General features: G+C 41.9%; 5 protein-coding genes across 18 annotated transcripts; 2 read left to right on the top strand and 3 right to left on the bottom strand.

Annotated features, from left to right (window-relative positions):
• Nucleotides 1-1,552: 1,552 nt before the first annotated feature.
• On the bottom strand, nucleotides 1,553-18,653 carry Zdhhc23 (zDHHC palmitoyltransferase 23). 5 transcript variants are annotated; one of them, XM_075963168.1, is made up of 5 exons: nucleotides 18,434-18,653; nucleotides 17,814-17,991; nucleotides 11,608-12,318; nucleotides 9,865-10,032; nucleotides 1,553-3,788 (listed from the first exon to the last, which is right to left on the bottom strand). In XM_075963168.1, the coding sequence occupies exons 3-5, from the start codon at nucleotides 12,297-12,299 to the stop codon at nucleotides 3,521-3,523; spliced, it is 1,128 nt and encodes a 375-aa protein (XP_075819283.1). In that variant the 5' UTR covers nucleotides 12,300-12,318; nucleotides 17,814-17,991; nucleotides 18,434-18,653; the 3' UTR covers nucleotides 1,553-3,520. The 5 variants fall into 5 exon arrangements, with proteins under 5 accessions (XP_075819283.1, XP_075819273.1, XP_075819265.1 ...); XM_075963158.1 differs by having other exon boundaries at nucleotides 9,865-9,921; nucleotides 17,729-17,991; nucleotides 18,274-18,653; XM_075963150.1 differs by having other exon boundaries at nucleotides 17,729-17,991; nucleotides 18,434-18,652.
• A 475-nt stretch (nucleotides 18,654-19,128) lies between these two features.
• Nucleotides 19,129-97,366, bottom strand: Gramd1c (GRAM domain containing 1C). Of its 3 annotated transcripts, XM_075963317.1 has the most exons (18): nucleotides 97,272-97,366; nucleotides 92,819-92,968; nucleotides 79,870-79,954; nucleotides 68,075-68,178; nucleotides 67,368-67,463; nucleotides 65,336-65,416; nucleotides 49,813-49,931; nucleotides 47,513-47,645; nucleotides 43,846-44,008; nucleotides 36,179-36,316; nucleotides 30,327-30,445; nucleotides 29,125-29,267; nucleotides 27,991-28,094; nucleotides 26,488-26,664; nucleotides 25,317-25,374; nucleotides 22,499-22,609; nucleotides 22,141-22,246; nucleotides 19,129-20,856 (listed from the first exon to the last, which is right to left on the bottom strand). In XM_075963317.1, the coding sequence occupies exons 1-18, from the start codon at nucleotides 97,296-97,298 to the stop codon at nucleotides 20,776-20,778; spliced, it is 1,995 nt and encodes a 664-aa protein (XP_075819432.1). In that variant the 5' UTR covers nucleotides 97,299-97,366; the 3' UTR covers nucleotides 19,129-20,775. The 3 variants fall into 3 exon arrangements, with proteins under 3 accessions (XP_075819432.1, XP_075819447.1, XP_075819439.1); XM_075963324.1 differs by lacking the exons at nucleotides 68,075-68,178; nucleotides 92,819-92,968; nucleotides 97,272-97,366 and having other exon boundaries at nucleotides 20,643-20,856; XM_075963332.1 differs by lacking the exons at nucleotides 65,336-65,416; nucleotides 67,368-67,463; nucleotides 68,075-68,178; ... (1 more) ...; nucleotides 92,819-92,968; nucleotides 97,272-97,366 and adding an exon at nucleotides 53,482-53,782.
• A 13,267-nt stretch (nucleotides 97,367-110,633) lies between these two features.
• On the bottom strand, nucleotides 110,634-161,908 carry Atp6v1a (ATPase H+ transporting V1 subunit A). 6 transcript variants are annotated; one of them, XM_075963202.1, is made up of 17 exons: nucleotides 161,128-161,452; nucleotides 156,412-156,514; nucleotides 140,938-141,039; nucleotides 140,361-140,455; nucleotides 138,016-138,144; nucleotides 135,358-135,572; nucleotides 134,987-135,124; nucleotides 132,320-132,471; nucleotides 129,711-129,873; nucleotides 128,722-128,830; nucleotides 125,920-126,042; nucleotides 125,723-125,837; nucleotides 123,796-123,859; nucleotides 122,484-122,687; nucleotides 116,371-116,465; nucleotides 114,390-114,561; nucleotides 110,634-112,886 (listed from the first exon to the last, which is right to left on the bottom strand). In XM_075963202.1, the coding sequence occupies exons 4-17, from the start codon at nucleotides 140,440-140,442 to the stop codon at nucleotides 112,794-112,796; spliced, it is 1,854 nt and encodes a 617-aa protein (XP_075819317.1). In that variant the 5' UTR covers nucleotides 140,443-140,455; nucleotides 140,938-141,039; nucleotides 156,412-156,514; nucleotides 161,128-161,452; the 3' UTR covers nucleotides 110,634-112,793. The 6 variants fall into 6 exon arrangements, with proteins under 6 accessions (XP_075819317.1, XP_075819353.1, XP_075819343.1 ...); XM_075963238.1 differs by lacking the exon at nucleotides 156,412-156,514 and adding an exon at nucleotides 146,381-146,459 and having other exon boundaries at nucleotides 161,128-161,214; XM_075963228.1 differs by lacking the exon at nucleotides 161,128-161,452 and adding an exon at nucleotides 156,820-156,891.
• A 99-nt stretch (nucleotides 161,909-162,007) lies between these two features.
• Naa50 (N-alpha-acetyltransferase 50, NatE catalytic subunit) lies at nucleotides 162,008-176,482 on the top strand. 2 transcript variants are annotated; one of them, XM_075963251.1, is made up of 5 exons: nucleotides 162,008-162,300; nucleotides 170,621-170,757; nucleotides 171,325-171,444; nucleotides 172,046-172,112; nucleotides 173,524-176,482. In XM_075963251.1, the coding sequence occupies exons 1-5, from the start codon at nucleotides 162,293-162,295 to the stop codon at nucleotides 173,699-173,701; spliced, it is 510 nt and encodes a 169-aa protein (XP_075819366.1). In that variant the 5' UTR covers nucleotides 162,008-162,292; the 3' UTR covers nucleotides 173,702-176,482. The 2 variants fall into 2 exon arrangements, with proteins under 2 accessions (XP_075819366.1, XP_075819373.1); XM_075963258.1 differs by having other exon boundaries at nucleotides 162,161-162,300; nucleotides 170,624-170,757.
• A 9,138-nt stretch (nucleotides 176,483-185,620) lies between these two features.
• Usf3 (upstream transcription factor family member 3) lies at nucleotides 185,621-235,952 on the top strand. Of its 2 annotated transcripts, XM_075963272.1 has the most exons (7): nucleotides 185,621-185,886; nucleotides 204,921-205,038; nucleotides 206,912-206,976; nucleotides 208,514-208,542; nucleotides 211,344-211,426; nucleotides 220,765-220,861; nucleotides 223,742-235,952. In XM_075963272.1, the coding sequence occupies exons 3-7, from the start codon at nucleotides 206,930-206,932 to the stop codon at nucleotides 230,176-230,178; spliced, it is 6,693 nt and encodes a 2,230-aa protein (XP_075819387.1). In that variant the 5' UTR covers nucleotides 185,621-185,886; nucleotides 204,921-205,038; nucleotides 206,912-206,929; the 3' UTR covers nucleotides 230,179-235,952. The 2 variants fall into 2 exon arrangements, with proteins under 2 accessions (XP_075819387.1, XP_075819396.1); XM_075963281.1 differs by lacking the exon at nucleotides 204,921-205,038.
• The last annotated feature ends 3,898 nt before the right edge of the window (nucleotides 235,953-239,850 follow it).

Genomic DNA, 239,850 nt, shown 5'->3' on the forward strand with positions numbered 1-239,850 from the left:
TATGGCTAACAGAAAGTGAAGTCACAGAAGCCCACTCAGCTGGTTTAAAGAGATGGGTGAGTGCACAGAACGTTTCTTCTAAACTTTGAGGGTGAAGCTCTGCGTCTACAGCTTTTTGCTTCTGTCGGTTGAGCTTTCTATAAAAAGCAGATGTCCTACCAAAGGAAGTAAGTCTGTTGGGCAGATATCAGCATTACACAGGCTCTTACTGGCGTTGTGTTTTCTGGCAGTGGAAGGTTCTGGTATACAAAGTTTCCTCTTGCTAAAAATATTAGAAGTATCGAGGACTATTGCATAAGAGAAGTTTTCAGCATCTTCCTTCTAGGTAGACGGCAAGCAATGCGTTCACCAAAGGAAAGCGCCACTCGGAGAGCAGAGGTTTACAATCTCCTAGACAGCCATGTGGCTGAAGAAACAAACAGACAGCACTGTCCCTGAAATACATCTAGGGCTTCATTTTAGTGGAGAATACCAATGCCTACAACAGAATCCCACCAACAAGTGGCAATCATAAGAAAGCTCAAAAGTCTAAGAATATATGCTGATGGGGGAGAGTCTTCTGTTTTGTGTTAATTTCATTGGTTAAATAAAGAGACTGCCTTGGCCCTTTAATAGGACATAAAATTAGGTAGGCAGAGTAAACAGAACAGAATGCTGGGAGAAAGAAGCTGAGTCAAGGTGTTGCCATGATTCTCCTACCGGACACAGACGCAGGTTAAGATCTTCCCTGGTAAGACACCTTGTGGTGTTACAGGGATATTAGAAATGGGTTAGATCGATATGTAAGAGCTAGCCAATAAGAGGCTGGAACTAATGGGCCAGGCAGTGTTTAAAAGAATACAGTTTCCATGTAATTATTTCGGGGCATAAGCTAGCCATGTGGGTGGCTGGGTGCCAGGGATGCAGCCCCGCTGCTCCTATTACTACAATATGCCAAAGCTACCCTGGGGCCTAGCAGAAGATGCTTATAGACAGCCCCTGGTGTAATGTCTCCTAAAAACAAGCCCTTCAGAAGGCTGAGTATGTATTTCCTGCTTCCCCTCTATGAAGCAACAAGGCCAAGGCAAATTTAAGGTCTCACAAATGACCTTTGATCTTTGGGATCCCAGAACAGTATGTGTGTAAAAACCAAACACATCAAGAGGGAGTTTTCCTCATATTAATCTCCCATCTCTGCCAGAAAGACAGCACATTCTGCAGGAACATACAGTCTTTCCTATGTTCCAGCTCAGCATCAGGAGTTAGGAAGAGCAGTCAGGTGTCCACTGTCGGAAAGCGCACAAACCCAGTTCTTCTCTCCTAGACACTTTCAGTAGGGAAGAGTGAATGGGAAGGCTGAAAGATCCACAAAACAAGGATCTTCTCACAGGGTTGACTTCCTGAAACCCTCCCATCAGTTCACCAGGAACTTAAACTCGGGGCTAGAGAGGTGACTCAGCAGTTAGCAGCACAGGCGCTCTTCCGGAGGAGCCAAGTTTAGTTCTCAGCACCCACAGCAGGCAGCTCACAGATGCGTGTAACTCCAGCTCTAAGAGAGCTCTTCTGGCCTTCACACACACACACACACACACACACACACACACACACACACACACACACACACACATAAAAGAAAATCTAAAAAGAAAACCTAAGCATCTTCATTTCATTCCAGTGAGCCAAAGAGCCGAAAATGAGTCCTCCCAACAGCAGGCGGGGAACTGGCCCTTGATGGCAAACTGAGGAAGGCAGTGGTCATCCCCACTCTCCCAGTGACGGGTCTTGCTGCAGCACTCACCATCACATCTACACTGCTGCCGGAAACGAGGCAGGCTACAAATACTGACTATATGATTTCTATAAATGTTGGCAGCAGCCAGACATTCAGAGTTGGCTATATACCTGGCATTCAAGAGACATGAAAACTACCAATTTCTGCCCACATAGACTGTCTGACATTACTACCATCTCTCTTACCTAAAACCCACACAGAAATTAGTTGTATCCAAGCCAACTTTCATTCTAAATGAGTGTCTGACTCTATGCCAGGGACAGGCATCGCTGAAGAAACTGCAAACACCCCCAGGCTCTCTCTGGTGAACCCCAGTAGAATATGGAGTCTAGTGTTGGTTAACAATAGATCTCTGGGGAGAGCAATGACAACCCTGGATGAAAATGTGGCGCCTGTCTTCAGGAGAACCCTGGCTAGTGGTGATCTAAGGGTGGCCCCTGCTGCAAAGGACAGGGCTAATTCAGAGGTGGTGGTATTTCCTCTCAACGCTCACAAGCAGGCACAAAGGGGAAAATGCAGCACTGTTTCCCATCTCTGAGCAACAAGGCCAAGGCAAATTTAAGGTCTCAGAAATTATCTTTGATCTGGGATCCCAGAACAGTACATGTGTAAAAACCAAAGACGTCAAGAAGGAGCAGAAAGACAGCGCGTTCTGCGGGAACACACAGTCTTTCCTACGTTCCAGCTCTGGGAGGGACACAGAGAAGCAGCGCAGCATCGGGAGTTAGGAAGAGCAGTCAGGTGTCCATTGTCAGAAAGCGCACATACCGGTTCTTCTCTCCTAGACACTTTCAGTAGGGAAGGGGGAGCAAGCAGCAATGTGGATGTGGGAAGCTGTCAGTCACCCCAAGAGCTCATGCCAGGCGCATGTTCCCATTGTGTGCTATAAACCTACAGCACTAGATATACACGAACAATAATAAAAAATCAAGCCCTTGATATTAATCAGCCTCCCTAGGCAGGAGGGGGGTAGCATGTTCTCCCAGGACAGTCTCCTCCCGTCCAGCCGCCATCACCCACCAGTGTGCTAGCACCTCACCAGGTGACATGGGAAGGAGGAAAGAAATTAATGTTTGTTAGCATTAGAGTAAATCTAAAATGATCCATCAGCAAACACTCGCCACTTAAACTGCTGCGCACTGCACACAGCGTAGATAGTAAGACGAGATGACCAGCATCGAGCCTCTTGTCACCCCCGGTCCTGAGGACAAGGTCTGTCACTAAGAACTTCTATAACTGTACACACCGATTGTCTTAATAATATTGGCTTCAATGTTCTGATCTACAGGCTGCTTCACGGCCTTCCTCAGATGGCCCTCATGGCTGCTCCAGGAGGTAGCTAGGCAGCAGAGGCCCCCATCAGAGGAACCTGAGACTCGGGAAAGCCGCTCTACCAAGGGGTCATATGGCTCTTAAGAACTGAGAGGAGGACTAGGAACTATCCTATGAACACTCCTCCTCAGATGAATGGGCAGAAACTCCTTCTACTGGCCTGTGCCTGAGTAACGCACATCCCTGGCAGCTTCTGGTGACTGGAAAGGAACGGCTCCACGCCTGCAGCTTCAGTATCAATATCCCTTAAGTTATGAAGTCAGAGGAAATGACCTTTTCTTCAGTCCTGTCTTCAAACCTGAGCACGGCCCTACACGTCTGAGAAGACGGTGATGAAGATGAACCCTTCGTGGATACCGAAGTGTGAAAGGGACAGGACAGAGAAAGGAGTATCCCTCAGGCTGCACGGAAGGCACTTCAGACAATGTCCTCAGCAGGGGCGTGGGCAGTGTGTGCGCCCAGGGTGGAGAACTGGTACCAATTGCGCAGGAAGCCCCTGTTGTACTGGCCTGTGTCCACGATGAGCCCACAGAGGAGCCGGCGGCCCGTCTTCTGCCGAAGGGCCTGCTGGACTTCCCTCTCGGTCACATTGTAGCTGATGTTTATCAACTGGATGAGGAAGATGTAGGCCATGCCCGCAGTGATGATCACGGAGTACCACACACAGGTGAAGGACAGAGCCGAGCTGCGTTGGAGAAGGAAGCCTTTCTGAACATCTGTACTCTTTAGTAAGGACCTGAGCATTTTCTCCTCTGATTAGAGGATATCACAGTAGCTTCAGAATGCCAATGCCCAGTTGAACCTTTTAGATTTTCCTTTGAATTCTTAGTACATAGTTTCCCAGCATGTTATATTTAGCAAAGGCTGTTTCATTATACTTTGTAGCACTTGTTGAATAAATGAGCAATTCCTAAGCTGTGTCTAACTCAGGAGGAAATAGAGGTTCCAGGAGGTCATTACTGCTGTGCTCTAGGAAGTTGGAGAAAGAAATCTAAGAACAGGGCTATGTTCTGTCTACAGTCTAGTGCTAACTGAGTACTACAAGGACAACTCTCAACATTAACAGCCCTTTATGTATATGTAGGAGCCAGGCTGGAGCAATGGCACAGGGTTTCAGAGTGCTTGCTGCGCTTCCAGAAAACATGAGGTCAGTTCCCAGCACCCTAGTAAGTTAGCTCAAACCACCTGTGACTCTGGTTCTAGGGACTTGTATGCCCCCTTCTGGCCTCTGTGAGCAGCCACACATACTTGACATTTGTAAATTAAATAAAAAATTTCAAAAATAAAAAAAGAGCTATAGGAACCTAATATTTCAAACTAAATCACACAGGGTAGGAAAACATCTTCAAGGCTCATTCACAAACTATAGGCTGGGGGCTGTCTCTCAGAATAATCAAAGATCAGGCCATGTTCATTTACACATGCACGGTGAAGAGTTAGCTGGGAAGAAACCACAGACTCTTCATGTGTGAAGCTAAACAGGACCTCACAGATTACAAATCTGAAAGTTCACCATGAGCTGAGGGGACAGCAATCACCACATAAAGTGGGGTGAGACATAATGGTGGGACTGGGCACCTCCTTCACCCCACGAAGCAAACAGACACTTTGCATTACTTCTCACCCTTGTGTTGGCCAAGAATTTCACAGTGACTATCCATATGTCTAAAGTAGAAAGTTACCACAAGGAGAGAGGGCTAATAATCTCTCTAAAATACCTGCAATGTCCAAACCTAGAGTAGGGAGCTCTGATCTCTGCAAAGACTAATGAGAACTAACAACACACAGGGTGTCTGGGTAGCAGAAGCAGAAGCTGCTCTGAGAACAAGGAGTGAGAAGGAAGAAAAGAACCAAACCAGAGGCCATAGAGCGCCCATGCTGAGGGAAGGGGGAAGGAACAAACAGTATGGGCAAGGAGCACCCTTGGTGTGGGGGGATGGAAGTGAGAGGCCTTCATGTGTGCGGGTGGGAGGAGCAGGACAAACATGAGCATGGAAATCTGCACAGTTTATAAATGGGTTCCCCCCTAATGATGCCTGGGGAACCTTGACCTAGAAAACACAGTAATCATGAGTGGTGAACAAACCATGAGAGGTTAGAGAGAAGAGAAAGGTTACAGAGATATGAGCAACTCTCCAAAGGATCCAGCTACAACCTAAGGCACACAGAAACTTCTCAGCTGCGGGAGTTCCTGGTAAAGCCAAAGCCTGTTTGTTTGCCTGTTGAGACAGGGTCTCTCTATGTAGCCCTGGCTGTCTTGGAATGTGATTTGTAGAACAAGCTGTCCTTGAACTCTTGAGATATGCACCTGCTTCAGCCCCCAAGTGCTCGGATTAAAGGTATATGCCATCAATGATGCTTCTGACATCATCCCAGAACACACCCATCACCACTGCACAGCTTTGTGAATCACCTAGAACACACCCATCACCACTGCACAGCTTTGTTGATCACCTAGAACACACCCATCACCACTGCACAGCTCTGTTGATCACCTAGAACACACCCATCACCACTGCACAGCTCTGTTGATCACCTAGAACAAACCCATCACCACTGCACAGCTTTGTGAATCACCTAGAACACACCCATCACCACTGCACAGCTTTGTGAATCACCTAGAACACACCCATCACCACGGCACAGCTCTGTTGATCACCTAGAACACACCCATCACCACTGCACAGCTCTGTTGATCACCTAGAACACACCCATCACCACTGCACAGCTCTGTTGATCACCTAGAACACACCCATCACCACTGCACAGCTTTGTTGATCACCTAGAACACACCCATCACCACTGCACAGCTTTGTGAATCACCTAGAACACACCCATCACCACTGCACAGCTTTGTTGATCACCTAGAACACACCCATCACCACTGCACAGCTCTGTTGATCATCCTAGAACACACCCATCACCACTGCACAGCTTTGTGAATCACCTAGAACACACCCATCACCACTGCACAGCTTTGTTGATCACCTAGAACACACCCATCACCACTGCACAGCTCTGTTGATCACCTAGAACACACCCATCACCACTGCACAGCTTTGTTGATCATCCTAGAACACACCCATCACCACTGCACAGCTTTGTTGATCACCTAGAAAACACCCATCACCACTGCACAGCTCTGTTGATCATCCCAGAACACACCCATCACCACTGCACAGCTCTGTTGATCACCTAGAACACACCCATCACCACTGCACAGCTTTGTTGATCACCTAGAACACACCCATCACCACTGCACAGCTCTGTTGATCACCTAGAACACACCCATCACCACTGCACAGCTTTGTTGATCACCTAGAACACACCCATCCACCACTGCACAGCTTTGTTGATCACCTAGAACACACCCATCACCACTGCACAGCTTTGTGAATCACCTAGAACACACCCATCACCACTGCACAGCTTTGTGAATCACCTAGAACACACCCATCACCACTGCACAGCTTTGTTGATCACCTAGAACACACCCATCACCACTGCACAGCTCTGTTGATCATCCTAGAACACACCCATCACCACTGCACAGCTTTGTGAATCACCTAGAACACACCCATCACCACTGCACAGCTTTGTTGATCACCTAGAACACACCCATCACCACTGCACAGCTCTGTTGATCACCTAGAACACACCCATCACCACTGCACAGCTTTGTTGATCATCCTAGAACACACCCATCACCACTGCACAGCTTTGTGAATCACCTAGAACACACCCATCCACCACTGCACAGCTTTGTTGATCACCTAGAACACACCCATCACCACTGCACAGCTTTGTTGATCACCTAGAACACACCCATCACCACTGCACAACTCTGTTGATCACCTAGAACACACCCATCAACACTGCACAGCTTTGTTGATCACCTAGAACACACCCATCACCACTGCACAACTCTGTTGATCATCCTAGAACACACCCATCAACACTGCACAGCTTTGTTGATCACCTAGAACACGCCCATCACCACTGCACAGCTCTGTTGATCACCTAGAACACACCCATCACCACTGCACAGCTCTGTTGATCACCTAGAACACACCCATCACCACTGCACAACTCTGTTGATCACCTAGAACACACCCATCACCACTGCACAGCTCTGTTGATCACCTAGAACACACCATCACCACTGCACAGCTCTGTTGATCATCCTAGAACACACCCATCACCACTGCACAGCTCTGTTGATCACCTAGAACACACCCATCACCACTGCACAGCTTTGTTGATCACCTAGGACACACCCATCACCACTGCACAGCTTTGTGAATCACCTAGAACACACCCATCACCACTGCACAGCTCTGTTGATCATCCTAGAACACACCCATCACCACTGCACAACTCTGTTTATCACCTAGAACACACCCATCACCACTGCACAGCTTTGTTTATATCATCCCAGAACACACCCATCACCACTGCACAACTCTGTTGATCATCCTAGAACACACCCATCACCACTGCACAGCTCTGTTGATCATCCCAGAACACACCCATCACCACTGCACAGCTCTGTTGATCACCTAGAACACACCCATCACCACTGCACAACTCTGTTGATCACCTAGAACACACCCATCACCACTGCACAGCTTTGTTGATCACCTAGGACACATCCATCACCACTGCACAGCTCTGTTGATCACCTAGGACACACCCATCACCACTTCACAGCTTTGTGAATCACCTAGAACACACCCATCACCACTGCACAGCTCTGTTGATCACCTAGAACACACCCATCACCACTGCACAGCTCTGTTGATCACCTAGAACACACCCATCACCACTGCACAGCTCTGTTGATCACCTAGAACACACCCATCACCACTGCACAGCTTTGTTGATCACCTAGAACACACCCATCACCACGGCACAACTCTGTTGATCACCTAGGACACACCCATCACCACTGCACAGCTTTGTTGATCATCCTAGAACACACCCATCACCACTGCACAGCTGTGTTGATCACCTAGAACACACCCATCACCACTGCACAGCTCTGTTGATCATCCTAGAACACACCCATCACCACTGCACAGCTCTGTTGATCATCCTAGAACACACCCATCACCACTGCACAGCTCTGTTGATCATCCTAGAACACACCCATCACCACTGCACAGCTCTGTTGATCACCTAGAACACACCCATCACCACTGCACAGCTCTGTTGATCACCTAGAACACACCCATCACCACTGCACAGCTTTGTTGATCACCTAGAACACACCCATCACCACGGCACAACTCTGTTGATCACCTAGGACACACCCATCACCACTGCACAGCTTTGTTGATCACCTAGAACACACCCATCACCACTGCACAGCTTTGTTGATCATCCTAGAACACACCCATCACCACTGCACAACTCTGTTGATCACCTAGAACACACCCATCACCACTGCACAGCTCTGTTGATCACCTAGAACACACCCATCACCACTGCACAGCTCTGTTGATCACCTAGAACACACCCATCACCACTGCACAGCTCTGTTGATCATCCTAGAACACACCCATCACCACTGCACAGCTTTGTTGATCATCCTAGAACACACCCATCACCACTGCACAGCTCTGTTGATCACCTAGAACACACCCATCACCACTGCACAGCTCTGTTGATCATCCTAGAACACACCCATCACCACTGCACAGCTCTGTTGATCATCCTAGAACACACCCATCACCACTGCACAGCTCTGTTGATCATCCTAGAACACACCCATCACCACTGCACAGCTTTGTTGATCACCTAGAACACGCCCATCACCACTGCACAGCTCTGTTGATCACCTAGAACACACCCATCACCACTGCACAGCTCTGTTGATCACCTAGAACACACCCATCACCACTGCACAGCTCTGTTGATCACCTAGAACACACCCATCACCACTGCACAGCTTTGTTGATCATCCTAGAACACACCCATCACCACTGCACAGCTCTGTTGATCACCTAGAACACACCCATCACCACTGCACAGCTCTGTTGATCACCTAGAACACACCCATCACCACTGCACAGCTCTGTTGATCATCCTAGAACACACCCATCACCACTGCACAGCTCTGTTGATCACCTAGAACACACCCATCACCACTGCACAGCTCTGTTCATCACCTAGAACACACCCATCACCACTGCACAGCTTTGTGAATCACCTAGAACACACCCATCACCACTGCACAGCTTTGTTGATCACCTAGAACACACCCATCACCACTGCACAGCTCTGTTGATCACCTAGAACACACCCATCACCACTGCACAGCTCTGTTGATCACCTAGAACACACCCATCACCACTGCACAGCTCTGTTGATCACCTAGAACACACCCATCACCACTGCACAGCTTTGTTGATCACCTAGAACACACCCATCACCACTGCACAGCTTTGTGAATCACCTAGAACACACCCATCACCACTGCACAGCTCTGTTGATCACCTAGAACACACCCATCACCACTGCACAGCTTTGTTGATCACCTAGAACACACCCATTACCACTGCACAGCTCTGTTGATCACCTAGAACACACCCATCACCACTGCATAGCTTTGATGGCAATTTTAGGGATGTCCAGCATCTCCAAAGCCTGCCCTATGCTTGACTGAAAACAGCTAACTTAAGAGCAAATAATGGCCTGTTTCTGGCAACAAAAATTTTTCCTCCTCACTGACCCTCTTAACAGAGTGTTCTATAACTTACCTGTAATTTGCGTAAACTCCAGGACAGTAGAAGAGGGCTGTAAAGAGGCTTCTGTCCCTACAAATGGTGTTCAAGGTCAGCGATATCCCATACACCGAAGTGAGCAAGAAGATCAAAAGGGCAAGTATAAATGCTTGATGATTTGATTCTCCAACGCAGCTGTTTATCCTCAAAACAGCAGAGGGGAAAAACACATTTGAAAATGTCTCATATAACCCACACGATATACAAGAAAGCCTTTAAAATAGAGACAGTAGGACGTTCAGTTATGAAACCCTAAGTCATCTTAGGTTTCAGTTTAGGGAAATAAAACCCTGTCTGCTGTGTGACAAAGTCTTATATTCTCTATGGAAAAGTAGAACCATTATCCCTTAGTCTGAAGCCATGACTAATCAAAAAAGCAGAACCCAGCTAGTAAATCTACCCATCTAAAATATAGTGCTTATACACACATAAACATACATACATAGGCACATATGGGTTTTTATGTAGTACTGGGGGTTGAACCTGGTTCACTGTGCATATTAGGCAAATACTCTACCATTGGGCTGTACCCCTAAGCCCTGATCCTAAATATTAATAAGTGAGGTCGATCACCCAGATATGAGGAAAGTTGAGACTAAGCAGTATGAAAACTTTAAAGGTGCAGTCAGAAACATTACACAAAACTGGAAACTGTTCACCGTGCATGAGAGCAACAAAAGGACTCGGTGCAGTTAAAACTGTGCGCAGCATGGAGAACAGGATATTAGGAAGCAGGTTGGGTTAAAAAAAAAAAAAAGGCCCTATGTCATGGCCTCTGTGAAGGCAGGGTACACAGGTCAGCTCTCTTCTGCCCAAGCAGGATGCTCAGTGGCCAGAGGTTTCAGATTCTACAAACGAGGATCTAGAAATGGCCAACACACTTGCATGCACAAGCACCCATTGGGGATAAATGAAAAGTGCATGTGTTAAACTAAAAACAACCCTTTACACCTAAAGACAAGTCCCAGCCAGCTTGAAGGTACAAAACAAAGTCTATCTCCAGGCAGAAAACCAATTAAGGGATATCTGATAAGACCTCAACTACAATGCTGTATGGAAATCCCTGTTTGCAAAAAAATGATTAAGGATGTACAGCCAGAAAACAGTAGTCACCTGGAAACAGGAACCACGTGCGCTCATAGATGAGCATGTACGTGTGTACACTTGCGTGTGGAAACAGAGGTTGATGTTGGTGTCTTCCTCAAACATTCTCCACCATATTATTTGAGTCAGGGTCTCTCATGGAACCAAAAACTTGCTAATCCAGCTAGACGGGATGGCCTGCAAGCCCCAGTGATCTTCCTGCCTCTGCCTTCCCAGTGCTGGGATTGAAAGCACATGGCCTTTGTATTCGGATGCTGAGGGACCCCGGGTCCTCATGCTTGCATAGCAAGGATTCTATGAACTTAGCCATCTCCACAGCCCCTGATAAATTATTCTTCTTTTTTCAATCCACCAAAAAAAAAAAAAAACTGGAAGGAAAAGGGGGAGGGTGGGGAGCCACTCCCAAAGTTTTTCTGCTCATCCCTTCAGGAAATTGAAGGGACTAAATCTGTGAAACTCAGGAACCTGGTGACTAAGCGGGAACATCCTCACAGCCTACAAATATCTACAAGGTGTAAAACTGGGGAAAGAGACGTTTCAGGACAGCACAGAGGAAGAGCAAATATGGGTAGCCTATGAACTTATTTTCAGAGCTTCCAGATTTTTCCAACATACCAGACACAATGATGATCCATTCTCCTTACACAGATGCCACATATCCGGCAATGCCATGCCCGGGCGGGCCGTACTAGCTGACACTTGGCACACCAGTCCTCCTTCACCTTGGCAGGGCTGTCAAGTGCCACCCTGGAGGAGCCCTTAATATCATCCTTCAGCGTGCGGTTGTTGAGGCTCCCTGAGGGATCTGTTCCAGGGAACCCTTTGGTCTTCTCTTGCCCTTTTTTGATCGGGCATTCGATTTGGCTGTTGCTGGGGCATTTGTCACTGCAAGCTGGATTGCTGAGGTAGCCTGGATCCTTCTTGGCTCGGTACAAGGCTAAGAGTATTAGGAATAACCCGAAGGTAAGGAGAGCCAGCTGGGTGGGCCCTACCCGCCCTTTGGGGACCACTTCCCGCAGGAACACATAGTACATGTAACCCAGTGAGAATAGTCCAAGGCTGAGGAAAAACAGTGTCTGCTCTTTCCTTCTGTGAGTGAGGTAGTAGTACCAGAGCGCCAGCACGGGAAGGGAGGTCAGAACCACCACCCCCAGCAGGAAATGCCAGGAAGCCACGTGAAGGAAAACTGGCAAAAGCACGAGTGGAGGGACGATGCTAATATTAACTTTTCTGGCTCCTCTGAGCCAAGGAATTCGGAGGCGATCAGAAATCGTATCTGTGATTCTTTCGCAAGTCTCTGGCCGCATTGATTTACAGGTAAGCCATCTATTCAGAGAGAGCAGAACAATGTGCTTCACAGGGATTTGGTGAATTAAAAACTACAGGGCCCCAGATGTCAAACAGCAGCATAAATGATAGAACAGCAAAAGCCAACATTTCATTCCCTCGCTGCTAAGCCAAGCTTTTCAGATTCAAGTATCATTTATTTTTTTAGAATAGGAAGATAATGTTTATAACTGTAACAACCAGCATTCTTCCTTAAATACACAGGTATATGCACATATTCCACACAAATGTCTAGACCCGAGTGGGTGGGCAGACACTCAAATGAATCTTTTTGTAAAAGTTGACAGTGAAAATTCAAAAAGTATTATGTAAGTGGCAGTGCTCTTCCAATGAACTTGGAAAAGCCCAGGGGACGGACACCAAAGGGGCTTAGCGGAACGGTGTGGTCTGTACTTAGCCTGGTCAGCTGGTAAAGAAGGAAGGCGGTGTTGCAGCCAAGAGAAACGGATGCAGCTCAAAGCCTGCCCTGCGCCCCGGAGGAACCAGGCTGTGACAAACAGGTGGCCACATAAGCAGGGACTAAAAAGAACTGTGTCTGCTGACTCTGCACAGCTAGGCGGGCTGCTGTTTAAATGCTCCACTTTTAAAACCTAATCCTCAACACATGAGCACGAGGTGATGAGGCTGGTGGGCATGGTGGCTCACACCTTTATTTACAGGTGCATGAAGGCCTGAGGCAGGAGGATTACTGATCCAGGCAACTTAAGGTCAGAGTCAACAATACAGTGAGGCCTTCAGGGGGGTGGTCTTGTAAGAGGTGATTTGGTCATGACAGGAGTCCTCATGAATGGGATTAGACCCTTTATAAAGGAGGCCAAAGGAGCCTATTGATTTCACCGCATGAAGACGTGGCACGAACGCACCATGTATGAAGCAGATGGCTTCGTGTCCTAGAGTTTTGTGGAAGGGTAATGGGACTGAATATTGATAGAAACCTCTAATCAAAGTGTCCAGGGTTTCTGCACAGTTTCTCTTGGATGCTTACGTTCATATGAGAGGCTGGGAGGTGGCTCAGTGGGCAAAGCGCTTGCCATACAAACATGAGGACATGGGTTTAGATTCCCGGTACCCGTGTAAAAAGGCAGGTGTGATGGTATATGTTTGTAACCCCAGCACTAAGGAGGTGGACCTCCAGAGCTTACTGGCTATACACTCTATCCAGTCAGTGAGCTCCAGATTCAGTGAAGAAAACTTGTTTCAAAAATTAGGGTGGTGGATCTATAGCATAAGACATCTGACACACCTTCAGCTACACATAAATACATACACAAGCAATAATTAATAATAATAATAATGGTGACTTTAGGGGCTAATAAGGGTAACTTCAGTTGACAAAGTATTTGCATGACAGCAAGAGGGCTGAGTTTGAATTCCCAGCACCCATGTGAAAATCTGGACAAGGGGCTAGCAAGATGACCCAGCGGATAAGGGTGCTTGCCACCATGGCAGATGACTTGAGTTCACTCTCAGGGTCTGATGTGGGATCCTCCTCTGTATGCTGTGAATACCATTGGTTTTGGGCCTGCGATAGGGTAGAACAGAGCTAGGCAGGGAAAACTAAACTGAATGCTGGGAGAAGGCAGAGTTGAGAGAAGCCATGGAGCCACTGCCAGAGACAAACATGCTATAACCTTGCCGGTAAGCCACGAGCCTCATGGTAAAATATAAAATAATGGAAATGGGTTAAATTAAGATGTAAAAGCTAGCCAACAAGAAGTTAGATCTAATAGGCCAGTGATTTAATTAATACAGTTTCTATGGGGTTATTTCGGGAGTCTGGGCAGCCGGGAAAAACACAAGCGACCTCCATACTACAAGGGTCCACAGGGTAGAAGGAGAAAACCAACTCTGGCAGGTTGTCTTCTGACCTATGCATAAAAACCATGGGACATATATGGCTATACAGGCACATACATTATAAAAACAGAGAGGCATGGTTGTGTGAGCTTATATTCCTAGTGCTGCTGGGCAGGCAGCTGCAGACAGGAGATTCCTGGAGATTGCTGGTCAGCTAGTCTGGCCAACTGAGGAAGCCTAGGCTCAGTGAGAGGCACTGTCTGAAAAAATACGGCAGAAAAACAACTCAGAAAGACACCTAATACCAACCACTGTCCACAAGGAGCCCACACGTGTACATCCACATACAACACATGAGACACATACACTGACCTTACAGACATAATGTTTACAACCAGGCAGTGGTGGCACATGCAGAGGCAGGATGATCTCTGTGAGTTCGAGGCCAGCCTGGTCTACAGAGCAAGTTCCAAGATAGCCACGGCTACACAGAGAAACACTGTCTTGGAAATGTCTCAGAAAACCAACAGACAAACAAAACCAAAGCAAAAGACACAATGGAAAACCAAAGGGCAAACAGCACCTCAAGATCTGGAAAGTTCTCAGCCTTCTTGGCTTGTTTATACAATAACAACTGAGGGGGCTGGAAAGATGGCTCAGTGGTTAGGAACACTAACTGCTCTTCTAGAGGACCCTGGTTCAGTTCCCAGCACCCACATGGCAGCTCACAATAACAGCTGGGAAAGCCTGTGTGAAAGAGTCCATCATCAGATGACAATGGCTCAGCCCTGTGCTGTTAATCAAGACAATGGGAGGATGACCCTTAAAGCAGTTGAGACTGCGGTGGTATTCCTATCATAAACTTAGAATGCTTGGGCCTTGAGGGCACCATGGTTTGAGAGCAAGTGGCTCAGAACACCCCTGAAATCTCAGGGCTCACTGGTAGTCACATAAAGTCTCTGCTTCCTACAGTCTGGTGTAGTGTCTTACAGAAACCCCAGGTGTGGTTCCTGAAAAGCCAGGTACAGTGGAGATTGCAGCGGCCACTACTCTCAAGGACACCAATGGTAAACTTGGGTGGCATCGTATGTTCCCAATTCTACAGCCTCACAGAATACAGGAGTTGTGGGGACATGGTTATATGCATGTAAGTGTCAAAGAATATTCCAGAGAGCATCAAGGCCAAGGCTAAGAAGTGCCACAGAGTGGATTCACCCCACAAAGTCCTCACTAGGGTGTTGTCTTGTGTATTCATGGGCCTGGGACCACGGCACAGAACCTCACTAGGCAATGCCTGGTAAAGCTACAGGCTAATAACTGACCAAGACCCCAGAATGGTGGATCTAGCAGCACACCATCCCTGTGCAGGAACAAGACTCTGACCCATGAGAGCTGCGTCGTGAGCTGCACCCTCAGGAGCCCAACTTTCAGATCTGTGTGTCTGGAAGGTAGGGTTATAGTTAAGACTTGTGTTGTTACAAAGAAAAACCCTGTCTCCAAAAAAAACAAACAGAAAAAGACTTGTCATTTGCCCTGTGGGAATGGGACCTGTCCTCCCCTTTTTCTTTCCCATTTCCCATTTCTCATTTTTTTGCCATGGAAATGTCTTTTCAATGAATGTCTCACTATTGTGTTTTCAAAGTACGTAACTGTTATCTCTTCTCTGTTTATGTGTACATGTGTTTTGCCTGCATGTATATATGTGTATCGTGTGTGCCTCGTGACCACTGAGGTCAGAGGAGGTGTTGGATCCCTTGGGACTGGAATTATAGGCAGCTGTAAGCTGTCATGTGGATAGCGGGAATTGAACCTTGGTCCTCTGCAGCAGCAGGAAGTGCTCTTTGCCTCCCTGCCCACAGCCTGTTACCCACAGGCCCGAAGCTGAAGGACACTGTATGAGTTAGAGCCACTCAGACCACTGTCCAGACTTAACATGTCTATGCCGACACTTGCACAATTAAATATTTGAGGCTGTTGGGATGTAAGGAACGTCTTTAGATTGTAAAGGTACTCATTGGTGGGACCAGAGGTAGACTGCTAAGATTTAAATATCTGTGGCCCACTAAAGTTCATTTAGTTCAAACCTAATCCACATCTTATTATAGGATCTTATTAAGAGGTAGGGCTCTTAGGAAGTGATGAAGTCAACAGGGTGGAGCAGGAATGAGATTAACAGCCACACAAAAGAAGATCAAGGCAGGCGGGTCATCCATCCCTTTTGCCATGTGGGGATGTAGCAAGATGATGCCATCTATGAGGAGGAGGGTTCACACCAGATACTAAATCTGCCAGCACCTTTGACCTTGGATTTCTCCACCTCCAGAACTGCAGGCTTCCTCATCTACCATCTGTACCCACTCTGGAGGATTTGGTCGCAGCAGCCTAAGTGGACTAAGACAAGCAAGAACGTTACGGTAGGCTATGCAAAAATAACTTTAGACAGTTCTTTTGAGCAGGTCTAAACCGTAAAGTGAGTGGGAGATGATGACCTGGAGTTACAGAGCAGCAGGGTCAGGGGGAAGCGGGAAGCACAGCTGTCTCCAGGCCTCGAGGGCCAGAAGAGACCAAGAGTCAGCAAAGTTAATGGAGAAGCCACAGCCCTGAGTGACAGTTTCTCCAGCCATTAGTGCAAAGTGCTCTATTTTCTCAGTATGGATTTCAGACTAAGTCTAAAGAAACTATATTTAAGGCTACCTATTTAAAAAGACTATAGAAAAAGACAAGGAACAATTATAAAGAGGTTATGGGCTTAAGAGTGAAGCTTGACAGGAGAGTGCTGTGGTCCCCAGGGAGAGCGTTTTCATGGCTAGACTAACAACCTACAGTGACTCTGTAAGCAAAAGGGGCTGCTTCTGGGAAAAGTGTGTCCCCAACACCCCTCTTCCTCGCACATCATGCTTTCCATAAGTAGACGTTTAAAAATAAAGATTTAGAAAAAAAATGGTGAAAACCAGTTCACTGTCGCTTGATACAAAATGGTTTTCACTAACGCTAAAAAGTCTCCCTCTAGATAGCAAGTTCCATCGATGAGATCCTGGTGAAAGTAAAGGCCAAAGATAAGACAACAGTACAGTCAAGATGGTATTGTTGCTTACATAAAACAGTCCTCTCTGTGGGGCATACATGACCTTTCTCCCTGGAAACAAGGGGTGAACCAAGAGCAGAAAACAATCTTTCAGCCTCCAAGACCCACGTGACCTAGCGGGAATGATGCCTTTCATGGGCTCCACTAAGACCACTGGAAATGTAACAACTTCCTGGATTGTTCATTTAAACTTGCAGTTGGGCTGGTTTGTGCTCTTTATTTAACACATTTAATTTGCCTGCTCTCCCTTGTTCTGCGTGTTCTCCCATGCTCATCCTGTAAGAAGAAAACTGTTCAAGTCCTCGAGAACTGAACTGGACAGCCGTGGACTGCTACCTACCTCATTTTTACAAAATCCTCACACGACATCAAAAACTATTCTCTATTTTCGATCCTTTGGAATAGAACCAAGAGCAAATTCTAGCACTCTGGAAGGCAAACCTGAAAGAATACACGGTACATCTCAACAGCAGCAGTTGGGTCAGCATCTGAAAACTGTATGCTTACCTGTCACAGCCTTCATCGAGGTCTTGACAATCACACAAACAAGCAGCCACGTGGTTCTTTTCCCCGTTTCGATCAATATACTCACAGCAGCACAGGGGCTCCAACTCAGGTTCTTCGGTTTTCTTTTTTTTTACTGGCTTCATCCTGCCCTTCAGTGTTTGCACCTGTCACCATGAGCCATCAGAAGCTCTCAGAAGGCAAAGGTGGCAACAACTCAGCTCACATCCTGTAAACACATCCTCGCTTGTGATTAACGCCAACGCCTGAGCAATAAAAAATGAAAAGAAAGGAGGGGGAGGGGTCCTGTTTCCATCTGGTTTTCCCGACTCCGCGTGGCCTGAAAGGGGGCTCCTTGACTCCTGGGGCTCTGAGTATCTTTACCTCCCTTCCTAGCCCAGAAGCACCTGGGTACCAACCGTTCCCATGGCGACAGCCGACCACGCGGCCCGGGACAGCAGGGCTAGGGCGGCCCAGTTCACCTGCGGGTGCCGGCTGGGTAGAGCCGGGCGGTCCCCACCCCGAGGCTGTGCGCCGTGGAAACTCACCCTCGCAGGTGCAGGCAGCGACGCCTCGGCGCTTCAACCATCCACCCGCCCCGGGCTGCCAGGAGTCCCCGGCAGCTCCGAGGTCTCCGTCCAGCCCGCTCTGAACCAGCGCTCCGAGGGCGTGGGCGGGCCTGGAGAATGACCTTGGCTGAGAAGTTACCTGCCCTCCGACGGAGGCGGGGACCGGGAGGAGGACCGGCTCCTCTGGGCGCGGCTGCGTCGGGGACCCAGCACCGCCGGCTCCGATGTGCAGGGTGGAGTCGCCCACCTGTCTGCACCGCCGGTGTGCGCACGCCGCCTTGCGAGCCAGTCGCCCCCGGCCGCCGCTCCGCAGGTCGGCGCGCGCTTCCGGGTGCCCCGCCCCCGGCGCCGGGATCCCGCCGCCCCGCACGTGCGCCGCCTGCCCACGAGGCCCCTCCCCCGCCGCGCTCCGGGCCACCCCGCACCTGCGCCGGGCCCTCGGGGTGCAGCCGGGCTAAGGGATGGGACCTAGGCATTTGCGCGCTGCGGGAGTTGGCCGGCCACCAGCCGTCCTCCTGCGCCCGCAACAGGCGTTGGGTTCGATCTGCACCGCCGTGTTCTGGGGTGCCACCCCACTAGTCGCCCACCTTCCCTTTAGGCCAGCTGCTGCTCCCAAGTCCTGGCTTATCCAACTTGCTCAGGCTCTTGAGTCCTGCAGGTTGGGTCTGCATTCCAGTCAGGCCTCTCTGGTACTTTTGCTTCAGTAGTGTACATATTTGCAATGAAATTGCCCAGAGAGTCCTCTTTGGGTTTTATAGCTGCACAAATCAGTGAGAACTGTGGGCCTACCTCAGGCTTTCTAGGTTTGGTTTTTAAGCAGAAGCAGAAGAAAAATTACAACTTAGATATTTTGGGTTTTATTGAAGTCAGACTACATAACATTCAGATTTATTAAGTCTGCATACATATTTAGTCTTTTATCTACAAAGTAACGTTGGTAATCCTTGAGGTATATTATAAAGTAGTTTGAGAAAAACCACAAAAAAACATTCACTTCGACGGTTAACATTTTTCTAAATTTAACCATTTCAGATTTCTGATCCAGTCACTCCTGCTCTCAGCGAGAAACTTCATATGTCCTTAACAAAAGCAAACAAAACGAACGGGAGTTACCACTCTGCACCCCCTCCAGGTAGATTAGTTGGGGTTCATCCAGAGAAACCCACTTCCCTCCAGTCCGTATTTTCTTTTTTTTTAACAGGCATCTCAAAAACTGTTGTCAGCAATGCCATTTGACTTTGGTGACATATTGCACTAAAGGTAATGGTTGTTCAAATAATAATATATGTGCCAGGCAGTGGAGGCTCACACCTTTAATCCCAGTACTCGGGAGGCAGAGGCAGGCAGATCTCTGTGAGTTCAAGGCCAGCCTGGTCTACAATAGTGAGTTCTAGGACAGCCAGAGCTGTTGAAAAGCCCTGTCTAATATATATACGAAGAAAGGCCTCTAGAGAACAAAACAATTATGTTCTAGACTTTTCCTAAATCCTGGGGATTGGAGCTGATGTCAGGTCACAATGTCCTGATTTTCACAAACCCCTTGTGCTGAGGCAACTGCCTGAGCAGCTTTCCTGAAATCCCAAGTTTGTGCCTCTCAACTTCAGCCAGAGTGCAAGGACCCCACAGTCTTTATTGTAGCCCAGCGTGTAACTTGCCAACGACACAGCCTACACACATGTGTAGAGAATGAAACTATATAGCAGCTACTGAAAAAGGATGGATTATTTTCAACCAGGTGGGTCACTTCCATCATCGGGCCCTGCTAGGCTGAATCCAAGCATAGTTCATGAATTCATTTGCTCTTTCATGAAATGCCCAGATTTTATCATAATCTTCTGGCTTCTAAAACTAAAAATAGTTCTCGCTGAGGTATCCTACACCTCATCTCTGGTACATATAAGATTTTGTGTGTGTGTGTTCCTTCATTAAGATACAACATGGCCCATGAATCTTTCAGACAACACAGAGTTTCAAAGGGTTTGACCACTGACCCTGCATGCCAAATCAATGAAGAGACTGTAGCATTTAAAGATACAAACTTGGAATGTTTGTGCCTAAAAAAAAAAATGTTTCTGTAGCTTTTTGGGCTCTTAAACTCAGTGATGAACACAACTCACAGACCACTGGGCACACAGGGCCTCTGTGCTAACAGATAAATTTAGAAGGTCAAGTTACAAGCCTCAGCATAGGAAAAAATGCCGCTGTGCCCAGGGTGTCTCCCTTCCCTTTTGTGTCACAGAATCTCAATTCCAAAATATATTTCATGGTTCACTGGAGAAATTCACAGCTTAAAAATATCTATAAGAAGTGAAAAGATAGAGTCTTAAGGCTATTGGAGAGAAACCACTTGGTAAGTGTTATTTAAATAAGGCTTTCCTAGTAGAAATCCAGACATAAAATATCAGAACTGTTCTCGTGACAGTGACAGCCTCCATCCTCGATCCCTTCCAGGTCCAGGTGTCCGATTTCCGCAGCTCGGCGCTAGCTCTCCACAGCCGCCCCAGTCTTGTTCTTGTTTAGTAAATCGAAGGTCTTCTGAAGCATAACGAGTGAGCTCTTCAGCTGCAAACAACATGACCAAAAATTCAGACTGCAATTTTTACTGCTACTTCACTCCAAAGGTTTTTTCTTTATGTTGGTGCTCAAATAGAACTTGACCATCCAGTACCTGATTCTGCTGCATGAACAGGTGCCGGAGGGTCTCGCTGGGTGTATTTGCTCTTACTCTTTTGGCTCTTTTTGGTCTGACTTTTGGGGGGTCCCACCACCCAGCTCCCAAATCCCACACAGAGGCTTAGTCCTAGTTTTGAGTGCCCGGCCTTCGCTTGACTTGTTTCTTACCAGTTTTTCTTAAATTATCCCCGCTACGTTTTGCCTCTGGGCTTTTTCCTTTTCTTCTGTGTATCTTGTTTTCACTGTGACTGCATGGCTGCCTGTATGGGTGAGTGGCCCCTGATGGCCTCCTCCTTCTCCTTGTGCTCTTGTGTCTTTCTTCCCAGGTGTCTCCTCCTATTTATTCTTTGCCTGCCAACCCCGCCTACCCTTTCTCCTGCCTGGCTATCGGCCATTCAGCTCTTTATTGAACCATCAGGTGTTTTAGACAGGTAAAGAATCAGAGCTTCACAGAGTCAAACAAATGCCTCATTAACAAGAGTAACACACCTTAAAATAATTTTCCATAATGAGGGCAGTTCTTTCCAGAAAGTCTGTCTTACTATCTAAAGGGAACGCCTTGGTTTCTTAGAGGTTTCTCAAGGCTCACTGGTCTCTTCACACTCCCCTCAACACCTCGAGCCCTGCGGCTAAGCCATCTAGCATCCTCTCCACAGTCCTAAAACTTCCCTATACCACCGACCCCATAGAAGTTTCCCGAAGTCCCTGTCTCTGAACTCCGGGATCATTATCCTACCTCAGATTTCCATCCTCCTTTTAAAAACAAAAATTGACTTCTCTGATAAAATTAAAAGCAACATGAGACCAAGAAACATATCTTATTCCTTACTGTATTTGCTCATGTGTTTATTCAACAAACCTGGTGTATCTGTTTCATGCTGGACACAATGCTAAGTGTGGAGTGCATAATGCAGAGCCAAGATGTTCCTAGACCTAGCCACGAAGAGCACAGGGGTTCAGCACAGCACGGTTTATAGATGGGGTTATTGAGAAAGAAGGAAAATTTCCCTTCTTTACAAGGCATGGTCATCCACCGAGAGGAAAACATGAGAGAGAAGTGAGAATGATGAGGCGGCAGGGGAGAGTTACTAAGCAACCATAGAGAAGGTCCATCTAAAGACAGCCCAGCTGAGGACCTGCCCATTCACACCCCTGAGGAACAGACAGGCCTACCTGTTCCAACATCACTATGGAATCTTGGAGCACTCCTTTTAAACGGTGAGCCTGATCTTTGTTCTTTTGAATATTTTCTGTTCTTGAGAACCTATCAGCGACTAAACTGGAAGAGAAAAAAAAATTCTAAAAATGATGAAAATAGCTGCTGACCTTATTTATAGAAATTATTGTGTCCCATGGATTGCAAACAAAGCACATCAAACCCTGCCACCACCACAAAAAAATAAAATAAAAAGTAAAATAAAACTAAGCACGTGTGACTATAAGATATAGCAGACCAGAATTCCTAAAATTAAATTTCCGGTGACAAAGAAACAGGTGGCAACAACAGGCAGGGCTGGGGTGGGGAACTTACTTTAAAGATCTCTCTTCGTGGAGGTGAAGCCGGTAGAAGGACTGAGCAGCGTGTTCTATCTTTGACAACTTCAGAAACAGCGTCACGTTCAGCAGAACTAGCAACAGCAAACTGTGCAGAACAAATGACAGCTCGTTAACCCGCACTGAGCTGCACTGCAGGCTGCAGAGGCGGCCGGGCACCCAGGTGGTAGAGGCAGGAGGATCTATTGTGATTCAAGACCACAGACAACCTGGGCTACAAAGCCAGACCCCGCCTCCTCCTCCACCTCCCCAAATGAAGAAAATAAACAATATATATGCCAAAGCTCCCAACTCTATATGATCTAGGTGATTTTCTAGTTATTTAAATCGTCCCCATTTCGTTCTATAAAATAATTATCTTCAAGTATTCCATGGCTATGTAATGGATAGTGGTGGAACTGACTAGAGTGATGAGAACAGCCCTTCAAGAATCTCAGCTCACAGGTCGCCTCTGACCCCCGGCCTCTCTTCTCTGCTGGAACCCAGCCAGTGCTGCGCAGCTACGGGTTTAGAATCTACCAGGTAAGCTTTCAGCGTCTATTTTTGGGTTATGTTGGCTTAAGCAATTACACACCCATAATACTGCATTTTAGAAGTGAAATGAAGATCAATATGCTGCTGATTTTAGGGACATCACAATGTTATCTTTTATTCCCAGTAGAAGCAAAAATGTGCATATATATGTATATATACATATATGCGTGTGTGCTGAATATATATTTGCATATTCAGCAAGTATATATGTATATATATATATATATATATTCAGCAAGACTTTCTTCTTGTTAATCTTGAATAAAGGAAGTACCAGATAAATCCTAATATATATTAATAATGATAAATATAAAATTTTTACATGCAAATGTAATGTTTTGTTTTTAACAGCAGACTTTCAAATTAATACAGACCTCATTACACATGTATATAAACTGGCAAGTAGTATCATATGTATTCACTTGTTTTGTTTTGTTAAAAGATTTATGTACCTCACATTGGACATATTGGGTCTGAGGGTATAGCTCAGTGGTAGAGTAAGTACTTATGTAGCATGAACAGAACCCTGGGTTTGATTCCAGAGAGCACAGAAAATTAAAAAGTATATAGATACATATGGTGTGTGAAAAACTAAAAGTAACAGGAGAATCAAATCTGTGAAATTATCATGGCACTGAAGTGATGTATGTGGACACACATATATACATATTTCCAGATTTGAATATAAATGCATTTTTCTACAAAGTAATATAATGGTATTTGTCATTCAAAACTAAACTGATTTAATTAGAATCTGAAAACCTTTCCTAAAACTCAAACGGAAATCTGAGAGCAGTGATGTATGCAGGGTATCCCAGCATAAAGGAGGCTGAGGCAGGAGGATCACGAGATAGTTCAAGGGTAGCCTAGACTTCATAGTAACAAAAAACACACTAATGAGGATAACAAAGTATTTCCTGCTTGTTCTGAGATCTGTAGTAAGGAAAACAGCTAAGAGCCTCATTCCAAAATTATCACCCAGTCTGTCACTGGTCAGAACCATTTATACCATCAAGGGGACTCCCCCAAGGTCCCCATGCAGCCATGTACAATTAGAGTTCTTAGGTGTGACTTCATGGGTAGGTTCCTATAGTGTATCCCAAAGTTCTGACTAATTGCCTAATAATATTTTTCATGCTGTGATGCTTAGATCATTCATATGTAGGGTGTGTGCTTTAAGGCTCATCACCAGCTGCTCGTCCAGGGGTTTGGTGTCCAGCACCCACATGGCTGCTCACAATTCTCTGTAACTCCAGGCCCAGGGAATCCAGCACCTTCTTCTGGCCTCCTTAGTTACCAGGCATACATGTGATGCACAGAAGGACACGCAGGCAAATACCCATACACATAAACATAAACTTTAAAAAATTGTTAAATGTTTTAAAAACTCCTGGTCACTATTCAAAGTCTACTGAATAGGCCTTTGAAATTAGGGCTGAAAATCTGCATTTTATCCCACTCCTAACTAATCCCTATTCATATAAACATGGGGACCACTGACCTAGTTAAGCAAAGTAGAAGGATTTTATGGGAATATGACCAACATGTATTTTCTTTAAATTTATGGAACTTCCCATAAAAACCCACAGAGTCCATAGAAATGAGTCAAAATGTTTTTCTTAAAAATGCTTAGTGTATATTTTATATTCCCTTAAATTTTACAATTCTAAAAATCATACATCAAAAGCTATCACACCCAAACCTGTCAGACTGTTTCTATGAGTCAGCAAAAGTCAATAGTGACCATTTCTACCCAGCAAAACACAACAAATGCAGGAGCTGTTGAGATGACACAGTGGTTAAGGACACTGACTGCTCTGTCGAGCACCAGGGTTTCGTTCCCAGCACCCACAGAACAGCTCACAACCGGCTGTAGCTCCAGCTCCAAGGGATCCATGCCCTCTTCTGCCCTCCAAAGGCACTGCACACACAGACACAGAGGGAAAGTACTAATAGACACGAAATAAGAATAAATCCTAAAAAAGAAAAGAGAGAGAGAGAGAGAGAGAGAGAAATGCCAATTCTTTCGGAAACTATTTAAAAACAAACAGAGATATAAACCAAGAATGGGCTAGAGAGATGGCTAGAGGGAAGAGCGCTGCCTGCTCTTCCAGAGTTCAATTCCCAGCAACCACGTGGTGGCTCACAACCATCTGTAATGAGGTCTGGTGCCCTCTTCTGACTGCAGACATGCATGCAGGCAGAACACTGTATATATAATAAAAAATGTTAAAAACCAAGTAAGTACAATGAATACTCACCAAATGCTCATCACCACAATCAGAGCGGTGTCACAGCTGTCCACGGTCTTCCTCTTTCCTGTAGGTGAAAGTGGGAGTGAGAACTGTGAACACTGCTGAAAGTTAATAATCATCCAAAATCAACCTGAAAAAAATATGTCATTTAGGGTGAAGTCTCTGCACTTTTTATTTTTTAGACTCATGATACCCTGGGTAAAATGTGAAACAAACCTAAAAGGAGATAAGCCATGGCAGTTCTTCAAATTTGAAACATGTTACAAATTAATTTACTATGAAATTAAATAATACATAGCACATGATGTAATGCTAAGAATATTGAGCTTATCTAATATATAACGTTATTCTCCTTTAAAAAAAGTGACCAATCACTGTGACCCAAAAATTTATGTTTCAAAATTAAAAAGCTGTTGATCTTAATCAGTGATTGGACATAGTTACACAAAGTTAAAAGTCTAATGGGGACATGGTAATGTAAGGGGAACAGAGGGGCTGACAGCTTTAGGGCTGTGGAGGGAATAAAGTATAGGGAAAAGTCTGCGAAAACGAAAATCACGTTCCACCTCTGCAGTTTGCCTAGGCTAGCCCCGACGGTACACTCAGAGCTAAACATCAGGTATCTGTACACGTTAAGCAGGAAATAAACAAGTAAGCTGCCCAGAGCTTGGATTTAGTGACTCATTGGTGACAGTAGCCAGCTGGACAGCACAGACAGCTGAAGGGACAGCTCTAAGCAGCCCCAACCAACTGCTGTTGTGAAGGGATCTGGTACAGTGCCATCAGACTTGAGATTTTATTTAAATATCCTTTTTTTTTCCTTCCTTTTTGAGGCAGCATTTCAGTATGTAATTCTGGCTGCCCTGGAACTCACGAGGTAGACCAGCTGGCCTCAAACTCACCGAGATCTGCCTGCCTCCGTCTGAGTGCTGGAACTAAAGGCATGTACCAGTACAGTCAGCCTGAAACTTTTAAATGCTCTGTGGACCAAACAAAATACTCTACTGGCCACATGCCTGCCATGTCCCAACTCTTCCTTTAGGCTTCTACGTAGCCGCCACTAAGAAACTCAGAGTATATTAAATATTATCCAAAAGGAGAGCAAGGTAGACTTCCTTAAATGACATTCTTCGTGAACAAGAGACACCTCGTGCATCCTGAGGCTAAAATCTTTTACCTGTAACATCCCCTTTGGCCTCGAAGCCCACATCTATAGAAGAACGCTGGGAGGGCAGCTTAGGAACTGTTTCTGCCGTTCGATTCAAGGTCCGCCTTCTCCGTCGTAGGCTACTGAGTTTTCCAGGGTCTTCGATGGATTGATTTAACACAGACTCTTCCATTAATAAATCTGATTCTAAGGTGAAAATTTTAAAACAATAGGATAAGGAGGAAGCCTTCTCAGCTGTAAGACCTAGGCTGTGCGTGTGTGTGTGTGTGTGTGTCCACGCATGGGTGCATGCACAGGTTTGCTTGTTTGAGCCTTGATAATCTTTTCTAATCATATGTTAGGTTTTACAGACTAGATTCAAACTTTATTCTTAATTAAAAGCTTTGGAGACTACAATGACCCTATAATGAGGCTTCATTATTCTAGGAAGAATGTTTATCAATAAATGATGGGATCATCAGTGGAAACTCACTAGTGCTATATTAAATATTAACATAATGGCTTCAGTTATGGAAACAACAGCTCCACATACTTCCATGAGGTCATTAGAAAGCGTTCCAAAATAGAGCCCAGTGTTTCCTAACCCTAAAGCGAAGAGAAACATGTAGACGTTCTAAGGTTTGCAAAGGAACATTCTGGCAAGGGGATCTTCAAACAACCTAAAAAATCCCAATTTTTTTTGTCATTTATTTCAACCCTTTCCTCTCTCAGTTTTTCATCCAAATCTCATTATCCAATAGCCAAGCTCATGTTTAAGCTTCATTTTCTCTGTTGCTGATGAGAAGTTTAATAATGAAACAGTCAAAGGGAAAAGAGCTGGAGGACAAATGACCAACAAAATAAACCATGCAGCCTAAGTCGCTCAAGCTGATTGGCCTCAGCTTTTCCTTCAGTAAAATTAATTATGTTCACATATGTGCGGTGTTCCCTCATGGATTTATTAAGAATACCCCAGCACAACAGCACATTGCTTCTCACGGTCATCTACCAGTACCCCCTCCACCAAATCCATAGGAACAGAGTGCCATTGCCAAGTGGGCCTACATAAGCCCAGGAAAGCTGCGGCCAAGAAGGCAGGTGTGGGCCCGGGGCTCTGCAGACGTGAGAGAGGGTGAGCGACTCCATAACCAATTTTGTAATCCCAAACTGTGGTCAGCCTCCTGCCTCCTTGCAAAGGCAAGCAGTGTGTGATCTTGAAGAAGTCACTTAACCCTACTTTGATTTCCTCTGTAGTCAAATGGGAAACACCAATCATAGCTACACCTCACAGGGCTTCTGTGAATATGAAATGCTCACACTATGATGTAAAATTTAATTCTGTGGCGGGCATAAAACAAGCATTAAATAAGCATGGTTAGCAATAATAACTGAGATTTTAAAACCTCAATATTGACAGAGCAAGTGAGGAGCGGAAGCCACTTCCGTGAGCATCATTCCAGCCTTGTCACCTGGACCCTCCGTGTCCTAAACACGTGACCTGGACACAAACAGATGCAGCAAAACTTTACAGACCGAGCTGTTTGAAGTAGCTCTCCAGCGAACTCCAGGAATTCTTCTCAATTAAAGACTTGATAATGCCCCATGGTTGTTTCCTGTATCTCACGTCTGTGGAAACTCTAGTAGGATGAGAAGAGACAGACTTTAGCCAGCAGAAGAGACCAGGTGAGTTCAGGGGAGTATGGCCATAGGCTACTTTAGCTATCCCACTGCAACAAAACGTAAGGTTACATTCTGTGGAAAGCCAAAAGAATGAAATGTCATTACTATTATAAAATAAAAATTTGTTCTTCTTTTAAAACCATTGTGAGCTGCTACTAACCTCATCAAATTATAATATTTTACCCTCACCAAAATAGCAATGAAAGCTTCAATAAATGCTAAGAAATTAAGTTGGCAGTAATGGCATATGCCTTTAATCCCAGCACTTGAGAGGAAGAGGCAGGTGGATCTCTATGAGTTTGAGACCAGCCAAGTCTATAGAGCAAGTTCCAGGACAGCCAGGGCTACACAGAGAAACTCTGCCTTGAAACACAAAAATGAAGGAAGGAAGGAAGGAAGGAAGGAAGGAAGGAAGGAAGGAAGGAAGGAAGGAAGGAAGGAAGGAAGGAAGGAGAGAGGGGGGAGAGAGAGAGGGGGGAGAGAGAAGGAGAGAGGGAAAGGGGGAGGAAGAGAGAACTAAATAAATTTCTAAATGCCTGGGAGGGGTCATCAGATCTCTTGATCACACACTAGCTGAAAGTAGTTCTATTCCTTAACTCCGAGCAAAGCCTGTGACGGCCACCGCTCTTCAAGGCCGCAGCATTCTTTACTGCCCACTGCAGCTGAGTCCCTTACTGCTCACCACACCTTCCCGTGGAACTCCTGGCCCCTGTGACCCTTAGACTTGGTCATGTGACTTGTTGTGGCCAGTTCTATGGCTTTTTCTTCCTGTGGCAACTGAAGAACTCTTGTTCTAGACTGTGCAGCCCCAGAATCTCAAAGCCTTTATCAGTTTCAGTCTTAGTGAGGACTTCTACCCTTCTGATCACTGCTGGACATGTAAATTAGGCAAGAAGTAAAGTTTTGTTGTGCTTGACTAAGAATTCAAGGCTAATGTTATGCATCATACTGTGGACTACTTTAAAACATACACTTGCGATTGCTCACCTCAGCCTGCATCTCTGCTTTGCAGATCGGACGATACAGTATCTATTCAGTGTATAGAAGTAGTCGTGGTAGGGAACGTCATGTGTCAGGACTTCTGAATCTACTAAATAAAATTGTGCTTCCCGGCTTTCCTTATACAGTGTCTGCCGAAATAAGATGCAAATGCCTATTTTCAATATTTTTATGTTCTCAGCTATTTAGAACAAATATACTGAAGTTCCTTCATCAAAAATCTTAATGACAAGCTAGCACTGAATGAGAAATAAGTTGCAGAGTCTTCCTGTGTTTATTGGCTATAATGAATTTTAAGTTAAAATTAAATTGACAATTCAAAATCAATTGAATAATGCAAGAGCCACAACTCCTACATTCTCTGAAGTTTAACAGAACCAAATGTCAACAGGGGGGTGGAGGGGGTAGGGGGGAATAAATGATGCAACTAGACCAAACATCACTTTCCCTGAACAGGACATGGGGAGCTGTCAGGTGAACCTTTCTCATTTTAACAGCCTTCCACCTGTCCTTGAAGGAGGAAAGACTGACTGCTAAACTTATGGAAGATTCTCCTATGCCGAAAGACTGATCTCTTCATATCTCTGACAATCTCTTAAAATGGTATGTAAGACAGGAAGTCACATTCTCTTTGCCCCGATGGAGAAAACTGCAGCAGCACCCCACCTTCAGGAGTTCATGCACTTCATATCACAAGCCTGCTGCTCAGACTGGCCAAACATGCTCTGCTCTGGGCCAGTACCGCACTAGTCCTGAAGAAGACTATGGGCTTGTACTTAGTTTTTAAAACCCCTGTTTTCCCATGCGTCACTGCAGCTACCTAGCTCTTTGGCTTCCTCCCTGACATGATCCTATAAATTAGATTTTAGAAGTGTTTGTTTTAAAATTTTCTATTATGGTCAAGCGGTGGTGGCACACGCCTTTAATCCCAGCCCTTGGGAGGCAGAAGCAGCTGGATCTCTGTAAGTTCATGGCAAGCCTGGCCTACACAGCAAGTTCTAGGCAGGTGGTCTATTTGACCAGGGGTAGGAGGGTGTGCTTTCTAGGCTTTGAAGGCCTTTCTAACCTGTGACAGTTCATTATCCCTGCCAGGTGTTGGGTGAAATTGTCTCATAAACTGTTGCCTGTGACAGGCCACATCTCTCCTGCTGCAGGCATGACCCCTCCAGAACACTGAGAGAGTCACTCACCTGCTTCTCTGTGGCAGTAGTGTATTTCCCCGTAAGTGGATTACTGAGGACTATAGTGTAGGTCATGGTTCTCAGCTGATCGCCTCCAGACTCAACTGTCCAGGGTGTAGATACCACATCTAAACAGAGCAAACAGAGAAACTTTAAGATGAACCCAGGGTGCAGTTGGAGAATTATATAAACGTTTACAAGCAGAATCTGTCCAAGTTTTACAACCACATTAAAAAAGGAAGCATCATACACCCAAGAGTTGACCATTCAGGACATGCTATAAATATAACAGGTTTAGGTGCTGTGGGACAATGGTCTTGTACTTTGTAAAGATTTGTCAGTGTGTTATTTTAATAAAACACTGATTGGCCAGTAGCCAGGCAGAAAGTATAGATGGGGCAACCAGAACAGGAGAATTCTGGGAAGAGGAAAGGTTCAGTCTGCAGTTGTTACGCAGACACAGAGGAAGCAAGATGAGAAGGCCTCGCTGATAAAAGGTACCAAGCCACATGGCTAACACAGACAAGAATTATGGGCTAACTTAAGATGTAAAAATTAGTTAATAAAAAGCCTGAGCTAATAGGCCAACCAGTTTTAATTAATGTAGAACTCTGTGTGTTTCTTTGGGACTGAATGGCTTGGGACTGGGCAGGACAGAAACCTCTGTCAACATTTAGGCATCATTCATTCAAAAACATATGTACACTAAAGCAAAAAAAAACTAGCCTACAATTCACAATCCCAGAGAACCTAGACAACAATGAGGACACTAAGAGAGAAATACATAAATCTAATCTACATGGGAAGTAGAAAAAGACAAGATCTCCTGAGTAAATTGGGAGCATGGGAACCATGGCAGAGAGTTGAAAGGGGAGGGGAGCAGAGAAAAATGTATAGCTAAATAAAATCAATAATTAAAAAGAAGCCATTTCTTCTTAAAAAATGTATACTTAATTTCAAAGAACTTTTCCAGATTATCTGGTCATATATAAGCCTACTCCAAGAAAACACAAATAATCTACTGCTAATCAGAAATAGGATCAGCAGTGATCATTGAATCCTGTTATTGAAAGTCCATACTATTGAAATAAAGCAACCATCAAGATCTATTTTCCCATGCTTGTTACACTTGGATCTTTAGCATGCTACCAACAACGCCTACTGAATCATTATTTGCCAGAATATCCTCTGATAAGCATCATATTGGAAAAGACAGTCCTCAATACTAAAGTTCTTTATCAGATAAAACATCAAGAATGAAATTTTGGGCTGGATAGATGGCTCAGAGGTTAAGAACACTGACAGTTCTTCCAGAGGTCCTGAGCTCAATTCCCAACAACCATATGGTGGCTCACAACCACCTATGATGAGATCTGTTGCCCCCTTCTGGTGTGCAGTCAAACATGCAGACAGAACACTGTATGAATAATAAATAAATGAATAAATAAATCTTGAAAAAAGGGAATGAAATTATAAGAAAAGAACAACAGACAAAAGGATACATTGTGTCATTTTTATGGAGCTAATGTAAAAATGAAAAAGACAGAAATTGCTGAATACTTTAAGAATCATTTGTTTTTGATAAACACAAACAATTTAAATTGGTGAAACTTCACACCCATCAGGGTGGCTATTATGTAATACTAGATTAAGGAGTGTTGATGACTCTGCGGCACAGCAGTCTCTATGCACTGCTAGGAGGACTGTAAAATGGTACAGTTATAAAATGCAGAATGTCTGAGCCTCAAAAATATAATAAAGTTACCCTTGGATGTAACAATCTGCCTCTAGACAACTAATATACAGAGAGCAGAGTTCAAAGTGAGGACTCAAGTAGGTATCTGCATATTACTGGCCAGAGCAGTGTTTCTTTCAGAGTAGCTAACAGTTATAAACACAGAGTGTCACTAATGGATGAATGCACACACAGAATATGGTATTATATATGCATACATGGATATAATTCTGCCTTTAAAAGAGGTGGGATTCTGCTACATGTCCCTTATGGATGGATGGATTTGAAGACATAATGTTATGTGTAAAACTTCTCAGTAAAAGGCAAATGTTAGAGACTTTCATTTATATGAAGTAGCCTGAGTTAAATTCATAACTATAAAAGATGGAATGGGGTTCCTTAGGAACTAGGGAGGGACAAATGGAGAGCTGTTGTTTATAGGTTCAGAGTTTCTATTTGGGTTGACGGCAAAAGTCTGGAGCTGAATTGGTGATGGTCACACAATGAATGTACGGAACACCTCTGAACTGTGTGTTGAGAAACAGCAAGCTTCATATCATGTGTGTTTCCCCACAACTTTAAAATCTGAGCCCAGCTAAGGTAAATATGGATGTTATTATACCAGTCATGCAGCTTCTCTGAAGGTTTACATGTATCTAAATGAAAAATATTTTAAATTGACTTTTTAATTAGAATGATGCTATGCAACTGTAAATAGAAATCAAAGAGACTGCCAATTTAAAAGTTTCTTATTAAAATAAATTAGATCTATGGGGCTGGTGAAATGGCTCAGGAGATATTTTATTTTTTCGCCATGATAAAATACCATGACCCAAAGTCCCCAATAACATACTTCCTCCACCAAGAAGACTATACCACCTAAAATTCTACAGCCTCTGCAAACAGCGCCACCAACTGGAGACCTGGTATTCAAATGCCAGTGTGGGGCATTTCTCATTCAAACCATTATAACAGGTAAAGGTACTTGACATCAACCCTGCTAATCCAAGTTTGATTTTCTGAACCCCCGTGGTAGAAAAAGAAAACTGTCTCTCTCTCTCTCACACACACACACATACACACACACACACACACACACACACACACACACACACAGGAACTAGCACGCACACGTATGCATGCACATTGTGAAAAACTAGAAGAAAAAGAAAGAAAGACAACTTTAATTACCAGGTAGAAAGTTCTAAGAATAACTATGGATTTTAGTGACAAGCAAATTATCGGCCGGGCAGTGGTGGCACACGCCTTTAATCCCAGCACTCGGGAGGCAGAGGCAGGCGGATCTCTGTGAGTTCGAGACCAGCCTGTTCTACAAGAGCTAGTTCCAGGACAGGCTCCAAAGCCACAGAGAAACCCTATCTCGAAAAACCAAAAAAAAAAAAAAAAGCAAATTATCCTTTGGAGAAAAGCCTCTTGACTCATTCCAGGACTACCCTGTAGTGTGCCTATAACTGCCAGACTTTGAGGAAGCTGGAAGCCTTTGATCCCAAAGCTATTCATGACACCAGAGAGTGGACATAGTCATCCATGATGAAGCCAGATAGGCACTAGACAACAAAGTTGTGCTTCAAGAAGCAAACTCCGCTCCATACCGTCTCTACTGACCAGCGGTGCTTCCTGGACATAAAGAGGACAGCATCCCAGCAACAACCATTGCTTAGCAACTACGGGATGAACCATTCCTGACTCTTCACAAGTATCAAGTCCTCCAGATAGAAGTGAATAGTAAAGTACAAAATGGATTCAAAAGAGATACAGTTAAGTTAAATATGAGCCACTGGGCAGAGGATGACGTACACCTCCGAAACATTCCATGTTTTTAATGGAAAATAGAAAATATATTCTCAAAGTCATGAAACACAGGATATAATCACAAAGTTCCATATCAACAGAATCCCTTTGCTACTCTACTGTGGAGAAGAGCATTCATTTTTGGTCCTGGATTCGCTATCATTGATCTTACCTATGAATATATACTTGTGCTTTTGTGGATGATTCAAATAACCTAATGGTTAACAAAAATCCTTAGGTTATAGAATTGATTCACTGACCATGTCAAATGGCTTACCTTGTAAAAATGTCTGCTGCTATGGTGTTCTAATTTTATATGGTTGACTTGTAGCATTAAAAAAATATTTGGAACAATTGATATAAATTCATTTTTAAACTTACTATAAACTTGTTTGACCTATTTAATGAAGAAGAACTTTTATCACACGAGCAGTGAAATTCTCCTAAGAGTGTTATCAGCTCTATAAAACTGTTATATCATAAGCTATTATATCATTATTTATAAACTATAAAACATCATATCATAGGTACTGTGATCAAAGGGCACAGCTCCATCATTTTCACATAGGAAGCACACAGAGACACTAGTACTCCAACTAAGATGTGAAACTTCTTATCTGCATCTGAAAGCAGCCTTCCCAGGCTTTACCCATCTACCCCTCATCACAGGAACCATGAGCACACTGACTTCCATGTCTCGGTCAAGCAATTACACATCATGCACGCTTTACATCTAGTTTCTTTTGCTTAACACTGTGTCTGTGAGGCCCACTCATAGTTGTAGGTGGGGGTTCTGTGGGAACCCAAATGTGAGCCTATTCCACCTTGTCTGAAGGTCAAAAAGTTTGGGCTTTTTACAGCTCTTTCAAAGTTGTTGACAAGTGTGGCTACAAAACAAGAAATACCGACCTGGGCTGTGGTCACTTGCTGTTCTGGAGATTAAGATGGTAGATCTGCTCCACCCTGACCAAAAGTCAGAGAATTCAAGCATGCTTCTGCTCCTTCTTTTGAAATGGAGGTTTGACTTAAGGAGTGGCTGCCTGCAGGATGCTTGATGTAAGGTGTGTTCACTATCCTAAACAAAAAATGCTTTGCTCAGGAATTAATGGTCTGATATCTCAAGTATGGAAGCAAGTAACTACTTTGGTTGTCCTTTGTACTATGTTAAAGCAGTCTTTTACCTTCTCCCCACCCCCTTCTGTGTTGGAGTATAAAAGAGTATGATAAATAAATGCAGGCAAGTTTCAGCATTCAGGATCCACTGGGTTGGCCTCCCGGTACTATCTTGTGTCTCTGTGTTTCTTTCCTATCTCTATTCCTCCCTACCTAACATTTCTAATCCTCACACCCCTACCCTGGAACAGACAAACCCTCTTGTGGCTAGGATTGCAGCATAAGTCACCCCAAAAAGGCCTTTCAAGACAGAGTTCACTGTTATTTGCATTAGTATATGGAATTCTTTAATGAAAATTTAATATAATTTTGTCACTCTATTAATGATGGATGTTTGAGATCATAAATGATGTTTCCATAATCCCAGTAATTGTCAAAGCACACACACACAATTCTGATGAGGGTGTACTTCAGATGGAAGGACAGAGACACTACAGGCCGTTTGACCAAGTGATTGCTTCAGTGTATACTCCACATGAATCCAGTTGTCACTGGAACCCTTTCCAATAGGGTCCGACTCCACTGAATGGGTACATTGATGAATAACTGCAATTTTTAAAGGGTATGAATATAACCTTAGTAGCATTTACCTAATTAAACAATTATATTGTTCACATGTGAATTTAACTAAACATTTAAATCATAGTTGAAGAGATGGCAGTTAAGAATAGTTAAGAGTGCCAGATGGTGGTGGTGCACGCCTTTAATCCCAGCACTCTGGAGGCAGAGACAGGCAGATCTCTGTGAGTTTGAGTCCAGCCTGGTCTACAAGAGCTAGTTCCAGGACAGGCTCCAAAGCTACAGAGAAACTCTGTCTCGAAAAACAAAAACAACAGCAACAAAAACAAAAACAGTTAATAACACTGACTGCTCTATCAGAAGACCTGGGTTCAATTCCCAGCACCCACATGGCAGCTTACAACTGTCTGTAACTTCAGTTCCTAGGTACCAACACCCTCACACAGATATACATGTAGGCAAAATACCAATGCATATAAAATAAAGATAAATAAATTATTTTAAAAAAGTAAAATCAACACCTTAAAATCAAAGTGTATCTAATGCCTCCCCACAAAATCAGTCCCAAACCTCTAAGGATAATCCTCCCAAACTCATTGTTAGATAAGAACAGAAGACCAACCTATTATATTTCTAGAAGTAGTGAATCTCTGCATAAAGTGTGAGCTAGTGAAGAGCAGTTCAAACATTCTCTCAGCACTCATGTGAAAAACGCGGTTGATATAAAGTCTTCCTTGAAGATCTTTCTCCGGAATATTTTCTAGAAAAACAAAACACAAACCAGAGGAGAAGAAATTAAGAAAAGACAATTTCAATATTTGAGGGAGAACTGTGTTTTATTTTGGCCTTAATACAAAAAGTTTTTAAATGTGATTATCCTGCTTCAGAATAATAAAAATACTACAAATTGGAAGATATATATGTGCATATTCATATATATAACATAAGCATATGTACATGACTAAATAAGACCACCATCTCCAATTATTAAAATCCAAAATACACAGAAATACTTAACTAGAATAATATTAAACTCCTTCTATAAGATACCATGCATATGAATGTTTAATATGTGATAAAAGAAATAATAATTATCAGAGCCATTTCAAGTCATACCACCAAATACATTCGGTAGATATTAAGTAGCCAGTGATTCTATTTGCTGCGTGCACTAACTCATTGGTCCAATGATCTCACTTTGTTTACCAGACAGGTATCACCATATTCATAGTGTATTCTGTGGAGGCTCGAAAATGTGAGACTATTTCCATGTTGACCAAAAGTCAGGGAGTTGGGACTTACCTCTACTTCCTTCAAGGTTATTGTGCTTCTACCTCAAACAAAGGTCCCACCTAGTAGTTGAACAGGAGTTCTGCTCTCTCAAGATTATTGTCAACAGGAAGAGGTATTTTTGTCGAGGTTGATCCCCAACAGTATTCTCAGTGCTCTACATTACAATGGGAATAACAACTCCTCCTAAAAAAGTATTCACCAAAGCTGAATAATGTCCAGTAGAACAGTACTTGGTCTACCTGGGAACTTGATAGTCAGGTATCTGCTGAAAATTACTGCAGCAAATGAAGTAATGTCTGTTCACCCCTTCTGATGTTCCTATAGCCATCTCTCTGTCAGTGTTCCCATGGTCATCATCTCTCTGTCAGTGTTCCCATGGTCATCTCTATGTAAGTGTTCCTGTGGTCATCTCTATGTTAGTGTTCACGTGCTCATCTCAGTGTTTCCATGGTCATCTCTATGTCAATATTCACATATGTGATCATGTCTATGTCAGTGTTCCCATGGTCACGTCCATGTCAGAAACTGTGCCAACCACCTTCCAGCATGGATTCTTCTCGGCCTTATGCAGTCCTCTGAAAGGACTTCTTCCTCTATGGGGGAGAAAGGTGTGGTGGAGAGACAGCTGTCAAGATATCAAGGTCAGGAATGACTGCTCTGAAATTTGAATCCACTCCAGCACACAAAAAGTGCCCTGTGTTTTATATAGCCAGAAAGAGTCTAACTGAAAAAATTATTTTTAAAAATGGGGAAAAATGGAAAGGAAAAGAGCAGGAATCGAAGCTTGGTGCACAATGAAAATAGTGGAAATACAACACAAAATTTTACTCATCTGAGGACAGTGACTGGTTATTATTTTAAGCCTTACCCTCCACCAATACACAATAAAAAACCATGACAAGAGCTCCAAACATCAAAAAACCAAACTCCAAGGGTTAGCTGTGTGAAGAATCTGTCAATATTAACCTACGGGAACCAGTGTGGTTCAACAAAGACATGGTCTACAAACCAGAAAAGCATCTAAGCTTGCCCCCACCACTATTGTTTGCTCCCTCACTATTGATTTGTGTGTAGAGAATTTACAAACGCCATGTATATATCAATTTATGCTCTTCTTATAAAAACACTATTTATCGGCAGAACAATTCACTGAAATCTCAAAGAGCTCCTTGGGTGTAGAAATCATCCCTGAAATTAGGCAATTTGCTAAAGTTCCATAAGATAGCCTCCCTGCTAGGCTCTTGAGCTTTCACTGACACAGAAGTATTATATGTCCATGATGAAAATAACTCAAATATTCACAAAGGAAGCAAACAAAAATTCAATGGGATTTCTTCAGGAGAGTCCTTCTATACAAGGATCCATCCCAAAATGCTACATTGCACTTAGTTATTTTCTCTCTTTAGCCAGCTCTAATCTCAGGCTCTAATCAAGCCTTCTCAGGATTAGACTTCTTTGCTAAGTCCTTGAATCCTGGAAGAGGCTAGCCAGGTTATTTACATAATGACCTTCAGTCAGGGCTTGCTGGTGTCCTCCCTGAAAACACTAGAGTAGTGGGCTTGGGAAGACTACTGAAAGTGTGAACTGCTCTTGGCTCCTGTGAATAATGCAGTTCTAACAAGGGATGCTAGAAGCAGCTCTGGCTTTTATCTAAGGGGCACATACCTTGGAAAAGACTAATGTGCCTAAGCCTTCTAGATCACCCACATCCCCATTAAAATCTGCTGGGTTGTTTCCTTGTTTGCTTGATGATAGCCATTCTAACTGGGGTGAGACAGAATCTCAATGTAATTATTTTAGGTTAGTTGGCTTTGGAGTGGGGGTGGTGTTTGTGTTTTGTTTGTGTGTTTGTCTGTTTGAGGCAGAGTTTCTTATAGCACAAGCTGGGCTCAAACTTACAGTGGTTGAGGATGACCTTGAACTTCTGACCTTTCGGCCTCTGACTCCCTATTTGTGGGACTGCAGGCCTGTGTCACTGTGCAATGCTGGGACCAAATCCAGGGCTTGGGGGATGTGCTAGGCAAGCCCTCTGGCAAATGAGCTCCGCTCTCTAACCCATCAATGCAGCCTCCGCAAGAGGCGTTGAAGATTTTCACGTGTATTTATTGGCCATTTGTACTTTTTTATTTGAAAAGTTGTTTTGGGTTCATTTATTCATTTATCAACTGAATCGCTTGCTCTCGGGCTATTTAGTTTTTAAATATTTTCTGGATATTAATCGCTGTTGGATACGGAAAAGACGTCTTCCTACTCTGTAAGATGTCTTATCACTCTATTGATTTTCTTTTGCTGTACAAATTTTTTTAAAGTTGAATGCACAGCTAATATTTTCTTTACACCTAGAAACAGTCATTTCTCTCTCTTTTTTTTTTTTTTTTGGTTTTTCGAGACAGGGTTTCTCTTAAGGGGCCTGATTTTATAACTTCGAAAAGTGAGTCTCTTATTCAGAATGAAAACAGAAAGATTACACTTATGTACACTCTTCTGTACAGTATTTTCATGTTTCTCCTAAGCAACATTAGGTTTTAGGTTCTGAATTATGACTGATAAAAGTACAATTTACTATAGCAGTATCAGAAATTAATAATATATTCTGCATGGAAATAAGTACATAAAATAAGTAGTTTCTGCTTTGGGTTACTCATTTATGAGATTCTTTTTTTTTTTTTTTAGACAAGGTTTCTCTGTAGCTTTGGAACCTGTCCTGGAACTAGCTCTTGTAGACCAGGCCAGGCTGGCCTCGAACTCAAGAGACCCGTCTCTCTCTTTGCCTCCCAAGGGCTTGGATTAAAGGCGTGCACCACCACTGCCTGGCTCATTTATGAAATTCTTGACATTTCAATTCCCTCCAAAGAACAATACCAATAATACTGCTGTAGCACAGTAAGTTGACAGGTGGTGTTCTTTAAATGAAGAGAGGACACTGCTTAACTCAGGAGCAGGGACTGGAGAGGTGGTTGCTCTTTCAGAGGATGTCAGTTTGGATCCTAGTATTCACATTGGGTAACTCACAACCAGCTCCAGGAGAACCAAGGACCCCCTACCTCTGTGGACACCAGCAATTGCACACAAAGATAAACACAAATACACATTTTTTACAGTACCAGTTTGAAGGTAGCAGTAGAAATTATTTGGAATGAGGCAGATAAATGCAGGGGAAATACGGTAACCCAAAACTCACAACACATACTGCCAGCTGTTTTGAGAATGTATAGCCATGTCCTACAAAGGTAAGGTTTGAGCTGGGGAGGGCAGACAGATTCTCTCCATGAGACAGTACCGTGATGCTCTGTTTTAATTGGTTTGTCTGGAATGGATGATTCTAGAGAGAATCTCTATGTCAAAATAATCTCGTGTTCTTTCCCCTAAATCACAGCATAAATGTGATACTAAAGGCAGGGCTGGATTTTCTCATTTTTATGTCTGCTCAAAAACAGATCAAAGTGCTCCATTTTAGCCAGCGTGGTGGTGCAGGCATAATCCCAGCACTCAGGATAGGGCAGGCGGGTCCTGGAAGCCCGAGACTAGCCTGAGCTCTGTGACCAGTTTCAGGAGAGCCAGGGCTACACAAAAAGGCAGTGTCAACAAATGATGACAACAAACCTAACCCACGTTTTGTTTAAAGAGAGTTCCACCCAGCCAGCCTCCATCAATGCCCCAACCTCCTGAGTTGGTCTCCTTCATTTGGCCTTCCCCACTTCTCCCCTATTTCATCTCCTGCCAATGCCTCATTACTTTACAACCTGAGAAAAGAGACAAACATAGAGCCATCATCAGGCTCACTTGAAAGATCTGATGAGCCTGAGATCTGAAACCCATCTAGGGAAAACAGTGGGATCACCCAAATTATTACCTAATGATAATCTAGTAGGAAAAAAATCACCCCTACACCTTAAGGACACTTCAGGGAAACACCATGGAAATGCTTGCTGCAGAACCAGGCACTTTCTAAAGAGGCAGCAAAAACAGCGCAGAGTGGCCAGGGCCCATGTGCAGTAACCACACACTATTACCTTCTGTTGTTCCTAGATGGGTGTGCAGCTTTCGAGTTTTAGTGTTGTTTTTCTAGGAACTCAATAACAAAGCGATGTTTCTTAAGAGCAGATTTAATGACAGAGAAAATGATTCCTTGCTTTGTTGTCACTGGCCTGTTTGGCCACTGGGTGCCAGACTAGATCTTCCTAGAGGCCCAAGTTCAGGCAGGCGGGGCATGACTAATCCGTGCCCACACATTCTAAAGCGCAGTGGCACGAGGCCTAGTAAGGCCATGCTACTCATCATTCCTGTCATGCCTACTGTACTGATGACAAAGACCTTCATATTCTCAAGAAAGCCTTCTCATAAAACCTACTGGATAATATGACACACCACAGGTTGTGAGCACGTAGAGTAGGGATCCTGGTTTGCCAGTAAGTTTGCCATAAAACATCTTTTTGTTGTTATTTTATTCTCAACTATTCCCTGCCTCCTTCTTCCTCCTGCCCTACCTCCTGAGCATGCTCTGTGGAAAGAGCAAGAAGGTAGCTTTCCACAGCCAGTTAGAGTGGCCTCACCAGAAGGCAGCTCTGCTGGGCCTGACCTATGACTTTTGCCCTAAGAACTGTAAGGAATTACATTGTTCTCTGAACCACGGGAACAGAAGTATCTGTCATGGCAGCCTATGCTGCCTAATATAATGTGTAAACGTGGAAGGGGCATACCAGGCCGGCTCAGCACATGTCTGTCCTGTCTTATGAAGCCTAGGTACCCTCTGCAGCCCCTGCTGCTCCATGGCTGATCTCCCCTCATCCTCCTTTCCAGCTCGCTCGGCAGCCTTGTTACCTCTGGCACATGTAAGTAGATTAGCCTCTAACTTGGCCACCGTCAGTGTTAATGGTCTCTCTGACTTTTTCTTTGTGTCTTTTCCCAATTTTATTACTGTAGGGATATCAGGAAGGATGCTATTTCTTGAGCCGTGCAACAATATAAAGAATACAATAAAAACACAGCCAGAGAACAACCCATTTGCTACCCAGAAGGCCTTTTTTTCAGTAAAGATTCTGGTTACTCAACATCAGGAGAGTCTAGCTAAATCTATTGGTCTTCTAACACCAAATGGCTTATTTTTCACATTTTATTTATTTATTGTAGGAGGGCACATGGGCCATTGCTCTCTTGTAGGGTCAAAGGACAACCTGCAGGAGTCTGTTTTCTCTTTCATCGTGTGGATTCCAAGGACTGAACTAAGCTTATTTGGTTTAGTGACAAGTCCCTTTGCCCACAGAGCCACATCACTGGCTCCGTTAAGTTATTTTTAAAAACCATGTAGTATATTATTAGCAGTTTACTTTGTAAAAAAAAATTCTACTACAGAATGTTCTTTAAAAGTAATATGAACCAGGTGGTGTTGGCACAAGCCTTTCATCCCAGCATTTGGGAGGCAGAGGCAAGTGGATCTCTGTGATGGCATACAGAACTAGTTCCAGGCCAGCCAGGGCTACACAGAGAACCCTGTCTCAAAAAATAAAGTAAAACAAAATTAAGAATTCAATGGAAATTTATTCTATAGAGACAGTTCAGAAGTAATAATGAGAATGTGATCATGGGTCTGCCTTCAAAGTTATTTTAAAATATTTCTCAAAAATAACTGATACAGATTGAAATAATAATCTTCTAAGTAATCTTTTAAATAAAAAGAATTGCTTCTAGACATTTTATTTCCTACTGGAAGCCACACAGTAATTTAAGTTAATATTCATCTCAGAATATGTACCTGCCACTATGACTACTTGCTTTTAAATACGTGTGTGTGTGTGTGTGTGTGTGTGTGTGTAAGTATAAAGTCAGGCTTGCAGAGCCTTTGTTAAGATGTATGTTTGTTTGAAGCAGGGTGTCACTATGTGCCTGGAACTCATTACGTAGACCAGTCTAGCTTCAAACACACAGAGACTCTCCTGCCTCCACTTCCTAAATTCTGGGATTCAGTTGCACACCACCACATCCAGCAGGTACCCTTTTTTACAAAGAAGAAAGAGAAAGAAGAATTTGGGAAATCCTGGACGCAGTGCTCATTACTTTAAGCCCAGCAGTGGCAGAGGCAGGAGGATCTCTGACTTCAGCAGTACTAAAATGTAAGTTCCAGGCTGTCCGCCCACTACCCAGTGAGAATCTATCTCCAATAACAATTATAATAGTAATAATTTCGGAAGTACTTTAGTTAAGTGAAAAGAACACAGGACTCAAGGTCTTGTCCTCAGTCCAACCTCTGTGAAGTTAACTAGCTATATGTGTTTAAACCAAAACTCTCCGTTTCTTCTTTCTCTGTGGGTATGCAGAGGTAGATTAAACACACAGACAATGGGAACGTCTTACCCCAGTCAGTCTGCAGGAGCGGCATAGAGACTTTCTGTTAACAGATTAGCTTTTCACTGTTACTACTGCATAAAAGTTTAGTGTATGTGTTCATGTATGTTCGTGTGTGTGCACGTTTGCAAGTGTCTGTGAGGTCCAGAAAACAACTTTCTGTGCGGTTCCACGGGAGACATCCACCTTTATTTTTTGAGACAAGGTCTCATCTCTCACTGGGACCTGGAGCTTGCTGAATAGGCTAGGTTGTCTGGCTGGTGAGACCAAGGGTCTGCCTGTCTCCACCTCTTTGTTGTTGGGAGTACAGACCCTCACCACCACGGTCACCAAAGTTGGGTCTGTCTTGTGGACACTGGGGGTTGAACGCAACATTGCTTGCACTGAGATATCTCACTGTGCCCCGACTCACTATTCCCGAGAGCTTGGAATTATAAGCCAATCTAGTGGAGACTTTCAAATTCCAGGCTTTGAGAGAAATGAAGATGGGCCAGACTGACAAGTGGTTCTCCTGTGTTCTCTACACACTCATTCCTTTGCTGGGTCTCTTTAGTGCGAGGCTGCCACAATCAAATTCCCACTCTGCACACACCTAACACAAGGGTAAACATTAGAACACATGCCTGGAATTTTGTTGAGGTTTGAATTCTTTACCTTCATCAACAGAATCTGAAGTGCTGCTTTTGTCCAGAGAAAGGTACTCATTTTTATTCAAGTCCAGCGATTTGGAGGGCACTCTACTTAACCTCTTTCCCGAAGCTAGCGAAGGGCTTTTTTTCAAAGGTTTCTCACTCTGGGGCTCGTCTTTTCCTAATCCCTAAAAGACAAACAATTTGGTTAAAAAATAAAAAAAAAACTTATTTGAAGCTTAGGTCTTACGGTAAGAACTTTAGTATTAAATACTAAGAGTAAAGGCTTGAAATGCTGCTTTTTGAAAAATATTTACAGCACTCTGTTGAGACTGACTGCTACCCTTGACATGTTAGTAGGTAATAAATGTCTTCCTCAAGTGCTCTCAGGCAGTAATGAACGACAGATTTATGAAGAATATCATATAGAAGGAATTCAGAGGAAGTTGGGAGCATTTGAGTGGCTGAAGCAGAGGGAAAGGGGAAAAAAATAAGGAACAATCAGGTCTTTTGGTGGGCAAGGGAGAGAAGCCAAACCCAGCTTGTTTCCTTAGCCGGTGCCCACTTCTCTCCTATCTCTCAAAATCAATCACTAAAATAGAAATGGAAAGAAAATAGAGAGGAGTCACCTAGGAAGCGGGGTGGTGGCGGTGGTGCATGCCTTTAATCCCAGTATTCGGGAGGCAGAGGCAGGAGGATCTCTGTGAGTTCGGGGCCAGCCTGGTCTACAGAGCTAGTTCCAGGACAGGCTCAAAAGCTACAGAAAAACCCTATCTCAAAAAAGAAAAAGAAAAAAAGAAAAAGAAAAAAGAAAAGATAAAGAAGTCACCTAGGAGTATGGTCGGGGAGGAGCGAGGGACTTCATAACAAACTGGTCCTACTATCGAGAGACTAAGAGATAAGAAATTAAAATATATACCAAAATATGAAACATATACTTTTTGGGCATGTTTAATAAGGACATGTCATTTTGATAGTAATTAAATGATAGACATTCAATATAAATGCTAGTGTTGTGTTATCACTCAAATAGAACTAACCATAATTAGTAAAATAAGAATATGTATTAACTATACAGAAAACTTTCTTTTTGGACTGTGTGTACGCAGATGAAAGAGCACACAAAACATATGTCCAGCTCTTTTCCTTTCTGCGCTAGGAGATGCTTACCTAGCACTGAACAGACTCAGCTCCAGGGAGGACACAGGTTTCCACTGGCTATCCGGGAAACTAGGTGGCAAGTGGGACCCAGGACACAATCACTAATGAGTTAGACTACCCTACCCAGAGAACCAGCTCTTCAAGCAGAGAGTACAGCTGAAATCACGAGGGGACTGTTTGGGAGTTCCACAGGAGAAAGCCGTTTGGCCACTCAGCAGAGCCAGGGCCGCTCCACACACGTATTTCTCCTCTGTTAACTAAGTTATACCTCCTATTATAGGATCATAGATACCTGTGTGAAAGGCAAGAAATGTTGGCATTTGTTTCTTTTTTTAATTTTTATTTTATTTATTTATTTATTTATTTTGGTTTTTCGAGACAGGGTTTCTCCGTAGCTTTTGGTTCCTGTCCTGGAACTAGCTCTTGTAGACCAGGCTGGCCTCGAACTCACAGAGATCCGCCTGCCTCTGCCTCCCGAGTGCTGGGATTAAAGGCGTGCGCCACCACCACCCGGCTTTGGTTAATTTTATAATGAGCATGTTTCCACTTGGAAAACAGCTATTTCTGACTTTTGTTATTTTCAATGTATAAAAGTAAAAACAGCAGACAAAGTGAAATACAGACATTTGCTGACCTCTGAGACCCGAGAATCTTACCATCATGCACCTTGGAAAAAAGACCCAGCTTCCAGGGCTTGAAAACCTCTGTCCTGAACATCAACAAGGGTCTACTGCACTCCTACGTTCTGTTCGCTCTGAAGAGAACAGGCAGCTTCTTTTAGGGACAGAACTGGAGGCAAGAACCGGCAGGCTACATATTCCAAGAGGAGCCACAGAAGACAGGGGACGCAGGAAGGACCGAAAGACTAGAGTCCTGAGAACCCTCTCCTCAAAGCTGGACTTTGGCACATGGATCAGGGGACTGCAGGAAGCCCCCAGCTTGTTACCTCCCCTGACTAAGTGTTTCACATGCAAAGATAACTTCCAGAATGGCGTCCCTCTTGCATGAGTAGATCTCTGAGTGTCTATTCCCGGAAACGTTTTATAAAAGTAGGCTGATATAGATGTATCATGAAGGATGCTCTTCTAAAACAAGTGTAGAACTCAAGAGCTTTCCATGTGAATAAATTTTGTGCCAGTATTTTCCCAACAATTTCCCAGAGGAGATGCTAGGTGCACCCTAAGGGAGCTGGGGAAAAAAAAAGAACCATTGTTGACCACATTCAGGCTCATTTAACAAATGCTAGGAACTGTTCTCAGTACCTTCATAGCTACCAATTCATTTTTTTTCTTTTGGGGAAGGGGGTTCTTGAGACAGGGTTTCTTTGTGTAGGTAGCCTTGGCTCTTGTAGAAATAGCTCTGTGGATCAGGCTGGCCTTGAACTCATAGAGATCCACCTGCCTCTACCTCCGAGTGTTGGGATAAAAGGCATGTGCCAGCACCACCCAGCTTCATTTATCATTATTTTAGAAATCCTCTGAGTCTCTACTCTCACTTTATAATTGAGACAACAAACTAAGTTTAAGTTTAATTAGCTTACTTAGTACCACGCCATTAGCAAGTGACAGCAGCAGGTTCTGAGGCCCCAGTGCCTCTCTAAAAACCTGTCACCCAGCTGCAGACCCAAACAAGAAAAGCTGTGTTGAAGCACTCAACGCTTAGAAGATGGTCTCTAAACACCATGTTCTCCACTAAGAAAATGGTTCATCACATAAATAACATGTCTGTGGCAGAAAATGCACAAATGTGCATGGGACACACAGTTATGCCAGGAAAACGAATAAACAAACAAAAAGCATAAGAGATTACTGGCCATTTAAAAAAGACAGGAGCCCTCCGAAGGGGCTGTCACTGGCATATCCAATAACAAGAGCAACAATGAGCCAGGTGGGGTGGCAGTGCCTACAGCCCTAGCTCTGTGGAGAGCAAGGAAGGGGGCTCGCGGATTGACGCCAGTCTAAGGTACATGGCAAGAGCCTGTCTTAAAGAGTCAAAGTAATCGTGACTGCAGGTGATGGAAACTCAAGACAATTTAAAACTAATACACTTAGGGTACTTCCCAGCTAACTGAGAAGCCCAGTCACTAGCTGGACTGCCATCTGCAACGTGCTACCTAAGGAGTTTCTACTAAAAAGGAAAAAGGAAGGGTTCTCTGTGACCCGACCGTGCTCAAAGGTCCATCTCTCCCCATCCAAACCAGACTTTCTCCACCACGTGCGTTCCTTCACCGCGGGGAAGTTCTGCTGGCTACAGATTGCTGTGTCTGGTTGTGTTAACAGTACTACTGTCTTACTCTATGCTGGCAGGGACCTGTGGGTGCTCTGAGCAATGGCCGTCTTTGAAGAACACCACATACTTTCCCACATAACCTCTGCTTCTTAGAAGCATACACGCTTCCTAATATAGAGCAGCAGCCAGACATCCCAAGCTTCCCAACACTTTGAATGCATTGCATGCTTTACTGGCTCTCCTGTTATGATTACCGCATATCAGTCTCGGGTGTAGTTTTTTTGGGAGCAGCATATACTGACCCTTTTAGGCGAGTTTCCATCCAGGGACTCGGTCTCTGAGACTCGGCTAACTGACTCCTGTGGAAAGCCGATGGCCTTGGAGAACTTTTCATCCCTTTCCCCAGAGTCATCCACAATGCTTCTTCCTGGACTTCTGTAGGAAACAGCATTACAGAAGCAGAAGGTCATGTCCAGCCACACAGGCCTTGGTGCTTCTCTCTGAGGTCTTGGCTGGCCTAAATCAACTCAACAAAGAATAGGTTGTCATGCTGGAACCAGCTCCAGTTATGACAAGCGGTCCTCTTAGAGACACCAGCTGACTTTATTCTTGAAAATAAAACATATGCCCCTATGCAAATCCGTACATTTCAGAAACCACTAAAAGTATAATGAAGCACAAAGTAGCCCCAGCCTAGCTGGTCAGTAGCACGTGCTTGTTTAAGGTCAAGTTGTAAAACCAGAGCTTCAAAGGCTTAGGGAAAAAGATGGTTTTGGTACCCGAAGACAGTCTTACAAGTCTGGTCAACAGAACTGCTGAATTCCAGGACAGCCAGGGCTACACAAATCCTATCTCAAAAAACCGACAAAAACACTCCCTGCAAAGACAGTATAGTTAGTTCTAAAGACATCTCAAACAAGGATGCTCAAACAAACCATCTACGGTAGTGAGGATGAGAATGTTTATGGCCCGAGAGTTAACTGGGCTGACAGTCCTCTCATCCCCAAATCTAAACAATACATACATAAAGTCACACTATACTATTCCAAAAGAGAATTAAGTGAAATAAGTAAGCCAGCTCATATATTCTCACCATTGGGGATGGAGAGAAAAAAACAAGGATCCTTGAAATAGCCCTCCATGTGAGTATAGAGATCTCAAAATCTAAGGAGGATGAAAGCAAGAAAAGAGAAAAAGAAAAGAAACAGGGAAAAAATAATGAAACTTAAAAAAAGAATATGGAGAGCTGAGAAAATAAAGGCTTGAAACAGACTTGCTGTTTTCAGAAGAAGAGCAAGCAAGAGGGAACTGGGCATGAGGACCCTGCTGCATGTTCTTAGAAAACAGTAACCAGGAGAAGAGAATACAGGTTTACTGGCGACCTCAAATGTGTGTGAAATACTTGCTCAAAATTCTTATTCTTTCCTGATTCAGAGACTACAAAATTCACAAGTTGACAGAGACTGAAAAACCACTGAATCTAACTGTCTCGTGTTCACAGATGACTAAAATGAGCATCAGAAATGTCCAAAGATCTGCCTGAGATATCTTAGCTATAAACCACAATCCAGATCCCATTGACTACAATCCAAGGTCTCTGCATTAGTAAGCTGATTTTCGACACAGTTTTGATACCCAAGACTAGTAAACTTTATGATGACATCAATGCAATGGGAAAAATTGAACTTTATGGAAAAGTAATAAAATATGCATGTGCAATCATGTGAAAAAAGATTATAAAATATTGATGTAAGTTGAGACGATACAGGTTTGAGCAGCAGAAGAGAAGACTGCCCAGGGAAGGAAAGCATTTGTGCATGTATTAAGACTTTCAACACATCTACATTATCAGATGTGGAGGGCTAGAGACATGGCTCGGCCGTTAACAGCTAGACTCAGAATCAAAACATCAAGAGCTGGTCTTTCTGTCTTGGCTTCTCTCGCTAAGCAGAATGTTTGCTATGAAATTTTAATGTATTACCCTTGGGTTTTTCTTTTATTTTTTATTTTTTTAAATCTTTTTGCTATGGTCTCAATTAACATTGGATACAGCACGTTTTTATTTGTACAGTTTATAAAATTTTCACACTTCTTAATGAATGTATGTCAAAATGATCTTTCCCTACTAATTTCTTTCTCACTCTGTAGCACCACGTGGCCCCTGCATGATCACTGCTCTGTCTCCACGGCACCGTCAGCTCCTTCCACTAATGTGGTCCATATTTACTGAGTGCCAAGCACATGTCACCGCGTTAGCGAGTCCTCAAGGAGAAGTCATGGAACCACCCATCCCTTACACTGCCCTAGTGTCTCCTGGAAGCTCCAAGACCTCACCAGCTCCTACTCCAGATCCTTAATAAAAATGATTTCTAAAATTAAGTCAATCCTAAGAGTCACAGCTTCATCAAAATGCCTTCGTGTCCACTTTTGCTTGCCAATATAACAAATGATTCTCCTCTCTCCCAACTTAAACCTTACTCTGCCAACAAGGCACACTGCACCAAATGATAAATTAATAGAAACTCAGAATTAGAAGAACCTAAAATAATTCCATTTTAATGGTTCATAATGCACCTTGACATTTTAAGTCACCCCACTGTACCTTGGCTGCACATTTTCTTCTATTGATAAGGACAAGTTTTCCATTTCTTCAGCATTTAAGCCCAGCTCCGTGCCATAGTTCTGCCGGAGCAGCTGCCAGAACTCCTGTCTGGTCAGGCTCTAAGATAAGAGAAACATTGCATGGGTATTGGAAAATACAACAGATAACTTAATAGTAATTTAAAGCACAAAGGTCAAAGTAAGGATGGCATGAACATTCAAAGTGTGGCTGTGGTAAATTTTTGGCCTATTTGTCCCCATATTTTCTGTTTTCTATAAAAATAGGTTACGGAGGGTTGGGCATATAGCTTAGTGATACAGAGCTGCGTAGCATCCACAAGGCTCTGAGCTCAATCCCCAGTGCTACAAAAGAAAAGTTAATTGCAGTGGGGTTGCACACCTTTAATCCCAGCACTCAGGGAGGCAGAGACAGGCATATCTCTGTGAGTTCAAGGCCAGTCTGGTCTACAGAGTGAGTTCCAGGATAGCCAGGGCTGTTACACAGAAAAACCTTGTCTTGAAAACAAAACAAAACAAAAAGAAAGAAAAGAAAAGAAAAAGAGATGTTAATTCTGCCCATCTGCTAAGAGTTGCTAGAGGAAAGCTGGAGAGAGGGCTCCATGGATAAGGGCTGCTCTGCTGAAAGACCTGGGTTTGACTCCCAGCTCCCATGTGATGGTTCACAACCGTCTACAACTCCAGTTCCAGGGAACCTTCTGGCCATCTCAGGCAAACAAGTGGTGCACAGGCCTACATGCAGGCAAAAAACTAGTAAGTAAAGAGCTGATACAAGAAATGGATACACAGATATAAACAACGTTCCTCCTGAGATGGCGCTGAACTGTGTTGTCAGGCTTGGGCTCACGCTATTCTCCAGAGCAGTCAGAATGAAAAGGCACATGCCACTTAGAAAATGGTAAAAAAACAGAGTAGTTCCTGGACATGTGAACTAAAATGCTGAAAGTGTTCTTTTTAGAAAAGTTAAGCTATTTATCACTTCTGGCAATTACTTATCTAAAATCCACACAACCTACGATCACCACACAGAGTTCTAGATGTCAACTCAGAATCAAAACTTCCAATTCACCATTGTATCTGCGTATTTTAAGCATTTTTAGAACTCTATACACAAGTGAGCTCTAAATTTTATTTCCCCCAAATAGAAAATGCTATAAAACCATCTTCAGAGTACTAATTTACTTTTAATAAAGTCCAGCTTGCATACAGATGACACCTCAGAGTTAATATCACCAAATACAGCAAAGACGGCTACGTGGATCAGAGTACTAACTGCTCTGTCAGTACTCCAAAGTTCAGACCCTCGCTCTGAATTAGGCAGCTCACAAACATCTGTAATTCTTGCTCCAAAGGGTCTGATCCCCCTTCTGGACTCCCCCCCCACACACACACACTAAAGAAAATTCTATTTTTTTCATTTTTGGATTTTCGAGACAGGGTTTCTCCGTAGCTTTTGGTTCCTGTCCTGGAACTAGCTCTTGTAGACCAGGCTGGCCTCGAACTCACAGAAATCCGCCTGCCTCTGCCTCCTGAGCACTGGGATTAAAGGCGGGCGCCACCACCGCCCGGCTAAAGAAAATTCTTAATCGTGCCAGGCGGTGGTGGCATATGCCTTTATTTTTTTATTTTTTTTATTTTTATTTTTTTGGTTTTTCGAGACAGGGTTTCTCTGTGGTTTTGAAGCCTGTCCTGGAACTAGCTCTTGTAGACCAGGCTGGTCTCGAACTCACAGAGATCCACCTGCCTCTGCCTCCCAAGTGCTGGGATTAAAGGCGTGCGCCACCACCGCCCGGCCCTTGGCACACGCCTTTAATCCCGGCAAAGGCAGAGGCAGGTGATCTCTGTGAGTTCAAGGCCAGCCTGGTCTACAGAATGAGTTCCAGGACAGCTGGATCTACACAGAAAAACCCTGTCTCAAGAAAAACAAAACAAAACAAAACAAAACAAAAAACTTAGTCACCAAGTCTAAAAAGCTCTAAGCTGTATAGCAAAACAAAAACATCATATTCTAGTAACTAACAGACTGGATTCTAGAAGTATTACATTTAATTATATGATTAAGCAAGACAAGAGAAAGCCAGCATGCTACTTGAAGCAACTGTCAACAAGATCTTTCATCCATTCCACAGCTATTTATGGGGAATGAAATGTGTGCTATAATACTAGATTCTAATGGCATAAAAAATCTCCGCATCAAGTACTTCTAATATATGTGACGTGATATAGCGCACCATTAAATAAGACACATATATTCATGTGTTGATGAACTAGTAGACTCAATGGGATAGGGAAAAGAAAAGGAAGAAAATATTACTGAGGATTAGGGTGGCCAGATGATACTCCACAGTGGAGAGGGGGCTTCTGGGTAAGATGAAGGAAAGATGGATGTGGGGAAGGAGAACTGAGAAGAGATGGGGAATAAGGTCTGTTAGAAAGCCAGAAAATCCTCTGTCAGCTGATTGGAGAAACATTTTAAAGCTAGGAGGCAGACTATAAAAGTATTTAACGGGGTCAAATGTATAAATGCCCTGAATGCAGCCCTGAGAGTCCCTACACCAACACCACTTCTGTCCCCTCTTCCAGGACCTTTCCCCCCTGCCAGCAGCTGTGCCTCCGTCCTCCTTTCACTGGCTGAGCTTCATTACATTTCATGGAGCGGGGCTCTTAAGAGGAAAACTGTGCTTTCAACTGCTGTCTGCTGGCCACGAGAACACTTTATAGCAATTCAGATGTCATCATCCACATTTCGAAATGTCAAGAAATATTCACCCAATAACTACAGTAAAGGAGTTGAGCTATGAAACAACAGCAGCCAAAAGATGAGCCTCTTTGTTTGGAGCTAATCATATCAACCCAGAGTGGGAATCTCAGTTTGGCAAACTCTAACTGAAATGACACATCCAGAAAATGGAACATTTATAATGTTAACTATTTACTAGAACCATCTCTTTACTGGATGGAGTCATCTGAAGCAGAATATCCAGGGAAAAAAAGACAAAAGCCCATGAGTGACAGTTAAGGAACTACTGTCCTTGGTCCTAAAGGAACTTGACTTCTACCCCAGAGATTCATGTGTGGACTCTGTCTTCATAGCAATAATTCATACTTTGAATTAACTAAGTCTTCCAAAGACACCATCTTTGAAACAGCATCATAAAGGGTGGTTAGCATTACCAAAAGAAGACAGCACACCTCTGTTCGATGATTAACCTGTCACAAAACTTTTTTTTGAAATAACAGACATTTCTAAAGATAAAAACTAAAGCAAACAACAAATCGATGGCGAACACTCAGCTTCCTAATTGTCAAAGAAATGCAACTTGCAGGTAAAATGCCAAAAACAAAATGCTATTTGAGTTAATTAGCAAGATAATTTCAACATACATTTAGATCCATTATGTATGTATGTAAATACATACTTGGTTAATGGAAAACAAAACAAGATTCATTCAATTCATGGTGTTGTAATTTGGTAGTTTGTTAAAAAGGTCTGTTTTCACAAGGCTGTCCAGCTGTCACGGAAGCGTTGCTATTGACAATCACACTGTTCAAACATGCCCCGTCTCATAGTCGCAACTTTTGCAGTGTTTAGCAGCTGAACCTTGAGGGGGGAAAAAATGACCTAAATGTTACACGCAAGCTGACCACGTACCTGCAAAGGATCGGCTCCGGACTCAGCCTGCAGATACTTGAGCAAAATAAAGATGAACCAGGCAGTAATCGGATAGGACTCAGAGTCAGCAGATCAATTTCTGCCCCAGAAAGCTTTGTATTCTAAGTATTCTGTGAAATCTTTATCCACGGTGGAGCTTCAAAAATTTGATAACAGCTAAGCAAAATCACTACTTCAATTTTCTATTCTGTTAGGAGGCACTTTGCCGTGGAAAAGTCAAGCTGAGTACAGTGGGAAGCCTCAGCTGTTGCTTCCGGTTGTGAGCCCCAGCCCTTTTCCTGGGAGCTGGTCGGAATGTCAGCTCAAGTCACACCTCACTCCACAGGTTCCTAAGCCACGCCTACTAGAAGAGGCTAGGTAAACAGTGTTTTATTAAAGGGACAGTTCCTAATTTCTTCCGTCTGACACACAGATTGGAGAACTGGCTGCAAATGAAAAGATCTCAGGTGTGCTCTAATGGGAAAACCTACTGCAATGTTATTTTAGTCCCACGTGATATCAGTTATGCTAAAACTTCAACTTCCCCATGACAACACTTTTGAATTTAACGCTAGAAAATCATTAATATCTGTTCCTTATTCACTTTCTGACCAGTATTTCCACCATACTCTTGCCTTGACAACTAGCACAGACCCTATGCTCCTGAGTACCACAAGAGGAACGACAGGGAGGAACAGGAAGGATGAGCTATTCAGGTGGAGCACCGAGCCTGTCTTTCGTCACTGACAAGTCTAAGGTGACGTCTTGCTTACTCAATTCTTCCCTTGAAAATATTTCTGGCTTTAGTTCATTCAGAATAATCTCCTGACAGAGTTCTGGTCTATAATAAATAGGACAGAATCTCATCTACCAATTCAAATTTCTCCCAAGAAGAAATGTTTTAAATCGAAAAATCATGATTTGCCCTAATTCCTACCAATTCACTCCCTTAATTTAGTCAAGTGTACAGACAGGCCAAATGTCACTTGATGAACTACAGAGAGCATCTTTTTAGAACACTGGAGTCTTCACCAGAACGGTGCTAAAGCAGCCTACCCACTCACTGCTGTGAGTCTGATGTGCTGGCACATGCCTCTAATTCCAGCATTCGAGAAGCAGAAGCAGGTAGCTCTCCCATTCTGCAGAGAACATGGTGAGTTCCAGGACAGCCAGAGCTACATAATAGAAAGCCCCTATCTAAAAAATAAAATGATTCCACTTCCTTCTGTGAAGGAGGGACACTGGGGGCCAGCTTTCACTGTGAAATTTGGGTGTGTTGTCCTAGGTCCTCATTGGTTGAAACTGTAGGTTTATATACTTCCTCTGCTCACTAAATAACTGTGAGAGAGTTTATCTGTAATTGATAAACATGTACCTCTTTCACTGACTACAAAACTTCTTAGAGAAAACAAACTTACTCGTAAAGAGAACATAACTAAATTTAGTATGCTTAAAGGAGAAAATAGACCCCTATCCCCGCCCCCCCCAAAAGTTGGATGCTTAAGGAAGCCCAGGATACAATGGGTAAGTAGAAGAGGCATGGACATCAAAGAGGTTCAGGGAAATAACAGAGTGAAGAGAAAAATCCAGAAAGACTGACATCCTTCCTCATGGAGAAATAGACGAAGGTGCCAATCACTGCTGAGGAGTAAGATGAGCAGGTGACTAGCAATGTGTGGCGAATGCCAGCATCCGACCGTGGTGCTGAGGAGTAAGATGAGCAGGTGACTAGCAATGTGTGGCGAATACCAGCATCCGACCATGGTGCTGAGGAGTAAGATGAGCAGGTGACTAGCAATGTGTGGCGAATACCAGCATCCGACCATGGTGCTGAGGAGTAAGATGAGCAGGTGACTAGCAATGTGTGGCGAATGCCAGCATCCGACCATGGTGCTGAGGAGTAAGATGAGCAGGTGACTAGCAATGTGTGGCGAATACCAGCATCCGACCATGGTGCTGAGGAGTAAGATGAGCAGGTGACTAGCAATGTGTGGCAAATGCCAGCATCCGACCATGGTGCTGAGGAGTAAGATGAGCAGGTGACTAGCAATGTGTGGCGAATGCCAGCATCCGACTGTGGCGCTGCCTGGCACTCGGGTCACTATGACAAAAGTGTGTGTGCTCTGAGGCTGAAGGAGTAGCCAGGTCATGGAGAGCTCGGTGTGCCAGGCTGAGCCACACGACCACACTGTGAGGCATCGCCTCATGGCTTCATGCAGAAAAGGAATGAAGTTTGAGCTGTGCTCCCAAAAGACACTTTTAAAAGTCTGCTCGACAACCCCAAGGACAGTTTAGAGTGTTAGAAGGAGCCATGTGGGCGAAGGGTAAGGACTTCGATGACAGTAGACATGACTGGAAAAGAAGATGTAAGAAACGAGGATTTGTCCAAGGATTTGTTTGGATGACTGGGCTGAAAATAGGTGAGCAGTTCTGCCAACCAAAAAGGCCGATATAGGAATCCATATTGTCTTAGTTAGGCTTTCTATTGCTGTAAAGAGACACCATTACCATGGCAAATCTTACAAAGGAAAACTTTTAATTGGAGGTGGCTTACAGTTTCCGAGGTTTAGTCCACTCTCACCATGGTGGGACATGGTAGCATGCAGACAGACATGGTGTTGGAGAAGGAGCTCAGAGTTCTACACATTGAGCTGCAGGCAGCAGCAGGAGATGCTATGTGCTACACTGGGCATATGTTGAGCATAAGAGACCTCAAAGCTCACCCCCACAGTGACACACTTCTTCCCAAAGGCCACCCCTCTAATAGCCCCACTCCCTAGGGGACAAGAATTTAAAGCACGAGTCTATGGGGGCCATACCTATTCAACCACCAATGTATAGTTTTACCCTTTAGGCTATCATGTAGCAAATATAATTAAAATTTCAACTTTGCTGGGTTTTTTTTAAATAAGGCAGGTTTAAATGCTGCATTTATAAGATTTAAACTACCAGGAAAGTAACTTAAGTGCCACAGGATCACCTCTGCAGAACTAGGACTGTGACACAGAGAAAACCTGTCTAGAAAAAAATTCCACTCTCAGGGTGCACTTTTGAATTTTTTATCTTTTTGTGTATGATGTGTGTGTTCAGGTGTGTGTGTGTGTGTGTGTGTGTGTGTGTGTGTGTGTACCACTGCATGTATATGGAGGTCAGAAGACAATCTCAGGTGAAACCTTGCCTTATACTCCAGATGAGGCAGGGTCTCTGGTTGCCTGCTGTGTATGCTGGACTATCTGGCCTGTGAGCTTCCAGGAATTCCCTGTCTCCATCTCTTATACTGTGATTGACACTGTGGAATCACAGACCTGTGCTACTGCGTCCTGGACACACAGTTCTGTGTCCTCCCTCAGTGAGCTCTGAGGATCCAACCTCAGGTACTCAGTAAAGAGCAGGAGCAAAGCATTTTATCCACTGATACCTCTCTCCAGCTCAAGCACTCTTAAATTCTAAGGAGAGCTGGCTTCCTGGAGCCCACAGGAAAGCTTGATTATATGTGAATCCTGCCTAACCAGCAGTAATCCTAAATCCAATGACAAAGTTTAAAAGATATAACTGAGTTTTAACAACAAAACCTTTTGATTTTTCACACTTGTTATTGCTGAGAGCCATATGTATATGTTTACACATACATGTGCTCCTGGATTATTAATTCAATTATTTAAATAGTTTCTTTATACATTATTTTTAAAATAAGTTTCTTATAGTTTAAAAATGAACTAAACTCGCTGCTGCCTGTAGATCAGGATGTAAAGTTCTCAGCACCAGGGCCGTGCCTTCCTCTGTGCCGCCATGTTCCGCACCATGATGATGATGGACTAAGCCTCTGAAACTGAGTGTAGTCTTCACTCTTCATCAAGAAAGCTTCTCTTTGCCATAGGTGGGAACCACTACAGAAAACCACAACCAACCAATATGCAAAGTTGTGGAGCCCAGTCCCAACGGCTACATCTACAAAACACTCACATCCAAGGCTCAGGGAACATTGCGGAAGAGGGGGCAGAAAGATCTTAAGAGTCAGAGGATCAGGGCGTTTGTTGTGAGAGGGTGTCTCCTGATAATATAGGAAGCCATACCAGTAAAGTTTCCCTAACACGACAGTCCAAACGCGTGACACCCATGGCCATGCTGAACTGCTACAAGGAGAGCCTATGAGGCCTCAGTCCTACACAAAGAACTACAGGCCACTGAGTAAAACTGAGAGGGGGAGAGGTGGTGGAGCAAGGGAAGAACACATTGGTTGCCCAGTGCCAATGTTTCAGGGTCAACCCTGAAAACATACATACAAGTAATACTCTACGGACTCAACAGGTTTTATATGGGACTTCTAAGTATATGCAAACACATATATGTATACAATAACAACTGATGAATAAGGAAGCCATCCATGGAGGAGAGTGGGGAGGATTCTTGGGAGGACTGGGAGGAAGGGAAGGGAAGGGAGAAATGTTGAAATTAAAGTAAAGGGAGGAAATGAATTAAGTATATACTTAATTTAGGTTGAACCCTGAGGGTTCTGAAACAATTTTTCCCCACCTTTGGCTTTTCCCTTGAACAAAAGGAATTGCAATATTTTATAAATTAGGGATACTTCTTATTTAGACACTAAATCCTTACAACTCTGATAAATTCAGACACTTAGACTGTGCTTATTGAACATCCGATAAATGTCATATTCAGCTTCTTACCCAAGCTGGAATGCTATAGACAGGAAGGACACACGGTTGCTATTGACTCTGACCAAAACGTTGTGCCTGACAGGCGGAGACTGTGTGCAGTAAGTGGAGACGGATGTCACCGGCTGTGTGGTAACACTGAGCTTTGTCACTGAATACATGACAGTGAACAAGATAGACATGGCCTTTGGCCTCTAGGTGTTTACAGCCCAAGCAAGAAGAATGAAAACCAAGAGTTGGAATTGCAGCAGGTATAATAAAGGAGAAACGCAAAATGGAAAGAAAGATGAAGGCTACTTCCGATTTATTTAGGAGACTCAGGATAAGGGATAGGAAATTAGGGAGTACAAGTTGCAGGCAGAGCAGGTTTGAAGACTAGTGCATACTCAAAAAAAGCAGAGCATTTAAGAGAAGATATTGAAACATTTGAGCCATAGCTGGAGAGGTGGGCTGGGCCCAGATTATGCAGTCCCCATGTAAACTTTTGGGGCAATAGTTATTAAACAAGAAGCTAAAATAAGTCCCCATTATCACAAAATAAAATAAAATAAAAAGTAACAAGAAACAAGCCAGTCTCAGGCATGTATTTTAAAAACACCACTTTGGCTGTAGTATTGTTGAGGATTGGACAAACTGTCTGGAAAGGGCCATATAGTAAATGTATGCTTGGTGAGCCATATGGTTTCTCTTGCAAATGCTCAACTCTGCTAGTGCCGTGTGAAAACATAAACAAATGAGAATGGCTGCGTTCCAATAAAACTTTATTTATGGGCACCGAACTCAGAATTTCACATGACTGACAAGTATCAAGAAGTGTTATTCTTTTGTGGTGTGTGTGTGTGTGTGTGTGTGTGTGTGTGTGTGTGTGTGTATTTAGCCATTAAAAATATAAATTAACTGGGCTTGGTGACATTGGGAGGCAAAGGCAGGAAGATTACAAGTTCAAGGCCAATCTGGCCTGCAAGGTGAACCACTGTCTCAAAAATCAAACCAAAAAAGCACACGAGATAGGACTGACTTGCTGGCTCCAGTAAGGGAGATGGGCTGGTTTAAACAGGCAAATGAGCTGACAACGGAGTGGAGAAGAGCCTGGGCCTTATCCCGAGCTATAGCTGCACGATTCCTGACAAAAGCCTGAGAAAGCAAGGACTGTTTCACATCATCTGGCCCCTAAGTCCCAGAAACTCAGTGTGCTGTTTAGACGTGCTAAACAGGGCTAAGTGCAAAGGCTGTAGAAACTGAAATGCTATAAATCACTTCAAAAGCAAGCAAGTTGACACATAAACATGTATCTAGACATTGAAGATCATGAGTTAATATTGGAAATACACCATCCTTTCAGAAGTAGTGTAGTAAGTCTTGAGTTGGAAAAAGAAATACTTCTATTAAAAACATTTTTTCATCTTTCAATGAGATCTCATATATCCCAGGTTGACCTAGAATTTCCTATGTAGCTTTGGAGGACCCCGAACTTCTGATGCCCTCATATACATGTCCCCAGTGCTGGGATTACAGGGACTCAGTACATTGTGCATACCCGGAAACTACTAGCTGAGCTACACCCCAGCTCTACAGACATTCTTTTCAAAGGCACTAGTACGGGTCTAGCTCTTTCACTCTTCTGCAGATTTGACTGGAAAAGTAGATGAAACAAATGCAAAAGCTTGCTGCTTAAAACATAATTAAATAAAAATATTCTTCTATGTCAGGTAAGGTTGATATAGGTATGAATAATTTGCATTGGTGTGGATTTTAAGGTCAATTTTGTTATATGTATATGTATTTCTGATCTTAAATAAGGTGTTGTGATTGTGTAGTTCATTTTTAAAATGTAATGTATAATTAAGAAATATAGGTTGTTGATGGATAATCATAAATAATAGTCAAGTTTGTAGTTATGTTACTTAGATTTTCTAGATATATAGAGATATATTTCAGATAGGCATTCTTCATATCTCTCAAAGGCTACAGAATATGGCATTTAAAATATTTTAATAACTTAGGACTTTTCATGACAATGAGATATATCTGCTCCTGGCGGCACTTCAAGAGGAAGATGGGCATCGAAGAGGATCCTTATGGAGTTTGATAGCCATTTAGGCAAGAAACTGCTCTTGCCTGGACTGATGCATAAACTGGACACAAAGAACCCACAAAGAGAGGACTACTGAACTTGCTTAAAGGTGAGATGGTCTTTCGGGGTTCCGGACTCATGAAAGAGTCTGCGAGACATTCTGCAGGATACAGCAGAAAGTGACTAAACTGTCTTTGGAATTTCCTGCTTGATGAAAATGTCTGCTGGATACTATGGGCCTGTGGGCCAAAGATGGATGCCCCAACGGTACAAAAGAACTTTGGGTGACTGTCCAGGCAGCGAGATGTCTTTGCCATTTATAGAGTTTGAAGTTTCTTAGTTCTTGTTTACTTAGGTAATATTATATCCTTCTGGAGTCTTTGATGGAGTTGAAGAATGGATAGATAGTTATAGTTTTCCATTGTTATGATAAAAGATAAAATAGATATAAATATTGTAACTGTAATTCTTACTTAATAACTATTTTGTTATATGTAATTTTGCTATGTTAAAGTTAAAGCCTTTTTTTGTTTAAACAGAAAAAGGGGAAGTGATGTGGGAGTGTCATATATCAATCTGTTGATTTCATTGGTTAAGCAATAAAGAAACTGCTTGGCTGGCCCTCATAGGTTAAAACATAGGTAGGCGGAGTAAACAGAACAGAAGGCTGGGAGAAAGAAACTGAGTCAAGTCATCGCCATGATTCTCCCACTCCAGACAGACGCAGGTTAAGATCATTCCTGGTAAGCCAGCTCGTGGGCTACAGCAGATTATTAGAAATGGGCTAGTCCAGGTGCGAGAGCTAGCCTAGAAGAGGCTAGATAGAAATGGGCTAAGTGGTGTTTAAAAAATACAGTTTCCGTGTAATTATTTCAGGTAAAGCTAGCCGTGGGGGCGGCCGGGTGCTGGGGACACAGCCCGCCGCTCCAACTACAACATAAGGTGGTGCAAGCCTTTAATCCCAGCAGTCAGGAGGCAGAGGCAGGTGGATCTCTGTGAATTTGAGGCCACCCTGGTCTACATAGTGAGTTCCAGGACAACCAGGTTATGTATTAGACCCTGTCTCAAAACAAGACAAAACCAAAACAAAGAACAAAATCTTTCTTCTAAATCAATTTGCTTTTACAGTTTTCTCATTCAAGAAGTAAACAAAATTTACAAATTTTTATTTAGTACTTTTTGTTTTTGTAGAGTATCACACAAGATCAAAAAATCAAGAGCCAGGTGTCATGGCACACACCTTTATCAGTACTTGGGAGGCAGAGGTAGGAGGGTCTCTGTGAGTTCTAGACCAACCTGGTCTATATAGTGAGTTCCAAGCCAGACAAAGCTATGTAGTAAGTCTCTATGTCAATTAAAAGAAAAAAATCTAACTAATTGTGCCTTTTATCAATTTAAAAACAAAAATAAAAAAACTGAAAGCAAGTTCCAATGTTTAAGTTAGGGGTTCTATTATTGTGATAATGTGAACATGACCAAATCGACCTGGGGAGGAAAGAGTTGATTTCATCTTACAGTCCCTGAGGTCCGTCAGGGAAGAAACTTAACAGAGGAGCCTGGAAGCAGGACCTGAAGCAGAGACCACAGGAACCCTGCTCACTGGCTTGCTCCCACCGGCCTGCTCAGTATACTTTACTATACATCCAAGGACCCACCTGTCCAGAGATGGCACTGTCCCCAGTGTGCTGGGCCTCCAAAATCAATCCCTAATCAAGAAAATCTACCCACGTATTTGCTAGAGAAATGGCTCAGCAGTTAAGAGGACTGGCTGTTCTTACAGAGGACCCAGGTTTAATTCTCAGCACCCATATGGCAGCTCACGCTCATCTGTAACTCCAGTTCCAGGGCATCGGATGGCCTCTGCTGGCCTCTAAGGGCACCCAGGCATGCATGTGGTATACAGACATATGTGCAGGCAAAACACCCATATGCTTAAAATAACATTTTAAAAAGATTTTAGTTAGGACACTTTTAGGTAGTATTTAAAATATAAGTTTCAACATTGTTTCTTGTCTCATTACAGAGCAGAAATGATCCCTATTATTATTAACTAAGAGGTAATGCCTACTTGACATGGCATTACGTGTCTAGTGCCAAAGACAAAGGTTTGACAAACTCAGGTAATATATGAAGATGGTAGTCCTCCACACATGTGAACAAAGAACACAGAAGTCATCATTCACACATACATACACATTCATACATACATACACACATACCTGCATAAGCACACACATAAACAACATGTGCACAATACACAATCAATGTTAAATTTTTAAATGGTGTTTCACTTGTAAGTTCAGTCACTCCAGTCTTAGCGCAGGTTTTGTTTTTGCCTTCTTTCTCTTTCTTTGGTTTGTTGAGACAGGGTCTTCATAACAAACCCCAGGCTGGCCTTGAACTCTCGAATCTCCTGCTCCAGCATCCTCAGTATCAGAATCATAGCCACACACCACTTCCTCATCTCCTCTCCTTTACTCTTGGTAGATCTGGGTAAAGTCTGTTGATTTTTAATTTTTTTCAAGAAAACTTTTCATTCTATATGATTCCAATTTACATTCTCTGTTTCATTCATTTCTGCTGCAGTGCTTATATTTCTTTGATTCTGTTTATATGAAGCTTATTTGCTCTTCTTTTTCTAATTTCCTAAATCCAAAAGGTAGGTTGTTGATTCAAGAACAGCCTTTTAAATATATAACAAGTGTTTACGTTATAATCTCCCCTCTAAATGCTGCTTTAGTGGTGTCCCATGAGATTTAGGGTAGTTTTGTTTTCATTTAGCTTGTGAAAGAGCTTTTTTAAAATTTCCCTTGTGACTTATTCTTTTCCCCAGCGGCTCTTTAGGAATGCTCTACTTAGCTTTCACTTTCTAGTGAACCTCTGGCTCCTAATTCCATCCCACTGTAATCAGAGAATACATTTTGCATTACTTTAATCCTTTTGACTGTATTCAGGCTTGTTTTATAATCTAGTATTATGGTCTGTTCTAGAGAATATCCATATGCCCTTGAGAAAAACGTCTATCTGTTGTCGTTGGATAAAACCTTCCATAGGTATCATTTGGTCCTAATTAGCTTGTAGTGTTCTTCTGTTTACTGGGGAACTCTGTCCAGTTGTTCCCATCATTGGAAGTGGGGGTTATGCACTCAGCTTTTACTGCAAAACTGTTTATCTCTTCCTTCAATTCTGTTCAGTTTTTCTTTATATAACTTAGGGCTCTGTTACTAGGTACTTATGGACTTATAACTTAATGAATTCCAGATAACTTGGCCCATCTGCCAATACACTTGTCTTGTCCACTTCAGTTTTGAAGACGACCTTGCCAGGAATGGCTTGCCAACACTGCTCTCCGTTTGCATGTAATATGATTTCCTTGTTTCACTTTCAGGATATTTGCTCTTTGAATCTATTCTGTCTCAAATACAACATATGGCTGGACTGTATATTTCTTATTCCATCAGTCTTTGGCTCTTGATTGCACTGTCTGGTTCATTTATAGTTATATGTGGATCTCTGTAATATCTAGTCAAAGACCATTTTAGGAAGTGTACTGACCAATTTTATGGCAACTTAACGCAAGCTAGAGTTATCAGAGAGGAGGGAGCCTCAATGGAAAAAAAAATGTCTCCATAAGATCCAGCTGTAGACAAGCTAGTAGGGCATTTTCTTATTTAGTAATCAATGGGGAGAGTGCCCAGTCCATGGTGGGTGGTGCCATCCCTGGGCTGGTGGTCCTGGGTTCTACAAGCAGGTGGAGCAAGCCAGTAAGCAGCACCCCTCCATGGCCTGTGCATCAGTTCTGTCTCCGGGTCCCTGGCCTGCTTGAGTTCCTGTTCTGACTTTCTTTTATACTGAATTGTGATGTGGAAGCACAGCTGAATAAGCCCTTTCCTCCCTTTTCAAGTTGTTTTGGTCATGGTGTTTTAATCACAGCCCTAGAAACCCTAAGATACTAAGTATATTTGTTTATCAAACGTGGGTGTCCCTTTATATTTCCAATATTGGCTTCTTATGTGTTATATATGTATTTATTTTCTAGTTATCATTAATGTTTCTTTTGCTATCTTTTTTTCTTAGCATCATAGGGATTCTAATTAGCACAGTAGCATAACTACTGGAGTGAGGATGGAGCTTAGTGGGACATGCAGGACATGCAGGAGGCTCTGGAGTCAGCCACCACAACCACCACAACTAGGGGGCTAAGAGGTCAGCTCAGAGGGAAAAATACTTGCTGGACAAGCGTGAGAACCAAAGCTTGAATCCCAAACACCGTCATAAAATGCCAGAAATGTCTGCACAACTCCAGCCCTGGGAGATGGAGACAGCTTCTGGGCTTGCCGGCCAGCCAGCCTAACCAGAACAGTGAACTTCTGGAGCAGTGGTAAGATGAAAGTGGCCAAGGAAGACATCAGACTTGCCCTCAGGTCTCTGCGCACAGGTGATCTCCACATGCTCAGATTCATGCACTCACCACAACCCTTTTTAACAAAAACTTGTTCATTTACATTTTTATTACTTTTTTTTAAAATTCAGGTCATCAGGCTTGATGGCAAGTGCTCAGTCCTTAAGTTTTGTAAATTTTCTTCCTTCCTTTCTTTCTTTTCTTTGTATTGGGCGAGGGGTAGGGTCTTTTTGATAGAGTCTCACTATGTAGTTCCGGCTGTCCTGGAAATTGATCTACATACCAGACTGGCCTCAAACTCACAGAAATCTTTTTGCCTCTGTCACCTGAGTGCTAGAATTAAAGGTATGTGCCATCATACCCAACTCTTCAATTATTTTTTTTAATTTAAGAAGTAACTATTGATCTTTTGCTTAAGAGTTTGAATTGTTAGCCAGGCAGTGGTGGCGCACATCCTTTATCCGAGCACTTGGGAGGCAGAGGCAGGTGGATCTCTATGAGTGGAGGCCAGCCTGGTCTACAGAGCTAGGACAGCAGCGCTGTTAACACAGAGAAACCCTGTCTTGAAAAAACAAACAAACATAAAAAGAATTTGAATTTTTGAATTGTCATCAGAATTAGATTCATGCACATAAGAAAGGTTCTGCATAAGGTACACAGCAGCCCTGGCGCCTGCTTACAGCACGCCCTGGAATGAACACTTACCTTGTCTAATAATACATTCTGCCACAACCTAAATATGCTTAGGTAACTTCTGTCTCTGGCACCGAAAGATGTAAAGAAAAACTATGAAGAAAAATGAGACAAATTAAGCAAAATTTAGAGGACACACACATTTGATAAACAAAATACACTTAGTGTCTTAGGTTTTCTATTGTGAACCATGACCAAAGCAACTTGGGGAGGACAGAGTTTGTTGGTTTATGCTTCTATATCACAGGTCTGTCATGAAGGTCTGACCAAAGCCAGCCGCTGACCAAAGCCAGCTGCTGACCAAAGCCGGCCGCTGACCACACTACTGTCACTTACCTTTATGTTAAAAAGTAAATAATCGCTGCATAAATGGTATTTCTTTATAAGCCCTGCCGCACAACAGTAATATAACAAATATAGTTTCAAACACAGCGCTGTTCTTATTTTCTAGGAAGTGAGCTAAAACTAGGCAGCTGTTTATGTTCTTCATAATTTTCTCAAACTCATCTAAATAAGTGTATAGAAAGATGCATGTTTTTATTCTGAACTTTGCAATACGATGCCTCTCAATTGAGTCACATAGAAACTAAGAATACAAGCGGATTGGAGAAATGTACATATTATTGATAAAAATTTTAAGTGTTGAAAAAAGGAGCGGCGGGGCTGCATTCCCAGCACCCTGGCCGCCTGCCCGGCTAGCTCAGTCGGTAGAGCATGAGACTCTTAATCTCAGGGTCGTGGGTTCGAGCCCCACGTTGGGCGCCAAATGTATCGGCGTAAAATAAATGCAATGTAGATATCAAAGAATATTTACCACTTTAATGATAGACTTACAGAACCAAAGTTCCAGCGTAGTACAGGAGGTAGGAAGGAAAAGGGCCAAGCCGCCTCCCCGTGCGCCCATTTATTGGCAGGCTTTTGCCCGAGGCAAATCCCGCCCCCTAAAGGGGCTGTCTTAACCCTACATCTTTTATTCTGAACTTTGCAATACGATGCCTCTCAATTGAGTCACATAGAAACTAAGAATACAAGCAGATTGGAGAAATGTATATATTATTGATAAAAATTTTAAGTTTTGTAATTTTTTTCAAGTGTTAAAAATACTACAAAAATATTGGCTCTCTGCACATAAAACACTCAAATTAAACTCCAAGACTTCGGAAGCTAGAGAAAGCAGTAGAATCTCCACCTGTAATCCTGGGTCTGTTTGCAGCCCTATATATTTCTCTACATTTAGATATCTTTTGTAAAGTCATGTTTAAAGTTGACTTCAACGAGAAAGTGCAGCAAGAGGCATCCTTGAAGGGAGCCTCCCAGTGGGCCATCCCTTCCAGTGGCCATGCCAGTGACCACCTACCTACTACAGAGTGCACGTCTGCAGGGAGGAAGAACACTAGTTCTGTGCTGGAGCGATTAAGGAAATTTCACACAATGATTTGGTAATTAAAGTTTTCACAGACAGATTTTTCAATTCATTAAGCTTAAACCTCTCGGTATATGTTCTTTTTTGAGGGGAGGGGGCATGTCAAGACACGGTTTCTCTGTGAGTCCTGGCTGTCCCAGAACTCACTCTGTAAACCAGCTGGCCTTGAACTCAGAGATCCTTCTGCCTCTGTTCCCAGAGTGCTAGGATTGTAGGCATGGGCCATCATGCCCAGTTATTGATAGATATTCTTTGTAGAGGATACATTCTAGCAATCTCCAGACAGTACTGCACACACAACTTGTGACTTAAAGATTAATACTGTCACTGTGTCCTTTTGGATTTTTTTTTAATTTTAATTAGTACACAAAGAAATGGATTTCATTGTGACATGGTTATAATCATTTTTTGTCTTAGTCACCTCCTATTGTCCTTTCCATCACCCCACTGCCCTCTTTCTCCTCGCAAATAGTAACCGTTTAAACTCACAAGAATCTGTTATTGAACATCCCGTGTCTCCACCAGACACTGTAGCTTCAAGCACTACCAAACTCTGGTGCTTATCAGTGTGAGACCGCTTCTTCCTGTTATTGATGTGACAAAGATAGAGAAATCCCTCACCTTTTCTCCCTCTGTGATGATCTGGATAGCATTTGGGATGAGTCGAGCAGTTTTCTCCTTGGTCATAAAGGTTATATTCTTTAAAGCAATAGAAATCTAAACACACACAAGAAATACTTTTTAAAACTGAAATTCATAGTTTGAAATACCAAGTGTTACATCAATCTAATCCAGGTTTGGCTGAAAGGTTTGCTTTAGGAGTTCTCTCTCTCTCTCTCTCTCTCTCTCTCTCTCTCTCTCTCTCTCTCTCTCTCCTCTCTCTCTCTCTCCCTCTCTCTCTTCCTCTTACACACACACACACACACACACACGTTCTCTATGAAAACCAAGGGCAGCATTCGGACACGCTCCCTTCCGTACTCTGCCATCAGTCCCACGATCTAACATTAGGACGGTGTGAAAGACAGTGGGAGTTCAGGCTCCACATTTAAACCCTGAGAACAATGCAGACAGCCTGTCAAGAAACCATGGTTTTGGCAGTGAATCCCTTCCCACCAAACTGTAGTAAGTACAAATGGGGCTGATGTATTGAAATTAGAAAAATACTTTACACATTTACGCATGTATAAACACATTATACTTACATAAACATAGATACACAAATACATATGATTTTACTTTTGAATCATCCTGCTTTTAAGAATACTGTGTATATTTCTGACTATGCAATTATTTCTATCAACAAATCAAGTGCAAACATATCTTACTGTAGTTTCCCATCTGAAGATGTTGCTATAGAAACACAGCCAGTTTTCTGAAAGGTACAGCCGCCCCTGAAGCAAAATATCCCTCTGAAGGGCACAAGCATAATCTATACAGACAAAAATGAGAAAGTTATTCACAAAAATCTGACAACTGAATAAACGTTATACTACTTCGGCTCGTGGACAGTCATCTCTGTTCACTCGTTCACTTAATCGTTCATTCAATGCTCTGTGCAGTTACTTTGTTTTGCACTAAGCTCACTAGAAATGTTTCTTTTTTTTAATATTTATTTATTTATTATGTGTATAGCATTCCTTCCACGTGTGCCTGCAAGCCAGAAGGGGGCGCCAGGTCTCATTATAAATGGCTGTAAGCCACCATGTGGTTGCTGGGAATTGAACTCAGGACCTCTGGAAGAGCAGTCAGTGCTCTTAACCTCTGAGCCATCTCTCCAGCCCCTAGAAATGTTTCTTACCCTTGTGGAACTTTGTAAATGAAAAGTAGGTGGAATGGTTAATATTGTCCACCTGGTAGAATCTGGAATCACCCAGGAGACAGGCCTCTGGGTGTGCCTGTGGGGGATTGTCTCAGTCAGATTAATTGAAGAAGAAAGGCCCACCCCAATGAATGTGGGCAGTACCGCTCCACAGGCTGGGGTCCCAGACTGCATAAAATGGAGAAAACTCTCTCTTTCTGATGGTTAGTGCAATGTAACAAGCCGCCTCAAATCCTGTGATGGTGACTTCCTCACCCTCACCATCATGGATTATTGAGTCAAAATGAAGCTGTTCTCCTTCCAGTTGCTTTCGTCAGGGCTTCTTACAACAGCCACAGGAAAGCAGTCCCTTGCGGTAGGGAGCCCCTACCTGTAGGGAAGACCGGGGTGGGAGCAGATTGGCCAGTGAGCAGGATCTAAACTGTAGAGACATGATGTTTGTGCTTGCTGGGTTTTGCCAACTCAGCATAAACTGAGTCACCTGGGAGAGGGACCTTTGTCTCTGTCACTCTGGCCTGTGGAAATGTCTGTGGGCATTTCTTGATTCATGATTGAGGTGACAGGTTTAGCTCCCTGTGAGCAGTGGGCAGGTAGTTCTGGGTTGGATAAGAAAGCAAACTGAGCAAGCTATGGGAAGTGTCTAATTTGAACCATAGGGCCAAACTAGTGACAACGCAAGATACGAAGAGTTTCTGTAAGGTGATTATGATAACTGCTACATTTTAAAACTGCAAAGCTATTTTTTTATTTTAAAGTGAAAGTTGTCAGGCACAGTGGTACACACCTTTAATCCTAGCATTCAGAAGGCAGAGGCAGACGGGTCTCTGTGAGTTTAAGGATAGCCTAACACAAGGAATTACACGAGATTCTGCTTCAAACAAAACAAACAAAATTCAACAAAAAAGTTGAATAAGCCTCAAACTATTTAACCTTAGTTGTGTTAAAATTCTAAACAAACACTGAAAACTAAAAACTGAGCAAGGTAGTCAACACCAAACAAAAATTCCCAGTGAATCACGGCGCAGATCTGGTTGCTCACACAGTAGCAGGTGTAGCCCAGTTAGACTGGGTTGAAGGTTGTCTTCACGTTTCATTGCATTGTTATCTTAACCACAGACATTTTTTATCATCCAGTGCTTCTTGGACTTCAGGAATACCTGGTTGACTGATTAACACACAGTGCCAACCCTGCCCCACAGTTCTGATAGGCCTGGAGCACGGTCAAGGGGATTGTGCCAATGCTGTCTGTGGTGCTGGCCTGCTGGCCTTGCTACTAAGTACTAAGTACATTGAAAGCTACATACCTGAAATACTTTAACGGAAGAATATTTGGTATGCATTGACAGACTTTTCGGTAACTTTTAAATGTGACTTCCCTGAAATGTGTGCTATCATGATAAATGGAGACCACAGTAAAACTGCTTCAAATTGTGCTAAAGAAAATAAATAAAGTATAGCAAAGGCATTACATTATATCACACACAAGAGATAAAACATTTTCTTTTAAAAAGCAAAAATTAAACACTTTTTGTACCCCCAACTTAGCTTCTTTTAAATGAGTATCTACTATAAAAATAATCATCATTTCAGGAAGTAAAGGTCTACCTGGTCAGTTATGTTAACAGTCGGATTCACCTCGGAGGGAATAAGAAAATAATGCTTATCAAAGATGGTTGTTGGGGACTTTGTAACTTTATAAATAGTTTGCTAGAAAGCTGTTTGTAATGATGAAGAAATTAACCGAGCTCCTTAGGTCCCTTTGAAACATCTTGCTTCATTTCATCTGCTAGCGGTAACAGGATTGATTACAGAACAGTCAAGTGACTCTGACGACATCTAAAGATTTATTTTAGTAACAACAATAAAATGAATGATATAGAACGAAGCAGTAAGGGAATCCAAGAGTGAGTCAGTATCATACACATTAAATAGTATACAGATATTGGATGGAGGAAGGTCATCTTTCTATCTGTTGTTTCATTGGTTAAGTAATAAAGAAACTGCTTGGCCTCTGATAGGACAGAAAATTAGGTAGGTGGAGTAGACAGAACAGAATGCTGGGAAAAAGAAGCTGAGTCAGGAGTCGCCATGATTCTCCCACCCAACACAGACACAGGTTAAGATCTTCCCTGGTAAGCCACCTTGTGGTGTTACACAGATTATTAGAAATGGGTTGGATCAATATGTAAGAGCTAGCCAATAAGAGGCTGGAACTAATGGGCCAGGCAGTGTTCAAAAGAATATAGTTTCCGTGTAATTATTTCGGGGCATAAGCCATGTGGGCAGCCGGGCGCCGGAACACTGCCCACCTCTCCCACAACAGATATTTAAATAAGCTGAATGTATTCTCTGTCCTACTACTTAGAACTTAGGCACACTGTCCATATGGGAGGTAGCAATTAGGATAATGTGCTTTTTCTTCTTCTTTTCTTCTTCCTTTGCTTTTTCTTGCTTGTTTGTTTTAGAGACAGGGCCTCACTGTGTTTCTCTGGCTGGCCTGAAACTCACAGAGATCTGCCTTCCTATGCCTTCCAAGTGCTCAGACTAAAGAAATGTACTACAATACCCAGGTTATAAAAATAAACAAACAAAAAAAACCCTACAATGTCAGGAAATATAGGGTTCCAAATATTCCATTTTGTTGCAGCGGTCACTAAACACACAGTAATGCAGACCTTACTAGACATAAAAAAAAGATTCCTTAAAACAACACTTTAAAGATTTCTTTTATATTTATTATTTAAATTACAAGAAAGAAAACCCTCTCCTTTTTTATTTTGTTGGCTTTTTACTTGCAACAACTAAAGAGTAAATATAAGTTGAAAAAGAGAAAAAGAAAATGATCTGCTTCTCTCTGGGCAGACAGGGAGATGGACTTTCCTTTGGTTTTTCTTAGAGTATTTTCTTCTTATGACTTGTCAGTTCTTTTCCTGATCCTTGAAGGTGATTTGAATCTTTTCAAAAAGCTAAACAGGCTTCTTGCCAGGTTCACAGCCCAGGGGAAGTTTCTTCCAGGACCCAGGAGTCATCTGGGAAGCCGAAAGCCTAATTTCACTGGCTTCCTGTCACAAAACCACCCGTCCGTCAGAAGATGTGTTTACCCTTCCAGTGGATCTTACCCTCTCGCTGTCCCTGCTGCCTTCCCTAATTACCAGGTAAGGTTGAGATGAATTAAATGTGACACATGGAGCTGTCAACTTGGTTTATTTCGGGACTGGTCATCCTTTCTTCTTTTTTCTCTCTCCTTTCCTCCTTCCCTCCTTCCCTTTCTTCCTTCATTTCATACAGGTTCTCATATAGCCTAGCTAGGCTGACCCCAACTCACTTTGTAGCTAACGATGACCTTGAACCCTAATCCCCTGTCTCCACCCTCCACTGCTGGAACCACAGGACTGTATGACCACACCCAGTTTATCTGGTACTGAGGACAGAACACGTGAGGTGAGCACTCTGCCCACTGAAGGCATCTTCGGCACCCAGCTGTATCTAAACTTTGGAAGCAACTAGTCAGTTCTATCTGCCTGTCTGTGTCTGTGATCTCACACACACCACCTCCTGAGTTTTGTTCTTATTTGTAGGCTTTGCTTTGTTACTGTTGTTGTTTTCAGACAGGGTCTAAGTGGCTCAAGTTGGGGGTGCACTCATTATGTGTCATAGGCCAGCCTGAAACTTGGTGTCCTCTGCCTCCAAATGCTAGACTTGCAGACATACATCACCATGGCTGGCTCACATTTTAGTTTATGTTTAACCAATAACAAATTGCTTTTTAAGAATGTATTCTTCTGCCTTTGTGGAGAGGTATTCTGAATTGGCAACAGATTTTGTACTGAATTATATGTCCTCAATACAACATTATCCTGTTTATACCTCAGTCCTGTTCACCTAGATAATCAGAGCACTCAAGATAAATTTTGGACAATAACATCACCAAAAAAGAAGAATCTCCCAAACAAGTCTTTTAAAGAGTAAAAGTATGCATACCATTACTTAAAAATAAAAAGCAATGCATATAAGTGGTGCAAGTTGGAAGGGATATTACCTAGAGGTGTGTTTATTTCCTTCCCCTTCTACAAACATCTTTTGAGATGACAAAGACAACATTTAATCAATTAAATTTAAGGGAGTGCTGAGGGTGGGATAGGGAGGTACATTAGTGGACTCAAGGATTGTATACAGTTTAAGAAGACAGGAAGCAGATGCCAATGAATAAACCCTCGTATAAAATAAATGGATGAAGCCTGGGTTCCAAAATGGACAAGAGAAGGCTGCATTCTCATTCCCTACCTGTGCACAGAGGTGAGTTTGCAACAGGGACAGGCATGCAGTAACTGACTGACAGGCTCCTGAGGCAGACCTTAGCCACACTCACCTCCTCTCCAAACACTGGCAGCACCAGTCCCCCAGCTTTAATATAAGAGAAACAGAAATGGTGGGACCACACGAAAATGGTGCAGCCTTTGGTGTATGTTAGTGTCACAGCGTAGAAGTCTCCTTTCAACAAGCAAGAATGGGAGGATGGTGTCATTCACAGGCCGCATGTTCAAGGCTCAGTTCCCAGCCTGCGGCACTACTTAGAGGTGACAGAACCCATAAACTGGGGGGGGTCTATTGGGAGGAAATTGGGTCACTGTGATGTGGCGGCTTCATCCACTACCCCACTACACAGACCCTGCAATAATTAACTGCTTCAATACAAGCCCCAAAGCAATGACGACATGGACCATGGATAAGAACATCTGAAACCAGGAGTTAAAGTTAATTCTTCCATTCTCTTCCAAGTTGATTATCTTGGTGTTTTGTCACTGGATAGAGGGTGGCTGTGAGACAGGTCAATCAGCATGCCTCTTCCCACTTTCCCACACACAAGACACAAGAGTGCTCTTGGGTAAACGAGGTAGACGCCTCCAGAGGGAAACCACTCCAACTGTTCAGTCTCGTCCTGCATTCTCGGCCATAGACTACATAGCTCATATTCTTCCCATGTACAGTCTTCCTCACACCAGCCTAGCTTTATCCTTACACTCAGACCCAGATCATTCCAAGGCTAAAACAACTTTAAAAAAATTTTTTTATTGATATTTATTGAGCTCTACATTTTTCTCTGATCCCCTCCCTGCCTCTCCCCCTCTCTTCAGTCCTCCTCCAAGGTTCCCATGCTCCCAATTTACTCAGGAGATCTTGTCTTTTTATACTTTCTACTTCCCATGTAGATTAGATCTATATAAGTCTCTCTTAGTTCACATTGTTGTCTAAGTTCTCTGGGATTGGTTTGTAGGCTGGCTTTCTTTGCTTTATGTTTAAAAACCACTTATGAGTGAGTACATGTGATAATTGTCTTTCTGTGTCTGGGTTACCTCACTCAAAATAATATTTTCTAACTCCATCCATTTCCCTGCAAAATTCAAGATGTCATTTTTTTCTGCTCTGTAGTACTCCACTGTGTAAATGTACCACATTTTTCTTATCCATTCTTCGATTGAGGGGCATTTAGGATGTTTCCAGGTTCTGGTTATGACAAACAAAGCTGCAATGAACATAGTTGAGCACACGTCTTTGTGGCATGATTGAGCATCCTTTGGATATATACCCAAAAGTGGTATTGATGGGTCTTGAGGAACGCTGTTTCCTAATTTTCTGAGAAATAGCCACACTGACATCCAAAGGGGTTGTACCAGCTTGCATTCCCACCAGCAATGCAGAAGTGTTCCCTTTTCCCCACAACCTCTCCAGCATAAGTTGTCATCAGTGTAAAACAACTTTTAAAACAAGAAAAGAAAGAAAACTTAAGTTTTTCCAATGTGTAATTTGGGTAATCTGTTACTTCAAAGTTGACTACAACTACCTGTGGAAACATCTGAGCAGACTGGATACACTTCTGACTAATAAAACCCAAGGGGCATGGGACTGGAGAGATGGCTGGGTGGTTAAGAGTACTCGTTGTTCTTGCAGAGGACCTGGGTTCTGTACCCAGTACCCAGAAAGCAATTAACCCCAATTTGAGAGGATTTTTTTTTAAGGAAATGTTATTTTAAGGTGTGTTGCTTTTATGCTGCATTTGTTAAACACTGTGAAGCTGTGATTCTTTGCCTGTCTAAAACACCTGATGGTCTAATAAAGAGCTGAACGGCCAATTACGTGGCAGGAGCAAGGATAAGCAGGGCTGGCGGGCAGAGAGTATAAATAGAATAAAAAACAAGGAAGAGGTAGAAGAAGAGAACAGGGAGAGGAGGACACCAGTGGCCAGTCACCCAGCTACACAGCAAGCCACAGAGAAAGAAGTAAGAAAAGTATTCAGAAATACAGAAAGGTAAAAGCCCAGAGGTAAAAGGTAGTCAGGATAATTTAAGTGGCAAGAAACAAGACACACTAAGGCCAGGCATTCAAGTCTAAGGATAAGCCTCTGCGTGTGATTCATTTGGGAAGCTGGGTGGTGGGACCCCAAAAAAACAAAAGCGTATATAATACCAAACAGATTTGAAACCCTTTTCTGACCTCTACTGTTATGAAGCACACACATGGTGATATACATGCAGATAAAACACATATACACATAAAACATAGGTTTCAATAAATTCCAATACATGCCCAATTCCTCTTTTTTTCTTTTTCTTTTCTTTTTTTGGTCTGTGTATCCCGGCTGTCTTCAAACTCACAGAAATCCACCAGCCTCTGCCTCCTAAATGCCAGGATTAAAGGTGTATACTACAACATCTGGTTCCCTTTCCCATGCCCTAGCCCCGCCCTACTCTAGCTATACTCATGGTGAGCTGGAAGCATTGAGGGTATTGATGTGCCCCATTGTATCCTTTTCCTACAGGTTGAATTACTGGCTCAAATGTAGTTATAGATTTTAATAAAGATTTCTTAGCTCGAGATTAGTAGAGAAAAAAAGAGAAGACTCAAATGAATATAAAGAGTAAAATAAAGCCATGTTAGTGCAGACACTTGGAAATTTTCAAAGAAGTTTATGGCCATGCCACCACAAATGCACTTGATTGCACAGCTAAGCAGGGCTGGACCCAGTTAGTACTTGAATGGGAAGATTTTTCTACAGGATAACTAGAATAGCTATAATCTTGCACTTATGCTTAAGATAAATAGACTAACAATCTAAACACAAGGACTGCATCTATCAAAGGAGGTCATAAGCCCTTAAAATAGGGCTACCAGTGTCCAGCACCAAATGTTGGTTAATTAGCATGGACGCATCTGGAAATGTTCTCATTGGTGACCCTAGTACTTTACCCATCCGTATTAGATGCTAGGCAGGGAATAACGTTGGCTAAGTCAGTTTTATCAACACTCAGGGGTCAGCTAAAATATTTCAAAAACTCTCTTCTGGCATAAGTATGGAGAGCAAGAGCTGAGTGGACCGTAGCTTTAGGTACGACTCGGCTCCCTAGGTCATAGCTGCCGCCACTGCCGCCACCTCTTCTTCTTCAGTCACTAATGACTTTCACCAAATCCAAACGACTAATTTCCAGCCCTGTATTTTCTTTATTTTTATTGTATGTGCACTGGTGTTTTACCTGCATGCATGTCTATAGGAGGGGGTCAGATCCCCTGAAGACAATTGTGAGTAGCTATGTGGGTGCTGGGAGTTGAACCCTAGGTCCTCTGAAAGAGCAGCCAGTGCTCTTAAATACTGAGCTGTGTCATTTTTTGAGATAGGGTCTCTCACTGAACCTGGGGTTCATCGATTGATCTAGGAAAACTGGCCATGAGCTCCACTGTTTTGCCTGTCCCCGCCCCCCTTGCTGGGGTCACAGAAGGGAGAGCAATCATCACACATGGCTTTTATGTGGGCTCTAGGCTTCAGACTCAGGTCCTTGCACTTATTCAGGAAACACTTCACCAACAGAGCCATCCCTCCAGCCCCTAACCTCTGAAACTTAAATTTTTAGCAAGCATAGAAATTACCTAAATATGCTTGGGATTCTGGAAGATTGTTGCTCCTCCATAACTGTTTAATTATTCAAGCACTTATTCATTGCAATATGGTCTCATGGATATTTATTTGATTCTTCAGGTTTTTAGCCCAAATCATTGTTATTTTATTGCTGAAGATATTCTAACTTTGAACATCAGCAGCTGTTTCAAGTTGTTGCCTGCTTTCATTTTCTTAACCCACTGTTGGTACTGTAACAAAAAATGCTTCATCCTCACTGGTCTTGAGTGTCTCAGTTAGGGTTTCTATTTCTGTGAAGAGACACCAGGACCATGGCAACTCTCATAAAGGAAACCACTTAATTGGGGCTAGCTTACAGTTTCAGAGGTTACATTATCATCATGGAGACTGACATGGGGCTGGAGAAGGAGCTAGGAGTCCTACATCTATATCAGAAGACAGCGGGAGCCTGTGTACTGGGTGTAGATTGAGCGTGTGAAACCTCAAAGCCTGCCCCCATGGTGACACACTTCCTCCAACAAGGCCACACCTCCTAATAGTGCCACTACCTATGGGCCAAGCATTCAAACACATGAGTCTATGGGGACCATACTTATTCAAACCACCACAGTGCTCCAGCAGTTTCTGCAGGAGGAGTGGTGCTTAAGAAACCAAGATATGAATTTTAGACACATTCCTTGCTATTAGAGTCTCAGCAGAAAGAGACAGGGAATAGACAGCTGAAGTCACGCCTCCATAGCCATGGGTTCTACCTCCTCAGATTAAGCCACAAAGGTAAGTTTAAAATGTTTCTTTTTAAAAGAACTATATCTGTACTAAACATGCATAAAATTTTTCAGGCTACTATTCCCTAAAAACTACACATAACACCATTTACATATTATTTACATTGTGTGAGGCACTACTAGTTATCCAGAGGTGATTTAAACATTTAAAGGAATGTTCCATGTAAATGCTATACTATTTTACACAAGGGATTGAGTATCCACGGACCTTGGAAGTAGACTTCCTGGATCCAATTTCCTGACCTATCAAAGGGCAACTATTGGGGAATATTGTTTTAAGGTGTATTGTTTTGTTTATGCTGCTTTTGTTTAACTCTGTGAAGACCTGAATGGCCAATAGGGAGGCAGAAGCAAGGATAGGTGGAGCTAGCAGGCAGAGTATAAATAGAAGGAAAACAAGGAGGTTCAGCTACACATCTATGGAGTAAGAGTAAGATTTACAGAAGCAAGAGAATGGGGGAAAACCCAGAGGCAAAAGGCAGAGGGGCTAATACAAGTTAAGAAAAGCTGGCAAGAAATAAGCCAAGCTAAGGCCAGAGGTTTATAACTAAGAATACACTTCCATGTGATTTCTTTGGGAGCTGGGTTGCAGGCCCCCCCAAAAAGCTTAAAGAGTAAGACATCACACAACAGGCAACTACTTATGGCAACCCACTCTTGATGGAATCATTGCACTCATTTAAGACATGGTTTCATCATCATGATTAGCATTCTATCCTGGCATGTCCCCGATACACTGGTTGTTATTAAAAATTTTAAGCAACCAAGTTTCTCAACAAAGATGTGACCCATGAACACTCATGTAACCACCACCCTGATACCATGTAACCAATGAACACTCATGTAACCACTACCCAAATCCCATACAGAACCATCCCAACACCACAAAAGTTCCCGGGTCAGCCACTCTCCCCTTTATATCTGAAATATCTACAGTAAACATGTTTATTGTACCAGTCAGAAAAAAAATGCACACACACACACACACACTAAAAATAATGTATAAAAGACAAAACACTAGTAACCAAATTATACAGACAGAAGGGTCACTCTTTTTCTCTGCATTTTCCTAGGTGGCTTTCCAGTTTTACAATGAGTATTTTCCACTAGACAATGAAATTAATATCTTTCAAAAAGGGTACAAATCACCATGCATGGTGGTAACACACCTGTAATCCTTGTACTTGGGAGGTAGAGGCAGGAGGATAACTCCAAGTTTAAGGCCAGCCATTCCAGGCCAATCAGGAGTACATAGCAACACCCTGCCTCAACAAAATAAAGCAAGGTCAGAGTGAAAAGGGTACATTTTAGAACTATTTCTATGAAAAGCATTTGGCTTTAAGTGGGAGGCTAGCAAGAAACATTGGAAACATAGCAAAAGAGTAATAATTGTCTTTAACAATTAACATTCCATTATAATGAAGAGACAACTACCTCTCTGTTCCCTCTAAACCCTTCCATACCCGACCACCGCTTTTCCGTCAATTTCATATTTAAATTTTTTTTATCATAGGAATATCTTTCTTCCATTGGATGTGGTGGCGATTGTCTGTGATCATAGCACTTGGGAGGTCAGGCATTCAAAATCATCCTCAGATACACACTGAGTTTGAGACCAACCTAGGTACACCAGACCTGATTTCATTCCCCAAAAGTGATACAAACCTGGATGTGGGATCTGGAGCAATGGCTCTGAGGTTAAGAGCACTGACTTCTCTTCCTGAGGACCCAGGTTCGACCCCTAGCACCTACATGGTGACTCATACTCACCTGTAACTCCAGTTCTAAGGGATACAATGCCCTCTTTTGGCCTCAGATGGTGTGTGCATGCTCACACACACACAGCACAAGATACACATGCAGGCAAATACCTCTACACACAAAAGTAATCAAGTTAAGTTCAATATTTAAATCTGAAGTTGAGTATGGTGATGTACTTGGAATCTTAGTGACGGGGAAGAAGCCGGAAGGAATTCAATCAACTGGGGAGCTTCCGGTTCAGAAAGAGACCCAGTCTCAAAACACAGGGTGAACTCATTTGAAGACATTCAACATTGGCCCTGGCTTCCACACACATGTACCCTATATGCCAATGTACTTACAGATTTGTATGTACATACACAAATACACACAAGAAAGCATTTCTGTAGCAGAAATGACTAAACCTGCTACCCCAAAGCCTACTATATACAAAAACTCAACATGAACCATAACATGAATAATGGCTTATTCCTACATGTATTCCTAGAACATTCTTATTAAATCGCTCTGTCAGTACACTTGTTGAAGAGTATATTTTTCTCAGCAGAGTTATTATATGATGAGTATCAAATCTAAATATTCCTTACAAGTCATATATGGAAGTACCAGGAGAAACCATAAGGCACACTTCTTCTTCGTACATAGTATCTCTGAGGTCAGAAATCACTGTTCCCTTACCTAGACTTGGCTTAGCTTGTCTAACTGTAAACAGGACACGGCTTTCTTTACAAAACTGTAAGTAATGGTGGGACATTTCCTTAAGGTAGTCCCTCCCGCACGAAGCCCTAGCCATCTCTCCGTATGGTCGTTTGTTGTGCTTTTCTGCGTCTGGGGGGCTCTGAGTACCTGCTATCAGTTTCTCGGAATCGGGCAGGTGTGTGAACTGCTGTTTGTACTCTTCATTCCTGTCTTTATAGGTGGAACTCGAGATCTGAAACAATAAAAAGATTAGATTTCTGTTTACTTCCACTTGAAATAGCTTATAAAAAACACATTCAGAGTGAAACTTAAAAATCGTTTACTTTCTGTCAACATTATGTCCTTATACAAAAGGAGCACAAACATTTCCAGAGTCATCGGTGCAATAGTTCTGCGAATGCAGGACAGGCCATGCATGCAATCTGGCAGCTGTGTTGACAGAGGAGGCGGGGCTGATGTGGAGAAAGCTGAAAAGCTGTGTTTGAAGTAAAAGGGAAAACCCTAAAGTCATCTGGGCAGACTGAGGGTATGGTCCTAACTGGAACGAGCCAAGTGGAAATTAGCAAGGGCCTTGGTGGAGAGATCTAGAAGGAAATGAGGCCATGTGGGCTTGACACTGTCCTGACCAAACAGCAGCAGATCTGAGCAGACGCCAGAGATGGCCTGAGCCTCCCACACATTCCTGCCTAGTGACATGAGAGATATGAGAAGCCATAGAAACTGGGACAATTGAGAAGAGCTTGAACTTTGACCACATTACCTAATTACACACAGGTCTGCCAGTAGAAGGAAAGACTTTCTGGACCTTTGTATTTGAGCTCACCGTTTAGTAAGCACTGACCAATACATAGGGTGACTCCTAGAAAGTCAGCCTTAAAAAGAAAAGAAAATCACTGATAAATACCGCAGAGATACTCGTTCCCACACAGCATAGGACAAACCCAGATTTACGCTGAGTTCTTAAGTAAACACAATCAACAATGACAAGTCTTTGGGCAGGAAGAATGCAATCAGAATCCAGAATGCTTCTGAGGCAGATGAGTAGGGCAGAGAGCAAGGCCCAGAAGGCCTCACGCACAGCCTTACTAAACTGATGTGGAAAAGGCGCTCTGGAAAGGAGGAATGCTGGACTCCCCAGCTGAGGCGGACCGGAAGTGGTTCACGCCACCGATACAAGCGCAGTGCAGAGGCCTCCAGAGTCTCCGCAGACAATCCAGGGCTCGCACTGCTACTAAATCTCACCCCAAATGGTGGGTGTATATACATATATACATGTACACACATACATATATAATATAATATAACACACACCACATGGAATTCTATGTAGAACTACACACAGCAAATTATACACAGAAAAGCGTGGTTCCTTTGTGAAACAGTACCTTCAAACCTGCCCCAGCCTGCCTTCTCCTTCTGAAGCTCATCTTTCTTTAAATTCTCTTACTTTGCTTGCTACTATCTAACCGTCTCTGGTGAATTCTTTGTAGCAGGCCTCAAGAACTGAGCCTGGAGATAACCCTCTTATCTCCACTATCACTAACACTATCAGAATTATCCAACTGGCAATAAAGATTATAAAACAGGAGGAGCAGCAGGAAAGAGAAAGTCAGCAGGCAATAAAAACAATCTTTGATGGTTCTGGGCATCGGATTTAAGAGTTTAAGACCTCAAAGAAATGATCAACCAACTGTTCAAAGAACTAACGAAAACCATGTTTGATGAATTTAGGGGTTTTCCTAGCTTCAGCTGCCAACTGGACAGCTTAGAGGCACCTGAGATGAAAGCCTCAGTTGAGGTATGGCCGAGATTAAATTGGCCTGTGGGCACGTCTGTGAAGGATTAGTTTGATGATGAATTGATGCAGGAGAGCCCAATCCACTGTGGGCAGCACTGCTCCCAGTCAGGTGGCCCCGTGGTTCAAAGCTAAGTTGAGCCTGAGCCAGAGGGCAGAGCAGCAAACTGCTTTTCATGGTCTCTGCTTTGAGCTCCTGCTTGAGTTCCTGACCTCAATGATAAACCTGAAAGTAGAAGTCAAATAAAGCCTTCTGTCCCAAAGCCGTTTTTTGGTCATGGTGTCACAGTGACAGAAAACTAGAGCAGGGGTAAAGGTCCTTGTCTCTAAGCCTGGCAACCTGAGCTCAGTAGCCAGGACCCAGAAGGTGGAAGGAGAAAACAGAGTCCCACAGATTGTCCTCTGGCCTCCACATACGAGCTTACACACACACACACACACACACACACACACACGATCATGCACACACATGTACAACTTAAAATATTTAAGTGTGTGTAATTTTAAAATTAAAATAATAGTCTAAAATATTTGACAAAGAAATAAAAAATGGAGCATAGAGGAGCAAATATAATATGAAACATGAGCAACAGACAATAAAATGTCTATTTTAAGTCTAACTATATCCTATGTATTAGTATAATCAGACTACATAACAGAGGTTAGGATGAAAGGGGGAAAAGTAAAGGCCTAGAATGATCTAAATGCCATGGTCAAGAACTCAGAAGAGGAAAAATATATTTTTAAGTTAAAAAAATAGTAACAAAAAGAATAATTTTTTTATTGAAACACACATACAAGAAAAACAATAGGACATATAAATGAGGAAGAGATCATTCTTTTAATGCACCCAACTAAATGGACAGACTTCTATCAAGACTGATGAAGAAAGCAAAGAGAGAGAATATATGAATTATTAATTATTAAAAATAGGATAACACTGTAGACACTACAGAGCTCAAAGGAAATAAGGGGAAATCTACATACCTCTATAATATATAAATATATCACCTTGGAGGAACTCCCTGGTTCCCCAAAATATACCAACTACTACAACTCACTCATTATGAAATAGTTCATTTAAATTGGCCCACAACCTACAAGGAAATTGAATATATAATTTCAAATTTCCCAAAACAGAAATCTCTAGTCCTACTTGGTTTCACTAGAGAAATCGTCAATGTTTAAAAACTCAGTCCCAGCTCTGCACAATCCTTCAAAATATTAAATTAGAAAAGAGCAAATCTCAATTCCTTGTGTGAAGCAAGTATTACTCTAATATCAAAACTGATAAGAAATATTACAAAGACAGAAAATGATAGAAAAATAGCCTCAGGAGTACAGATGCAAAAACCCTTAAAGTGTGAACAAATACCCTTCGGCGATATGAAAAAAATGAGTAATACAGCATGACCCAGGGCCCCATGACTGCCTTAATAGGCAAAAGTTTATCAATGTGATCCACGGTATTAATCAGATACAAAGAAGAAAAACATCTTAGCTTTCACTTGATGCAGAGCTAATGTGTGAAAACAGTCCAGTGCCAGCTCGACCCTAAAACAAGCCAACCCACCCCAAGGCGTCAACACAAAGGAACTTCCTCAACTTGAGATAAAACACTGTAAGGGTGAAAACATGAATTGAGATTTGTTCTTTTTAAATCTAAAATGATGGAAAAGATTATGCAGAACTAGAACTTCATTTTTAAATATTTTAAGATTTCTTAGTGAAACCATCAAGGCTTTACCAAGTGTTCTGGGGTGTTGGTGTGTGCGCAAGCACACACACACACACAGAGGCAAGTTAATTTCCAGGGTTGGGGATATAGTTTCATGATACAGCATTTGCTTAGTTTATGCAATGACCTGGGTTCGATGCCCAGCACTAAACAAACAACACCCCTGACTCTCCCAACACCGTAGTGTGTGAGAGAGTGCTCCCGAGTGCTCTGGTACTGTTGACAGGGAGTGGCTTAATTACAAGACAGTTGAGTTTTTACAAAGCTCATTTGCTCTCCTGTCCTTCTGCGAGCCCACAGGCTGACACAGAGACAAGCCGGATGCAGGATAAACAAGCAGAAACCCACACTGCAGTCTCACTAACCATAGACCCTCAGCCTGCAGACCCTGCTAACTTCTGAAACTGAGTCTTACTGTTTTCTTTATTCTTTTCATAAATGAGCTTGTCCATGGTCTCATTATAGCTACACAAATAAAACTTTTTTTCTTATGATGATTTCTTATTAGACAAGTTTCTACCCAAACATTTTTATACAATTATTTTGATCTTATTCTTTTCCCCTCCCCAACTCTTTTTCTAATCCTTTCTACTTTCCTACCCACCCAACTTAACGTTTTCTCTCTCTCAAAAAACAAACAAACCTAAAAGAAAGTCAAACAAAGAAACAAAAAGCAAACAGACAGACAAGTACCAAAACGAAACTAAATAAAATGAAAAGAGCACAAAAAAACATGGAGTCAGTGTTTTTGTATCAGAACCCCCAAACCTTACTTAGCACAACTGACTCCATGATGGAAGAATGATGGAGGAGTTACTTTCATTTAACAAAGAAACTGCCTTGCCCATTTGATAGGCCAACCCTTAGGTGGGTGAAGTAAACAGAACAGAATGCTGGGAGAAAGAAGCCGAGTCAGTCAGTCACCATGATTCTCCCACTCCAGAGAGATGCAGGTTAAGATCTTCCCTGGTAAGCCACCTCGTGGGCTACACAGATTATTAGAAATGGGTTAGATCAATATGTAAGAGCTAGTCAATAAGAGGCTAGAACTAATGGGCCAAGAGTGTTTAAATGAATACAGTTTCCGTGTAATTATTTCAGGTCAAGCTAGCCGGCCAAAACGTAGTCCGCTGCTCCATATCTTCAACAGAAGAATATCATACAAGCCATAAAACTCAGCATGCAGACAGCACCACCTGCCAAAATTAAAACTAAGACCTAATCCACCAAAGTCCACAGTTCTGGGGCAGTCTCTAAATAACTACCCTTGCCTTCTGGCTTCTGTAGGTCTACTTCTGGCTGACTGCTCTTGCTAACTGAAGTGTGTCGACCCAGGACAGGGTGTTTACACTTAGAAGCTCACCCTAAGGAAGGCTAGGAGACACTAGGATCCCAACACCCTAAGGAAGACTCAGTGACACACTGGGATCCCCGACACCCTAAGGAAGACTCAGAGACACACTGGGATCCCCGACACCCCAAGGAAACCCCTGTCTGAGTAGTCTTCTCTGGAAGGTACTCCACAAAAGTTTTGTGGGGCCGACTATGTCTGGGCACAGGGCCTGCTCTGGAGTGTGGTTGAAATGCGCAGTGACACTCCATTGGTGAAAACTGATTTTTTTTTCTTTTCCAAGCCCTCAAAAGATATTTTTTTAATGGTAACGTGGGCATCCTTAAGGAGATAAGGTTTTAATGAGTTATGAATGCTTCCTCTCCTGGTCCTTTATTTCTTTGGACAACTACATGTCAAATTTAACACTGGAAGATCAGAACCAAAATCTAAAAGCCAGTGTGCCAGTCAGGTTTCTGCCAGTAAATTTTCAGGGAAGAGGGTAAGACATGGTTTCTACCCAGCCCTGGCTGTCCTGGAACTCACTCTGTACACCAGGCTGGCCTCGAACTCACAGAGATCTGCCTGCCTCTGCCTCTTGAGTACTGGGATTAAAGGTGTGAGCCACCACACCTAGCCACTTATTTTTAATTATTGGAAGAGGAGTATGTATGCCTAAGTGTAGGTACCAATGGATTTCCTGAAGCTGGAAAACCATCCCCTTTGCTCCTCAAATGATTCTGTTCTCTCTCTCTCCTACCTCCATCATTAGGGTCTTTTCAATGCAGCTGCTTGGGCCTCTTAGCTTATGTTACTTCTTCTTCCCTTTGATTTTCTGTGTTTGTTGATTTCTTTTATTGTTTTCGTAGCTTTAGCACTACCTAATATAACATGATGCATTTGTTTATCTGTAAAATAGCCATCTAGCACTCCAACTGTAACCTCTAGGGTGGTTGGGGTACCATCTGGTTCACTTAGAGCATGATACATATCAAAGACACTCGAATGAATGAACAAGAGCATCTTTGCCGGCGTTCACTTGCTGTGTACATTAGCTGCTTCTGGTATAATGACTGCCATTACATATGCCAACTTAATATACTCCTTAAGTTGTTCTTTGGAAGGTTCGCTGAGCCTCCTGATTTTCAAATCCCTTGTTCATCTTCCATGTCCATTCCATCTTCTGAAACTCCCTTTGATGTCTGGTACATGTCCATTGTCCCGTAATGTCTACAGTTGCTCTCTTTGTCAGTGATACAATCTGAGTAATACACATAGTTTGACTCTTTCTTCAGCTTCGATTTCCCACTTCACCATTCCATCATTATTTCCATGAACATGTGTTTTCCATATAGCCCTTGGATTTGTTGGTTTTCAAATCTGACTAGTGCGTTTTTATCTCTTTCTATTAAGTCCTTACTTGGAGATTCATTTTTTCAGGTCTGCATAGCAAATCTAATGCTGTCCACCGAGCTACAATCTCCTCTACTACTCCATAGCTGTAGCCTATAAGTTTTGGAACCCCAGTATGTCATTTATCAATTTTCCTCCTGCTCACTTGTAGAGTATTATACTCCATTCCCAAACTCTTGGGCAAAACTCACTCCCACCTCCACCTAAGCCCAGGTTTAGCTAGACAAGTTTCTTTGTTTTCAGTTTGAAGATGCAGATTTCCTTCCTTGCCAACATTTCACAAAGAGACATATACTAACATAGAAAACAGCTAAGGAAGACACCCAGCATCAACCTGTGGCCTTCACACCTGTATACCCAAGTGTGTGCATCCACACACATATGTATATACCAAGCACACACATGCTCACACACAGTTTACAACACTGTACTCAGAATTTCTAGACAGTTTTATTAAAATGTTTATTTACGTTAAACAGCCCCCTCCTATTGCAAAAAATATTAATTCCTGTTAAATGTAAAAAATACTAGAAGATACCTCAATTTATAAAATAGTGCTCTGTGTGTGTATACATACTTATATATATTTTCTATTTAAAAATTACTATATATATATATATATATAGTAATTTTCAAATAGAATTAACTTTCTTTTTTTCCCCCCTTTTTTCTTGTTTTGGTTTTTCAAGACAGGGTTTCTCTGTGTAACAGCCCTGGTTGTTCTGGAACTCTCTTTGTAGACCAGCCTGGCCTTGAACTCGCTGAGAGCTACCTGTCTCTGCCTCCCCAGTGCTGGGATTAAAGGTGTTCACCACCAGCACCCAGTTTAGAATTAAGTTTCTTAAAAACTATGAAACTGAAAGGCAACTTCATTCTGTTTTTAGGCCATCGAATAAAACATAGCGTAGACTTTATAGGTTTGAATGAGCATGGGCTGTGCTTGCCCTGGCACACAGGTGACTGAAGGGCAGCTTTTCCCCAAACTCGCCAAAGTACATCACAAACACACTAATTAATCCTGTGGGGCCACTTTTGACAAAATATATAGCACACCATCAGCTACTCCTATGTGTGCCAAATACACCAGAGCTGCGCTAAGTCTCAGCCCCACTCTTTAGTAGCAGAACTTAGCTGTGAGAATTCTGAGCACAACCACAAGTCAGGCAGGGCAGAACTGAGCCTTGTGGCCCCTGAGACAATCAAGCATACACTGGACTGCAACCTAGAAGCTGCTTTCAAGCGTCTTCTATGCTAGTTATCATCTGAATATTTCAAGTATTTCAAGATGCAAAGGTTTTTATTCTTAAATGTTTTAGAGCAAAAAGAAAGACATAATTTGAATTCTAAGCACTTTTTAAATTCTCCTGCTTCATCTTTTTCCTGTTTCTCTTTCTAAATCAAATATCCAGTATTTACATCTCCTCTATTCTATGTATATAGTTAGGATTATTAAAATCGCAGTTGTTTAAAGAAAATATATAGACTTTAATTTTAGTTACAAATTTCAGAAAATAATTTTTTTCATTTTTAAAATAAAACCATCAATTAGACCAGCTAATAAGAAAATGATTATGCACAGGTGAAAAACATTTTCAAAGGGAAACTTAATGAAATATTGAAGTAAGAAAGGATGGTCAATGATCAACACCACATCCAAGAACTATTGTATCTAACAACAATAAATTATGTCATCTTCCATGAGCACAGCACGAAATCCCAGAGGCCCCTTCCTACTCCCATTAGTGTCTAGAAGTGCACAGCACTAGGAGCTAACTAAACAAACAGACCAGCCGCAGATCTGTCTGTTTGTCCTCCGTGGTTTCTAACCCACATCGGATACATCGTTATTTTAGTTCATAAGGAAAAGTTAAACTATTTCATTCCTTTTGCCATATACCTTTCCCTAACAGGTAAAAGACAAAAAGCATAAATATTTATTTGCCCATTAGCTTCATTTTCAATCTCATTTGTTATCATTTTTTGTCTCATTGGGTATAAAAGTCAACAATAAAAGTCATTTCTCATATTCTAGGATTAAACATTGCGATTTCCAAGAACAAATAAAGAAATACATATAAGAGTCCTAGCTTTAATAGCTAGAGTTAAGTAGGAAACCTGGAGCGGTGGCTCTCGCTGTCGACTATGGAGACTTAATCACACTGGTACCCTGCATCGGAACAATCTTACAAGAAAAGACAACCATTAGCCCCTCTGTTTAACTGTGTGCCTCTGACTGACCTAAGACACACTGGTGTTGTCAGTTATGACTCAATATCTGTTTACAACTGAAGTTGCATCCTAGGTCTACATCCCAGATCACCTACAGCCTCTCTCCAATGTCCTTTCCACCTAATTAATCTTACATCACACTCACATCACATGCCCTCTCAGTTCAGTACTGTAGGACAACCGCCTGCATGAATTATTCTACATTTCTGATTTTCCTTAGCTCTTGAAACATCAAACTGTAAGAAGTTTGGGACCTGTTTACCAGACACCTTCTTGGAGCTGTCAGGGTAATGACAACAGGTCCTCCCATGGGTAGGAAGGGTGCCAGCTAGCCTGTCTCCCTGGAGATCAGCTGTAGTGCTGCATCCCCTGTGGGCCCGAGGGGTGGAATCAGAACTGTAGATGAGGGAAAGCTATGCTGCAGGGCTCAGGGCAGTCCACTTCTCCAGGGCTGGAGACACAGTACAGTCTTAGACAGTGAGAGCACAGAGCTGGCTGGGGGTGGGATGTAGCACAGCGGGAGAGCATTTACTTAGCATTTGAAAGTCCCTGGGTTAGATTCAAAAGGAGGAAGTGAGGGAGGTGGAGAAAATGGTTCAGTGTTTAAAAGCACTGGCTGCTCTTCCAGAGGTCCTGAGTTCAATTCCCAGCAACCACATGGTGGCTCACAACCATCTGTAATGAGATCTGGTGCCCTCTTCTGGCACACAGATATACATTCAGACAGAGCACTCAAAATAAACAAACAAATAAATAAATAAATAAGGGGGAAACGAGGGAGGGACCAAGAGACTAAAAAAAATCCTAGTCTTGCTGGGGAGAGACATCTTTGAACCTTCAGTGTGTGTTTTCCGGAGCAGTCTCTTGTACTAGTTCACTGTAGTTAGAAAGCCAACAGCAAACCAGAATACATTTGTATTTTCTAGCCCATACTTCTTGGCCCTCTGTTTGGTCCCTTCACAATTCATCCATTCCTTTATTAATTAAGCAATCCTGTTGGTTCGAGGTATGGCACTCAGTGGTAGGCCCCTGACCTAACCTAGGTTTTACTTCCACCCCTGAAAAAAATTTAAATAAATAAAATAAACTTATTAGAGTTTTTTTTTTTTTTGACAGGGTTTCTCTGTAGCTTTGGAGCCTGTCCTGGAACTAGCTCTGTAGACCAGGCTGGCCTCAGACTCACAGAGATCCACCTGCCTCTGCCTCCCGAGTGCTGGGATTAAAGGTGCTACCACTGCCTAGCTAGAGATGTATTTTTAAAGAGAGACAAATGTAACTTTCGTAAAGCAAAAAGACACAGATCTGGATTCTTTGAGTCTGAAATGGCCCTGACGTTCTTGATTCTGGTTAAATACCAGGTCATGTGCCTCGTGGTCTTCCTCACGTTGAGTTTAAATTCTATGGACTCCGCCTTCTTACGATATTACATATTATATAATTATATAGAAAAGAAACCAACATGATAAGAGTCCGTGGTAGAAACAGAGGGATTTAAGATGATTGGGAATAATTTCTTTCTGGCTTCTTTAAACATCCTTTCTCTTGGTTACAGTACGGTTGTGCGCTGCACAAGTTTCTTCAACAGTGGATTATTTGTAGACTATATACCCTGCAGTGGTTTCATGAGAATACAGGGAGCTAAAAATTCCCATCTCCTGGTAATATTACAGCAGTCTTAATGCCACAGTGCAATACCCTGCTCTTCTCTCTGTGGCAATGCTACTACTGCAAACAGGTCCGCTGAGCTGCCCGCTGTATGAAGATATGGCAAGCATATCTGTGGACAGAGCACCATAACTGATCGGGATAAGGATGCTACATCATGTGGGCCTCTGTTAGGTCGCTTCATGCTGGCCGCACAATGAGGAAGTCAGCTACCATTGCTTTTCTTAGAATGTGGGCCAGTACTAAAAAGTCGTTTGGTTATATAGACCGTGGCCTTTGAATTAGGCAGCCCAAGTGACTATGCTACTTGAGTGCTTGCTGGCGTTCCTTGATGCTTGATATTATTATCAAATAGTTACAACATCTTCAATGATCTAGTCAACTTATGTAAGCTTATTAAAATGTGGCAAGAGCACACTGAAAAACCTTCAGGTGAAGATGTGAAGAATTATCATATTCCTAGCTGTGCCAACCCAAACTCCAGTTAACCTGGACAGGGGTTTTTATGTTTATTTTTCTGTTCTGGAATGTTCTGGTGTCTGGGTAAGGAATCTCTGGAAAAGTCTCTAAAAATCCCCGAGATGTTATTTTGATCTTTAAGTTCATTCTACAATAATTTATACAAAAATTCCTAAAACCGTGTATAATTAGCTCAAGAACCTAACCTGAGCCAGTGAAGACCTTTATACTTTAAACCTGTGCTCTTCAGACTTTTAAATCTGTAAATCATCTGGACAACTCGTGAAAATAAAGATTTCAATCCAGTGATTGGACCCAAGATGCTTCATTTTCTGCACATAGCAGAGTCGGTTCTGCTGTCCCTCCACACATGTGAAGCACAAGCATCCACTGCACACACATTCCCCCCTTTATTTCTAGACCCTTTTTTCTTAAAAAATAATTTATTATTGTTTCATGTGCATTTGTGTTTTGCCTGCATATATGTCTGTGTGAGGGTGTCAAATCCCCTGGAACTGGAGTTCCAGACAGTTTTGAGCCACCATGTGGGTGCTGGGAATTGAACCCGGATGCTCTGGAAGAGCGACCAGTGCTATTAACCACTGAGGCATCTCTCCAGTCCCCTTTTATTCTGTTGCTCTTTTGATTTTCCATTGTTATTCCTTCTCTTGCTTTACGTCATCCAAGAGTCACCATGGCTGTCTAACTCTGGAGATAGCTATGAATTCTTAACATAATCCATAACATAAACCATAAAAATAAGGCTTAGGTGGACATTATACAGAGAGTGAGAGACCATAGAGTAATTGGGAGGTCTCCATCAAATCCCCCCCTCAGAGATCAGGGGAGAGCTATGAACCCCGAAGAAGGGAAGGCAGAAAGTATGTAAGAGTCAGAGGGGTTGGAGCACAACAAGAAAAGAAGACCCCATAAATCACCCTGATCAAAGTGCATATGAACTCACAGAGACTGAAGCAGCCGCACAGGCCCTGTGTGAGTCTGCACCAGCTCCTCTGTGTATCTACTGTGGCTTCTAGTTTAGTGTTCTTATGGGACTCCTGAGTGTGCGAACAAGCAGGTCTCTGACTCGTGGGCCTTCTCTTGGGCTCTTTTCCTTCTGTTAGTTGTCTTGTTCAACGTTGCTGTGATCATTGTTGCTTTATCTTATTACATTTTATCTTGTTCTATTTTATTATCATCCCTTAGAAGCCGTTCTTTTCTAATGAAAGAAGGGAAGTGGATCCAGATGGGAGGAGAGGGGAGAGGAACTAGAAAGAGTGGAGGGAGAGGAAACCATAAACCGGATATATTATATGAGAAAAATCTGTTTTCAATAAGAGGGAAGAGAAATAGGAGGAAAAAAACAGACGTCCAGGGCTAGCCCTTGCTGCATAGTAAATGGGAGGCCAGCCTAGGCTCTACAGGATGCTAGCTCTTCAAAAATAAAAGGTTTTAAATGGTATGTATTTTTTCTAAGTGACCAAGAATGATACAACTGCTCTAAGTGACATGTTTAGTTGCTGCTATTTTAGCGTATTTCTTAGCAATTACATGTTTTCCTTAGGTTATAGCTCAACAAAAATTAAAAATAACCCTATGTTGTTAAGTGTCTTAGTAGGAAGTAACAGCTTGCGGACTGTGTGAAGAGTCAACACCACCCATGTGCTGGCCGTTAGTTACAAAGAGGATGGCAGCCTGTGTACCAATCTTCAGAACCTGCTAAAACACCATGTCCTTTTTAAGTCTATCCTCAAGGATACAGAATATCCAAGAAGTCGGGTTTCCGATAAACCAAGGCTGGGACTACTGGTGCCATGCAGCGCCTGATAAACCCACTTCCAGTTGTGAGGCATTATATTTCTATTCAATACCAGAATCCTCACAGGAAATGCCGGCTTTAGAAGGAGGTCCATTAAAATAACAAATGTCAGCAGTCACACCGTGACAGACGTGTACTTCTCGAAGACTCTACAATCTCAGTGCGCCCACAGGAAAGTCGTAGTCTCTGTTTATGTGGGGAAACTGGAAGGATAACAGAGTTACACTTCAAATGGATCTGAAGCTCCTAACTTAAAAACCCATCTTCTAGCCATTACACACTGCCGAGCGTTCCTTGTTCAGCCGCCTTTGCCACAGGAACTGAGTCCTTAAGTGAAAATTACATAAAATAGCTTGTTTCTCAGTAAGACTTAGAAACAGTTTATGCAATGCTAGCTTCTTGCCAATGCGGCTGATAACACTAAGTACAATCCAATTGTGTGGCAGTGTTTTCTCAAGGAAACCGAAACGAACCATCGCACACCATCAATCAGACAACAGCGCCTTTTAGTGGCCATATGAAAAAACAACGAGAAATGTCCTTGGGTCTCTAAAGTCACAACATCTAAAATCTAGATGCTAATCATGAAGGATTATATAAACTGTTGCGGAATTAAAGAGAATTTGTAGTCAAGATTAAAGACCCTACCCAGAAGCTCCAGTCACCGCTCCAATTATGTGTGCTCGGTCCTTGCTTTTTGGTCGACACTGTATTATTCTCATCCACAACACGGCTAGGATTTTCCTCAGTCTCTTCCTGTAGCTCCGTGGCAAGACTTGAATCTCCTTCATTTACTACCTGCAAATAAATGACAACAATTTATTTATTGACAAATGATATTTTGAAAGAAAAACATGTTCCAAATAAATAAATTACTTTTAAAATTCATGTATTTATTTTATTTGTTGTTGTTGCTGCTGTTGTTTCAAGATAGGGTTTCTCTACATAACAGTTCTGGCTGTCCTGGAACTCAGAGAGATCAGCCTGCCTTTGCCTCCTAAACGTTGTGTTTAAAGGTATGTGCCAACACTGCCCAGCCAAAGTTCATTTAATTTAAGCTTTCTGTTTAAAAATATTTGTGTGTGTGTGCAAGTGTGTGTAAGTGTACGCCATGAGTGCAAGTCAAGTTAGAAAACAACTCCCCAGGGTCAGTTCTCTGCGTCATCATGTGTGTCCCAGGGACTGAACTCACATCGCCAGGCTTGAGGGTAACCACGTTTACCCACTAAATCATCCCACCAGTCCCATAAGTAAATTTCTAAAGAAAAAAATATCAAGCACTTAGAAGATGGAAATCAGGGATGAAGAGATAGCTCAGTTGACACAGTGCTTCCTGAACAAGAATGAAGACCTGGGCTAAAACCCCCAGCACCTACGTAGAAGTTGGGCATGTGCCTGGTGCCGGGAGGGGGTGCAACAGTGGCCAGTAAACCTTGTTGAATCGGTGAGCTCTGTGTTCAATGAGAGAGCTTTACCAAAAAATCACATGGGGAGTGACTAAGGCAGACACGCCACATGGACGCTTACACGTATGCACACACCAAGAACACATGTATGCACACAAAGACAGAAACTAATGTTTTACTTCCACCATTCACCATTCATACATGTAGCAAATATCTTCCAACCACTGCCATTTGCTAGGTAGGTTAGCTGGTACTAGAAACAGGAAAATAAGAAAAACAAAGTTCTTAGCCTCCCGAGGTTCATGGTCTGGGGAACGATAAGAACAATTTTAGAAGACAATGTAATGGGAGAATGACCACTTTGGAGAAATATCTGTAAAGCCCAGGAGGGTCTAATTCTAGGAATAGACTACAACCTAGAAGCTTAATATGCACGTGAAACCAAGGATGCTTTTAATGATAACAGAGTAGAAACCTCATCACCATTGATAGAATTAGAGAAAAGTTGGATTTATAAAAATATTGATGTTAAAATTAATGAATCCTGTGTCTTGAGCAGGCCCGAGGCTTCAGTTTGGAGGACTCAAAGAAATGATTTATGCTTTGTGAAGGAAATGGCACCACCGGGTGGCTGCTCGGGGAAGAGCTGCAATTAGAGGGAGGTGGAGAAGATGATGGTCAGCAGGCACTAGAGAGATCGTGACACGCCAGGCCCCGTGAACATTGCACGCCACGCCTGTGAACATCGCACGCCAGGCCCCAAGAACATCGCACGCCAGGCCCCGAAAATATCGCATGCCAGGACCCCGAGAACATCGCACGCCAGGCCCCGTGAACATCGCACGCCAGGCAACAAGAACATTGCACGCCAGGCCCCGTGAATATCGCACGCCAGGCCCCGTGAATATCGCATGCCAGGCCCCAAGAACATCGTACGTCAGGCCCCATGAACATTGCAAGCCAGGCCCCGCGAACATCACACTCCAGGCCCTAAGAACATCACCACTGTTTCCTGCTGTCTTTGCCTCTGCTATAACAAGACTGTTCCTTGGGGTTATGGGGAAAAGCACACAGGGCACCAGACAGTGGATCAGAGGAGGAAGTCAACTCAATTTAAGCTTGGGATTTTAAACCCTGTGATGTTACCATGGAAGACCCTCACCCTGGTGATTCTGATCTGTGGTTCTCTGGAGGAAGAGATTCATAAACCACAATGTGGTAAAAGAGACATCTACATTAAATACATCCGCCACAAAGGGAAGGGACGGACAAACCTGAATACGAGGAGAAGAAACAAACAAAAGGCCATAATTTGACGTAGTTAGAAATACAGTATTTATTAAAAACAGCTTTTATAGGATTCCATCTTCTCCTGAACTTTCCGTTTGTCCAGTTTCTTTCCTATTTTAAATTTAAACAAATTTATCTATTTGTTTAGTTCACATGTGTGTCTGTGCACCGTGCGCATGCCTGGTGCCCTCAGATCTCCTAGAACTGTTTGTGAGCCCCCATGTGGGTGCTGAGAATTGAACCCCTGTCCTCTATAAGACCAGCAACCACTGAGCCGTCTCTTTGGCTCTCTCCTTAAAATAACTTGTCAAAAAGTTGACTTCTTTGCTTCTATAACACAGAAGTTGAAGTTCGGAATTCGCCATCTACTGAAATGCACCCACTGGCAAATCTTCGTGCCTTTAATCAATATCAACTAGGTTTCCCTCACGGTGTTTGGGGAGTTACTCAACACAAAACAAACAACAAAGGTTATCGGGCGAGCTTCCTTTTGACTTTGGTCATCAAAATCACTGCCCTGGGCTGGTGAGTGGTTCCGCAGATAAGGACATTTCGTTGCTAAACCTAAGAACTTCAGTTCGATACCCATGTGGTGGCAGGAGAGAAGCAACTGTCCAGGTTGTCCTCTGCCATGCATGCACCATGGCAAGAGCATGCTCACACACACAGCGAATAAACAAATAAATTGCGCCTTCTTTCAGTTCTTAACGGGTCTAGTCCAGTGTAGCCATTCACAGACGTGCCCAGAACCTTGTCTCTTTGGCATTTTAGATCCGGTCAAGTTGATGTTCAGTATCGGCCATAACACCATCAAATGCTGACTCTCAAGGCAAGATCCAACCAAGCCAAATCTAGGCTTTGTGGCACAACTACTACAAGAGGCCCTGGCCTCTCCTGCCCTCACTGCTCACACAGAGGCCATACAGTACTGGAAAAAGTCACTCCTCTCTTGGGCCTTCTGTCTTCCGGAGAAGTAACTTGGGCCCAACTGAGGGGATGGCAGCAGGCTTTGGACACTTTCCAAACAGCATCAGGCAACCCTGCCCTAAGAGCTGGAGCTCTGTGGAGGACTATCGCTTCCTCCCTTAACCAGATGGGCCCTTGGTAAAGGGCAGGCCCTAAGGGTTTGCCAACTGACTTAAGACCAGGAAGTGGTCTTAACACTATGTGGAAATGCTCTGGCTAGCAGCTGGCTGCACCTGTACATTTTACAGAGTCTCAGGCCACTGCCTGAGCGTGGCCCTTCTGGAGTGAGCAGTTTCGCTGATCCCCAAAGTATAAAGCAAGGTCACACACAAGTCTGTGTATACTAAACCTATAAAGACAAGGCCTCTCCAATCACTCCTGACCCTCTTCAGAGTTCTAGATTTACCCATCGCGCCCAAGGCTTTGCTCATCAAAATAGGACTCTGAACTCTTGAGCAAGTTGTCCATGGAACTCGATAAAGAAGGCCTGTGCCCATTCCTGTGGCGTGGGATAGTCACACAAAGCACCCCTGCTCAACTACAGACACCGTCGCTGCGATCCCTTTCTGTCGCCTCAGTATGAAGCCACCCTTCACCTTGTTCTGGGAAGGCCTTCCGTGCCCTTTCTCCAGAGACCACAATTACCTCAGTAATAGACACATCATTTCACACCTGTAAAACCTGAGCCTGGCGTCACGCCCTCACGCTCAATTTTGCCTCTTCAACTCCACAGAGGTGTCATATTCTTCCCACCACACTGGGCCTGTAGGTTCACTATCTGATTCTGACAGCTGACAGAACAGAGTTCACCTGCGTCCTATTTCACAGTAATGTTTGTGAACTGTCCCCTTTGGTGTGCTGAAATACTTCCCTAAAAATATTTACACGCAACCCCCATGATGCTCTGAGGACAGCGTTGAGCAACCCGAGAACCTTTTACCCTGCAACAGAAGGCTTTCACCTTAAAGACCAATAATCAGCTTCTTCCATATGTCAGAGAAGGTAGTAAACAAACGGCAATGTTAGTCGAAACCAAAAAGTTGGCTGAGAGCCTGGGATTTGAACTCTGTGAGTCTTTTTAACCGAGGGTGAATAGCGAAGGGAAACTGGCAAAAGGGATCCCAAGTCAAAATCACAATGGAACCAGACTCACTGGGGTCTGGTGCTGAGACATCTGGATTGGAACATTTCGGGGACCAAATTCAAGCTCTTAACGCTCGGTTCCCTCCCGCCGCCCAGCCGGGAACAGGCTCGCGGGAGACACAGAAAACCGTTGCCTTGGTAACAACTTTTCGAATTAAGCCAAAGAGTACGGGGTGGGGGACGGCGGAGGGAAAGAGAGGAATTAATTATCATAATCGGCGTGGGTTCACACAGCCATGCCGCGGAAACTGTCGGCGAAGCCACCTCTCGGGAACCTGCCCCTCGAGGCCGCTTACCTGGCGGGCAGTCAGAGCGCCCTCCATCGCCGCACGCTCCCGCGGAACGCGCGCCCCTGCGAGCCCCCGCCGGGAGAGGGCCGGCCAGGCGCGTGCCCGGCGCGCGCCCCCGGCTCCGGCCCTCGGAATCCCATCTCCATCCAGTTCTTCAGTCAGAGTGCTTTGCGTCCTCTGGTGGCAATTAGTGACTATTGCCTCTGGCGAAGTCCTTAACAGTTATTGCTAGCCAGGATGTCAACCACACTTTAGTAGGGATCAGCGATGAGCCTCAACTCCTGGCACAGACTCCTGCATCTGCCGTGAACGGCAGAGGGGTATTACTCTTTGCTGGGACCGGAATTTCAGTTTGGGAAGGAGAGAGTGTCCTGCAGATAGAATATGGAATATCCATCTCCAATATGGATATACTACTCTATGTCACTGTATGCTTAAAAACGAACACTCTAGGCGGGACACCATACACACGCCTCTCAACCAAGCAGTAGGGAGGCAGGAAGGCCATGAATTGGAGAGTAGCTTGCGCCACATTGAAGTTCAAGGCCTATCAGACCTGGCCTCACAAGAAAAGAGAAAACAAACAAAAAATTAGAAATCCTCTGATAAAATTTTGTTTCTCTTTTATACCTATAAAACGCATCAAGCAAGCATCAATAAGTACTGGAAGAGACAGAACTAGATAGGTCAAGCCCTGTGGAGTGGCACAGCCTGACTTCTAGCTTTGCCATATTATATGCAAAACACCAGAGGGTTGGAAGGTTCCGTCCTTGAGAGAATCAGAGTTCATTTCCCAGAACCCTCCTCAGGCAACTCAGCCTCCTGTAACTCAAGCTCCATGGCATCCTCTGGCTTCTACCAGCACTGCACTCAAGTGTATAGGTCTGTGTGTGTGTGTGTGTGTGTGTGTGTGTGTGTGTGTACACACGCGCGCGCGCACACACACACACCACAATCACTTTAAAAATCAATGTTAAAAAAATGAAACAATGAAACATTGGTGTGGGAAGTCCTTCTGTATATGTGTTGTTTTATTGGTTAATAAAGAAGCTGCTTTTGGCCAATGGCTTTACAGAATATAGCCAGGCTGGAAGAGATATAAAGAGAGTAGGCAGATTCAGTGAGAAGTCAAGGAGCTCCACCAGAGACAGATGCCAGGGATGGAACTTTACCTAGAAAGCCACAGCCATGTGGTGATACACAGATTAGTGGAGATGGGTTAGTTTAGGATATAACAGCTGGCTAAAAATATGATTAAGCTATTGGCCAAACAGTATTGCAAGTAATATAGTTTCTGTGTAGTTATTGCCAGACCAGGTGGGACAGAAACCTCCGCCAACAGGACTTGAAAATCTTGCCTTAGTTACTGAAAAAACTATTACGGAAAGAGAAAAAGAAGGAGCGAAGAGGGAGGGGAGCACAAGCGGGGACCAGAGTTCTTCAGTCTGAGCCAGGTACCGTGGCACATGCCAGCAATCATAGCACTAAGGAGGTAAAGGTAGCAAGATTGGGAGTTCAAGGCCAGCTTCAGCTGGGCTTTGCTACAGAATGAGTTTGAGGTCAGTCCAGCTACATGAGACTCTGATTCAAAAGCAGCAGCCCTCCAAGAAGCAGAAGAAAAGAGGAGCGTGAACTGTGAGCTGGCAGATGGCTGTAACAGGAGAAGCGGGCTCAGGTAGTTTTCAGGCGTGGAATTCAAAGCTGGGCTTTTGAGAAAGAACGAAGGAAAGAAAAAGAAGTGCCCTTCCCATGGCTTTGGCGCTCCTCTGGAGACTATCACTGCACGGCACATCACCTAAAATCATAGACTCTGGGAGCGAGAATAGTCATTCACTATCTCTCGTGGCTTCCATTGGTCAGAGACATAGAAATAGCACAAGTGGAAAATTCTGGCTCATGGTCTATCACAAGACTGCTCTAGGCAATCATGTGACACTCTGGTCCTCAGACCGCCTGGCTGAGCTTGGGGCATTCATGTCCAAAGAACCTTACTTACAGTACTGGCAGCCTGGTGTTGACTATTGGTCTGGGGCCTAGGTGCCTCTCTGCTAGGACTTCTCCACAGGACAGCTTGAGTCCTCATGATGTGGCCGTGCTTTTCCTCAGGACGTATGATCTGAGGGACAGGTGAAAGTGACAATGACCTCACTTTAGAAGCTGCACATTGTTGCCCTGCATTCTAGTCAGGCTTTGTATCACCAGCAGGGTGAGAGGGTGACTGGATATGAGCCCAGCTACCTCGGGTGACACGGGGAGTAAACAACCTGAGCGGCCTGCTGAGAGCAAGATCCTCAGAGGAAAGTCAGGCTCAGGGAGTTCAGAGAATTTCATAGGAAATACAGAGAACTTGGAATGAAGGGGATTGTGTTAATGTCTCATCTTGAGTTCTGTAGAACACGAAGGGCAGAGGTTGGGATTGGGGGCAGGAATGTAAAGACATGAGTGTGCACTGCTGGGACCACACACCATCATGGGTCTCCCAGAGACCCTCCGGCCGCGCTGATACTCTATACGCTGTAATTTCACTCTTACCTAAGTGACAGTTCCCTGACGTGTGCTTTCTAGCTTATATTTCACTTTGTGACTAGTTTTAAGGAGTTTAAACATTTCACATTTTTTTGATTTGTTTTTATGATACAGGGCCCCTGAAGTCCTGGAAATCTTTCTGCCTTTCCTCCCAAGCACTGGGATTACAGGTGTGCCCCACCACACCTGGCTTCAAAACTCCTTACTAGTCAATGTGATTAGCTTAGTCCAAAGTTCTCAAGAAATATCACCAATAATTTTTAGTCACATATTTTTAGTTCTGCTACCTCATCAAAAGTGAGTAAATACATGGGGCTGGAGGGATCATTTACAAGTTAAGTGCATGAACGTGGAAGCTTCCAGTGGTCTTTAATCCCAATTGCAGAGCATCCAACGCCTTCCTCTGGCCTCCAAGGGCACCAGGCACACATGTGGTGCACATACATACATGAGGGCAAAACATTCACATACATGAAGATGAATCACTTTTTAAAAGTGAGAGAATGCAGTCTGGACATTGTTTAATCTTTTTCCTAAGATGTGCCAAATTTAAAGGACAAGGAAAGGTAAAAGCAAGGGGATTTTCTAAGCTGTGAAGCAGTGAGACAAGTAGAGATGGATCCATACAACTGAGAAAGCCAAGTCCCAAACTGAGCAGCGGGAAAGCGGAGGGCCCAGCTGATTTGCACCAGAGTCCTCAAAAGCCAGAGAAACAGCTTCGCTAACGTCCCCAGAAACTGGAGACAAATGAGAAGAGTATCCCAGGTCATCTGCTCTCCCCAGGCTCCTGGTAAACTCTACTTTTCATATGTACAATGTCGCCTTAAATCACTACTTACCCTCCTTGAGAAACAAAGCATTGAGAAACTGTTTATTCAGAAGCAAGTAAAAACAGCATGTGGAATGCAGACAATGGAAAATAGAGGCAGAATGATGAAGAGGGCTGCCAAGGGGATGCTGAAGCCAGTTTCCAGATCGGGCAGTGTGGATTGGTTATGGAGGTGACCAGTTCCGACGGGAGCACGGCCGCCCAAGAGAGAACCCAGATGAGCGGATCTTCTCCCTTCACGTTCCGCTTCGCCCCACAGATTGCTTCCTCGATTGTTCCTGAAAGCTGCAGGTCGCCGTATAAGCTTTAGAAGCAGCAAACCTCAGACAGTCCATCCTCGGACTGTATTTTTTGCCAGATATGCACCTTTTTCTCAGTCGCTCCAAATACCAGTACCTTGGGCCTGCCCGGACAACCTCAGGCCTTCACACCGACGTTTGTAGCTGGAAGCTGTTCTTTGTCTCACCCAAACCCACTGGACCAGTTTCTCTCCTGCCCGCTGGTCTCTGCAGCCACTTCTTAAATAATCATTCTGAGGCTTAATATTAATTATAATTGCTTGGATGATGGCTCGGGCTTCTTACTGGCTAGCTGTACACATAAACCAATCCATTTCTAGTGATCTGTGTTTCACCGTGTGCCATGTGGATTACTGGTAATACTTACATGTCCAGTGGGTACTGGCATCTCCCCGACGGTCCTTCTTTCTCCCTGTCTCTCCTCTTGGATTTCCCACCTAGTTATATTCTCCACTGCCCACAGACCAATGGTAATAAAACAGATTCACAGCATACAGAGGGGCATCCCACATCAGACCTTCTTGGAAAGACACTCACGAACCCTCAAGCAACTGAAGTTAAATCACGACCCTCAGGCACTGGGACTTGTATTTTCTTTGAAAGCCTTCCTATGATAGTGGCGACTTCCGCCTTTTTTATACAGTAATATTGGTGCTTGGTATATAGTTCTTTTCCCTTTTTTTAAAAAAAAAAACATGAATATATTTAGAGGCACATGTGTGGATGATCTAGCTTTAAAACAACTACTGACTAATTCAAAAGTGATGTTTATATTTTGGGGAAAGAAAATGAAAGCAATTGGGTAAGAAACAATCGTTATACCAATGTTCTATTTCTCAAACTGAGTAATGGGTTCCTACACTGTGTTTTAAAAAATATTTGTGTAAATATCATATTTTCTACTTTGTATGATATATATCATACATTAAACAAAGTAAACAATAAAAGCAATGGTCTTTCAATTTAGATATTGCTTAGAGCTGTTTTGTTCTCTTTTCATTTGTTTGTTTTGAGGCAAAGTTTCACCATGTAGCTCTGATTGGACTAGAACTTTCTATGTAGACTTAGCTGTTCCCCGATTCAGAGATTCACATAGTCTCCCAAGTGCTAGAACTAAAGGTGTGCACCATCATCCTTGGGCTAGACCGTGCTTGTTGGATGTTGGCTGACAAAGTTTTATTATGATCTGGAATTAGCCAGAACTTATTCATAACCTGATAGGAAAGGGCCAAGGAAGAAAGGAGGCTTGAGAGAGGTTGGGTAGACAATGAGGCAAGTTTTCCTGGGGCAGAGGCATCAGCACCACTGGACAGAATTTAGAATGCTGAGATAAGGTAGCGTGAAGCTGGTTAGTATTTGAGTAAGAAGAAAAAGGAAAAAACAAACAAACAAACGCAAGCCGTAGAGTTCCTAGGTCACTTGCTCCAGGTTCCTCGATCCATGTTTTATTAAACCGTGAATTATTTAAACCCATCCCGAGCCAGTTTCTAAACTGAGACGCCTTATGCTATCTAATGCCGCACTATGACATCTGCTACTAAATACACAGGCGCAGCTGCCTTGACCCGCCGCTTCTTCCCGCTCTCTCCGATCCTATTGCCTCAGAGGTTTCAATGAAGCTTTTAAGAACTGCTTTACTATTGCAAAGATATAAGCTAATGTTTCCCAATAAACTATCAATTGTATAATTAGTGTTGAGAATTTTTTTTCTAATTTTATTTATTCTTTGAAAATTTCATACACGTGTACAATGTATCTTGAGCATATCCATCCCTCCCTCCAGCTTCCAGTGTCCTCCAGGATGCCCTTCCCCCACCCATCACAACCCCCTCCTAACTTCATGTCCTATTTATTTCAGCTCACTGAGTACAATTAGTGCTGCCTGTATTCACATGGGTGTGGGCTCATCCACTGGGCTGTGGGGAACCAACCAGCAGCCAGATCCCCAAAGGAAAGTGACTCTCCCTTCTCCAGCAGCCAGCAGCTGCAAATAACTCCTTTATTCGAGACTCTTCCTAGAGAGTAGCCATCTTCAGAAGCCATGCGATCTATTTCATTGGCTCTAATGGGTAGTACTTAATAAAAATCTCTAGAGAGACTATCAGCAATTTAGCAGCTAATTCATGGGTAAACGCTAATTCTGCCTAAGGAGGATAAGAATAGAAATTGTGTCCACAAGAGTAGGAAGATGGCTTTGTGGGTAAAGTGCTTGCTGTACAAACGTGAGGACCTGAACCCACCTAAGATGCAGCAATACCTGCCTGGAGTCCCAGCACAGGGATGGAACAGGAAGTGCTTCGGGCTTGCTGCTTAGCAGGTCCAGCTGAGTGAGTGAGCTTCAGTCCCTTGGAAGATCCTGGCTCAGCAATTAAGACGGAGAATGATGGAGGAACATAGCTATGTTAACAGCTCTATCCTCCACAGCCTCATACATAGACACATGCACCCAGACACACACACACATGCGCACACACACACCCACATGCACACACACACTCACACACATGCACACACAATACACCGACAGACATACACACCCCACAGACACACACCCACACTCACAGACACACATACAGACACACTCACACATACAGAGACACCCACACACTCACACATACTCTCACACAGACACACACATGCACACACACATACAACCACAGATGCACATACACACATGCACACACACAAACTCACACAGACACAAAACACATGAGAGAGAAATTGTGGTTAGTATGATTGTAAACCTGTGCTAAAAACATATGAAATATGAAATGCATGTTAACTATGTTTGTCGAAAAGGGAGAAGAGAATACAAATGTATATGAGAATCTTACTTGGGTACATCTAAAAATAAACACAACCTAGAAAACAGAATCTAGCTGTGAGTTAAATTCTAGAACAGAATAGAAATTGGATAGCTCAATTGAGTAGAAAAATGATTTGCTGGGCCTGGTAGTGCACACCTTTAATCCCTACACTCAGAAGGCAGAGGCAGGTAGATCTCTGTGTGTTTGAGGCCAGCCTGGTCTACAGAGCAAGTTCCAGTACAGCCAGGACTACATAGAGAGAAATCCTGTCTCAGAAAAACAAAAAAAGAGAGTGCTGTGGGATAATCCTTTTGCATGCTGTAAATATGTATTCCTCTCATGGGTTAATGTAGAAGCTGCTTTGGCCTATAGCCAGGCAGAATAAAGCCAGGTGGGAAAGCCAAACTGAAGATACAGGGTGAAAGAAGGGCAGAGTGGGGGTGGGGAGAGAGACGCGAGCCAGCCACCCAAGAAACAAGATGCTAACAGACTGGTAAAGCCATGGCCACGAGGCAATACATAGATTAATTGAAATGGGTTAATTTAAATCTAAGAGCTAGTTAGTAATAAGCCTGAACTATAGGCCAAACATTCTGTAATTATTTAAAAGCAGCTGCGGGGCGGGGTGGAACAGAGAAACTTCTATTTACAAAAGAGGACTAGGTTCAAATCCCATCACTCAAAAGGTGGCTCACAACCATCTGTATCTTCAGTTCCGGGTGGGGGTCCAATGCCGTCTTTGGCCTCTGCAGGGCCTGCACTTATGTGGTGCACAGCATGTATGCAAGGAAGACGCCCCCACACATAAATTTATACTGAAGGGGAAAGTTCAAGTGAACATCGTTTGGTGTCCTGATGGGGAAATACTGCGCTCCTTTGGTGGTGGTTGGGGGGTGATGCTAGAGGTTAAGACAGAGCCTTGTGCATGCTAAGTGACTGCTCTGCCACTGAACCACATCCCCAGTCCTAAAGTCCACACTGCTTCGAATCCCTTGAAGGCCTTCTATTCGTGAGCATGTCTCAGTATAGGCTGCTGTTCTGACCCCAGGCCACAGAACTGGGCAACCCTACAGCTGTTTCTGCTCAGCGACAATATCTATGGAGGACAGAACAGCCTCAGTTTTGTCAGCCAGAGTCGGGCCTCCAACAGAGGGCTGTGAAGTGACATCAGGAAGAGCCTTCTCAGGGGACACAAGAGTGAGAAAACAGGAGAGAATAGAGGACATACCCAAAGTTTAGCCTCAGCCAGATCCCACAGGAGGTCTGGAGCCTGAAGACCACCATAAACTGTCACCCTGAGGCAGGAGGGTTGGTATCCTGGAGGCACAGAGGCTTCCCCTCGTTGCCCAGTGTGGTGGCTCCCGTGGGCCAAGGGCCCACTTCAGTGTTGGGAGTCTGTAACTGTCCATTTCCAGCTGGCTCAGTGAGGGGCCAAGGCTAGCTCTCCAACAGAGACTACCGCACATCAGATTTTGTGGATTGGTTTTTCTCTTTCCTTTTGCCCTCTTTACCATTTACTTGGGTTTATATTTTGACTCAACTATTTTTAATACTACTCATTAATAAATTAAAAATAAACCCAACTTCTGATTATTTAAATGTCTCTTCATTTTGAATCTTGGGTCATTGCTATTCAAAATACTTCTCAAAAGCAAAATTAAAAGATTAAACTATTTTCAATAAAAGTAAGCAAATGTCTTCAATGTATGTACGGTGTGTAGGTGTTTTTGCTAAAAGGGCTTTTCTGTAAAGTGTGCGTGGAGACAAAATCTGTCCAGGGCTCATTAACTTGGTTGTGAGGCATTAGCTGTCCCATACCCCGGAACTCTGTTCAGGGTATCCTTACGTCTGCTTCATTTTGAGATATGTTCTTACTCTGTAGCACTAGACAACCAGCAACTTGCCATGTAACAGCATAGGAGGGAGAATGGGTGACCCTTCAATATTCATTCTCCCCTTCATGCTATGATTTTATTGCATATCAAATGGAACTCCCGGACATGCTACTCAATGACGGCAGTGTTTGTGTGTGTGCACGTCTGTCTCTGTGTATGTCCCTATTAGTGTGTATGTATGTGTGGGTTTGTGTCTGTGTGCATGTGTGTATGTATCTGTGTTTTGTGTATCAATGTGTGTCCATTTGTGTATATGTCTTTGTGTGTGTGCATGCGCATGTGTGTGTGTGTGTGTGTGTGTAGGATGGAACCCAGGTCCTCTTACAAAGTGACCAGGAACTCTGAGAATGAACTAAATCCCCAGCCCTCTAATGTTTCAGTTTAAAATAAAATGGTCCCACACTAGCCCAGAATGGAGTATAATAAAGGTTTATTTAATAAGGGGTGAACTCACAGAAAGGGTAACAATACACAGTCCTCTGCATGCACTGGGAACTGGAACTGAATCCAGCAGCCAAGAGGCCGCACACTCTTTTCATCTGCATTTATAATACACGAGACTACGCCCAAAGCAGGCCGGGATCTTAGAGGCTATTGGCTGAAGGAGTTTCCACAACACTCCAACACCTAATTTGTTAAATATTTGTAGATTTGGTTGCTATTATTTTTAGACAGACTTACCAAGGAGCAAGACTGCTCTTGAACTTGTGATTTTCCTTTCTCAGCCTCCAGAGTGTGGGGATTACCAACATGTGCCACCACAACCAGCTTGATCATTTTCCTCTTTATTATCCAGAAATAAAATTGACAATTTAGGTACATGTTTTATAAAAAAAAAGGTAACATTTAGCTCAAATATAAGAAAAGTGTTGTGAAATATGTAATTAAATATGTAAATGTGCAAGCATTTCTTGCTGTGATGACATCATGACCAAGGCAACTTATAAGTGCACATGTTTATTGGGGCTCAAGTTTCGAGGGTTGGGATCCATGATCACCATGGTAGCGGACATGGCAGCAGGCAGGCGTGCATGGTGCAGGGGCACTAGCTGAGTGCTTACATCCTAACCCTAAGTCACTAGGCAGGGAGAGCTAGCTGGGAATGGCAAGGACTTTTGAAACCTCAAAACTGCCCCTGGTAATACATCTCCAAAAGGCCACACACCCTAATCCTTCCCAAGCAGTTTTACCAACTAGGGATTGGTATTCCTTGTTGTGCGCTACAGGGTCTCAGATCATGCACGCTGGCTTGAACTACCTCTATAGCTGAGTCCAATGTTGAATATCACCTTTTGCGTTCACTCCCAAGTGCGGAGATAACCCACATGACACAATGTCATGCTGTCATTTTCTACAAGAGCTCAAGTAGACTGTCACTGAATCTGGAGTGAGTAAGACTTAATAAAGGTGATAGGGTTCATGCTACACTTCCTTTGGGCAGAGCAGGAGCAGCCGGGGCAGGGGTGCATTTGTAGCTGCATTTGTTAGTTCCTACTAAGGACCTCTACATTCTGGGGATCTGTTCAATCCTAATTTAAAATTCTCCCGAACCTGTGTGAATGATGCTCAACGCTTACCTAGTGATAGAATTTTATCACTTTGACTAACAACCACATGATTCAAATATCAAGAAAAACAATCTTAGCTTTGAAGTACCCTGTCTGAGTGTTGCAGTTGCTACAAAGAAACACCATGACCCAAAAGCAAGTTGGGGAGCACAGGGTTTATTGGGCTTGCACTTCCACATTGTAGTCCATCACGGAAGGAAGTCAGGACAGGAACTCAAACAGGGCAGGAACCTGGAAGCAGGAATTGATGCAGAGACCATGCAAGGGCACTACTTACTGGCTTGCTTCCCATGGCCTGCTTAGCCTGCTCTCCTATAGAACCCAGAGCCACCAGTCAAGGTTTGGCACCACCCACAATGGGCTGAACTCGCCCCATATCTATCAGTAATTAAGAAAAGGCCTAACAGCGGGATCTTATGGAGGCATTTTCTCAACTGAGGCTTCCTTCTTTTGGGTAACTCTAGCTCGTGTCAAGTTGACATAAAAACTAACCAGGACATAGCTACATCTGTAGTTTTTATGATTTCTATTTGTGTGTGTATGCACACACTGTTCCTCCAGAAGCCAGAAGAGGGCACTGGATCCCTGGAGCTGGAGTCACAGGCCACTGTGAGCTGTTGGACCTGGTGCTTTGAACCAAATTCTGGTCTGCAAAAGCAGCAAGGCCTCTTAACTGTTAAGACATTTCTCTAACTCCACATCTGAAACTGGGGTCAGTATTCACCTGACAGTCTTTTAAATACATACTCAGTGCTGTCTTATATCTTAACTGATGCTGATATAGTTAATCTGGCTTTTAGTTTACTCTTGCTTTAATTCGTGTTTGTGGCCTCCTTTCACGACTCTGGGACTATTCTCTTATGATTTCCGTAATCTGGGAACTAAGAGATATGGAACAACAGAACTGGCCACTTCAGGATGAACCTCCCACTCTGGCAATATTTACCCCAGAGCTGCCACCAAAACTGGCCACACTTTAGTCAGGCTGCTGATGCTCGCAGAACTCTCTTCTCATCCTGCCTCCGCGCCCCTTCCTTTCTGAATTGTTGATTCCTATTGAGCAACTTGTACCCCAATTTCCATTTTAGTATTTGCACCAAGGAGCCAGCCTGCAATGTAACACGCGGGAAACACAGCACTAAATCATTTTTTAAGGGACTTCAACAAAGGGGTCCATAAAGACTTTAAAATAAAGTGCACGATTTGAAAATAAAGGCTGTGAGTATGGTTTTATGTGATTGAAGGCAATTTAGAGCTTTTACACAAGGTGTCCCAAAACTCTTAGTGCAATTTTAAGTCATCAAGTAAATGCTAAATGTACTAGTTATTTGGGACCCATAAAAACAGAAGAGCTATTCAGATGATGGTTAAAATCTGAACTAAAAATCATCACGATAGAGTAAAGGAAAAGGAATTTTAAATTCCGGACAAATTTTTAAAATGGGATTAAATTATACCCCGTGTAATTATATTCATGAACTAAGCCTTCAGAATTGCATCCTTTCGATCGCTTTTAAAATCTGCTTCTAGAGACGTGTGCAGAAAAGGAACTGCTCGTCCATAAGTGTATTCCCGAAACAATCACGGAATCGTTTGAAATCCGTAGGTATAACAACACTGCTCAACTTTCATGATTTAGGAAAGCTCTGTCCCATTGCCAGACTGTTTTGTATCTGAGCCAACCCATGTGACTCAGCACAGAACTGTTGGGTGCGCGTACCAACGAATGTCAAGATAAATGGCAAAAATTGTACGATACTGAGACTGTGATAAAACTAGTGAACGTTTGAGAGCATATTTATTTCCATTTAAGTCTCTCGTGTTAGCCTTTATAGCTAAGTATTGAAGCTACGCATCCTCCCCAGACTTGCCCCCCTGTAAGAATTACCAGGGAGGTGTATTAAGATAGATTCTTCTATTCCTTCTGGAGCTGAAAGACACCCCCGCCCCAGCTGGTTTAGAGTGGGGCCTAGGTTGTTAACGCCATACTATATGCCTCTTATCTTTGGACGACCAGGAAAACATCTAATGAAAGCATATACTTAAGACACTAACCCTGTTTTTAACAATCCATCCTTGCTTTGAGTGCTGAAGGACAAACTCATAAGCCTGTACTACTGCAGACGAGATAACTCAGCAGGCCACAGCTGCATGGTCTGGCCGGCTTCACTCTGTCCCACATATATATATGCTATCAGTTGTTTCTCTAGAGAACTAATAACACCTTCAGGGTTGGTTAACCTTGGTTACCAGTCTAACTAGATCGCAAATCCACAAGACACACTCAACAAGAGATTTTTCTGTATTACATTAACTGATCTGGGCAGTACCTTCCAGTGTTGACCCAGGAATGAGGAAGCCCAAGGGAAAAAGATGTTTGCTTTTTTCCATGCAAGTAATCTATAAATTAAAACATTCACGTTATGCCGGCAAATTCATCTACTCTTCTGCTGCCACTGCCACTGTGGCTACCATTCTTCACTGACATCAGAATTCAGTCTCCGTGGCGTCTTGAGCAATCCTCTGGACCTTCATCAACAGACTATGATGCTAAGGCTGCAGCCTGTGGACTGGGCAGCTACCATATTCTAGGTATATCCAGTGTAAGACATTTTTAGGCTATCAGTGTGTATTTTATAAGCCAAGCCAGTAACCTCCCTTTACCTGTGTTCTGTTCCCCTGGAGAACCCTGACTAACACGCAAGTTGAGAGATACCTGTATTAGTGAAGCGCATTTCATGATGTGTCTGTGAGCCAATTCTAGAGATGGTTAGTATACCAACTAAGAGGGAAGGCCAGTCCTAAATGTGGTTGGTTGGCATCATCCAATAGGCAGGAGGAAGCCAGCTAGTGCAAACTCCTCTCTTCCTGAATGTCTGTACTGCCGCCATCACCCACAGATGCCGACTCCAGCTTCTCCAGCCTTTTCACATGGACTCTCAAGGAAACACCTCGGCAGTCAGCCTTGGCCTGGGGGTTGTTTCATCAGTCATTCTTGTACCGAGTACTGCTGAACAGGCAGATGGCCACTGTGACCATGCAAACCAATCTAGTCACTCCCACATATACACATCGAGATAACATATTGGAGAGCAACAATGGATGTTGGTAAATTGCTATATTAGGTCTAAAATTATTTACATTGCAAATTGCAAGACTTAGTTCAAATTGAACAAAAATGGAATGAGTTCCATGGATCACCTCTAATTTTGAAAAAACACTCACTTGGTCAGTGGTCAGAATGGGATAAGATTCTGTAAGCTGTACTTCCCACCTACCAAGTGATATGACTGTAGGCTACTGTGAATGCCACAATCCAAACTCATGATGCAGCAATCTATAAAGTGAAACATTTTCGAAAGGACATATTGTAACACTAAGTCAAAATATAAGGTGGAATGTTTTCTAAGAGATCTTGTGCTCCCCCAAAAAAGGAAAGTAAAGTTAATTTAAATCCACTTTTTATTTTTCATAGACTTTAATAATTATACATTACTCTTGACATAAAGACAGTGAAATCTTAAGGATAAGGAGACAATTTATATAGCCTCTTCTATTTGTTGTTCAGGATGGAAGTTTCCAAAGGGTGTAGGTGTGAGATTTAACACTGGAAAAATATTATGAAACTTGTTTAACTGGCTGCACTCAGGACCAGGCACAGCACAATAAATAGAACTGCATAATCTTTTAAAAAGATCGCTGTATTTTAACCTAGCCTTACTAAAGAAACACTATCAGTGAACAATTCAAAACTCTACAATGTGGATAAAAGGAAAGTTACAGTGGAAATCTGAGCAACATTTCTCTAGTTTCTTTGCACTCATACATCAACATTCTTAAAAGGAGGATAATGCACATGGCAAATCCAGGACAACAAAGCCAAACTTGGTCAAGTAGTTTCTTTGGATCATTCACTCTGGTCACAAGCCTAGTTTGCTGGTAGGTGTAAATAGAAAGGTTTTGAGATCTTTTTCATTTCCAATAGTCAGGGTCTCTGGATATGAAGTCACATTGGAAGCAAACTGATTAAGCAGCACCATTAATCCACATGTCAACAAGTCATTGCATAATCGGTATCTGTCACCATAGTTTAACAGTCTTTAAAACATTGCATGGAAAAAGACCCTTCCTGAACAGCAGTCCACTGTGTAAAGACATGCACTATGCAAGGATTTACACATTATGTACGTCTATCCAAAAGACCAAAAGAAATGTACCACCTAATAATTTAAATAACATACTCAGGCTTAAAATAAATACTTTGTTATTACACTTGTGTACTTGAGAGTGTCAGACATATTGAGTACCCTTCCCCCTCTTGAAGAGGAAGCATGGTGCTAGCAATATCAGCCAGAGAGTGAACAGGGGCTAGCTCTCCAAGTTCTCAGAAATGTGCCTCATTGTGCAAACATGGAAACTATTATTGAAACATACTGAAACAGTGAGACAGAATTGATTTTTTTTCTCTTTTTTATGACCCAGTTTTTGTTACCAGTTAAATACAAGAATAATTCATCTAGTCACAGAATGGAAACTATCATGCTGCTATGACCACAGATACGTTGAGAAGCTCTCTGAGCAGTGAATAAAAAACATATAAAAGTAATATTTCTGCAATTGGTAGACTCACTGTTTTCAGAATTTCAACAAGCAAACAAACACGACACATGTACCTTGTAAGAATAATGCCACTCTGGCCCCAAGAATCACTACAGCACAGCTGTTCTTACAGGGGCAAACGCCTGTAACCACTATTATGTTTCTTTGTGGCATTCCACTTCCCACTGCCACTCTGAGAAGCTTGTCCACCTAAGTTTGAGGAAAAGAACAGCTATGATGTGGATCATATTTTCAATGATTTTTAAATTGTACTTAAAAAAAGATTCTTAATAATTGAGTATATAAAAGTCCTTGATATTGAATTTCTCTTAGTGAAATAAAATATACTTTAACAAGATGATGTTAATTTAAGTCTGACCACCTGACTCTATTTCTCTTTCTGTCACATTTTCAGAGGGAACTGAATTATCTGTTAAGCTCAGCCTTGCAAATGCCTGTTATAAAGACAAAACAGTTCCCAAGTACCCCATAAACACTCCTGATTGGTAATGGGGGAAGCTATGTATAATTGGAACATTAATCTTTTATGTTTTTAAATGGAAATATTTCTTACAAAACGGTTACACAATAAAACACAGAGCTGCAAGCGGTCTGGCCACAAACGCTGAGCCGTTCCCTAAGTACCCATCCACGGGTACCGAGATCTGGCCTTCCACTCCCAGTAGAGTCCATGAGCGGTCCTGTTTACACTTTAGTGGAGATGAGGGAAGGGGTGGCCACCTTACAGACACATTTACAGTAGCGCAGCCATTGTGTGCCACGAGAACGCATTCACCAGTTCAGATAAAGGTCAGGGAGCCCCTTCAAACACTGGCACATAGGAATGTTTGTTTTGTAAGACCTACCAAAGAAACAGCAAGACAAATGAGAACACACAGAGGCACTAGTCTCAAAGCTGCACAATATGGAAGCAAAGGATTTGAGATGAAAAATTCAGGAAAATATACACATAGCTTGCTGAGACAGAGGAGAGAGATCACAGTTCTAATCTTCGAGGCTACGGAATGCATTCTGCATGTCTTCAAGAAGTTGTGCGTAGTCCGCCTTGATCTTTGCCTCACCATCTTTCACTGGATCCTGAAAAAGAAAATAATGCAAATTCAATTTACCTATGGGAAACAATTTTCTTTTTCTTTCTTTCTTTTCTTTTCTTCTTCTTTTTTTTTTCCGAGACAGGGTTTCTCTGTGGTTTTGGAGCCTGCCCTGGAACTAGCTCTTCTAGACCAGGCTGGTCTCAAACTCACAGAAATCTGCCTGCCCCTGCCTCCCAAGTAGGGAAACAATTTTCAAGATGTAATTCATATGGAATACCAGGTCAGGTTGAGGTACACTGGTGAATCACAGGTAGGAGTCAAAACTACCCCATTTTTCTTTTACAGTGGAAATGTGCAAATGGACTAAAATAAAACAAAACCGATTATTTCAGTTTTGAATTTTGCCTGCTGCTCAAACCTCAGCAGCGTGTCCATCAGTGGAAATCCTGTAGCATCACACATAAGCGGGTGTGTGCACACAACAACTGGGAGTTAACTCAGTGGATTTCCTGTGGAAGGCTGGAGCATCACAGTAAGTCAGTACAGCACATCTAACTCAATCCAGGTCATCAGGCTTAGGAGCAAGTACCATTACCCACTAGGCCATTTTGTGGCCTCCAGGTCTGTGTTTCTGTAGTATAAATATATCCAGAGCATCATTTTCAATGGGTGAGTAATAAATATGCTTAATATCATGACTTAGAAATAATGTGATGTAATCCAATTCATCAACTACTTATAAAAACACTCATATATGTGGGTTTCCACTGGAAAGTTCACTGAACTGGTTAAGCTTTGCTATGAGAACGTGGAATCTAGGTGAGATAATAGATACTTTAGTAAATTAACTCCATCTAGCCTGGAAGTCACTCTAAACTGCCTAGTCGCTAAGACAGGGAGAAAAGGCATTAGATTTATTTTAGACATGATACACTATTATGTTTTAAATGTGTGTGGTGTGCCTGAGTATATATTGGTATGTACCTTCCTCCATCATTGGTACATCATTTGTGTGCCAGAGCCCTTAGGGGTCACGAAAGATGCCACATCCTCAGAGTTTCACGAGTGTGATATACCACGTGGTGCTGGGGAGCAAACCCAGGCCCTCTTCAAGAGCAGTCAGTGCTCTTGACTGGTGATCCAACTCACCAGCACTACAACCTTTACCACTGGGATTCCATTACTTGGAAGACTGTTTTGGTTTTATACAACCTAAGCATTGTAAAATGAAAAATGCAAATTTCAGGAACTTAGAGATAGCCCAGCAGTTAAAGACTTGCTGTTTTTCCAGGAGCCAAGTTTAGTTCCCAGCACCCACACTGTGCACATGCACGAGCTCCAGGTAATCCAACACCTACTTATGGCTTCCACAGGTACCTGCACACATGCAGCACATAGATGTAAAGTGAAGTAAACCTTAAAAAAGAAAAACGCAAATTTCATATCTCAGGTTTGGAACTCAAATAGGGCAGGAAGGAAAAGTGAGGGAGGGAAGAAGGAAGGTTGGCTTCTCTCTAACAAAGGCTACAGCAGAAAGAAACTGTACCTTAAATTTCATGGAGGAAAGTTTATAGAGGATCTCCCCCATGTGCTCACGGATAATGGACCATGTGATTTTATTGTCACTCTGGGCAGTGGTCTCAACAGCTCTACGGGCCATGTCATAAAAGGAAATCATGTTGGACAGCATCCCCACTGTCTTATAGAATGGACAGAACCTGGGGAAAATGAACAACAGGGCAGTTAGCAAAACCAACCTACAAAGCAAACTCACACTTTTATCAAATGAAACTCTACGAATTACCAGTCATTGGTGTCTTTACACATATATTCTGCCTCTAACTATTAAACAGAACACAGTGAAGCAGCACAGCCACACTCTAATGGCTTGTCACAGTCTGTTTTGGTACAAGCAGTTAAATGTGTGACTCGAGTGGTAAAGCAACTGAGTTGTCAAGACTCCCTGTGATCAGAGATGAGGTTTAATGAGAAACAGAAAAGCAGAGAATTGCAAAGTTCTGAAGTTACGCTGTCTCCTCCCACCCCGTTCTCTTTTCACTGTGCTGAACTGAGAGTCTTGGGTATGCCAAGTAAGCTACCCCCAACCTTCAGTGCCCTTTAGTATATCCAGTTTTTTCTACATATACCTTTACTTGTTTTTGTTTGTTTGTTTTTCGAGACAGGGTTTCTCTGTAGCTTTGGGGCCTGTCCTGGAACTAGCTCTTGTAGAACAGGCTGGCCTCGAACTCACAGAGATCCGCCTGCCTCTGCCTCCCGAGTGCTGGGATTAAAGATGTGTACCAGTACCACCTGGCCTATCTATACCTTTAAAAAGCATAGATACAAGGATGTGTGTGCACAGATACACACATGCACACACACACAAGCAAATGCTCAATTCCATGTATTTTAATACAGTCTTTCTGAAGAATTCTGCCCCTCTTTTCTTTATATGGTGGTTCATTCAGGACAGATCAGAGTTCTGATGCTAACTGACATACTGGCTTATTTTTTATGTTCACTCCATTCTGATCACTCCTACTTGTTCAGTTTTCACCTTTTCCAGGACAGAGTCTCTTCTGTCCACCACTGTGTGCACCACACTAGCTTCTGCAGGCCCTGACAGCACTCGCCTCATTATCAGGGGAGTAAGACATGGATGTGTGCTACTGTCCTTGGCTTTGTGTGCATTTGGAGGGCTTGGAATCAGGTACATTGAGCCACTTCCCTAGCTCTTTTTGGTCTTTCATAGAGTCAAATATGATTTAAGAGAGAGAAGGTTAGCTTAAGACACAAGGCTCAAATTCTCAATGTGGAAAAGAAACAGGCTGTCTAACCAAGAATAGCACTAGTAGAGAGTGAAAACAAGCAGGCACTGGGCAGGGGTGGGAGAAGGTAGGACGGGATCTCAACAAGATCTTCTGTAGCAAGAAGCTGGGGGTCCTGGGGAAATTAGACAGGGGTAGCACAAAATGAATACTTGGGCAAAGACAGGAGAAAGCAGCAGGAAAGAAAGATGAGGCAGGGGATGCTCCTCCAGGTCTGGCACAAAGCCATAACTCACTGTAATTATAGACATTTGTGTGCGTGAAAACAGCAGAATTTAACTAACAAGCAAACTGCGATGCATGGGCACATTAGATGTCTGCTATAAACATAGAGAACAAGCAATATACTGAGTCAGAATGTACATGTATGAGCAAGTTTTCAATGTGCAGGCGGCTTCTTTGCCAAAATAAAACATAAAGTCTTCAAATGTCTATAACTCCAAGATCTGACACCTTCACACATGCAGGTAAAACACCAATGCACATAAAACAAACAAAATACATTAAAAAAGAGGAAATTAGGCCTGGTGTGGTGGTACATACTTTTAAATCCCAGCACTCTGGAGATAGAGACAGTCAGATCTCTGAGAGATCTCTGAGAGGTCAGACTGTTCTACAGAGTGAGTTCCAGGACAGCCAGGGCTACACAAAGAAACCTTGTCTAAGGGAGAAGAGGGGAGGAAAATTAGCACAGCATACCTGTCGTAAGGAGTGTACCCATTTTGCTGTAGGAAGTCATCTTTGATAAGTTTTGCTACCTCCAGAGTGATTTTATCTGTCTCTGCTAAAGAAGCCTAGAAAACAAAAGGATACTTTAGGAAATTTCATCCCATTGGTGGGATCAATGACAACAAAATCAATTAGCAAGCAGGCACCAACACACACTTACTTATCACTAATAAATTCTTGATTTTTAACAGTGGTAAAACAGTACATGATATAAAATTAGCATCCAGAGTGACTCATGCCTATGATGTCCGTACTTGGCCAGCTAAAGCAGAGGACTGCAGTGAGTCCCATCCCTAGGCCGGATGGCAGACTGAGTTTCAGGCAGGTCTGAATTGCACTTCTCGAGGTTCTTCAGTAGTGCAAAGCACCATCACAGTCAAACAGTTGATCTTGTATACTTGAAACTCTAAGCCCACAGGGTGCCCTATTTCAGACAGCTGATAAAAGTAGAACCATACAGCCGGGCGGTGGTGGCACACGCCTTTAATCCCAGCACTCGGGAGGCAGAGGCAGGCAGATCTCTGTGAGTTCGAGGCCAGCCTGGTCTACAAGACGTAGAACCATACACTATTTGTGTATTTCATTTATAATGTCCTCATTCATCTATGTTGTATCTGTCTCTTGTTCACCAAGAGGTGGACACCTGAACCACTTTTACTCTTGGCCACATGGATAATACTCCTATGAACATGAGTATGCAAGATTTCTAATTTTTAAAAAATCATTATTTTATGTGTATGAGTGCTTTGCCTGCATGTATGTATGTGTGTTATGTGTGTGCCTGACTCCCAGGGGTTTAAAGCACTGATACCTTGGAACTGGAGTTATGGATCGTTATGAACGGATCTGAACCCTGCAAGAACAAGTGCTCTTAACAGTTGAGTCATCTCACTAGCACTGATTATTCTTTAAAAGCACCAATGTGGCCAGACGGTGGTGGTGCACGCCTTTAATCCCAGCACTCGGGAGGCAGAGGCAGGCGGATCTCTGTGAGTTCGAGGCCAGTCTGGTCAAGAGCTAGTTCCAGGACAGGAACCAAAAGCTACAGAGAAACCCTGTCTCGAAAATCCAAAAAAAATAAAAAATAAAAAAAATAAAGCACCAATGTGTATGTGTGTGCACTGTGTGTGCTGGGATTAAAGGCATGTGCCACACACCACCTCCTGGCCCCATACCCATTTTTTAAAAAGTACTTTTTTACATCCTACCTTGACTCTATTATTTGAATTCAGCTTTTAAGCTTGTTTGACAGAAATCTACAAAGTCCATAGAGTTGCTCTGTTAACATTACAGGACGTTTAGAACAATGATGGATAGTTAAGCATTTGCTTATCTGAGTGTTGCTTTCTTGGTAAGCAAGCTAAGTTACAGAGCTCTTCAACCTGTAAGTACCACTGCCCCAAATGTCCTGCTGTTAGCAACCACCTGGCCAGCCACAAGATAATACCATTTTTGCTGGGATCACTAACAGGAGGAAAAGGGGACAAATCCAGGAAGTTCCAGGCACTCTGGGTGATCAAATCTTTCAGAGCCTTCTTAAATAAACAAACAAACATATCTCTTTCATCTCTATTTCATTCTTCAACCATACTTAAATATTAAGCTTGGTATGTTTTTGTTTTAAATTATGAAATCACACACATTTTGTTTTGTGAAAATATTTCTCATTATTTAAAATTCTCTAGTGTTTCTGACTGCTAATTTTAAGACCTACCATGCTGTTCTAGGATACATAACCACTTCTTTCAACTCTGGCAATTTCATTCTGTGTGCACATCCTCTATTCTTTATATCTACCTTTGCCCTGGTAGAGGGGCCTGGACTTTCATCTACTTTCTACTACTATAAATCCTAAGGACTCAAGGCACCCGGCAAATTCTGTCTACAGTGGCCACTCCAAATGATATACCTACCAACAGTATACCAGTCCTGGAGCCCACACTACCTGACAAATGATATACCTACCAACAGTACACCAGTCCTGGAGCCCACACTACCTGACAAATGATATACCTACCAACAGTATAGCTGTCCTGGAGCCCACACTACCTGACAAATGATATACCTACCAACAGTATACCTGTCCTGGAGCCCACACTACCTGACAAATGATATACCTACCAACAGTATAGCTGTCCTGGAGCCCACACTACCTGACAAATGATATACCTACCAACAGTATACCAGTCCTGGAGCCCACACTACCTGACAAATGATATACCTACCAACAGTATACCAGTCCTGGAGCCCACACTACCTGACAAATGATATACCTACCAACAGTATAACAGTCCTGGAGCCCACACTACCTGACAAATGATATACCTACCAACAGTACACCCGTCCTGGAGCCCACACTACCTGACAAATGATATACCTACCAACAGTATACCAGTCCTGGAGCCCACACTACCTGACAAATGATATACCTACCAACAGTATACCAGTCCTGGAGCCCACACTACCTGACAAATGATATACCTACCAACAGTATACCCGTCCTGGAGCCCACACTATCTGACAACAACCAGCTGGACAATTCTTGTACTCAAACTAGTGTGGACTGGTATGTCATTGCTGTTTGAAGGATTGCCTACAGGTTTGTAATATTTCGGTTTTCTTTTCTCATCTGTCTGCTCTACCCTTTGGTTACAATTTAAAAAGTAGACCATCAATTTTATTTACTGAAAACTTCCTTTAAAACTTACTACATTTTATTTCATGTGTATGTTTGCCTGCATATATGTCTGTTGTACCAACATGTACCAGGTGTCCACAGAGGCCAGAAGAAAGTATCTGATTCCTCAATCAAGAGTTACACTTAGGAACGGCCATGCGAGTGCTGGGAACCTCCGAAAGAAGAGCAAGTGCTCTTAACCACTGAGTTCTCTCTCCAGCTCTACTGCTGTTGTTATGCTCAAAGAAAATCTAAGAAGTTCTTTCCTAATCCTAGATAACAAAAGGTTTTTTTAAGATTTCTTTTCTTTTCTTTTTTTTTTAAAGATTTATTTATTAATTATGTAAAGTATTCTGCCTGCATGTCTGCTGCAGGCCAGAAGAGGGCACCAGATCTCATTACAGATGGTTGTGAGCCATCTTGTAGTTGCTGGGAATTGAACTCAGGACCTCTGGAAGAGCAGTCAGTGCTCTTAACCTCTGGAGATGACAATTTTCTTATGTCATCCTTCAGGATTTCCATATTCAACTGAACACAGAGATAGTAAGCATTCACTCAAGATAGCCCTGTGTAGCCCTGGCAGTCCTGGAACTCACTCTGTAGATCAGGCTGGCCTCGAACTCAAGAGATCCGCCTGCCACTGATTCTTGAGTGCTGGGATTAAAGGCATGCACCACCACTGCCCAGGAAGCATTCTAGTCTTAATCTTGATTTAAAAAAGAAATGCATCTGAAATTTCTCCATTCTCTATTAAGTAAAACATTCCCCAATGTTTTAGTATATTCTTTGTATTTTCATTTATCTGTGTGTAGCATGTGACTGTGCACATGTACATGCCCATGTGGAAGCCAGAGGACATTGTGTTTCTTCCTCTATTACTCTCCCTTATTTTCTTGAGACAGGGTCTCTCATTAATTTAGAAGCTTGCCACTTTGGCTAGGTGAGCTAGCTGGTGAGCGTCTCAAATCTGTCTGTCGCAGCCCCTCAATGTCCGGGTTACAAGTGTGTGCAGCCATACTTGGTTTTTGCATGGGTGTTGGAAGTTGAACTTTAGTGCTCATGTTTGCACAGCATGTGCGTTTGCACAACACACACCCACTGAACTATCTCCCCGGCTTTTTTTCTCTTCACTTATTTTAGCTTTTATTCATGTGCATGTGTGTGAGCACATGTGCAGTTGTGTGTGTGTGTGACACATGCAGAGGTCAGAAGACGGCATGACAGGCAGTGGTGAGAGGCCCAGCATGGGCACTGGGACTGTACCCAAGTCCTCTGTGAGAGCAAGTGTTCTTAACCACCAGTACAGCCTTCCTGTCAACATTTTCTATTTAAGATAGGGTCTTGCTATATTGCCTGGGCTACTATCAAACTCCAGGGCTCAAATACCTTCTCTGTTCTGTGACCCCAGTGGCTGTAAAATAGAGGCACACATTAGCATGTAGAGCTTTGCATACTTCTTTTTACAGAGTTAAAAATTCTATTCCTTATGAACCTTCATCTGGCGAGGGATGGAGATAGAGACAGAGACCCACATTGGAGCACTGGACTAAGCTCTCAAAGCCCAGATGAGGTGCAGAAGGAGGGAGAACATGAGCAAGGAAGTCAGGACCGCGAGGGGTGTGTCCACCCACGGAGACCGTGGGACTGATCTAATGGGAGCTCACCAAGGCCAGCTGGACTGGGTCTGAACGAGCATGTGATCAAACTGGACTCTCTGAATGTGGCTGACAATGAGGGCTGACTGAGAAGCCAATGATAATGACACTGGATTTTGATCCTACTACATGTACTGGCTTTTTGGGAGCCTAGGCTGTTTGGATGCTCACCTTCCTAGACCTGGATGGAGTGGGGGGGGGGGAGCTTGGACTTCCCACAAGGCAGGGAACCCTGACTGCTCTTAGGACTGGAGAGCAAGAGGGAAGGGGAGTGGGGGAAGGAGGAGAGATATGGGAGGATGGGAGGAGGTGGAAATTTTAAATAAATAAATAAATTCTATTCCTTGTTTTTTAAGAGATTTCTAAATTTGTAATAGTAAACAAATATCTTTTTACTTATGGGTTGAGATATCATTTTCCTATTACATTATTTATACTGTTACGATACATTATGTTTTGTGTATGAATGTATATGTTTGTGCGTGTGTGTGTACGTGTGTGTACAATTTTGCATGTGTGCATGCGGAAGCCAGGGGCTGATATTGGGTGTCTCCCTCAATTGTTTTCCTCTTTAATTTTACTCTCACTGAATTTGAGATTTACCAGTAGAATGGTGGCCCAACAAGCCCCAGGGACCCTCCTGTCCCTGCCTCCGCAATGCTGGAATTGTAGGTACACACGTCACACCTGGCTTTTCCATGGGTGATGGGGATCTGAACTCAGTGCCTGTGATTTTTGCTCAGCAGGCACTTTACTGAGTCATCGCCCCTGTTCCTAATGATACGTTTTCTGTGCCACATTTGCTAAACGTTGCTTGTTTACGATGGGACTGTATTTGTAATGCCCTACTAGGTTTAAGAAGTGAATATTTAATATTTTTATCAATATTCATAAACAAAATGTTGTTCTCAAATTGTCTTTATCTGGCTTTGCAGGCCTATTTCTTGCTCCTTTGAGAGGATCACAATACTCTGTAAATACTAGATGTGTAATATAAGCTATAGATGTTAGCTATCTAATAATATTATCCTTTGTTATAAAAATTAGAAGGCTATTTTAACAATACAATATAAATAACAGGCCTTCGCATAGTGGCACACACCATTAATCCCAGTACTTAGGAGGTAGAGACATAAGGATTATGGGTGTGAAGCTCACCTGAGCTACATAGGAATAATCTATCTAAAGAGTGGGGAGGAATAAGTCCGGGTTAGTCCTGTGTATAACCTGAGAAATCATTCACATGTGAGATTTAATGACTACGTGTACTTACAATATCTTCCTTTGGAATATCTAGATATAGGCTATAGAATATAAGTCACTTATTGAAGGTCACATTGGTAATTATTAGAGGAACTAGAATCTGATCCTATTCCCAGTTCTAGTGCTCCTACAAAAATGATGTTAACTGGCCCTAATTTTATATCGAATTTGATTGGTGATGGGTGTCTTGTTTTCACCTGTCATGAACCCAGAACCATGCTAAATGCTATATGGAATTTTAAAGGTTTAATTAGTTTAAAAGGTACTTCACATTTAAAATTTTTGCTTGTTTAGAGACATGATCTCATACTCACAGCCCACAATAACCTGGAACTTACTCAGTAGAGCAAACTGGCCTCATAATTGTGGCACTCTCCCTACCTCAGGCTCTGAGCACCGAGATTAGCCAGGAGCCATTAGTACCAGCCAGGCAAGCACTTGCATACCTAAGTGTCAGCAACCCCAGTGCAGCTCCCGTTCTAACTCACCTTCCCCACAAGCTGTACAATTTCTGCCAGGTCCTCTTCTTCCTGCAGAATCTCCTTAGCTTTGGTCCTCAGAGGAACAAACTCTGTGAAGTGTTTGTCATAGTACTCGTCCAAGGCACGCATGTACTTGCTGTAGCTGATGAGCCAGTTCACGGAGGGGAAGTGCTTGCGTTGAGCTAGTTTTTTATCTAAGCCCCAGAACACCTGATTTAAAAAAAGGAAAATTAACTTTTCTTTTACAAAGTGTCTCCAATAAGCACCTTTTAACTCCTGAGCCAATTACATATAATATTAGCATATATAAATATAATATTCATATGTGCGAATATGAATATAAATATACAAATAAAATGTGCACAAACCAAACTTAACTAAAAGACACATTTCTCCATTTTCCAGGTGGGTAATATCTACAAATCAAGCCTATCGCAATTTCCTTAAAACTACATCAAATCTGATAGTAAAAAGAAGATGGGTGCAATTAAAGATTATTAGAATAGCAGAAGAACAAGAAAGGCTGATTGAGATGGAACAGACATTTACCTTGAATAAAATTCTTAAAATGTTCTGATGAATTTAAGTCCCTATCATAGTGAGTCAATTAAATAATATTTGACATTCATTTTTGAGGCCAAATTCTCAGATACTTTATGGACTGATAACTTTGTTCCAATTCCCCCAAACAATTTAAAATCCAAAATTTAGCAAATATTAAATACTTTATAATTATAGAACTAGTCTCTATTGTTTCACCTGATACTGCCAGAAACGGAGAAAGATTTTTCCTACATAAAGATGTACTCACAAACATATTAACATTGTTTTACTATAGCTCTGATTCACAGACAGCTTTTATTTTAGGCTGCTTTAATGACTAGCTATCCAGTAAAATTTATGCCTTGACTCAAGTAAACAACCATCTAGGCAGAAACCACATTTTCCAAGCTTGCTCGCCAGATGTAGAAGACTACTAGACTAGGTAACGGCAGAGCAATGAGAACGGAGTCGGTTGAAGATGCCCATTTTCTGATGGGTCCATCTGCCTCCGACTATACTGTGATATAGTATAGTCTTTGGGCCTACTTAGTTCTCTAGTTAGAGAAAACTTTGCTACCTGGATGCATTTCCAGACTTCTGTTGTTTATTATAGACTGTTAAGAACTAAGAAAAAACAAAATGTAATAAACTTTCACAATATTAAGGATGTTATTAAAACATTTTATTGCTACCAATTCTTTAGTGACTAAATTAAATATCTGCTGATCACTTAGTTAAATTACAGCTGCAGTATGGCAGAGGGGGAAAGACATACCTGAACAATACCCAGAGTAGCAGATGTGACTGGATCAGAAAAATCACCACCAGGCGGAGAAACTCTAGATTAAAAACAAAATACAATCATTAGAAATGTTTATGACTGGGCGATGGTGGCATGCCCTTGTAATCCCAGCACTCAGGGGCAGAGGCAAAAAGAGCTCTGTGAGTTCGAGGCCAGCCTGGTTTACAGTGAGTTCCGGGACAGCCTGGGCTGTTATATAGAGAAATTCTATTTTGAAACCCTCCATCAAATGTTCATGAAAAATATATATTTGAAAATTAGACAAAGACATTGAAACATTTATAAAAATGATATATGAACATCAACCTTTTTGGTTTGCTTGTTCTGCTTTGTTGAAACAGGGTTTCTCTGTTCAGCCTTCCCTGTCCTAAAACTAACTCTGTAGACTGGGCTGGGCTTAAACTCAGAAATCTGCCTGCCTCTGCCTCCCAGTCCTGGGATTAAAGGCGTGTGCCATACGACCTGGCAGAACACCAACTTTTTTAAAAAGTTTGTTTTTGTTGCTAGAAATGGAATCTAAAGCTTCACGCCTAAGCATGTAAGCAAGATGCACATTATACCCAAGCTTTGTTTTAAAAAAAGACAAACAGGCAAAAAAAAAAAACCATGAACAGTTTTTGTGAATGCAGATTTGCAGAGGGGGGTGTATGTGTAGCATGTGTACCAGGGAACACACACAGGGGACAACCCTGCGTTCAGTCTTTGCCTTCTCCCTTGCTTGAGACCGTTTTTGTTTGCCATTGTATATACCATCTTAAAGGTTTCTGGTGATTCTCCTCTCTCTGCCTCCCATATTGCTATAGGGGTGACGGGATTAAAGCTTCCTACTAGCCAGGCATAGTGGTGCACACCTTTAATCTCAGCATTTGGGAGGCAGAAATAGGCGGAATTTGAGGCCAGCCTGGTCTAAGTCAGAGCTACACAAAGAAACCCTGTCTTGAAAAAACAAATGAACAAAAGAGCACCCTATTACACCCTGTTTTAAGTGGGCTCTGGGAAGTCAATGTGGTAAACATTTAGCCCAGTGAGCCACTCCCCAGTTCCCAGCATTAATGTTTGCATATGTATAAAACATTAGAAGTAAATGGAAAGATCTGTTGAAAATAAGAATGACAATCATCGAATATCATCTAGTATGAGAAATAAGACAGTCATTTATTGTAATTAATTTTATATTCTAATCAACAAGATGAAATAGTAAAGTCTGAGAACAAAGTATGGCTTTATGTGGTAATCATAAATCTGTATTTTGTCTTTAGCATGATATAACTTCATCCTAACATGTCTGCAATTTTTAAAGTTACTCCTAGGATATACTAAATGAGGGAAGTCACACCAATGACCCAAAGGTACAGAGTCGTTGTAAAGAGCTCGTGAATCTACACTCCCAGAGGAAGGTAAACATACTCTCCTCCCTTGCCTGGCTCCTGTGGGCGCAGCTAGGTGTGTACGTTCAGCCCAGTGGATAACTGCAGCCATTGTTTCTTGGGAGCCACCCACCTTCATTTTTGAGATAGTCTCCCACTGGGCCTGGCCAGCAAACTCCAGGGGTCTACCTGTTTCCACTCCCTACCCCATTTTGGGATTTGAAGGACATGCTGATATGCCTAGCTTTTTTTCCTTTTTAATGTAGCTTCTCAGGCTCAGCCTCAGGTTCGCATGCTGATGTAGTCAACACTTTCCTGACTGATCAATTGTCCTAGCCCCTCTCTTTAAAATAAACTTCCTTTTCTTTAGAGAAGTAAACAGCATAAGCTGGGCATGGTGGTACATGTCTGCATCCTAGAACTTGGTAGGCAAAGATAAGACATCTAGTTCCAGGCCACCCTGGGCTACTAGTAAGCCCATGTCTCCACTGAAAAAATAAACAAATAAAGAAACAAACAGTTTGGCTGCTTACGCTCCTACAATGCTGACACTTCCTTCTCTTTCAGGGTTCCCGAGACATTTCACTCTGCCTGCTCGTTCGTAGAAAGAGGCAAGCCGGGCACCAAGATATGCAGGATAGCCACTATCTGAAAGACAAAAGGGGAAGTTTAAAAGGGAGTTCTAAGCTAGCCCCTAAAATTCTACCGGTGACAACAACATGAGACTTACCTGCAGGCATCTCTGCTAAGCGACCAGAGATCTCTCTGAGGGCCTCGGCCCATCTAGAGGTAGAGTCGGCCATCATACTGACGTGGTAGCCCATGTCGCGGAAATATTCTGATAGTGTAATTCCTAAATTGAGAAGAAGATGTTGAGTTACCCTGCCAGAATACAAACAAGTGACTGTTTTGTCCCTAAGAACTTTAAAACAGTGGGCGTATTAAATATCTGGTTAGCCATTTCCAAGTTTGTTCTTCTAGACATACAGCTTAGCCACATTTCAAAGCATCTTCTCCATTTAGCTAATACCATGTAACAGACCTCAATCTAACAGAATGTTATTAAAAGTTCTGTTCCACAGACAGGCAGGTTATGTATTTTTCTAAACTTGCCAAAGCCCTCAGAACATGTGCTAAAGATCAAGGGGTCACTTTTGGCCCAGACTTCAGCACAGAATGAGAAGGGGTACCCCAGCCACTAGAAACAGCATCTACTATGGTGAATAACTGTAATTTGAGGACTTTTTGGTGCCACAGCCAACCCTTCTCTACACAGTCTAGAAACCAGGAAAAGGATTTATGCCCCGCTCTAACTGCAATAAATTTCCAAGCCCGGCTTGTCTGCACCACACATCAGTCACACCTATTTAACTAAGCTTGCCGACACAAGGAATACCACAAGTCTCCAAATCCCTCATGCGTAGACGCAACCCTGACTTATAAAGTAAGATACAAAGAAGTTTCTGGATTTTTGCTGTTATTTGTCTTAGCCAAAACTTTCCAATTCTAATCTATTAAGATGGAATAAAGCCTAACCTATATATTTACATATATTAAGAAAATAAAATACATATAAATGATTTCCAAAAATATATACTACATGCAACTCTAAGGTAACAGAAATGTACAGCTATGGATATATTGTCAGTGTTTCCAAACCTAATGCATTTGTTTTAGCAAGAAATGCTACCCCCCAAAACCCAAAAATCAAACCAAACCAAAAAAGCTCAAATAACCAAAGAGAAAACATTGCTGCAAATCAACACTTACTATGTACCACAGTGTACCAGTCAGAATAAAAGCACTAAGCACAATACAAAATAGTTTCAGAAACAAGTCTTTAAGAAATGTTACTTATTAATATTTAGGCTTAAAAACACATCAGCTATCCAACCTAATGTTTAGAACAGAGTTTTTATATAAACACAGATGTGTTTTAGGTCTGTGATGAAATGTCAGCAACACTTATATGTTTATATTAGATACTTCTAGAAAAGATAAACAGACACAAGTAATGAAGGCCTCTCTCATGACCTACATATGGATTCACTGCCTTCAAAGAAAAACCAAAAATAAAACAACCAACAACTCAGACAAAATCCAAAGGGTGAAGCTGGGGATAGCATGAGGTAAAGGGGTTTGGACTCTTGCAAGGGGTGGGATGTCAAAAAAAAAAAAACTATTTTAGATTTAGAAAAAAATCAGTATCTTCATTGATCAAAAAGCTTTCATACATCAATATGAAAGATAACATCCAAATGGAAAACTGACAGCAGGCAGAGATTTTACATGGGTAACATACATGGGACAAGAGGTTAGTTCACGTTACATTACAGACTGACTAGGGTGTAATAAAGCAACAGTTGGTAAAATGTCAATCATCATGTCCAAGATCAAAAACACTGATAACAGCTTAAGCTGGAGAGGTTGTGGGGTTAAGGGAACACTCCTGCATTGCTGGTGGGAGTATAAACTTGTACAGCCGCTTTGGGAATCGGTATGGCGATTTCTCAGAAAATTAGGAAACAACCTACCTCAAGACCCAGCAATACCACTTTTGGGTATATATCCAAAGGATGCTCAATCATACCACAGGGACATTGCTCAACTATGATCACAGCAGCATTATTTGTAATAGCCAGTACCCGGAAACAAACTAAATACTTCTTGACCAAAGAATGGATAAGGAAAACGTGGTACATTTACACAATGGAGTACTACACAGTGGAAAAAATAATAATAACATCTTGAAATTTTCAGGCAAATGGATGGATCTAGAAAACGTCATATTGGGTGAGGTAACCCAGACCCAGAAAGACAAATGTCATATGTATTCACTCATAAGTGACTTTTAGACATAAAGCAAAGAAAAACCAGCCTACAGGCCATAACCCCAGAGAAACTAGACAGCAAAGAGGACCCTAAGAGAGACATACATGGATCTAAATAGGAAGGAGAAAAAGACAAGGTCTCCTGAGTAAACTGAGAGCACAAGGCCCTGGATGTGCTAAACAACAGCAAAAGGTGGGGTGGGGGTGCAGGGGAGAGCAGGGGGTAAAGAAGATGATGATGCCACCCAGGTCAGTAGGGAAGGCTAGGAAGAAGAGGGGGAAAGGAAGACAACAATGCCATCCGGGTTACAACCATCGTACAACCATCTTATGTCTGGAGAGATGGCTTACTCAAAGATTAGGAACTTGCACTGCCGTTGCAGAAGACCTGAGTTCTGCCCACAGGACTTAGCTGGGTAGCTCACAACTGCCAGTAACTCTAGTTCTAGGGAATCTCACACTTTTCCTCTGTCCTCCGAGCATAAACACACATGTGATACATACACATAAAAATCTTAAAAAATTTTTTATACTCACTTATTTTCATGATACATATAGTAAATAATTTAGACATTAAAAGCTAGCAAAATGATTAGATGGGAGTTTTCTAGGATGAAGTTGTAAAAAAAAGCAAAGGAAAAAAATGGGTGCTAGTGTTTTAAATGAGCTCTTAAGTTCTTTTATTCCAGCTCCTAACTCACCAGTGTAAATAGAGGCTTCTCTTGCAGCTACAGGCATATTGGAGGTGTTGGCCACCAGTGCTGTCCTCTTCATGATTGACTCTACTTTACCATCAACTTCCATAGTGAGCTGAGGGTATGAAATCCATTAGTGATCCCCCAGTTTCTAAGTATAACATTTCAACATTCCAATCCCCCCCCCCTTTAAAAAGTTATAACTTGTTCATGTTTAATCCTTTCAGTCAGAATTCCCAAAGAACATCCCCCATCATGCCAACCCTCTTCCCTGGCCCACAGTGCTGTTTGAGAAATGGACAATTACAAGTGAACAAAGGAAATCCATTACTTCGTGAAAAAGGAAATGTTACCACAGTAACCTAGATCACAAAGCCCATGTAAAGCTTAGACAATTAAATGTTTGGTTTCTTTTTTAGACACTGTCTCACGTAGTCCAGGCTAACCCTGAACTACTGACCCTCTTGGCTCTGCCTCCCAAAGTGCAGGAATTACAAGTATGTGCCACCAAACCCAGCTAAATATAAATGCCTTATTGTTTTATCCTTCTTATCTTTCTCTCATGTGAGAAGATGAGAAACTTTTTTTAGGTGTTTAACTCCAAAGAATTCATTTCCTTTTTTTTTAAATATACAAATTAGTCACGAATATTAATTTAAAATTCTTCAAAAACATCTTGAAAACTGAAAGCACTGTTCTTTACCCAGCATAAAACTATTAATTGCCGGGGGCTGGAGAGATGGCTCAGAGGCTAAGAGCACTGACTGCTCTTCCAGAGGCCCTGAGTTCAATTCCCAGCAACCACATGGTGGCTCATAGCCATCTATAATGGGATCTGGTGCCCTCTTCTGGCATGCAAGCATACATGGAAGGACTGGACTGCTGTATACATAATAAATAAATAAATCTTTAAAAAAAAAACTATTAATTGCCAATGACAGCTGATGAGCCATTATTTTCTCTAGTGGATTATTTGAAGTTTTCTACAGACAGACCTCAGGGAAGTCCCGCAGAACTTCGGACATCTCGTTTCCTCTTTCACCACATCCTACATAGATGATCACGTCGCTGTTGGAGTACTTGGACAGAGACTGTGAAATCACTGTCTTTCCACAGCCAAAAGCACCTGGGATAGCAGTAGTTCCTCCCTGAACACACCTAAAAGACAACAACAACAACAACAAAGAGATGGACGTGGTAGGTCACGCCTGTAGCCCCAGCATTTGGAAGGCTGAGGTAGTAGGTGACCCATGACTGGAGGCTAGCTTGATTCACACATCGTTCAGAGTGAGACACTGTCTCAAAAACAACAGGGTAGCAAATTAACAAATATTTTATCATGGCTAAACATCTCTATCATTTACAGTAGATGGAAAGTGAAAATGTATTCTATAAGGCGCCCGAGGAAGAGCTATATGAAAACAGCAAGGTAACAAAATAGCACTGATGACATTCATGCTTATACAAGTCACATAAAGGCAACATGAGGATTAAAACTATAAATAATATTTGCAGCATATTTCCTGAGGGGGTAGAAAGGCCTAGGAAATTTGTATCTTACAATAAAGTTAATATAGTCAGAAGAAATAATAAGGTCATCCTAAAAGAGGTATGATATGGATGAGAAAAAGCCTAAGAAATACTGAAGCATACAGGAGTTGTGAGCAGGTGAGAGCCGGGGTTTCATGGTAAGGCAATAAATACTCAAAGTCGTGAGAAATTAAAAATACTGAACTTCTTTCCTATTTTTTTTTTTGGTGTGTGTTTTTTTGGATAGTGTTTCTCTGTATAGCTCTAGCTGTACTAGAACTCTATAGACCAGGCTGGCCTATAACTCACAGAGATCTGTTTGCCACTGCCTCCCTGAGTGCTGAGATTAAAGACACGTGCCACCACCCCAAGCTTGAAATTTCTTAACTTGATCAAGTGTGGGAACAATGATGACACGAGTGAGATCAGTTCACGGGAACAGCAATGCTAAGGGCAGGAAGGAACTGCACAGGTGAGGTGAGTGGTGGTACCCAGTGTTTTCTTTCCAATTTGGCATGAAGATGCAGGGAAAGTAGTCAACAGAACAGGATAAACACAGTAAAGCACACCTTTTCTTCCTCTTCCCTTCCTTTCTTTTTCACTAAATTGGATACTTATACAAAAAGGCAGAAGAGGGAGAGGTCCTTGGGGAGCCAAGAGATGTGATCAACTCCAAAAGGGGAAAGGAGGAAGATACAGACAGGAATGCGCACTAAGGGCTCATGGTGGGAAACAGAAGGAGCCACAGTGAAGGAGGAAGGGGAAGGAGGAGGAATGGAGTTGAATACTTGAAAAGCTGCTGAGAGCAGCAGAGGACCACAAGCAGGGACAGAAGGACTGCCGCACAGCAGAGTGTGCAGAAATCCATTACTACGGATCATCTGGTCTCTCTCAGTGTCTGTGCAAAGCACAAGGAACAGTGGACTGACTCATAGCTGGATTACTCTAGGTGAGTCTGACAGAATACACAGCTTTTCTACACTACTAGGAACTACTAATAAAAATCAGTCTGTGGAGTCTAATCTGAATAATGAAGGATATGGAGTCAGGAAGAAACGACTAGAAAGAGTCAGAGGACAGAGCTCATCATGGGAAAGTAATAGTAAGAGTGTCGAGAGGGCTGGGGACTTGGGTCCGTGGCAGAGTGCCTGCTCAGTCACCGTGATTACCACTATTTTAAAAATAAGTTTAGTGATGTGAGGTTGAGGGAGAACCCAGTCTTTTCTGGAAACTAAATGGTGAAGGTATTGTAAAGAGCACAGCAGAATACAGAGAAGCCTCATATCTAGCAAAGGAAACAGAAAAAGAGCACACTATACATTACTACTGTTAGCAGCATACAGAGCCCATTTGATTTTAGAAATTAACAATCAATAGAAAGCCAATCTATTAATTCTAGGAAGGATAGTTATACACTTTGCCAGAGTCTTCAGGAAATTTTATTTTTCAGTAAGTTTTTAAAAATAATGCTATTTGTGACTGTGGAGTCTTAAGTATTGGCAAGAGAGGTACCTAATTCACCATTGTTACCCTGGCCTAGATAAAACCTATCATATATCAAATACAGAGAACTCATTTCTGCAATGATTTTGAAAAGACAGTTACATACAGTAAGTATTTGAGGGCAAATGGGAGAACATATCTGATGTGGGAAGGTCATTTGTCAATCTGTTGTTTCATTGGTTAATCAATAAAGAAAACTGCTTGATCTGATAGGTCAGAAAATTAGGTAGGTGGAGTAGACAGAACAGAATGCTGGGAAGAAGGGAAGTGAGCTCAGATGCCATGCCTCTCCTCTCCAGGGCAGACGCGATGAAGCTCCAGCCCAAGATGGACGTACACTAGAATCCTTTCTGGTAAGCTATTGCCTCATGGTGCTGCTACACAGATTATTAGAAATGGGTTAGCCGAGATGTGAGAGTTAGCCAAGAAGAGGCTGAAACTAATGAGCCAGGCAGTGTTTAAAAGAATACAGTTTCCGTGTTATTATTTTGCGGCATAAGCTAGCCAGGTGGCCGGGAGCCGGGTGGCAGGAACGCAGCCCGCTGCTCCTTTCTACACATATTAAACTTACGGAAAAAGGGCATCAAGAACTCTCTGGCCAGTAAGCAAAGGATGGTTGGCTGGTAGCTTTTCAGTGACAGGCCGAACCTGACGCACAGGCCATACTTGGACCATGCTAAACTTCTCCTTCACACCTTCAAATTCAAGCTCCAGGACGACATCCTGTAAAAAACGAAAACAGTCGAATTTTTTCTACTAAATCTGTGAACGGTTATCCCAAAACGTGAGCAGCCCCAGTTCCTCTTGTGGACAAGAAGGGAGATGCACACTTTCTATTATGTGTCTTACATACAGCCATGCTTTTTATCCTAGGTGTACTACTAGTTCATTGATTAATAAAAGAAGTGTGGTAAAAGGTTTTTGGAAAGGAGCACACGACACAGTAAGCAGCTACATAAATTGTAACTGCGAATAGCATTGGTTAATGAATAAAGCTGTTTTGGGCCTACTGCAGTGCAGAATAGGACAAGGTGAGAATTCCAAGCAGACAGAGGAGGAGAGAGTAGGCGGAGTCAGAGGGAAGCCATGGAGCCTCCTCAGGAGATAGATGCTGGGCATGGGATGGAACCTTACCAGGTAGGCCATAACCACGTGGCAATATACAGATTAATAGGAATGGTTAATTTAAGATAAAACAGCTATGGGTTCACCTTCTTATTTAGCTTCTCTAGGATCACGGATTACAGGCTCAATGTCCTTTATTTATGGTTAGAATCCACTTATGGATGGGGGAGGACCTTGGACTTCCCACAGGGCAGGGAACCCTGACTGCTCTCTGGACTGGAGAGGGAGGAGGAAGAGGATGGGAGGAGGGGGAGGGAAATGGGAGGAGGTAGAAATTTTTTAAGTAAAAATAAATAAATTAATTAATTAAAAAAAAGATGTAACAGCTAGCCAATTAGAAGCATGAGCTAATAGGCCAAGCAGTGTTGTAATAATACAGTTCCTGTGTGATTATTTTGGGTCTAGGTGGCCAGGAAACGAACAAGCAGCCTCCGCCTATAGCACACGTTTTTAATCCTAGCACTAGAGAGGCAGAAGCAGGCAGATCTCTGAGTTTGAGGCCAACCTGCTCTACAGAAAAAGTTCCAGAACATCTAGAGCTAGACAGAGAAACCCTATCTTGAAAAACCAAAAACCAAACCAAATCAACCCAAAATTTAATGTTAACTTTTATTAATATATTTAAAAAAGTGATAATATGATAGCATCTATGAACACTGAGACTGTTTCAATTATTCTCAAATAATTCCAAATTTCAGGAGAAACTTGTAGCTTGCTTAACACATGAAGGGTCTGTTCTACAGCAATTCCTCTACTGGGAATGAGCGAATCTCTTAAGCTAGGGAACAACTCCAGAAAGCTGTCTCAGAATACCAAACCAATGCATGTCCCTGTATACTGTAAAGCACACACTTATTTTTGGCAAGCAGTTTTTGAAAAACTGGTTATTTGCATTTTACTACGGGGTTATTAGATGTTATCGTGGTCTTCTCAATAAATTATCTTCAGATTCAAAGACTGCTGAGTCTATTGTATCTGACATTACATGACATAAATAAGATTAATAAACTAAGTCATATATGGTGCACTGGTGCAGGATATTTGATTGTGCTGTGAAACTCCAAGACAATGCTAACAAATGAACCTGGGATAAGAGGGTAGAGTCAGTGACTAGTTGACAAAAATAAGCCAGGGGGCCCAGGATATGGATAGATGGACACAGGAAGGAGGAGGAAGGGACTTCAGAGTTTCACAGTCTTTTGGGTTTGGGATGGTGTGGGGAGGTTCATCCTCTTGCTGGGTTGGCTGGTTGCTTTTTGGCTTCTCTGATTTAGCAGGTTTTCATCCCAACATCCCAAGTCCTTATTTGTTTTTTGCGGTGTGTGTGTGTGTGTGTGTGTGTGTGTGTGTATGTGTGTCGGTTTTTCAAGACAGAGTTTCTCTGTAGCTTTGAGGCCTGTCCTGGAACTTTCTCTGTAGACCAGGTTGGCTTTGAACTCACAGAGATCTGCCTGCCTCTGCTTCTGCTGGGATTAAAGGCGTGTGCCAACACCGCCTGTCTCAAGTCCTTATTTGTTGTAAAAAGAACAACTTAGATAAAACAATAGCCACTCTGGTTGCCTGGGGGGACCTGAAATCCCAACAGGCCTTGTGGGCAGTGGGGTAAGACTGTGGGCTGTGGAGCATAGAGAGTAGTTAAAATATCAGTAGGCTGAGGTGTGGTCGCTAAGCAGAAATTAAGCAACAGTGCACTTAAAGTAATAATTCACACAATCTATTACATAATTATGTCACTACTAATTGACAGTTAAAATCAAAGTTCATTCTAATCCTAATGAATATGAGATTTAGGCAAATCCATCAGTTAAAAAGATAGGAAAATGTCATACTTCTTTTATAAAAGGTACATTCTGTTTCTTGTATTCTCAAGTCCAGGTCAAAACAAAATCACTCTTAAAAATGTATACAGCTCAGTGGTAGAGTGATTACTTAGCATATGCAAGGCTCAATTTATTCACTACCATTATAAAAATAAGGAAAGTAAATGAATAAATAAACAAATAAAAAACCTTAAATTATTAGAAATATTTTAATGGTTTTAGGGAACAGAACTGCTGGTAACTGCCATATATAAACAAGTTGCTGTGCAGGACAAAACCCAAGTAGTACTTACAGAGGCGTCATAATGCCCAGGCGGTGCGATGTAAGTCACACTTCCTCTGTTGCGTGGGGGTAACATGATTTTGTGTTTGATGAGTGAGTTCTCATTGACAATACCGTAAATATCCCCACCAGTGATATGACTACCAACCTAAGGAACAAATGCATTCACTTTTTAATACTTGAATAAAATAAGTAGACTTACCCTAACTTTTGCATTTGCCTAACATAAATAAAGCATTAGTCTATGCACAATAAGTGCATTAAAAATTGGACAGTACATCCACGGTTTATACTTATGTAGACTAAGAGTATAAAATAGTTTACTAAATACACATTTCAGTCTTTCACCAACTTTAGGAATTCCTGGTTACACAGACATACCCGTAGATTTTTGCTGGGTGTAAACTCCCATTTGATATCTCTGCTAAGAGCAGACACATTTACTCCTCTGGGAATGTAGATACTTTGGGTCTGATTGCTGATATCTGACAGGGGTCTCTGAATACCATCAAAAATGGCTCCCATGATGCCAGGACCAAGCTCTACTGAGAGAGGCTTCCCAGTGCGGAGTACAGGGTCTCCAACAGAGACACCAGCTAGAAACAGCAGTTGAGGAAAATGTAAAACAGAGTTGGAAGATACTATTAACAGAAGTAACTATTTAAAAGGGGCATGGCATTTAAGGAGATAATATATAAGTTCCCAAGGTTTTCCAAAGATTTGATATTTCAGTAATATTTTACAGTGTCTAAGAACAAAAGATATACCTATGATCATATCCAAAGAGTTTAATAAGTGTGTATATCCTAACAACTGATATCAATGAAAGAATAATGAGTAAACTGGAAACAAAAAGAATTAATTTTGTTCCTAAATAACCACAATTCTATTTTTTTTCGTTTTTTTTTTTTTTAGTTTTTCCAGACAGGGTTTCTCTGTGGCTTTGGAGCCTGTCCCGGAACTAGCTCTGTAGACCAGGCTGGTCTCGAACTCACAGAGATCTGCCTGCCTCTGCCTCCCGAGTGCTGGGATTAAAAGCGTGCGCCACCATTGCCCAGCAACCACAATTCTAATGATGAGAAAGGTGTATGTATTTTTTGGATACTGTAGGACTTTCAGTAAGACTGGAAACCTACAACCTTGGATTTTAAGACTGGTGACCACCAAAAGCTCAGCCTTGTAAACATTCATGATGTCAGTGACAAGAATATAATGCAACCGAATACTGTAAGCAGCTAGTCATGTCTGATGAAGTATCTGAACGTTCCTGTGTGAGCCTCGGAACGTCCTGGGCACTGCTGAGTCTACCTACTGCAGTTTTCAGGTGCCTCTGCAGTTTAGGAGTCACAGGTTGAAGAAGAGAAGCAAAAGCATTTCCTTCCTGCTACACTGTGAACATACCACTGCAGAACAGCAGTCTTCTATAAAGAATAGTGATACTTAGACAAAAAATAAAAATTATAGGAGCTAAGGAGATAATTTAGAAAGCGAAGAGTCTAAAGTTGAGCACCGAAAGTGAATCGTCCTTGTTTTATAGCATTTGTTGACAGTACAACTAATAAAACTTTCACTGAGAATAATTTAGAAAAATCTCTCAAAAAATGGTTACACTGTAACATTTTTTTAAAAAGACTATAAATCATCAAATGTATACTATTGATTACAGAATCATGATAATCCTATATGCTGGAATTATATGTAGCTATAAAAAAGGAGTAAGAACATCTATGAATTATAGTAGAAGGGTCTCTAAAACATGTATTTTCATTATCAGTACCTGATATGAATTTTATTAAATCTATGAGTTCAAAGAATTGTAGGCCCTAACAAAGAATTTCTCAAAAAAGTATTCCTTTCTCTAGATCACATCATTAACATTTTTCCATGATCTCAGTTTTTAAAGTGCTTGCAATCATGAGGATCTGTATCCAATCTCTAGCATCCATGTTAAAAAGTACATTCAATCTCAGCTCGGATAGGCAGACTCAAATTCTTGGGGCTGGAGAGCCAGCAAGTCTAACCTACTTGGCAAGCTCCATGCAAAATGAGCTCTTGTCTCAAAAAAATGTTGGGTGGCACATGAGGTTACCTTCTGGTCTTCAGCCCATGTGTCCTCACACGCATGCGTACTGCACACACACGAACACACACGAGACTTCAATTCCTTCGTAGATGATTCTGTTTTACATCAGCACCAACTACTCCTACAGGGAAGCTAGCTATTTCCAAGCATGCTTGTTAGAAGAGCAAGAAAACCAAATCTGCTTAAAACCCCAAGGACTTAAAGCTGACTTTGAGAATTAAGTTAAAAGATATATGAATTTTCAAAGAGCAACTCTCTGTGAGGCTTACAGAAAATTACAGAATATTTCTCTACATTTTTATTAAAAAATGTTTCTAGCATTGGTTTATCATGTGTGCGTGTGAGTGCAGGCATGGAAGAATAGGAAGCGTTGTACCCTCAGTTTTCTCCTTCCACCTTTGCACGAGTTCCAGGGTTCAGACATCTTTTTGGATTTGGCGTCAAGCATCTTTACATGATCCACTATCTTATCAGCCCCTCCTCTATTTTCACAGAAAATTGGAAATAGGAATTATGCATAAGTCAATATAGTAGCGACCCAATAGCAAGGACTTCTTAGTGCTAAAGCTGTAATATATTATTCATTAAAGACTGAGAACAGAAAATTGCTTTATATGTATTATTTTTTAAAAAAAAATCATGACTAGGTAATTTTAACTACATAAGCCAATATTATTATTTCATTTATGCTTTCCTCTACAATATAAAATCTTCTAAATAAATTTGCAACTGTACTTCCTGAAGTTTGTGACACCAAACGTTAAGAGCAATGAAAATTCAGAATACAATTCCGGTTTCTTAAGCAAGAGCATAATTCCCCGTAGCTCTTTCTTGAATATTTATGATATGTACATCACTCATGCATTGTCATTGGTTATTACTGCTTCTACTTTTGCCTTAAACCCTTAAACCCCGACACACAGAAAGCGGCAGGAAACCAAACAGAAAAAGGATACAAGTTTCTTCATACACCTGAATGGTAGCCATGTCGCCTTCCAATCGAATAATCTCTCCAACCAGCTCGCTGTGACCCACTCTCACCAGCTCATACATAGCTGCACCCGCCATGTCACAGGCTGTAACCACTGTAAAGAACAAGAGACTGGTGACCCAAAGTTCTGTGAATAATTACAAATACTTTCAGTATCCAATAAATCTGGTAGCACGCTTTCTCATTTATTCATAAGGAAGAACTTCCACTATGGAGTAATCTTTACGGTTTCACATAAAGACATACTTTTAGTAAGTGATACAGAGAAGACAAAATAAACTTTTAGGCTAAGGTCATTGATCAATGCCACAAAAGCAAACCAGCTTAAGCACTTAAAGTCTCAAATGAAAGCGCTTACCTCACAGTACCGCAGTACATTCTGAACAACCCACTTTACTTTATACATGCAACGAAGGCTTTAGGAACCATAAACAAACAAGCAAACACCTTACACTGGAATTAAGAGATTCAGAATGTCATACAGTAAATAGTCTATTGTGCTGTTATTCCATGACAGATAACAATAAAGTTGCTTGTCATTACTTTAAATCAGTGATTCTACAGTTTCCTTAGATGTGAACCTTTAGAACCTTTAACAAACTGTTAATTTAAGGATTAAAGAATTTTATCCATAGCCAGATGGTACACATCTGCAACCTTAGCACTTGGGAAGCAGAGCCACAATCAGGATATGGATATGTACATATGTATGTATGTATATAGCAAGTTCAAGGCCAGCCCAGGTTATTTGAAATCTGCCCCACATGTGCATAATTAATTCCTTTTATTAAAGAATAGGATGTTTATAACCAGCCTCCACCACTGTATAAACTTTCAGTTAAGAAAGGACCTCTATTTTCAACTCACAAGCAGGAGCCAGAATTAGAATTTGCTGCTATTTTGGACCATGCTGTCTAGCAAACAAAAATTATTTTCCTGAAAGGAAGAGAAGGGTGCCCCATTTGTAGAAATGCATAAGAACGAGCCCATTTTTAATACTTCGCCTGCGATACAACTGATTACAGCTATGTGATAGGGATTGCTGTGGTGGAAAAGAATAAATGCTAATTAACTTGATCTAGAAAACTGAAGATCTATTAGTTTCCTATTTACTTCTGTATATACAATATAAGAAGGATTAAAATGTCTGGAAATATCAGATAGTGAATTTAAAAATCCTATTTCGTAAATCCCAAAGGATATCATTTTTCTGTTACAGTGGTTCTCAACTTGTGGGTCGCAACTCTTTTGGTCACATATCAGACATCCTGCAAATTAGATATTTACAGTGAAATTCATAACAGTAGCAAAATTACAATTATGAAGGGGCAATGGAATAATTTTATGGTTGGGTCACCACACGAGGAACTGTATTAAAGGGTAACAGTGTTAGGAAGGTTGAGAACCACTGTTCTATTAATAAATAAATAAATTAAAAAAAATTTAAAAAAAGAAGTACTTAGGAATTAAAAGGGAATTAAAAACAATGAAATGTGTACTCTTTACTTGCCAATGAGCCTATGCTTATTAAATTCTTAGAGAGAAGAAAGTGGGGCACACGAATTAGGTCTTCATTTGCGAAACACCAAAAAGCTGTCATCACGTTCACTGTGATAAGAAGACAATAACTATGGCGTGAGAGGAAAGATGAATTTTTATGTCACTAACAAAATTAGCAAAGAGAAGTTGTACCCAGGGAACTGCAAGTCACATCTGTTAGTGGGATATTCAACAAAAAAATGAATACTAAAGTAAGATGATTATTTTAAAATACAAAGTTTGACCAAATGGATATATACAAAATTTAAAAGTACTTTCTATTTTCAGTATCACGCCATCAGACTTCTTTCTTTCTAGTAGTCAGTTGTGAGATATACCTGCAATAGTCATTCAGATCGATGTATAAACACAAAGAAGACATGCTAACATTACCAAGAAACGCTCTGAAGGTCATTATAGAGATCAACTGAACATTTATTATATACATCAAGGTACTGTGTATTAAACATTACAAACCTTAAAGCTTTTTAAATTTCAAATTTAACAACAACAACAAATTGAAGCTATGTTTCCCTAACAAACATGGTACCTCAAAGCTGGATCTCAATGACAGACCACCGATGCATGTGATTAGTGCCTGAGGAAACACCATGATGGCTATACCCCTTCATAGTCACTACAAGATTTAAAGTAGCAACCCATCTCTGTGGGTCAGTAGGAACTTGTTTCTCCCCACTGCCCTTGGAAAGACCTGGGAAAGATGCTGCTCGCAGGGAGGCATCCTTCCTCTTAGATGACTGTATTACTTACCAGGCCCTGAGACTCCATGTACATAACCAAATGTGCTTTCTTTATCTTCATCACGTATTTTAGGTAGCTTGGAGAAATCCATTGTACTAATTTACCTAAGACAAAAAAGGAAAGTAAATCAGAATTACAAACTCTAAAACAAAATAATTAGCATAGATGGTATATATTCTGTTCCAGAATGAAATGTAACATAAAATTCACAAAATTTAGTTAAAAGGACCCTACCACTATGTTATAATAACCAAGTTACATTTTTACATCTCATACTCCACAGAAAATACTAAAAATGTCTATTGATTTAGTTAGCCCTTTATGCCCATATGCCCACCCATTGTTTCCCTAACTTCCTCTCTAATTACTTGGAATCATCACATAAAACTCTGTGGAAGGCCTTTGTCTAAAGAGTTTTTCTGCTAGGTTACCTCCTTTAGGGCTCTATTCAAATGCCATCTTTTTCAATTGTATCTAAGCATCTATTTCAATTGTAACCTTCCCTTTATTTTTTCAATGCTTTATCCATTTTTAAAAATCCGATGAGTGTTTTGCCTTAATGTGTGTATGTGTACAAAATGCATACCTGGTGCCTACAGACAGGCCAGACAAGGGTGCTGGATCTCCTGGAACTGGAGTTATGGCTGTTGTAAATCACTGTGCAGGGGCTGGGAACCGTCCAGGACTTCTGCAAGAGAAACACCTTTGTAACCACTTAGTCCCCATCTTTGTTTTATTTATTTATTTATTTATTTATTTATTTATTTATTTAATCATAACACTTGTTATGGAACAAACTGTTTTACATTCAAATCTATCTTTAAGAATGTCTGGGGAGTCGGGTGGTGCCGGCACACACCTTTATTCCAGCACTTGGGAGGCAGAAGCAGGAGGATCTCTTTGAGTTCGAGGCCAGCCTGGTCTACAAGAGCTAGATCCAGGACAGCTAAAGCTGTTACACAGAAAAACAAACAATCAAAAAAAAAAAAAAAAACCCAGAAAAAGAAATGCCTGGGGAAAAGGGTGGCATTTTTCCTTTTTTTTTTTCTTTTAGTAGAACACAGAACCACTAAGAACATTTAGTTCAGGACCTGGGAAAATGGCTTGGTTATTAAGAGCACTTGATTTTTCAGAGGACCCAGATTCAGTTCCCAGCATCCATATCACAGCTCACAACTGTCGCTAACTCCAGGTCTGGGGGGAGAGGAGGTGACATCCTATTTTGGCTTCCACAGGCACCAGGCATGCACAGGATACACATACATGCAAGCAAACATTTATACTCATAAAACAAAAATAAATAAATATTTATAAAAAATTATAAATATAACTATTTATAAAAATAAATAAATAAATAAATAAATAAATCTTAAAAAAAGAAAATGTAGTTTAATCTCTCTCTACCTTTAGATGTAGAATCTAAAAACTTCAAGGGAAACTGCCTGTGTCTAAACACAGGCTAGAAACCTGGCCGGGTGGCCCACACTAGTATTCCTGGCACTTGGGAAGCAGAGTCAGGAGGTCTGTCACGAGGTTTGAAGATAGCCTGGTTTATCAAGAAAGCTCTGGACCTGTCTGTGCTACAGAGAGAGATCCTGACTAAAAACAACAAAGGACACATAAAACAATACCAGAAAAGAAAATTGGTGATGGATTCTGGCGTTGAAAGTTTATTTTGGGGCTGCTGATTTAACTTAATAATTATTAATGATTATATTACAGCGATAAAAAAATACTTAGACGTGTGAATGCTAAATAATCCCCTCCAATCAACCACAAAATAAAGTGCTATATCATATACATTTAGTAAATGTTCAAAGACTACTATGTTTAGTGAAGGCATTTTGAAGGTCAGGTAGTATGTGTACAAACTAGACAAGGGTGAGTGGCAAAGGCATTCCAGATGGGACAACAAGAGAAGAATGGAAATAAAAGATTCAGGAACAGCATAACAGACCAGTCTGGCTGGTGGAAAACCTTAACTTACGTCAGGGCAACAATAGGGATTAAGTATGCAGAGATACACGATACTAATTTATGGGTCTCTACCTGAATGTCAAGAAAACAAATGCACTCATGCTGTTGCTCTAACACAGTAAATCAGGGGAGAGGCTTGAATGGCATTGGACTGTGGCAAAGCTAGAGAATAAAAGCTGCAGCTAAAACACGTGACCATGTTCAGGGTGCTTTTACTGGTCACCCCGCTTCAGTTTTCAAGGTCTAAACACTGTATTGGACTACACTCTACCATAGAGAATATGGGTAAAGTGCAGACCAATATGGATAAAGCACATAAAACAACAAAGGTAGCCAGAAAACAAGTTCTGAGAGCACTGAGTCCAGAGAGAAAGAACACTGGCAGGAAAACCAAGGCCTGAGCTTTGTTGAGATGGCAACACCAAGGAGGGATTTTCAGTATTTTTGGAGATGCTAGATGATCACAGTTATACCACACACTTTTTTATTATTTATTTGTTCTTGGTTTTTCGAGACAGGGTTTCTTTGTAGCTTTGGAACCTGTCCTGGAACTAGCTATTGTAGACAAGGCTAACCTCGAACTCGCAAAGATCAGCTTGCCTCTGCCTCCCGAGTGCTTGGATTAAAGGCATGCGCCACCACTGCCCGGCTAAAGGGTTCTTTTTGTTTTTTTTTTTTGTTTTGTTTTTTTGTTTTGTGAGACAGGGTTTCTCTGTAGCTTTGGAGCCTGTCCTGGAACTAGCTCTTGCAGACGAGGCTGGCCTCGAACTCACAGAGATCTGCCTGTCTCTACCTCCTAAGTGCTGGGATTAAAGGTGTGTACCACCACTGCCTGGCCAATTTGTAATCTTTTAGCTGTGTGGAGCCTACAGGTAAATCTTGGGTGTTATTTCTCAAGAGTGTCTGCCTTGCCTTTGAGAAAGAGTCTCGCTAGGACTTGGGCTTGCAGATTTGCTCAGGCTAGCCAGCCAGTGAGGCCTAGGTATCCACCAGTCTCAGCCTCCAGGAAGCACAGCTGACTTAGTGGGTGGGTGCTGAGGACTGAACTCACATCCCAATCCATGAGCCACAAGCACTTTACGGATTGAGTTATCTTCCCAGTCCCGAGAACAAGGCTTCCTAGAAAATACCAGATGATGGGAGAAAAGACAAAGAACAAACCCTAAAGATAATATATATAGTTAGGATAGAGGTTGTCAAAATCTTTAAACCAAGAAGAGGATGGAAAGATAGCTTAGCTAAGAGTTTTTGCTGCTCTTACAAAGGATCAGATAACAACCATAATCAGGCAGTCACAACTGCCTGCAACTCCAGCTCAAGGGGATCTGATATCCTCTTTTGGCCTCTACAGTTAGCCTCATACAAACAAATATACACATAAAAATTCTTCAGGGGCTGGAGAGACGGCTCAGTGGTTAAGATAGTTTACTGCTCTTGCAAAGGAGCTAAGTTCAGTTCCCAGCACCCACACAGTAATTCACAACTGTCTCTATGTCCAGTTCCAGGCGATCCATTGTCAGGTGATCTCTGTGGGGTCTCGTATGGATGTGATGCGCATGCACACATATTCAGATGCACACACATATATGCATTCAGACGGGCACACATATATGCACACCTTTAGAAAGTAGACATGTTAGTGAGGTCATCGGCCAGACTAAGTTCTTCCCCAGTGCGGGTATTCCCTGTACAGTGCATGTGACACATGATCATCCGCCCAGTAAAGGGGAGACAGCATGGGACCTTGAGTCAACTGACTCGGGATCACATTTAGGTTCCTCTAATATGCTGCAGGAAAACTGAGACAAATCAAAATCTCTTATCTTTAACTGAAAAAACAAAAATTACACTACCAATTATCTAAGAATTGTGATTTAATTACAGATTTGGTCAAATGTTCCTTGTGAAATGAGAAATGCTCACAAACATTCCCTTAGTAATGCTACTTTAATAAAATCTCAATTTTCAAAAGCCCATTCTGTGCTCCCACCCAGGTGCCTTCTGTTGTTCCTTGCTCCAAGGCAGTCTTTTATGGTCCCTCACTCCTTGGGCTAGCCTTCCCGAAAGTATTTTATCGTATTTGTATTGACTGCTTTCCAACTGGAGCACTAGAAATAAAAACACTTTAAATACTGAGTAAGAACAAAAGATTATTACTTCAGGTGATCTGGACACGTCTTTGTTTTGCGGGGCAGAGACCAAGGCTTTGAGTCAAAAAGACTGAGCTTAAATTTTTAAATTGTGGCATTGGGAAAATCAAATTCTTTGATTATCCTGTTGACACCAACAGGACTGAGGTAAGATACCTCACTGGTCTGCCTGAGGGAAAAGGGATATGAAGAGGAACTAATTTAATGCTATTATTCTAAGCCAAGATTGCCTTTAATGTTTAATGTAGCAGCAACACTTGCTGCTGCTTTCCCTTTTTAAATAAGTTTTTTTTTAATGCTACATGTTTGTATGTGTCCAGGTGCCAGTGAATGCGGGGGTGGGGTGAGGTGGGGTGGATGAATGTTTGGTCTGCATGTATGTATGTGTACCAAATGCATGCCTGATGCCTAAAGAGGTCAGAAGAAGGCATCAGAGCCCCTGCAACTAGGGTTACAGATGGTTGTGAGCCACTACGTGAGTGCTGAAACCAAATCCAGGTCTTCTGCAATAGCAACAAATGCTTTTATCCTAGGAAGCATCTTTCCAGGCTCCGAAATGTATTCTTACCTTTCTATTATTTAAGCAAACTAATTACCTGGCTAGTTTTTTAAAAATTATACTGTGCAACATCATAATTTTATTTACTGAACAAAATGTACTATTAGCATCGATGATATGCTAGCTGCTGTACTACAGAAGAAAATATGTCGTGATATACAAATTTCCTTTTGTCATCCTTTAATCCTCTTCTGGCAAGCTGAGAAAAAAGCCAGCCAGGCAGTTAAAATAAGGAGATGTGCGTGCTCTCAGAAGCAGCACAGGCTGATTTTAGAAGATTGCAGAGGGAAGACATGTGAAGTGGAGCTTAAAGGAGGGAAAGCTGAAACTCAAAAGACATCAGACTACACTTCGGAGTCACTCTGGTGACAAAGAGGTGTCAGGCTACACAGGAGAGAAAAGGCATCAGAGTACACAGCAGTGTTCTCCAGTAGACAGCTCAAGTCTCCCGGGGTGCAGAAAGGCCTTCAAAGGTCTTCATGAGGCCAAGCAGTATCTTTTGTAATTTTTAAACTAGATAATTAAAGTCTCAGTCATATATGAAAGATGATTAATGGAAAGAAATCAAATGGATTTGTTCATTAGTCAGCCGTCTTGTGGGTTTATCAGTCAGCTGGATAAGTATAGTCACAATGAGAATTTTGGGACCTATCCTTTTAAACTTCTTTTTGTTGTTGTTGTTTTAAACATTCGAGGCACATTCTAGGCATCAGAAGCAATAACATTAAGATAATAAGATAGTGATCCCAGTTCTCCTGAGGCAGGGGCAGGTAAGTTCAAGGTCTGTGAGTTCAAGGTTAGCCTGGTTTACACGGTGAGTTTCAGGGCAGCCACAGAGAAACCCTGTCTTGAAAAAACAAAACCAACAAAGGATAGCAAGAGACTCAAAAGCCCAAGTGACACACTACAAATTTACCTCTAGACAACTTGTCACCAGATGCACATCTTTGCTTTAATTTGACATTTTTCATTTTTTCTTTTGAGACAGTGTTTCTCTGTGTAGCCCTTGCTGTCCTGGAACTCACTGTGTAGACTAGGCAGGCCTGGAACTAATAAACATTCAGTTGAAAGAAAATATCCAGCCTGATCCACAGAGTGAGTTCCAAGACAGCCAAGGCAACACAGAGAAATGCTGTCGCAAAAAATAAATAAATAAATTAATTAAATTTAAAAAAAAAAAGGAAAATAAATGCAGGATTTGAACCTGGGCAGCTGGCCTCTAACTCTATGCCTCTATGCTCTTTACGTATTTATACTCTTCTGCACCCTTAATTTACTATGTTGATTTCTAGTACTTGCATTGAAACAATTATATTTGATAAAGACAATATAATATTCTCTACCTCATCGTGACAGTTACATCGGAGTATCTCACAAGCTCTCTCTTCTCAGATCTATAATTTTGTGAATTCTACATCAGCTCTGCCAAAACAACATTTTCTATTAGTAATACAAAGGAGTTTAAGGAAACTGAAAATTTTTTATTAGGTAGACATATTACAGAGATTTGATTAAGTGAACACAATTGAGCATGTAGTAGTTTGATAAACACTGTTTTACACCATAGCAACTATTTCTTGATATCTATAAAAAAAGTCAAAATAAAAAGTGCCCACTAATTTTTTTTTTCAACTACACAGGGTTTCTCTGTGTAATATTCCTGGCTATCCTGAAACCAGGCTGGCCTCACTGAACTCACTGAGATCCTCCTGTCTTGCCTCTCAAATGCTGGGATTAAAGGCATGTGTTATGGCCTGTGTCCAACGCAGGCTGGAGAGGTGGTGGGCAGTTAGGAAGGAGAGCAGTCTGCTCTTGTAGTGGAGTCTATTTCTGTGCCAGCAACCCTTAACATGAATCACAACCCTGTAACTCCAGTTCGTGGGGTTCCAATGCCTCCAGTCTCCTGAACATGCACCTTGGGCACCCACATACATGTGCACAAGGCCACACACACACACACACACACACAATTAAAAGTAAAAAATGTTAAACAATCTTCTAAAGTATTTTCAGGGGGAAAATTAAGAGTGATAGTATAACCTTATCCCAAGTCTTTACAGTAGAAGGTGCAAATATATGATTTGATGCTGCATGAGACTCCGTTTATACAGTTATCCCTACCGTGGATGTGACAGGGATACAGCACTAGCTAAGCAGGTTAGAGTTCCTGGGCTAGAGCTCCAGACATCCCACCCAGAGTCAGGAAGAAAATGTGGCATACACAGCTACATTCAAACAAAAACCAACTCAATGATTACATTAAAATTTTTTTTTTTTTTTTGGTTTTTCGAGACAGGGTTTCTCTGTGGCTTTGGAGCCTGTCCTGGAACTCGCTCTGTAGACCAGGCTGGTCTCGAACTCACAGAGATCCACCTGCCTCTGCCTCCCGAGTGCTGGGATTAAAGGCGTGCGCCACCATCGCCCGGCTTACATTAAAATTTATCCTGAGCTACTGGATTCCTACTTAAGGATAAAAAGCAACTATAATTTACAACTAAGATACCCTTAATTATAAATTATAGTCCCCACCATATTTGCAAAAAATGAAACAGAAAAGAATCTGTTGTAGAAAAGGAACAACCCAGAAGGCAGCAGAGGCAGTCATCTGACAGTGAGTCACCAGTCTCTCCCCACCAGCACTGCGGAACACCAGAAGCTGCCTTCCCACCTCCGCCTTACAGCACACGCTAAACTGCCACGGTTAGTGTGCTGTACCTAGGAATGTCTTTTTCCTAGAACCCATCTCTTCTACTACCATAGTTTGGGCTAGAGACAAGAAGGTAACATAACAGATAATACTAACGTTCCAAGGCAAATCACATACAAATCTGACTCACTTCACTAACACTGAAGTGTTATTTAATATTTGAAAAAAGAACATAGTAATTCATTAAAAACAATTTTTGGAAAGCACAGAGGTTTTTGGTTATTTTGTTTATAAAAAATCATTAGATTTCAACCAAATACTTAAGTTTCTTTGATAATTAATTGTATGCATCCCAAGGTATACAGTGTGACGGGTCAATACGGGTATGCAGGATGTAACAATCACATCAGGATATGTATGTAGGTGTCCACTGCGCCATTTCTTATTTACTGATTTACTTTAAAGACAGGGTTTCATTGTGTGTACTGCCCATCTTGGTTTCGAATTTATAATTCCACTGTCTCTGCCTCCTGACTGATGTGACTATAGGCACGTGCCACCTAGTCTGACCTTACTTACATCGCTTTATTTTTATCAGCAATTTTCCTGCATAGAGAAAGGCACCCTAACTTGTTTAATATTTTTATGCTTGCTCAAAGTTAATTCCAATTAAAAACTTTACTTTGGTCATTTCTAATGCAAAATACTACTGCAAACTAGTCATGCTGTAAGTACTTCCCTGTTCAGCTATTTCACCTGCTCAGCAGACCTATCTGAAATAGTATATGGCGGCGGTGGCGGCAGCAGTGCACGCCTTTAATCCCAGCACTTGGGAGGCAGAGGCAGGCGGATCTCAGTGAGATGGAGGCCAGCCTGGTCTACAGAATGGGTTCCAGGACAGCAAAGAAAAAAAAAACACCCCCCGCCAAAAGCAGAAAAAGACAAAGAAATGCTATATGACAGATTTATTTCACTATGCATACCTAGACTCCTTTTCCTGTCAATAAAACCTAAACCCAAATTTCCTTCAAATTTTGGGAATTCTATCATTTCAGTTGCTTGTTTGGGAATAGTCTGACCAATAAAAAGCAAGGAAAATCTTGTAGGAGTTTCTGAGAGCAATTTCTCTTCTCTTTTAGAAAAACACTGCCCAGGAGAAACCACACCCTCCTTTGAAAGCTTGATAATCTGCACAGGATGTACAAAATGTAGCAACAGTCTGGGACTTTGACACAGTTAATTTGGGCAGTCAGGGCCACCTTGCTACAAATGAAAATATAGAAGGACAAAGGTTCTAGGTCCTTGTCTTTATGGATCCACTCAATTGGTCAAAATAACAGTAAAACAGGATGATTCAGGAATAAATATTTTACATGTATACACATTTTGTCATATAAAAAAATGAATGGAAAGTAAACTCAAGGTCACTAGTGAAATAGCTCATGAAAATTACTAAAAATACTAAGGGAATGTATAGACAAAGCTGGGAGTCAAAGAGTAAAGGAGCACAAGAAAATTACAGGAGGCAAGCAGGTTTAATGGAACAAGATAACATGATGACACACAGTGCATGCCTACTTACACACCCTCTACACACACACACACACACACACACACACACACACACACACACACACACTTCAGTCTTGTAGCAAAACAAAAGCATTTCTGAAAATGAAGACATAAGCTATGAACAGAATCAATTTTACCAGTTAAATGGGTTCAAGCCTAGTTGTTAGCCTTGCCCACAATTATTTTTAAAGTATTTCTAGAAATGGTTATAAATTCTTTTTATCTTTGCATATTGCAAATATAGCCACATGGACTTAAATTATGCACAGCTAAAAAGTATTATGTACTATTTTAGGACAATGGAGATTTAATGTGGCAAATCACTTGAAGACCTACCTTAGCAGGTTCTGAATTAATGGTCAAAAGAATAACCCATAATCATTACAAAGAAGCAATTTGAATTTATTACTAAGGAACACGGGAAGCAATTTAGTAATGTGCAGCTAAGCCCTTAAAGCGATTTCATTTCTGTTGCTATGCTAGAACACCCTGACAAAGGCACCTGAGGGAGGAAAGGGCTTATTAGGCTTACAATTCTGTCATCATAGAGGAGACATCAAGGCAGAAACTCGAGCAACTAGTCAAATTACATTCATAATAAAGGAGGAAGGTTACTCATGTGGCTGGCTTGTGTGTATTTACCTAGCTTTCTCTTGTCTTACACAATTCAGAACCTGGTTCAGGGAACTGTGCGGCCAACAATTGTCTACTTTAGTTAACAATAAAGACGATCTCCCATTGTCTTCCTACTGCCAACCTGATCTAGATAAGTTCTCATTAGGAAGGACCATAGTCCCAGTGATTTTAGATTGTGTCAAGTCGATAGTTAAAACTAACCAGCACAGTGTCTAATATGGATAAAAGAATCTCTACAACCTAAATTGAAAAACACAGCTATGGTAAAAAGTCCACAGACATTTTTCAATTCAGTGAGCAAGAAATAGCATTTCTAATGGTTTGCCCAAGTATATTTCAATTAGTAACACCCACAGTTTACTTATTAAGTTGGCCATGAGTCGAGAAAGACTTGGTCATTCATAGAGGTTTTAAATGGTGTGGTTTGCTAAGGAATTAACGTGGTACTTGCAATAAGTCTCCAAAACTGCTATTGTGTAGCACTAAATTAACCATTACTGTAATTATAAATCTGTGAAACAAATCAAGGTTAGTAGCACACTTCTGTAATTCTTGAATTAGGAAAATGAGGCAGGAGCTCAAGTTTAAGGCTAGCCTGGGCTATAAAGAGAGATCCTAGCTCAAGAAACTAAAACGCAGCAGTGAGATGGCTCAGAGCATAGGGGCTTCTGCCTTCAAACTTGAGGACCTGAGTTCAATCCTCCCATGAGCTGCCCTCTAATGTCCACATACTTGCTGGGACCCGCATGCACCCACCACCCATACACATGTGAGCGCTGGACTGTAACTACCAGGAAAAGAGGCACCTGCTTTTGTCCTAAAGCAGTCGAGCTGCTCACTTGGGACACAAACACCTAGTATTATTTAGTTTCAGTCTTGGCTGGGACATGAGTAAAACAGGAACTCCTTCCTATTTACAGAATGGTAACCGATAGCCCTTAGAAATGCAGCTCGGCCCAATGCCCAGTGTCCAGGATTGTTAAATCAGCACTTCCCAGGGCAAAAGCTGAAGCCAAATATTATCACAGAATTACTTCTGAAATAAAGTATTATTAAGCATCTTAAAATATTAGGAAAGTTTCTTTTATTAAGTATATTAGCTTACTAAAAATTTAAATGTTATATTTTATCAATAATTTAGTGGTTTAAACTATTAACCATAACACAAAAAATTCTATAATAAATGCACAGAGAGTAAAGTCTATTATTTGGGCTAGTATTATTTAAAAACTTATAGTCAACTCAAAAAGGCTATACATAGAGGGACAAATGAAGAAATGACTTTTGACAGAGTTCAGTAGAGAACTATTACCTCTTCAACAAGTGACAGTAGAATAAAAGGGTATGCACATACAAAAACAAAGCCACTACCAAAGCTCTTCAGTCCATACCTGCACTAGATAATAACCAACTGAAGCTGAGTACAGTGGTGCTGGCCTTTAACCCCAGCACTCGGAAGGCAGAGGCAGGCGGATGTCTGTGAGCTGGGGACCAGCCTGGTCTACAGAACAAGTTCCAGGACAACCAGGGTTATACAGAGAAAAACCAAAACAAACAGAAAAACAAAACTAAACATACAAAAAACAACTGAAAATGGATAGTAGACCTAAATGTCAAACCTGTTACTACAAAATGCACCTTTTGAGCCTGAATTAGTTAGATTCAACATAAACAAATAGCAAATCAACAAACTGGATTTTAGAAAAGTAAAAAATTTTACTTCTCAAAAAAATATTATTAGAATAAAAGAGAAATTGCCGTGAGGAAATATTTATAAAGCAAAACTGTAATACCTTAATATATTTTTAGAAAAGCAATGTTTTTTCTTTCATATATTTATTTTCTAATTTTTTTCTTTATGATTTTTCCATTAAAATATTTTTCTTCATTCAACATATCTTTTGCTTATGGTTTCCCTCCCCCAATCCCTCCAAACTTCTCCCTTCTTCCTCACCCACCCTTAATAATCCTGAATAAGAAGGCAATGTAGGTTGGTGAGATAGCATAGCAGATATAAGAATCTGCCTCCAAGTCTGATGACCTAATTTTAGTCCTGGGACACACATGATGGAAAGGGAGAATTTACTCCCCAAAGTTGTTTTGACCCTCCCAACACAGACTGAGACATACACATGCATACAAATTTTTAAAAGTGTTTTTAAAAGGCATTCCAATTAAAAGAAGCAAAAGACTTCAACATATTAATATACACACTGACACAAATGGCGAATAACTTAAATACTTTTAAAGATATCTATCACTTGGAAAGTACAAATTAAAACCATGATGCTTATTAGAATGACTAAAACATTAAGACTCACCAAGGTAGTATTAGTAAGGATTTGAAACAGGAACTTGCATTTAATGCTGGTAATAAGTCAGGCATGGTGGTACACACCTCAGCCCTTCATATTCCCAGTACAATGTCTTGGGAACGATGAGATCATGTTTAAAACAAATACAAACACAGATCAACGAACAATAGCATGTTCTGTAAATGTATATTCAATCCCTGAGCCGGGCGGTGGTGGCGCACGCCTTTAATCCCAGCACTCGGGAGGCAGAGGCAGGCAGATCTCTGTGAGTTCGAGACCAGCCTGGTCTACAAGAGCTAGTTCCAGGACAGGCTCCAAAACCATAGAGAAACCCTGTCTCGAAAAACCAAAAAAAAATCCCTGGCTGAGACCTGAGCAGATTCAGAGCTTAAAATTGCTGGTCTGGCTGACGTGATGGTGCATGTCTTTAATTCTAGCACTCAGGAGGTAGAGGCAGGTGGATCTCTGAGTTCTAAGACAGCCAGGGTTACACCAAGAAACCCTGTCTTGGAAAAACGAACAAACATAAAACCATCCCCCGCCCCCCAAAAAAAGAAGAGAGAGTTTCTGCTTTGGATCACATTAAAGAATTTGGTGCCAAACAGTCTCTTAGATTCTTAAAACATGCTACATCTCAAAAAATTTAAGGAGTTTGAAATGAATATGAATGATGCTAAATATTTATTATAGCACTTTCTTATGTAGGGATTGGGATGCCCATTTATATGGAGACTAGGGGCCAGTGAGATGGCTCAGGTCTTGCCAACCTAGTAGTAACCTGGGTTAGATTCTCAGATCCTACATAAATGTGGAAGGAAAGAATCAACTCCATAAAGTTGTCCTCTGACTTTCACAAACCACCCTGCCTCTCAAACACACACTTTGTAAAAAATATAAAGACTAAATAACTTGTGATAGAATTTGTATGCTCAATGGCATTAAAAGTCATATCTGGAAAGATAGTCCCTGAGTTCAAATCCTGAATTCTACTACTTATCAGCTTTAGTTATATTATTGAATATTTAACCATCACATGCATAATTTTCCTCATTTGGAAAATGGGGATAAAAATAGGCATCACCTTAGCAGGTTGTGGTGAGGCTCCCATGGGTAATTAAAGGATTAAGAAGAAGGCCTTGCCACTTGTGGTGGCACATGCTGGTAGGATCTGCTGAGGAGGCGGAGGCAGATGGATCCAAAAAGGGCCTGGACCAGAAACCATCTCCCAGCAATGTTTCATATGACAATGATGATTCATAGAGTAATTAAGTACTCAACTGGCATTTAAATGGAAGCTTTGTGAGAAGTCTCCAGGATAACACTGCTAAGTGAAAAAATCGATGCTCAGAATACTATTCAAAGACTACCACGTATGGACAAATATATGGGGATGGAGGGCTAGGAAAAGACAATAGAAATATCTTAATATGAAATTTTCACCATGCGTATACACATATTACCCATTTAATTTAAAAGTATAGAAGATTTTGCTATACCATTCATGATACAGAACACACACACACACAAACAAAATAAAATTTTACTGTCTAACAAAAAATTATGTAATAAAAAAAGAAAAAAAAGCAGTGGCATGAGGTATATTTTAAGTTAGAGACAAATTCATCTCCCAACCATCTGCCATTTCCTATAATGGTATTAAACAATGTATCAACTTCTAATTCTTAGACGAGAATTGAAATCAAGTTGTGTGCAATGCATTGCATCTTTAAACCCAGCATTTGGAGAATGATGCAATAGGACTCCAGTTTGAGGGCACTTGGGTAACACATCTATACTGTCTCAAAATAAATCAACAAATAAAACCAAGTACTAATTAACTGCAAATAGTTTAAACTTTGCTTTCTAAAGGCTTCAATTTTTCTTTTTATTCATGTGTCTGTGTGGGAGTATGTGCATGTGTGTGGCAGGGCTGTAAAGGGCAGAAAAGGATCAGAGTCCCTGATCTGGAGTTATAGGCAGTCATAACCTACCCAACGTGGGTGCTGGGGACTGAATACAGGGATCTGCAGCACTGATGCATGCCTCCGACCAAATCCCCCACACTTTGCTTTATTTGAAGATTTCTTAAAGAAAAAGTACGTCTTGCAATCTGGTGGACAGTGGACTTCTCTTACAGTGACTGTGTCACAGGATTAAGTCAGGTGGCAGAAACTCCACTTGTGCAACACGCTCTACATCTCCAAGGCATAAAACATTCTGGAGCATTTAAACCAACACCAAAAGAGCATGGCAATTTGACCCTTATCTGCTAATATCTATCTCTTTTTTGGTACATTTGCATGATAATTTCTTATTAGGTGCTCAATGGTTACCACAAATAAAATTAATAATTTATGGAGTTACAAGGATAATTCATTCACTTCCTTCTACAATATCTAAGACAAAAAAATATTTCAAGTAACTTTCATGCCTAGCCACTACAGAAACTATTTTTCATCTTGCTATTTCTTCTTTAGCCTACCTGATCTTTAGCTTCTTTTTTAAAATGTAAATAGTTCTGTTTTTACTACTTCCAGAAATGCTGTGTTCATTGTAAAAAATGGAAACGACATAATGGAATGTTTATCTAGCCTTTCTGAGGTAAGATCACGAGATCTTTGATTATCATCCTTTCCTATAATTCATTGTGCATATAGACGTGTGCAAACATGTATGCATATCTTATTGTGGATACTCTCTACATCTTTGCCCTCTCCTCTTTTTCTACTTATTTCCTCCTTTCCAGTGCTGACAAGACACACAAAACACATAATGTCTCACACATGGTTTTATAAAAACAGAATCTTTTATGATATACATTTTCCTTCACTTTACTTTTATAATTTAAGGTACCTGTTGGAAATCCTCTCAGGATATATTTAGAAACTCTTCCAAGTTACCAGGAGAGACTCAACTCCTACTACTGAATGACATCACAACATTTTAGAATACGATTGTGCCATAATTTGCATAATACTTCTGCTATTATGTGTTCTCCTACTCCCAGGATTTTGGCACTGTCAACATCCATGCAAACACGTTCTCGCTTGCTCACTACTGATCTTGTTTCCAAGGAAAAGATTTCACTGGAGACAATGGGAGGACTCATGCATTTCTAATACTAATACTGTCTGCTTGTTAAACAAACCAAACCAACAAAGAACAATTCACTTATCTACTAGCATTTATGAGACAGTCTTTCTCCATACATCCCTCTTAACATGGTTTACCGTTTAATTTTTAAGAGTCAGAGACATACTGTTTCACTGCTAATGTAGCAATACCTAGTAAGGTTATAGTTGTCATCACGATAGTTAAATGGTTAGCTTTTTCTTCTGTGAACTTCTGGTCATGTGCTCTCCATGAACGGTCCTACCAGGTAGTTTTGAAATTGTAAGAATATTGATAAAGTTTCATATGTCAATTTTTTCCTTTCCTAACTTGGAGGTATTTCTCCTTGGTTTATGTTCTATATAGAAATAAAATTTGACTAATATCTAAAATACCTTATTTAGATTTAAATCTTTAGATCTAACGAATTTAATTAGTTATATTTACTATAAATATGCCTCCCCTCTGCACTTAAGTATCATTCTGACACGATGGAAATTTCTTTAGACATTAGGATTTACACACACACACACACACACACACACACACACACACACACACACACACAAATCTCGGATACTCCAAGTTGATCTTGACATCAGCTTGAGGATGACCTTGAATTGCTGATCTTGCTCCCACTTCCTAATTACAGGCAGGTGCCACCAAATACCTGATTTAAGTGACGCTGGAGATCAAATCAGGGCTTTGTACATGTTATGCAACCACTCAGCCCTTTACCTCTATTTCTTAAAAAAGAAAAAGTCTGTACTTACATATTTAAGCCTAAAAGTACACATACAAATAAACTACTTTGTTATAAGTAAGCCAAAGCATTTTCATTTAAGATATTCATGCAATTTTAGGATGAAAGAATTATTTGTGTTTAAATTTAAATGAGATTTAAAATTTTTTTTAAGCTGGACCTAAGTAGCACAGACCTGTAAAGTCACCTACTTGGGAGGATGAGGTAGGAATCTAACAAGTTCAAGATTTCCCTGTGTGTGGAGCATATTCAAGGTCAGTTTGGACAACTTAGTGGAACTCTGTCCTAAAATAAAAAGTGAGACCAGGTATCAGACTTGGTGGTATGCACCTTTAATTCCAGTAATGGAGGTGGATCTCTGTGAGTTCAAGGCCAGTCTAGTCTGCGAGGTGAGTCCCAGGACAGCCAGGGCTGTTAGACAAAGAAACACCCCCTCCCCAAGAAAAGAAAAAGAAATTAAAGGGAAAGCATTCTTATTGATCATATATTATTTATCAATACAAAAATGCATGAACATACACTTACTATATAGCAATTACTCTATAGTGAATTGACATTAATGTAAATATTCAATTATCTCTTAGTAAACTACTTTCCTTAAAGTAAATGAGTATTTTTATCATGATTAAAGAAAAATATAATCAAAAGCTATATTTCAACTATTATTTTATTTACTGATAGTTCCCATTGCAAAAGCACTAATCCTTGTGAATCTCCACAGAATTAAAAAATTCTTACTCTAGTTCATGTCCATGCTGTCTTTTGTATTGCAATGTAGGAATAAAACTCTGGAAGTAGAAAAATTGTTTGCTGAAAATCGAGTCCACACATTAATGATCATAAGCATCAGAAAGTTTCTAAATATAAAAACCCACTAAACTATAGCTAACCTCCCCCCAAAATGGGGGAGGATTATGTTGATATTTCTCAGCTCCTACTAAGTTCAGAGTCTGTTGGAACCACATATGGTAACACTTGAGTCTGTAGTCCAGCGACTTGGGAAGGTAATTTCGGCTGACCAGCCTTAGACCTGGGGTTTGAAAGCAGTCCGAGTAACAGCATAGCCAGTTTCAAAAAATAAAGGTAAAAAGTGGTTTTTTTGAATCTATTTTTTTCATGATCGACTCATTTCAAATTCTAGTCCATTCACTGCAACACAAACCTTTTGTACAAAAACGGGGCATCAGTCACTTTGTTGGACATCTTAGGTCTCCCTAGAAGTTCAGCATATGTCAGTATAATTAGCAAAAATTTCTGCTGGTGTGGCAGCATATACCTGTAATGCCAGCACTTAGGAGGGAGATAGGAGGGTGACCATGTTCAAGGCTAGTCTTGGCCTCTGTTAAACACAACACACGCATGATCTACTTTAATAACACCCAGGGCTAGATTTAACTGTAAGGAAACTTTATTTTAAGTGCCCAAGGCCAGACAGCTAATAATAGGGAAGGCTAAAACCTAATCCCAGGTCTCTGTGATTAGGCAATCTACTCAGGTAAAATTTGAATTGTATTGCTTTACACTCACATACCATCTAGATTTAAAACTACTTTCAAATAGATTGTGTAAGGTTATCTCATTCAAACTCACAATATCCCTGGGAGGAAAGCTTCTCGGTACAGAACACTGAAACTTCCAGCATCAAGCGCACCCAAAAGGGCGCATGACCAAGACAGGACGCTGAATGAAGATCCTCTGACTTTACTGTCAAAGCATGTGTAGTTTCTGTAGAACCATATTTTCCTCATTTAGTACAACTATCTCTGCCCTCTCCTACTGAATGATAACCATAGGCCTTATCAATAAACATAACACACAGTGGAAGTAAATTGGCTACTGTATTATAAAGTTCATGCAAAATCTCTTCTATCCAGTATTTGGAAATGTGCATTAAAAAGTTAATACTTAGCGTACAAACCTCAGAAGGAACTACAATCTATGAGAATTAAAGTGGTTTAATTTACTTGTTAATTGCTCAACACTCTACCAGGGACCTTAGCATTTTGTTTGCTTGGACAGTGCCTCATCCATTTCAGCATTCTCGGGGAGAAAATGTAATAGAGGCACTATCCTTTTCACTGCAGGGAGTTTACAGAGGAGTACCCCAAATCATAGAAATAATCTATAAGCAAAAATAAAGGAATAGAAAATATTTACTGCGTGGTACCCTAAGGGACTGGCTGCCTTGGCTCAAAGAGGCAGAATATCTTCTCACCGATGATATTCAATAAAGACAGTGAAATTAAGACCTCACACTGTGTGTGTGATTTTTACATATTACTTAATGGAGGACTCATTCTCCAAATAAATGTCTTCATATAAATCTCTCTCTCCCCCTTTTAAAACATGTTCTCACTGTTCTAGCTAGCCTAGAAATCTCTTTATAGACCAGGCTGGCCTTAAAGGCATGCACCACCACACCCAGACACACACAGAAATCTCATAAACTACACAGTAGCAAAAATGCCTTCCAGCCCTCACCATCTGTGTGCATATAATGTCAAACCTTTTCCTACTTACTCTCCATTACTATTTAGTCACCAAATCCTGCTCTGAATCTTCCAGATTTCATCAGTAGTCTAAGCTACTGCTTTCATGAGTTCTCTAAAATTGGAGCAATTCATTGTGAAATAAAACTGCAGACTCATTCCATCTCTTTCCTATAAACTTCTCCTCCTCTAGTACTCAGGGCTTTTAAACTGGTTTTCTCTAGTCTATTTTGGTGCACCTGCACAGACTGGTTTGGACTTCCAAAGCACTTAGGAATTCTGTTTATTTGGTAAAATGTCATGTGGGCAGGAAAGCACACCATTTTTTCCCCCTCTCCTCAAGAGATCAGGGAACCTCATTCTGGAGAAAAATAATGGCTAAAGCTGTATTTCAGGAGATGGCTCAGTCACGAAAGTGCTTGCTTTGCAGGCATAAAAATCCTGTTCGACTCCCCAGCATCCCGTGTAAAAGTGAAGTGGGTTGGTGTTTCTTTAACGTCCGTGCTCAGGGGCAAATGTGGACAGGAGGGTTCCTGGGGCTTGCTGGCTGGCTAGGCTTGCTGAATCAGTGAGCAAAGGGGTGGGGGTGGGGAAGAACAGAGGAAGACATCTCGGCCCCCACAGGCGTGCACAAACATGCAAATAAAAATGGCAACAGGTGAATGGTTGAGCCAACTGTGGTGCCACCCACACCACAGAATAATGACGAGCAATGAAAAGGAAAGAACTGTTTAAGAGTCTGTATTTATACTTGTTATATAAACACATCGATAGCTATTGTATGGTATAGATCACAGAATGGTAAAATTGTAAATACATATACAAAAACGAGTATGATTTTTCTGGGCAGTACAAGATCATCCAGATATTTTTAGTAAGAAGTATCAGGCCAGTCTTCCTATTTTGTTAAATTACTATCTTTTTGTTTTAGTTTTTAAAACGAGTATGATTTTTCTGGGCAGTACAAGATCGTCCAGATATTTTTAGTAAGAAGTATCAGGCCAGTCTTCCTATTTTGTTAAATTACTATCTTTTTGTTTTAGTTTTTAGCTCTTGTTAAAAAATAAAGATCATGCAATTTCAAAAACTTTGGGAGGGGAAAAATTCAGTCTGCCCAATCACTGTAAGATAACCATTCCATCTTTCCCCTATTTTTTTTTCTTTTTAGTACTGAGAACTGGACGCAGTCCCCCAAGCATGTGAAGAGGTAAGAACTGTGTTACCAGTACTCTGCAGATTTTGAAAAATAGATTCTTCAATCATATTGTTTAGAACTAAGATTAACTAAAAATCTGATTTCATATAAGAAAATGTATAAGCTAGGTTATAAAAGCCAAATGTGTAGTTTTGTAAGGCCTTCCAATTTAAAACAAGGAACTTTCTAAGTTTGCACAACAAATAAAGGAGTTTAGCCACAAACTGAAAAACATTCCTTTCCTAAAGCTCATTATTTGAGGTGAAAACATTGGCTACTACATGTATATAAAATGGAGTACAAATGGTTGGACAACCCTAGGCAAAATAATCCCCGTATTGTCCCAAGCCAGAAGGGGTCATTTGAATTTTTTTTAGTGCAAAGGCTAATTGAAAAAAAAACAAGTGTTATTTCATAAATTTAAACTGGCCAAGAATTGACTGGGAGGGACAATTATCTAGGATTTAAAGAAATAAAAAAAGTCCAAAAAGGGAATGATGCCACAGGCAGAAAATACGAAGTCAGTAGTATCTAGACTTAATCTTCCTGCTTTCAAATTATAGCCAAATTAATTTGGATCAATTATGTTTTCAGCTTCATCAGTTTCTGAAGAATTACTTCCCTTTCGGGAAAACCTCATCACTTTCCCATAAGCTAGCCTAGGTCTGCAGCCCAACCAGGCACCACCATCTTTCATCGTCTTCCCATTCAACTGAGACTGTCGCATTACCAAACACCCTGTTCTGAAGATAGTACAACCGTTGCCTTCTCTCCGAGACGGAAAAGCTATAAGCCCCACTCTTACCCTCCCATACTCATTCAGAGCAAGTGAACACTCACTGCACCTCTCTGCAAGGATACCCGATAAATCCCTTGGAATCACCGAGAACGCACATTCGTAGGGAAGCTCTTCAGTGACTCCGCAGTGAGGGCCTTGGCAGAGACATTCTCTCCCAATCCTATCTCACCGGAGACGCCTCTGCCTCCAGCAGGTTTTCCTATCTTCCTGCTCAGCCGGGCGAAGGCCTTTGCCAAGGACAGAGCTTTGGGGACTGGGACCCGAAGATGGTTGCAAACCCCGAATAATGGCTAAAGCAACTCTATCACCTGAAGTCCCAAAGACTCCAAATAGGGAACCATAATGGCCGCATTCGCCCTCAACCCAGAGAAAGGTGGGCATCCTAGTCCCTCGTCAGTCAACTACGGGGACCGGCCAGGGGTCCAGGAGATCTAGAGAAAGGAGCCCCTAGCCCATGCAGGATGACAAGGGGAAAGGAGCCCCAAGCACCGCAGACCGCGGTTCACATTCCCCAGTCCCCAGTCCCCTCTCAGCCCGTCCATCGTCCCCAGGTCGCCAGTTACCTGTCGCACCTGACCCGCCGCGGCGCGAAGTGCAGACCAGTACCCAGACCGGACCCAGAGGCTCTGTCACTGAGGGAGGGGATGTCTTCAGCTGCAAGGGGCGGGTCCGCCCTAGACAGTCATGTGACCTCAAGCTCCACCCTGCTTCTCCTCCCCAGGCACGCCGCGCGGCGCATGCAGGCTTGAACCTTAGCGGATAGTTTGGAGGTTAATGGTTCCGCGGTCAGCGAACGAGTTATTCCCTTTTTTCACTATGACTGGATTATAAACTACAGCACAGAAAACGAGGCTGGCAAGGGTTAAAGTGCATTGCTAAGGAAGTGACGTTGAGTCACGTTCTAAGGGCCGGAAGTGGCGATGGAGTCCCGCCTCTCTCTGTCCCGAGTTAAAAATCCTGGCTGGAAGGCTTAGGCCTATCACGTGACTTTTTTTTTTTTAATGTGGCTTGACTGCTGGAGGATCGCCAAGTTATCCGGGCCGTTCATTACCTTTTGATTTTAAAAACACATTTACTGCAGGTCTCCACAGACTTTCTGACATTAAGAAGAATCCATTTTATAAAACCCTATTAGGCGACAAGAGCGTTTGAAGGTCACTGGAGACCCGAGGGGGGGGGGAGGTTGGAAAGGGGGCTGGGAAAGACTGAACTCGCCGGTTTGCGGAGAGGGAAGGGTGGAGAGATCCGGATTTTACCGCCGGAGCCGACCGAGCGAGCTCGGCGGGAGTGTCGCAAAGGGTGGGCGGAGCCAGCCCTCCGCAGGCCCAGCCCTGGCCCAGAGAGGAAGTCCTGAAGGGGAGGGGGGGCGCGCGGCAAGGAACACTGCGGCTGCGCGCGACGCGGCGGCCGCGCCGGCGCGCTGAGGGGGCGGGGTGAAAGGTCACAGCGCGGCGGCGGGTCTGGCTGGCGGCAGCTGCGGGCGGGAGCCGAGTGTCCCGTGTGCACGTGTGGCGGAGCGGCGGCAGCAGCGCGGCGGCGGACCTTCCCGCTTCTCCCCGGAGCTTCGGGGCCCGGCTTGGCTTCCGTGGCCTCCTCGGCGCCCTTTCCCTCCGCCGAGAGGCCGGCGTGTGGGGTCGAGTGGCCTGAGCGCAGGGCGCGGAGTGCTCCAGGCGGGGAGGACGACGGCGTTGGTCGCGGCTGTAACGACGGCCTCACCAGGCGGGGAAGATGAAAGGGTGAGGAAGGGAGAAGGGCTGCAGGCGAGGGCTCGGCGGGCAGGGGAGAGGGGCGGGGGCCGGCGGACTGGGAGAGCGCTGCGTGCGAGGAGAGACTCGCGCCAAGACCGGGCCTCCAGGGGGGGACTTCGCCAGGCTCCTCGGTCACTCGGCTTCGGGAGGGGGCGGAGGCTTAGGCCGGCTGTTGGCGGGCTGCAGGGCCAGCGGAGGCAAGGGCGCGAGTCCACGAATCCAGCCCCGGGGACGAGGGTGCCCCGAGTGTGACAACGGGGAGGAGGGATCGTGGGCGCCCCGGGCCTCTTCCCGGGAGCGCACGACCGAGCCAACTCAGGTGCTGATCCGTATCCGGGCTCCACGCTGTGGCTGCGGGCTTTGACACGTTTCGGTTTTCCTTCATACTTGTGGGCTGTGCCGAACCTTCTGGAGGGAAAAGGAATTGGAATAAAGAGCATGGGGATGAGTGTTGGGAGCTAGTGACTCAACGAGATTTGGGTTGGGTCAGAGCGAGAGGAGGAGGGAGGGAGGGGGAACGAACTCGAGCCGCGGGGACTTTGGGGTGCCAAAATGTTTAAGGAAGTATTGTGGGTCAGTAGGTGGAGCTATTGCTTCGGGAGCGTGTTTGCCCCCAGTCCACGGAGCAGCTTTTTGCTGCTGGTTAGCAAAGTTGAGGTTTGATCTTTTCAAATCTTGGGTAACGTTAGGAGTTGTTTTGGTTTAACTGTTCCCGTATCGATTTATAAACTGTTACAGTATTAGCGCCGCGCTAACACGTTGCTTAAGCAAACCGTTTTGGAGGTTGCCTTTACAATCTTCAGAGAAAGAGATGGAAGCTTAAACATGTTAAACTTTATGAAATACCGAAAGGATTTTTTTTCTAAGTAGGCTGAAAATTAGAACTGTTGTTTCAGTTAGTTGAACTGTTTGAATCAGCATCCTTTTTGGAGAACGAAATATATCATTTTTCCAAACTCGTTCTGTGTAAAATAAAGGTCATTTATCTATACGTCTTAAAACTCAAACTATTCTGAGTTTTGATTTTTAGGTCTACATATAAAATACTTTTTGCTTTAGATATTGGTTACTCAGTGTTGAATTTTTTTGCATGTGTTGGAATGTTTGCGCCGCTTGAGTCACGATCCGGGACATTTGGCTAATTTTAAAAAATGTGATCCAACTATCTTTAGGAAAAGTTTTATTTTCCTAGTAGTGTATGACTTTTTTTGATGCTGTCTCTTTTCTTATTGATACTCAATACATATTTGTCATGTTCTGTTATAGTAATAGCAATGAAGATAATGAGTCCAAAAATGATTCTGGACGTTTAGATTAAAAAACTTGGATGTAGTTCAGTTTCTCTAGGCATAGGATGTAATCTTTCTGATACCTAATTTGACAGTAGAAATGGAGCCACACAGTGGGGTTCTTGTCAGTCTGTTTGAACTCGTTATTAAGTGTACTATTAAAGTAGCTTTCTTTTACTTACTGAAGTTCTGGGACCTGAAGGAAAGCACTCAGCCGCTGATCTATAACACCCAGCACTTTAGTTTGAGATAGGGTCTTACTATGTTGCTCAGGCCAGCCTTGAACTTGGCAACGATGTTCTTGGCCTCAGCCTTTTGAGTAGCTAGTATTGCAAACTGAGCCACCAGCACTAGCTGGTTCTGTTTATTTAAACAGATATTTACATGTAACATTATGGAGGCAGATGTCTAGAAATGAGGAACTGGACAAATTTAGACAAAACTACAGGTTAGGCCAGTAAGCATGCTCAAAATTAAGATTCCTTAAGGTTTTTATTTCTCACAATTGGGAGCTTAGAATTGTGTTCTGGACTAAACAGTTTCAAGATGTTTTTGTAGGTATAGTTCTTTAATTTTCCACAACTAACTTCTAACAAACATGGGACTTTAAATTTTCCTCTTTGTTCCTTTTAAGATACTAAAGAAATGAAATGATGGTGTAGTACAGTTCTTGTTTGTTTGAGATGTTAATGTCCTTGAGATCCAAAACTTGTGCAACTGCACTGTGTTCAATGTCCTGATTTCATTAGAAAGACCTGTGCAAAGCAGTGGTCCTATTTTGTAGTTTTTGTTTGAAATTTTATTTGCTAAGTTTTCCCTTTTTATTGCGCTTACCAAACACAGTTAAGTAGTTGACTCTGAAGTGGGAAACCAAAACCCTCTATGATTTAAATTTTGGGTGTTGAAACTTTAAGCTTACTATTTTAAATCAACAGCAGTAGGATATCCTGTTATAAATCATGTATTTTTCTTATCTCTATATTAGACAAATTTGCAGTTGATAGTTGCTATATGTTTTTATATGCATATCTGAAGTATGAGAAGTATACATTAGGCTGTTGGCTATTTCACCTGAGATTTCTTGTTTTTATGAACCAAGGGCATTATGGCTTGGATTTGTGGTCGGTAAGCTGGTTACTTTTATATGTTCTTCCTCTCTAGGGAAGATGATATTAAGGCAGCGCAGTCAGTTATCAGTGCAATTGAAAAATAAAACTAAAGGAGGTGCAGATTAGTTCCTTTAAACAAGATGTGAATACTAAAGTGACCAAAATAAAAATGAAATGGTAAGTAGGAATAATATTAAATACAGAGCAGTGTGGTTTCTAATTGAAACTTGGTTAGATGTTACAGAGTGGAACAGAGTCTATGGCCATACCCTGAATGCGCCCGATCTCATCTGATCTTGGAAACTAACAGGGTCGTGCCTGGTTTGTACTTGGATGGGAGTGGAGCAGGATTCTGCAGTTAGAAATGAAACTATGTTGACATACACAGAATAATGGTTCTCTCCAATAGTGTATGGACTGGGGACAGGCCCAGAAAGTTTTCTGTATTTTTATCTAGGTGTTGCTTACATAGGAAATATAAGTTTTTTTAAAAACGGAACTGTAAAGATTTGTGACATTTTTGTATCTGTGTCCTTCTCGTCTCACTATGGACTTAGATTAGGCTGGTTGGCTCCTAACCTTCAGATCCATCTGTCTCCTCTTGAGTAGCTGTTTGCTACTGAGCCTGGTTACAGAATGAATCTTGTGTACCTATAAAACTGGTTGTCAAATCTGACTAGAAACTTGCAGTTTATATTTTGCTTTTTGTGTAAAACCAGTAATTTATGTTTTGTTGATTGAGATACTGAATTTTAACAAATACTGTGTAATGTCTCCTTTGCTATGTTGAGAGTTTTGAAATAGTGTCTGAAGTATAATCGTTTGTGTTATTTTTTTTTAAGTATACCTTCTACCTATAGAGGTATGCATATTGGTGAGTGCTGGGTGTGGTATTGCTATAAAAAAACAAATAGTGGTTTGGGGATTGGGTTCATTTGGTAGCAAGCATGAAACACCAGTACCAGACATGGTGGTACACATTGTCTTCCCAACACTGAGAGGCAGAGATGAAAGTATCAATGTTCAAGGTTACACAGTAAGTTTAATGCCAGCTTGGGATACATGAGGCACTGTCTTAAAAACTTTTCTACATTTAAGAATATTTCAGGCCAATCTTTGAGTTCGAGGCTTGCCTCATCTACAGATTGAGTTCCGGGACAGGTGCCAAAGCTACACAGAGAAACTCTGTCTCGAGACACCAAAAAAAAAAAAGAAAGAAAAGATTTATTTATTTATTTATTATGTATGCAGTATTCTCAGTATTCTGTCAGCATGTATGTCTGCAGGCCAGAAGAGGGCACCAGATCTCATTACAGATGGTTGTGAGCCACCATGTGGTTGCTGGGAATCTCTTAACCTCTGAGCCATCTCTCCAGCCCAAGATTTTTTTTTTAAAGGATCATTCAGGAGGCTAAGTGCTTACATGATTTTTCTATTTTACCATAATAATTTACATAAATTTTGTTCTTGTTATCACAATTTGTAGCCAAGCTTTAAATTATTACGTCCTAATTGTTGTCAGATAAAAATCTCTTGTCAGATAAAAAACTTATTTTGTGAAGTGTTATTTTCCAAAGTCAGTAGTGCTCTTGCCAGACCAAACTAATTAACATTTAATTTTACCTTGCTCTTTTATTCTGTAGAAATCTTGATTTTTGTCCTCCAGGTGTTAACTATAGCTTTCAATTTCATGGCATTTGAAGAGGCATGTGTTTCAGGTATTCAAATAATTTTCCTTCTTGTTTTAAACCTAGTCTTCAGTAGCAAATAGGATACTTATACTAAGCTGTAGAACGCTTTTCAATTCTAAAATTGTAGTTTAAGGTACAGAATTGTAACACAGTAGTGCTGTTACTTTGCCTTCCTCTTGATTTTCTTTCAACTAGTTAAAGCACGGTGCCTAACTTACTAATAAAGTATTAGTCTTGTCTGATGCAATAGTGGATAGCCACAGTTAATCATTGAGCAGTTAAAATATTTTTGTATGGCTAAATTTTTTAAGTTTAGTTTAAATTAATTTTTAAAAAAGATTTTACTTTTATGTGTATGGGTGTTTTGCCTGCATTTATGTCTGCTCCATGAATGTGTCTGGTTTATGGAAGCTAGAAGAGGATGTTGAGCCCCTGAGACTGAAGTTATAAACTGTAGTGAGCCATCATGTGGTGCCAGGAATCTAACCCAGGTCCTCTGAAAGAATAGCCAGTGCTCTTAACTGCTGAGCCATAGTTTAAATTAAATTTTAAATGTTAGTCTTGGGGCATTTTAAAGCATATTTGACATAAACTAGATATATAGATCTGTAAATTTTGCTAAATATTAATATATAAAATGTTTCCTGGGAGTGTTAGGCTCTAAATTTGAAGTATGCTGTGAGTCGAATATGGTGAGTTTTTGTGAGCCACTATTGGTTGCTGGGAATTGACCAACACCTCTGGAAGAGCAGCCAGTGCTCTTAACTGTTGAGCCATCTCTCCAGCCTAAATAAAGTGAGTTTTAAAGACTTAGTATGAGCATGGCATGTTGGTAATCATCACCAGGGAGATAGAGGCAGGAGGATTGGAAATTCAAGGCTATCTTGGACTACATGAGGCCCAGTTTCAAATAACGAGAGATTTGGCAGGATTAAAGGTGAGAAAAGAGATAACACCTAGTGTGTAGAAGCTAAAGTTTGATCCAGTTAAACATCCTAAGATGTGCAGTCCCAATCCCCAAGGTGTATTCAATACAAAATGTCAGTAGTTATAAGATTGAGAGGTCTTGCTTTAAAATCTAGATGAGAAGCCCAAACCCAGCAACCAAGTGGCGTTAGGTAGAAAAGATTAAGTATAAAAGTAACGCCTAGCCAGGGCTTTTTTGATGCACTTGGGAAGAGGATCTGGGAGTTTGTGGTCATGCTCAGCTAAAAAAAAAACAAGTTCTGGGCCAGCTTGGGCTGCATGAAACCCTGTCTTTAAGGGGGTTGGGAACGGGGAAGACAGACAAACAAGAGTACTATGTGAGGTAGGAATTTCAGTAAAGAGAAAAGTCTTTTGGATAGTTAGTATTTGTTTTAGTTACAGTTTCTGTTGTTGTGAAGAGACACCATGACCACTGCAACTCTTTTAAAGGAAAGCATTTAATTAGGGATGGGTTATAGTTCAGAGGTTTAGTCCATTATCATGATGGTGGGACATGGTGGCACACAGACAGACATGGTACTGGAGAAGGAGTTGAAAGTTAAACATCTTGATTTGCGGGGAACGTAAGTGTAGGCAGAGACTGCTTGTTTGTTTCCTGACTTCTCAGACCTGGATAGTCACCCAGAAACTATTAATTACAACACTGTCTAGCCTTTAGCTCAGACTTATTAACTATTATATCTTAAATTAACCCATTTCTATTAATCTGTATATCACCATGAGGCTGTGGCCTACTGGCAACCTCCTTCGGCAGTACATGGTGTCTCATTGACTCTGTCTACTCTCTCTATCTCTGTTGTGATTTCCCACCTGGCTTTATTCTGCTGTGCCATTGGCTCAAAGAGCTTTATTCATCAACCAATAAAAGCAACACATATACAGAAGGACATCCCACATCACGTAAGGAGTCTGTGTCCTACTAGCCAGGCTTATAAAATCTCAAAGCCGGCTTACACGGTGACACACTTCCTAATAATGCCACTTCTGGGCAAAACAATCAAACACATGAGTCTGTAGGGGCCATAGGTATTCAAACCACCATGGTATTTAAAGTGTGCTTTTGACCATTTGTGTCATTTACTGAAGGACTTGGTTTAGATTAAGATTCCCACTAGCCAAGAGGAAAAATCTAATGTCTTGAATTTTTATTGACTTCAGCCATATTTTGATCTCTATTAAATAATGCTTTAATCAAGTATTCCAATTGTTTGGTGTGAGTGGACTCTTACCAGCACATATCACACACCCTTCTCTTTAATCTTAAGGAGCAAAGATGATTCCTTTGAGGGACTATGATAGGACTGATTTCATTATAATAAAAATTCCTAGAAATGCTTGATTCCTAGCTTTATACTGTTTACTACGAGCACATTCTCTGTTGGAGTTTTGGTTTTATCTCTATGAAGGGAAGTGGAATGGGCCCAGTGGATTCTAAGGCACCTTCAACATGAAATTCTGAACAAAAATTGACTAGTTAAAATTTTGTGCCAAGTTATGCTGTGTCTATTGAATGAATAAGCAGGTATAGAGAGTTTGCCTGCACTTTATTTTTGCTGTGTAACTAAGTCAGGCCTTGATGTTGGGGAGAACATTTCTTGGAGAGTCTCATCTCCATCTTGTGGTCTTTCTGAATATTGCCAGTAATTTTTTTTTTTAAATTTTGAGGATGAAAGCTCACTCAGTGGAAGCACGTGGATTTGATTTCTATACAAATAGCCGTACAGGTACACGTAGTATTTGTTGTACAGAGACACACCAAAAACAGACTTAAAAATTGGAATACTTGATAGAGTTAAAGGTTGAAAATTAAAATTTGAAAGTTTTTGTTAGGAAAGTGCTATAGTAGTTAATAGGTGAACACATTTCAGAATTCATTGAGTAACATTAAGTTCACAAGGTTCAGTGATTTCAATGACAGCAGTTTGCCCTATAGTCTGACTAAAGTGAATGCAAGAGGTTTGTTTGTTTTTATTTTATTCTATTTGGTTTTTTGAGACAAGGTTTCTCTGTGAAACAGTCCTGACTATCCTGAAACGCACCGTGTAGACCAGACTGGCCTCAAACTCAGAGATCTTCCTGCCTCTGCCCCTGAGTGCTGCGACTAAAGATGCGTGACACCACCACCCGGCCTTAATGCTTATTTTGTCTTAGTACTTTTTATTGTTTATGCCATCCACTGTGAACAGGTTGTTAGCATAAGGGCACCTAACTGCACTTGGTTCCCAGCACCCACGTGGCAGTTCCAGGGATTTGACACCTCTATGGCCAGGAGGCTCAAATATACATACACTTACATAAACATAAATAAAAACTAATCTTAAACAGAAGGTAAAAAGAGGGTAAATGGGGCTGTGGTTGTAGCTCCTGAAAGAGCACTTACCTAGCATGAAGGAGGCCCTGGGCTTGATTTCCAGCACAAGAAAAGAGTCTTCAGTGTCTGCTGGTAGTGCTGGTAGTACTAGGAATGAACTGTTGTATGGATTTCCAGCAGGGTTTGCCTCAACAGATTTATTTTTAGTATGTAGTAAAAGTTATTTGAGCTATTAGAAATTTATGTTGTGGACTACTTTTCAAGGCAGAACAGTTTCATTATCAGGAATCTTGAGCTCTCTTTTAATTCCTTATTTTTTGAAGTCCCTAAGTACTTGTTCTGTTTTCTGAAATTCTCATACTGAAACTGAGATGTGCTGGAATATGAATCCTTAATATCACCACTGATATTGTTACTGGATCACTGTTCTCAATAAATAAAATGCGAATAATTTTTCACAATTGACTTATTTTCTGCTTACGTAAGCAAAGGAGATGGGCAGGTTTCTCAGTGCTTAGTGCTGGATTGTCTCAAGAAATAGTGTACGAATTTATATTCTCATCTTTAGTACCATTTCCTATCCCTTTGTTAATATTATCAGTCTGTTTATCAATAATAGCTGTATCTACATTTTTAAACTGTAAACTAGAAGAACAGTTTTGGTATTTATTAAAGGATAATATTCTGGCCTTATTGGTTAGTGTGTACTTTTTTGTCCCTAAATGTGTATATTTGTAGAAAAGCTCTAAGTAGAATTTTGGTTGAACATTCGACAAAATTTGCTTGTAAGTGGTAGTGTTTTAAGAATATAAAGTAAGGGTTGCATTTGTCAGTCATGCAAAAATGACTGCTACCCTTTTAATGGTATCTTAATGAATCAAGTTAATTATCTTTTATTGAGTACATTTTGGTTTGTTCCAGTAGCCGGATCGAATTGGGGGATGTGACACCACACAATATTAAACAGTTGAAGAGATTGAACCAGGTCATCTTTCCAGTCAGCTATAATGATAAATTCTACAAGGATGTGCTAGAGGTTGGCGAGCTAGCAAAACTTGGTATGTCTTTCCTCCTTTTTAAAATATGAATTCTCAAACTATGTTTGTTAATACTAGAGCAACTAATACAGGCTCCTTAATTTTATAAGCAAGAGAAGTTGAAATGAAATGTTACAGATTTTTGAGCAAGATCGGTGTTGAATATATGACTTTTAAAAGCAAATACTTAATGTCCTTTACAAAAAGTGTGAGTGTATGCATGTGCAGGCGCACAGACTACATGACCACTTTTGGACTAAGAGAGCAACTTCGGGGAGTGAGTTCTAGCCTTCCACGTTGTAAGTTCCAACAGTTGAGCTTTAGGTTTCCAGGCTTGGCAGATACTTTTCTCTGCTGAGCCAACTCCCTGGCTCCGAAATGTTTTCTGTTATTTACTGTGAGCCTGTGTGTTTATCACAATTTAACTATTACAGAGAAAGCTTAACCTTCCTCGGACAATGTCAGTCTTGAGGTCATTGATATTCTCATAAGAGTAGTTGGTTAAAATCTGATGCCTATAACAACTTTTTTTTAAGGAGCTGGTTAAATAAAATGTTATGATTTACATCTTTGTATTTTCTGTGGCAGCATATTTCAATGATATAGCTGTAGGTGCGGTGTGCTGCAGGGTGGATCATTCACAGAATCAAAAGAGACTTTACATCATGACACTAGGATGCCTTGCACCTTACCGAAGACTAGGAATAGGTAAAATTATGTGGTGTTTTGTTCTGTCAGGTGTTGGTGGAGTGTGTCTTTAATCTGCTGTATCCTTGAGTGATTGAGTGAGGACAGCCAGAGCTAAACTGAGAAGCCCTGTTTCAGAAAACAAACTAAAAAGGGGGTGGGGGTGGGGAAGGAAACTGGGAAGTGGATTGTGAAAAGTAAAATGAAAACCATTGCTTAGTATTCATTTGGAAGCCCATAGATTTGATTTGTTTATCAGTCTGGGATTGTTTCATTCATATATATGAATATGAGAGAAGGTCCTGTAGTGGTTTTAAACATATTTACACACTGAGAACAAAATTTGGGGAAGTATGGATGTCTAGTTGTCTTCTAGTTCTGTGTCAGGTCTTAGTAAAGATGGAAAGTAGAGCTAGGTGGTGGCAGCACACGTCTTTAATCCCAGCACTTTCGGGGGGTAGGGGGCAGAGACAGTTGGATCTTCATGAGTTTGAGGACAGCCAGGGCTACACAGAGGAAATCCTGTCTTGCGGGGTGGGGGGTGGGGGGAAATTAGATGTCAAATTTCAAGGTCAACTTGTAAAGTTATTTATTTACTTATTTGTTTTTGCCTTATTGATAGGAACTAAAATGCTAAATCATGTCCTAAACATCTGTGAGAAAGATGGCACTTTTGACAACATCTATCTGTAAGTACCTAATGTTCATCTAAGTGTCTATAAATTATCTGTTTAAATCTCTATCAAGAAACTTTGAAATCTACTCACTCATTGTATATTTGATGAAGGTATGCTTGTCCCTTGATAGCAATAGACATATAAAAGGGCTGTTCTTCTAGACAACCCTAGTTCCATTACTAGCACCCACATGGTGTCTCAAAACCATTTGTAACTCCAGTTCCAGGGAATCCTGTACCCTCCTCTGATAAATAAGTGGTACACAGGCATATTTGCAGACAGAAGTGACCACACCGATAAAATAAGTTTTAGAAAAAAACAAAGTACATTTATTTAAGTTCATAAATCCATATAGAGGGGGCATACTATTTACAGATGACTTATCCTCCCACGTTCTTTAAACTGACCTAATTTACTTAAGGGTGCCTAGACAAAAGAAAATGTTACAGAAGTTTTATTGTGTTGTATTGTTTAGGGAATGCTGAAGAATGGTGTATATGTTCCATTCAGGACAACTTGATTTTTATTATTTTTTTAATTGATTTTTATTGAGCTCAACTTTATTTTTAATTCCAGGTTGGTGAAGTGTGGGTAGAAAATTGTTGTGATGAATCATTTATGTTATAATTTGGTTTTAATTATATATAAGGGACCCTATGGTGAAACCAAGAGTCTAAGGAGGCCACAGTATAAAGATCTAAGACAACTTGTTATGGTGGCTCATGTCTTTAATCCTAGAGCTTGCTTGCGCTCAGGAGACAGAGGCTGGTGGATTCCCCTGGGTTTGAGGCCAGCCTGCTCTATACACATAGTGAATTTCAAGCAGCCAGGTAGAGACCCTGACTCAAAAAAAAACAACCAACCAACATGCAGAGCTAAGACAGAAATCACAACAATGAATTGTTTTCATATTATGCAGAATATTATGTTCTGAAGAGTAATGAAAGAAGCTCAAGAAGATATATTTAGGCAATTGAGACTAGAGTGTATTTTTGTTGTTAATTGTTTTTAGTGTGTATATTTGTGGGGAGGGGCATGTGCATGATTACTGGTCTCCAAGGAGGCTAGAGGCATCAACAGTCTCTGGAGCTGAAGTTACTGGTGGTTGTGAGCTCCTTGATGACAGTGCTGGGAACAGAATGCCAGTCCTTTGGAAGCCTCATGATGGTTTAACCTTTGTTAAGTATAAGAATAAACACTGATCCTCCTAATCTTGGCCATCTGCCTTGCAAGTGGGGAAATTAGTTTAAAAGTGTAAAATAGTAAGTAACCTTTGTTAAATATTGGTCATTGTAAAGAAAATGTACAAAATGTCTGTGAAATTCCACCTCTAACCAATTTGAAGCTATCTCTGGTTAAAAAACTTGAAAGTTGATGAAACTGTCTTATATATGTATCTGTGTATATATACCCTGTATCTCAGGCATGTCCAGATCAGCAATGAGTCAGCGATTGACTTCTACAGGAAGTTTGGCTTTGAGATTATTGAGACAAAGAAGAACTACTATAAGAGGATAGAACCTGCAGATGCTCATGTGCTTCAGAAAAACCTCAAAGTCCCATCTGGTCAGAATGCAGAGACACAAAAGACAGACAACTGAACAAATTACAAATGAACTTTCTTGCACTTGCTTGTCGCCAAATAAAGAAAGACCCATTGATTTCCCCTCCCCCTTTTCTTCAGCTTTCCTCCCTTGTTATTCTTCCTTTCTCTCCTCTTAAAGTTTTTAATACTTTGAAGAACTCTTAAAAATGATCATGTTTGGATTGTTTTAGTTCTCTTATTTTTGTGAGGTGGTTAGGTTGAAGGCAGGAGAAGATAGGTCTGTATCCTTTCACAGTTAAGATGTCCCCAAAACTGGGAGTCAGATGATTTCAATTTTTAGCTATTTTTTTTAACATCCTGCTTTCACATTGAAGGGCAGAGCCTACAATATTGTTTATTTCAAAAGACAAAAAGAAGCAGCAGCAATATCTTCTCTAATTCATAGACAAGCTTAGTGTATTTGTGGTACTTTGAGTTTTAAAGACTATCTGTGGGATGCTAATCCCTGACATTGCCTTCACTCTACCTTTCGTCCTTCAAGCACTCTCAGGAGTTGGACCATTGTTATCCTTGTGAGAAAATACTAAGCTTATTTAGGTTTAAAAGCAGTTTTTCTCTCTATTTGCTGATTGGTGGGGCAGTTTGTGTAGGTAGTATTAGACTTTGATCAAAGTATTTCAGTTAAACTGCTACTTAGCTGATGAGTGGGTTGCTTGTTAGCAGATGTTCTTTGTTTTGTTTTTTTATTTTTTCCTTCCTGCTGTTAATCTTTTTACTAGAGGCATTAACTTGTAGAGTATGGGCTGGTGAAATGAACTGTTTTAATATCCCAGCTAGAAATATGGCCTTTAACTGACCTATAGAAAATTGTTATAATTGGTTTTCTTTTGTTTTTCAGTAAGCCCAATAATAGTGTAACCTTATACATGGAGCTATGTCCTTATAAGCCAATACCCCTAAATAAACCTGAAGCAAGTGTTTTCTCTTGGACATACAAAATTACATAAAAGTTTAGATGGACTTGTAACATTTTAAGTGTATTTAATATCAACTAATACAGATTGTTAAGTGTGACCATTGAGCATTGATAATATATGGAAGAATTTCTAGACAGTATTTTTGAAAATAACATTGTTATGCTATTGCTTATCTGTTGAAGAACATCCCAGATTTGCTTACACTCTGTGCCTATAATGTTGAGTTTAAAGATTTGGAATAAGAGGAATCAAGACAAATTCCTTCTATTCTTGAAACAATAGAAGTATAAAGTGTTAATACAAATATCACTGTGACCTCCAACTGACAGGTTTGGTTAAGTCCAGATCATTTTCAGGCACATTGGGAGTGGCTCTGATGGGTTGAGAATTGTAATGTGGAGACTTTTCCTCATCTCAAAGATACATGGCATTTCTTAGATTGCCAATAGTCATCAGTGGCTCAAGAAATGTTCTCATTAGACTTTAGAACAGTGTAGAGTGTATGTTTCCTTTCATTTAACTTTAAAAGGAAGTTTAATACTTCCTCTTAGGAAAATTATGGTAAGGAAGTCTTATTTCCAACTAGGTTAAATGGTAAAATTATCTCACAAGATGCTTATGCACATTTTATAACACTTTTAAGTTTTTATTTGAGAATGTGAAAGTACATAAAGTGGACTTCAGTAGTCTTGAGTGCCAAGAAAAATACGGGGTGTGGTTGATGAACGGATGGATGGATGGATGTATAGGGTAGTGAAATTGTAGAAGTACCATGCTTGTTTCTTGGGTATTGATTTCCTAGACAGTCCAAATCTAAGCCCAGAAAAAAAGTTTAGTGTTAAGCACCTTTACTTTCATGGATAAGCTTCAGTTTGCTCTTGCCGAGAGAAGAGGGCATAAATGATAGCATAATTAGTTTGAAGAAGTCAACCATTTTGTAAACTTCCAGATAGCAAAATAGATTTTGATATATAAAAGAGTTTTCTGAGATGACACTGCCTCTATTTCTATAACCATTTCACTTGGACTATCTGAGTAGTCCTATGAATGTATCCCTAAATGTGGTTATTGAATACCGAATAGCTGCCTCACAACAATTAAGTACATGTTATTTAAAGAGGAGGAACAAATAATAAAGTTTGAATTGAGTGTGTAGGCTCCCTATTATTGTTTCTTTTTCCACTCTAGTCAGTGATTTAACCTAAATTTTAAATGTTTGTATAGGGTCAATTGTCCTGTATCCAAGTTGCATTATGTAATTCCATCCACTTACATAAGGGGAAGATGTGGAAGAATAGAAACTGGGACTAGTCCATATGCATGGAGTCGGGAAATACTAAAGTAACACCCCATGTTGAGTTTGTGGTTTTTGGTTTGGGTTTATTTGTTTTGGTTTTTTTTTCTTTGTTTTTAATATGTGCTAATAATTTTTGAGGTAAAATAGTAATTCTGTTAACTGGAAGATTAAAGGCTATCTCCATTTTTTCATGACAGATTGTTTTTACTGTGGGGTAAATAGGTTAAAATTATTCTGTATGCTATTTGAATTTAGGTTCTAAAGTAAAGACACTGTAGAGAAATCTATGCAATATATAATTTGTCAAGATTAATTTTCATCTGGGGAAAGAAGTTCCTAAGTGTCTCCAAAGCAGGTCACTCATTAATTGAAAGTCCTCCAAAAAGAGAACTATTGGGAAGCATGGTGTGTGGTGGTGGAACAGAAAACCTCCCTCAGTTTTTGGAGGGAATATCTTTAAAGATACTTAAGTGGCTACGTTTACTTGGTGCAGTTAAGAATTAAACTTGTCAATTTTACCGTTACTGTTACATCTGAAATAAACTTATGTGATGTTCTGGTAGTGATCTGTCTATAAATGTCATGAAGCGCATTGTGCTGGGTGTTACAGTCTGCAACTATAAGTTGTGTACTGTGACCCATACTGTTTATATTTAAGACCCAATTTAAAACTCATTAAAATAGTCCAGGTATAATCAGGGCATGCTAATTCAGACCTTGTTAAAAAAAAAAAACTGGCCAACACATGGCGACGTAGCCAGACCAGCTCCACCTACAGAAGCCCCAGACCAACAAGTCTGCCTATAACAGCTATGGGGGGTGGGTGTCCAACTGAGGCCCTGACCCTCTTTTTTAAGTCTTGTCTGAGAGGGAATTTCAGCCTGGAAACATCAGAAACAAAAGAATGTGGGGCTGTTCCACACCTCAGCTTCATGTCTGTCCCATTCCTATACATACCATCCTGCCCTAGTGTATGTATTGCACCATTTGTGCCCCCTTTCCTCTTTGCATTCAAGATTATGAAACTTTGCTGTGGGCCCTGCCTTCCCTTCTTCCTGTTCATCTTGGTGGTATATGGGTGAGTTTAGGGATTTTTTTTAATCAAAAGTATCCACTTAAAAATTTGTTTTAATGTGATTAACAAATGTTTAATATTTCTATATTATATAAAACAAATATTTTATATTTCTAGTCAAGATGGTCAGAATTAGCACTTGGCTTATTCCACAAGAAACATTGTATGATCTTTGCATCTTAGATACCACATCACTCCAAAATTTAGCGGTTTCAATCAACAGATTTGTCGGATCCCATTAATTTCCCGATCAAGCAATGTATAATTTCTCCAGTTGGTTCTGATATAAGATCTTAATACCATCAAGTATCATCAAGGCCTGAATTTTCTTGAAGGCCTGATAATGGTCAGAGGAGCTACTTTATCTCACATGGCTTTTAGGCCTCAGTTTCTCATGTGAGTAGACTGCCTAGCCTCAAACTAAGTCTGAGCTAGGAGTCATTTGGAACTAAAATTAATATGAGACACTTGCCACTTAACAAAGCCTAATGTTGGTTTTTAAAAAATTATGGTCTTTGTATGTTGCATTGTGATGAAACCTTAAATCTAACATTTGGGAAGAGTTACTATTGGATAGAATATTTTGGAATTTTCTGTACTTTGAATTAGGAACTCACTGTCCTCAACAAGTCAAGGATATGAGTTAAGTATGAATTAAACATGTTAAATAGCTATAACTTTACAACAAGATACTGACTGAAAGAATTTGTTTCTGTCAACCAAACTTCTAGAGCCTATCTATTTAGCTCCTCTGAGAAACATTGGCAACATCAGGAGTTATTTTTAAAGATTTGAGCAGTCTATACTAAGGAAAACTATCAGGTTCTCCTTGTGTCCCTTAAATGATTTCTATGAGTTTATTAATAAACGCTTGCCTTTTAAGCTCTGCACTACAGTAATGGTCAATGAGGTGAGGGCTATGGCCTCTAAAGGTAAGTTTAAAAAATGCCATGGTTTCTCTGTAGCCCTGGCCATCCTGGAACTCTTTGTAGACCAGACTGGCCTTTAATTCACAGAGATCCACCTGCTTCTGCCTCCAGAGTGTTAAGATTCGTGCCTGTGGGTGCTTGCCAAGTACTCTTAATTGTTGCACTATCTTCCTAGGCCTTTAATGTTCTGTTGTAAGTAGAACATCTTACGACAAGTGAAGGACCCTTGGAAACAGCTGTTTGTGAGACAAGGTTTCACCTTGAACTTGCTATGTAGCTGAGGCTAGATTTGAATTCTTGATCCTATTTCTATCAACTTGGTTGGCTGAATGTTTCCTTTGCAAAAGTGATCAAAAGTTCTCATCATCAATCTTGAGTTTGTTTTAATGTTATAAAGCAATATGGAGAGAAATATTCTTTACACTGATATTTTAACATCGCATCCAATATAAACATGCTTTAATAAGATTTAAAAGGCTGATAATTGAAAAGTCAAAAAGATTCAGGATTTAGGCATCGAAGCTATGTTTTGTGGTTATGATTGTATCAAACCTAGTTTGTTTCTCTAGACTGGTGTAGCTTATTCCATTTTTATCTTTAATCAGGCTACAATTTAAAAGTAGCAGACTAGCTCAAATCTGGTGGGATTTTGTTATTTAGTAGGGATCAGACTCAATAGGACTGACTTCCAGCATTTTACCACTTGGATCAGGAGAAGAGGCTGAAGCAGTAAGAGTTTGAACTTAACCCCAAATTGGGTTACATAGACCCCACTTGAGGGAGAAATCCTAATCACAATACCATCTCTAGTGGCCATAATTTAATTTTTTTTGTGTGTGCATGTTTGTTCCTCAAAAACACATGAGGTCATAAGGAGGGTCCAGTTCCATATGGATATTGGAGATCAAACCTCAGTTTCCTATAATAAATGGTAATGCTCTTAACTACTGATCTTTCCAGCTATCGTAATTATTTTGCTGTCCAATCACAAATAGCTTCCAATAGATGACAGTTGACCCCAAGAATGACTTAATTTTTTTTAACACTGGTAAGTCCTACAAGTATAACTTTCTACTTTCCACCTAGTAGCCAACCCACCTTCTGTAGTGTTCAAAAGGTCTCAGAGGCACACGTGACTTTTTAATGTGTAGCTTAGGCCAAATTTAAAGCATGATTACTGAATTACCATCACTTCTTGGTGTGGTTTTGTAATGTGATGGTAGCACACTGACTTAGGTCATGGAATTTGGTCGTGGGATATACCCAGAAGTGATCTGGCTGTGACTGAAACTGAAAAGAGGGTGTGGCTCTGGCCTAGGGATACCTAGACACTAGTAAGAAGCATTTCTCCTTTTTCAGGACCAGGGATTGAATTGAGTGCCTTGCAGTGTTAGGGTACAGACTGATCTGTAAGCAGCACCCCTAGGCTACCCTCAAAATTGCTAATTCTGCCTCTGCCTTTTTAACGTTACTTTGACAGATTACAGGTGGTTCTAAAGTGTTTGATGCGGGTGCTAGGAACCTGGACCTGAATCCTCTCCAAGAAGAGTAAATGCTCTTAACTGTTGAGCCATCTCTTCCCAGCCTCTGGCCTTTTTTTCCCCCCCCCTGAGAAAAATTTACATGATCCCAGATAACACATTTTTCAAGTTTCTACATGCTTGTGAATTATGTGCAGGCTAAGTAACATATTTCTTATTAAATTACAAGAAATTTATATTTAACAGAAAAACTTTAGGGTACAGTTACAGATAGTGCTTAAAGTATAATATGTGGTGGTGAATGTTCATACAAAAAATACTTGAGTCTAGTTTATTAGTCGATATCTTGAAGTGGGGTGGGGGTTAGTGTCAAGCATGAAGTTAAATCAAGGAAAGTATAGCAGACATCTGTTAATATGGAACTAAAATATCAAGGAAATAAACTGGACCTAAAGAAAAGTGATCAATAGTGTAAATAAAAAGGTCATTTGGGTTGTGGCTTAAGTTTTGTGAAAATGAAATGTCACAAGGTGGCTCATTTGGTAATGGTGCTTGCTGTTAAGCCTTACAACCTGAGTTTAACCCCCAGAGGAGCCCAGATCTGGAAACAGAACTGACTCCACGGAGTAGTGTTTGACTTTCACACATGAACACCACAGACACGCACACATATATTAAATAAATTATATATAGACTTCACTTTCCTGGCTTCATGCTTAATTTTCCTAGCTTCATTTCAGGAATCTGACCCTGCCACACTTTGCTTATCAGTGGCCTTCTGGAACTGCCATAAGCTTCTATGACAAATCTTCACCTAAATTATAAATTAGCTCCACTTAGATGCTGATGCCAGGCTCTGCTGACAGCTCAAGATATGGATGCTCTTGTCTCACAGTTGTATTGGCCTCTACTGACGCTGAGAAAACTTTCTAGACGGTTTTGATCAGGGAACTCTGGTGACATTCCCAGGTCTTTTCCTTAAGATGAATTTGTAGTTTTGAAAAATGGACCCTTTGCTGGATGAGCTCTTGCACACAGCACTTCTTGCTCAGGAGAAAGGTCTGAGGTTTTCTCTTAATGGCACTAATCTCTTAACAATTATAGATGTTTGACTTTGCCCTGTGTGGCATTTTCAACTTGCTGTTTTTCATGTCTTTCTGCTCCCTCACTATACATTACAGCAAGAGCCGTGAGCAATAACTGTACCACAGTCTGAATTCTGTTCCATCTTGAAAGTTCCACTATCAAGCATATATAGCCTGTAGCTTTGAATTGTGCCTGATGAAGTTCTCTGGGCATGAGAATGCAGCCAGATTTCTCTACTAGAATGTATCATGAATGGTTTTGAAAGTATTCTGGAAAGAGTACCAGTTCCTTCTCCATGGTCACCTGAAGTCCCAGTTAAACTCTACTGCTTTCTGGAGTTTAGCTCTCAACTCCAAAATTCACATTCTTCCAACACAACAAAAAGCCTAAATACTGTGGTTGTATTTTCACAGTAAATCTATTCCAGTTTTCTGTATTAAGTTACTCCTGACAGACAAGGGTTTTTTGGTTTTTTTTCCTCAAAAATTGGAAAGATTTCCGTCTACAGTGCATCATAATGGGGAAAGTATAGCTGTAGGGGTCTGAGGCTGATGCTCTACTTGCTTTCCCTTTTAATTTCTTCTGTCTGCCCCCCCCCACCCTGCAACTAGGGACCCTGCCTCATAGGTAGTATCACATTCTGGGTAAATCTTCCCTCTGGTTTAAATTTTCAGGGAATTCCCTCATAGGTACATCTGGAGAGCAACATTGACTCTTAACTATCATGATGGGACTTTTGAATGATACAGGAATTAAAAAGACAGCCTGAAAAGCTGTAAGAGTCTGCAGCTACTATGCTTATTCATGAGATCATGTAAGATTGGCAAGAAGGTGAAAGCTGCTTCAGCACTTGTATACTATGTCATAGACCAATGATTAAAAGCTTTAAGCATGCCGTTTGGAAAGTAAAATCAGCTTTAATTTGCAAGTGATAATGATTGAACAAAATGCTGGTGCTGTGTTTTGGAAGACTTCACTACTTCAAGTTCTCATCTTACAAAGTTGAGTAAAGTTAGTGGTGTCATTGTCAACATAAACCAGGCAGTGCTACAGAGCTGAGTGTATAAATATATCTGTACTTGCATAGTCAATTTCTTTGTCAAGGCACATGAATGACCATCTCAACAATCACATAGGGAAAATGGTGTCTTCACAGTATACAATAAATGCAATAAATAAAAAGGGTGCTCAATCCTCTAGAACTAGCTACTCACAGCTGAGCAATACCAATCTGGATAACTGAAAAGTCATCAGAAGGAAAGAGCCAGTGTAGAGGTTGTGGCAGAGAAGACTCAGTGGTTTAGGCACTGCCTGCTCTTCCAGAGGACCCAGGTTCAATTCCTGGCACCCACATGGCAGCTCACAACTGTAAATCTAGTTCTAGAGAATCTGATACCTGGGTGGCAATGCACATACATTTCTTTTAAGAGAATGAATTATTAAAATGTCCTTTGGATATAGAAGACAAGAGTCTATATGGCCTTGTATAAAGTTCTGGTTTTTTTGAGTCAGGGTTTCTCTCCTAGCCCTACCTGTCCCAGAACTCATTTTGTAGATCAGAATCATCTTGAACTCACACACCTGTGCCTCTGCTGGTATTAAAGGTGTTTTTTAATGTATGGCACCACAGGCATGATCCAGAAATAATCTGTAAGATGGATTTAAATGATAGTATTTTCTGGCTTTGAACTCTGATCCACCTGCATCCTTCCCAAGTACTGGAATTAAAGAAAAGTACCAATGCAGGGCATTGCTGTGCTTTTAAAGACATTTATACAAGACAACCCAACAGGTGGTGTGGTGCACACCTTGAGACTGAGGAAAAGCTGAAGGGGACAGGACAGGGTAGTGGATTTGCTTTTAATTAGAAATTCACACCCATACATTGTGTGTGTATGGGAGAGAGACCAACATAAGACATAACCTGGGCAAACAGGTATTTCATGATAAGCACAAAGGGTTTCTAAATGAAAAGGCTTCTGTTTCAATTGCATCAAGAACTTAACAGAATAACATTCAGATCTCACCTCTTTATTTTTGGAGAACAGACACAGCAATGGTATAATAGACTGAGATTCATAATAAATCAAGATGGACTGCAATGGGGGAATGCCTATTGAGTTGGCATCTCTATTGTGACCTTTGCTGTTTTAGTATGGCCACCTAGGTGTGGACACAGACAATGGTTGCTTTCTCAGAAGACCCTGACTTTCCTCATAAGTAAGATGAGAAGAACTATATTGCAGTATGGTTATGTGAATGAAACAGGTTAGTAAACAAGCAATTCTTATAAAATGCAAAACCCAAGCTCCACAATTGTTGAAAACATTAGTCCAACATGTAAAGAACTTCCATAAATCTGTGAGATGCTTCCAGACATTAAAATGAACTCTAATGGCTGAAAAAAAACGCACTAAAAACAATGATACGGGAATATGCTCGGCACCACTAGTTGTTAGAAAAAGTGGTGCACATCTGTAATACCTGTAATCCCAACACCAAGGAGGCTAAGGTAACAGGTTCACCAGTTTAATTATGTCCTGAAATATCTAGTGATACTGTCTCAAAAGCTAAGAAACGACTGCAGCTCAGTCGTGGTGTGGACTATCTGGACCCATCATATACTGTTGGGAATGCAAATTAAAAATTACAGCCTCTGGAAAAGCTTGGGTATTTCTTCCAAAAACATGAAAATAGTCATATGTACTATATTCAGAAGGCAAAAAAAAAGGCCTCTAAAGCAAGACAGCCAAACCAAGTTTAATGAGTGATTGCAAACAAAAGCCATACAATGAAACCTAGCTATGCAATTCTGTGCAGCAATTGGACTATGATTACACATGCATGGCCGCAGGTCAAGACTTAGTGGTCCTGGTAACAGGATGTGTGCAAGTCGCAAACAGCAGAGCACTGGAAAGAGAAAATTAATGATTTCTGGGCAGAGCAAGGAAGTAGTAGGTGGGGTTGACCCTTGGGAGCATCTGAGCTGCCAGAGCTGCTGCTCAAGTTCATTCTTGAACCCATATGAATCTGAGGGATCAAACAAACCATTATATACCATGCAAATCTTTCTGTACCATAAAAGGTCCTCAAGTAAGTGGGTGAAAGTCAGGTTCAGTCTGAAGGACTGGACTTGTAGACATGCCAGTTTCACCTGGCTACTGCATGTTATTAGCAATCTAGACACTCAGCATATACCAGCCAGCCATCCTTATGCAGTATCATCTCAATCTCACATGCTAAATAATGTTGAATAAAATTAATCAAAAAAATCTCTAGTTGAAATTTGAACTTTTTCATTTTATTTATTTATATGTGTGTTTGTGCACACATGCACAGTCCATATATGGAAGTTGGTTAGAGGACAACTTGGAATCTGTTCTCTCCTGCCATGCGGAGATTCTGAAGCTTCAACTCAGATCATCAGGCTTGTTGGCAGGTGGTGCCTTTACTAGTAGCCACCTCACCAACTCAACAGTTGAATTTGGACTTCAATTAGAAAATGAGGATTAAAATTAAAAGTTGATATTCTGACCTTTATCAGTAAATGGTTGACTTTCTATTTTTAAATTATGTCTGAATGGCATTAATAATAGTTCAAAAGTTCTTAAATCTTGTTTTCTGAATCATCAAAACTTTGTTTTGCATCTGGATGTAGTGGTGCACCCTTTTAATTCCAGCACTCATATTCAAGATGCAGAGGCAGCTGGATCTCTGTGAGTTCAAAGACAGCCTAGTCTACACAGTGGGATCCCATCTCAACAAAAAGCCAAGACATTTGATTTTAACTAAGAATGAATGTATTGTAGTTCAGGAAGTTATGTGTACCCTGGATTTGATATTTGTCACCCATTAAACCTTACATTCTTACTAAGATGGAAATCATGTAGCTGGACATATATTAGCATTTACAGTTTCATGGATGTGTTATTAGTATTACTATTATAACTCTGAGTCACACCGTCTCTGCTCTTGAACTTGGGAATGACAAATCCATTCAAAAGCCAATTAAAACTCACTGCCCTGGCCCAGATGTCACAAGGAAGTGAAAAAACAAAATTCAGACTGCTTATTAGCACCAGTTTTGAAGCAACGTTAAAGGTCTATTTCATTACAGATTTTCAAAACGCGTAGTAAAAGTAAAATGGACTTGTTATTTACCTTTTTCACAAAGCAAGGTCTGCGTCCATTATGTATTTGCCATAGATGTGACTATCTTGTGAAGAGCTCATGAATCTTTCACCACCACTAGGTGGAGGACCCGACACCTGTCTCAGGCAGACTGGTTTGTGAAATGAAGCAAAACTAGAAAAAGATAGTTAGGGACCACGGTTCAAGAGCTCCAAAAGCAGCTCAGAAGAGGTCTCGGGTTCCAGATACAAGTGTCTAGTAACTTAAGTTTAGGCAATCCCCATCTCCTAAAGACTCACTCCCTCCCTTAGCTGGGGCTCCCTGTCATTTCTGAAAATGGTCTTCATGCTTTCTGGCAAATAAAGGACGTCAGCGAGTCTGCAGTACAAATTCCAGCAGCCTTGGGGCTGAAAGGATCTTGCACCAAAAGGGAAGTCCGGAGAGAACTGAATTCTCCACCACCGTTTCCCGCCTTCTTGATCCTTCACAGGCTAAAGGGACCGGTCTATCTCCGAAAGCCTCGGGTGCCTCCTCCTCTTCACTTTTTCCACTTGTAAGCTCACACTGACATATTCCAAAAGCTCAGTATAGAACAGGAAGCAAGGAAGTTTCTTAAAACATCGCTTCTAGCTTCTCAAAGCTTCCCCTTTAAGGAACCAGGCCTACCTCTTTCTCATTCACCTACTGGCTTTCCTTTCTGCCCGTCACTCTACCTTTAAGAATATTTCCTGTTCTTTCAACCCAACTTGCACACCTCCGCCCCCCGGCCGTGTTCATTGGGCCGCCTGAGGCCTGTTCCCTCCTAGCTTTTCCCTCCGCCTCCTCCCGCCCTCTAGCCTAGCGCAGCGGCATTCCGGCTGCCGATTGGCTGGGACGGCAGCCTCCCCAGCTCCGGATTGGTAGGCCGGTCGGCTGGGGCGGGCGCGCGGCGCATCCAGGCTAGGCTGTGCGCGTGCGGAGCGGCGGCCGCGGGAGGGGCGGGAGGGGCGGGGGGAGGGGGGCTGGGAAAGTTGAGGCCGTGCTGCCGCCGGGTCTCCGGCCTCGAGGGCTCGGGCTCGCTGCGGCGGCGGTGGCCGCGAGGAGAGGCGGCGGGGGCGGGGGGAGAGGAGGGCCCGGGCCCGCGCTCCCCCAGCCCCGCAGAAGCAGGCGGCGGCTGCCGACCCAGAGGCTCGCCTGGACGGCCAGACACCGCTGCCTTCCGCTCCTGGGATCATGACCCAGGCGGGGGTCGCCGCCACTGCGGCCGGGAGCGCGTCGCCGGCGGGTGAGTGGCCGCGGGAGGGGGCGCTGACAGCCTGGGCCCCGGCTGCGGGGGCGGCTCCGGGGGGCGGCCCCGGGCTCAGCTCCACCCACCCCCTCCAAGCCGCGGGAGGTGAGGGCTAAGCGGAGTGCTCCTGGTTCCCGGGGATCCCAGAGTGCCCACCTGACCCGGGGCGAGCGCCTTCTTCACCTTGGCCTGCCCGCACCCTTGGTCCCAGGCCCGCGGGGGCTTGCCCCGCTCCGGTTCTCACCGGCGGACAGAGGCCCCATGCTGTCCTGGGTGCATAAAGAACTGGGCTGCCAGGTCCTCTCCAGGTGGCCTTTGCCCGCCTCCTTCACCTTTTGCCATCTCTTCCATCTCTTTCCTCGTCTTCTGACTTTCCTTCTGACCCACTCGTCAAACTCGTGCTGCCTGCTTTTGTAACTTTCACCCCTGTGTCGGAGAGTTAGGTTGACGTTTTCTTTTTAGAAGCTCATCTTTTTGCTGCTGAACAGCCCTGGTCCAAGCGAACGGCTAGCTCGTCTGATTTCCTATTTCCTGAACAAGCATGAGTTTTCTGGGCTCTTGCTGAGGTTGGACGCTTTGACTATTGCGTTCTCTCATGGATTTTTTTTCTTTATTGACCTCGTCTGCAGATAAGAGATCACATAAAACTAACTGCCAAATCCCAACGAATGTTCGAGTAACATTTTACCCACTAAATAGAGTAAAGTAGCATGCAGGACAGTTCTGGCTAACTTTACGGGTAGCAGTGGGCAGATTGCTTAAGGAAACTATGGTGAGTGGACTTTTCAGCACCTTTTCCTCATGGCCAGCCTGCCTTGCTTTTTGCGATCTCTGCCCTCTCGACAGTCACCCTAGTGACATTTTCCTTTCCCCAGGACTCTTGATTTGCTGCGTAGATACGGTGTTTTCATTTGTTTGGGAAGTACACTGAAAGTATTTGTTGCAAAATAAGTAAGATGCATTGTAATCATTCCACTTTCTGAAACCAAGTGTTGTAAACAAAAGCTGTGTCAAGCATGTTTCACCAAAAGGCCCGTGTGACCCAGAATAATCATGAATGTGGCCCAACACAAAGTTGAAAACTCATTCAATACCTTTGGTTTTTTGTTTTTATTTGTTTTGTTTTTAATCTGATCATGTGGCTCCCAAGGGTGACTGTGTAAATGACAAGGTTGTGTCACAATGTCAAAAGTTTGGGTACCTAGTCTAAATAGTATGACTTAGTGTCTCTGTGTACTTAAAAGTAGTTTTGTTAAGTTTGTGCATGGATGAAACTTAGGACATTTCCTTGCCGTGTGGTAAAGGCCACTTAGAATTGCTGTTTGTGCAGGAAACACTATTTAACTCGGGTTGGAAGAGAAGTTTCCACAGGTAGCAAGCTCAGAACCACTGCCTTTAAACCCAGGCCTTAATGTTATCTCACATCGTTCCTTCCTGTGGTCAAGCTCAGTGCTTCCTAAACTGGACTGTTTGTTATAATCACCCTGTTTCAATTCACAGCCCTTACCTTTGACCTGGAGGGAGGTAGGCTGTGGGTATACTTCTTAACACTCTCCAGGCAATTCTGCTCAGCAGCCAGGGCTGAAAATTACCTTAAGCTTGGTACAATGTCCAGACTGTTGTGCTTGTATTCCAGGGCTTTCCATGGCAAACCTTCAGTTGTGTATTCAACTGTTGCCTTAAAGCCTTCCATGTGAACCTTTGGACCCCCTAACTCCTACAGATAATGCAATTTAGATCCTGCTGTTGCTAACATGGGTATTTCTCAGGATATGGATCCCTACTCGTAATTCCCTTACCTATCAGTGTAGAGTCTAAGTAATTGTGTGACAGACCTCTTAAATAATGTAATCTTTGGTATATACATGCACATGTATGTGTGTGTTGGTATAGTTGGTACAGGATCTCCTTTTGCTCCTAGGCTGACCTTGAATTTGCACCAATCCTTGTGCCTTTATTTTCAGGTGTTGGGATTACTGTGCCTTCGTACTTGGCACCAACAGAAGTTTTAGTGTTTCATTACATTTATTGAGAGAGACAGGGAGGGAGGGAGGGTGGGAGAGAGAAAGAATGTGCCTACATGTGTGTGAGAAAATCTTGTTTTTGCCACAGTGTGTGTGTGTGTGTGTGTGTCAGAGGATAACTTGAGAGTCACTTCTTTTTCTGCTGTGTGGGACTGGACTCAGATTGCCAGGTTGGCAGCAGGTACTTGCTAAGCCATTTCACCAAGCAAACAACAAATTTTTCGTTTTGTTTTTCAAGACAGGGTTTCTCTGTGTGGCTCTGCCTGTCCTGGAACTGTCTCTGTGGACCAGACTGGCCTTGAATTCTGAGATCTACCTGCCTCTGCCTCCTCAGAGCTGGGATTAAAGGTGCCTGCCTGCCTGCCTGGCTAACAACAAAAATTTAAAAATTTTAATTATACATTTTATGAAGTGTCTTCAGAGATACTACCCTAATTTTTGTTTATTTCTTTCAATGTTGGTTTGTTTGGTTTGGTTTGGTTGTGTTTTTTGTTTGTTTGTTTGTTTCTTTTTGTTTTTTTTTGAGATAGGGTTTCACTGTGTAGCCCTGGGTGTCCTGAAACTCATTCTGTAGACCACCCGGTCTCAAATTTACGGAGAATCACCTGCTTCTGCCTCCCAGGTGCTGGGATTAAAGATGTGCATCACCACCACTTAGCTATTATTTTTAACTGAAATAGAATTTTATCACTTTTTTCCTCTCCTTTTCCTCCCTCTAGCCCTTCCCAGCTACCTTCCCTCAAACCCCTTCCATGTCCTCTACCTCAAGTTGATAGCCTCTTTTTCTTTATTATTGCTTGTTACATACATATATTGTATACAAGTGTGTGTGTGCACGGTATATATAAATACAACCTTCTAAGTGTTTTTGTTGGTGGTTTTTATATAGTTTTAAGTCTGACCACTCTGCATTGAATAACCAGTAAGTGGCTTCATCTCTGGATAAGACTAATTTTCCTTCTCCCAGCAGCCTAATAGTTCTTCCTGTAGGGATGGGAACATGATGAACTTTTCTCCATTCCACTGATGTTGCCATTGTTCTGAGCTTGCTTACTCTGCCATTTCCAGGAGAGACCATATCACAGCAGACTTCTTGGTCTTCTGGGTCTTACAGTCTTTCCCACCCCTTTTCCATGGTGTTCCCTGGACCAGATGCAGGAGCTGTGTGTGATGTAGATGTATCTGCTGGAGCTTGCTCCCTCCGATCTGTTGTTCTCTGCATTGTGTCCAGTTTTGTGTTTTGGTGTGTGTGTGTGTGTGTGTGTGTGTGAGAGAGAGAGAGAGAGAGAGAGAGAGAGAGAGAGAGAGAGAGAGAGAGAGAGAGAGAGAGAGACACTCCATCGCTGTAAAAGAGGTGTCTTTGATGAGGGGTGCTAGCTATACTTATCTAGGAAAGATGGTGCCCACATCTTGGCCTGTTTTTATGATAAACTCTCTTTGAACTTTCAAACTACATGTTGTTTACAAGACTCCCTTTGTACTGATAGTGTGAGTGTATTTAACATATATTCTTGTTTCTTTCTTTTACAATTCAGTGGCAAGGGGCATTTTGTTTTTGTGGCTTAGGACACTCTTGGACTCATTAGCCATGGTTTTGAGACATTCCTGCTGTCTCTTAGCGGTGTCTTTCCTGGTATTCAGTTACTGTGGGCATGTATGGATGCAAAGGTTGTTGTCAGTGGTTGGTTTTTGTTTCGTTTTTGTTTGTTTGTTTGTTTTAAGGCAGTGTATCTTAAGTAGCCTTGGCTATCCCGAAACTCTCTGTGTAGACCAGGCTGGTCTCAAGTACTTGAGATCTACCTGCCTCTGACTCCAAGTGCTGGGATTATGGTTGTGTTCCACCATGTCCTGCTTTCAGGGTTTTTTTTTCCCGACTTTTTTCAGCAGGTTGATTATTTTCTATTTTGTCTCCCTAGTCCACTTGCGTTTATTTCTGTGTTAGGACTTAACAGATTGCCACAGGTAATCTGTTTATTTGACTGCTAGTTTTCAGGGCCTCTATGTTCAAGGGCATGATCTGCATTGTATTCCTAGATGCAATATGGCAGGGCTAGAACATTGCAGCCATAGGAACTGTGTCCTCTAGGAATGAATGTGTCATTTACAGACACACATACACACACACACAAGTTTTTAAAAAGTGTGTTAAATTTGACTGCCGTATTTTATTATATACAAAGGGTATAAACACACATCTTTAACAAAATTTTAGTTGATTCTGAACATTGGTAGTATATGCCTTTAATCCCAGCATAGTGCCAGGCAGATCTCTGAGTTTGAGGCTAGCCTGGTCTAAAGAGCTAGTTCTGGAACAGCCAAGGCCACACAAAGAAACCCTGTCTTGAAAAACAAAACAAAAAAGGTTGGTTTGACATTAATTGACTTTGCTACAACATATTGTCTTAACTTCAGTTATATATTTTTCATAAAGACCCCTTAAAGGTATAGTCTTCCATATGTACATACACCTTGAGCGTTTTTCCCTGAGCTTATTATTCATAAAATATTTGTGAAACTCTTGCTAATAGAAAAACTGTTAATTGTTCAATTGGATAATTTTTCTTTTTCTCATTCAATTTTCCATGTGGGTACAATTGTGCTATTTCAGAAGGCCAGATCTTTTAATTAGATCAGGAGGGCATGATAAGTTGCTCCTATTAATGTGCTAATACTGTGTTTTTAATTCAGTTCATCAAGTATTTATTGAGTACTTACATTTGCGCAACACTGTAGGTGCTAAAGCGAATACTGAAATAGTAAATACTGAGCTCAGCTTGTAAGAAAATTTGGGGAGGCCTGGGGAACATCAGATAATTAAGGGACTCATTGCAGCATGTTTGCCAAATTAACCTGTGATATTATAATAGTTATAGTATTATTAATCATCATCATCACCATCATCGTCTAGGAAAGACTCATCGTTCTCTTTTACCTGTTGTGTGGCTGATTGGAGCTCTAGACAGCTTTACCTCCCATCCCTGGTGAAAGAGTTCTCACATTAGCTGCTGTCATTTCATAAACAGCAGAAGCCACAGAGAATGGGGAGAGAAGAATAAAAGATGGTACAACTAAGAGAGGTACACTTCTATTTCTGCTCCACATTTAGGACTAATTCCTCTTTAATTATTAGCAACAGAATTTAACTTGGACTAATGTAAGAAAATAGAGCTTTATGGATTGGGAAGGTTAGGAAATGCTCACAGGGCTAGGTCAGCCCCAGCCAGCGTTCCTTCTCGTGCAGGGCGTCTTAGCTGTTAGTGCTGTGCCACACTTGTCATGGCAGCCCACATTTGAAGTCCTCCTGAGTTCTAGAGTGGGGTGGAGAAGCTCTTCAAAGGAGGCACAGGATATGCCACCAGACAGCTTGAGCTGCAGGTATTTTATACATGGGCTGTGCTTGGCAGTGTTGAGCCTTTGATGAGCTTGCTGTAAGCAGTTTTTGGAATGAAAGTCAGCACTAGCTGAAGAGTAAATGAAAAATAAGAGGAGAGGGGAGCAAGTGTAAGTTAGTTCTTCAAGAAGCCTGGTGCTCAGAGAAAAGGAGATAGGCCCAGAAAAGAAATCATTAAAGCCTTTCAAATGGAGAAAAATGAGTAAGGAAATGTTTGAATGGAAAAGCACCAATAGGGTAAGGAGAGTAAATTATCAAAAAGAGAAAAAAAGACATGATGTAAGAGGTTACCAAGTAACCAAGATGTTACCAAGTAGAGTTGTTGTAGAGTCCAGAGTACAGGAAGAGGGTTGGTGTTAGCTAGAAATACTAGGAACCTTTGTCATGGACAACAGACTTACCTTGGATTTTGAAGGATTGGTAGGAGTTGGACAAGCCACAAAAGATAAAAAAGTCATTTCAGTGAGAGAAAAGCATGAACTTAGGGAAAAATGAGCTTACCAATAAGGAGAACAGGAAGAGCAAATCTGAGCTGGTTAGGATGGAGAATAAATGTCTGGATCAGCTATTCACCTTTGCTCCTCTGTGTTGTACCTGATAGATGTGGGTAGGTGAGACTGAAAGCCAGGACCCAGAGTTTAGATGTGATGCAGTTGGGCATTAGTCAGTTGTTCTTCGGTATTCAGGTAGAATTTGTTCTAGGGTTCCTTCACAGGTACAGAAATTTAAGTATCATTTAGGGAGCTAGACAGATGGCTCAGTGGTTAAGAGTATACATTGTTCTTTCAGTGGACTCCAGTTTGGTTCCCAGCTCCCATGTGCAGTGGATCGCAACCATATTTAGCTCCATTTCTAGGAATCTGGCACCTCGGGTCTTCTGAAGCACCTGCACTCAGGTATACATACCCTGCCCCACAGATGCACATGATTAAAGAAATTAAAGAAATCTTCAAAGTCTCATGCACAATGGCACAGTGTTTTCATGTTTGCATAACCTATGCACATCCTCCTATATACTTAAAATTGTTTGTAGATTATTTATAACGTTTTACATAAATTAAATGCTGTAAAAAGTTATATATTATGAAGATGGAATGCAGTCTGAGGAGTGTATGAAGGTAATTTTATTATTATGGGGACATCATATGGTGTACTCTTACAAGACCAAATGTGTAAGTCTCATGCTGTGCTCTTTTCTCCCAGGCTATAGACCTATCTACCACATTATTGTCATGAGTATTATAGACAATCATAACATGGTGGTGCTTATGTATAAACATGTGCAAACATAGTAAAATAAGAGGTAATAGAAGTCTTCAGCTCCATTCCAGTGTTAGGAGCCACTGTGGAATATGTGGATGTGAGTAACTAACCATCATTATGCAGTGCATGGCTATATCTACTAATACTGTGATTTCTCTTGAGGTTTAATTTGTGGACATAATCTTGCTATGTTAGGACTATCCTCACACTTTTTATGCTCCTGCCTCAGTGTCCCAAATATTACAATACAGGCCAGTATTGTATTTTACTTTAGAAAATAATAACAAGGGTGAAAATCAGTATGTATATTCAGTATAGCTAAAAATTTCTTCCAATACTTTTGGTTCAAGAATTGTTGGATTCATGGATATAAAACTCTGTGTATAGGGGCTGATGCTGCTGTAAATTCTGGAGCATGAGAAACGTGATGGAGTTTGGTGAATTAGAAGGAAGGATCAGTGGAATGTTGGGATGGGTATAAAACCCATGAAGAGCAAGAAGAGGGTTGAGAGCCAGACGTGTAAAAAGGGCCTGAACTAACATGGTAATGAACAGAGAAAGTAAATGGGATAAAGATGACATCACTTGGTAAAGAGATCTGAATTTATTTTTTTGTTTTGAGATTAGAGCCAGGTTAATTGATAAAATAGAGGCTTTGAATGAGACATTTATGTCTTACAGTGTGAGGCAGTATGTTCCAAATAAGCTTCTTCGTTTGTTTTGAATGGTCTAATTAGAGCTTTGCCTGTCTGCAGATGTAGAGCAAGATGAAAGTTGAAAGGAAGCTTTGTATATATACTATATATACACCTATATTATATATTATATAATATAATATATCATACAATATGATGGTTTTAGCCAGAAAAAAAATCAGGAACCTTTTCTGGAAGAAAACAAACATAAAAGAGAGTAGTGAACATGGGAACTCAAATGAGAAAGAGACAAGGATTCCTACTAAGAAACAAAAATACTTAAGTGAGAAAAGAGTAAGACAACACAAGCGATGGAATTTCAGGAAGATCTTTGATTTGATGAAATTTGTCCTTGGCCTCCAAGAGAGTATTTCTATTGGCTTGAGCAATCCTAAAGTAAATAGTCATGAGCCAGGAAGGATTTGCCAATGAGGGAGAGAGGAAGTTCTGTGGAGTGAAATGAAGTGGAAGGGTACACAGAAAAAGCAGATTTTTTGTTGAATGTGAAGAAAATCTTTACATTTTAGAAGCAAAAGTTTGAATATAAAGGAAGCAATAAACTGTTGCTGAGGGAAGAGCTGAGAACTGAGATTTAGCTCTGGGGAATTACAGTGAGGTGAAAGATTTATGGACATAGAAAATAATCCAATGCAGGGACTCAGAGCAGCTCACACCTGTCTTTTCATGGGGGCTTGGGGGAGAACAAGTTAGCTAACTTGCTAAGCTCCTGCTATGAAGTAGCTGTGTTGCTGGCCTGCTAACTGCACCTGTACAGTCACTATTGTCTTCTGGGGATTGCCGAGAGTCTCCTGACTTCAAGCATGGGGATCTCGAAAGTGATGAGTGCTTGCTGCTAAACTAAATGGCAAATGTCAGCCTTGAGATTTGGTGCTGAGTCTGACGTCAGAGGCTGTTTTCATGGCACTGCAGAGATCACTCACTGACGTGGGTGAAGGATAAGTCGAGGATACATGATAGCAATTGTATTAGTGAATACAGTGATAATGGCTTGGAACCATTTTGGGATTTATGTTTTTTTCTGTGTTTTCTTGTAAGCACACTAGCCAGCCTGGCCTCAAACCTACAGTAGTGCTCCTGTCTCACCCTCTAGTGTTGGTTAGCAGGCATGTGTGACCACAGCAGGCTCACTTTCCCTTCCCTTTCCTTCCTCCTTCTCTTTCCTTACCCCCTTCCCCTGCTTTCCTTTCTATTATTTATTTACTTATTTAAATTTGGTTTATTTGTTTGTTTTTGTTCTTCAAGGCAGGATTTCTCTGTGTAGTCCTGACTGTCCTAGAATTCTCTTTATAGACCAAGCTGGCTTCAAACTCACAGAGATTCATCTGTCTCTGCCTCCCGAGTGCTGGGATTAATAGTGTGTATGACCACTGCCCAGCCCTTTCTATTAATTGTTTACATTTGTTTCTTTTGGGAGGGTACTCTGCTGCCATGGTGGACATCAGAGGACAGCTTGTGGGAGACAGGCCAGTCTCTCCTTCCATCAGGTGGGTCCTGGGGATCTAATTCAGAACTCAGGCACCTTCACCTGCTGAGCTCTCCCTCTCTCTCTTTCTCTTCTTTTCATCTTCTTTTTCACCTCCTCCTCCTCCTCCTCCTCTTCCTCCTCCTCCTCCTTCTTCTTCCTCCTCCTCCTCATCCTCTCTCCTTTTGGTTTTTGGACAGGGTATACTTGTGAAGTATTTATCTAATTATTCTTTATCAGTAAAATTTGGGAATCAGATATTGGGGTAAGAATGCAGCCACCAGTTGCCTTATACCTCTTCCATTCCTTCCTCTGAAATGACTGAGCGCCTATCTCAGCCCCACCTTACCAGTTCCTGTCTCTTATCTGTCTGCAATCCTCTAAACTCTATGATTAATTTTGGTCTTCTAATGGCTACCTCTGTCCTCTGACTCAAAGCAAGTTTTATTTGTCAGAACACAATCAAAATACCACACAACATCTCCCCTTTTTTGTCTAAATAAAATAGTAAAACTATATACAATAAGTACAATATCTATATACAAATAAATACAGGCAAGAATTACATTAACAAGGGCCAGTCCATTTGCGTTTGGCAAATTCAGAGTAAATATTTCATTATCTACCCTATCTTGCTGAGTCCAAAGTTTTGTACCTAATTCACTTAATATCCAAACTTCCATTACTGACCCCAAACTATCTTTTTGTGATTCCCAACCTTATAAACTTTATATCTCTTTTGTGAATTTCTTTCCTGAATTTGGTTACAAGGAAAACTATAACTATCTAGTCTTCAGCTCCACCAGAGACCCGAGAAGCAAATATTACATGAGTGAACAGGAATGCAGAGCAAATAACATCCACATTAAGACATGGCAGAAATAGTTGGCTGCCTGTAAAGTCACCCAAGGTCCTCTGTAACCATCTTCAGCCTACAGGCCTATAATATCTGACAGACTTTCCATGAAACAGTTTGGCAGTCACTTTCTTTTGTGTCCTGCTTGTCCAATTTAGACATCATACTGTCAGCAGTCAAGGCAAGGGCACGTTCTTGCCCAGTAGATGTTTGCAACAAAGAAAGTAAACTCCAAATGGACTTTCGTTGTTGCCTATCATCTTCTCTAAAGTAGACTGGTACTGCCAGAAGCAGACATGTCTCATTTTCATAAAAAAAAAGTCTTATGTTATTGAAATATCTTAAATGCTATAATCTGTAGATCTCTGAAGTGTTTGAAGATGACCTGTCTATCAAAAATATATCTCTGCTTGACCTTGAAAACTTAGCTAACATGACTATACATTTGATTGTGATAGGTGACTATTGACCTGTATTTCTTTATTATCCTAAATAGTTTATAATAACTTTTCAGGATTAGAAATTTACATTGCATTGTTAAATTAGCTGTATAGGTACAATACCTTCAACAAGAGTAAATATGTATGTACAGTAGGTTCTAACAAAAAACCCTTAAATGTTTATCAATATACAGAAATGTCTCAAGCAAGAGTAGAAACACATACAGCATAACAAAAATAACCTCAAATTTGTATCAAAATAAGAAAATCCATACCAATGTAAAATATTTAAGACTAGTAGTTGTTCTTTTGGTTTAAATTAGGTTCAATAATCTACCCTTTTATTCTGTCATTTCTGTGTCCCCCTTTTTGTTTTCAGAACAAGATCCCTGAATCTAATCTCCTATGTTCAGCTTTTTTCCTGACCATTACCAGTAACAACTTGTAGCTCATCCCACTAAACCCACACCCTTAAAATTACTTCCTGTTGTCTGGGGTGATGGCATTTTTAGCAGACTCTGAAAAAAGAGGGTTAATTGTCAAGTCCTGGGAGAGCTAGCTTTAGCATTTGTTGTCCAGGCTCTGTGTGATGGGAAAGTGAAGGGCTTATTTTAAGTCCTGGGTGGAGTAATCTGTTAGGCTGGATCATCTCAGCTGTGTACCCTGAAATTGTCCTGAGCAGTTTGTAGTCCAAAGCAATTCTTTGGGTGGTGTTGGTCAGCTTAGTGACGTTACCACAATCCAGGTGGAATCGTTGTCATGGGATTTCATTCTTCTTTTGGAGACTTCAAAGGTCACTGTTAGTCATGGTCATGGTTCATTGTAGAAAACTTAAGTCTTTTAAATGAAATATGCAGCAGATCTCAGACAGGTTAAAGGACCATAATTTGTTATGTACATCTAGAATACAAAATCTTAATTATTAGTTACCTGATAGAGGCCCAAACCCGAAATCATGTACAGGAAGCTAGATGAAGCTTTTTTTCTAGAATTAGTTAGTACTCTATATGACCATTAATATCATGACAAAAGGTTTAAAGTATAAATATATTAATTTTTATAAATTTTGAGATAATATTTATATCTTAAAAAACTTATAAAGAGTCAAAAATAAAACCAAGGAATGATGAGGTTAGTGGCAATAGAATAGTCCCATAATTTTGTTTTTTCTTTTATCCCATATCAGGTGGCTCTTATGACATGAAACAGAGATTTTAGGCTTTCCTTTAACAAACATGCTTGGGTTTAGAGAAGGAGAGAGTCATGCTCCAATCCCAAATCCAGATTTAATTTTTAATTGAAGTGGGACTCCAAAAATACCATTTGTATTATATGCCTGTAAAGAACAGCAGAAACAAACATTTGGGAAAATTTATGAAATTTTATCCTGTTGGAGATGTGATCTACCAATAGGCCAATTTACTCTTTTTCGTGGGACATTTTCTCTGGTTGATTTGTCCTTTTTCTTCAAATGTCTCATTTGTCCAGTGATCTTCAGATTCCTTAGTTTAGATATCTTCATTTTCCTGAAAAGACAAAAACAAAACCCTGCCCCAACTCTAACTTTGGAAAATTTCCCTTTGGACAAGTCATATCTGATCAAATGAAAAGCATTTCTTAGTCTTTTAAGTTAGTTTAGATTGAATGGTCACACTCTTGGATGAGCTGTTGTCTTTTCTAATCAAGTTATCTCTCTTGTTCAAATCTAATCTTCATCAATTTTGATGGTATCTATAGCTTTTCTTCTAGTGTGGAAACAAAAGCAAGACCTTTCCAGGTGGTGGTGGCACACACCTTTAATCCCAGCACTTGGGAGGCAGAGACAGATGGATCTCTGTGAGTTCGAGGCCAGCCTGGTCTATAGAACGAGTGCCAGGACAGCACCAAAGCCACAGAGAAACCCTGTCTCAAAAAACAATAAATAAATAAATAAATAAATAAATAAATAAATAAATAAATAAATAAATAAATAAAAAGCAAGACCTCATCCCCAGTGTAGCACATTTCCTGGTTTACATTCCGAGGTCAACACATCTTTAATGTATACAGACTGATTTAATTCAGCAGTTTTTTTTCTAATATCAAGTGTCTGTTCACAGCTGTTATTGCTTTCTCATTAGAATTTAGAAAATTTAAAGTTTCTGTCTGACAGACCTGTCCATTGGTGAGAGTGGGCTGTTGAAGTCCTTCACTGTTGATATGTGGGGGTTTGATGTGTGATTTAAGCTTTAGGAACATTTCTTTTACAAATGTGGGTGTTCTTGTATTTGGGGCATAGATGTTCACAGTTGAGACTTCATCTTGATGGATTTTTCCTTTGATGAATATGAAATGTCCTTCTCCATCTCTTTTGATTAGTTTTAGTTTGAAGTCTATTTTGATAGATACTAGGATAGCTACACCGCTTCCTTCTTAGGTCCATTTGATTGGAAAATCTTCTCCCAATGCTTTACTCTGAGGTAATGTCTGTCTTTGAAGTTGAGGTGCGTTTTATGTATGCAGCAAAAGAATGAATCCTGTTTTCATATCCATTCTGTTATCTGTGTCTGTGTACTGGTGAATTGAATTCATTGATATTAAGAGATGCTATTGTCCAGTGATTCTTAATTCCTGTTATTTCTGGGGGGTTGGTAATGGTGGTGGTGGTGTGTGTTTCTCTTCTTTGGGTTTTGCTGTTGTGAGATTATCTTTTGCCTGTGTTTTTGTGATTGTAACTGAGTTTCTTGGGCTGGAGTTTTTCTTCTACTACTTTCTGTTATGCTTGATTTGTGGTTAGGTATTGTTTAAATCTTGCTTTTTCATGAAAGGAGGTTGGGGGAGGGAACCAGAGGAGAGGAGGGAGCAGAAACTGGTCGGTATGTAATATAAATTTTAAAAATTTAAAAAGATAAAAAATTTAATATTTTTCCCAGAAACATGTTAATTTGTGGTTTATTTCTAAGACTGGAGGACTGTTAATCTGGGTATTCCATTGCTGTAACAAATCACACCCCCATAAATTCATTGCTATGTTAGCCATATATGGCTTTAATTTTCCTGTCTGTTCTTTTTTTAATTAATTAATTAATTAATTATGTACACAATGTTCTGCCTGCATGTATGTCTGAAGGCTAGAGAAGCTGCCAGATCTCATTATAGATGGTTGTGAGCCACTATTTGGTTGATGGAAATTGAACTCAGGACCTCTGGAAGAGCAGTCAGTGCTCTGCCACTGAGCCATCTCTCTAGGCCCCTCTCTGTTTTTCTGATCCTATACATTCTCATGTTTTACCTGAGATAAAGTTCCAGTCCATAAAAGTTGAACATTTACCTCCTCAAGAGGCCAATTTGACTTCAAGATTCTGGTGCAATTATTGTTACATCTGTCACTTTGTCTAACAAACCCTTAATTATAATGTTGTTTATTTGTATTTTTAACTTTGGTCTTTTATCATTTGTAGAAGTTTGCCAAAATATTTGCTTTATGGTTTCTTCTGAATTTTTTGTTCTCTCTTGTATAGCTGTTCTACTATCCAGAGTAGTATGGTTTCTTGCAATAGGCATTAGGTTCTTTAATTGGAAGAAGTTTCCTCTAGACTAAATTGGATTTGGCATAGGGGTCTACAAGAGGCCCATCAAGGTGTTTCCCAATGGCAAAGGGTTACCTTGAGTATTTCTAACTGTTTCATTCATGTGTGTATTCTGCATGTTAGTGCCGTCCATTTGGATTGCTCTGACTGTCATAAGTTTGAAACTGGACTCTTTGGCTTTGTTCACCCCCCAGTCTCACTTTTAGACTGTGTTAGTATTAGATTCCAGTTTCAAATTTTAATTACATGTAAAGCAAGTGACTTGAAAATTTTGTTGTAAAAACAAACAAACAAACAAAAACCCTAAATTAGATTGCTTCTGTGTTAACATGGCTTTGGGTTGATGCTTTTGTTTTCTAAGTTTTCTAGCCTGATGTGTTAGCTCAGACCTGTATTCCTAGCACTTGGGAGGCTGAGGCAGGAGCATCAGTTCAAGACCAAGTGGGCTATATAGTAGGTTTGTTTGGCAGCCTGTGCTAGATGAGACGAGAGAGAGAGAAGAAAGAAAAAGATTATCGAGGTGTGATTTGTATCCCTCCTTCACTCAGCGCCCACTTCAGTGGTTTAGTATGTGCACAGTGTCATATAAGCATTGTCGCAGTAATGTTTTAGAACACTTTTATTACCTAGAAAAGAAACTCCATACTCATTAGAGAGAGAGAGGGAGAGAGAGAGAGACAGAGACAGAGACACTCGGCGCCCACTTCAGTGGTTTAGTATGTCCACAGTGTCATATAAGCATTGTCGCAGTAATGTTTTAGAACACTAAAACATTTTTATTACCTAGAAAAGAAACTCCATTCTCATTAGCTGTTTTGGGGAACCCAGTTTATGAGAGTCGGTAACCAAAGGCAGCAAGTGCTGAGAGGCCAAAGAAAACTACAGGCAAATGCAGGATTTCACAACCTGCAATGTTTCAGTGATGCAGAGAGCGGAACCTGCCTTGGGCAGCAACAGGACAAGAAGATCCTGGCGCCTCACCGGCAGGAGGGATGGGTCCAAATACTAAGTTAGACAAAGCTATGCAAAGGTAGCCTCCCCAAATCAGAGCATACCTGAGCTTTATTTTAGGGGAAAAAAATCCCCTGCGCAACTTATATGCCATTTGCTCGTTAGGAAACTGTCCAGATACCATCAACCAGCGCAAAGTGCTCAGCTGGCTGTTTTTCCTTACAGTGGTTAAAATTTGTGCCTGTGGCATTCAGTGAACAAAGTGGCAATCCGTCAACAGAAAAATGGATAAAAAGCTAGTGTTACAGGATCATACACAGTTTAGGTTCATCCTTAGTAAATAAAAGAAGCAATGTATACTTTTACATTAAGCTGAGTGTTAGCTTGCTACAAGAGAATCTCAGCTAATACGTCTATATAACATCCAGAGGAGGAAACAGTACAGTAATTACTTTTTAAACTGGGAAGGGGTTGACTAGGAAAAGCCAAGAAGGAACTTTGGTGATAATATCTATAGTTTGATAAGTATTGGGTCATAGAAGTGTGTCCATCTGTCAAACCTCACTGAATGGTGTATTTAAAATGTTTGGAATTTGAGTTTTATTTCCTAGATCATGTGATTAGATGCATGAGTTCTGAGAGCCACCATGTATGAGCCACTGAGCGCCACCATGTATGCAAGCCACTGAGCGCCACCATGTATGAGCTACTGAGCTTGGCTGCTTTCCCAGTAATTGTTTCTTTCCACGCAGATATAATAATTCATAGATTATTAATATAAATTTTAGCATTTATCTTTAAAAATTCATGGCACTTTAACTATTTTAAGGAGTATGTTTATTTAGTCATATAAATATTGTATTAAAAATACCATTTGGGCTGTGTATGTGACTCAAGTGGTCTAAGGCCCTGAGTTATTTAACACTAGTGCCAAGAAGCGGGAAAAAAAGCCATGTTTTCATTACTAGGTTAATTGGTAGGTAGATGACGAGTTATGGTAATGTAGTCCTTTATTCTTGTTTTTTAACATCAGAAATGTAAATTATGGAGGGTGGGGAGATAGCTGCCATCAGTTAAGTGCTTGCCTTGCGTACTTGAGGACCTGAGTTCGCATCACCAACACCCATGTAAAAGCCAGGCATGGGGCTCATGCCTGTAATGCCAGTACTGAGGAGGAAGGGACAGGAGTACCCTGGGCCATGCTAGTCAGTCAGTGTCTGTCTCACAAACAAGAGCGAGGGAGGAAAACACAGCATCAGCCTCTGGCCCCTCGCTTCTGACTCTGACACGCGCTCACATTGTAACTCTAACTGAGCTGGAATTCATGGTGCTCCTGCCTCAACCCCCTCAGTGCTATGAATACATCCATGTAATCACATACCATACCAAACATTTTGTATTCTGATGCTTTTCTGAAGTTATTTGTCAGATCCAGATTGTGTGTGTGTGTGTGTGTGTGTGTGTGTGTGAACTCCATGGGGTTTTTAAGTATAGAATCATGTCATCTACAAATAGGAATAATTTAACTTCTTCCTTTCTGATCTTTATCCCTTTTAGATCTTTTTGTGTGCATGTGTACGTATGTTGTCTGATGTATGTATGTGTGTGTATGTGCATGTGTGGGCATGTACACTTACCTGTGCATGCACATATGAGGTTGACCATGAGCACCTTCCTCCATTATCCTTGACCATATTTTAATTTTGTTTTGTTTTGTTTCCCGGCCAAGGTTTCTCTGTAACAGCCCTCACTGTCCTGGAACTCAATTTGTAAAATCCGCCTGCCTCTGCCTCTGGAGTGCTAGGATTAAAGGTGTGCACCACCACGCCCAGCTCTTATTTTAATTCTTTTAATATAAAGTCTCTCACTGAACCTGGAACTGTTGTTTTACTTGGACTTTGACCCTTGAGCCTGTGGGATCTAGCTGTCTCCGTCCATCCAGATTGGGATTGCAGGCGTGTGCTTCTCTCCCAGCTTTTTTATGGGTGCTGAGAATCAGCTTAGCTGCTTATGTTTGCCCACCGAGTCACTTCCCTGGCTCTAATTTGAAGTCTTTTGAGACACCTCCACATTGATTTCCATAGTGGCTACAATAACACCCTCCCTTGAATAGCATTTCCATTAAAACCAGGAACAGTAAGTAAGAGAGTGTCCACTTTCTTCACTCTTACTTAATACAGTTTTCAAAGTCTTAGCTAGAGCAAGAAGACAAAATAGAAAGCTATGAAAGGGGGCAGTCAAATGGAAAGCGGTGTCCTTCTGTGGCCTTCACAGGTGGGTGCACCAACACACTGATGTGTACACTGCACACACGAGTACATGAATATGCACACACTAACATACAAGAAAAAAACTAAAAGAGTTTCCATATTTGTATGACCCATTCTTGGTATATACTATCCCTGGGCATAAACCCAAAAGATTATATATGCTATTATTATAGATACACTTGCTCATTCATGTTTATTGTTGCTATCTTCACAATAGTAAGGAAATAGAATCAGCCTAGATGTCCATGAACAGATGAATGGTTACTGTAATACACATGCGCGCGCGCACACACACACACACACACACACACACACACACACACGGATTTTACTCAGTTGTAAAGAAAAATGAAGATATGAAATGCCCAGGAGATGAATGGAACTGTAAAACATTTTAAGTATGGTAAAGCTAGGCTCAGAAACATAAATTCCACATGATGTCTCTCACCTATAGACTCAAAGACATGAAACTCACAGATAGAAAGCACTGGTACCCTCGATAATTCCTATTAGCAATGCCTAGGAACCCTAAAACAGAGCTAAGTTTCTCAGACATTCTAAGCATAGAGAAAAAGAAGAAAGGAAAGGAGAAAGGGATGCCATCAAAGATTTAGGATCCTAGACCCTCCTACAGCTCCTCGCCTGCCAGTCTGGTTGAAGCTGTAAAGTGTGTTGTTGCATACACAGTGCACAGGCCTTCAGCCTGTCTTCCTACCTCAGATCAAGTTTTCAGACACTCCTACAAAACAGAACAGGGTGGGGAGATGGCTTAGCACTTAATGCACTTGCTGTGGGAGCCAAGAGGACCAGAGTTCGGAGCTCCAAACCTCACAAATACCAGGTAGTGGCTCACCTCTAATTCTGGCCTCTGGAGGTAGAGATGAGATCCCAGAACAAACTGCCTAAGGAGACTAGCCATGTTGACAGCAAGCTGAGTTCAGCTGAGATTCATTGATGTGGAGTGTCATATATCAATCTGTTGATTTCATTGGTTAAGCAATAAAGAAACTGCTTGGCCCTCATAGGTTAAAACATAGGTGGGAGGAGTAAACAGAACAGAATACTGGAAGGAAGAGGAAGTGAGCTCAGACTCGACAGCTCTGCTCTCTGGAGCAGAGACGCCATGCTCCCCTCTCCTGGGAAGAGATGATAGCTCTGCTCTCTGAGGCAGACGCTTTTCAGCTCCTACCCAGGATGGACGTAGGCTAGAATCTTCCCAGTAAGCGCACCTTGGGGTGCTACACACCTGATTGGAAATGGGCTAGTCCAGGTGTAAGAGTTAGCCGAGAAGAGGCTAAATATAATGGGCCAAGCAGTGTTTAAATGAATACAATTTGTGTGTTGTTATTTCAGGGCATGAGCTATCCAGGCGGCCGGGGTGCCAGGGACGCAGCCCCGCCGCTCCTATTACTACAATTCATTGCCTCAAAAAGAATAAAGTAGAGGGCAATCAAGACAACTGGACACCAGGATGTCCTCATGCATGCACATTTGCCCACTCACACACACGTGCACATGTAGAGAAGAAATAAAATTTTACTTAAGGGAAATAGGAACTGGAAAGTTAATTGTAGAACTGAGGGCTAGTCTTAATATTAGACATAACATGGAGGTCTTTAGAGATGGGTAATGAGGGTCCAAGAGACCATGAGCAAACAGAATAGAAGAGAGCATGTCCACATGCCCTCCCTGTCTGTAAGACCCACTGTTTTTAGGGTAGAACATGGATTATCCATTGGAAAAAGGCTTTTGAGAGGAATTCCATTCACATGTTCTCCATTGGTGGGGAGCCGTCAGGATCACCCTGTGTCCCTCTCAAACATGCCTGCATGCCATTAGTTGCCAGCTTCACCACATGCCTAACTGGTGCCTATAAACACTCATTGTTAGCTGGGCGGTGGTAGCGCACGCCTTTAATCCCAGCACTCGGGAGGCAGAGGCAGGCAGATCTCTGTGAGTTCGAGGCCAGCCTGGTCTACAAAGGGAGTTCCAGGACAGGCTCCAAAGCTACAGAGAAACCCTGTCTCGAAAAACCAAAAAAAAAAAAAAAACACAACCCAAAACACTCATTGTTCTTTCTTTCTTATAGTAAGAAGAGAACATAACCTATAGAGGCCGTCTTTTGGCAGAAGATGGTAGATTTGAACCAGAAAGAGGAGGAGTTGGAAGCTAGGAATCCAAAGTGAAGAAACTCTGCGAGCCCTTGGGTGAGAAAGGAAGCGGGTTGTTAGGGTACTTATGTGCTGCCTGCCCCACACCGCTGTTATGTGCTTATCCACTGTGAGTGATTTTAAGGAGAAGGTAGAACAGGAGCAGGCTGCTGAAATGAGTTGTTTTTGAAAAAAAAATCACAATTTTTTGTGGTGTGTGTGTGCGCGCACGCGAGCGTCTATGACACGTGTGTGGAGGTCAGAAAACAACTTGCAGGAGTCAGTTCCTCTTTCTACAGTGTGGGTCTCGGGGTGGAACTCAGGTCTTCAGGCTTGGTAGCACTCTTACTACCAAGGCACCTTACCAGCCTTGGAGAGGAGTTTCGACTACACATTCCCCACGGGAACATCAGTCAGTGCTTCTTGTCAGTCCCTTGCCTACCTTCCCTCCTGTTGAGGGCCAGTGCTTGTTGTAAAATATCTTGTAAATATCCAGAGCTAACATTTCCTGCAGCCGTATTGCTTCCAGGCCCCAAGGTGTTGTGCCTTTCTTGCCTTACTTCATTCCCTTCTCAAAACAACCCGATTATACAGATAAAGCACCTGAAACTCCAAAGGGGCAAACAGTTGGCCCATAGCCAAAAGCTAGGACGCGCCACAGTCAGGTTTTAAACTCTTGCCTTCTGAGTTCACCTCTGTACTTAGTACTTTCTTTCCCTTCCCAGAAGAAAAAGGGGGAGTCGTATTCGTACTCCCTCCCCTGTAGTCTAGCAGGCCCCCTAGTTTGACAGCCTCTTCTGGAAGGTTGGTTGCCAGTTCCTGAGAGTTAAGCATTAATATTTACATACTCAAACTCTGGAAAAACCAGAAACGACTGAAAGAAATCACAGTAGTATTGCTGACATTGCATACCTGCATGTCCTGTGTTAATATTTCCACCTCCAGTCTCTTTCCATTCATGTGTGCATTTCCCTGTACGACTTTGTTTTTACCCGGGTAGTGGTGTAACTACCCAACAATCAGGAAGATTATAAGTTTTGAGATCATCCCTCGACTATATAGTGAGGCCTTCATATTTTAAATATCGGTAGAGCTTTCACGCCCACATTGTAGTGAAGTCTCCGTTGATAACATTAGACTGCTGGCACTTGGAAGCTAAAAAGCCTCATTATGGTTCTCACCTGCTGCTTATAGTGGTGTTTGTCCTCTGTTGTTTCTGGAGAGTGATCTGGCAGTGTGTTCTTACAGTTCATGCTGGCCAAGCACTTTACCAGCTTTACCAGGGAGATCTTACTGTGAAGCCAGGGCTAGTCTGATGTAGTGGCCTCCGTGTTACTACGTGTCCTACGGGATGGCTCGTGAGTCGGGCAAGGGCCTGGAGATTGAAACACACACACGCACACAGAGAGAGAGAGACACGGGTCACTCTTGAAACAAGAATTCCCCCTTTATTGTGTTCCAGGGCAGCTTATATAGGGCTCTCCTTGGCCATGCCCTAGCTCTCAGGATTTTTCAGCTGCAAGACCACCAGAAACCACTCCCCCTGCCATCAGGAACTCATGAGGGTCTCATGCTCAGAGCAGCTGCAAGCACAGGAAAACAAGCTGTTTACTCTGGCAGGCAAGGGGTCATAGAAAATTCAGGGTCTGAGGGTCCACAGTCTCCAACAGTCTGACACTTGCCATGCAGCTCAGACTGGCCCTAAACTCATGATCCTCCTGCCTCATCCTTCCTAGTACTGGGATGTCAGGCATGTATCCTATTTTCTTAAACCCTTTTAATCTATGACACCTGGTCAAGTGTTTTGTTTGTTTGTTTGTTTGCTTGCTTGTTTAGCTTTTTGGTATTCAAATCAAAATCGCCATTTGGCTTCTCCAAACTCTAGAATGACTAACTGCCTTGGTGTATCTGTCTCTTTATCTCTTTGTAGGTTCCTATTACTGCCACCATGCCAGAAATGACAGAGCATGAGACGCCAATGAAAAAACAGCACAGGTGTGTATCCACAGCCCCAAACTATACCATGTAGGCAGGGGAGAAACAGAATTAGCTGCTAGTTTGCTAAACAACCCTTAGTGAACCTGTATTTAGATGCCTAGAAAATGATTAATCTCCAAAATAGATTTACTAAAGGAGATGCATGGCTAAAAATTTAGCTGTCCTTGTTTTCTCAGCAGTCTGACAAGTAAGGATGGTCACCAGTAATCGAACAGTAACCATAGGGGCTCACAGAGACTGAACTGACAGCCAGGCAGGCTGCATCAGACTGACCTAGACCCTCTCTCTGCATGTGTGTGACAGTTGTGTGGCTTGGTCTTCCTGTGGGACTCCTAATGGTGGGAGTGGGAGCTGTCTCTGACTCTGCCAGCTTTTGGAACCCTATTCCTCATACAGGGTTGCCTTGCCCAGCTTTGATATGAGGGGATGTGCCTAATCTTACTGCAACATCATGTGCCATGTTTGGTTGATAGCCATGGGTGGACGCAGGAGTCGATGGGGTGAGCAGAGGGGAGGTAGATGGGGGGAGGCACTGGGAGGAGAGGAGGAAAGGAAAACTATGGTTGAGTTATAAAATATATATATAATTTTTAAAATTATACCAAATTTTTGTTACATGTTTGCTTCCTAAGGACATTTTTACTGGTATCCTGAAACATCTAGATTGTACTTAGTTTGTTAACATTATAATCTATTAATAACAATATACATAGCATTACTTTCATTTTCTTATAGCTCCTGTCCTGAGTTTCTAGCATTTTAGGCCACTGTTTTTCAGTAAGGTTGAAACTACTGTATTCTCTTCCCTTACCGAAAAGCTATCAGTGAAAGCTAATGTGTTGAGTGATTATGCAAAATGGGGAAGTCAGTGTCTTTAGTAGAAGTTTTTAAGGAAAGGTAAGAGTTGGAAAGTGTGAATACACAGATGAGAAAGATGACCGGATGCAGGGGACACCGAAGGTGCTGCTGCCACCACGTCTCCCTTGCTGGGACTCACAAAGCTACACTGCACTGTTGTTCCGTCTCCTACTCACTCCTGCCTGCAGTCCCAGCCACTTCTGGGCGCAGCCACAGTTAAGGAACAATTTCAAAAGTGAAGGCTTTCAGTGATCGATTCTGTTCTAGCATGTGATTTCCGGTATCAGTAGAGAATCGCTCTTTCTTCCAGAAATGTTATCCATTGGATTTATTTGAAAGTATCTGCATTGTGGTTCTTTTTTTTTTTTATTGGTTTTTCGAGACAGGGTTTCTCTGTGGCTTTGGAGCCTGTCCTGGAACTAGCTCTTGTAGACCAGGCTGGTCTCGAACTCACAGAGATCCGCCTGCCTCTGCCTCCCGAGTGCTGGGATTAAAGGCGTGCGCCACCACCGCCCGGCTGCATTGTGGTTCTTATGCTGTAATATGAACTAATTTTCCTGTCTTTGGGTGTTCTTTATTGATGCAACAAAGACAGTTTCATAATATTTATTTTTATGGTTAGGAAAATATTCTTCTTTATTGTCTTCATGTTCCTGTCTGTGTGCTTGTGTTTCAGAAAGAAGAACCGGGAGACACACAATGCAGGTGCGTACTGCAACCGGAACTCTGCTGGGATTAATTATGCCTGGTTGATTATACTTTGTTATGTTGTGAGCATAAAATTATTTGTTATATTTTAGAAAGGGCACCTTTATTGTCTTTATTGACAAAATCTTCTCAGAGCCTCACAGAGCTGACTGTAACACCTCATTTGCAGCCTGCTTTGGATTGGTTATGATATTAGACTATTTGGGGGCCAATGTTGGAAGACTTTCACTCAGGACATTGGGAAAAGGTTATAGAGGGGCAGCTCCCTGAGGAAGAAAGAGGTGAGCCATGGGCTCTTTGCATGTGGCAGTCTTCCTTGTGAGAAAAGAATGGCTCTGTAGATCAGGCTGACTTCGAACCCACAGAGACCCACCTGCCTCTGTCTCCTCATTACAGCTTGTGCTGCTGTACCAGCTATATGTGGACAACCCTAAGTTGTGTAGATTTCTATTATACCTATCTCAAGTGTTAGAAGTACAGGCTATCCTCAGGGAAGTGTAAAATGTTCACTGTGTGTCCATTTTCACTTTGACACACTCTGTAACATTTTATTTTTAGTCAAGGACTGCATTCTGCACTCAGAAAAAGAATATAAAAATTGCTTTCTGCTAATCTGTATCTGTAACTATAGCTATACATAAAAAATTCCTGAGGAGAGTTTATCCAGAAAGCTGCATTGAACACTGGTGGGATGAATTTATCACCTTTGAAATCCACCCTTATATAACAATGAGTACTATTGTTAGAAAATGAATAATGTAAACCACACTTAAGAGCCTACCCCTCAGTTATTAGAAAGGAAGACTTTAAGAGATAGCCAAGAGGTGTGTGTGTGCGCCGACAGAGGTTTGGATCCCCTAGGAGCTAGAGTTACAGGTGATTGTGAACCATCTAATGTGGGTGCTAGAAACTGGATCTGGTCCTCTGGAAGAGCAATACATGCTCCCAAGTGCTGAGACATCTCTCCAGCTCTTAGGCCTGTTTTTACTTTCAGCATCTTATAGAAATTATTTGTATGAATTCTTGTGTACTCTTATTTCGGTAGTTAATTGACAAGTTTTCAGTAGCCCTGCCCTGTTGCCCTAGTTTCATTTCTGTTGCCACGGTGAAATATCCTGACCAAAAGCAGCATAGGGGACTGAAAGTTCTAAGTTACTGTCAGTCACCAGGGGAAACTCAAGCAGCTAGTCACATTCATTCAATCAAGAGCAAAGAAGCAATACATTCTTGATTGCTTTTAACTACCTTTCTCCTTTCTTATACCATTCTGGGGATGGAGTCCCCCACAATGAACTAGGTTTTACTACATCAATTTGCAGGTAAAACAGCCCCTCACAGAGAAGACCACAAGACAACCTGGTCTAGATAATTCTTCATTAAAATTATATTTTTTAAAAGGTGATCTTAAAAAAAAATTAAAAGGTGATCTTAGGCTGTGTTAAGTTGATGTTATAGCTAGCTTGTACTCTGTTTCTTATATGAAAAAGATTGTGCCTGGCTAGAGTGGGCATCCCAGAAACTATAGAAAACCAAGTCACTACCTTTTCTTTTATTATTATTATTATTTATTTATTTATTAAAGATTTCTGTCTCCTCCCCACCACCGCCTCCCATTTCCCTCCCCCTCCCCCAATCAACTCCCCCTTTCTCATCAGCCCCAAGAGCAGTCAGGGTTCCCTGCCCTGTGGGGAGTCCAAGGACCTCCCACTTCCTTGTCAATACCTTTTCTTATCTATTTTAAGACACAGCCAACAGCTGCTTCTATTCCAAAAGGGCCTAGTCATCCTAGGATCTTAAAATTTAAAGAAAGGTCTCATTTGCCCAAAAGAGACAGCTTTTTGGTAACTTCTTAGTGGTTTCTTTCAATTTGGTTATTGGGCTGTTGTGATATAGCTCAGCAGGTGACGTGGCTTGCCACTGAGCAGGGTAACCTGAGTTTGATAACTGGAGCAGACACGATGGAAAGAGAACTGGCTCCAGCAAGTCATCATCTGACCCTCATGTACGTGCTGTACATGTGCACGTGTAGTGGCATTTCGTTTGTATTTTAATAAATAAAGCTTGCCTGAAGATCAGAGAGTAAAACAGCCCTGGTGGTCAGCCTTACAGACCAGGGAGTGGTAACACACACACTTAATCCCAGTAGCCACACTAGTTTTCCATAGAAACCAGGCGGTACATGCCTTTAATCCCAGTGTTGCACACCTTTACTCCCAGCCCTAGAGAGGCTTATAAAACGGGAGGAGACAGCTCTCAGACACAGTCTCATTCTGAGATTCCTGGAGGCAGCATCATCATTTCAGACTGAGGTTGAAGTAAGAGCCAGTAGCTGGCTGTTTTGCTTTTTGGATCTTCAGGTTGAACCCCAGTTTCTCTCTATGAGTTTTTATTAATCGTGCTCTAAAATAAATAAATTATACATGAAACAAGATAAAAGTGAATTTGAAAAATAAATTTATCAGTGAATCTCTATTAGTTATTTTAATTATAATGGAAAGATGACCTAATAAAATAATAATTCCTTTTTATAATTTAATGTTATTATTTATGGTTTTCTTTACAATGTTTATCATTTTGATTTAAAATATTTTATTCTTAGAAAGCTTATGTACAGCCTTTCTTGTTTGGGTAAATAATGATTTTTTTGGCCCAGGGCTCAATTCTCTTTCCATGTCCACTGAGCTGCAGACCCCCAGCCTCTTCTGTATAATTCTTTCCTGACAGTCCCTTTTCCCTGAGAAATTAGATACTTTGACCAAGTAGTATAAGGGTTGATAATGTGTTTTTCCTCTTTCTAGTGGAGAGGCACAGAAAGAAGAAAATCAATGCTGGGATAAACAGAATAGGAGAACTGATCCCGTGTTCCCCTGCTCTGAAACAGGTAGGTGTCCTCATCCTCTGAAATAGGTAGTCCCCTCCCCTCCCCCCAAACAGGTGGATATCCACTGTATTTCTTTTCTCTACTTGTTAGTAGAAAGTGCTCTCAATTATTTTAGTTTCTAGAATGATTATTGTTGTTCTCTGTCATTTATCAAGGACCAGGGGAGGTTTTAAGTTGATAACTTTATTTTTCATTAATTTCATTTATCTGTATACTTTTATTATTTTTTTGTGTGTGTTTCTAATAATCTCCTAGTACAGTTTTCTACATGGTCAGATATACCATGTGGTTGCTAGACAGTTGTTCATTTTCCAGGTAGTCTAAGATAGCCAATGATTAGATTGATATGATCTACTGTGTTTTCTATCATTGCTTTCTGATCATCAATGTTCTTTATGCTTTTAAAATTCTTACCTAGAGTCTTTTAGGAATTTTTGATTTATTCCTCATGCTCTCCACACATGTCCCATCCCCCTTTTTTTTGAGCCCATTTATTGCTATCTAGCCCAGAACTCAATATTCTCTTGCCTCAGGTTCCTTCACATCTAGTCTCTTCATGACTTATTAAATCCAATTATTAATTGTAAATCTCAACTTAATGCATGATACCTTTCTCTAATGAAGGTAATTTTTATTTCTTAAAATAATGAAGATAAAACTCATTGAATACAAAACAAATTAATTCAGGTAATATGTAATCATGGAAAACTAAGCAAAAATTGACATCCCACTTTCAAGTTATGATCACTAATAAAATATTGCACATCTGTCTGGATATGGCTTTATCAGTGAGTGTCAATTCTGCTTTGGAACCTGACTCAATCATTTCCACTCAGAGTCATCCTGTGCTTTTAGTTGTAGATAACTTTCTCATATGATCATCTCTCCTTCATGGCTATATAGTATTCCTTTCAGTTGGAATCTGAGAACTTGTAGGAGTTTTTTTAAAAATATTTATTTATTTATTATTATTTATTTATTATGTATACAATATTCTGTCTGTGTGTATGACTGCAGGCCAGAAGAGGACACCAGACCTCATTACAGATGGGTGTGAACCACCATGTGGTTGCTGGGAATTGAACTCAGGACCTTTGGAAGAGCAGGCAATGCTCTTAACCTCTGAGCCATCTCTCCAGCCCCCTTGTAGGAGTTTTTAAACTAAGTTTAATTAAATAATCTATGTAAATAAATATGTATATATAGTAAATAGTATTAAAAAATCAATGTCAATGTTCTTCCTGCTTCCTAGACTTAACACAGCTTTCATAGACAGCTCTTCTCAACTTTTCCCTTTGATACTTAGTTTTTCATTTCTTAGTTTCTGTATACTTTTTAAACTTTTGAGATTGTGTGTGTGTTGACCACACCCGATGTGATGGCCAGAGGAGGACATGGGATGTCTTCCTTTATCATTCTCCATCTTTTAACGATGTGGCATTTTTATTAATTCTTTGAGAATTTCATTCATCATACAATCTATTTTGATCATATTTACCCTCAACTCCTTCCCAATTCCTCCCAGTTCCACTCCCTTTCCCACCTCCTCCCAACATCATGCTCCCCCTTTTTTTTATTGCAAGAGAAAAGTTTGCCCTCATGGACGAGGCTGGTATATAGGTCTATTCGGGTGTGGTGCTTATTCAGTGACCAGCACCCAAACCTGTGCCCACTCATAATTCTTTCATTATGGATCTAGTCTGACTTTCTGGGTGCAACCCTGAGCTAGACCCCTCCAGTCACAAGATAGGATAAGGTGGTGATTTGTCTCCAGGCGCTGGACCCAGCCTGCAATCAGGGAGCTTGCCTTGGTGCCTGGTTGCCCTGTCTCTGGCCTAGAAAAGGAGCCTCGAGCTGGCTTACAAAGCGATTGCACAAGGGCATCTCTTTCTTTCCCTGTTGAAGTCGTGGAGGCCTGTCTGACTTGAGGGACGGACACAACACCAGGTCACACCCACTCAAATGGACTAAAATTCAACCATTCTAAGTCTCAGCCTGGGGGTGTTAGAGATTTGTCCTAACATTAGGAGACTGGCCTTCTAGGAGATGTCCAGACAGGGCTAGAGAATCTAGAGCTATACACAGTATTTTGCTGCCCCATGTTGACTTAGGATCTTTATCTTGGCTACTTGTGTTTCTACTGTCCCTGAGGTTGAAATTTTCTAGTTCAAATTTCACAGAAAATAAACATACATGTGTGATCAGAGCAGGAAGAGAAGTTATCCACTGATTCAGGATGTGGGTGTGGGGAGGTACTGGACCCTGCTCAGTAAGCCTCTCTTGGAGCCCCTCAACAGAGCCTTGTACCTCACCCTCCTCCAGTAGGATGATGGTGGATGCTTTTCCATGATGACATTGTGGGAATTTAAGGCTGGAAAAGCTTGTTCCTCCATACTGCCTTCCATAACACTTCAGTTTCTTTTTATCCCTGCTGGGTGGATTAAAGTTTAATAAATATGTGGGGGTTTTGTTGTTGTTCTTGTTTGGTTGAGTTTTGTTTTGTTTTGATTTATCTTTTTAAAAAGTAGCCTGGTTTTCTTTTTCTGAGAGTTTCCTAGGTGTGCATATTGGGTCTCTGTAGTGAATCAATTGGAGGAACCCAGAACTGAAGCTTATTCAATCAAGCCTCTAAATTACAGTGTGGATACATGAGAGAATAATAAAGGATGGGAAATATCAATACTGTGACTGGAGTAGAAGTTAGTAACTCAAGACCACATACTTAGTCAAAAGAAAGAAACCAGAAGTAGCCAGTGAAGAGCTTAAATGTTTCTTAGTTATAAACTGGCAAATAAAAGGAATACAGTCGTTAGAAAGAGTCAGCTAGTCCCCAAATGTGATGTGGAAATGCCTATAAGATATATCTTTAGTAAAATGTATAGCACAATGTTCATCGCATCCTTCTGTGTGTGTGTGAAGATAGTGGAGGTGGAGATGTGTACACATACGCAGGTGCCCGGCCAGAGGAGGCCCTTGGGTGTCCTCCTTTGTGCTCCACCTTATTCCTTTGAGATAGGATCTCTCACTGAGAGCTCTCTCCTGTCTCATGGGAGCTTGTTTGTTTGTTTTGTTGTTATTCAGATTTTGTTTGTTTTGTTTTTGTCAAGGCTGGCAACCAGCAAACCCCAGCAATCTTTTTAGTCTCTGCTCCCCACCCTCAGCAATGGGGTTGCAGGCACACACACATGGATGCTGGGAATCCAAACGCAGGTCCTCATGCTTGTACAGAGAGCTCTGCTATCCACTGAGCCACCTCCCCAGCAGCCCTGTCTGGGCTTTCAAAGAACATAATGGCATAGATTATTTCTGGAAGGATGTGCATACTTCATAATGATTGTTTCTGGGATAGGATCTGGAGAGCAAGGGCATAGAGGTATTTTTTACATTTTTGCCATATGCATATGTTTTTGTTCTCTGTATGTGTATTTTTATGTGATGTGTGTGTCTGTGTTTGTGTTTGTGTGTGTGTGTACATGCATTTGCATGTAGAAGCCATAGGTCAATGTTAGCTGTCTTTCTAGATTGCTTTCCACCTTACTCTTTTGAGATTTGCTCTCACGCTGAACCCAGAGTTCAATGACTCAGCTAAACTGACTAACCAATGATTTCCAGAGATCTGTCTCTGTCTCCCAGTGCTAAGATTTCAGACAGGATCTACTGTGCCCCATGTTGGTGATCAGAACTCAGGTGGTCATGCCTGCATGGCAAGTGCTTTAGTGGCTGAACCATCTTCCAACCCCCATATTATGTTTTCAGTCTTAAAGTTTATTAGTACTGTGGCACTGATGAAAAGACTCCAGCACTCATGTCAAGTAGCTCACAACCACCTGTGACTCCATCTCCAAGGGATCCGGTATCCTCTTCTGAACTCTGTAGGCACCTGCACACAGCGTTTTCTCCTACATAAGCACACACATATACACATAATTGGAAATATAAAATAAATCATCAAAATACTTAAGAATAAAAACATACTTTAATGTAAAAATTTAGCCTTTAGCACAGACATTAAGAACCTCATTGAATAAATGGGACCTCCTGAGACTGAGAAGCTTCTGTAAAGCAAAGGACACTGTCGCTAAGACACAAAGGCAACCCACTAACTGGGAGAAGATCTTCACCAACCCCGCAACTGACAAAGGTCTGATCTCCAAAATATATAAAGATCTCAAGAAACTAGACCGTAAAAGGCTAATCAACCCAATTATAAAATGGGGCATTGAGCTGAACAGAGAATTCTCAACAGAAGAACTTCAAATGGCCAAAAGACATTTAAGGTCATGCTCAACTTCCTTAGCAATCAGGGAAATGCAAATCAAGACAACTTTAAGATACCATCTTACACCTGTCAGAATGGCTAAAATAAAAAACACCAATGATAGCCTTTGTTGGAGAGGTTGTGGAGCAAGGGGTACACTCATCCATTGCTGGTGGGAATGCAAACTTGTGCAACCACTTTGGAAAGCAGTATGGCGGTTTCTCAGGAAATTCGGGATCAACTTACCCCTGGACCCAGCAATACCACTCTTGGGAATATACCCAAGAGAGGCCTTATCATACAACAAAAGTATATGCTCTACGATGTTCATAGCAACATTGTTTGTGATAGCCAGAACCTGGAAACAACCTAGATGCCCTTCAATGGAAGAATGGATGAAGAAAGTATGGAATATATACATATTAGAGTACTACTCAGCAATAAAAAACAAGGACTTCTTGAATTTTGCATGCAAATGGATGGAAATAGAAAACACTATCCTGAGTGAGGTAAGCCAGACCCAAAAAGAGGAACATGGGATGTACTCACTCATATTTGGTTTCTAGCCATAAACCAAGGACATTGAGCCTATAATTAGTGATCCTAGAGAAGCTAAATAAGGAGAACCCAAAGACAAACATATAGGCATCCTCCTGAATATTAACCTTCAGCAAGCGATGAAAGGAGACAGAGACCCACATTGGAGCACAGGACTGAAATCTCAAGGTCCAAATCAGGAGCCGAAGGAGAGAGAGCACGAGCAAGGAACTCAGAACCGCGAGGGGTGCACCCACACACTGAGACTATGGGGATGTTCTACTGGGAACTCACCAAGACCAGCTGGCCTGGGTCTGGAAAAGCCTGGGATAAAACCGGTCTCTCTGAACATAGCGGACAATGAGGACTACTGAGAACTCAAGAACAATGGCAATGGGTTTCTGATCCTACTGCACGCACTGGCTTTGTGGGAGCCTAGGCAGTTTGGATGCTCAACTTACTAGACCTGGATGGAGGTGGGGGTTCCTTGGACTTCCCACAGGACAGGGAACCCTGATTGCTTTTTGGGCTGAGGGGGGGGGACTTAATTGGGGGAGGGGGAGGGAAATGGGAGGCGGTGGTGGAGAAGAGACAGAAATCTTTAATAAATAAATAAATTTTAAAAAAATTTAGCCTTTAGCCGGGCGGTGGTGGCGCACGCCTTTAATCCCAGCACTCGGGAGGCAGAGGCAGGCAGATCTCTGTGAGTTCGAGACCAGCCTGGTCTACAAGAGCTAGTTCCAGGACAGGCTCCAAAACCACAGAGAAACCCTGTCTTGAAAAACCAAAAAAAAAAAAAAATTAGCCTTTAAAAAAGTGTAGAAATGGGATATAGTAAGAGCATGGCACCAAGACTCAGTCAAGCAATATCCCTTTCTCAACCTGTTCTTTAGGACACTTGAGGCTGTAGAGAATAATCTGAAATCTGACCTTTGACACAGTCGTGAAGACTTTCTGTGGCCCTTCAGTCTTTACAGTATGCCTCATCAATTCTTCCTGTCTTCACACATAAGTCTAGCATGAAAAATAAACACCCGGAGACAGATACAGGGGCTAGAGCTGAATCAGAGAAGCAGAGCTGTACACCACTAGAGAGACCTTTTACACCTACCAATGTTCAGAACAAAGGGGTGATCCTCAGACTGCCTAGACTGCACTGTGTCTCTACCAAACCTCAGACTCCACACTCAGTGTGTTCCTGTCTCTTCCCCTTTATATTCCTTTATATTCCAGCCATATGGCTCCTGTCTCCACCTCCCTACTGCTGGGATTAAAGGTGTGTGATTCTCAAACACTGGGATTAAAGGTGTGAGCCACTACCACCTGGATCTGTTTCTGGATTGATTTTTGTGTAGCTCAGGGTAGCCTTGACCACACAGAGATCCGGCCACCTCTGTCTCCCTGGAATTAAAGGTGTGTGCCACCACTCCCTGGCCTCTAGTGGCTTAGCTTTGAATTCTGACCTTCAGGCAAACTTTATTTATTAAAATACAAATAAATCAAGGTCAACCCTGCCTAAGTGCCTTTGCTTTTCGACCCCATTAATAAGTATGGATCCCTGATTATTAGGTATCCTCCACCCATGCAATAAGCCAATCAAGCCAAATTAATAAGTCCAGGCTTAATGAACAGAGCAAAGCAACTCCCGGGTGACTCTCAGAAAGGTGGGAGAGAAAATCTCTGTAGGTCTGGCAACCAGGTCTTAAATACCCTGTATGTGTGGTCTTGGGCAGCCCCAGGGGAGGAACTGACCCTCGGTGGGCTTTCTTTGGGAGGGGTCTGGAGAGGGCAGCTCCAGGGAGCTGCTGCTTGTGTGCTGAGAGCAGGGTTTGGGATGGGGCCCTGACCTGGAGATCCCCAACACCCATGACTTGGTTCTTCTTCCTCCAGAGAGCCTCAGCATATGCTTTGTCCTTTCCAGAAAGGCCTTCCCAAAGCTTCCATTTCAAAAAACAGAGTGTCTTAGTACAGGCTCCTGTTTGATCCAGTGACTTTACAAAAACACTCAACCTCACTGTTATAGAGGCTGAGGAGTCCAAAATGAAGATTCCAGTCCTTGGGTTGTAGAGATGGCTCAGCAGGTAAAAGTAGGACCTACTCTTGCATGGGACCTCAGTTTGATTTCCAGCACCCCTGTCAGGCATCTCACAAATGCCTGCAACTCCAGACCAGCAGGATCCAACAACTCTGTCCTCCTTGGGCATTCATGCACATAAACCCACATAAAGACAGAAACAAAATTAATAAAAAAAAAACTTTAAAAATAAAAAAAATCTAGTCCTAATTATGTATGCACATGGTAAAAAAGAAAGATTGCCACACTTTAAAAAACTGATTTTTTTAAAAAATAGTTAATCATTATTTATGTGTATGTGTAGGACACTGAAGAACCCAGAAAGACTATTGAAGCCAATGGAACCGGAGTTAGAGACAGTTGTCAGCCCCTGTGTGGGTTCTGGGAAACAAACCCTGCTGTGAAACACATGTTTGCAGGGTAAAAGAACAAGCGACCTCCTCCAACAAAACCCAAATCTTCTGCTAGAACAATGAGTGACCGTAACTGCCGAGCCGTCTTTCCAGCCTGTCTAGTCATCTGCAAGAGCAGTCAGTGTTCCTTAGCTGCTGAGCCCTCTCACCATCTCTCTCTGCTTGTGAGGGTGCTAATCCCGTTCATGAAGGTAGAGCCCTTTCAGAGGTCAGCTCCAAAACCATCACATTACAGATTAGAAGTGCTACATACAAACCTTCCACATACTACCATCACCAAGATCCTTCCTTAGTCTCTTTGATTTTCCTCTATATTGCTTCCTGTGTATCCTACAAAATCTTTACACCTAATTTTGTGTGTGCGTGCATGCCTGCATGCGTGTGGAGGCCAAAGGACAACTTTAGGTATCATTCTTTAGGAACCAAGCATTTTGACTTTATTTGTATTGTGTTTGCAGGCATACATGTGTATGTGTGTGCTTGTGCATACCCATGTGAAGGTCTGAGTACACTTCCTGTTCTGTTCTCCTGGGATACAGGTCTTCTACTTTTTAAATCTTTTTTTTAATTTAATTTTTTTTAAATTTAATTTTTTTCATTTTACATACCAACCTCCTCCCCTCCTCCCACTTCTCCCTCCTACCTCCCCACTCCACTCCCCATCCACTCCTTAAAGAGGGTAAGGCACATTGCTTTGAGGAAGGTCCAAGGCCCTCCCTACTATATCTAAGCTGAGCAAGGTATCCATCCAAAGAGAATAGGTTCCCAAAAGCCAGTACAAGCAGTAGTGATAAATCCTGGTGCCACTGCAAGTGGCCCCACAGTCTGCTCCAGCCATACAACTGTCATCCACATTCAGAGGGACTAGTTTGGATCTATGCTGTTTCCTTCCCTGTCTGGCTGGAGTTGGCTCATGTAAATTGTTTCAGTGGGTTTACCCATGGTCTTGACCACTTTGCTCATATTCTCACTCCTCCCATTCTTCAACTGGACTTAGGGAGCTCAGCCCAATGCTCCACTGCAGGTCTCTGCCTCTGCTTCCATCAGTTGTCGGATGAAGGATCTGTGGTAATATTGAAGATATTCATCAGTTTGACTACAGGGCAAGGCCAGTTCACGCACCCTCTTCTCTATTGCTTAGGGTCTTAACTGGGGTAATCCTGTGTATTCCCGGGAATTTCTCTAGTGCCAGGTTTCTTGCTAGCCCCATAGTGGCCATCTCAATCAAAATATCTTTCCTTGCTCTCATCTTTGTCCTTCCATCTCGACTATTCCATTCCCTCAAGTTCTTCTCCCCCCTCCTCTTCTCCCCTCCTCTTCCCCTTCTGCCCTCTCTTCTATTCCCACCCCCACGCATCCAATTTTGTCAGGCAATCTTGACTATTTCCGCTTTCCAGGCAGATCTATGTATGTTTTTCTTAGGGTTCACCTTGTTACTTAGCTTCTCTAGGATCGTGTTAGGCTCAATATCCTTTGCTTTACTGCTGGTATCCACTTATGAGTGAGTACATGCCATGTTCATCTTTCTGGGTCTGTGTTACCTCATTCAGGATGTTTTTTTTCCCATTTTCGTCCATTTGCATGGAAATTTTAAGATGTCATTGTTTTTTATTGCAGAGTAGTACTCTAATGTGTAAATGTGCCTCATTTTCCTTATCTGTTCTTCGCTTGAGAGGCATCTAGGTTGTTTCTAGGTTCTGGCTATGACAAATAAAGCTGCTATGAACATAGATAAACAAATGTCCTTGTAGTATGATTGAGAATCTTTTGGGTATATGTCCAAGAGTGTATTGCTGGGTCCTGAGGTAGGTTGATTCCAGTTTTCTGAGAAACTACCATACTGATTTCCAGAGTGGTTGTACAAGTTTGCATTCCCACCAGCAATGGAGGAGTGTTCAGGGTCAGATGATTTCAGTGCAGAATTCTACCAGAATTTCAAAGAAGAGCTAATACCTATACTTCTCAAGGTGTTCTTTATTTAAATCTTTTTTAAACCTTTAAATCCAAAGATTTTACCTCTTGATGAAATGTTTAAATGGTTAATTTTCTTTTGCAGAGCAAGAACATGATCCTGGACCAAGCCTTTAAGTATATAACAGAATTGAAGCGGCAAAATGATGAACTCCTGCTTAATGGAGGGAACAGTGAACAAGGTAGAGTTGTGTGGAGTCTTGCTGTCTCCTGTGCTTAGGTGTTTGTGTTGCAGTAACATGCACTTGAGGACATGAAAAGCTCTCCCAACCCTCAAATCAGAATAGACCAGCCTTCAAGGATCCCCAGAAAATATCATTGCAAATGAGATCATTGTATCCAAACTCCTTCCTCCTCTGTGGTTGGTTAATTTCATCTTGTAGAAATACATAACTTCAATTTTGATTACTTCTGTGTGTTTCATGTTTGCTTAAGTCATGAAACTAATAGTGCTCAATCTCCTTTGTCCACTTGGGTCTTGCAGTTAGGAGACTATCACAAGGCTCTGACTCATAAAGGAGTTCTGCCCAGTGTGACCTATAAACAAAATCAGAGGGTCAATCTGGGCTAAGTTTTAGCAATGTATTGACTTAGAGAACCAAAATATTCATTTCATAATTGTTTACATTAATATAAAGTATATATTGAACTTCCAGATCATTTAACAATGTTTGATTTTTAGTTGTAACTTTCTTGCTGTGGGTTTGGATTTTTCCCACGGTATTGGAGAGAAGCTGAAAGGAGACACATTGCAGGGTAGAAGACTGTGGAGTGGCCACTTACTATGGTTCTGAAAAGAACCTAGTAGACCACCTGAAATTACCTGGTGCGAGTGAGAAGGAAACACGGAACACCCAACAAACCCACTTAGGAGTTTATTGGGGGGGTGTGTAGGCCTGGTGAAGGTCAGTGTGCAGAGAGAGAGGGCTGAAGATGGTGCAACCAGCTTTTAAGGGCTGCCTAGCACATGTGCACAGGAGGATAGCGTGGTTATATCATATTGAGATGATGGAGCTCACGCATGCGCACAAGGGCTCATGCAGCTGTGTCAAACGTAGATGATGCAACCATGCCGCATGTGGGTCAAGCCTGAGGGCTTGTATGCACATGCATGGCCCTGGAACCCGGAAGTGTCAGCCATATGGTGGCTGAAATCATAACACCACCTTAAAAGGCATAATGTTTTACTAAAGTTGGATGTGTTCTGCTATGCTGCTTGTAATGGGCAAGAATGGTTTTGGAAGCCATGTCTGGGAGGCCAACATTCGGATTCTTCCTTACATTCAGTTAAATAGTTGCTTTCCTAAGTCAGCCCTCTTGTGATGGTGTAAACCCTCATGGGTGGTTGCAGCAGGTAGTTAGATATATTGGTGTTTGGGAACACTGTGACGCACCCCTTAAGATGCTCTGAAGATCCATAGACTTTTCCCATGATAGCACCTTTGGCTCAGAGCACAGAAGCTAAGCCAAACAGTCATGTTACCTTAGAGAAAAGGGAAGCGAATGAAAAAATACCAGATGCACAGGGCTTGGGAAAGGCCTAGCAGCCAGGCCAGGGTGGGGCAGAGCCCGAAGCAGCCTCCTCTGGCTCTTTTGTCGTCTCTGTTGTGATCCTTGTTTCTCTGGTTCCTTTTGTGCTATCTTCTATCCACTCTCTGACCCCCGCATTTTGTTGTTGTTGTTGTGTAGAAAATAGTTGATTTTATTTAATGCAGAGTAGAGGACAGTGTCAGAGAGAGCACTGTGCTGAGCTGTGTTTCAGGCAGGCTTTATAATAAAGTCTGTAGGAGAGACAGCTTTTCTTTCAGAGCATAATTCTGTCCAGAAGAGTTTTTAATAGACTCCTAATGGGACAATGGTATGCTTTATCAGAAAGCTTCTAGCCAGATAAGAATCTTACAGGGTTTACACACACGCGCGCGAGCGCGCGCACACACACACACACACACAGAGAGAGAGAGAGAGAGAGAGAGAGAGAGAGAGAGAGAGAGAGAGAGAGAGAATATATATATATATATATAACATGATTATATGTAATATTATAATTTAGTAGTGACCTTCCAATCACTTCAGAATGTCACTTCTTTACCTAGTACTAGATATCTGCCCATTTCTTTGGTCAGTAATCAGAGTCCTGCAGTTCTGGTCCTTGGTTTAAAAACCATTGGTTAGCTGGGTGATGGTGGTGCATGCCTTTAATCCTAGCACTCAGGAGGCCGAGAGAAGCAGGTGAATTTCTGTGAGTTCAAGGCCAGCCTGGTTACAAGTTCCTGGACAGCCAAGGCCAGGATCTCTTGTTTGTAGCCACAGCTATTGTCAATAACTTTGAAAGAGTAAAAATAAACTCAAACTCTCTGACCTTTAGTCAAGGTGGAATAGTACTCAACCTGTGGACCCCTACAGCACAAAAGATCCAACTCTGAAAATTCAGAGCTCCCATTCCAGAGCTATCTGCCAAAAGGGATGGTAGTGTCTAACATGGTTTTAACCTGGTTTTGTTAGTCAGATGGGACATTAGCAGAATTAAGAATTATACCAATCAGCCTTGATAATAAAACAGGTGTCATCCATGGTAGCTGTGAGGATATCTATCTATTACATTCTGGCCACCCTTGGGCTACTATATCAGGCTGAAGCCTTTTCAGCTCAAATGTAACCTTTGCATTCCGTAGGGTTCATTTAAGAGGCCTGTCAGTTGTGGTAACCCTGAGCAAAGAGCTTTCAGCTTATCAAAAGCATGTTCCCAGGAATCAGCCTGTGTTCCCCTGTTTCATCTTTTAGCTATCTATGCTACTGGGAAATTTTGTATTGGGAATGTTGAGACTTGTACACTTTAGGAGATTTTTAGTGGTTGTCCTTTAAAGGTATAGTTTAAAAGGAATATAAAGAAGGCTTGGGGTGTCAGTCTTAGAAGAAAACCTCATAGCAGAGAGCTCATGGCTCTGCTAAGGCCTTTGAAGGCTAGAATTGGAATTAGTGGCTTAGCACATATATTTTTGCTTAAGTTGTTATAATCACTGACATTCACCAGTAATTTTACATCTTCATTTCTAATATTTTAGCTGAAGAAATTAAAAAGCTACGAAAACAACTGGAAGAAATCCAAAAAGAAAATGGCCGATATATTGAATTATTGAAAGCAAATGACATATGTTTATATGATGACCCCACAATCCACTGGAAAGGAAATCTGAAAAACTCAAAGGTGTCGGTTGTTATTCCGAGTGACCAGGTCCAGAAAAACATCATTGTTTATTCCAATGGGAGCCAGCCTGGGGGAAACAGCCAGGGGACAGCCGTTCAGGGAATAACCTTTAATGTTGGTCACAGCTTGCAAAAGCAGACCGCCAATGTGGTGCCAGTGCAGAGGACCTGCAAGCTTGTGACTCCTGTGTCTATTTCTGGAGTTTACCCTTCTGAAAACAAGCCGTGGCATCAGACTACAGTGTCTGCGCTGGCTGCCAACCAGCCTGTTCCCCTTTGTCTTCCCGCTGCCATTTCTGCTCAAAATATTCTCGAACTTTCTACTTCCGAAAGCCAATCAAGTGTGCTTGGTGCCAGTGGTGGCTCACTGATCACTGTTTCAGTTGGCCCTGACCCTCACCAACATCATTCCTTGCACACATGCTTAAATGATCAAAATGCTTCAGAAAATAGCAGTGGGCAAGAGAGCCCTAAATCATCAAAGCAAACAGTTGTGTGTGTCACAAGCACCTCCTCCAGCAGCTCGGCAACTGCCTCTAAAGTGCATCATGGAACCAGATCTGGCCCGAGTGTGCAGGAGTTCAGTGGAGATTTGCAGAACACCATTGTTGTGTCCGTTACCACCACAGTAAGCCCTGGCCCTCCCAGGTCTACAGGCGATTCTTCTTCAGTGAGCATTAGCAAGGCAGCAGACTCAACAACTACAACGACAGTGGTGGCACCAGCTCCCAGCAGAGTAGTGAAGACCACCCTCCCAGTGAGCAGTCTTTCTGCAAATCCTTTGGACAGTGGTTGGACTCTTTCTTGTTCTTTGCCTTCTTCAAGTGTTAGTGCTTCAGATTTGAAAAACATCAATAGCCTTACCCGAATCTCTTCAGCTGGAAACACACAGACAACATGGACTACTTTGCAAATGGCTGGAAACACTATTCAGCCTTTAAGCCAGGCACCGTCTTCTGCTGTGACTCCAGTATTAAATGAGTCTGATACCAACCCTACCCCAAGCCTCCATAACCATGTGGCTACAGCCATCACTTTAAATAATTCCCTTCCAGCAGATAGGCCGCCAGTTGAGCAAGTAGTGGTCACTTTGCCTTCGTGTCCACCCTTACCTATGCAGCCACCAATTGCCCAGCCACAAGTTAAATCTCAGCCTCCAAAAAATATCCTTCCCTTGAATTCAACAATGCAAGTGATTCAGATGGCTCAGCCAGTTGGGTCAGCTGTCACTGCGGCTCCAGGTAACCAAAATGTCATCATTCTTCAGCCACCCAGCACAACCCCATGCCCAGCAGTGATGAGGGCAGAGGTTCCCAACCAAACAGTAGGCCAACAGATTGTCATCATACAGGCAGCCAATCAGAACCCATTGCCACTCCTCTCTGCTCCCCATTCTGGTCCTGTTCGACTTCCTGTTAATGGAGCCAGTGCTATAATAGGGTCTCATAATAATGTGCCAGCCCCACAGACTTTTGGAGGAAAGCATCTTGTCCACATATTACCAAGACCTTCATCTTTATCCATATCTAACTCAACCCAAACTTTTTCTGTTACCATGTCAAACCAACAGCAGCCTCAAACCATTTCTTTAAATGGGCAGCTCTTTGCTTTGCAACCTGTCATGTCTTCATCAGGAACTACAAATCAAAGCCCTATGCAAATTATTCAACCTACCACCAGCGAAGATCCAAATACCAATGTTGCCCTGAACACATTTGGGGCTTTGGCCAGCCTCAATCAAAGCATATCGCAGATGGCTGGGCAAAGCTGTGTACAGTTGTCTATCAGCCAGTCTGCTAATCCTCAGACTTCTGTAAACAGTCAGCTCAGCCCAGCTAACTGTCTGTCACTAACCACTGTAGCACCTACCATGACAACAGATAATTCAGCCACACTACCCAGTACGTACAGTCTTGCAACAGCTTCCTCAGCAAACACTGTCACTTGTTTGCCCTCTACCATGAAATCAAAAAGACCGAACAAGAAGCCAGGTGCCAAGAAACACTTAGCAGCTAACAAGCCAGCATGTCCCCTGAATTCAGTCAGAGATGTGGGCAAGCTAGATGGTCCCAGAACAGACAGCTCGGCAGAGCCATCGTGTAATGATGGACTGCTGAACAGCCTCCCTGGTGGCCTCCCATCTGTTGCTGTATCCCAGGCAAAGAGTGTTAGTATTTCTGCTTCACATTCTTTGGACATTCTGAATTCTGAATCAGTAATCCCTGAGTCTGTGTCCAAACCTAAGTCAGCAGGGGACTGTAGCTCATCCTCCCAAGACTCGGAAACAAATGAACAGTTTGCAGTGGCCCCAGCAAAATCCAAAGATTCTCCTCCCATCTTGCAAGAGACATCTCAGGGCACACCACCAACTACTGTAGCCTTGTCCAGTGCTACAAACTCCTGTACTTCAGCCAATGTGTTGAGTCCATCTCCTATCGAGTCCCAGATTTTGGTTTCTCAGGTTTCTGGTATGTCATCAACTACAAGCACTTCAAGTGCTGACTGTATTTCTGAAGTAGAAATTGCGGCAGAACCTTGCCCCATTCAGCAGAATTCACTGGACACCATGCAAGCAGCAGGGCCTTTAAAGGGACAAGGTCTAACAATGCTGCTATCTGATCTTACTAAAGAAAAAGACCTTCAGAAACCATCTCTTTCTGTTCAGATGGATCATCCAGATTTTTCTCCAGATAATTCTAAGATAGGTGATTCTAATGTTGGTTTGCATCCCAAGCAGGAACTGTTACTGATAAACGATGACAGAGACCCTCCACAGCACCACTCCTGTCTCCCTGATCAAGAGGTTATCAGCGGTTCCTTGCTCACCAGCAGGCAGGCTGACTCTCCCATGTCAACCAGCTCTGGCAGCAGTCGTAGTTTCTCGGTTGCATCCATGCTTCCCGAAACAGCTCGTGAAGACGTGACCAACAGTACAACAGCCAATACATGCGACAGCTGTACCTTTGCAGAGCAAACCGACATCGTAGCCCTGGCAGCAAGAGCTATTTTGGACCAGGAGAACATTGAGAAGGGAAGGGTTAGCACACAGACTGAGATGAGGGAGGTTACTTCCAAGTCTTCTGAAACCTCTTTAGAAGGAGAGCAGCCTTTTAAAACACAGATCCGTAAGGAGCCTTGCACGGGACCGGCAGATACAACACCAAATGAATTTAACTCTCAGGATTCAGTGGAAGTCACAGTCAATAGGCCTCTCGAAAAACCGAGCTGTTCTCTGGGAATTAAATCATCAAATGCCTCCTTGCAGGTGCCAGCCTCTCAGCCGCCAAGTTTGACCAGTTTAAGTGTGAATAATCTTGTCCATCAAAGCAACGTCAGCCATCCTCTGGTCAGCTGCACGGGGTTATCGCAGACTTCCGAGCAAACATCTATTCCTGTAACTGTTAATATGCCTGTTGTATCCAGCTCTTATAGCAGCCAGCCTCCTGCACCACCTCTGATGACAGACTATCCCCAGGAACAGCTGAACAGCATGAGTAGTGCTGTACCAAATCCACAGGCTCAAGAACCCCGCTCGAAGCCGAGTCAGGAGAGCCGGAAAGATTCTGCAAAACGCGCTGTACAAGATGATCTTCTACTGTCTTCAGCCAAACGGCAAAAGCACTGTCAGCCAGCCCCTCTGAGGCTTGAAAGTATGCCCCTGATGAGCCGGACCCCAGACAGCATTCCTGATCAAACTCAAATGATGGGGAGTCAGATCCCCACCAACTCTTCAAACTCAGTTGTTCCTGCTAGCAACCCAGCTCATGGAGACGGCCTTACACGGCTTTTCCCTCCTGGTAACAACTTTGTGGCGCCTGCATTGAGGCAGACTGAAGTTCAGTGTGGTTCTCAGCCTCCAGTTGCTGAGCAGCAGCAACAAACTCAGGCAAGTCAACATCTGCAGGCCCTGCAGCAGCATGTACCAGCTCAAGCGGTGTCTCACCTTCACACCAACCATCTCTACATCAAGCAGCAGCAACAGCAGCAGCAGCAGCAGCAAGCAGGGCAGTTAAGAGAGAGGCATCACTTATATCAGCTGCAGCATCATGTGCCTCATGCAGACAGTGCTGTCCACTCCCAGCCCCATATTGTGCACCAGCAGAGAACTCTACAACAGGAAGTTCAGATGCAGAAGAAGAGAAATCTCGTTCAGGGCACTCCTGCCTCTCAGCTGTCCTTACAACCAAAACACCATGGGACTGACCAGTCAAGACCCAAGAGTAGTCAGCCACATCCTCACCATCCGCAGATGCAGCAACAGATGCAGCAACACTTTGCAAGTTCCCAGCCAGAGAAGAGCTGTGAAAACTCTTCAACTGGCCGGGGTCACCATAACCATGCCCAGAACCACATCAGTCAAGAGATTTTGCACCAGCAACAGGATGTTGGAAGCAGACAGCAGGGTTCAGCAGTTTCTTCTGACCATGTATCTAGTCATAATCCAATGCAGAGGCTTTTGCCGCCAAGAGGCTTAGAGCAGCAAATGGTGTCCCAACCCAGTATTGTGACCAGGTCTTCAGACATGACCTGTGCTCCACACAGGCCAGAGAGAAACCGAGTGTCCAGTTACTCTGCTGAGGCTCTCATTGGAAAGTCATCTTCAACTTCGGAACAGAGAATGGGCATGTCGATTCAGGGCTCAAGGGTTTCAGATCAGCTTGAAATGAGAAGTTATATTGATGTTCCCAGAAATAAAAGCTTGGCACTTCATAATATGCAGGGTCGCATGGACCATGCTGTCCCTCTTCCTGATTGTCAGACATTCAAACCAGCGGGAGCCAGCCAACAGCCCCAGAGTAATTTTGAAGTTCAATCTTCAAGAAATAATGAAATAGGTAACCCTGTGCCGTCACTGAGAAGTATGCAGTCACAGGCTTTTCGAATTAGTCAGAACACTGGCCCACCACCAATCGACCGACAAAAGAGGTTATCTTATCCACCAGTTCAAAGTGTCCCAGCAGGAAATGCTGTCCCACCAAGGGACAGTGAGAACACGTGTCACCAGAGTTTCATGCAGAGTTTACTTGCTCCTCACCTTGGTGACCAGGTCATTGGGAGCCAAAGGTCACTCTCAGAACATCCAAGGAATACACAATGTGGTCCATCTTCAACAATTGAATATAATTGTCCTCCAACCCGTGAAAGTGTTCATATTAGAAGAGAGAGTGAAAGTCAGAATAGGGAGAGTTGTGACATGTCTTTAGGTGCAATTAACACCAGGAACAGCACTTTGAATATTCCTTTTTCAAGTTCCTCTTCCTCAGGAGATATTCAAGGTCGAAACACAAGTCCCAATGTTTCTGTGCAGAAGTCCAATCCCATGAGAATTACTGACAGTCATGGGACCAAGAGCCACATGAACCCTCCTCCGGTCACATCCAACATGCATGGGGTTGCAAGGCCAACTTTGCCACACCCATCTGTGTCTCATGGAAATGCTGACCAAGGGCCTCCTGTACGTCAGGCTAACTCTTCAGTTGCCCAGAGGTCAAGACATCCCCTGCAAGACAGCAGTGGTTCCAAAATCCGCCAACCCGAAAGGAATAGATCTGGAAATCAAAGACACAGTAGTGTCTTTGACCCAAGTCTTCCTCACCTTCCTCTCCCTGCTGGCGGCAGCATGATTCTCGGACGTCAGCAACCTGCTGCAGAAAAGAGAGGCGGTATTGTTCGTTTCATGCCCGAGAGTCCACAAGTCCCTAACGATAATTCAGGTCCTGACCAGCATACGCTGTCACAAAATTTTGGTTTTCCTTTTATTCCCGAGGGTGGCATGAATCCACCAATAAATGCGAATACTTCCTTCATTCCACAGGTTACCCAACCTAGTGCCACACGAACTCCAGCTCTCATCCCAGTAGATCCCCAAAACACTCTACCTTCCTTCTACCCCCCCTATTCTCCTGCTCATCCTACTCTGTCCAATGACATTTCAATCCCTTATTTTTCTAATCAAATGTTCTCCAATCCTAGCACAGAGAAAGTAAACAGTGGAAGTTTAAACAACCGATTTGGATCCATTTTATCTCCTCCCAGACCCGTTGGCTTCGCTCAGCCAAGCTTTCCCCTTCTCCCTGAGATGCCGCCAATGCATATGGCCAACTCTCACCTATCCAATTTCAATATGACATCATTGTTTCCGGAAATAGCAACAGCTCTTCCTGATGGCTCAGCGATGTCACCTTTGCTCACCATAGCAAATTCCTCTGCTTCTGACTCCTCCAAGCAGTCCTCAAACAGACCTGCTCACAACATAAGCCATATCTTAGGTCATGATTGCAGCTCGGCTGTTTAAATCCAGAGAGACTAAATGCGAAGGTTCGGATTGAGTTGACAGCTGTTCTTGTATGTACACGTGTGCATTGGGGGAGTTTGTGTGGGTATGTGTCTTTGTTTTGGATAACCATTTTTCAGTTAGCTTCTGATTATAAGGGAGCCATGTCAGAGAAGATGCATACACTGGGGTTGTCAAAACAATCACCTCTTATTTCTGAGTGATGTACTTTCTTTGATCATCTAAATGATTTACCTTTCCAAGTTTGACTTTTAAATCTTTTATTCCCTAAGTACTAACCAACAAGAAGTTGAAGAGATCTTGGCACATGCTGGATGGTAGGAAGGAGCTGAGATTCTAAAATCAGTTGTTGATAAGTTATAAGATAGATAGTCGAGATAGTTGGTTTGCAAATCCAAAAGTAAAAGCAACATGAAAAAACGTGATTCATCACTCGGTGATGTCAACACCTAACAATTCTCAGCCACGGCAGGTGATAAATTGATAGTAGGCTAAATTCCCATACATAAAATCAAGCAGATAAAAAATATATGAAGTGTTTGACTCCTGAACTTGGTTACAGAGACTTCTTTCTTAATTATAATTTTAGCAAACTACCTAAATTTCATGTCTTGTTCTTCAAAATAGGGAGTCACATTATCCTTTAATGTGCCAAGATCATGGAAAGTAAAAGTCTTCCTAAGACAATGAGCCTTAAAAATACAAAGCAAAGATAAAATACAGAACACTTAGTACTTGGGTTTTGCATTAGGCCAAAGAATAACAGACATTGTATTGTGGCTTTTCCTAGGGTCACCTAGTGATTAGTGCTTCATCAGTTGAGTTGATGTAGTATTCTCTCTTCATTCTATTTATTTGGTCTGGAAATAAATTAATTTACAATCATTTAAATATTAGAACTGCTCAGTGAATACTGTGTTTAGAAGACACTTTTGAGCCTTTTCAGATACTTCTGAATAGGGGTTTAAGCTGTCTCAGTATTTTCATTTGCTGATTATTTATATTAAATATTACATTGTAAATTGCATTATTGTTCTTCATAACAATTATAATAAGAAAATGAATTCATTATTTTTCTTGTAGGTATAAAATGGTGCTTCACAAAAACACATTCTCTGTGTATCTGAGTTCGTGAGTGCGAGTGCGTGTGAAAGCAGGTTCCCAAGTCTAGCCTGTCCTTGCTATTGGAGATGCAGATCACATTGTACATGGTAAACAGGCATAGTCTCATCTCAGTTAAAAGTGAACAAATTGGAAAAGACAGCAGGACTGCCATCTGCAAATGGGAAATCGAGGCTTGCTCTATAGCAGTGGTTCTCATCCTTCCTAACGCGACCCTTAATACTGTGTTCCTCATGCTGGGGTGACCCCCAACCATAAAATTATTTTCATTGCTACTTCATAACTGTAACTTTGCTACTGTTATGAATCATGATGTAAATTGCTGTTTTCCAAGAGTCTTAGGCAACCCCTGTGAAAGGTTATTTGAGCCCCACAGGTTGAGAACCCCTGCTCTAAAGCATGCTGGAGTTTCTTAAAAGATTATTATTAATATTATTATTCTCTCATACATTACATCCCAACTGCAGTTTCCCCTCCCTCCATCCCACCTCCTCCACCTCTCTATCCTCTAGATCCACTTCTCCATTTCCCTTCAAAAAAGAAGGGGGGGAGCTTCCCAGGGATATCAACCAAACACTGCATAACAAGTTACAATAAAACTACAGAAACCCTAATATCAAGGTTGGACAAGGCACCTTGATAGGAGGAAAAGGGTTCTGCTGTAGATGTTTTTAAACACCACTGAATTAGTAATTAATTTTAAAGCATATATTAAGTCTTGAGAACTTAAAACTAAGAAAAAAAACTTATGTGCTGAATTTTTTTTTAAACCATTTAAACTCTTAGCTCTCAACTGTTGCTCCATTCTGGTAAAAACTGGAGAGAGAAGGACGGATGCAGAGATGGCCCGTTGTCTTAGTAGAAGCGAGCCCAAGGGCCACAGAGGGTTTGGGTTTTTTCCTTTGGTTTGTTTTCATTTTGTACTAGTCTGGTCAGAGCCCTAGTCAGAGCAGTCGCCACCGAATGCCTGCCTAAGGGCCCAGCAAAGGGCTTCTTGTGCCTTGTCAGTTTCTGTTGCCCGAAATCACCCTTCCTGGTGAACAGAGCAAACCCCTTGTTTCCTCCCACTTAGTGTTCCTGGGGGAGAAGAGAAGTTCACAGTTGCATTACTTAACTCATGTACACCACAATAGAAAGGTTGCTGAGGAAAAAGAATCATTTATGAATTGCTTTAAGCATTAATATGCAGAGTGGTCTTTGTATTTGAAGGCCCAGTTTGCCAAGTTCATTAAAGGTAATGTTGTGTATGGCCGATCCCCCTCCCTCCCCCTTCTCTTAGTGGCCGTCTTTCACACGTGCGTCCTTACATCATGATGGCTCTTGAGTTTGGAAGGGCAGGCTTGCGTTATTGGATCCAAGGTTGCATGCTGTGGAGAAACTCCAGTTTTGTGTTGTGTTTCTGAGACAGGGGTCTTGCTCTGTTGTCCAGACTGGCCCGGAATTCCTGGGCTTAAGCAGAACTTCCACCTCAGCCTCCTAGGTAGTGCGACTCAAGGTGCGCCCCACCACCCAGCAGAGAAGCTCCATTTGTGACTGTGGCACTAAGGCCTAAGCCTGTTAAGACTTTGGGTTATTTTTATTTGGTTGTCTGCAGCTCAGCTCTGTCCTGAGATAGCATTGCATTGTCAGGGTTTTCATGCCGAGAAGAGTACTGTGAGGTTGTCTGAATCTCAGCCTTCTGTGAGATGTAAAAGTCTGCAAATAATTGGCTCCTGCTCACATGTGGCCCTAATTAAATACATAATGCGCTTGTGTGTTAGAGATCATTTCATGCATGGACTCGGATGAGAAAGAGTTTGCACTTGGTTTAAAAGTCTGGGTTCTTATTAGTGTTAATAATTAAAGCTAAATGATTTGGGGATGAAACTTAAATGGTTTCTGGTAATATCAAGATAAAACTTTTGTTGAAGTAATGGCAGAAAATGCAGTCAAATTTGGTTATAAGTTTCATGTTGTCCTAACCTTTTAACATGACTGTGTAAAGCATTTCCACAGATAGCTTTGTAATTTCTGGAAGTACACAAGATCATGTCTGCCTCCTAAGTGAGAGTCATTGATTAGCGCATTTTGTTCTGACTGTTGATCATACAGGATCACTAAACGTGCTCTGTTCCTTTGGGCATTCCAAAGTTAAGTTCTGATGAAGAGTTTTAGATTTCTCTTTGTGTACTTCAATGAACTTGTTAAATATGTCAACTATAGATGAAATAAATCCATTTTAATGTTTTTAATAGACAATGGGTTTTTATAAGTCTTGTATTTCTCCAGGAGTTCTGTTTCTGTTTTCACTAGCACAGCTCTGAGACGGCAGCAGTCGCTCCCTGTCAGAGTGGAGGGCAGGATTCCCAGTGGTGGCGGTGTGATGTCAGAAGGCTGGGGGTTCTAAACTCTGGCCTTGGGAGTCCCCAGATACTGGTCAGAATTATGCTGAACTGCAATGGAGGTTAGCTTTTTACGTCAGTAAAAAAGAAGGAAACTTCTTTTGCCTTGCTCTTGCCTTCTAACGTTAGCCATCTCATGGAGAGGCTAAAACTTACACTAAAAAAAACAATGTAGACATACATTTTAATGAAAACATTAAAATGAGACTGTTACTGTGATTCGGGTTTTCCCATTCCTTCACACAGGTGTGTAGGCTCGAGCTCTCGTTTAGCTGTTTCCCATCAAGCAGATGGCAGGCAGCCTGGCTTTGTCCACGAGGCAGTTATGTCTCCATGTTGGAATGTGATTGGGCCCACCCTCTCTATTAGACCAGTGTGTAGTAGTGTGTCCCCTATGCCTCTTTCTTAAACAGCAACAACTCCTCAAAATGCCATTAGTTTGAAGTTGGTAAACTTCTCCCCTGTGGTGGAAGGAAAGGTTAGAGAAGGAACCAAAATAGATTAGCTCTGAGCCTGTATCTCAGTGCCTGAAAGGCACTCCAGGTCTGTCGTCTAGGTACTGACTGACTGGAAGAAGTGTGCCTTTGGCTGTTCTATCTCGAGGGCAACCATTAGCCAATGACCAGAAAAACTAGTATGGACTTAATCTCCAAGTGGTTGTTTTGCAGTGTGTATATGCAAATTAATTTTTTCTAGAGATGTCTTTCAGGCTGAATGTCAGCATTTTGTTTTCTTTTCCCAAAGTTCTACCAAAAAGCAAGGGTTTTGTTTGTTGGTTTGTTTTGTTTGCTTGCTTGTTTTTTGCTTGACCATACTCTGTATTCTGCTCGTGCTGGGCTGAATTCTACTATAGTAAAATCTAAGCTGTTCTTAGTAGCTCCGTGGGGCTCACAGTGCTCAGATGGAGACAGCCCATGTGGACTGGGAAAACACTGAGGACCCTTGGGCTCAGAGTTTCTGGTTCTGACCCCACACCTCTGCCCTGGCACTGCCCTTTTCCTGAAACCGTGCCTCTGATTCCTGAGACCAGATCCCAGAACATGTCACCCAGCCGGCCCTGTGCTGCAACGAAGGAGCTACAGAGATGGCACATGCTGTGTGACCAAACATAGTGATCAGTACAGCCGATGCTTCTCACTCTTGCCTTACCACCTCTGAGCCATTGTTGACAAAGTAGCTAGCAAGTTGTGTCGCTGAACCTGCACCTGAGCTTGTGAGGCAGGCCGTCCTTCCACATCCTCATTTCCATGTTGGCATAAACTCTGCCCGGTAATTGTTTTTGTGGGGAGGGGGTCACACGTGTGTCGACAGGTGCATCATAAACATAGCTCAGCTCAGGCTGAGAATGCCAGGCATGATCTGCAAGCTGTTCTGGATGAATGCACAACCTGTCATTAAAGTTCATGAGACATAGACAAAACCTCTCTTGTAGCACGTTTTTAAACAGAAAATCTTTAACCTTTTGGCCCAGTTGTGTGTACAGTTGTCCATGCAGTTTGTAATAGGAAACTAAAGTTGACCCATTTAATTTTGTCTTCACTCTTTCTGAGACCTCTCTTCCCCCTGCTCCTGAAGTCTTAAAGTCGTTTCCGTCTCTAAGGTCACTGGGCACAGGGCTTGATGATAGTGGTAAATTTTCAGGCTGTTGAACTTCTGAGAAGGGACCAGACAGTGTTGCTTAAGATGCTGCAGTTGTGTTAATGTGAAGGAAACATCTTCCACTTTCAGCAGGTTGCGTGTGTGTGCGCGTGCATGTGCGTGTGCATGTGTGTGTGTTCATTTCGGTTTTTTAAAAAGGTTGAAAATTGAGGAGAACATGATTACTTTCACAGATTATTTATAGATACACTGGTCTTGATGCTTACTGTCGGCAAGCACCAGGAAAACACAAGTTTTAGTGCTTCAGTAGTGTGACCTGTGCACCTGTGACCCAGCCAGCAGTCTTCTGTGCGCTGTGTCCTATAACTGTAAATGACTTGGTTTATAATTCTAATGGAAACTAATGTGTTTTGTAATGGAATACAGAGCAGATATGTATAATAGGATCAGGATTGTCCTACAGCTGTAAATAAGAATAGGTCCTGTTTATTTTGACATCTTTTTACAAATGCATTGTATTAGGATGTGAATATTCCAAAACATGCTCTTGTTTAAAGTTTTGAAATTTTTATTGTTAAATGTAACATTTTAATGGTTGTAATAATTATTTGTATGGATATGGATATAGTATTTTATTTAAGAAAATAAACTTTGCAGTTTTTGCATTGTGAATTCTCAAATTTTTTCCTCGTCATTCCCCATTTCACTGCAGATCACCTTGTCTCACATCTGAAGTAGTATAATTAAGTTTTTCCATCTGTCTGAAAAGATGCCATGGCACATTCCCGGTGGGCATGTATTCCTAAGCATTACACCTCAAGTAAATCAGTTATGATCGGGGCACATCTGTACATTCCTTAGAAAAAGTCAAATTAGGATTTCACATATGGAAGAGTATTCGGTGATGATTGAGGCTGAACACTCCGCCGAGTAGCGGGAGAAACTAAAACATAGGAATTTGAGATGAAAGCTGATGTTAGGCCAGACAGGGGTCTTCGCTAGAAGAGCACATACTGTTCCTGCAGAGGATCCCATGTCAGGTGCTGGCACCACCTGTAACTCGTGCTTGAGGGATCTAACGCCCTCCTCTGGCCTCTCCAGGCATCTGCACCCACACTCATACCCACTTAGATGCACATAATTAAAAATTAAATCTAAAGAAAGTTGGGGGACCATGAATGGTGGCACACACCTTTAATCCCAGCACTTGGGAGACAGAAGCAGCCAGAGCTACATAGACCCTGCCTTAAAAGAAAAAAGAAAAAACCCTGAAAGTTGGATATTTTACTCTAACTTTATCAACTGAGTTAAAAGCTTACCAAGCATAATTTATGAGGGGGAAACAGTGAATTGTACAGTATAAAAATTTAGCCGGGCAGTGGTGGCGCACACCTTTAATCCCAGCACTCGGGAGGCAGAGGCAGGCAGATCTCTTTGAGTTTGAGACCAGCCTGGTCTACAAGAGCTAGTTCCAGGACAGGCTCCAAAACCATAGAGAAACCCTGTCTCGAAGAAAAAAGAAAAAAAAAAAGAAAAAAAATTTATATAAAACTATATAAAGTTGTTGTTTTGTATAAATTTACATAAGCTTTATATTGTTTTGCTTTTGTTTTATACGTAGCCTCCTGCTAGTTGCTTCGAGCTGCTTCGAGCTGCTGCTATCACAAGTATGTACCATTACATCTGGCTAAAATTATATGACATTTAAGGCTGAAGCATAACTCAGTGATAAGGGCTTATGTGTGTGGCACAAGACCCTGGGTTTGATTATCTACAGATCAATGTATTGTTTTCAGATGGGGTATAAATGATCAATCCCCAATTCAGAACAAATAATACTTAGAAAAGAGCAACTTTTTGGCATCATACGAAGAAAAATTACTTCTAAGGTAATGTGTTCGCTTGCATTTGGGCAGCAGATACTTGGCATGAGCCACCACCATCACCCAGCCCAGCCCTTTTTTCTTTTAATTTAGAAAAGCCACTACATTCCTTTGCTTTCTATTTTCTTTTTTTTGTTGTTGTTTTGTTTTGTTTTTGTTTTTGAAGGCAGAGTTTCTCTGTAGCTTTGGAGCCTGTCCTGGAACTAGCTCTTATAGACCAGGTTGGTCTCAAATTTACAGAGATCCACCTGCTACTGCCTTCCGAGTGCTGGGATTAAAGGCCCGGCTCTCTCCATTTTCAATTTTACGTTTGAACCAGCAGGCTCCCAGTGGTAACCTGAAACTTTAAAGCATGTGAATTTTAATTTAACATGAGAGCTTTTGAATCTACAGTTCTTTGCCAAGTATAGTCACTGAACTTATATTTTAAAGAAAAAGACTTTAATTCTGAACTCTATAGGTTCTGGAATGGATGCAGTCTTCCTCACATGAGTTCTGCTTTTCCAATTTAGCCAAAAATTTCCAAAACTTTAGTTTCATTGCCTGGCTCTCCAGTGACCTTGCAGGTTCATTGTAAGCGAGGTTTCTGTAATAGCCACATATCCCTGGGTTTTCAGAATTGTGGTTGCTTTCTGTTAATAAGCTCAGCTGCTCGGTAGTTGTGTTACTCCAGGCTGTGTGTCTTGCATGTGTGGAAATACACCCAGAGAATGGCTGGATCTTCCTGTGGTACAATTGTGCCTACTCTGGTCTGACCCGAGTCACGCTTTACAGACTGGAAATTCAAGTTTCTGCAGCGGTGGTCCTTCCCTAGTGGTCTCTCTCAGCATCAGTTTCTCCATGTGGGGAATGGGGAGATTTCAGGATCTGATCCACTGTTGGCAGGGTGTCTGATGGATGGGCGCTGTTTGAATCATCGATTCTGCCACTCAGGGGCACATCTGGGATGGAGTCAGGAGCTGGGATTGGCAGCAGTTAGGTCCTGCAGTGCTGGAGTGACTCCAGCCTCGTGTCTGTAGCGGGAGAGAACCTGGCGGTGTCCAAGTCTAGGAGGCACTGCTTTCCTTTATTTGATGATGAAGTAAAATGCTCCCCACCCCAGATGTCCCTGTCTCTAAGTCTTTGCTCTCTGCTGGCACTGAACATGGGCTTGTTTTCTCTACTAGTGCTAAGGACTGAACCCCAATTCTAGTGATTGTGGTAGGCAAGTGCCCTACCCACAGTGCTTAATCTATAACACCTCAACTTTGAGCTTCTGATCCTCCGGCCTTCAGCCTCCTGAGTGCTAGGATTATCGTTTACAGCACCATGCCCAGTTTATGCCGCGACGGACTCAAACCCAAGGCTCCATGCTGCTAGGCAAGCAGTCCAACAACTGAGCTACGTTGCAAGACCCTACAGGTGTCAGGGGCCATCCCCGACAAGATTACCTTTCTTCCAGAGTGGAGGCGTGGGAATCTAGAAGCAATACAAGACAGGAACAAAAATAACAAAATGCAGAAACACAAAGGATAGTATCAGGAGGAAATTTCAGTGAGTACTGAACATTCGTTCGCGTTTAATTTCCAAGAACTTAATATACCCCTGATTTCAAAAGGTAGGAGTAGAACAAAAGGACTGCATTAACACGCAAATTGAAAGTCAAGGGGTCAGCACTCACGCCCTTGACACGTGCCCTAGACCACTCTGTAGGCAAACCACTCCCTGGGTAGAATCCCAAGTTATTTCCATAAAGGGAACAAGAACTTAGTTGGTTCCTTAGACTTTTGTTTTAGGTAGGAACCAACTACTTCCCTATTTCAGGAGCACAGGGTCTGGCAACTAGCCACACCTGTTTACAGTAGCCTTGAGGGAGAAGAATTCTGATTGACAACTAGGTGGGACCTTTGTTTGAGTTAGAAGCACAATAATCTCAAACTGAAAACAAGTCCCAAAACTAACCTTTGGCCTCTTTGGACCACCACATACAGGTGATATTTTAAAATGCATCCTGTATTAGCTGCAGGTCTCTGTACCCTCGGCTCAGAGGGACCTGAGAGTCTGCCCCCGCCCCCCTTTAGTCTGCCTAACAAATTGGGACTGAAGAGATGACTCAGCAGTTAAGAGCACTGGCTGCTCTTCCAGAGGACCAGGGTTCAATTCCCAGTACCCACACAGCAGCTCACAACTGTCTGCAACTCCAGTTCCAGGGCATCCAACACCCTCACACAAACATACATGCAGGCAAAACACCAATGCACATTAATTAATTAATTAGTTTTTAAAAATCTACCTAACAGACTGGAGAGATGGCTCAGAGGTGAAGAGCACAGACTTTTTCCAGAGGGCCTGGGTTCAATTTCCAGCAACCACATGCTGGCTCACAACCATCTAGAATAAGAGCTGGTGCCCTCTTGTGGTGTGCAGGTATACATGCAGGAAGAACACTGTATACATAATAAATAAATAAATCCTTTTTTTTTTAAATCTACCTAACAAACAGGTAAAAGCCTCTGCATCAATACTTTGTTCTTCTTCCTTTGGTCCAGCCACTATTCCCTAGCATGTATACAGCTAAACGACATTCTACAGGCTCTGCCCATTAGTGGCCACCAACACTCCTGTACACTGTTGCTGGGGAAGTTACACCGTTCTCTTCCCTTGTGGGTTACCCCTTTGTTTTTGTTACCCTGAAATTGTGTTTCCCT

This window comes from Microtus pennsylvanicus, chromosome 1, assembly GCF_037038515.1.
Source record: "Microtus pennsylvanicus isolate mMicPen1 chromosome 1, mMicPen1.hap1, whole genome shotgun sequence".
Taxonomy (NCBI): Eukaryota; Metazoa; Chordata; class Mammalia; order Rodentia; family Cricetidae; genus Microtus; species Microtus pennsylvanicus.

Coding starts and splice junctions, on each gene's coding strand:
- Naa50 (XM_075963251.1), top strand. Junction 170,758..171,324: donor TGGCGAGCTAGCAAAACTTG/GTATGTCTTTCC, acceptor TTTCTGTGGCAG/CATATTTCAATGATATAGCT. Junction 172,113..173,523: donor ACTTTTGACAACATCTATCT/GTAAGTACCTAA, acceptor CCTGTATCTCAG/GCATGTCCAGATCAGCAATG.
- Usf3 (XM_075963272.1), top strand. CDS start 206,930: ATGCCAGAAATGACAGAGCATGAGACGCCAATGAAAAAACAGCACAG. Junction 211,427..220,764: donor GTTCCCCTGCTCTGAAACAG/GTAGGTGTCCTC, acceptor TTTCTTTTGCAG/AGCAAGAACATGATCCTGGA. Junction 220,862..223,741: donor TGGAGGGAACAGTGAACAAG/GTAGAGTTGTGT, acceptor CTAATATTTTAG/CTGAAGAAATTAAAAAGCTA.
- Atp6v1a (XM_075963193.1), bottom strand. CDS start 140,442: ATGGATTTCTCCAAGCTACCTAAAATACGTGATGAAGATAAAGAAAGC. Junction 138,145..140,360: donor ACATGGAGTCTCAGGGCCTG/GTAAGTAATACA, acceptor TGTTCTTTACAG/TGGTTACAGCCTGTGACATG. Junction 114,562..116,370: donor GGGTACACTCCTTACGACAG/GTATGCTGTGCT, acceptor CATTTTCCCCAG/GTTCTGTCCATTCTATAAGA.
- Gramd1c (XM_075963317.1), bottom strand. CDS start 97,298: ATGGAGGGCGCTCTGACTGCCCGCCAG. Junction 92,969..97,271: donor GCGCTCTGACTGCCCGCCAG/GTAAGCGGCCTC, acceptor ATTTATTTGCAG/GTAGTAAATGAAGGAGATTC. Junction 28,095..29,124: donor AAGCAGAGATGCAGGCTGAG/GTGAGCAATCGC, acceptor TCATCCTACTAG/AGTTTCCACAGACGTGAGAT.
- Zdhhc23 (XM_075963150.1), bottom strand. CDS start 17,871: ATGAAGCCAGTAAAAAAAAAGAAAACCGAAGAACCTGAGTTGGAGCCC. Junction 12,319..17,728: donor CTCGATGAAGGCTGTGACAG/GTAAGCATACAG, acceptor CTCTCTGAATAG/ATGGCTTACCTGTAAATCAA. Junction 10,033..11,607: donor ATGGATCATCATTGTGTCTG/GTATGTTGGAAA, acceptor TGCTGTTTTGAG/GATAAACAGCTGCGTTGGAG.